The sequence below is a fragment of the Gossypium raimondii genome, chromosome 5, assembly GCF_025698545.1.
Source record: "Gossypium raimondii isolate GPD5lz chromosome 5, ASM2569854v1, whole genome shotgun sequence".
NCBI lineage: Eukaryota > Viridiplantae > Streptophyta > Magnoliopsida > Malvales > Malvaceae > Gossypium > Gossypium raimondii.
Genome location: NC_068569.1, coordinates 55,012,695 through 55,231,746, shown reverse-complemented (window position 1 = coordinate 55,231,746; position 219,052 = coordinate 55,012,695). Strand labels below are relative to the sequence as shown.

Here is a 219,052-nt window from a genome sequence, read left to right as displayed (position 1 = left end):
CAAAATGAAGAAGATCATGACATAAATGGACAGGCATCCAAATTAGTGCTCAATTTTATTTTATTTTATTTTTTAATGGGAATTTGTTCAATAAAAGTGATTATGAATAATCTTGATTGTTTGTGATAAATCTGTTAACATTAAAAATTGCATTTGGTCTCCTTGGCAAGAGAAAATGAAGTTGATGGGCTAAGCCCAAGTAATTCATGTCAATTAGGGTTTTTGTTTCTATATGGTATAAGGCCCATAAATATGGGATAGAATCTATCTTAAATCTTATATTTTTGTAAATTTAAATTTTGGTTTTTATATATATATATATATATATATTTAGAAATTTAATTTTCTATTTTTTATTTTAAAATTTAGGTCAAACTGGTAACACTGTTAAAATTATTTTCGTTAAATTCAGGTTTATTGCAACATAATTTTTTAATTACATTGCTATCAAGTGTATTTTTTAAATTTCAAAATATTACACTAAGCAATTTAACAAAAAAAAAGACTGCTAACAATTGAATTTTTAAAATTGAAAAGAACTAAATTTTAAAAAAAATAAAAGTTCAGAGACTAAATTCCAAATTTGTCAAAAGTATAGAGACTTATGGCACTTTTTAACTATATGTGTATATTCAAATAGATTCTTTTTTATAGAATATTTGAATAAGATCTAATCAATTAAGGATGAGTTTGGATGGACGTTGCGTTTACCTGCGGTTAGTGTAAAAACAGCGGGGCGATGAGATTAGATATTGTAGCGATACTGTAGCATGAGACAAAAAGTAAGTTAAACGTACCGCACCACACCCAATCGCCCATCCAAACCCACCACAAGTATATGCTATTTGATAAATTGAAAATTAAGGGCTAAAAAATTAAGTACTAAATTTATATTATAAAATTTGTATGATATATTATTTAAAATTAGGTATAGAATATAATTAAAATATTTGATAAATATAAACTTTAAATTATAAAATTTATTATTTTATATGTTTATTTTAATTTTAAAAATATCTTACGTTATTTTTACAAAGCCAAAATTTACATATAAAGTTTTCAAGGATAATATAATGTTAAAATAAAATAAAAATATTTAAATTATAAAATAATGTTAAAATAAAATAAAAATAATTGAAAAATTATACATCAATGAAATGTAATTTTTAACATTTAATATTTTAAATGTGTTTAATAATAATTTTAATTTTTTACTTAAAATAAAGTGTTGAAAAGATAAATAGTTAGGTAGTTACTTATCACTTAATGCAAAAATATTGAGTTGATCTTATTTTATTAAAAATTGAAATAAATTATTTTTAAAATGAAATATTTAAATTACTATATTTATTTTTCATCCAAAACTATCCAAAATAATATAAAATTTATATTAATAAGATGAAAATTATAAAAGTCAAATTTTATATTAATAAGATTAAAATTAAAAATAAATAATATTTTAAAATCAATATTTACTTTTATCAAACAACACAATAATATTCACTACTTATATTTATTAATTTGCCAAACAATTTTTAATATAAATTCAATACTTATAAAATTTAGTAATAAAAATTCAGTACTTAATTTTTAGCACTTAAATTTTCAGTTTACTAAACGCACCTAAGTGATAAATAATTCATTATCTACTTATCATTTTCCACACTTTAAAAAATTATATTCTTTATTTTTTATTATGAATTATCAAACAAATTTTAAAAATTTAAATTACTAAAATATTAATTTTCAGTTGATTTATTTTTTTTCAAACAAAGCTTAAGCTATCTAAAGGTGGGTTTGAATGGACGATGCATTTACCTGCGATTAGTGTAAAAATAGCGGTGACGGTGAGATTAGATACTGTAGCGATACTGTAGCGTGAGACAAAAGAATAAATATTTTTTATAAAATATATAAAAAAAAGTAAGGTTTAGGGGTTGACAAGTATGTCATAAGGGTATAGTAAAATATAAAAAGAATAAATATTTAAAAAAAAAGTTATACATGTCAATTTTGTAAGGCTACTTATGGAATAAAAAAAGTTTACTGCCAGTGTATCAAATACTAATCATTACTCTATAAACTTCAAATAACCTGATTATCTTTTAATTTTTGTTGTTTATAGTTTCATCAATAGAAAAAATATTTCAGCAATCATAACCTATGAATTGATGTACGAGAAACGAATCCGAATCGAAAGAAGGTCAGAAAATATATTTTCATTTATCTGAAAAGAAGACATACAATTTTAATAGTGTGTTCTGATACAGTGAACAAACCCATAAGAAAATGATTGTAGAGAATTTCAAAAACTACAAAACAATTGGGTAAGGAAATGAGAAAAGGATCAACATTTGCCTATATTCAAATTTCATAGCAAATGAAACATTTAAAACATCACATTTCCAACATAAACTTGTACCATTAAATTAGGTAGTGAGACTCAGATATCCTATACATTCCGATTAAAGCTGAATCTTAAAAAGAGGGTTTTGTATGATAATTAATGGATGAAGAAGGGTGGGGTGCAAGCCAGCTTCTTCCACATCTACTTATCCCATTTTCATCTACCATTCTTTATATTTTAAGTTTGGTATGTCTAATTTTGGTTAAGTTTTGTATGTCTAATTTTGGTTATGTTTTGATAGGTAATTAATGAGATAATGTATGATTTAAGATTATTTGTGTTTGCCAATTGAGTGCTTCGTTGGTATGGGTATTAATGTTAATGTAGGAAGACATGAGTTTTAGTATACCGAAACGCGTTATCTTTTTATTTATGGGTTGGGAAGAGACTATAAATAATTTTAAAAATTACGTAAAATAAAACAAATATGATCGAGATTATTAAAAACAATTATGATTTTTGCTTTAAAATATATATAGCTAACTTTTAAAAAGGAATCGTGTGTAATTAGCAATCAATTAAAGCAGCAATAAAATATGGGAGGATTTGATGAATGCCAAATGGTGGTAGTAGCTAAAACAATTTAATGCATTTAAATTACCACTCTAGCACGTGGTTTTTCTTTTGAGAATTTTATAAAATAAATTAATTTTTAAGAAAAATATTTAAATAAAAAGGAATTTTATTTATAAAAAAATCAGTGATGAAAATTTTAAAAAATGAAAACCCCAATTTATTTTGGTTTAGAAAAGTCCAAATATCAGCTTGATTTTATTTAAATATTCAAACTGATATAAATTCTAACAGTTGAACCATTTAATTCAATTTAATGTAGTGGCAAATTGGAATATTACAAAAAAATTACTTCAGATAAATACTCGAGCTTTCATGGAGGTGTTTCAAAAAATTGAAAGTCGCCATTATAATTGACCATCATTTTTGCTTGTCTATCAGTCTTTTTGTTGAGTTCTCTGGATCGACCAAAGCACCATCTTAACCAATAACAAATGAATTCTTCAAACTGTTATAGACTTGCTTTGTAAAGCTTATATCGCTTCTTGACTATTTGAAAAAATTATCAACCTATCGAATGATTTGTCCATTGCAATTAACAGACCTTCTAAATATACCGTAATTCCAATAAACCAATTATAGTCAAGTGTCTAATTCCTGTACCGATCTCGTAGAACCCCTTTAATTGCACCATCGGTGTTGAATTGAAAATTGGGTTTTATTACTAATTTTAGGGTAAAACAACAAGCGTAAGCAACCCTTTTATAGAAAATTTGGCAATGGATTTGCAGGTGTGTTCCAACAATAGGCAATTAAATTCAACCCAAATTTATCATCAGCTTTTGATTGGGTTGAGTTTCCTTTGTTTTGGTTGGTTGAACATCTCACACTGGCCACAAAGGACCCACTCATCCAACTGATGGCAACATTTCTTTGTACCATAAAAGTACTGTGTCTTAAATGCAATTAAAATTAGCTTCACTTAGTGGGGTTTGTGTCTCTAATATGATATATGGAAGGTTACATTTTAAAAGGAATGCTTACATGGAGATAACTAAAGGTCAAATTAAAGGGAATGGTTACACATAATTTTCTTAATTTAGCTTTTGAATTTTTGTTTCCACGTTAATTAGGAAACTTACCCCTTTTTTTCCTGGTTTTGATCTATGTGATAACGTGACATTTTGATATTATGCAATATAATCATTTTACAAATTATAAAGTTTTTTTTGGCTAAAGCAACATTTAGACATTGAATTTGACAATTTTGATGACGTTAGTCTGGAACTTGACAACTTTACCTAATTTTGATCCATGTGATGATGTGATCATCACCTAAAAGTTATATATATTTATAAAAAAAAAATTTAGGTGATGACTTACACAATCCCAGAGTGTTATATCATCACAAAGACCGGAATTGGAGAAGTTGACAAGTTCCAAGACTAATGTAGACTAAAAAAAAGATTCAAGGATCAAGTTGAGAAAGTTGCCAAATTTAGGGACTAAATGTTGACTTATCCCTAATTTTGTATAAAAAATTAGGTGATGACATGTCATAATCTCATAGTGTCATGCCATCATAGGACCAAGTTGGGAAAAGTTTTCAAGTTTAGGAACTAAATGTTGACTTATTCTTAACTTGTATAAAAAATTAGTTGATGATGAGTCACAATCTCAGAATGTCATGTCATCATCGGAATTAAGATTGAAAAAACTTGCCAAGTTTAGAGATTAAATGTTGAATTATCCCTAATTTTGTATAAAAAGAATTAGGTAATGAAGTTAACGAACCAAGTTGGAAAAAGCTGCCAAGTTCAAAGACCAAATGTTTCCTTTTATCTCTTGATAAAAATATAAAAAATTAATTGAGGCTCTTTATGGAAAATTTACACTTAATTGAGCCTTCAATGATTAAAAAGAAAAATCAATTGGCTCCTTCCATTAGAGTAAATTATTTTTGACCGATTTAACCATTAACGATTGTTGATGTGATTTTTTTTACCCTTTGTAAAAACTTATGTTAGAAATTGTGTGACCTAAATTCCGTCACTTATTAAAAAATAAATATAATAACTTTTTTATTGTTTTACGATTATTCTACTATTTTTATCGACATTTATTATAACAATATACTATCCTCACGCTAATGCAAGCAAGCCATTGTTTAGCTGTTATGCCTTAGCTCTTATAAATGCAGCCTAATCCTAACGCTTTAAATGCTTTATATTTTACATCACAAGCTTCCTCACTCCTTAAAAGCACCATATGTTTTCATTTTCCAAGAAATCAAATTTCAAAGCCAAAGGGTTTCAAATAATTTTCTTCCAATGTTAAAGGAGTTGTTTATAGGCATAACTGAGGTTCCATTTAGATGTGCAGAAGAAGTCTCTTTGTGGGTTTTGGCTGCAATGAAAGATGTTGGAATTGGGTTCTTAATTGAAGTCGGCTTTGCTGCTTTCAGCTTCGTTTTTGCCTTGGGTAATTTCTTCCATTACCAAAACTTTTAGCCTTCTCATCTGTTTGGGGTTTCACTTTCATGAATACAGACACCAGCAGCTCCAGTTTCATATATTTTTTCTCTCAGAAATCAGCCGAGACCAATTTTTAAGTAAAAATACCGCTCTTGTACTAAAAGTTTGATTGCATTTCGTCATTTTTACTCAAAAAATAGTCAGATTAATCCTTATATGTCGGCATAAAGTATAGGTGGCATCCCATATAACTATTTGATTATTTCATTAACTATGCAAATTTTTAACAATAGAAATGAAGTGAATTTTTAACGGATAAAGAAACAAAATACAATCTGTACTAGGACTTCCATTTTTTATAGCATTGATAGTATTTTTACTATTGTAGAAACTATAGTAGGAGCAATGAAAGGCCAAACGACTGAAACTGGATTGTTCAATGGGGCTGGACTTGGTGCTGTTGCAGGTGCAATCACAGCCGTTCAATTGCTTGAATCATTGGCTGATGGGGAGTTATTATCACAGGTATAGTATCATCATATTATATAGGTAGCTTTAGTTTCATCTTTCACCAGTGACATCCAATTAGAAAATTTCATTAACTGCAGTGCTCATTCCTTTTTTAATTGGTTCTTTTTATAGGTATCTTTATTAGTTAGGTTAGTGAGTCAGAAGGTCTTCATTGCACGGGTGAATTCAGCAATGCTAAAAGCTTTTCAATGGGAAGTAAGTCATTTATTTTCACAGTATCCAAACAAAATTTAGTTCTGGTTTTGGTTCTCTTTCATCTAATGTTTTAAACCTGATGAAATTTTCAGATGAACATATTTGAATCAACATATACAGAGATCTCAAACATTTGTGATGTAGATGGAGCAAAGGGTTTGTCAAGAAGTTGGATTCAAAAGCTTCCAATGCATGAAATTCAATCTAGTCCCATGTTTCAGTCTTCTTGTTCAATTTGCTTACAGGTGAGAACTAATAACAAACACGAAGCAAAAATAAAAAGGGTTAATTTCACCCTACGTCCCTATTAAATCCATCCCAAACATCAAAATCTTTTAATTGAATATCGAAGCTTCAATAATGTGAATGCCTATTACATGAACAATTTAGATTTCACGTATCAAAGGAAAAAAAGATATAGGCATTCTAAATCATGCAATAGGTATATATGTTTAAAATATAATCCGTATGATTTATATGTATTTCACATCGATCCGAACTAACATTTAACATGAATCGATAATGATATTAAAAATCCGTAGTTTAAATCTTAAGACCAATTTAGTTTAAATCATAGTTCGAGTTAGTATGATGCAATTAATAAAATGCATAATATCAAATTTAGTCATTCATATTTACATCTTTTGTCAAATTTGACTCTTATTCTTCTTTTTTTTCTAGTTAAATTTGATGATTAACCTTTCAAAAAATTCAAATCTTCTTTTTAACTAAAATGCTAACTAAAACAGTATTTGTTTTATACGTCACGTCAATAAATAATTTAAAATTTATAAAAATATTAAAAATAAAAATAAAAATTAGCATGAAGTGCATGTGGATTGCCATGCAGTCTGACATGTTTGAAAATATAATGTCTTAGCCTGTCTTTTTGTTAAAAAATAACAATTCAACTCTTTTTGAAAGCTTGATGGTCAAATTTAATTGAAGAAAAGAGTCAAATTAACAAAAAAATTATAAATATTGAGGACTGAATTATAAATAAGAAAACATATATTTTAGCAGAAAGGATGAAATATGTATTGATATTGTTGTAGGGTCTAAAAGATGGTGAAATGGCAAGAAATCTTCCGAGATGTGAGCATATGTTTCACTTAAATTGCATAGATGAATGGCTGAGCAGGGTAGGCACTTGTCCAATGTGCAGAGACCATGTTTTTTAGATTTGTAAATCTTCAAACTTTGATCTATAAACAGAAACAAATATATATGTATATATATATGGTGATTGGTTTTTCAAAATTGATTTCATGTATAATTTGTGTGGTGAGTGTATTTGATGAAAAACAATTGCTGTATTGCATATCTATATATCACAAGTGTCTAGTATTTGATCAAGGGTTATTTCTCTTAAAATTCACTTGCTTCGAATATTCGGAGAGCAATGGTAGGTCTTTATTTGGGTAGCTTTTTTTGAACGTAGTGTGTGCGTGTGTGGTGTGCGTATGTTTTTACTGTGAGTCTGTACATACTAAATTGTCGAACCAATAGTTGAACCAGCCAGATCATCGGTTCCTACCTTAATCTATAATCTATAATCTATAATCTGATAATCGAGTCGATTCCATGATTATAAGTTCATTCCATACCGGACCAGACCGAGATAGGGCTATATACATTCTCATTATGAGAATGGGTCATTCTAGCGCATATAAATAGATACTATTTTACATATGGATCCCTACGTCGTTACATTCCATTTAGGATTAGGAATGGGTGTAATCGGGTCTTCTTTTTACATATCTCTCATTATTTGGGACCCTATTCACCTCTTTTCTTTTTTTCTTCAATTGAAAAAAGAAATAAATAGGTTTGATTGTCCATATTTTTAATATAATCTATATATATTTAATATAATCTTAATATAGACATCCTCCGGATACTTCAAATCGAAGCAATTGGATGTCCGACTCGGGCCTATATGACATGACCGATCAATAGAAATACTCCAACACTCCACCTTTGTCATATATTCCATACATCACACTAGATAGATACAATCCAACCAATTGATCCATTTTGATTAAATTAATTAATTAAAATTCATTAAATTTTAAAAAAAATTTAGTTTAACCTGTAGATATCAATTCACGAGTCAACTAATTTGGCCTCTTTGAATTAGTGTGCTGATCGATTCTCAATTTAAGCGACCAATCCGATTGGACTAAACTCTATTTTTGCCTCCTACTGGAAACCAGCTGGTTAGAGAATATATCGTACAACCAAAAATAAAGTAAACAAATTACAGTGGAAATGGTTATTATTTCACTCTTCCGTGATTTTGTTTTCCTTGATATCCTTGAATGCTAAGGGGTACACAGTATAAATCACAATACATGGTTTCTCGATTAATAAGAGAATGGCTAAGCCTCCCGATAGAATTACAACTAGAGCCGAAATCTGATCCGGATCCAACGGTTTCATCAAGTGCATTGTCCGAAGATAACAGCAGGAGGGATAAAATCGAACTCTCGGCTTTGCATGAATGTGATTGAACAAGAACTGGATAATTGGAGAATCAGAAAATCCGCGAGACCGATCAGATGAGTCGGTATTCACATACTACTTCAACTTCTAACTTCAAGCTAGCAGCAGAAGTCGAGCACACTCAGATGCGGTAACGATGGTATGCTTCTACGTCTTCTGTTTAAGGATGTGCCGTAATTGGAGCTTCTGAGTTTCCATTCTTGCCTCCAAAAGTTTTGCCTTCAAACTACTTTTTGGTGGACCACGAGGCCATTCGATGCACCCTTTCTTCCCTCTCGTTATGTGTTGATGACCAGTGTCGGGAGAACTCCAGTGTCCTACCAGGTTTGGGGGGCTAACACAACCTTTACCTGACCCTTGATCAGGGGACATGATACCACTGTTAGATTTTCTTCCGTTTGAAAGCCTACCATTTGTTCCTTCTACTGAGATTATTTTGTAATTTTCTCCGTTGTTCGGGAATGATCTCCAAAGCTTGGCTACTGATGAAACCTTCTTGAACTGTCTAGCCGGTAACGAACAAACTTCACTAATTTCCGTGTCTGGTGTATCTGTATCTCTGCATGAATTTTCTTCCCATTCGATTCCACTACCCGAGAAATTACTGCCCCGGCAATTCTTGTTTACAGACGCAGCACTCCCTTCAGGTGAATAACTCGAGCCCTGATCTTCAAGATGGCTAACAGTTTCCCACCCACTCTCATCTTCTTCTATCTCATCACTCTGATCAACATATGCATTTGGATGTCTCGGAATGATGTCCTTTCTCATCATGTTAATTTCAGGACTCACCATATGAACTTTCGAGGAATAGCTGGCAGGACTATGTGCAACACATGGTTCGATTTCCCTTTCATTGGCTTCAGCTAAAGCTACATCTTCAAAAACAGCAAAAATGTCATCCGGTTTTGGGGGCTCATATGTAAATTCCTTGATTTCTTCAACATTAACTGACGCAGCAACCTGTCTAAGGGATTCTGCTTCTTTCATGTCTTTTGCTTCCAGAGTTCCGGCTCTTGACCTTAGAAAAGTCTCCAAATCCGCAACAAGTTTGTTCATCTGCGAATACCTATCTTCGAGTGCTACCTTTGCGTCAATGAGCTTCATTTGAACACGTTCCTCACGCCAGACCTCAGCCATCTGCAACATCTTTCTTTCTTCATCAACTTCCTCTCGAAGCTTCATCGAATCTCGCCTTAATTCTTCTACTTCAGCCTTGTCTTCTCCAATTTCCTTAGCAAGTTCATCACATACTTCTTCGATCAGTTCTCGAGCCTTTCTTTCCTTTTCATAATCCTGAATATATTGCTTTGCTGATAACTTGGTCGCAGCCAGCTCATTCACCAATTTTGAATTAACTATTTCAAGCCTCTGTCGGTTTTTCTTTTCCCGGTTCAATTCAGCTTTAACATCATCAACAACTGCGCGTATTTTCTCATGCTCCCTGCTCCGCCATGCAGCCCTTTCCTCACTAACTTTCCTCAAGAACTGCTCGAGTTTCTTCTTTGAGGACCTACGCTCAGTCTCAAGCTCCTCAATCCGAGCTCGAGACTGCTCTAGCTCAGCTTCAAGGGCAGAAACAATTGATACTGCACTTACTTGTTGTTCAATACGCTTCACATGTCTAAAAAATTTCTGTGCATCATCTGTTGCTTTTAACCCAACAGGATCCCACTTTGTAGCTCCCTCCATCGCCGAGTTCGAAAATGGAACCGAAGGCTCAATCTTAGAAAGGAAAAAAGCAGCTTAAGATCAGAAAGAGTAAAAAGGAAAAACCGATACCCCTCCCCAGTTTTCTTACAAATGTCCCCTTTTTAAGAGATTTCACTAGTTCACTAACAGATAGAACTGACATATCGTGACTCGTATAGTAATAAATGCAAGTAATCAGCATTTCCATTCTTTCCCCTCGTCATTTGTCCGGAATTGTCAACAATCCCTAATAGGTAATGAGAATGTTTAAGGTTTTAACATATTAATACTATATCTGTTTCGATTAAATTTTCATACCAAGCCTTCAGCTTTCGTAACATTTGAAATCCCGAAAAGAGCACAACCAATTTTCTTGTTTCTATTACAACATCACATGCAGCACGATACCTTATGCAACGGATATTGATATTTTGATAATATCATTAAAAGTTTGTGATTCAGTTAAGGAGATCGTGGAAGCAGGATACCTTATGCAAGAAGCCATTCTTCGTGCCGGAGACAGAGCTACGGCTCTGTGATGGATCCTTTGCATCCGAACCATAAACTTTACCCTCGTGATGATAAAGAAAAGGGACATCCATAAAACCATTACTAGGCTGCACAAAATCACAACGCAATGAGCTCAAAACATCCAAAAATCGCAATTTACAACTCATAATCACTAACTTCAACCGATCAACCACATTCATCGAGAATCAAGTACACGAATAGTATAAACCCGAATCTGGTAAAGTCATGCTCATTAAAAGCTTCTCATAACTAGAAAAAAGTAAATAAGATCATACACCATTGTATGCAATGATGGCAAAACTTCAAACATGATAAATGCATCAAAAAGTACGGTTTACGGTACAAAATCACATCAATCAATTACATTTATCAAGTTCTTAAAGATTCATTTGTTTTGAAGGCAAATTATATAGCAAAGCAACGAACAAGCATGGCAATGTAAAGATTCAACATTGTTTTTCATTATCAATGGTTAAACCTTCAATTTTAGAACAATTAATTCCTTCCAAATCAGACTTTTGATCACAATTAAAAAAAGCATAAAAGCACAGATCTTTGAGTTACAAAAAATCTTCACCTTGAACCCCAACCGGTGCATCCTCTCTCCACAGGGAGTCACCATCTCCGGCAAATGCAACCGCCACAAACCAGCTGCAAGCTTCCTCGCCGAAATCTTCGAAGCTCCTTTCTTGCGTCGTCCCCGAACACCACCTCTCCGACCACCGTCCTCCTCCTCTTCCTCCTCCTCGAGCTCCACCTTGACTTTCTCTCCCTCCTCCTTCTTCCATTTCAACAAAGGCGTGCCCGGCCTACTCCGCCGTCCTACCAACGGTGCACTAACCCGTTTTCGCCTCGTGTTCCGTGTCTTTCTCTTCTCCGTCAGCTTGAGATCCACGTCCGTCGGATTCCTCACCGGAAATGTCGCCGGTAAACTCGTTTTCCCCGTCACTTTCATCCCTCTCAAACTCAAACAACTCCCATCAACATCCCCCTCAAATAAAAAAAAGCCAAGTTACCTCTAAAAAGGAAAAACAAAACAACCCAAAACAAGTAAACAAAAAGAAAAATTTTCCTTCATTTCCTTTTTTTCTCTGTGAATTGTGTGAAAGTGAAAAGAAAACAAAAGAAAAAACAAAAGAAAAAGGAAAAAGAGAGAAAATAAAAAAGCTGAACTGAGAGATTGGTGAGACAGTGCGGGATTGTATTATTTCTTTCTTTGGTTTTTTCTATGGAGAAAAAGACGAAAACCCAGATGTGTATAAGAATACGTTTACCGTACTTTTATACGGTCAACGTATACTTAAAATTCGGGATAAGATACGACGGCGTTTTATGTCGACAAGGACGCCGCTTTGCACGAGCGGCTTCATTACTTTCATGGGTGGTGGCCGGTGCGCTGCAGAGAGACGTTGTAGATTTATATTTTTTTAAATGGAGGCGAATTAACGGCATCGTTTCTGCTAGTTCTAGATATTTTAGAATTAGGGTAAAATATTGCAAATTATTGAAATTTAGGTTGATAAACAATATATTTATAAATAAGGATTATTATTTGATAGTTATTTCCTTAAATCGTCGTGTGGAATAAAAAGAAGTACGTTACATTAAAAATTTCATCGTTAGTGTATGAAATAATAATTTTATAAAATTTTATTTTAGTTTAAATTTTATCTAGATTTATTCTGATATCGATTTGGTTATATTTTAATTTTCGATTACGAAGGACGAAGGCAGGGACACTGTCTTTTGCCCTCCTCGAAAATGAAATTCTTTCTATATAACCTGTTTATGTTAATATAATGATAAATTTATAACCCAAAGTTACCCAAATTTATATTTTATTAAAAAAAAGCATATATTTAAAGGTTTGGGTATGGCAGATCTCTAACACAAATGTATGATTAAGGCATGACCCCCAAAGCATCCGAGGAAAATAGCATGTGCTTTTAACATTACAAGTGGGGAAGAGTCGACCAAAATCTTGTAATCAAAACCTTTGTTTTTGTATTCTTTGCAAAGCACACCAATTTGTACCCACATGGGCTACCCTCAATGTTAGACCATAATAATAAAATTATATGCCTTTTTTACTTACATATTTAGAACTAATCTTAATTTAATTAATCCTTTCTTATATACCTAACGATATTTGGAATTCAATGTGAATATGATGCTGAGGATTTAATTATAATTAGATCAGTATAAAGTATAATAGATGAAGAATCGGTACATGTATATACACAGAGTAGGATTAAAGACCTATACATATGTTACCCATAGCTCCTCTTCAACCCATAAATAAAAAGATAATGCACTTCAGCGCTTTCGAACCCATATCTTTTTGCATTGATAACAATACTCATGTTAATCGAGTTAAGACTCAATCGACCATAAATACATATTTTAAATTGAATAGAACATAAATATGTGAACATTGATGTAAGTGGTTGTGTAAATAAACAACTAATAAGACCCCAAAAAAGGAAGTAATCCAAAGTAAAATAAGCCTATAATTAATCAAAAATTTTGTCCCATTAACACTCTTATTTAAGCAAACTTCTTGTCTTACTTTTGTAAGGTAGAATCAAAGATTATGGACACCCAAGAGACAGACAGACATGAAGGTATGGGTGCTCAGTAAGTGGGGTTTGCATGGGATTTTGTTGAATATTTTGTAGTTAAACCCATGTGGGTCCAATGGTGTTCTAAGGTTAATCATCAAAGCCTATTCAATATCTTCTTTGGGTCAATCCACTTCATCTTTTCATAACTCTTAAAACTAAGGCTCAAATATTGTGTTACTTATTTCCTTTTAAATTATTAGATGTTATTTACAAAAATAATGGTTTAAATTAATTGGATGAAACTGTAATTTAAAAGAATTAAATTATTGTTTGGGATTTGAATTTGGTAATTACTCTTATATTGGAGTGTAAATATTTTTCAAAGTTAGTTTCTGAATTTGTCAATTATTCCCACATTAAAATCTGAACTAGACAATCGTTTTAATATCGAGGCTTGAACTTTTTTTCTCACCAAATTAGTCCCTATTCCCACATTGGGCTTGAATTTTAAGATTTACAGTTAGACAAAAAGTATTCAAACCCTAATATAAAAATAATTACCAAATTCATGCTCCTAAAATATATTAACCCAATTACAAATTCCCCTTTTATTTTATATCTCTTTTGGTTTTGGTTATGGAATTAATAGCTTGAAATTTGTACTAAAAAAGTTATATTAAGATTACAAATGTTTTCTATTCATTAATAAGAATAGTTGATTGAGTTTTAGTTCAATTGATATGGGTATTGTTGCCGATGTAGGAGGACGTGGGTTCAAGTATGTTGAAGCGCATTATCCTCCTATTTATGGGTTGAGAGGGGCTATGATAATTCTAGACATTATGTCAAAAAAATAAATATAGAAAAGAATTTATTCGAGTTTCAAAAGTCCATGAATTATTATTATTAAAAAAAAATCAAATAAAAGATCAAGCTTAAGGCCAAAAATTAAGGGGGTCCATGAATAGTTGCCCATTTGGTATGTATGGCTTGCATGCTTGCAAGTCACTATCCCCATGATATATGATCAGTGTGGTACTGCTCACCCATGACCAATATAAAGAAAATTTATAAGCTGTCAACCACCATCCATAACGGATAAATATCAAAATTATACATAGATTATGGTTTAATATATAATTGTATATATGAACTTTGATTTTGTGTAATTTTATACATGAAATTTTGATTTGATCTAATTCTTGTAAATTATTAACACAATTATTGATATAGCAAAAATAACTGTATTTATCCAATATAAAAATAAATCGATGTATTTATTTCTTTAAATGTATATAATTAAATCAAAATTAAAATTTCAAGTATACATTTGAACCACAATTAAAGTTTCACGTGTATAATTGTACCAAATTAAAATTTATGTATACAGTAGCACATTAAATCAAAATTCATGTATAATTTTAAGATTTATCCATAAAACAATAATTAGGGATTAAATTATAATTTTTTAATCTTTTGAAAATGATAAAATTATGAGAAAAATAATGTAATCCTTAAAATGGGTTTTATTATAAACAATTCCAATTAATTTTACTTTAAAAAAATCAACTCTAATTAAATCAAACCCTAATGGAAATAATAATTTGTGACTATTCAAAAATAATAAAAGTTGAGAGTTCTTATCCTAAGATTAAAGCTCCTAAGGAGATCACAAAGGGGATCACTAATAAAGTTCCATGACTCCCATGATTCTTATTCTAGTATATGCCTTTTAGTGGAAACATTAAATAGGAATGCATAGCTTTTAGACTCAACTTTTTTGGGTTGTTTCCAATAACATGGATTCACACCGATATAAATTTAGATGCTAAATCTTTTACGTAATAATAATATTATTGGTTGTCAAAAATATTATTTTGCAACTATGTTTTAATTAATTGTGTTTTATATTTGCGCGGCGACTGTACGTAAAAACAACCATAAAATGTGGTTGCCAAATCATTTATGTAACAATAATACTATCAATTGCCAAATAATATTTTGCAATGACATTTTAATTTATTGTGTATTACATTTCATAGCGATTATATGTCATTGCACCAAATTTATTTTAACAACTATAAAATGTGGCTACCATATCGTTTACATAACAATAATACTATTGGTAATTGTCATATATAATTTTGCAACGATATTTTAATTGCTTGTATATTACACTGCTCAATGACCATGTCTTATTGCCAAAAATTATTTTAACAATCTATACGGTTGATAAATACTTTTACGTAACAATATTTATATAGTTGTGAAATATTAATTTTGTAGCGACATAATGTTTGGTTACATCTTTATGTGATGTTGTACTTAGAGACCAAAATATTTTGTTGCAAAATTCTATACGTAACCATATTATTATGGTTTCAATTAAATTAAATATATGTATGAAATAAAATAATATAATAAATTTTATACATAATGGTTTCAACTCATTTAGAGACTTGCTTTATCATATTAGTCTTCCATCTACTCAATCAAAATCACCGAGTACCTTGTTCCGTCGTATTAGACTTCCATCCTCTCAATTGTGCTTGTTGTATGTAGAAAAAAAATTTATTGCTTCTCTATAAATTTTTTCTCTTCAAACCCTAATATTGATTCAAATTCTAAAATGATCAGTTGTAACTTCAAACCCTAATATGGAAACTTAAAATAGTTGGTGGAGAAAATGGGGGAAATTGATTTCGGCTTCCTAGGTTTCTTTAAACCAAAACTTGGTTTCGTTGGCGATGACACTGGCCTCTAAGTTGGTTTTCAACCGCGATTTTTTAACAATTTGTATTCATTTAGTATTTTTTTTTCTAAAAACAATAATGGTTTTAGTTTTAGTTCACTCTACTTTTTCTGAAAGCTATGATGATCCTTGTCCACCATGTTTTCTACGAAGTAGTGTGGTTTCAGTTTAGTTTATAAGTTTTGTTACTAGATGTATTTTAGCATATATGTGATATTTGCTAAGGCAAAAACACTACTAGATCTATTGGAAATCATTCCCGGATAACCTCATCAGGAGAGTGTTTGCAAAATTGGACTTCGAGATGCTAAGGAGAGTAGACCATTTCAAACCGCTTTTTTGTGCATATGATGTAATGGGTCTCTTAGGGCTTTTGACAATGGTATCTCGATTGACTGATGTTCATCATCATGTAGACCTATAATAGCGAGGCTAGGATGCAACTATCAACCGTTTGATTAAAATAATGCATCTCTAAATTGCTTCTGAATCTTTTTAGTGTTGCGATTACTGTTAGTTTGTTTTTCTCCCCCATTTTAAACTCTCTCTTTTTTTTGCGGTAAATAACATTTGTGTATCAACTTATATTGTTTTATATATTGTATGCATTGTGTTATATTTATATATTATTTTTTATAATTCTCTAAGTATTTTTCTTAAAATCCTAAGAAAAGGATGCTACTTTAATACTAAAGAGCTATTATTAACCCATGGTTGGGCCTAGAGATGGGCTCGTCCATGCTTTATAATATTATTGTAACTTCATCATAAAGTTTACTATAATACTTCTAGTATTCACAGATCAGTCCAAACTTAAACATTCGTTTAATTTTATTTTTTAAATAAGACCCATCGAAAGTAGGTCGAATTTTAATTTTGAGTGCTTTTAATTTTTTTTTTACCAATTTTGAAAAATAAAATAAACCAGTTTATGGCTGATAAAATGTAACAAAGTCTCCCTAAGCAAAACATTTTGTCCCATACACAATTTTGACTCACTTTTCATGTTAATTAGAAGTAGGGTGAATAAAACTCGATTTAACTCGAATAAGTAATAGTAGTTGAATTTTACAATTCGAATAATTTGAGTAATGAGTTAGTGTAAATACCTCTTTGGTCCCTATCAATTTTGAAAATGAACAAATTATACAAAAAATACAAAATAATCAAAATAATTTTAAAATTCAAAATATTTATAAAAATTCTAAAATTTATATTTATAAAAAATTATACAAAGTTTAAAAATTCTAAAGAATATATAAAGAAGGTGAAAATATATATAAAGAAGGTGAAAATTTAAAAAAATCTAAAATAATAATTTTGAGACCTAAATAAGTTAATTAATGATTCAAGTTTATCATACTAAAGAATCTTATTTTGTTTTGAAAAAGTTTTCAAATATATATAGTTTTAAATTTATGTACTTTAATATGGAATTAATTATATTATAAGTCTATAACAAGATTTTAATTTGACATGTTTAAATTTTAATTTAACTCGAACAATTTCACTCGATTCGAAAAAATTTTCAAATCAATTAAGATGATAAAATAAAATTCGTCAATCCAATTAAACATTGAACCCTAACTTGAATAGCATATCTTAATTTAATGTAACCCTTCAAAACATATTAAAGTCAATATTCATGACACAAGAACCATAAATAGTAATATGTATATATATATATAATAACTATATGTGTGTATGTTAATCATTACAACTTGTTGGGAATATTGTTCAAAAAGGTGCATCAATGATAATCAAGAACATAAATTTGCAAAGTTTGTTCGCAATGGTTGGGCTCTAGCTAAAGTTTGCCTGTCAATAGGCTTTTAGATAATAATAAAAATGCTATAAAAGCAAACAAAAATTTCGAAAAGTGAACATTTATTAAATAAAAAAATTTAAGATAATATGAGTCTAAATCTACTCGTGAAATTATTTATTATTTAAGAAAATTTTATATTAATAATTATAAAATTTAGTGTTAATCGATAACTTAATCACTTGATTCATTTTAAACAGAAATAATAAATATTTCAAAATGAAAATTTATATGGTGAAATTTAAATATTAATCTCTCGAATTTTGAAAATTAAAATTTAGTTTTGTGTTTGCATTTTTAAGAATTCAGGTTTTTTACTTTTCAGATTTTAAATTCATACAATTAATTTTTATTAAATTCAGGTTAATTACAACACTTTTTTTAATTACATGATTACCAAGTGAGTAGTTTATTTTATTTTAAAATGTCACAGCAACAAATTTAATTAAAAAATAATAGTGTTAAAAGTTAGACCTAAATTTTAAAATCTAAAAAGTAGAGAGACTGTGTTCCTAGAAATACAAATACAAACATTTAATTCTTAATTTTTGAAATTTGTTAAGACTATAGACACATTTAAACCAATTATTTTATCTATTAGTCTACATACAGTTAGTCTATCCAAAATGATAAAAAATTTGGAGGTTAAACTATGAGGTGTGGTGTGGTGGTTGTTCATCTCATCCTTTAACCATGTGTAGGGATGAGAAAAAAACTCAAATCTGATGGGTTTTGACTTGACCCGACCCGTTAGGATCGGATTTTTTTTGTTTTTGAAAAATCAGATTCGTGGCGGAGTAGGGTTTGAGATGTAAATCCACCCCGCCCTAAGATATTTACAAAAATGCTCCTAACATATATATTAAGTTTTTGCTTTCAATAAATAAATATATAAATAATATATATTAAGTTTTAAGTCTAAACTAAAAAAAATTAATGTTATTTACTTTAAAATAAAAAATAAAATAATTAAAAAATGTAATCTTATTTGTTTTAAAATAAAAATAATTAAATTAAATTTGGGTTGGGTTGGGTTGGGTTGGGTAGGGGTGGAGTCGGGTTTTTTTTATTAAATTTCAAGTTTAGGGTAGATTTTTTCTTAAGAATTAGGATCGGGCCGAGCAAAAGTCCACCCCAGCCCGCCCTGTTGTCATCCTTAACCATGTAGTTGGGGTTCGATTCTTATTTATAAAAATAAAACACATTTTATAACCAGCTATTTACCTTGAAGAGCACAGCGTAGAGATTTGACAACCGACAAGTTTTTTTTAAAGTTAAAAATCAAGTTAAAGTATTTTCTACAAAAAAAAAAAAAAAAACCTGCCCACTTTCACAATTTTAACAACTACCCACCTTACTCTTGAAAATAAGAAAGAAACAAGATATACACACTCTTCACAAATTCAACTGCTCGACAGCTTTTTAAGTCAATGATTTATTAGTAAAGCAACAAAAAGAAATTTATACAAGGCATCCATTATAATTGATGCGTCTCGTTGAAATGGATGTAATTAGAGCATTCCAATTATGCTTTCTAATTCTTAGAGAAGGGTAAGAATGGATGTAATTAGAGCACTCCAATTATGCTTTCAAATTCAATTTTAAAATTTTATTTTTATACAAGTTTAACTTATAAATTTTTATATTATATAACATGAACACGTATGAAAGTTATGGCAAAAAAATATTTATAAGAAGTGTTATGAAAGTTATTGGATGTTTTATATTTTTTTTTATAAATTTTATATATTATTTTTAACTTAATCTACAAATTGTAAAACGAGTTATAACCTAGCATAATTCTTTCTTCAAATATCAAATTAAGGTTATATGAGTTTTCATGATTAGAATTACAGACTATTTGCATGAGCCCAAATATTATATGATAGATGTCAATTATGCAAATACAAAAGGTTCTTTTTGCATCATATCGTGAAGTATGATACTATTTTAGATAATAAGGCTAGACACAAGCACCAGAGATGACTCACGAACTCTTTAACTTAAGACATTCAAGACTTCAGAATGTGGTTAAGAGGATATTTGTTGTTCTAAAAAAAATTTCTCATATTAACATCACTTTATTATTGCCTAAATAAAATTAGTTGGATTGTATTAGTATGTTACATACTTCATATCTTCATTCATACGTTGATTTGGGATGACCCATACTTCCAAAAGTACATGGAAGAGAGAGTTATTGATATTCTTAACGCTACAAATTCATATTAAGATGAACTCAGTGAAGAACCAACATTTGATGAAAGGAGCTTATATTAGATATTAAAGAGGAAACAACCCAACAAATATGGAACACTAGAGCAATTAGATAAAATTGCATATGATGTTTATTTTCCTTGTTATTTTATTAGTAATCATATTATCAATTACTGTTTAGACTAACATAATACATATGATGATTCTATTTTAATTTTTGTTACTTGTTTATAATTTTTATCGTGCTAATAATTTTTTATAGTAATTAATATTTTTAAAATATAAACTATGTAACTATGCAATTACAATTTGTACTACCAAACATGACATATGAAATTATAATGTAATTACATTCGTGAGCCAAACATGTTTAAAGAATTACAATTCTTTATAATTACAAGAAAGTGTAATTACTACCCAATAATTACACTTTCATTCGTTACTTTACGTTCCAAACAAACTCTTACTGAAATTTTCTATTTTATTTATATAAAGTCTTTTTATTTGTGTGTATTCAAACAAACCCTTAATTTTAATTACACCCAAACTAATATTTTATCTACATTTTACATTCAACATTTTATTTATGACTAAACCTCCAATATAAATTAATCTTTCAACTTCAATAAGAGTTTATTTGAGTAAAATTCAAAAATAAAATTTATTTGAGTAAAATAAAACATAAAAAGTATTACTTTAATTTTTAAAATATTGTAACATTATTCGATAATTTCATTAAAAAAAGGTTTTCTTTTTAAATTTTCACTGATATAAAAATAATATAATTATATGTATAAAATAAATACAAATATATGTTCGATCAATTACAATGTAGAATCCATCCACTACAATGCACATCAGACGGAGAACCAAACAAAAACCAAACTAATATGGAAAGAATAAGACAAAACCCATATAAGGCATATACACAAGGTAGGAGGGAGACCCACATATTCCAATTACAAATGGTGGTATTCAAAGCCGAGCCTTTTGGCCTTTGTTAACAATGTTAAGGCCTCATTGATTTCATAGAAAAAAGTGTTAGGTGTAATAGTAAGGCACATTGCATTCTCAACGACAGAACACAAGTTCGAACCTTGAAGATAACGTTGTTAAGAGGGAGAATTACAAATACCAAACATGAATGATAAAAAAAAATTTAAAAAGAAAAAGGGAAATCTTAACTACCAATTTTGATAAAGTTCATAAAGTGAGATTAGCCGAGGATTTATTAAATCACGCTTAATTCATATTCAACAAATTTAATATTGGATAAACTACATCAATATTATTAAGCTATTAATAAGTTTACATTTTAGTTATTCAATTTTAAAATATTACAAAATGATCATTAAATTATTCAAAACTTTTCATTTAAGTCATTGGGCTATTAAAACAACTGTTGTATGGTCTTCTCCATTGTCACCTCCGAGACCAATCGAAAGGGTAAACTTCCCCTCTTCTACAATTTAGTTTTTTTTTTTTCATGAAACAGTTGTGAATGTCACAAGTCTGTGAACCAAAATTTGATTTGCTTTCTTCTCTCGACCATCAGATTAGCTTGGATCTGAGATATATTCTTCCACTCATTGATGGGTACTGATCCACTGTAATAATCGTTAAATTGTTGCTCAAAGCTCGCCAACTAGATTTTAAAAAAAAAAAAATTTAACAATCCAATAACTTAAATGAAAGCATTCAAATAATTTAATGACTATATTGTAATTTTTTGAAATAACTAATGAAATTGAGTGTAATTTATCCTTTAGTACTATTCAAATATTAGTATCGATTCCACGACTGCTTTTCTTTTTGAATAAAATCTCATATAAATAATATGTTCTAATCATTAAGTTCTCTTTTTCTTTGTTCATTCTAATCATCAAGTTCATTGATTAAGAAAAAGAACAAAAAAATGGTTCACATTCTTTGGGGGTACAATATCTAGTGCTTGACCAAATATTTCTTAATTTCTCACTTTAATGCTCAATTTTCTACTCTTGAGTCTTGATTCGCCTATCAAACCTTGAACATATATGGAAAAGTGAAAGATTATTACACATCAAATTGACTCAAATGAACAGATTTGAGACCTTTCATTTCTAAAGTCTTTTACTTATTTTATCAAGTTAGAGTCTAATGAAGTAATAATTATCTAAACACTTGACTAAATAGTAAAGATCAGCCACACTGGAAATTCTTCTAAAGGTTAGTGTTCATATGCTTCAACCTTAGATTGAAAATTAAGAGGACTTAAATCTAAAATTTGGGTCTTGGGTTGCTGGGATTGCTAGTTTAGATTGAATCAAATTCAGAATATTATGGATTGAATTCTCTTTTTTGAATTTAGGCAAGTTTTATCAACTTTTTAATCAATTTCATTATAGGTTCTGACCATATCTGTTCTTTTTGAGATAATGCCTAGAACTCTCCATAACCCCTCTCCAGCCCATAAATAGGAGAATAATGCACTTCAAAGCATTCGAACCCACGTTTTCCTGCATTGACAAAAATACCCATGCCAAACGAGTTAAGACTCAATCGGCAAGTTTTATCAACTTTCTTCGATACTTATAACTACATCTTCATAAAATATAGTATGATATTAATAGTAAAATGTAATATTATCCAGACTTACATAAAAGATAAGGGTTAATATGCAAATTTGCCGATATTCTTTTAAGTGGAAATTGAAATTTGTCATTATTATACTTCACTGAAATTTGTCATTTTCTTTGTGAACTAAAGATAATTTTATCACTATACTTTAATTTTATATTGAATTTTGTTGCTTTACTTTTATTTGATTGAATTTTACCACTAAAATTATTCTTTACTGAATTTTTTATTCAATTTTAATTTAAAATAATTTAAAGACAAAATTTTTAAAAAATTATATTTTACTTTAATATTTAATAATAATTTAATTAATATAAAATTAAAATTAAATAAAATGAATATTTTATAAAAATTCTTTTATGATATATGTATTTTAATTTTTAATGAAATAGAAGTTTTAATTTAATTTATTGTTTTTTACTACTTATAAGTTAAATTATTCTTAACTATTAAAATGAAATATTTAAAAAATCCTTATTAAATTATTTTTCAAAACATCAAAATTAATATTAAGTGATAATGTTTAATTAAAGAATCAAAGTTGATGGCAAAATTTAATAAAATTTAAAGTTTAGAAGTTGAATGACAAATTTATTATAATGATAAATATTAATAAAAATAAAGTATGATGACAAATTTACACTTTAACCCGAATGATAATAAAATCTCCTTTTTTTTTAACAATTTCATTTTAGGTTCTAATCATATATACTCTTTTTGACACAATGCCCAGAACTACTCATAGCCCATCTCTCAACCCATAAATAGAAGGATAATGACAAATGTTCTGATCATTTATGCTCTTTTTAACACAATGCCTAGAACTACTCATAGCCCCTCCCTAACCCATAAATAAGAGGACAATGCACTTCAGCGCACTCGAACCCATGTTCTCCTGCATTGACAACAATAGCCATATATATCAATTGAATTAAGACTCAATCAGCTAATAAAACCCATTTTAAAAAAATAGATTAAAATTTTAAATTTTAAAAAATAATATCATATTAGTATGATATTCAAGTGTTAACTCGAAACCTAACCCAACCTATGCTCATGAAATCTAACAAATACTCATATACTAAATTAAACAATTTGTCAAATCACTTTTATGTTGATTAATTTCAACCACATCTTAATCTAATTGACCACTTCAAGTTGTCTTTTAACTCTATCAAAACCCTACGATGTGCATATTAAACCTAACTTGTTTACTTGATCAGGTCAACTTAAATAAATAAGTCAACATGCATGAGAAAATAATATTCATAAATAGTAATCTAATATATATTAATTATTGCAACTTGTTTGAAATATTCTTCAATAACGTGCTTGCAATGATCATAAAGAACGTAAATTTGGGTCAAATTCTCAAAATATGAGTGAGTTGTTTGCTAAGTGAATAATATGGACTAAATGAAAAAATATAATCATATTTTTTTAATAATATTTTCAGTATAGGTTCTAATCATATTTATTCTTTTTGACTCAATGCTTAGAACTATCCATAGCTCCTTCTCAACCCATAAATAGGAGGATAATGCGCTTCAGTGCACTCAGATCCACGTCCTCTTATATTGACAACAATGATCATACCAATCGAACTATGACTCAATCAAGTACGTAAAAAGATATATAAATTTTTGGATTTTTTTAGACATTAATTTATGAGTCAAATTATGTGTTTTTTTTTTTACTTAACCATGAACACTTTTTATGGACATTGGAAGTTTTCCAATTTGGATTAATCTTAAAAAAAAAAAAAGTAATGTTAAAGGAAATATATATATATATATATATATATTACCCATCGAAGTTGATTGTATGAAAATGGAATTATTATATTAAAGTTAATTTTGGAGGCAGAAGGCGATTTGTTGGAAATTTTCCAATTAAGTACTTATAAATCAATCAATTGTTATAATTGAAAACAATGATATATACTTATAATACAAGTAGGTAAAAAAATCCTAATGGCTCAACTTTTTCAAATCAAATCTTTGCTTTGCCAATAACGACGCTGACCTTTGAGTTTGTTGCTAGTCATAGCTTCTTAAACATTATTCTCTATTTTTTTTAGTCTACATTATCGTGCCTTTTGTTTGCACTTTCGTAGTTTTTATTTTGTCCACTTTGATTTCATTGAAAGTTGAGGTGGTTTTAGACTCTAGTCTTGTTCTGAAGTATATATGAGATTTGCCTAGGTAAGGTTGTCGTTAGGTCTATTGGCAATTGTTCTCAGAGGGTTTTTGAAGCCTACACACCATGCCCAAATCCGAAGTGTCAAACCTAGGTGGAAGTTCTATATATACCTCCTCATCAACATCTTCATAAAATCGAACATCCTTAGATGCAGAAAAAAAAACATTTCTCTCCAAATCATATAACATCCAATCTTTTTTTCCAAAAGGATACCCAACAAATACACATTTTTGACTTCAACTCGCAAAATTTTCACCTTTTGCTCCTTGATTATGAGCAAAACACAAATAACCAAAAATACGTAAGTCATCATACAAGGGTGGAGAGCCAATCAGAATGTCATAGGGAGTTTTATTATGAAGTACATTAGAGGGAGTTCTCTTAATCAGATGTGTCGCAATTAAAACACACTCTCCCCAAAACATAATCGACAAATTCCCTTGTAAACGCAAAGCACGGACAACACGATAAACAATTGCAGCATCCTTTGGAAAATACTCAAGCTAAGAAGAAATTTCAATAAACCAAGAATTGAAAATGGCTAGGATGCTTTTCTAGTGAATGTGGATAGCTAGAGAGATAAATTTGGTATTGTCTTGCTCTCAAGTAAGCTCTTCGAACTTCATCTGATTGATTAACTGGATCTTCTATATTGGTCGACATAACCCTAGATAATGTTCTATAACAGGAAATCAACTTCTTTAACACTGACAAACAGAGATTTCGAAGGAGATTGAGTACAACTTTGATGCTTAAACCTAGGAGATTTGGGCGATATACTACTTTCTGTAGTATCGACATCTTTCTTTCCAAAACAAGAGTCCAACTTTTTTTATTTCCCGTAAATAATAAAGTCGTATAACCTATAATCACATATAAATATATTATTTTGCTTTCAAAAGGAAACATAGTGTTAGAGTAAAAATCATTTCTTTTAAAGGAAAAAAATTCTTTAACTACAAATACAAAGTTGAGAAATAGACTCATATAAATCGAATATGATGACGTCCTAATGATTAATTTATTTGAAAAAGAAAAAAAGAAGTTCACATTCTTTGGGGGTACAATATCTAGTGGGTGACCAACAATATCACTCAATTTCCCACTTTAATGCTCCAATGAAGTAATGATTCTTCAACAAATTATCTAACATTTTAACTTCTCACTAAATAGCAAAGGTTTGTCAAATTGGAAATTCTTGTAAAAGTTAGTGTTCAAGTGCTTCAAACTTGGCTTCACCCCGTTTAAGTAAAAGCACCTTTTTGACAAAAATAATAATGTTAAATAATGAACTTTTTACTTCCAAATTCACTTTTCAAACACATATAATATATATATTTAACAATCTCGTTATAAGTTCTGATCATATCTGGTATTTTTTTTAAAACAATGCTTAAAACTATCCGTAGCATGTCCTCAACCTATAAACAGGAGGATAATACGTTTCAGCGCACTCGAACCCACATCCTCTTTCATTGACAACAATACTCATATAACAATATTCTAGCCGTAAACTTGAACCCAAGATTCACAAAATGGCCCTAAGAAAACATTTTGACTCCTAAATTAAATTATGTACAAGTTGTAAAATCACTTTTATGTTGGTTTCAACCACATCTTGATCTCATTGAACACTTCAAAATGACTTTTAACTCTATCCAAAACCCAACGATATGCATATTGAAGTCAATATGCATGAGAAAAGTATCATAAATAGTATATACCTATCTTTATACCTATATAATAACTATAATTATTATAACTTGTTTGAAAATTTCTTCAAAAACGTGCTTGCAATGATAATCACAAGCATACACTTGGGTCAAATTCTCAAAATATGAGACTGGGTTTTTTCTTATTTTGCTAAGTGAACAATTTTTACTCGTATGTTGGCCAGTTCATCTTCTTTCTGATATAAGTGATTAGACTTGTGAGGAAAGAGATGGAAAAAAGTGAAGAGTTGAGAGAGCTGACCCCCTAAAGAGGGCCTTTAGAAGTGTATATAAAAAAGTTTTTATGAGTCGGATTCTGAGTCACTGGAACGGATCAAATTTCGAGTCAGATTATGATATATTCCATTATTCTATGCAATTCTATAACAGTACTAAACAAAAAATATATTAATATTATTTATACATGTCAAAAGCTAATGAAATATAGATGGATTTTGTACTCAATGGTACGGCTGCATGAACTAAACATGGGATATAATTTGATTTAGTGTTTGTTTAGAAAGGTGGTCAAAGACTGAGGGATAATTCAAAAAGAATATGAAATTGAACCCTAAATTTTACCTAAATCCACTTTTAAGAATTAGTTTAATGGAAAAATAAATTATTTTGATTGGTTTACATTAAGTTTAGGATTCAAATTTGAACAACTTACTTTTAATTAACTTTTTATATCAATTTATTTGAGTCAAATTATCTGTTTGTTTTCACTTGACCATGTACACTTTTTATGGACCGTTTCAAAATTTCCCAATTTGGACAAATGTTAAAGAATATATTATTGAGATGGATGTACCTATCAACTTTGATTAATACATCAATATGGAATTAAGAAAATTAAAGTTAATTTTGGAGGCAGACGGTGACTTGTTGGAAATTTTCCAATAAAGTACATACATCAATCGACCACCTACTATGGAGATCTAGGGGAGTCATTGCCGACAATAGTGTGTGGCGGTAGAGTGACCAAAAAAGTTGAGGTTTCAAGAGGAGGATGGCCCTTCTGATGGTGGCGGAACGGAGATTGAGGCTATGGAGGAATCAAAAGTATCCTTTTAAGGATAAAATTTTGAAAGGTCGAAAGTTTTTCAACCCTTAAATAGATGTCGTCAAAACTCTTTTTGTATTATTTGTTTTTCAACATTAGAAAATTTCTCCTCTGTCCATAATTTTTTCCGAAAAAGTTTTCACATAAAATTTGTATGTTCTTTTTTTTTATTACTTTGCGTTCGTTCTTATCAACGTTTATTATAACAGATGTCATAGCAGGTTGTTTCGTAGATGATGTTGAAATGGGAGAAAATTCCATGCGAGAAGGATATTACGAAATGGAAAGTGCAGAGTATGAAGTTAAATGTTATCACATCATTGAGATGCAAACATGTTAGCGGGTGGCTGCGCCCGCCTATTCACGTCTCTTATATTATATATAATACAATATAATATAATAATAACATAAATTAATAAAACTCCAAAATAAAAAACAAAACAAGATTAAAAATATAAAAAATTCTTTATCTTGTGTGTCAACTCGAGTTCCCGCGTCAAATTTTTCGTGTAATCTATATATTCGTTCATTTCTCGACACATTGGACAATAATTGTACCTACATAGAAAATAATTGATTAAATGTCAAATTAAGTAAAATTTACATCCAAAATTAATTATAATAAATAATAAAAAAATTATGTCAATTAAGCGTATTATCCAATTCCTCCCCCCACTTAGCCAAAGCTTATCCTCAAGCATTTCATGCATTTTTCAATCCTAGCACACCACATGTATTCAAGTCAATTCAACCACCAGGATCCTTGATTCAATCAAGGAAATAGGCATTAGTAAAATTTTGATCCTATAACCATCTCCCTCAAGTTAACAAGTCGATTTGTAATTAATTAAGCACAAAATTATCAAACATTCTCATAATTAGGTTCCATAATATTCATTCATGCTAAATTGTCAAGACACCAAAATTAAACAAAAATTTGTATCCATAAACAATCATTTGTCCCATTTCTTGTGTTTGATTTTTTTTCTTTCATTTTTCCTTTTTTTTTAAATTAAAAAGCTTGTCTAAGGTGTCACTAAATATTTATATGCGAAGAAGTATGACAACCCAAGCACCCCACCTCAATTATTCAATTCGTCACATCTCTAGGTGGCTATTAACTCTACTTATAATTGTTAATTAAGATTAGTAGAGTAAGTGAATAACTTAGAACACCACTTGATCTTTTAACCAAGATAGATAACAACTCAAGCACTTGACTTCAGTTACTCAATTAGTCACAAGTCTAAGCTTTACTTGTAATTTATACAATTAACGGAGTATTTATTAATTCTTTTTCTTGGACCACAAGATAAAACAAAATTTCATTTACGGTAAAAAAAAATCATGCAAATAAGGTGTCTCAACCAATTTGACACAAAATTAACATCACAGAGCATTCAATTTCGCACGCACATTTATCTCAAATAATTAAGTAAATATACATGTTTTATTATCATAATCGAATTATAGAATCAACATTTTCCTAACGTCTAGATGCTTCAAAGAATTGATAAACTAACTATTGAATTTTTCCGAAAGAAAGTAGAATGCAAGGGTGAAAACACAATTAATTCTTAAGGGCAAAGCAAACAATGAAGTTCAAATCTCCCCCCACTTAATCCATACATTATTCTCAATGTATCGCAGTAAAATTAAATGAATAAAATAAGCATGAAGAGAAAACTTCCCTATGATTGTGCAATGTGATGGGGAGGTGATGCAAGGGACCACAAAATTTCAATCCTATTAAAGAAAAATCACATAAATTAGAAATAACTAGAACTAAAAACAAAATTAAGTTTAAAGAAAATTTCTGAAACAAATAAGAAAATAAAATAAAATTGAGTTGCCTCCCAAAAAATACCTTTGTTTAATGTCGTTGGGTTGACATTTTAAAAGGTCATACAACTCGTATTTGATCTCATCTTACTGTTGTGAAATGTGATTTCAGAAAAGTTGTATAGTTAGTTAATTCGTTACGTTAATAGTGAATTGAGGTAAGTTTACTATTTTAAAACCTATGAACTTCTTGAACATTCGAAATGCTTACTCTATTGTTGTTTTCTTTTCTATAGATTGTTTATGTGCAAAATTCGCCAGTCAGATAAGCTTGAAGATCACACTATCCCTTTATCGACTCAGTATATTTTTGTTTGTTTTATACTTGGTTATGTGGCATGTACATAGGTGTTATAACTATATGAGTTGCTTTGGCTAGATAATAGTTTTGAACATAATTAATATTTGGATCATGATGTGATAATGTTCAAGTATAAGGATACATGTTTTGGTAACTTATGTGCTTAAAATGGCATGATATGTATGAAATGATGTGGTAAATGTAATGGTATAAAATATTGATATGCTTGGATGATTATATTGGATTAATTAAGTCAATTTGGTATGTTTTGAGGTTCAAATGAAGACATGTTGGATAGAATAAATTAAAATGATGTTATGAGGTCTTTGGTAAGTATTATGGAATGTTTTGTGCCGATATAGATGTGTTAATAAGCACGAGAAGCGCTAATGGTGTGGCTTGGCATGGAGTAGGTACCAAATGACCTATTTTTGCACTAAATAGAATTCTCATCCCGATGTCAAACTTCCCTCGTCACAACAACAGTCAACAGTTTGTGACGTCTCGACGTCAAGTGGTCCAACGTCGTGACGTGATACACTGTTTTGGCGACATCACGACGTCAGGTCTAGATTTTTAAAACTTTGCAATTTGGTCCTAATACATGCCTAGGACACCAAAAGAGCTTTCGTAAGCTCGATTTAGAGTTGAATTTAATTGCATATTATGATATGAAAACGTTTATGGTATGAATGAATGCCTGCATGAATAAATTGTTGGTTTTAGTTCCGATTTTGACTGTGGCATCCTGTAGCTCAAACTTGATGGTTGGGTCAGACAAGGGGTGTTACAGTTCAGACACAATGGTCCTAGTCGAGCCTCACTTAAGATTGATCTTTAATTCAAACACCAAATGATTCAAGAGTACACTTCTTCCCTATCGGCTGAAGCCCACAACTTCTTCTCTAAGCAAGTATATGCAGTCTCAATAAAGAATTAACAATCCCACAACTCACAATGGTTACTCTACAGTGATTCGAATAAGTTCTACAACTACCTTAGTCAGCTAAGCAAACAATCGAACAAGAAAAGAAACAAACAAGTTGATCAAAACATAAGTAACACACACTTTTGGTAGAAATCAACTCTTAAAACTTGATCAATCCCAAGGGAATATGTCGCCTATTTGTAGGCTTGGAAAGAAGCAAAATATTCACCTTTAAAACAGTGGATAAGTCCTTGAGAAAGTCCCTAATAAAGTTTATAATTATCCCTAAAAAAAGCACATTTAATCATCAAGAAATAATAAGACTTTCGTGCTTATCAAACCACCTCAAGGAAGTCAATTGCGAGACTAAGATCTCTTAATCAACCCATGATACAATTTTTTTCAAATATGTCATAATCAAACGGACCACACTCAACCCAACCGAAACCTATAAAGGGCCCAAAACGATTGCCCAAGCAGAGAAACAAGTTCATTATAATAGTACATGAAACAAGCAACAACAGCTTCTCCAACAATTTTCAACCATATCTTAATCTAATTGAACACTTCAAATTATCTTTTACCTCAACCAAAACGCTATGACGTGCAATCACAAATAGTAATCTATATAGATCACATTTACACCCAAAATATATATAATAAAAAAACACTATAGAAGTTCTTATCCTAAAAGTTTGATTATATTTTGTACATTAAATCAATGAACAAACTAATCACGCATACCTCATGCTAACTTATAATGACCAATTTTAAAAAATAAAAATTAATGAAAGATCAATTTATTTTTAATTTAACGTATAAGGATTAATTTACCCATTTTTAATAAAAAATAGAATGTAATCTAACTCTTAATATAAACGCGTCTATAGTACTTTTATCCATAAAATGTTATATAAATATATTAAGTAAACCTCTCCTTTCTCTTTCTATATATAGTGTTAAAAACAATTTGGTTGAAATATTCATCAAAAGCGTGCGTACAATGATAATCTTGATCTTAGCGAAAAGGCTGATGAGAAAGGTATTTTTTTGGGGTCAAATTCTCTAAATATTATTTTATTGGTTTCTTTGCTAAGTGAACAATTTTGACTGAACGATAGAAAACAAAAAACTATATAATATTCTTTTCATACGTGTAAAAATATGGTGATTGGTGAATTTAACTGACTTTTGCACTCAATTTTGCACGCCACCATCAACTATATATGGATTATATTTTCTATTAAATTGATCAAAGCTTCGTGATTGAAAAATTGTATCCTAGATTTTAGGAAAATCCATCTTTAAGATGAGGAGAAGAAATTGTATAAAACTATAATTTCCTGTTATTTCTATCCTTATATGAAACTGTGATTCTACATCATCTCGATCTATTTTTAATAGAAAAGTGATAAATCGATTTTCTTCTTGATTTTTAGCATTTTTAGTTAGATTTGAATTTTTTGAGGAAAAATATGATTTGTTATTCACATATTGGAAAGGGACAGGATAACATGGAATCACAATTTCATACAATCTTTTCTCGTCTCATTCTTTGTAAATCATGTGAATTCTCTCTAAATTTAATTTAATTTAAATTCCACCACATATGTGAATTCTATTTTAGTTTATTTTAATTTAAGTGATATTTTATTATTGTGATTTGAAGTGATTAATTCTAATAATAGTTATTCAGGATGTGTGCTATTTATATTTGTATGTGCAATTATATCTTTAAAAAATAAAAATATATGAATTTTTAAATTAAACCCAAATTTATTAAGTTAATTTTTATATGTATTGAAATTTTTGGATTTTAAAAGCAAACTCTTAGATTTAATTCCAATTTGGATTAATTTTAAACACATTACACATTTGTGTGGATTACCCATAAATGTAGATTGAAATGTTTAAAGATTATGTGTGTTAAAATCAAGTTTTATTATAGTATTGTTTTATTTAAAATTAGGAAAAGATTAAAAAATTTGTTACTTTGTGAAAGTACAAAATTTTTAATTATTACTTAATTTGATGTTATAATTAGTGTTTAAAATTGGGATAAATTTATGTTTGGTCCCCAAAGTTCTTTTAATTTGATTCTTTTATAGAACTTATAATTTTTATGATAAATTTAGCAACATTTGACAAATTAATACAAAGTAGTATCTAAATATTAATTTGGTAAAAATAAATTTAAATAATTCCAATATCTAAGTATAAATAACAAATAACTTAAATAATTACAATATCTGGTAGAAATTGAGCAATTAACGTATTTTATTTTCCTAAATTTTGGTAATTAAGGTTATCCCAAATTTAAAAATATTTTGTTGAAATTAGATCCAACCTGTCATCCCAAATTTAAAATACATTATTAAAAGTATGTCGAACTTACTTTAAACATATTTGTTTTATTTAAATACTCTGACCCTCCTCATCAACATTTCTAACCTCGTTAATTAAGGTAATCCCGAATTTAAAAATATTTTGTTGAAATTAGATCTAACCCGTCATCCCGAATTTTGAATACCTTGTTAAAAGTAGGTCGAGTTTACTTTAAACATATTTGTTTTATTTAAATACTCCGACCCTCCTCATTAACATTTCTAACATCGTCAATTGATACATCAATCGTCCACCTACCATGGAAAAAAAATGAGACTAAAATTAAAAAGAAAAACAAAAAGAAGGCAAAATTTTCCATGAAAAGACTTACTCGTACGTGTGGCTTTAGCTATAATTTTGCCAACGAAGGGCTAAGTATTTTCTTTAGTCAATTGAAATGTAATTAAAAGAATTGTGGTGAGATGATAAATTAATTCAGAAGGTGACATCATCATTTCATCATCAATTTTTTAATGTTAAAAATATAAATTAAATTATCGATTGAGTCTTAACTCGATTAGTATGGATATTATTGCTAATGTTAAAGGGTGTAAGTTCGAGTGTGCTGAAGCGTATTATCCTCTTATTTAAGGGTTTGAAAAAAAACTATGAATAGCTCTAAGCATAATATCAAAAGTAACAGATATGATAATAAACTATAATTACGAACCTAAACATAAACTCTAAGACGGGTATAAAAAATTCAAAAATTCAAAAATGTTTATCTTTGACTTTTTTTCCCTCAAATTTTTCTTGTATTGTTCAAAATAATGAAGATAAAGATATCCTTACTTGGAACTATTATTGTGACCACTGTCCACTTAGACGAGACAAAGAGGACGATGGCCTTTCCGATGGTTACTTTTAAAAGCACTAGGCAAATTTCTTCACCACCATGCAAATTGATCGCCACTACTAAAGTGCTACACTGCCCCCACTCCATTTTACCAACTTTAGACTCCATATCAACAAAAGTATCTATCTTTAATATATATATATATATATATAATAATTCAATGAGATTTTTTTTTAACAATTTTATTATAAGATCTGATTATATATGTTTTTTTAACACAATGTCTAAAACTACTCATAGATAAGAGGATAATGCGCTTCAGCGTACTCAAACTCACATTCTCCTGCATTGACAACAATATCCATGCCAATCGAACTAAGACTCAATTGACAAATTTTTTTTATTTAATGTAATTGTGTTTATAAAATTTTGATTCTCATTCTGTTTTCACCTATCATTAATAGCTTTATGATCGCGACACTATCATAAGATTTAGGCAGCGTTTCCCCTCAAATGATTAAGACCTTTCAAAATTTATGAAATTATATATTAGTATAATGGTAAAATTATACTTTAATTCTCTAAAAAATTTATAATTTATCTTTACCCTTTCCAAGTAATTTTCTAGTTTCGACGTTGGTGCGACCGTCCCTTTTGTAATATAAAATTCCGATTTCCCGATTGGATACCATTTAATTTACTTATTTTATATACAAATAATTATATTTATTTAACATGAAATTAGTTTGATCTATTTATTTTAAACATTTACAACTGAATTAAAATTAAAATTTTCTAATTATAACTACACCGGATCAAAGTTCTTCGATTTTTTCGATAATCAAAATTCTTCTATCACATTACAATTGGATAAAATTTCATGTTTTATCTTAAGAAATACTAAAACACATATGAAAATAAATACCATCAACATAATTTAATCATACAAATATTTTTAAATTCTTATTTATATAAATATAGAATATTTTAAAATATAATTATAACCCATTAAAAAATATAAAAATAACATAAATATACAAAATATTATTTTCTTTCTATTTTTGGCTCGGCAAGGATCAGTATTATTATTAGGATGAAAAGGAACGGTCACTTGGAAAAAAAGTGATGAGTCAAGGGAGAGGAGCCAAAACAAAAGAGTTATGAACCCATCCAACATTGTTTCCACAAAATGAAGTAGAGAAACTTCGAATGTAAAAATAACGATGAAGATAAAATTAAATACTATAACGATTCTATAACATGAGACAAAAAAACTAAATATATCAAACAGAAGATAAACGTGGATCAAAGGCTATATATCAGCATAATCAAGCGATAGGAACACCTTAACATCATCGAGTTACAACCATGCTTAGAAAGCACTTTGTTTTTGGTTTGGTGAGTGTGACTTTTGGATTATAGCATTGGGATTTGTGGGGTTAGGGGCCAACTTAGAGACTTCACCTACCTTTTTTGGGGATTTGTGGGGGGAAAGGGACGACTCTCCCTTGTTTTAGCTAATTTCATTCGTATGGGTTCTAATTTTCTACATTGGTGTACCCATCAAAACTTTTTTAAAAATAGTTTTATTTATGATTTAATATAAGTTAAATTTAGTTTGGTACATTTTAAATCCATTTGTTTAGTAGATTTTTTTTAAAGATAATGTAGAGTAAAGTGGGTGGATTTTGTTTATAGTGAGTATAAAGAAATTATAGTGTTATTATCATGTCCGTTATCTGAAATCATCATTTTATTTTTATATATATAATTATTAAAATGGTAAAAAGTGTAATAATATGCTATAGAAAAATCTTTATGTTTCATGTTCAAATATTTTTAAAATAATTATATTTAAATATTTATTTGTCTTTAAAAATATTAAATATAAGTAGTAAAATTTCTATTGAAGCAGAGCGGGTGACATAGCGATGAACAAATCCAATATCCATGGAAGTGGTATTGAATTTTAAGATCATACATCCATTATGAAGTCGAATGGGTAGTGGAGCAAAATATTTTTCAGCTTTTAATGTAGAAAAAAAAATTTAGACTAAAATTAATTAATTAAATTCCTAAGACTTTAAAATTTTCACCATAAATGCTTCATCTCCTAGCGCCCCAAATTTTTTTAAATTTTATTATATTATATTTTATAATTTTTTAAAAGGGTTTAATTTATTATTTCGCTTGATTTTTATAATTTTTTATAATTTTTAAATTTTTGGTCAATAATTAAGGAAAGATGAAAGTGCTTGTTAACAAATATATATTTATTATTATTTATTAAAATTTTTTTTTTAAAAAAGTAAGTAATGTAAGGCAGCACAGCACATCACGTGGAGCAGTAAGATGGCATCTTTGCTAGATTCCGTTCTATAATTTGCGTTCACACTTAATAGATTCCACGCTTAACCGCGTTCACACTTGCAACATTTCGGCTTCATCCTAGCTAATGCTTTGCCTTCTAACCTTCAATATGGCTTGGCTCCTATTTTTATTTAATATAATTTTCTAAAATTTTAAGTAAATACAAAAATTTTCATAAACTCAACTATATTTCGTAATTCTTCTTGATAGTTACTAAATAAAATTACCGATTGAATTTTAATTCAATTATATTATTACAGGAAGGACCAAACTGAAAAGGCCAAGCCGAGCCATATTGAAGGCGACTTAACCGACAATGATTAACCTAATAAAGGTGTCAATCACATGCAGATATTGAGTTGGTGAGAAGGTCAACCATTGATAATCAGCCACGTCGGACGACATGTCATCTTACGTGGTATCATTTTAGGTTTGACTCGTTCACCACTTTTCCTATATATAAAACCCAAGCCTTTTTAACATTCAAGTACTTGCCCTCTCTCTCTCCTATTTTCATTTTTAAAAAAATTTAATGGGTAATTGTTTACGGCATCAATCATCAACACAATGGGCCGGCGACGACTGGGGAACAACGGTGGCTGACTACGGCGAAGACGACGGGTTTTCCGACATTAAAACGAAAGAAAAGGGTATTGTAGGAGATCATCATCAAAAAGATGGTTTTATTACAACATCTTCGACTCCAACTGTTCATGAAGTTAAAGTGAAGATAACGAAGAAGCAGTTGGAGGAATTATTAGGTAGGGTTGATGTAAAGGAGTTATCAGTACAACAGGTTTTAGCACAGTTGATTAATGTTAGTAATCAATTTGATGAAACAAATCAACGGTCATGGAGGCCTGCACTACAAAGCATTCCTGAGGTGAATTGAGCTGGTCATGAAGAAAAAAAAATGAAACCCAGAATTTTTGTTCTTTCTATTGGGCGTGGGGGGGGGGATTCTTGTATGGCATATGGTTTAATTGATTTTCTCGGGAAAGTGATAGAAAGTAGAGAGTAAAGAAGAAAAATTCTATGGGGTTTTTTTGATCAGTTTGTATATAGAAAGAACATGGTGTTTTTGTTTGTATAGAATTAAAAGAGGTCCTTTTTCATTTTACTCAAAAGCTTATGATTATTTGCTTCTTCCCTTTTCTTTTTTTTTACGAGAATAACAAATTAGATTTTTTCTCTTAATTTTCAGTTTTTCTTTCTCTTAAAAAATCTAAATCTAACTAAAAATGCTAAAAATCAAGAAAAAAAATCTAATTTGTTATTCTCATATTGAAAAGAGATAAAGACGATGTGAAATCACAATTTTATACAATCATTCCTCCTTTTATAAACACTATTTTCTCACCTTTAACTAAACATATAAAATTTCTATGGAGGTCTTGTATCAGGAGTCAGATTGCATTTTGTCATTTCTACTAAAATTATAAACAAGTTAGTCATTGTATATTAAATCAAATAGCAAACTGCTATTTCTAATAAAAATCTCATCAATTTCTAATATTAAAATCTAGTTTCTATATGTCAGCATGAGGTATATATGACAAGCCATGTGTAATTGTCTTGTTATTCCGTCAGTCGCGTCAGTTTTTAACTATAGAATTTGATGAAATTTTCAACAAAAAAATTTGGTTTGCTCTTTAATCTACTGTATAATGACTAATTTATTTAATTTTTTAATAAATTGAGTCGAAAGTAATTTGATTCCTACTAATAGGATACTTTTACCTACAAAATATTATTCAATTATAATTTGTATAGTATTTATATAATTGCATAATAACACAATTTTTATTAACTTATAAAAACATTACTCAACTACGTAAATTATAACAACTTTCATAATATTTTGTGTAATTACATAAATTATTAAAATATTCATTTAATTACATAAAATATTATCTAATTACGTAAACTAGTATAAATTTCGTAATATTTTATGCTAATTATATAAACTTGTTGATACATTATATCAACAGAGGTAAAGATGAAAGAGAATTTAATCATGAAGTAGAGAAGAAGAAACCCACTTTTGTTATATAGGGTCGGACTTGAGTCGAATTATTTTATTATAATTATATAACAAAACTAATAAAAATTCCATACTGTTTAATTAATTTGAAAAAAAACTTAAGTAAAAGTTAATTGAATAGAAAAGTTGAAAAAAAAACTTAATCTAGTCCCTTTATTTAATTAGATTACATGAAATGGTGAAATTTCAATTTTGATCCCTATATTATATTCAAATTTAAAATTTAATTTACCTCAATGTTTATAATTTCATTAGTTATTTGTATAAATTATATATGTATATGCGTTACAAATGATAAATTTTCTTTTGAATAATTTCATCATAGGTTTTGATTATATTTGGCTCTTTTATTGACACAATACTTAGAATTACCTATACCCTTCCCTAATTCATAAATAGGTAGATAATGTGTTTCAGCGCACTCGAACTCATGTCCTCTTACATTAACAACAATGTTCATGCCAATCGAACTAAAACTCAATCGAGTATTATTTATAAAATTTTTAAATATATATAAAAGGATTACCGGGACAAAGTTTTCGTTATCTTGATTTTGGTGTATAATTTTATATATTTTTTTAAAAATATTGAATGCTGAGTCATGAAATTTGTTGATTTAGTCATGCAACTACCAAAAATTGTGACAAAGACATCACAAAAATGAAGCTATAGATAGATAGGACAAACCTAGAATTAATAATATAACCCCCAAAAAATCAATCTTAAACAAATCAAAATCTACTATTTTTCCATTTTATTTAGGTAATGAAGGACCCATAATGTTGATGACCTCATGATGACAACAATATTATTGGGAGATTGAAAAATAATAATAAGATTACCGGTCCTGATTTGTATAAAGTAATGATTAAATTTTTTACTGTAAATATATTTAATTTCAAGTTATTTAAGTTTAAAAATAAATATTATTTTTAACATTTTATTATTTATCAATAGTAATACAAGCTATCGAATTGAGTCGAGTTAAATAAGAGTCTAAATTTAAAATTTTTTAAATTAAGCGTAGTTTAACTTAACTCATGATAAGCTTAAAGAATTATTACTTTATAAACAGTTATTTTTCTTTTGTCAATGAATCAAGTAGCAACTATTTAAGGAGGACTAAAGCTCCAAACTTATTGATCTAATCTATATTCAATGTTAAATATATGAGCTATATCAAAATAAACTAATAGAAAATATGTCGACAGTTATATCTGTTACCCACCTCTTTATAATTTTAGGTTTTTGGAATATTTCGTCATTTTGTTGGACCTTTGTGGATATAGTTATCTCTATTTATATACCTCGCTATCATATAAATATTTTTTTTTGGTAGCATAGGTCCTCATCCGTTTTACGGCCTGAGGCTAATCCTATTTGAACTGGGGGTGCTATTTAGGTAAATCCCAACAATGATAACTCTAAGATTCAAACTCGCTCCAAATACATGGAGAAGAAATCCATTTCTATTTCTTCCAACCACCGGTTGGTTATATGAATAAATTTTTAAGCCTTCATTTATATCTTTTATTCATTCTCTTTATGGTATTAGAGCTTTATAAGCTCCTTCGAATGGATCCATGGAATGCAATTTTTTTTTTCATCTCATCCCACCACTTCACACACAAAATGGCCTTCAACTTAATAATTTTCTATGCTAACAACACTGCCATTATTGTTTGAAAAATATGCCAGAGCTAGTGCAACAAAATCTAAAAAAATTCTAAACCAAACTTTTGTCATGATATTTAAAGTAAAAAATCTGATCAAGCAAGTACCTCTGTATCGAGGCCTATTGGAGATAGTCCTTGTCATGATACCCATATAGGAAGGTGCTTGAATTGAAGTATTAACTCTTCAAATTTTCAACCAATTGATCTTCTCTATTATTCTCAAACTCATAGTTACTTAGAGAATAGGTTGTAACTCAAAGAATCAAGCATAGGACAAAATTGAAACTCTCCTTTGGGAAGAGTGTGTATGCAATCCTCAATAACCAAAATTAACTTTTGTTTTAAAGTTGAGTAAAATCAACTTTGAAATCAAATTTTAATTTTATTTATGAGATGAGGACTAGTTGGATTGATGTTATAAATTTTCGAGTTTGAATCGAATTTTGCAAGAGAATTTCATAATTAAGTTAATATTGGAAGTCAATTAATCTTAAAATTTGTTTTGAGGTTAGTTTTGAAATTTAATTTCAATTTAATTAAAATTTTAGAAAATTCGCATGAAAAGGGTGGATATCTAGGTTTTAAGGGAAAATTAATTTTTTTTAATAATCTCATTATAGATTCTGATCATATATGTTTTTTTTATACAATGCCTAGAACTACCCATAGCCTCTCCCAACCCATAAATAGGAGGATAATGTGCTTCAACGCACTCAACCAACATCCTCCTGTATTGGCAATAATGCCCGTACCAATCGAGTTATGACTCAATCAACAAATTTTTTAAATAAAATATTTTTTATCTTTATAAATATTGATTTTATTTTTAAATAATTTTGAGAAAAAATGTTTTGTATTTTGTTTTTAAGTAAATATTTTCATAACTATACTAGAGGTTACTCAATTGTGGGTCATTTTCTTTTTTAGTCACCTAACTATCAAATTTTAAATTGGTCGCCAAATTATGGGTTGTTTCTTTTTTATCACCGAACTATGAATTTTTTTAATTGATCACCCTACTAATCGAGATTTTTTTTTGGTCCATTTCCGTTAATTGCACTAACGGGAGAGTGACTTGACAGTTAAAAATTTTAGTATAATAACAAGTTTAGCCCTCAACTTTTACATATTATATCGTTTTAGTCCTAATTTTAAAAAAATCACCCTTAAAATTTATGAATATCTTAATTTGATCATAATTTTAAAAAATTCAAACAAATATAAAAAAATACATAAATATTTTCAAAATATATATAATAATACATTTAAATTTTATATTAATATTAATATTAAATAATAAAAAACCCTCTCCTCCTCCCTACCCAGTCCCTCTCCACTGTCCACCGTCTCTCTCCAAAGGATAATTGCTAATGTTTCTGAGGCAGCAAAGCAAAGGCTCAAGAAGAGGGGAATGCATATTCCTCCATGGCGTAAAGCGGAGTATATCAATGCCAAAATGGCTCTCTCCTTATGACCGAGCCACGCCTTCATCTCCTACACTTATTTTGACTCCCACACCCACAAGTGGAACATTTAAAAAAGAATCTTAATTTGATTTCAAAGTTAAAATAGAAAAACCAATAACCTTTTTTCTTTTGGTAAATTATTAAAATAGTCTCTTTTGTTTATCTCGAGTTATATTTTAGTTGCTTATGTTTGAAATATTATGTTTTAGCCACTTACATTATCGAGTTGTAACATTTTAGTCACTCAGCCGTTAACTATCGTTAACGGTATAACGGTAAGTTGACATAGCACGTTAAATTATCATTTCAAATAAAAATTTTAGGTTAATTTATACAAGAGTTAAAGTTATCCTATGATATGTTGTCTGCTTGTGTATGTTAATTCTGGGTCCGGAACAAACACACCCTTATCTTTAAGGTCATTTCTTTGTATTTCTTCTACTTGTTTATTCCAACTCTTAGTTGTTTTGTCATTGAATTGAACTAAAGCTAAGTATCAATCCAGTTTACCCTTCTTTATCATCTAAATCTACCCTAAACTTCAGCCCTAACCCTCAAGCCTTCAATCCTAAACCCTAAGCCTAATTTTGAACTTGACTTTTGCGGGTGTTAAGGTACTAGTACTGTTTCCTAACATCTGTAGTATGAATTAATATGGTAATTTGACATGTATACCAAATTCAACATTCGTAGTACTGAAACAGCTAAAAAAATATATTTAGAAAAATAATTTTTCAAAAATATATAATAAATAATATTAAAATATATAATATAAATATAAAAAACCGGATTAGTCTCTCATTTTTGTTTTTTTAATAGGTAAAAATGGAGAAAATAATATCCAAATAGATGGTCAAAAGTGCGGGAAAAAGAAAATTGGGTGCTGCTGCAGAGGACCGGGAAAATCCCAAAAATGTCTAATTTTTAAGGCGCAAAGAGAATTAGGGTTTAGGGTTTGAATCGAGAAGGGGAAATGGAGGAAGAGAAGGGAACAACAGGAAGCATAAACCTAAGCCTGAACGGTAGAGAAGAGAAAATAAATCTGAGTGGTCAGGTTCATCATCTTCCATGCTGCATCAAATTCAATGGCCCTTGCAATGTTTCTCAGTACTTCAAACCCAAACTTAAAGGTAACTTTTTCTCCTTATTTTGTTTTTGTTTTATAATTAAATATCATGCAAAGGTAAGATGTGATTTTTCCCCTTTTTCCCTTTGGGTTTTATGATAAGTAGGGATGGAGATTGATGGGTTAGCAGTAGAGGAAGCGCATTTTAGAGGAAGGAAGCTTCAAGGAACTACTATTTCTCTTCCAAATGGATATGCTGGTATTTTTTTGTTGGAGGGGGGTTTAATGGATTTTTGCAAATTTGATTTTGTTGGAAGATGATTTCTTCTCCTTGATGTTTGTTGATTGAAACTCTTGAGTTGTAGTTGTGTGTTAGGAATAATGTTGGTCTAAGCTTGTGACATTGAAACTATTAACATTTTGTTGATAAGATGTTTTCTAGCCCATTGAATCTGAGGAAAAAACAGGGTAAGAAAAGGAAAATAGTTTGGAAATTTTATATGCTTCTCTGTTTACAGGGAAAATATTATCCGGAAAACAATGTGTAAGATATTGTATTGTGTTGATTATTAGATTTTAGGAAGTTTCAGTAGGCTTCATGCTCTAAATTTAATATTATTAACAGACGTTTGATACAGTTGTAGCTTACCATTTCCTCTTTTTTTCTTCTTCATTGTCTTGGTTCAAGAAACTATTTTTGTTTAGGTTTCCACAATTCAGTTCACTATTCTTCCTGAAGAGTTTTCATGTCTTTAATCTAGCTAAGCTCCTCAAATTTAGGAGGTTTGTAGGATGTCTGTTTACTGAAGTTAGCACCAATTTGATTCTATCATACATTTTTGTTTTCTTTTATGTAAATTTGTTGGTTTTACTATTTCTGGTTGCTCTTGCAGGCTTTGTTCTTGTGAAGAACAACTCTGGAAAGAGGAAAGCTTATGATGTATCTGAAGGAAACTCAAACGATTGGGAAATGAAAGCCAAATTTGATAAATTGACATATTGGAATCATGATACCCCTCCTTCAAAAGACGACCCCTTCTTGCGTTCTTTCCATTGGTTTACTGTTGCAGAAGCTGTAAGTTTCTCCATCATATGTGGCTGATTGTTTAGGGACTAATTATTGATGTTACATTCATTGGTTTATAGCCATTGGACAAAGACAAGAGAATGTATTTAGTCTAAAAGTAGTCTAGTCCATTCAAAACCTTTCCATTGTTGATTAAGTTGGGTGTGGTCTTGGTTCGAGTTTGAGGGATTTATTGATGGTGTAGTAAATCCAAATGATATCATTGTGCTGAATCTTGGTTATATTGACTATGATCTCATTTTGTTAAAGGTATATGTCTGCAGAATTTCTTCCCACCTTACTTTGAGAATCCTCTTTTGCAGTTGCACAAACAAGTAAAAGCCGAAGACTTGGCTACTATCAATGCTGCTCTGACGTAAAACTAATGGACCAATAGTGGTATGCGAGGAGGGAGCATCTTCTGATAATTGGCCACTGGGCTTCCTTCTTGTACCGCTGGTAGTGAACATGGAGAACATTCGGTAATCTTCATCAATGGTTTGTCATTTGTAACTAAGTTGGAGTTATTAAAATCTAGAATCTCTTTTGAGTGAAGAGCACAAACTAGAAAAAGTCATTAGTTCAAATCAATGATCAAGCAATACTAATCTCTTTCAAGATGCTATTCCAGTAAGAGTTGTGTACCATACTGTCTTATAATGTCCAGTTCTGGCAACAACTAGGAATTTATAACCTGAAGATAAAGTCGCCATGGAACATGATTGGGCCTTGTAGACCTGATATTGTCAAGGCTTTACCCATTTCCCCTAGGAATTCTTGGAGTGGAGAAATTGAAAGTTTGAAAATTATTCCCTGATCACACTATTTAATTAAAAATTTTAAAAAAATTGGTAATAGTAATATCGATTTCAACTGAATTAAGACTCAATGAACAATTCAAATTATGAGTTTTAAATTGAATAAATCAATTAAGTTGAATCTATTCAAAGGGATGGCAGCGAGTCGGATACCTGCAAATTTCCTAAATTATCCAACTTTTAATATCCATATCTGAATCCGAATTAAATATGATTATCCGTCAAATATTTGTATCTGTTACTCAGATATATGACTGCTACAAAATATATAAAAATTTACTTCCTACAATATTTGAACATCTAACTTTTGACAATTAAAATTATGCTTTAACCATTATAGCTAATCCTCAACCTTAATTAAAATTTACACAAACTAATAAATAATGTATAAACATGAATAAAATAATTTTAAAATTAAATAAAGTAATTAATAATAAACTTAAATATGCTCTTAAATCTCATGTAACTTCTCTTAAATTTTTTTTCTATTTGTAAACTTAAATGGAAAATAAAATAGAGTCATCAAAATTTTTAGATTTGCAAGTATCTTTTATTATTCGATCAATTCAATTAATAATTTTTAAAATAATTTTTAATATTTATATAATTAAAATAAATATTATGATATTAACTTATTTTGTAATATCACATAATTATATTTAGTACATATTATATAATACATATATGTTTAAGGACATATAATATATTAACTGTTATATAATTATTAAAAATTACGATATTATAATGTGTATTTTTCTATTAACGATATGCAATCTAAACCTTAAATATGTAATTAATTGTATATTGGCTAGGCTTTTCTATTACATCAACTAGACTCATTCCTACAATTTTTTTATCGGTCAATCCTAATTTCAAATAAACCAACGTTCTTCATTTGTTTCTATTTTTTATCTTCTTTATTAGTGAAAGAGATTCTAGAAAACTCTTTTGTCAATCTGGTAGAATTTTGTATTCAAGATTTAATAGAAACATCATAATTATATTTTCTTTAAAAACCATAATTATAAATATTTTTATATTATAGTAGTGATTTTATTGATTTAAAAAATATGAGGAATATAGATAATAATAATAAAAAATTTAATTGATGGATTTTTATCCTAATTTCTTTAACTTGACTTGCAATTTGAAATTATGCTTTTATTTTATTGTATGAATGAAGTCATTATCCAATTATATTGAGAGTTTTATATTTATTTAATTCAAAAATTGGGTTTTATTATTTTAAATTACCCAATTATATTAAATGATTTTATAAATTTATAATTTTATTAAATTAATAATATATTATGTTTTTAATTGGGATTTTTTAAAACTTGATCCAGTTAGTTAATTTTGCATGAATATACTATCATATCAATTAATATTACTTTATTATTATCCCATAATGATACTAATAAATTATTATTCAAATGTTAATTTAATAATATAATTAACAATAAAGGGTATTCTTGTCAATTAAAAAGTTTTTTTTTTCTCTACATTTTTTTAATAATTAATACAGTATGTCACTCTTTACTCATGCCATATGCTGTTCAAAAAAGAAAACAAAAGCAAAATGCATGACCCTTTAAATGACTGGTTGGATGCTCCCAAAATATGAAATTTTATAGGTCAAAATTTTTATTTATCTTCAAACAGAACAAAGGAAAAAAAAAACAAAGGGTAAAACTAAAAATAACAAAATTTCAGGGAAGCTTTGTGCTAAAGAGACCATTAGATCCCGGGATTTGAATGGGACGATTGACAGGAAAGGGAGGCTGCAAATATGGAATATGGCTCGGCACTGTCAATGGCGGCTGTCCACCGGCGATGAAAGGCTGAGGTACACAAAGCTGCAATGCTTGGTCTGGTGCACTTCCTGCAAATTACAAAGAGTGCTTTAGGACAAAACAATGCACTATATTTCCAGATTTCGATAATTGGGTTGTGTGTACAATGACTGCATTCTACTTTTTGATAGCAAAGAAAAGTAAACCTTGGTGTTTCGGAAATTGGACGTGATGTGGAGTCAATGGAGGACGTGCGGGTTCCGGAGAGATAGCTGCTGCATTTGGAACCAAGTCCTTCATATGAAATAAACAGAAATTTAGCAATAAATAAATAAAACATCGGTTTGTTGTTTGACAACTATATACTCGAAACTCTCATGTCAAAGTACTTAAATGATAACAAGGTCATTTCACTAGTTTGATGATCGATCATCTTACATGAGAAACAGGCACACAAATCAGTTGTCCCATATGCCCAAACATAACCTAGAGAAAGAAAGAGCGGTTGGAGAGTAATTAGTAAATCATAAATGACCACTTTATCAACGATCAAAAGAGTATTCGTAATCCGTGGCCCGTCTAAGGGACAGAAGTAACATAGGGATGAAAGTTCCTTCTTTTGCTTACTGCTTGTGAATTTGGGTTCAAATATGCAGGTGCAGCCTGAACAGGATGATATTGACTAGCATATCGAAGTGGCTGGGTTCTATTCCCCATGTGCCCAACAATCTATAGTCAAAGAAACTAAAACAACATTAGTAACATAATCGGAACTAGGAATACTTCAGCAATGAATATACTAATAACTCTCTGTCTGTAGACAGTTGACATGGTCATATGAAGATTCAACTTGTGGCACTTGAAATTGAGCAGCGATCAATTTAAAGCTAAACAAATATTATATAGGTGAATAGTTTATGGATTAAAACAGAAAGGACTCTAATGTATATATCTATCTTGACAGATTTTAAATGCAGCCAAGAAAAATTTCAAGTCCTTTGAGAAAGAACTTTGAATGAGAAATTGAGAAAAATAAAAAATCCAACATTAAGATTAATGAACTACAAAAGTATATAAAATACATACAGGTTGAGAAAATTGAGAACCATTGACACCAGTTGCAGCCGATAAGTTGCCATATGAGACAAACTTAGGAGCAGAGGAACGAGGTGCAAAAGTGCCCATCCCAACCTCTGGCTGAGAACCAGCAACAGCTACCATAGGAGAGTTGCTTGGTATGTAAGACATATTTGCAACTGTTGGTACCATTGGAGGAGGCACTGATGTGGCAGTAACAAAAGATGGAGAGAAAATTTTTGCTCCAGGGTTGAGCTTAAATTCCTGACAAAATAAATAAATTAAGTAGGAAACCATCTTCATAGACATAGACAATTGTGCTATGTTAGTTACTACAAAACTTGCATCATTAGTGCCTAAAATAACCGACTGATCAAAGTGTAAGCTGTTAGCTACTTGATGAAACATAAAACCATATGGCTAGCATCCTGCGGGTGTGACATTAAAGCATTGACAACCTCATTAAAGAGACCCATGAATATTCTCTCTGCAGGATATTAAAGCTATGTTGCTCAAACTCTTCATTTTCTTGAAGTACCCTTGTCTAACATTTGTGTCCAACACATGAATATAAGGATATGACCTCCAAGGATCCTCCAAATATATGGAAAAAAATTTTAAAAAATCTAACAAAACCCTTACCCGACACTCACACCTGAGTCCGAGTTACAGATATTACAAGTCAAATTTTATATAATTGTTTTACCTTGGAGTTTTTATTTAATTCTGAATTTTGTGGAGGAAGTATGGCAGTCGGATTAGCAAAAGACCTCTGGCATGATTCTGGGGAAACATTCATAGCAGGATTAGAAGAAATCGAAACACCAGAACAAACAGCATCTTGGTGAATGTCTGTTGCAGAGGGCCTTTCACAATGATTGTCAATTTCACCATCCACTGGAGTATCATGAAATGTTCCAGCAAAAAATAGCTTAATTGTCTTCTCAGCTACCAAGAAGTCAAAAGGCTATTGATGCAATGTAACTTTCACAGCTAAGACAAAGCATGCCATCTGATTTCTATTTAGAGGAGATTCAGATAGTTCAAAACCTGGCTTAAGAGTATCGAGAGCAGAAGACTCGCAGCTTGAAACCGAGGATTGAACTTCCTTCTCCTGTAGAAATAACTTCATTTGTGAGTTGAATATTAGCTTTAACTCTAGGTCTTATGTGAAGAAAACAAGTGAAACTCTCATTACTTACACTCCCGTCAACATGAAACTTGAAATTTTGGCCAAATTCATCCTGCGAAGGCTGCGACCTATCCTCTCCAACCTGTCTGTCGGAAAAAATAAATTGATACAAATCTGAGAATACAAAAGATATTTCTTTACATATGAATGAATTTGAAAGAGATACATTGAAGAATGCTTGTTGACATCTGGAAGGAATCTATCATGAATATGAAGAGTTCCAAGTTACCTATATCCAACAGAACAAAAGGTAAATGGTTCCAAACATTATATTTCATTTCTTTTCTTTAAGCAATGAAATGAGTAATCAAAGTTGCCAGAACTAATGATGGCAGCTGGGATGGAAAAGGCAAACTAGCTAAGGTAAAACAGAAAAGAAGCAATATCTTTTATGCTCGAGCACATTCTTCATAAATCATTTTCTATATTGGGAATGACAATGTTCCTTAAGAACTTTCCTTAATGTCATCCAAGAGATGCTAATATAATTTCAGTCCTCCTAGCATGAAACCATTATAGTGAAAGTAAAAAAACAAATGAGATAAGTTAAATAGAAACACCTTTTCTTCCTTTTGAAAATCTAGGAGGCTTTGGCTTAAACTAGTTGTTTTCATGTGCATGTTCATGTCTAAACATAGATCACTCAACTCGAAAAAGGCATGTTCTTTCGGCCAACAATATGATGCGAAACTTAGTGTGGAACTCGAGCAACAAGTGTAAAACTTAAAGAAAAGTCATTTTCATACCTCCTAGCAACAGTGGCACCAGAAACATCTTCTCTCTGCAAGGAGACAAAAATGAAATTTTTTGAAAGAGAAAAAGACGAAAGATCAATCATCACCCTCAGGCAATATTTCACCACAGAATTTATGCCATTCTACAATATAGTTTCTTTGATGTAAAGATCCAGCCAATCATATGAACTAAGCAACATCATTGGATCTTCTTCCATGGGAAGTGCAAAAATTTTGTAGTAATAGTGGAAGCCTCCTATTAAACTAATGCCCATCAACAAAGCCTAGCCTTTCACAACTCTTTTTTTAATGATTAAAAGATAATAAATATTTGCTAATCTGTATTTGACATCTTCACTTTTTCCCAAAAAAGAAATGCATAACTAAAAGATAGTTTTGAGCTGGAAAAATTTACCTGCTCGATGTTTGTCTCCTCTCTTTTGTGATATTCAACTCCTTTTCCATTTCCCATAGGTTTCTCTAGCAACTTTTGACCTTCATCTTCATTTCCAGCACCCATGGATATAAAACCATCAGCAAATCCATTCTCGTTGGGAGCTGAATTTCTGTTTTGATAGGTAAAATAAAATGAATATATGCTAGCCGAAAATAATAAGAATAAATATGAATATATGCTACCTTTTCGTATTACTTATTCTTTCATCCATGGTAGACTTATTGAACTTCTTGGTCCCATTCAGCGAATTGGCAGAAGAAGGGGGAATCTCAGAAGCAGCTTCTCCATTACCACAAGCTATATTTCCAGCAAAACCATCAAGAGGAAGTGGGACTCCCTACACACAACATTCATAAATGTCAAAACCGATCATTCACTTTCACATTAGCCAAATAAAATCCCTGACCCAAGAATGATATAAGAGTGATTATACCTTCGCAAAAACTTGAACAAGATCACCAGCAAGGATTACAAGCGTCTCTACTACACTGCCATTCGCAACATTGGTGGCACATCTGCCCTGTTTAGTCAATTTTGCTTTCTTCAAAACAATACCTAATGGAACACAAATTAATTAAATAACCATCCTCAATATTCCAACGTAGCAAATAAAGAACACTCAAGTGCTTCATTTTGTACTGCTTTGGTCACCCTAAGTGTGCCATATTATATATTGGACAGTGTTCACTTGGTTACCTCCTTGCTTGTTCTACTTTCCATTTTAACTTCCTCACAAAACTAAAAGCAAAATAAATAAATTACTTGAATTTAACACACAATCAAACATATTTAATAAGAAGTAAAAATGTATCCCTTAATCTGATCCCTGAACCTCTTAATCAATTACTTATTGCCTATGTTAAAATTAAAACCTTCGCCATTAAAAGTAAAAACAACGATAACAATAAAAATCAAAATATTTTTTATATATAATTTTATTATAAATCAAATAGATAGGCAAGAAGAAAACAGCACAAAAAACAGAAACCAATCTGATCTCAATATCTCATCCAATTTGCAAACAAAATCATCATAAAAAAACAAAACCCAGATATAAATTCAATCAACAATCAAAACCCAAAATTGGTTTCTGGCAAATGAAGTAATGCCAAAAGAAACCCAGAAAAGAAACTCAATAAAAATAAAAATAAAGGAAAAACGCACCATATTCCTTCTCAACAGAAGCAGTGTGGAAGATTCCAGAGTAAACGGAGCCATCTTTCAAGTGTACATCTACTTGCAGACCAATGATGGAGATGGTGACAAACAACAAAGCTTCATTCACTGAACAATTATCTTCTTCTACTCTGTTTTTGAGCCCCATCTCTACTCCTTTATTCCTTTCCTTTTCTGTTTCAATTCTAAAAAAAAAAAAAAACTGTATATATGGAAGAACAGAGATCTGAAGTAGGAGTGGGGTTTGATATTACACGGGGGAATTGGAAAAACAAAAAGGAGACAAAATGCAATTTTCTTAGTTTTTTCCCTTCCAATGTTCTAATTTTAGGCGTTACTTAAATGAGAATTAAAATGTTATTTATTTAAATAATACACTGTTTTTGATAATGACAGCTGAAAAACATTTTTAAAATCAATTAATATCTTATCTATTTTATCCAAATCGAGATTTAATTCAATTCGCACAATAAACAAAAAATATATATATATGTTTGAGCATATTAAAGTATATTCTATTTTTCGATTTACGAGGTTTATGGATATTTTAAGCATTATATCTAATATATGATTACAATAGTAAGGATATTAATTGGTGTTATATACAGAGTTTGTGTCATGAGTTAATCAAACAATTAATGATGGAGTCATATGAAAGATTGCGGAGTCAGTTAAACATATAATAAAAATTGTACATTTTCAATTCATATAGGATGAGCGCTTCGATCAAGTAGTCTTCTCCGCTATCTCAAACTCATGTTTGTCAAGTGTTGGTTTGCTTCGAATCAGAAAAAAACTTTCAGAAAAAAATACAAATGGGATAAATTTACAATTTCTCTAAACTTTTGAGTCAAGTTGTAATCAGAAAAATATCTCTAGAAATTTTTTAAAATAATCTGGTTAACCACCGAAGACTAACTGTTGCCTATCATCGGAATGCCGCAGTCGCAATCGCCGGCACCTCTGTGTACAGTGATATAGGTGCGACACCCATACGACACCACGAGTTGGTTCGACTATTGCTGGTTCGGTCTGGGTCAATGACGATCCGATCGGTCTGGTCAAATCACTGGTTGGACCATCGGTCCAGTTTCTCATACTGTGTCCAATTCACCAGTTTTTAAGTCCTAGTCCCAGTTTTAGATTCTCAAACCCAATTTACATCTTTCAGGACACGTTTATTTGAAATCTTATTTGAGTTCGAAAAAAAAGGTTGAAAAAGGAAGGAAAGGAGAGTGACATTTGAGATAGAGAGAACCACCATGGGAAAAGATGGCCAATGGTTAGACAATATATCAATCTTTGTTATCGTAGATAGAGGTAAGCGTTCGACCGAATCGAGTAAAAAAAATTGAGTTAATCGAGTTCACAAGTCCTATTTTATCATCCTAATTCAATTTGAAATTTTTTCGAATCGAGTCAAGTGAAATGAAATTCGAATCGAATCGAGTAAAATTATTCGAGTTAACTTAAAAAAAAGTAAACATGTCAAATAAAAATATTATTATAGTATAATTAATTCTATGTTAGAGTACATAAATTTGAAACCATATATATTTGAATTTTTTTCAAAGCAAAATAATAACAAAAATAATATACTTGACTATGATAAATTTGAATCATTAATTAGGTCCCAAAATTATTATTTTAGAAAACTTTTAAAATTTTAACTTATATATATATTTAGAAATTTTATAATTTTTTAAAATATAAATTTTGAAATTTTATAAATATTTTGAATTTTTAAAATTATTTTGATTTTTTTGTAATTTTGTTGTGAGAGAAACAAATTTACTTATTTTCAAAGTTGACAGATATCAAAAGAGTATTTACACCAATTTGTTATTCGAATTATTCAATTTATTCGAATTGTGAAATTCAATTCGACTCAAACTCGATACTCGAATCAAGTTATTTGAATTGAATTGAATAATTCGAATAACTCAATTTAATTAACTCAAAATTCGAAATTTTTTTAAACGAATCAAGTCTGGATCCTAATAGTATATGTGCATAGTTAATTGGCATAATAACACCATTTGCCCTTAAAGTTTACATTTTTTTACGTCATTCTCCTTATCGTTTTTCCACAATGTCAATCTTATTGTTTCAATTTTTGTCTAGTAAATTCCATTTGGATGGAAACTGTTAGTCAATTAATGATATGGTATTGAAGGTAAGTGCTGATGTGTCATTTTTGCATTAAAATTATGAAGAATTTTAAAAAAAATTATAAAAATTTAAATCATTTTAAATTTTTGGGTAAACTACACCATTAGTCAATAAATTATTAGTAAGCTTTCGTTTTAGTCACTTAATTAAAAAAATCACAATTTGGTAATTAAATTATTCAAAAGTTTTCATTTAAGTCATTGGATTGTTAAAATCGGTGCTATATGGCTTTTTTTGTTCCTACTACCTGCACCAATTAGAAGCTCTCTTGCCCATTCTCTTCTATAATTTAATTTTTTTTTCATGAAACAACTTTAGACATTATGAATCTGCGAACTGAAATTCAAATAGCTTTTTTATCTAATCTCCGACACTAACTGTTTGATCGACTTTGACCTAAGGTATATTTTTCTATTTGTCGATGGGTATTGATCTACCGTACCATTGCTGAATCATTGCTTGAAGCTCGTTGGCGGAACTTTTAAAAAAATTAATAGTGTAGTGACTTAAATAATAAATTTTTTTGCATAGTTTAGTGACTTAAATGAAAATTTTTGAATAATTCAATGACCAATTTGTAACTTTTTTAGTTAGGTGACCAAAATAAAAATTTACCTATAGTTTAGTGACTAATGGTGTAGTTTATCCTAAATTTATTTAAAAATTTAGGGTAAACTAAACCAACTATCCTTAAAATTTGTTTAAAATTACATTTTGACCATCTAGCATTTGAAAAGTTACACAACAATCATTTATGTTAATTAACGTGTCATATCATCCTCGGACAAGTGGCAAGAATGTGAAAATTAGATAATATCAGTGACTGTTATATAACTTTTAAAAGTTAAGTGATTGAAATGTAATTTTAAACAAAATTTAAAGATAATTTACTCAAAAAATTAAAATTTCCTATATTCCAAATTCATCCTTAAAGCCTCAAACCTAGAACCCATCTTTATCGCCTTACACATATCCAGTTCTTTTTTTATATTAGGCTTAATGTTAAATTTCGTCACTAACGTTTGCATGTTTTGTCAAAATGATCCTAATTGTATTTTTGAGCATTTTTTGGCCATCCAATTTGTATTTTCTAACAGATTTAATGCATAAATTCAATGTTTCAATTTTTCTTTTCTTTCAAAAGGTTTTAATCTTTCATACGTTTGTTTACTGAGAAGTTTTTCTACCGAGTTAATATTTTATTATTTCCACATGTAATTATCTTATTGGATTATTTAAGTAATAAATTACATCTCATTAAAAATATTCCACATATGAAATTTTACATCATCCCCGTTAATTTTTTAACGATGCTTTCATTAAATCTGTTAGAAAAAGTAGATTGAAAAGAAGAACAAAGATTGATGGCCAAAAATACGACCATTTTAACAAAACATGCAAATATTAGTGATCAAATTTGTCATTAAACCTTTATATTAATAGCGCGGAAAAATAATTACGAAAAAGGGGCAAAAAGCGGATTTGTTATGACATTAGTTCATTTTGAACAATAAAAGGCGATGTGATCAATATATCAAGCAGTACCACCCCTATAAAAATAGTATTTTAATAAAATAATAAAATTAGAAAAATAATATTTGGATTTACAACTCCTCTTTACTTTTTTTTTAAAATTGTATATTTTATTAGCTTTATATTTATATTTTATAGTTTTTATAATTTTATTTTAGGGTAAATTATCAAAATAGTCACTTTTGTTTGTCTCAGTTACATTTTGATTACTTATGTTTGAAATATTATGTTTTAGTTACGTTATTATATTGTAATATTTTAGTCACTAAGTCGTTAATTGTCGTTAACGATGTAACGGTAAATTGATGTGGTATGTTAAAACATCGTTTCAAACAAAAATTTTAGGTTAAATTCGACAATTGGTTCCTATATTTTTCATTTTGAGTAATTTAATTTATGTTCTTTTATTTTTATTTAATTTTCCATTCTCTTCTACTTCTCCTTTGTTTTCTTTTATTTTTGATTTTTTAACATAGTTTTGCTATATTTTTCATTTGTTAAAACTAGTCTACAAGCTCGCCTCACTAAAAAAAATTAAATTGTTCAAAAAATAAAATTATAGGAACTAGTTTTAACAAATGAAAAATATAGAAAAACTACATTAAAAGAAATGAAAAAGTAAGGAAAATAGAAGGAGAAGCAGAAGAGAATAGAAAATAAAGAATAAAAATAAAAATTAAAATAATATAAAAGAAAAAGAATTGCTCAAAATGAAAAAAATATTGGAGCGATCGTATAAATTAACTTAAAATTTTTTGTTTGAAATGATGACTTAAGTGTTACGTCAACTTACTGTGATACCATTAGCGGCAATTAACGACTCAATGACTAAAATGTTATAAGACAAACAAAAGTGATTAATTTTGTAATTTATACTATTTTTTAATTTGGTTAATATTCTATAATTATAAAAATTTAAATATTTAGAATAATTATCATTTTTCATTAATAAATATCATAATATAAAAAGCATTGTAAAACCCTACATAAATAAACTAGAGGAAGAACTTTCTTCTTCTTCTTCATCTTAAACCCTGCTTCTTAAATCCAAAGCTTAGAAAGGATGCGAAGACCGAAATCGAGAGCTGTCCGAAAACAACAGAAGAACAATGAGCTCCAAGAAATAGAGATTCTGAACGAATGGATAGAATCCCAGAAACCCGAATCCGGTTCCAATCCTTTGTCACGAGACCCGCTGAAATCCAAGTCGCCAATCGGCCGAATTGTCGACCCTGAAAGTGGCGCCGTTTCATTCTCGAGGTACGCGGGAGCGAGGAAATTTTATGAGCTGCCGTTATCAAAGAGGACGAAGAATGGGTTGGAGGGAGGTGGGTTTAAGAAGATGACGGATATACAGGTGGCGTCTTTGCCTCACGCGCTTTGTGGAAGAGATATTCTCGGTGCCGCTAAAACTGGGTCCGGAAAGACTCTTGCTTTTGTTATTCCGGTTAGTGGGTTTTCTTATTAGAAGTTGATTTATTTTTATCAATTCATGAATATTAATTTTCTTTTTATTAGAAAATTAGGAGGAAAATTTTGTGATTTTGAAAGAAGGGACTATTATTAGGTTATTTTGAGGGCCGGAGTAGCATTTGGTTGGTTAGGTGTTAAGTGAAGGGTGTAATCAAGCTGAGCTAAGCTCGAGCTCGAGCTCGAACCCGACTTGAAAGTTGAAACTCAAATCTTAGCTCAGGCTTGATTGAGTATGTAAGTTCAACTTTGCAATGACTGAATTGAATTCGAATTTTTTCGAGCTCAACCTAAGTATTGTGCAAGCACAATGGCATTTATTTTGTGGATTTAAGTCTATTGATGAAGATGTAAAATGAACTAAGACAGACGGCTTTTGTGATATGCAGGATTATCTTAAAACTAACTAATTATGTGTTGTTTTGTTAGTATTTCTGGACCTTTTTGAATATTACAGTAATGCTGAATCAATTGTTATGTCAGGTCCTGGAGAAGCTGCATAGAGAGAGATGGGGTCCTGAGGATGGAGTAGGCAGCATCATAATATCTCCCACAAGGGAACTAGCTGGTCAGCTTTTTGATGTATTAAAAACTGTTGGCAAGCATCATAATTTTAGTGCTGGCCTTCTAATTGGTGGTCGAAAGGAAGTTGACAGTGAGAAAGAGCGGGTGAATGAGCTGAATATTCTAGTTTGTACTCCTGGACGTCTTCTTCAGCATATGGATGAGACTCCAAATTTTGATTGTTCTCAGCTTCAGGTCAACAACTTGACATAATGTATAGTTAATTTGGTTAATAATTTTTTAATGGCTTGTTTCCACTTTTTTTGTTTGATATTTTCCACCGCTCTATTAGCTGCTGATTTGGGTAGTGACTTCTGGCCTATGAACAGGTTTTGGTCCTTGATGAGGCTGATCGTATTCTCGACATTGGTTTTAAGAAGACCTTAAATGCAATTGTATCACAGTTACCAAAGCGTAGACAAACATTGCTTTTTTCAGCAACGCAAACAAAGTCTGTTCAGGATCTTGCTAGGCTTAGCTTGAAAGATCCAGAGTATATTAGTGTGCATGAGAAAGCTGTGACGGCCACTCCTAGTCGCTTGCAGCAAACTGCTATGATTGTTCCTCTTGAACAAAAGTTGGATATGTTGTGGAGTTTCATAAAGGCACATCTTAGATCAAAGATCCTTGTGTTTCTTTCAAGCTGCAAAGAGGTATATTGCATTATTTATGTTGCGTAAACTTAGTATATTCTGTTTAAAGTATTTATATTCGGGAGTCAAAATGCAAGTGATTTCATTTTCAGTTGGGTCTTCATCAGCAATTTCCAAAAATGTTTGGCTATCTTGGTTGGAATTTGATATCTTTATTTGCATCTCATCAAATCCTGGTAGAATTTAGCAGCACTGTATTGAGAACAAGCAACTTCTGTGCCTGCCCATATCCCCATTTAGGTCTTTCAGGAATTTTAATTTTTGGATTTGGAACTTTTAATTTATATCCTCTTCTAGTATAGGTAGATTTTAGGGGGAAAAGAACTCTCTGTTGCTCCAAGTCCTAATTCTATGACTGCTTTTCTGTTTTTAGTGCTTGTTTTTCTTCTTTTTCGCCATCCTTGGGAGTTTCTATAATGTGAAAAATGTTGTTTCGTAGGTTAAATTTGTCTTTGAAGCCTTCAAGAAACTGCGTCCTGGAATACCCTTGAAATGTCTTCATGGAAGGATGAACCAAGAGAAGAGGCTGGGTATATATTCCCAATTCTGCGAGTCTCAATCAGTTCTCTTCTCAACCGATGTGGCCTCCAGAGGCCTTGATTTTAACAAGGCTGTTGACTGGGTTGTGCAGGTAAATATTGATAAAAAAAAAACAAAACAGAAGCAGCATTTCTTTTTCATTATCTCAATGAGCTTCATTTCTTGTCTTAACAGGTAGATTGTCCCGAAGATGTTGCATCCTATATACACCGAGTTGGCCGCACTGCTCGTTATCTTTCCGGAGGAAGGTCGGTTTTATTTTTGACGCCTTCAGAAATGAAGATGCTTGAAAAGTTACAGGCAGCAAAAGTACCTATACAGTTTATTAAGGTAGATTAATCATGATATTCTTTCGTTTCTGAATCACGTCTTGATATATATGACTTGTAAGTTAATCTTGCTATTATGATACTAATTTCCCAGGCAAATACAAAGAGGTTACAACCAGTTTCTGGATTATTGTCAGCTTTACTAGTTAAATATCCAGACATGCAGCAGCTGGCACAGAGGGCCTTTATCACATATCTGCGTTCTATTTATATTCAAAAAGATAAAGAGGTTTTTGATGTCACGAAATTGCCTATTGACGAATATTCAGCATCACTTGGTTTGCCAATGACCCCCAAAGTCAAGTTCTTGAATCAAAAAGAGAAAAGAGAAACCGAGTCAGAAAAATCTTCTCTTATTGAACCAAAAATATATGATGAAGAAAACGAGTCAGTTATTCCAAAGGAAGAGCTACTTGTTGAAGATGTCAAAGAGAACAGAGGGGGCAAAGATTTTCTTTTGAAGGATGATGCACCAGATGTTGAAGGAAATACTAGCGAAATTGGAGATATCGTGTATGCTCCTTATTTATATATTTACGTACAGAGCAATGATAAAATGGCCTTGCAATAATGAAAAAATAATTTCATTTATGTACTAGTAGGTTAAATGGTAAATTCTTTTATATAGCTGCTTTGGCTCGTAACTCGTAAGCTTACCTGGTTACGTGGTAACTTGCACAGATTCTAGTTTTACTTTTTCTGGGAATAGGTAGATCGTTTTACATTAGTCAATTATGTATGCCCCTGGGTAGTTTTACCTTAATGATTTGTTTTATTTGTAGTCCATTACTTGAAATCAGTTTTTGAGTTGGTTTTCTTATTTTCAGGTCAGCAACACGGATCTTGAAGAAAAAAAGCTGAAGATCAATGTTCATAGGCCTGTGGGGACAAGGGTTGTCTTTGATGAGGAAGGCAACACACAGGCTCCACTTGCTATGTTGGCTGACAAGACGAGTGGCGATATACTGCTTGACCAAGGTATACATTATCCCTTCTGTTGGCCTATGCTGCTGCGATTTTTTATTTTTCTTGAAATACCTGAGTCTGGCACCCATGTTTGACTCATGTTTGGACATGATGGGTATAGAGTTATGACCCTTCAGGTTCATGGAAAAACTTGGAAAAATTGACTATATCTGTGTCGGACACATACCTGTATTCAACATTCACAACCCAATATAGTTTATAGGCTACGCTTCTGCAACTTTTAATGTATAAATTGCTAGTTAACTTGATCTCCTGTTTTCTACTTATGTATCAAATCGAAAATGTAATCGGAGGACGAATTCAGTTCTTTCCCCTACTAAAACCTTGAATGGTTTTAAACATCATCTTATGCGATTCAAAATTCGATGCTACTTCCGATAATAGTGGTTCATCCCTGGCATAAAGAAGGATCAAATACTGTGCTTTCCGTACTTTGCCGATGTTGAATGCATAGCTGCTTCTTGATGTTTTTCTAACTCATGTTTCCACATTGCAGACAAAAAGAATGATTTCTACAAGAAAATGAGAGAAGAGCTGAAGCAGGTGGACAAGGAAGACAAACTTCTAGAGCGGCAACGGCTTAGGGAGAAACGGATCAAGAAGAAGATGAAGTTGAAGAAAGGGCAAAGGGAGGAAGAGGATGGTGAAGAGGAGGATGATCTTTCAGGTTCAGAAGGAGAACCGGATGCGAACAGAAAACGGAAAAGATCAAAAATATACTTTCATAGTGATAGCGATGACGGTGAAAAGGAAGAAGATAAGGCTGGATCGGCGAGTATCAATGCCGAATCCATTTCTCTGGCAGAACAAGAAGAACTTGCTCTTAAGTTATTAAACTCAATGCACTCTTAAATTTTACGATACGATTTTCCAGTTTTGGTCGGTTTTGTTTACCGTTTACCGGTTGTAGTATGTCAGTTTCTTATTCAATCATAAAACATAGTCAAATGTTTACCTGCACAACTGGGGTTCTTTTAGGCTTTCAAGTTCATCATTAAGTCACCATTACCAGTTGTATATGGAACAATGGATTTGAAAAAAGACAAAAGGAGTAATGACAGGAAATTTTTGGTTTATTACATTTCGAGTCCTTTTAAATTTGAGTTACTCCATCTCGGATGGCATCGACGATGAAATGGAAAAGGTTGCTAAAATAACAACAACCCCATGTGTCTAACTCAAAACTCCACTGATGTACTGAAAAGGAGATCATGTCCAGTTTTGCTGGAACCCTAAAGGAAACTTATTGGGACAGATGTTTGCTCAAATGAAGTAAATGAACAGTTTTTCCAAAACTTTGGATAGTTGACAAAATAGTCATTAGATTTCAATTCAAAATAGTGACTGTTTTGTCAACTAGTCCAAAGTTGAGTGACTGTTAATTAATTTATTCAAAAGAAAAAAAATACAGAGAGAATCATATCATATACCTAACACGATATCTGGAAAGTTAATGGTGGGTATGAAAAAAACATGTTGTGTGCAGAGTGGAAGTTCACCAGCTGCATCTCCAAGGCACTGATCTGAATTTCTTTTTCTTACTTTTCTGAAATGGGTTTTTCTTCATCGTGTTCTTTGTTTAAACACCATTTAATTATTAGCTTTATCATTAACATAGCCATCATCACAATCTCACATGTCAATGGATGCTTTACATCAATATTCAGCTTTGGTGATTCCTTAACTGATACTGGCAACTTACATCAACTTTCACTTTCAGAATCAAAAAAACTTTCCCACTTTGATTTTCCTCCTTATGGAAGAACCTTCTTTGGTTATCCAACTGGGAGATGCTCTGATGGGCGCTTGGTTATAGATTTCATTGGTATGTTTACATGCTTTAAAATGGGTTATGTATATATTGTATGAACTTATTTTTCCCTTTATATTTTTCCTTATTTTTTTTTCATGGTTTTGCAGCTGAAGATTTCGGACTTCCATTTTTACCACCATATTTTGAAGGTGAAAATGGAAAACCCAGAAACTTAGAGAATGGTGTGAATTTTGCTATAGCGGGTGCTACAGCACTTGATGATGTGTTTTTCAAAGAAAGAGGAATCCATAATCCCTTAACGAATGGTTCTTTGGGTGTTCAATTGGGATATTTCAAAGATGTTTTGCCTTCATTTTGTTCATCTTCTTCAGGTAAGTCTTTTCTTCTTTTTGGTGTCTTTTATATTGGATTCTGTTTGGTTTTGGAAGGAAAACGAGAGGACATGAACTTTCCAGATTTTGAAAGAAATCAGTAGTTCAAAATGTAAATAGGATCAAGAGTTAATATTTAGCTAAGATAGCAGAGTAACCAACAAAAATTTTCAACCATGGTAACTCTCTTTTAGCCTTAACCCCTTCCCATTTTTCTTACCATCAGTTTAGGGTTTACAGAATGGGCGCCTCCATTGATAGAGATCGGTACCACAAGATTAAATATAGAAAAAAGAATTGAGAAAACTATAAACAAAAATCAAAACCTACCAATTGAAAATTCTTACTTCAAGATTACCCAATTATTTTAAAGAAATCATATTCTAGGACGTCACATCACAGCCATTGTAAGTGAACAATGTATCACTCTACTGTCTCCTATCCATAAGCTCAATGGTGAAGTCAAAGGGGCTAGCAGAAAATTTTCTATTTAAATCTTTTATAATTTATAAAATTTTAAATAATAATGATAAAATTAACCTTTAGTCTAAAAATAATAAAAATTTGATTTAATCTTTTAAAAATTATAAAGATATAAATTATTAAAATATTGAAATTATAAAAATATATACAATTTAATTTCGGCCAAAAAAAATTTTCTGAATCCGCCATTGCATAAGACAGCTCACCATAACATCTGAGAAAAGGTCAAGACACAAAATCACCTACCATCTCCTCTCATTCTCTTCCCACCACCATCCAATGGCTCATCGCCTTAATCTAGGTGAACTTCCACATCATCCATCTTCTCCTCCTTGTTAGTTTCATTGGTTAGAAATCGTACATATCCCAGAATTTAACGAAATAGAAGGCTCTCGTCTTCCCCTTTTAAACCCATACCAATCCTTTTAAAAATTATTTAGGCTTTTCTATAAAATTCATAGTTTGTTCAAAAGCTCAAGCTCCTATGGCATACATCCAGTTAACAAAATTGACCGGTGCATTCTCCCAGTAAGTACATTAGAACATTTTGTGACTTCTATAGCAATGGATTGAGCATGGCTACACTCACATTCACTTTGGAGCATTAAGCTTAGCTGTAAGCTACCATGGCACCAAAGGACAACCAACTTTGCCAGGATAACCCTTTTAGGCTCAAGATGCCTCAAGTATAAACATGCTTGTATAGGTATCATAGAAACCTCCCTTAACTCAGGAACAATCTACCTTTCTTCCCCAACTACATGGCACTCAAAGATCCAATGCTCCTCAAATGCCTCAAAGTTTAGATCCAAATAGTTGGAGCAAAAATGGTCAGTGCCACAAATGAAACAACCCTCCACTACTAGTTACCTTACAGAGTTAAAGATCATGCGATTGACAACTCCATCCCATTCAAACATGAGATCCTGTTCGTGAAATTTGATGCGCAAGAAAACTTAGTCACTTGTGTACATGTTCTTAAAGTTGTAACTAGGTAACAGAGGGATCTCTCTATTCCCTTTCTCATGGATTGCAAATTATGAAAAGTTTCATAAAACAGAAGCCAATCCAGTCTATGGAGGCCACATGCACCACTAATTCGGACAAAACGGTGACCACCAAATTCAAAGGTGAAGAAATGGATAGCAAATAGGTCACATCTTTTGTCTTTCCAACCTAGTTCATGATAGAGTCAGTGTTCATGTCTCAAACAGTGCGGTTCTAGATGTATCAACCAAGATATGATTGTGGTCTCGGTCGATGAACACCCATCATCACAGTTTCTACACTGAAGGAACTTTGATATATTATTTCAAAGGTTCCTCAACTATACATTGACCACGGGATATAAATTATGACTGTGATGGATGCCATGAAGATTTCTCACATCAGGCTTTGAACCAATCGGACCAAAGACAGAAAAATAAAAGCAAAAACAGATGTTCTTCTGAGAAAACACTCTACAAAAAGATACCTTGATGGAGATCCCTTAGTTGCACCACTTGGACAAGACCACAAACCAGTACATGGTGAAATACACGCCACCTCCATGGGCAACAATAGTGCAAGAGGACATTCTTCCTTCAGATGAGCCAACACTTCCACCTTCTCCAAAACTAAGAAGATAAAAGCCACACCCTTGCTATGCAATAGGACTAGCGTACATTGAAAAAGAAAGACAAGAAAAACAGAAGGCACAGATTTCTTAGGTCTGTAAGATCCAACCAAAAACCCTGCATGACACAGTTTCTTCTATTACAAGATTACCAAAGAGACCAAAAAAGACACATATTGAAAGCCCTTAACCTTACTGATAGGGATGAAAGAGAAACCAAAAGAAAGCAGTGGCATTAGAAGAAGTTTGAAATTGGCAAACCCAAAATCCATTGCACAAAATGCCAACCTTTAGAGAATTGAAAACAAGATCAACCAGATCAATGAACATTTTGACCACCATCTCCAGACACTTCAAAATGTAATCTATGAGATCCAAATGCGACTAGATGTTCTTAACAAGGAACTCCAACAAAGTTCAAAGACGAGCCGAGGATTCATATTTACAATGTCTGGAAAAATAAGCAGAGATTAGATCTCTCCAAAAGCAATTCCTAGATTTACAATGGCAATACAACTAGAAGGTTTAAGAGCAGGAAGCTAAAAGTTTCTACCAGCTAGCGCCAAGGATGTTTGATACATACCCTCAAGCTTCTCAGGCACCATGACATATTCCTTTCTACTCCTCCTAACATCTTTAGTCAGCTCCTCTGACAACACCTTCTCTACTGTCATCTCCTCCTGTTTGACGAGATCTGTTCTTCACTCCCCTGAACTCAGAAGCACAGCAGGCTCCACCAGGTGTAAGGGTTACTAAAGCCTGGGTCTAGAAGTTCAAATAGGAATAACAACAACTGTAGAAAGAAAAAGAAAAAGAAAAAGAAAAGGCATGTTAACACTCCTCTACCAAATTCAACTAGGCCCAAGACTGCAGCAAGCTTTCTAGATCCAAAATTGGTGCTTCATCCAAGCAACCAACATAGTTGATGACAAAGGAAGCAGATACACCGAATGTATTCTCCTTTATACTAAATGGTATGGTTAGGGATAACCTACTAGTTATTGACATAGAAGAATCCTCTGAGTACTCCTCCCAAGGATATACAAGAGACTCCATAATACCTAGTGACAGTGATAGAACTATACTGAAAGAATGCCTTCCCTAGATGTTTCTCATTGAACCTCAAGTAGAAACATTGATGACATTCCATTGAGCAAATAAAATATACGATTTCAAGCGTACTAGGAATGGACGTACATTGAACTATTCAGAGTAGGTGCTACAACAAACTTAGTCCTATTGTAGTTTGTTGCAAGATTAATAGGAATGTTCAAAGAGTTTTGGATGCATTAGGAGGATACAAACAAGCTATGCAAGAATTAGCAACACTATTTTGTGGACAACAAGGCCATAGGATTGATAAGATCCGAGAGCAATTTTTCAAGTTGAAATGTTGTTCTCTTCACTTGATAGAAATTACAAAATTCTCTAAGTATTACTTCATACTTGAAGGACTCAACAATATCAAACTATAGTAAGTGTTCCTCATATCAATTCCAAAACAACTCAGTGACAGAACTTAAAGTCTACTAGCTGCAAGAGACCTCTCTATCTCCATTGTTCGCCTTGGAGATCTATACAAAATTATGCATAAGGCCCTTGATATGATTTGCAATGAGCACAAATAGATCATGAACATAGTTCAGATTCAAAGTGCCTCAAAACCCTTGTGCTTTCCCTTTAGGACTACAAATCAAATGCTTAAAGAATGACTCTGAATGTCTTTGCCATTATGGCAAGAGGAAGCTTACAGAAGATCCCATTACAAGTCCAGATTCTCTTATAGACTCAGCAATTTCCACAAAAAGGCATTTAGGCAAAACAATGAATAGTAGAAGCCAACCAAATTTCAATATGGCAGATAGACCCTAAACCCTAAACAGAATAAAATTTTGCAAACCGATCAAGTACGAAATATAAGTCGATCCGTGAATGGATGTGCAAATCTAATCCTTTAGATATGTTGTGAATTGAAGTTGTTGGCAATGACAACTACGAACACTGAAAGGATGTCTCCATAGCCCGTAGCAGGTATGAGCTAAGGACATCTACAGTGTTTAGCTACAGTATCTCATGTCTCTTACTTTTGTTATGTTTTATAGAATTTACTTAATATTTAATTCTTATATTTAAAAGGAAAAATTGTAAAGTTAAAATATCTTTTTCTTTTAATGGCAATGTGGTTTGACTCACAGATTGTAAAGATTTCCTCAAGAAGTCGTTAATAGTGATGGGAGAGATAGGAGGAAATGATTACAATTATGCATTCCTTCAAGGCAAAAACACTGTGGAGATTCTACACTTTGTTCCTGTTGTTGTTGATACCATTGCTTCAGCAATCGCGGTAACAAATTTATTCATGTTGGATAGATACTCGTGTTTGACACTTATATATTGACATATAAATATAATTATTTAATTTCAAAAGATCATCAAATACATGAAAAACTTTTAAAAAATTTGTATTCAACACTCATGTCCAACCAAGGTCCAAGGGATGGGTAGACAAGGGCCCCGACCCTCCTAAAACGGGAAATTTATGCTTTAGATCCTAAAATTTATAAAATCATAAATTAACATATAGTAAAATTATAGTTTGCCCCCAAAATGCTAGAAATTTAATTTAATCATTTTAAAAACCATAACGATATTAGCTAATACAAGGATCAAATTGTATTTTAGTTCTTATGAAAAATAGATAACTTCATCTTGACTGCCCCTAAAAAAATTTCTGACTTTGCCCGTGTCTAACATCTAAATATTGTAACATGACTTTAAAAGATCCTTCAAATATTTGAAAATTTTAGGAAAATCTAAATATACTCTGTGTCGCATACATGCCTGTATTTGACACAGACATAGGGATATAACTTTGAATAATACACTAAATACATGAAAAAACATAGAAAAAATTAATCATACCCATGCTGGATATATACTTTTATCGAACGGACGACAATCTTTTACAGAATTTCTTCGTATCAGAAAAAGCTTTTTTAATTGATAAAAGACAATGCTATGCAGGAGTTGATAGGGCTAGGGGCGGTCACTATTTTGGTCCCTGGAAACCTTCCAATTGGATGCTCCCCAGCATATCTCACATACTTTCAAGGTTCCGATATGGCGGATTATGATCCTTTAACTGGTTGCATAACATGGCTGAACCAATTCTCCGAGTTCCACAACGAACAGCTTCAGGAAAAGCTTGATCAGGTTCGCAAGCTTCATCGAAACGTCAACATCATTTACGCAGATTATTACAACACTGCAATGCGTTTCTACCATTCCCTGAACCAATTCGGTAAGGCTTATACCTTATAGTATTATAGAGAACTTTATATTAGAAGTTGGATTGGATTTCATCCCCTTTACTCAAAAAATAGATAAATTAATCCTTATCTATTAGATTAAAGAGCAAATTGGTCTTTTCTAGTAAAAATTTCATTCATTTTACTGTTAAAATTAACATTACTGACAAAATAATCAAATAGTTACACTACTGTGCCATATGTACCTCACTCTGACATACAAGAACCAATTTTTAACAGTAGAAATGAATGAAATTTTTAACTAAAGAACTAATTTGCTCTTTAATCTAATGTATATGAACTAATTTACTTGAGCCTCCATAGTACTTTTACCGGTTTCTGTCTCGTATGCAGATTACTGGCACGTAAAAGTGTTGTAATCTGTATAATATATACATAACGATTGAATTTCGGCCTGTTTACATGGTTCTTTTCTGTTTTTGTTGAATGATTACAGGGTTTACTGAAACACTTAGAGCATGTTGTGGAGGGGGAGGTCGATACAATTACAGTTCATCAATGGCATGCGGGGATCTGCCATTAACGACAAGCTGCAACGACCCTTCTTCACATGTGAGTTGGGATGGTTTACATTATACTGAGGCAACTTACAGATGGATTTCAAAGGGTGTTTTAGAAGAATTATATGCTATTCCTTATACAAATAGCTTGTGTTTTCCATCTACCGTCAACAAACAAATTTATTGAAAATAAATTCATACAAAAAGGGTTTAATCTAGTGGTTTTTCAGGATCTTTATGAATCTTGTTCGAATGTCAATATATATTATCAATCTCATTATAAGTTCTGATCATAATTATTCTTTTTAATATAATATTTAGAATTATCTATAGTCCTTCCCCGACCATAAATAAGACGATAACGAATTCATGTCTTCTTGTATTGATGACAATGTTTATGTCAATCGAGCTAAAACTTGATTGGAAAAGATATTTGCATATAGGTGCGAGTATTAATGGCTTTAAACTCGATCAAACCCATCAAATTTGATTCTCTATTGGTTTTAGAAATTAATTGGGTATTTTTTAATAGATTTATTCGGTTAATTTGACCATTCATTAGTTCATTTATTTATTTATATTTCTATAAATATTAAATATTTTATTAAGTTCAGTATTATTATTAATCGTGCATCAACTTAGTTGATGAAATTACTTTACTTTACAAGATAAATTGCATAGTTTAAGTGTCTTTTTGTCTTTTTATTATTATATATTTTATATAAAAAATATATACATAATAAGATTTGGATTCCTCTATAATTTTAAACATTATACTTTACTCCTCCATCAAAGTCTTATTTGTTATTTATATTAATTTCTTTATAAATATTTTATATATATATATATATTTATTCACATGTGAGTCTGAGTGTACTATAATCTATTAAAATAATTTTAGCATAAATATATAAATAATTATTTTTAAATTGGTTGAAGTAATCGACTTAAATTTACTTTGATTTTTCGATTAATTTTAGTGAGTTAGTACCATCGTTAATTTGATATCAACTAAAAAGTTTAAAAATTAAAAGTTTTTAATTTATGTCTTTAAATAATTTTATAATTTGTTTTAAATTAGATAGTCTTGACTTTGATTTTTCGATTAATCAAGTGAATTGATATAAGAAGTTAATCGATACCAACTGAAAAGATTAAATAGTAAAAGATTTTAATTTATGTCATCAAATAATTTCATAATTTGTTTTTAAATCATATAGTTTTGCTTTGATTTTTCGATTGATCAAGTGAATTAGTATCACAAGTTTAAAAAACTAAAAGTTTTTAATTTGTCTTTAAATAATTTTATAATTTGTTTTAAATTAGATAATTTTTTATACAATATAGAGGTGACAAGGTTTGAATTGGTATCAAACATTCATACACATCAATTCTCAAGTCCCGCTATTATCTGTTACATTCAAATGGGTCTGAGGTTGAATCATTTTTTAAATCTCTTTTTTCAATGTAACAAAGGACGAAGAAAAAAAAACATTGTTTGTCAAAAAAAAAAAAACTAGCAATTGTTTTTTTATTCCCAAGACAAAACTTTTTTACTTTGGTTCTATATTCCTATCCTGAAATAATGATTTGAGTTTTTATAGGCATTTTTGACGTTGCTATTGAAATAACCTTTCTGGCTATATTTTTAGCTATTCCGCTCATTTCATAAAGTATTCTGCCGGGTTTAATGACGGCTACCCAATACTTGAGAGATCCTCCTGATCAATATAAATTAAGATTTTTAAATTAGATAATTTAAACTGTAACTTTAAAATACTATAAAAATTTTCCTTCCCTACACTAGATGCCATGTAATCTAATTTTAATTATTTTTATTGTATCATATTATATATATATATAGTCTATAGCAAGATTTTTTATTTAAAAATGATTTGTTGGAATAGTTGACACACTAAATATTTAGTTTATTTAATTAAAATTTTATTTATAATTAATATATTGATACTAAATATTTAGTTTATTTAATTAAATTTTTATTTATAATTAATATATTGATACTCATCGATTGAGTTTTAGTTCGATTGATATGCACATTGTTATCAATGTAAGAGGAAGTGAATTTGAGTGCACTAAAACACATTATCTACGGAACTCCTTGATTGTGATGGGAGAAATTGGGGGAATGATTACGGTCATGCCTTCAAGCAAGGAAAAAGCATTGAGTATATTCGAAACTTTGTTCCTCCTGTTATTGATTCTATAACTTCATCAATTAATGTAAGAATCACCAGTTTTTTAAGGCAATTGTTGATCGGTACTGTGTTTCAGATTATTATAACATTTGAGTTTGATATGTAGGAGATGATCGAGTTGGGTGCAGTGACATTTCTGGTCCCTGGAAACTTCCCAATTGGATGCTCTCCCACTTATTTGACACTGTTTCCAGGTTCAGACAAGGATCAATATGATCCCTTAACTGGTTGTCTAACATGGTTGAACCAGTTCTCTCAACACCACAGTCAATTACTTCGAAAAGAACTCGAAAAAATCCGAAACCTTCATCCCGACACCAACATAGTTTATGCTGATTATTACAGCACTACATTGAGGATTTTCGATTCTCCAAAACAAATTTGGTAGGGTTTGGTTTGATCACTTTCTTTGAAACAAGAAACATAATCTGTCATCAACCTTAATCGATTTTTTCTCGAATGGTTCCAGGGTTTAAAGAAACATTGAAGGCTTGCTGTGGAACTGGAGGTCTTTACGATTACAATCTTTCGAGAGCTTGTGGTTATCCGCCATTAAGACAATGTTGCAATGACCCTTCTTCGTATATGAGCTGGGATGGAATCCATTATACAGAAGCAGTCAATAGATTGATTGCCAATGTTGTATTTGAGGAATAGATGAACAGCATTAATCATAGTTTAAATAACTTGTGTCCTTTCCACGTAATGGGACCAATTATAGAGGTGCTTTTAAGAACCCCAGCGTGACCCACGTAAAAGAAAAGAACAATTCAATCACGTTGGAAAGTAAGCATTAAAGACAACCTCACCATTTTAGTTGGCTTAATTCATTATTTCACTTTGAAAGATATTTAAGTTCGAGTGTACTGCTGAAACATATTATCCTTCTATCACTCTGAACCCCTTCAATACTACCCTCATAAAAGGGAATCTAGTTCCATGATATACATTATGTTAAGTTGATTTCACACACCACACAACGTACGTAACATTTATAGTTAGAAAAGGTGCTGTGTTCACAATCAAGGTGGGGATGGAATTAGCAAAATGGCAAACAATATTGGTTGGGACCGACTGACTTTATCAACAATGACGATAAATATGAACAATAATTTCAACGAATTCAAAGTTTCGAAAATGGAGTCTCGGTTAGGGTTTCCAATAGGAGGAACCATGATTTTGAAACTTTAAAATAATACAATTAATATTTAATTACAAATATTTAACAGTTATATTTATATATTGTAAATAATTAATATTAAATGCTTAAAAATATTTAAAATTTATATTTTATATTAAAATATTAACGAGTTATAATAAATTATTTTTATATTCTTGCTAAAATATCATAATATTAACTAATTTGAACCTTATTTAAATGCGTATTTGTTACTTTATAATATCATGCCTAAAATGGACATTTTATTTCTCAAAACACTTTTTGATAACAATACTAAACACTTAAATCTTAAATTAAAATTTCCAAAAGTACTTTTGAAAATAATTTTTCACGATGCTTTTGTTTAAAAGCATTTTCAAAAGCAATGTTAAACTAGCCCTAATTGGATTTTTAGTAAGTACTATCTGGAAATGATAAATTGGCATGGCATTACACATAAGATAATATGTTTGGTACACAGATTTTGGAAATAATAAAATTTTACTTAATGGATTTAACAATTATTGTTCAGTATAAAACTGAAATTCTAACACTTGAAAAGTACATGAATTAAATCCATAAATTTTGCTAAGTATGAGTACTAATAGCAGAAATTAACTTAAAATTAATATTAATATCAATTCATCACTGAATTATACAATAAATCTACATATTTAATACGTTTATGTTTTATTTTAATTTTTTAAAAATAAAATTTGGAATTTACAACTCAGCCCTTTTGTGCTATATATATAGGCACCAGTGTCTCAAAGCTTTGAATGCAAAACTGTTTATTTCTTGTTTAAATTGACATTTATACGTTAATGGCTACTACTTACTTTTTATCATCATATTGGTTAAAACAACAGTTCATCATTGTTGTCCTTCTCTTTGCCGTAATATCCAGCATCAGTTCACCGGTGAACGGATGTTTCACATCGATTTTCAGCTTCGGGGATTCCATGTCGGATACCGGCAACTCAATTGAGATTTCAGTTTTGGAAACCGGCAAGCTTCCTCACGGTGCTTTTCCTCCAAATGGCTGCACCTTCTTCCACCGTCCAACTGGCCGCTTTTGCGATGGCCGCTTGGTTATCGATTTCCTTGGTACTTGTTTTTTCTCCTCTTCTTTTTCTTTGATTTTCTTTACTTACCAGCTCTTGAATCTTGTCCAAGTCACACAATCGAAGGATACATTGTGTTTAAATGGAACTTTTTCGGGAGAAGTTTTCAAAAAGTCATCCATCAGGCAGTCGGCTAGATATTGTTCTCTTATTAAGGTTTTGTTTCCAATCTTTGTTGAGAGCCATGTACAATTGACAGAAAAAGCTTCTCTGTTGGAGGAGACAATACCTGCAAGATCTCATGAGAGATACCATCAATAACAGTTCTTTCTCTCCCTTTCATCTTCAACCCTTTAATTTTCAATTTATTTGAATTACAATCTCACCATTGTTAGTGGTCTCATGTCTGATACCAAGAGTAGGGTCCTTAATCACCAATGGCCCACCTCGTACGAGAAAACCACATCTTCATTTTCAATTGCCAATAAATATGAATATCCCAATATAAATGGTCATTACCCATCTTTTTTATATGGCATAATAAATTTTTTATTTCAATTTTCCAAAAAATATTTTAACTCTTTATATAATTTTTTTGCTTTTTTTAACTCTTAAACTTATATTTTTTGTCCAATTACCTTAAAATAGATGAAAAATTTAATGATTTTAATTAAATATTAATATGTCATTCACATGACAATATATGTGTATATCGTCAACAAAGTTAGAAAATGTTAATTTTTTCATTTATTTTAAAGTGATTTACCAAAAACTCAAGTTTAAAAATAAAAAAAACGAAAAATTAAATAAAGAGTTAAAATTATATTTTTATAAAGCTGGAATACTAAATAAGTTTTATTTTTACATTACCCACTTGACCCATGTTTTGGAATTTCACCATTAATATTAGATGGATAAAGTCAGCTTGGGTATACATGGTTTGTTTTCTTGGACCCGTATCCATATTATCATAATTATTAAATCCTATGTTTACATATAAACATATTAATAAATATATAATTTAGATATATTTATATGTATGTATATTATATAATTTAGTTTGACCAAAATAATATATAATTTATTAAGAACAAATAGATTAAACTCTATAGGCGAAAATTTTATTAGGCTCTCCAAACTTTAGTCTCAAGATCCGCCATTGTGATTGCCATATCAAATGCATATTTGTATATCTATTAATATATTTGATAATATCTGTCTATGGTTTTGCAGCTGAAGCTTTGGGATTGCCATTTCTTCCACCATATTATCGATATAAAAATGGAACATCAGAGAATTTTGAAAATGGTGTGAATTTTGCAGTTGGGGGTGCTGGTGCACTCAATTCTTCATTTCCTGGAATCTATAATCCCAAAACCCACGTATCTTTAGTAGATGAAGTGAATTCCTTCAAACAGTTTATTAATTTACGTACAGATTTCAAGCAGCTCCTACGGAACTCCTTGATTGTGATGGGAGAAATTGGGGGAAATGATTACGGTCATGCCTTCAAGCAAGGAAAAAGCATTGAGGATGTTCGAAACTTTGTTCCTCCTGTTGTTGATTCTATAACTTCATCAATCAATGTAAGAATCACCAGTTTTTTAAGGCAATTGTTGATCGGTACTGTGTTTCAGATTATTATAACATTTGAATGTGATATGTAGGAGTTGATCGAGTTAGGTGCAGTGACATTTCTGGTCCCTGGAAACTTCCCAATTGGATGCTCTCCCACTTATTTGACACTGTTTCAAGGTTCAGACAAGGATCAATATGATCCCTTAACTGGTTGTCTAACATGGTTGAACCAATTCTCTCAATACCACAATCAATTACTTCGAAAAGAACTCGAAAAAATCCGAAACCTTCATCCCGACACCAACATAGTTTATGCTGATTATTACAGCACTACATTAAGGATTTACCATTCTCCAAACAAATTTGGTAGGGTTTGGTTTGATCACTTTCTTTGAAACAAGAAACATAATCTGTCATCAACCTTAATCGATTTTTTCTCGAATGGTTCCAGGGTTTAAAGAAACATTGAAGGCTTGCTGTGGAACTGGAGGTCTTTACAATTACAATCTTTCGAGAGCTTGTGGTTATCCGCCATTAAGACAATGTTGCAATACCCTTCTTCGTATATGAGCTGGGATGGAATCCATTATACGGAAGCAGTCAACAGATTGATTGCCAATGTTGTATTTGAGGAATTGATGAACAGCATTCATAGTTTAAATAACTTGTGTCCTGCATCAACTATTAACAAATTGAGAATGATATATCCAAAGTCCGAGATGTGAATGGTAAGGAGTCTTCGGCTCGTATTTGGTGTAACTCGACTATGTAATATAGATGTATCCGAATAAACTTTGAAATTTAGTGTAATCTTAAACCTTCAACTCTAAACCCTAAATTATCCCAATTTTGAGTGTTGGTTCTTCTCCTCTCTCCAAACAGAAACTCTTCCATCCCTTGTGCCTTTAGCTAGGTGGTTCTTACTCCTTGTTTTCTTCCAAAAAACAGAAGTGCTTGGTTAGGTCATGGAAATAACCTATCCATGAAATATTCTAGATAGTGTCAGTCACACCTCAAGAAGTAAAATCATCTTTTAAATTTGATCTTTCATCCAACCTTTTAAAATAGTTTCATGAACTTTTTGTTCAAAATTATGAGGTATTAACATTGATTTAATTTTGAGTTGATTAACGCTCGTAACATCTTTTGATTTTAATATTTGTCATGTTCGATAATTTTTTTAATATTAATTCGAATCGTTTTGACAACAAATACAATATTTTATATCTAATCGATTTTCAAGTCAAATATAAAGTGTTACACTAAACCCTCTAAATTAATTTCTTCACTCACTAAGTCATCTTTCCTCGTACAATTGGCCCACCTATGACAGTACCCTCACTCTGAACCCCTTCTTTACTACCCTCATTAGCACCTGTTACATCCGAATGTCTTTATTAGCAATATGACAGACAACAATGGGACCGACTGACTGTATCACAATGACAATAGACATGAACATAAATTTTAATTCCTTTCCACGTATAGAGGTGCTTTTGAGAACCCCAACACAGCGTGACCCACGTAAAAGAAAAGAACAATTCAATCACCGTTGGAAAATAAGCACTAAAGACAACGTCACAATTTTAGTTGGCTTAATTCATTATTTCACTTTGAGAGAGATTTTAATATCTAAATTTTATTAATTAGTATTGATATTATTGTTAATATAGGAGAATGTGGGTTCGAGTGTGCTAAAATATATTATCCTCTTATTTATAAGTTGAGTAAAGACTATGAGTAGTTCTAGATATTACGTTCGACCTACATAACCTATTCTTCTACAGATAAAAGTAATGCCCAAATGCATCTTACACTTTGACACTTGTGTTCTATTTTTCTTTGTCTTTTGTGTTATTTTTCCCTAGAAATGATTAAAATTTAACTTTCAGACTCTATACTATATAGTAACTCAAGTTATAATTTTTTACTTTAATTTTAACATATTTTGATTCAGTTGCTTTTATAGTCTCATTAGTTAGTCTAAGTCATTAATATTATTAATTATGACATCAATATTTCTTAAGAACACTATTCTAACAAAAAAAATCATTTTATGATAATTAGTTCGATTCTCATCATGTTAACTGAAATAGTTAAGTATGTTAATTATTTGGACTAGCTATTGCCATTATAATAGTATAGATACCAAACTTTACCAAACAAAAATATAAGAACAAAATCTCAAAATTAAACATAGTGAAGGGATCAAAACCAAAATATAATTGAAGACAATTTATACCTAACACAAATTATACCAAATAAAAATATAGGGACTAAATCTCAAACCCATAAATAGTAGAGAGATCCCGACCTAATATGACCTAAAATAATCTATACCTAACACATTCATAACATTCGAGAGTATTCAAACTACTCCTTATGAATTTATATGTTGAAGATTAGATTTATTATTCGATAATACATATGGATATAAGCTAAACAATATTCATTACCCAAATTCACTTTGATTTTGATACAAATTCATTACCAAAATTCAAGATGGTCATAAAATAATACTTTCCTTGTTTATGTTTTTCTATTATGGATTTTTTACCAAAATAATATAAAAATAATTAATTATGAAAAAGGTATAGAAAATAGAATAATTACAAAAATAGGCATTTGTTGCAGTGTTTTGACAGTGCCGCCTGACATATTGGTAGCACTAGACTAAAATCTGATGATGTAAAAACTCCAGAGACCTTATATGAAATTTGCCACTTTAATTAGGTGCTGAGAAAATGCTTCAAAGGGTGCCGCCTGACAGGCACCTAATTTTAAAAGGGTAAATTGCATCCTAAATCCCCCTTATTTATTATTAATTTTTATCCTCCTTTATCACCAAAAATAGATTGGCCTCTTATCAATTAGTTTAAAAAGTTTTCTACCAAAAGTATTTTTGTAAGTAAGTCAATTCCAATTGGAAATAAATTTTATTTATTTTAAAAATATTTATAATTTTATTATCAATTTGATTAACGGAAATGGTATAAAATTATAATTATAAAAGCTTTAGAAAAATCTTATTATGTATAAATTATAATGATTAGTTAAATTTATAGTTTCTAAATATAATGAGAGCAAAAGAAAACTACTATAAATACCGTTAACTGTTATATCAAACATAATTTGAACAATAAAAATATTTTTGAAAAATAAATAAAATTTATTTCGAGTTGGAATCGGCTTACTTACAAAAATACTTTTTGGTAGAAAAATATTTTAGACTAATTGATAAGAGGTCAATCTATTTTTGGTGTTAAAGGAGGATAAAAATTAATAATAAATAGGGGGTTTAGGGTGCAATTTTCCCTAAATTTGGTGCGGCCATACTGTCAGCGGCACCTTTCAAGCCTTTTTTTAAGCACCTAATTAAAACGGGAAATTTACATGTAAGGTCCCTGGATTTTTTAGATAATCACATTTTAGTTTGGTGCATCCAATATGTCAGGTGGCACCGTCAAAACACTGTAGCAAATGCCTATTTTCGTAATTATTCTATTTTCTATACCTTTTTCATAATTAATTATTTTTTTATATTATTCGGGTTAAACCCATCTATTATCTATAATGCCTATAAAACAAGAGAAATATCTTTATATTTACAAATACTTAAAATTTCCAAAAAAAAAAAATTAATAGAAACCTAGAATTTTGGTTTGCAATGGAAACTTGTTGGGTGTTTTGATGATTTGGTTTCGCTGTGTTAAATTGTGAATTTGATAGGACTTCATAAAAGATTATGGTTGATATCGTTTTCGACATCATGTTGAGGCAAGGACAGCTCATGATGACTTTCAATTTTTGAATGATTTGACGGTGTTGGCCTAAGAATTGTAGTTCATTGAGGAGCATAGTCAATCGAGAACATTTTTCTATGGAATCCACCTTCCCCTAAGGGGATGAAGTTCAATGTCACAGGTGTTGTAATGGATGTTGAAGTGGGTTGTGGTGGGTTTTGAGAGACGATAAAGGAGCGGCCTACGTGATGTATATTGGGCGGATAGAAGTTACGAAATTGAGAATGGCTAAGGTAAGAGCCAGAAAAACAGGCGTGAAGATATTTTATAGTAAGGGATGGCATGAGAAAGTTCCTGTAGTTATTGAGTTAGACTTGTGTGCTGTTTTGAAGTGGTTTATAAATCGTGGACATTCTGGAATCTAGTCATTGGTATCGTCTCTGATTTTAATAAACCGTTGCAGGCTCAACTTGTAATTATACTCCATCAAGGCAAATGTATGGCAAAAGCAAGTTTTAGGAGGCCTGGTGGCAATTTTTGTGATTGTTTGAGATGTAGTTGGTTGCTTCATGTTGGGTTGTTCTTTAGTGTGCAAGGCTTTTATGGGTGTTTTGTAAGCGGGTATTCTTTGAAAGAGGTTGAATTTCTCCGTCTTTCTTTTTTTTGTTATCTTTATATTGACTGAGAAAAAAAGAAAAGGAGTCGAATTACATTGTCTCTTCTATTTAAAGACCAAATTGATCGTTTCTGTTAAAAAAATTTATCCATTTGTATTATTAAAAATTGGTGTAGTTGACGGAATAACATAATGACATATAACATGCCACGTCTGCTTCATGCCAGCGTACTGGGAGCAAATTTTAAAAACATAAATGGATAAAATTTTTTACAGAAGGATCAGTTTGTTCTTTGATTTGTACATAAACTAATTTACCTATTTTTTGAATAGAGAAAATGAAATATAACCAGAGTCTTAGTACAAGGACCTCTATGAAAAATTTACCACAAAAGCACTAAATTCAAAAATAAAAGAAACAAAAGCACCAAATTAAAAAAAAAAAGAACTCCCATAATTATACAAACAAAAAAAAAAAAGAAAAAAAATATGGATTTGACACCTTACCAGCTGAAGAAGACACACAAATTTCACATCTTACATCCATCTTCCACTTGGATTTTAGCATTTGATGTCTGTTTTCACTGGATTTTAGCATAAGAAGACTCACTAAAACAAATCCCTTCTCAGTTCAAGTGTTACTTTGCCAGGTGAAAAAGAAACTCAAAGAAGCCTTCATGGGATTTCACTAATGTTGTTCGTCCTAACATATCGGATTCTGCTATTGATTTTTTTTTTATTTACTTATCTTTCGTATAAGTGTAGCGTTTGAAATAAGAGAATAATGTATTTTAATACACTTAAATTCACGTATTCTTGTATTGGTAATAATACTGATATCAATTGAGCTAAGACTCAACTGGCTATGCTATTAAATATTAAACATAGTGAACCTAAACTCATTCCTCTCGTTCACATAAATATCAAATATTATATTATTTTAATTTTTAAAAAATAAATTTTAGAATTTACACTTCGTACTGCTTTTGTGCCCACATGTGTTGTTGAGTGTGACTCATATTTCAGTTAAATTTGAGAAACAATCTTCCAGTTAAACTTTATTTATTTGTTTCAGTTAAACTCTAATTAGTTTATATTACTTTTACAATCTTAGAAAATACACCCATTAAATATTAAAACTCATAACATTTTTGCAAAATGTTCTTTGTTTTTTGAGTTTTGGCGTTTAGTTTTTATCTCTATCTTTGTACTCTTCGTTCTTTTGCCATTATAGTAAATCATTTTTACCCGTGGTTTTTTATCTTCTTTGGAGAGATTTTTTTCACGTTAAATTTATTTGTTTAATTTCTCAATTTCTTCCGCTATTTCTTTTACTTGTTTATTACTTAATCATGTTGATCCCAATATATGTGTATATATTCGCATAAGTATCTCAAAGCTTTGAATGCGAAATTGATTATTGCTTGTTAAAATTTCATACATGTTGTTGGTTGAAACAACAATTCATTATTGTTAGCTTTGTCTTTGCCATGATAACCGGCATTAGTTCACCGGTGAATGGATGTTTCACATTGATTTTCAGCTTCCATGTTGGATACCGGCAACTTCGTTGAGATTTCAGTTTTGGAATCCAAGAAGCTTCCCCACAATGCTGTTCTTACAAAAGGTATGAAATGCTTATTTGTTCAGTACAACAAATGCAATGGAAGTGCTAGACTGCAACAACCACTACGGCTTGACACTAGGAAACTGTGCAAATAAAATAACAAATAATACTAATGATTTGTTTATGCAGCTCGATTTCCTTATGTCTGCGGAGCCTAGTTCAGTGAGAAATTTTACTATCTTTAATTAATTGTACAACAAGTGACTCACACTCTATTGCTCTCTAAGTATAGAAACACCACCTTTGTACCTAAAGACTAAAACTTTCACCTCAAAATCCTCTTCCTGAGAACTTGGGCAGTAAACACTCCACAATATTTACAATAATAGCTTGCACTTTTTCACAAAAAGGTTCCTCGATAAACAAATTAAAATGCACTCAATAAGCTTTTATACAAAACCTAGACAAGCCTCAAAGCATATAAAAATTTAGGCTTGCTACATAGATCACTCGAATCCAATCTAATCTTGAACTGCCAAGAATTGGTTTTTCATAAATGGACCATAATATCTTCAATAAAATAACACATAACCAGGTCTAAAGATTTTCTTCATTAAATTGTCAAATCAAATAAAACAAGTATCAAAAGTACCTCAGTGGCAGTCTGCAGTTGGTAGTGCCAAGTGCCACTCAACAACTCTTAGCTCAATTTGTCTTAACAAAGTGATTATCTTCTTGTGGAAAATTCTTAATGAAACCCTCTCATGTAAAGTGACCATCAATAGAAGAATTAACAATGTGGACACTACGTGTCCCCTATGATGAATGGGAGGATGAAAAACACCTTTTTTTTGGGAATGCTCTTTTGCTAGAGCTGTGTGGTTCGGGTCAAAACATTGTATTCGAACCTTGGACATCAACTTACAATCAATAAAGGATTGGTTAATCCAACTCTTAGACATAGCCAGATTGGGGGGCCTTGAAATGAAGGCAAAATTTGTTGAGAAGTAAATTTTGCTATAGAAAATATGGACTCACGGGAACAAAGTAATGTATGTGGGCATCAAATTAATCAAACCCGATAGCAGTAATTAAGGAGGCGTAAGTGTACAGACAACGAATTCACGAAGCGTTCAAAGATTACAAAAGTAATCCACCTCAGATAGGGAGCAGAGAAGTAGGTGCAGAGTCCCAGCAAATCAATAGACATCACCTTATTACAATTGGTTGGAGTGGAAGAGATGATGACATTGCATGGGCCTTGCATATTAGGAATCCAAGAATGCTCTATTGGAATTAAGGATAGGCTTATCCTATAGCCACTGCTTGCCTAACAACTGCTAACCTTTAAAATTCAATTGTTCTGCTCTACGCTGGCACAAGGGCGTGCGGAGGACTTGACCCATGCTACTTCCTTCGTAGAGTGTCCATACGGCCCCTCCCCCGCTCCTATGTTCGATAGGCCTAAAGGCCCCTATACCGGTACATTGGCTTGAGCTAATTCTTCCATTGACGTTAAGCTACGTCATCTTCAATGCCATCGGTCATCAGAAAGAAAACCATACCAGTGCACTGGGAGCAGAATCCAATCCTGGATGACATTCACTTCCTTAGTGAGCGAATTAAGATCGACTTAATACACAGGAACTAGGTTACATTCTCAAAAGCTTGGCGTTTGGGAAATAATGTTCAGAAATATTGTAGTTCTTTCCTTACATCCAAATTTTTTTTTATTAGTTTTGATATCTCAATATTTTGATATAGTAATGTTTGTTAAGAAAAAAAATTATTACAAAGTTATTTAGTGTCTAAACATTTTTAAGACTTGAAAAATATAAACAATATGTTTTAAATGTGTTTCAACTTATCTAAACATTTTTGAGTCGATATTAGGTATCTAAGTACTGATACAGTGCAAGTTATAGCTTTATAACTCATTTGGGAAGCAAAGTGCCGAGACTTTACATGAATCGATACTTGACTATAAAGTATTGAGACTTGGTCTTGTAACAGCTATAAATATCTACATTTATGAGAGGTATTGATATCCTTTTAAGTATCGATTTAAGTTGCATGGTCACTTTTTCAACTCGAAATTAATGTTTACAAATGCTATAATTCGTCCTTGATGATTTCAAACATCCAAAAACCTATTCCTTATACATATATACAAGTCGAAGATACATCAAGACATATCTAAACTAGACCTGCTCATAGGTTGGGCTACCCGCTCAGGCCTGAAAGTCCGTTCGAAAAATAAAAAAGTTTGGATAAAAATATAATGCCTGAAAAATGGACTTAAGTAAAATTTAAGGCTCATTTTTAAATGAAGTGGGGCCTTATGCAAGAATTTTTGTCCAATCCTAACCCAAATATATTATGTTATAAAAAATATTATATTAATTATATATGTTCAATAATAATTATATAATTACTAACCCAATAACAATTAAATCCAAAATCTAAAAAAAAAATTACCTAACTAAATAACCAAATTCAAAATATGAAATTTTACAAATTATATTAATTACAATAAAATATATTTTTAATTTTAGAGTTTTTAATGCATTTAGTGTATTATATTTTTAAAAAATTGAAATAAAAATTAATCTAAAAATTCAAATATGAGTTGATAAGGTCAGGTCCGACATTATCTTTCTCAAATTGGATGGACAAAAAAGTAAGCTTTGTTTACGTGGTGATTCGAAATCCTTATAGGTACTGGATATTAATCTTCAATTTAATTATAACTACGCGTCGTTTGCGTGACAAAAATATCAAAGTTTTAAGACTGAGAATTGTAGAGCTTTACCCCAAAGGGAGCCCTTCCAGAAATTCTCGAAGGCCAAGGCTGAACCCAAGCCTAAGAGGGGGTTTGGAAATAGTTTTCAACCAGCAATAGACGCGCCTCGGTTAGAACCTCACTAGCTGCGTCATTGCCCCAAGCGCAAAGATAAAACAACCCTCGTGTTTTCCCAACCTTTATAAGCGAGGCCAGCGGTAGTTATCTGTATCCCGCACTGATGTGGGATACCCGCAATTAGATTAGCTTGGAGACAAATACTAACAACTAATAAGTACTCCTAGTATCTTTGCTCTTAACGACAAAATTACAGAGTCTTGGCAGTAGAATGAATGATAGATTTTTAATTTCATTGATGGAGATTCCATTCATAATAATTTCAATAATAAAAGGTTAAATTCTGCAATTAATCCTTATAATTTATGAAATTTGTAGTTTTAATCTTTGTATTTTAATTTGATCAATTTTAATCTTTGTATTTTAAACTCTACTTTTAATCACTATAATTTTAGATGCTTTAATTTGAGTAGTAAATGCATGTGGTTGAATTGATTATCAGTTCTATGTTATGATGCTTTGACATTGAACAAAAACATGTGGTTTCAATGGCTCAGAGAGAGGTGTTTTACAGTGCATTGCAGGTAAATTTTTAGGGTTCAGACAAAGATGAATATGATCCCTTAACTGGTTGTTTAACATGGTTGAACCAATTCTCCGAATGCCACAACGGTTTACTTCAAAAAGAACTCGAAAAAGTCCAAAACCTTCATCCCGACATTAAAGCTATTTTCGTCTGATTTTGATTTTGATTATTATGTTTAAGGTGTAAATTGTAATAAGTTTATATATGTTAAACTCGACTTAATTTAACAACCGATAAGAGCAAATCAGTGCCAACACATACACACACCACAAGCAGATAATCCTTACGATTTGAACTTAATTAGCCAATGGACCAACTAAGAAGTTCAAAACATGGTTAATTTGATAAATCGTAGATATTTACATTAAATATAATGTTTCAATTATTTATTTGTATATACATACTATAAATATTTAAAAAAAATAAAATATTGATTAAGCTTGTAAATCTCTCGAGTTGGGCATGTAGTCACTCGAACTCCTCTCAACTTGTTAGTCAAATCGCTCGAACTAACTTAACAAGATAACGTATGTGTGAAGCTCGACATTTTACCAAATTGAGATTGACTAGCTTAACTTGTTTACACTCTATCTATAGGGATTTTATGCATTAATTTGACTTTTTAATATAACGTTCAATTTCTTCATATTATTTAATTTGAACTTAGGTGACATTTCATTGTCATAAATATGGAGTTTGAGAAGTAAATTTTGTTTAGAAATATTGTGTTCATTCCTTGCATCAATTTTCTTTTTCTTATAATCATATATACGTGGCATGTGATTGGTCATCATGAATTAAATATATAAATTTAAAGCAGGTTCAGTTATGTGTATTAGAATATCCCCGCATTAGGTCATATCTCTTACTTGTGACAGAGAATAAGATATTCGAAAATCACCCACCAGGACACACCTACTAGCTGCCCAGGTGTCACACCATAAAGGTTGAGCAAATTGCAAATAGAGGGATAAAGAGGAAGGTGGAACCCAGCTTCAAGCAAGTAAAGCGGGAGGTAAAATCCTCGTCCCCTCTGCCATATCGAGGCCTAGAGACCCCGTTGAGGGGATGGGACCACTCTGGTATGCTAAACTCTTATTTGTGATGCCTTGTGAGAAGCTCCCGACATCTTAGCAACCTCCTCATCCCTTTCTCGCTAGTAGTGCACTCGTAAGAGGCGCTGACACAGGCTCACTTTCCTCCCTCTCAACTCGTTGCTATCTGACCACCTTATTAGGTGCTCCGGCAACCGGCTTACAACTTTTTCCGGCCATAAGTGTTGACATAGCACAAAGAACAAGGAGGAGCAGCTAAAACGAGATTTTACCCTCTTAAAATCCCAAACAAAAAACCTCAAAACAAGAAAAACAGAGCATAAGAGAACAAAAACCCATAAAATCGAGCCTTGGAGAACCAACAACACCATGGCTGAAACCTAGAAAGAAAAATTCGACAACCTAAAGCAGGAAAAATAGCTTCAAGGTTGAAGAAGGGAATATATAAAGTATTCCCAAAACGGTGCATTTCACTACCTATGGACTTCATCGATTCGCAACCAATGACACTCGGACACATGCCCTATGATAGATTGCAACCCATCATTATTTCGACTCCCCTGGTCACAGCTACTCAGCTTTGCATTAAATATGAATATTCTAGAAGCTTTGGTGCAACCATTCATCTCCAGAATGTGCTCAGCATGCACAAGGAGCAACTTTTAGTCTTCTGAGTCAACCATTTCCATACCATCCGTGTAGATTGTATGCAGATTATCTCGTGGCAGATCATTTTATAACTGTAACACTTTAAATATGACCTAAACGTTATGATCGTATTTTAAAGTTTTAACTTTTCAAAATTTGGAAACTTCGATCATTGCCTTTTAAACATTTTTCTCGTATCGAAAACTTTGCAAAAATCTTATCTAATTTGTTATTAAGTTGATTAATGTATGTTTTCCAAAACGTTGAACACATTTTAAAGTTTATTGAAAGAGTCATGTTATTAACTTTGCTTATTTCTTATTTTAAAATCCGATTTCTCGATTAACATTTGCAGGGAAAATTGTTAACTTATTAATTTGAGAACAATCATTCAAATTTTGTTAACGAAAAATTATTTAATGTATAGTTTTAGTTCATTAAAATCATTTAAGCCAATCAAAACCCAAAACATTAATAACGTCCAAAAATTGATAAATAGTCCCAAATAAATTCCATAAAGTTTAATTGAAAATAAATTAAAATGTCTTATAAAAGTGTGATCAATCCGAGTTTCCAAACACCGCATAATCTTAAATCTGCGGTTTACTTGGAATGATAAAATAATTGGGTGAGTTAGACGCCCAGTGTGCAACTTGGCCTGCAAACATAATACCCATCCAATGCACAGATGCATAGAGCAGAAAACTAATGCACAGATGCATCATAATAGAGCAGATACAGATGACATGGAATGTTTAGCGATGCAAAAAGTCAAACAGAACGGATGCTACCCCTATTCGCTACACACCATCTCCGTCCCACCCAACACACCAATTAGGGTAATTAATACCCATCCAACCCTACACACCAACTTAGTGGTCAATAGCCATATAAAATTTATGCAGTCGAGCTACTATATGTACATATATTGCAGTTTCACTGCCAAAATCAGATCTCGCGGGTGAACCACCAGAAATGCAGATCGAGGTCTGTTAGAACTTCCTCCATATCATATTCACATCCTGCCCTAATGCACATGCAACATCATATCATATGCACAAATTTATTTAGACTATCCATGCTTTTTAATAACCTTATCAGCTTAGAGATATGCTAATAAAATATATAGTTTCATAGATTAGAATTATGCACAATATTCGAGTTAGAGTTACGGAATAGGGACATGTCCGATCAAATACTCATACAACAATTTATGAGTTTAACAAATCTATTATGCTCATATAATGTTTGCATCTAACGTCATGTATAGCATATTAGTTTTAACGGATATCCGACATATTCACATAATCGATTACAAAATTTTACGCTTGATCCTACTTAATCTTTGAAATGGGCCCACACGCTCATGTAGCCTACACGCCCTACCTGTCTAGCCTGTGTGGCCCACACTGTTTGACACACACGGCCAGACACACGGTCGTGTGGCGTCAATTGCCAATTTCGGTTTTGCATAGTTTTGCAAATTTTTTTCAAGTTTGAGTCACACACCTGATGATTTTTTGAATAATGACACTACAACACACTTTTTGTTCCTACATATGACATCCAAAACAAAACCAATTAATAACAATACACCAAAACCAAATCACTCAATCTGCCCCTACTCGGTTTAGTGTATTTGGCCAAAAGTATTAAAGCATTCGACTTAAATAATAGGGCATTCAGCCCTAGCAAAAATCAACCCATATTTAGGTATACAGTCCTTACCCTTAGTGTCAAGGTCGCCTAACTCCTCAATTCATCGGAGGAGAGTTATGCGCCACTCACCCTTCCCCTAATAGAAACATGGAGACAATTAGACCCATCTCCAATTTACCCACTCAAAAAGACCACTTAACTCTATGAAAACCGAAAGAATAAACTACACCACTAAAAACAATGTGCAAGCAACACTTACTGAGATGTAACTAGCAATGAAAAGGGACGACAAAAGAGATGGAAGAAGAGAAACATAAGTAGCAATTGGCAAGTTATGGAAACCGAAAGAAATAATAAAAAGAATAGAAGAATAGAGAAAGGAAAAACAAAATTACAGAGGGAGAAGACGACAAAGAGAAATTCAATCAATCAAAGAAGAAGAGAAAAAAAAATAGAAGGATGGAGAGAGTGGGGGAGAAGGGGAAAAACAAATTAAACCCCCACTAAATCCTACTCTGATATTATCAGAATCAAGTTGTTTCATATTTAAATTTGACCCAAACTTTGAGCATGGGTGGCACAACAAAGAAAGAGCAAAAATAATTCTTACTTTTGCACACAATAAAATTCAAACTTAGGACCTATGGATAAGTTAAGCCTTATCACTAAATCAACAATCTCATTCTTATCAACAATTAAACAAAAATTATAGATAAGCTAAGTGTGACTAGCTAGACATAAGGATAAAAATAACCAAAATTTAAGGGAAAGTAATTAAACATAGGACCTCAAGCACATATTCAAACCACTTAACCATTAGGCCAAATTAATCACTTGACACAATTTCACAATTCATAAATTTAAAATAGACTTGAGGCATTACAATAACCTCCCTTTCGATGACAACCCACGTACAATGGCCTTTCCACCTGGTTGACCGCACAATCACCATGTCTCAAATTTGTCAGTGACATGGTACTACTGGACACAAGACCTCTCTCCCTGAATGATGAGAAAATGATCTTCTTCTCTATCACTAAACTTAACAACCTTCCTTAGCACTCTATTTCATTCTAGCACTAAAAGGCACCACCATAAATGGATCAAACCTATTGACCATGGTGGATTCCTATCGACATTAATGGTTTAGGTCATTTTCGTTCTCTATGAGATGTCGTTGATATTGTCTTAGAGAATAATAGAATGACTTTTCTAATTCAAATCTGCCTTCGATATTACACGCACTATAGTAATTTTAAATTCTCTTAACTGATTGTTTATTGATTTACTGTATTTTCCCCTAAATAGGGATCTTTTAAAATTATTTATTAAATTGTGCCCTTCTCACAACATAATCTTGAGACCCACAGGTGTTGAGGTCAATTTTAAATTTAAAGTAGGATGTATATTGTGCTTCTCGTGGTATAGAATGAGACCCACATGTGTCAAGGTCGATTTTAAATTTAAAGTAGAATTGATTGGTATGAAATCTAGAGTACTCCATCATATCTTATTGAGAAATGATAACTTCCTTAGTTTAGGCAACAATGTGTACAATTGAGTCATCAATGAGGATATCACTAAGAGTAAGCTTAGCCTACACATCTAGTTACATCCTCATATCGGTTTGGTGATGATGTTGGTCCTTCTTCTTACTCATCCCATTCTCTCATGAGGGAACTAAAGATGTTTCAAGTATCTGACTTGACTTTATGCAAATGCTAGAGCAAACTTGGGGAGCCGTCCTTAACTTATCCTTTTCATTTATCATATCATTATTCAATAGTAGGCTCCTAGGAAGGCGAGTTTGCTTCCTACCAATGTTTGAATTAGGTTTTAACTCATTGCCTTAGGATAAAGATCAAGGTGAGGCTTAAGATCTAGTCGAGCCCCCACAATGGCGGAATTCAGTATGTATCATAGATCCTCCAAGTATGAAACGCATTCACCCTAACACCAAGATTGTATAGATTTTTACTTTATTTTTTTAATTAAATAAACTTTATGTAATTATTTTTTAATTAAATTTATGCAATTTATTTGTTAAATTCAATTGACTTTTATTTTACTAGATTTTCTACATCAAACATTAGAAAAATAAATTTACTAACATTTTCAACAAAGCTTACTAACATACATTTAAATTATATCCCATAACATTTTACAAACAATAAATCATAATGTTTTGAATGCTTCTCGTAAGCATCATTCATGTTCAAGTATTATCTTCCGCAAGTGTTTAAACATTGTATATGAAATCGCTACACTTTCGAAGTTATAGGAATGGAGTAAATACCTTTATCCTACCCAATATCAACATCACAAACTTGATTTAGACATTATTGCACGCGACTTATTTAGAACCCTAATTATGAAGTCTAAAAATACCACTAGAACTTAGTCAACTAATTTTCATTTTCCTAATTTGTTATATTTCAATAAAAGAACTTTTGCCTTATTTTATTTTCTTAAAGATTATTTTCTTAAAGATATACTTCAAATTAATTTTAACGTTCTCATTTAAAAGACTTAATGATAAATTTGTTCACTAACGTTTGCATATTTTGTCAAAATGACCTTAATTGTATTTTTGAGTATATTTTTGGTCATCAACCTTCGATTCTTTTCAAACTACTTTTTCTAATAGATTTAATGAATAAATTCAGTGTTTCAATCTTTCTTTCTTTTTTTTTCAAAAGGTTTCAATCTTTCATACGCTTGTTTACTAAGAGGTTTTTCTCACTTGATATTAAATTTTTTAGATAATTACGTATATTTTCTTTAAATTAAGAGTTACTTTTTTTAATTTTATGTATTATGTATTTATTTTATTATTTTTCACATGTAATTATCTTATAGGGTTATTTAAGTAATAAATTATATCTCATTAAAAATATTCCACATACGATATTCTACATTATCCCGTTAACTTTGTTAAGATACTTTTATTATATCAGTTAGAAAAAGCTGTTTGAAAAAAGAACAAAAATTAATAGCTAAAAAATCTAAAAAATACAATTAAAGTTATTTTGACAAAAGATGATATATATATATATATAAAAAACACTATTGAATATGTGTAGAGATTGCTTAATGGTTTACTATTTTGAATATCATCGAAAGCTACTTTTCATCTAATTCTCCAATTAACCAATATTATTTATCTTATTTAAATCTACTTCGCTTTAACTTTGTCATTCATCCATTGATCCACGTTTTGTAATCTTTACAAGTTTCTTAAATTCTTTGTAGGAAGAAACTATAAACTTATACTTAGTGAACTATGAACTTATGTTATTCATGTTCAAGATTGAGTGTTAAATATGATTATATGTTAAACACGAAGAATCATAGTACTCTCTCTATATATACATGTCGAGTATTTTATTGAGGACGTAGCAGTATAAACAAACATAAACATTTTGTTGTTAAATTTACAAATGCTCTCAATGGCTACTTGTTCATCATGTTGGGTGTTGAAACAATGTTTGATTGTTGGCTTTCTCTTCGTCATAATGATTAGCAGTATTCAACCGGTGAATGGATGTTTCACATCGATTTTCAGCTTCGGTGATTCCTTAACGGATACCGGTAACTTGCTTGAGATTTCACTATTGGAATCCAACAAGCTTCCGCCATCGGCTTTTCCTCCGAATGGTCGGACTTTCTTTCATCATCCAAGCGGGCGACGTTGCGATGGCCGCTTGGTTATCGATTTCCTTGGTATGTGTATACATGTTCTAATTTAGGTGACCTGGTGGTCCATATTTATTCAAGTAATGAGAATTAAAATTCAATTATATCATTGTATTGACTTATATCTTTATAGTTATAGAAGGATTAAATAAAAAAAAATCATTTTTGAGGTCAAACAAAAATTTTACCATGTATTATTTTATAATTTTAAAAAATTTGAGGGTTTAAAATACAAATTTCCCATTTTAAGGGACAATAATGGTATTCGGATTAAATGTAGATAATAAATATATTTAGATTTTAAAGCAATTATGTGGATCCAATTCAAATATTATAGAAATTATAAGTCAATTTGGCATGGTTTTTGGCAGCTGAAGCTTTGGGGATTCCCTTTTTACGGCCATCTTACACAACTAAAGTAGGGAGATTACAGAAGTTCCAAAAGGGAATGAATTTTGCAGTGGCGGGTGCGACTGCACTGAATTCATCGTTTCTCCAAGAAAATGGAATCCATAATCGCTCCACCAACATTTCTTTGGGAGATGAATTGAATTCCTTCAAACATTTATTGCCATCTCTTTGCTCATCTTCTGCAGGTAAAACTTTTTTATATATTTTTCTAGTTTGTGTTTGGTAGGAAAGAAAATCTTCATTCGTGGTTATTTTTCTTGCTAGCTTAGTTACCATATCTTTGTTTCATGCTATGATTTACAGATTGCAAAAAGCTCCTCCGGAATTCCTTGATTGTGATGGGAGTGATTGGGGGAAATGATTACAATCATGCATTCAGGGAAAAAAACAATGAAGCAGCTCGAAAATTTGTTCCTCTTGTTGTTCATACTATAGCATCAGCAATCCATGTAAGAAACACTAATTTCAACGGAAAAATTTTCCCAAGAATTTTAACGGAAGCCTTTCCTATGCAGGAGTTGATTGAGTTAGGTGCAGTGACATTTTTGGTCCCTGGAAACTTCCCAATTGGATGCTCCCCAGATTTATTGACAAATTATCAGGGCTCAAACAAGGATAAATATGATCCTTTAACTGGTTGTCTAACATGGTTGAACCAGTTCTCTCAACACCACAACGAATTGCTTCGAACAGAACTCGAAAAACTCCGAAACCGTCATCCAGACATCAACATTGTTTATGCTGATTATTACAACATTGCAATGCGTTTTTACCATTCTCCAAAACAATTTGGTAAGCTTTCACTTCGTTTTTAAACAAAGAGAAGTTAATCTGTGATCAAAATTTTTGGATTGTTTAGATGAAAGTTTGTTGGATGATGGCAGGATTTAAAGAAACTTTGAAGGCATGCTGTGGAATTGGAGGTCTTTACAATTATAATTCGTCCAGATCTTGTGGTTATCCACCATTAAAAAGCTCTTGCAATGACCCTTCTTCGTATATAAGTTGGGATGGCATCCATTATACAGAAGCGGCCAACAAATGGCTTGCTAATGTTGTATTTGAAGATTTGATGAAATCCACAACCTGTGTCCCCTATTAACTGTAAACCCCCATTAACTTGTGTTCCCCATCCAAAGTTCCTTCCAAATCAATAAAAGGATCAAATTGATGCTTGCCACTATCACACAAAGCTAATCCTAAATGCACACCACCTATACCACTTTACTTTAAGTGTGGGTTTAGATGAACAGTGCGGTACGATGTGTTTAGTTTACTTTTTATTTCACGTTAGAGTATTTAATCTCACTGTCACAACTAATTTTACACTAACAACAAATAAATATGCCATCCATCCAAACCCATCCTAATTCTTTAACCAATATTGTGAAGTTAGACTTGAAATTATTCTTGTAAGCCATGATGGGACAATTTGATTAAATTGTTGAAAAAAGAGAGCAACAATTTGATTAAATATTCAATCAAGGTCTACTTGTCAACCGTAATCTATTTCGATAAGATATATTTATGATCCAATATATATAATTATTCAAATTTAATCCTACATAAAATATAAGTTTTAATTTCCTCATAGTTATAAATGACTAATTTAAACTTATTTAAGGCTATGATATAAAATTAGCATTTAGTTCTTAATGTTTATTTATTTTGTTATTTTGACCTTTATTCTTTTTGGGTTATTTTGGCCCTCAATTTTTAAAATTTAATCAAATTACTTACTTTTTATGGAAAAATTGATTGAACTATTTAAATTTTAATGGTATTGATGTGACGACTCACGTGACATTTACATATAGATAAATTTTCTAAAAGTTCTTATAAACCTTTTGAAATTATTTGATTTTTAAAAAAATAGAAATTAAATGCTAAAAATACATATTTCATGTAATTTAATTGGTCAATTTATGAGAATGCACCACTGATTTTTCCATGTTTACATTGAATTTTGTGCAGGGGTGCAATTTGGGGCTAAATATAAGAAAAAGGAAACAATTGGGCTAGATTGAAGAAAGGAGCAAAGAAGGTGGGCCAAAGCAGAATTTTTCCAATATGTAATTACCTGAAAATTTTTGTTGACTTAGTGGGAGATTATGTAGGGATTTTTATATCATGGAATATTTTATTTCCTTGATTTTCTATGGCTAGTGGCTCTTAATTTAGCAAAGCCACTAGTATAAATAGGGTAATACTTTGTTCATTTAATCATCAAGTGATAAATCAAGCTTTCATCTTTGAATGCAATCTCTTCTTCATTTTCACGAAGCTATTTGTTGTTTTTGGTTTCTTTTTCTTTCAATTTGTTAATTTCTAGTTTGTCACCAACTTAAACCATTTACAATTTCTTTTTCAAACTTCCTTTTCATTTCCAGTAGCTAAACCATCCCACTCTAATACACTATCAAAATTACATTCCCCATACTTAATCACGCCACCCATTCTTTTTACCCATTTTTACCTTATTTAATTTATCCAACTCCAATATGCCTCAAAACTTAGTTAACTAAATCCATTTTCAGCTTTAGGTCAGAGTTAGCCTCGTCAAAACCCGTGAGTTATCAACCTGAGCAATTTAACTCCTAAATTCCAGTACATATTATTTCTTCGGATTAAGAGTATGATTTTGTCAACTCTCAAAGTTAGATCAACACTAATTCAAAAAAGACGTCGTTTGAGTTAGTGTGGTTAGACGTACAGTTGGAATTCCGAAAGGATCGATTGTCTGATTGGTTTTCTGTGAACACATTGGCATGCCAAGTGGGGATTGCTATTTGGTTCCGTCAAGGGAAGTAGTAACCGGATTTAAATGTCCCACGCGATTGAGGACATTGGTTCGAGCTAGGCTCTTCTAGAACGCAAAGCTGTTAAAGTTCTAAATCACGAACGTTTCGTTGGTTGTTCGATCGATGAGGTTAGTCATAGGACGTTTCATAACTAATTTACAAAAGGAAGAGTTGGTGTCCGAGGCATCCTTGGTAGCTATAACTAGCTTATTGGAAAAGGAGTTCATCTAATTTGAGGATTGGTTCAAAGGCGAGGAAAAATTAGATGCCTAAAGTGAGCTTAGTTTAATTAATTTTCTCAGTTTATTTAAGCTGTTTTTATTATTTTATTTTCAAATTTTACTTTTCACGCATTTTTTCCCTGTTTATTTCAGGTTTCAGGTTTTCAATTTTATCCTCCCCCAAATTTCTTGGGCACGGCAACTACCCAGACACGAATCAGTGAGAAAGAAACAATTTTGATAAACCCGGTCTTTGAGGATCGACCCTACTCCCTATACTGCTTAAATTGCAAATTAGGTGCAGGTTCATATTGGTGGAATCGACACCCATCAGTTTTGGATTCCACCAATATAAACCTCACCTAATTTGCAATTTAAGCAGTATAGGGAGTAGGGTCGATCCCTCATAGACTGGGTTTACTAAAAATTGTTTCTGTTTCTCGACCAGATTCGTGTCTGGGTAGTTGTCGTGCCCAAGAAATTTAGGGGAGGATAAAATTGAAAACCTGGAACCTGAAATAAACAGGGAAAAAATGCGTGAAAAGTAAAATTTAAAAATAAAATAATAAAAAAAATTAAATAAATCTAAAGAAAAATTAATTAAACTAAGCTCAGCTTTAGGCATGGATTTTTCCTCGTCTTTGAACCGATCCTCGAAATTAGATGAACTTCTCTTTTCCAATAAGCTAGTTATAGCTACCAAGGACGCCTTGGACACCAACTCTTCCTTGTGTAAATTAGTTATGGAACGCCCTATAACTAACCTCACCGATCGAACAACCAACTAAACGCTCGGATTTAGAACTTTGAAACTTTATGCTCTAGAAGAACCTAGCTCAACCAATGTCCTTAACTGCTGGGACATTGAAATCCAATTACTACTTCCCTTGATGGAACCAAACAACAATCCCCACTTGGCACGCCAATGAGTTCATGGAAAACCAATCGACAATCAATCCTTTCGAATTTCAATCAGACGCTCTAACCACACTAACTCAAACCGCCTTTTTGACTTAGTGTTGATCCGACTTTATGGGTTGACAAAATCATACTCTTAATTCGTAGAAATAATAAGCATCGAATTTAGGAGTTAAATTGCTCTGTTGGTAAGTCAGTGATTTTGACGAGGCTAACTCCACCTAAAGTTGAAAATGGATTTAGTTAACTAAGGTTTGGGGCATATTGAGTTGGATAAATTAAATAAGGTAAAATGGGTAAAAAGAATGGTGGTGTGATTAAGAATCGGGTTGGAATTTTGGTAGTGTATTAGAGTGGGATGGTTTAGCTATCGAAATGAAAAGGCGCTTGAAAAGAAATTGTAAATGGTTTAAGTTGGTGACAAACTAGAAATTAATAAATTGAAAGAAAAAGAAACCAAAAACAACAAATAGCTTCGTGAGAATAAAGAAGAGATTGCATTCAAAGATGAAAGCTTGATTTATCACTTGATGATTAAATGAACAAAGTAGTACCCTATTTATACTAGCGGCTTTGCTAAATTAAGAGCCACTAGCCATAGAAAATCAAGGAAATAAAATATTCCATGACATAAAAATCCCTACATAATCTCCCACTAAGTCAACATAAATTTTCAGCTAATTACATCTTGAAAAAATTCTGCTTTGCCCCGCCTTCTTTGCTCCTTTCTTCAATCTAGCCCAATTGTTTCCTTTTTCTTCTATTTAGCCCCAAATTGCACCCCTACACAAAATTCAATGTAAACATGAAAAAATCAGTGGTGCATTCTCATAAATTAACCAATTAAATTGCATGAAATATGTATTTTTAGCATTTAATCAAATAGTTTCATTATTTTTTTGTAGATACCCCTACTTGCTTATTCTATTATTCATTCGATAAATATAAATTTGTTATACCTATGTAGCCCCCAATCGCCTTGAGAATGTGTGAGTTTTCACACCTAAATGCAGGTGTCTCTACCTTTCTAGGGAGAGGAGGTGGGTTGATGCTCCCTTGACTATGGTGGGTGGGTCTTGAAACAACATCTTAACAAGAGGGTCTACATTACCTGTGATATTGACACGTGTCTCAATGGTAAAAGGATATAACAATACATATAGTAAAAATTGCGAGATTTGAACTCAATGCATCATGATCCTTATTAAGTGAATTTTACGATTTCAACCAGTATTTAATTTTTATATTAATCAAATAATGTAATATACATAAAACTATTGAAAGTAGAGAATTAAATTCACAAATAGTAAGAAGCATGCATAACAATAAGTTAATAATAACCCTAAAAATGAAACATATTTGAGTTCAACAATAAATTGCTTCAGCAACAATTTGATTAATTGTTGGGAAATAGAGCAACAATTTGATTAAATCGGTCCACATGTCAACCAAGTTGGGAAAATGAGCAACAATATCTTCAATGGTCGGCCAAATGCCAACCAATTTGGAAAAATAATATTCAATCGTGATTCACATATCAACCATAATTTATTTTGATATGAGATATTCATGACTCAAAATAGATTAGACTCACTATATATAATTATTCAAATTTAATTCAATTATATGATTAATTTAAATTTATTTAAGGTTATTATATTAAATATTAATATATATTTTTATTAAGGTAGATTAACTTATTTATCTTTTAAATAACCATATTTGTCATCCATCTCAAAATGCATGGAAAAAAATTAACCTACTGTTAAATATTTGATGTGGCACTAGACATGGAGAAATAATTTTACGGATCCTTCACACCACATCATCTATAGTCGTTTTTTATTTATTTAATAACATTTCAGTAATTTTTTCTATGTTAGTGACACGTAATTTTGTTAACTTTTTTACACTGAACCTTGAACTCTAAATCCCGAATCCCGAATCCCGAATCAAGAACCTTGAAAAAGTTTAGGGTTCGGGTTTTAAATTTGGGGCTCGGGATTCAAGGTTCAAGTTTGGATTTAGGGTTCAGGGTTTTGTGTAAAAAATTACTAAAATTGTGTTAATGACATGAATAAGATTGCTAAAATGTCATTGAATAATTGGGAAAGGTCTATAGATGATGTGGTAGGGAGGGTCCATAAAATAATTTATTGAGGTTAATAGAGAAAAAAAAAAACAGAAAAAAAACCACACGTCACCATGAATTGAATCAAGAAACCAAAAAAACCAGCAAAAAACGATTTGAGACATTGATTCCCTGTCAAAATTTCCATTCATAATGAATCATGTCAGTCAAGCTTTGCTTGTAGCAATCGATTCTTCCTAAATTTGAATCAGAAGTGAAGTTTTTATCCAAAGTTGTTACGGGGTTTAATATTTACATATATATATATATATAAATTGTTTACGTTTGGGTGTTTCATTAGAGATGAAACTGTACATATTGTATTACCATATTTTTATACTCAAAATTTAGAGCTTGAAATACATGATGAGCCTTTATACCAAGTTCGGCTTCGGATACTTCAGTCAAAATTTGAAAGATCTATAGTTACAAAGCATTGGCAGTTTCTGGTGGGGTTTGGGTTTGAATTTTATTGTTTTAAAAGTTTTGGGGTTTGGGGAAAGAAATTAAGAGAGAGGAAAAGTGAAAGCAGAAGAAAGAAGACAAAGAAAGTTTGCTATTTACTCCAAACTGTGTATTTTGATGTAAAATTGTGGTCCCTCTTAGTTTGAAATCTCACCTCATTCTATTATCCCCACATCCACTTTTGGGAAAATAACAAACACAATTATTTGAAATGCTACAGAAGGTTGAAAATAATTGAAGGGCTAAAATGATATTTTATAAAGTTAGAGGATTAAAAAGTTAGACACAATTATTAAATCAAAAAAGTTAATAGCTTGATAAAAGAATAGAACCGACTAAATAGTTGGATGACTATTCTTGTACTTTACCTTATTTTTATTTTCATATAACATAAATATAATAATATATAAAAATATATAAAAAAAATAACATAGTATAAAAATTAAAATATGAGTCTAGTTTGGCTGAGATCAAGTCTTGACGGTTGGACTTCAAGCTCGACTCATATTTTTTAATGAGTCTAATTTTTTATTTAAATTTATTTTTCGAGCTTAATATTTTTGTTCAAAACATCTCTGATAGGCCTTTTGATTTGAATCGATAGTCTAACCCTAAAACATATCTAATATGGACTATTAGTTATACAATAAAATATAAAATGATTAAGATTGATTATTAATTTAATAAAATATATGCTATAGTTCCTCTGTAATTATTATTATTTAAGATATATATAGTCGCTTAAAGATAATATTTTAAATAATTGAAAGCGACTTTGCAGCTAACTAAATCTTTATATAGAAAGCTACTTTGCATCTAATCAATTTTCTCACTCGTATTCATTTACAGAAAGCTGTTGCTCATCTGACATACATACATACATACATACATACATACATACATACTCTACATACAACTTCTGTAATCTTATATCTATTGCAGAGTCATCTATTAACATATAATAATATTAGGACTCAAAGATACACATAAAATGTAACATCAAATCTTGGAGGTAAAATTGTTGAGAGAAATAGTAATAAACTTTGAATATGGATAGTAAAATGAACATGAAAGATAAAAAAAAAAAAAATGGATGTGGAATGTTAATATTTACTAAAATTTATCATGCCCACGATGTTGGTCTAGTGTTTGATTCCCAAAAAATGTATTTCAGTTGTTTTGTTTAAAAATTTTATAGCAGGTGTCAGGTTAACTCATGATACTAACTGAAACAGTCATTTTAAATATAGTATAAATTTAAAATGAATTTATATATATATTGAAAAAGATAAAAGGTTTGGATAAAGTCTATACTTGTATGTATGTATGTATGTTAATTTGTTGGTGAGAAAGTGGTAATATAAATTTATTTATTTTTGCTTCCTTGAATATAGATATGCTTCAATGGCTACTTCTTCATCATGTTCCTCGTTGAAACAACACTTCCTTGTGTTTCTCATTGTAATAATAAGCAGCATTATTAATTCACCAGTAAATGGATGTTTCACATCGATTTTCAGCTTTGGTGATTCATTAACTGATACAGGCAATTTACTTGAGCTTTCAATTTCAGAATCCACCAAACCTCCTCATTCTGCTTTTCTTCCCTATGGCTGCACCTTCTTTCACCGTCCCACCGGCCGATTCTGCGATGGCCGCTTGGTTATAGATTTCCTCGGTATGTAATCTAATGTTTTTCCACCGATTGCCATGCTTGGCACCCTGATGTTTTATCCTGGTTCTCTACCTGTCATCTACCGTAATATATGCTTATGTGGTTCCAATTGGACGTGTTTTGCAGCTGAAGCTTTGGGATTTTCCTTTTTACCACCATTTTATGGATCTAAAAGTGGAAAATGGGAGAAATTCCGACAGGGAGCGAATTTTGCAGTGGCGGGTGCTACTGCACTGAATTCGTCGTTTCTTGCTGAACAAGGAATCCACAGTGTCTCAACCAACATTTCTTTGGGAGTTGAAGTGAATTCCTTCAAACATTTATTGCCATCTCTTTGCTCATCTTCTTCAAGTAAGCTTTAGTGTTTCAAAACCCTACCATGTTTTTTTTTTTTTTTGTTTCAAATGCTAATAATAAGCTATGGTCTACAGATTGCAAAAAGCTCCTAAGGAAGTCCTTGATTGTGATGGGAGAGGTTGGAGGAAATGATTACAATCATGCATTCAAGCAAGGGAAAAACATTGAGAATATCCGACGACTTGTCCCTCTTGTTGTTGATATCATATCTTTATCAATCAAGGTAAGAACTGATGGATGCTGTCTTTGTTTTAAACTAGGTAAAATATCATCTTTGGTCCCTTTTAATTTCGATATTGAGAAAATTGATCCCTCTAAGGACAATTTAATCTTTTCAATTTTGAAAGTGAGCAACAATTAATCATAATGTTAATATTTTTCATCAATTATACATATTTTTATTGGTAACATATCAAATTTAGTCCTCCAAGTTTACACATTTTGTCAATTTCATCTTAAGATTTACATATTATGTCAATTTTATACCGATTTAACAAATTTAGACCACAACTTTCACATATTCGTGAATCGATCTTGATTTAACAAATTTAGTTTGTAATATTTACATATTCTATAAACATTTACGCAAAATATGTAAACAACTAGAGTTAAATTTGTTATTATATAAATCAAAATTATATACAATTGATGTAATATATTAGCGTCATGATTAACTGTAATTAGTTATCAAAATTGAGAGGGAAGGAAAAAGGTATTTTAACCTGAAAATTATTAACATTTGGTATACTTGCAGGAGTTGATCGAGTTAGGGGCAGTGACATTTTTGGTCCCCGGAAACTTTCCTATTGGATGCTCCCCATCTTTGCTGACAAGTTTTCATGGTTCAGAAAAGGATCAATATGATCCCTTAACTGGTTGTCTAACATGGTTGAACCAATTCTCTCAACACCACAATGAATTACTTCGAAAAGAACTCGAAAATATCCGAAACCTTCATCCCCAAATCAACATTATATATGTTGATTATTACAAAGCTTCAACACCGTTTTACCAGTCTCCGAAAAACTATGGTACATTTTCAGATCCTTCAAAACAAGAAAACTTAATAGCTAAATATACATTTTGGTACCTGAATTTGGCTTCAAAGTTCAGATTGACACCTAAGATTTGTTTTTGGTCCAATTAACTACCTAAAGTTGACTTTTTGGTTGAAATTAAATTAGTAACTGAACTTGGCTTCATAATTCAAATTGGTTCAAATAAGCCATTTACATAAGTACTAATTTGAACCAAGAAGCCAAGTTTAGGTACCTAGTTGGGCCAAAATAAACTTTAGCTACCAAATTGAACCTTAAAGCTAAGTTCAAGAACGTAACTGGACCAAAAAAAAAAAAACCCTAGGTATCAATTTGAACATTGAAGCCAAGTTCAAGTGTCAAAATGTATATTTACCCAAACTTAATTTGTCATCAAAATTTTGCTTCTTTACATGGAATTTCCTCGAATGGTTTCAGGATTTAAAGAAACTTTGAAGGCATGTTGTGGAATTGGAGGTCTCTATAATTACGATCCTTTGATATATTGTGGTTATCCGCCATTAAAACAATGCTGCAACGACCCTTCTTCGTATATTAGCTGGGATGGGATTCATTTTACAGAAGTTGTCAACAAATGGCTTGCCCATACTGTATTTGAAGAATTGATGAACACCATTCCTAGATTAGGGAGCTTGTGTCCCTTATCTACCGTAAACAAACTGAGAATTCTATATCCAATGTTTGGGGTCTAAACTGTAATAAGTATATAAATTGTTTGTCGAATTAATTCACTCAAGCTTAACTCAATAAACTCAATTAACTAAAAAAGTTACAATTCGATCATTAAACTATTTAAAAGTTTTCATTAATGTAACACTCTAAACCTGACTTAGAAGTCATGATCGGATATTAAGGAAGTACATCAACTTGTTCAAAGCTTTTAAATTTAATCCTACTTAAGTTTTAAAGCTTATAGTATCGACTTTAAACATTATATATAATTATTCAAATTTAATCCTACTTAAATTTTAAATTTTATTTTAATTCACTCATATTTAAATTTATTAAAGGCTATTATATTAAATTAGTATAAATATAATTTTAACTACTAACGTTTATTTATTTTATCATTTTGGTCCTCAACTTTTAAATTTTAGTTAAACTGTTTGTTTGTTTTTTTACGAAATATGATTGAACTATTAAAATTTTAATGGTATTGACGTGATAGCTCGTGTGGCATTTTACGTATACTTCACTCGCTAACATGGATAAATATTCTAAAATTTTTACGAGCCCTTTTAAAATTTTTATTTTTAAATATTTTTTTGAAATTTTATGAATTATACATGGATTGCACGCTAGTGGTCACATCAATGCCAATAAAATTTTAATAGTTCGTTAGTTTTTTGTTAAAAAAGTAATTTGATTAAAATTTAAAGATTGAGGTCAAAATGACCTAAAAAAGAATAAGAGTTAAAATGACAAATTGAGTAATTGTTATGATCTAAATTTATCATTATTCATATCAAATTTTAATATATGATTTTTATTTAAGGCGAATAACTTATTTAGTCCTCAAACCTTGTAAAAAAGTCATTTTAATTCTCCAACCTTTTTTTCACTATTTTAATATTATTTTCACTCAATTAATGATAGAATGAGTTTGTTGGTTTAGTGGTAAGGTTTTAGTTTACCCTTTGGTCTTGTGTTTGAATCCTTGCATGTGCAAACATGAACTATTTTTGCTAAATTATGTGTGTCGGCACTATTTGTATGGTGAGAGTTGTATCATCTAAACTAACCACAAGAGCCTCAAGTACCTCCTTACTCAAAAGGAGTTGAATCTTAGGCAACGTAGATGAATTGAGTTACTTAAGGACTATGATAGTGTCATTGAGTATCATCTTAGTAAGGCTAAGTCTGTTTGAGGATGATAGTTTGTTAGCCGAGTTGCAAGTTAAGCCGACTTGGATTGATCAAATTCAGGATAAGCAAATATTGAATGATTCTTTGGTTCTTTGGCTTCAGCAAGTTGAGGAGGGTAGGACTTCTAATTTTGGGTTGAATAGTAAGGGTATTCTGTGTTTCAGAGGTCAGATTTGTGTGCCTAATGATACTGAGTTGAGGCAGTTTATTTTGCGGGAAGTACATAGTAGCCCTTATACTATGCATCCTGGCGGAAATAAGATGTATTGAGATCTTTGAGAGTTGTACTGTGGCTCAAGTTAAAAAGTGAGGTAATTGACTTTGTTTCTTGATGTTTGACGTGCCATCAAGTTAAGGCTGAGCACAAACTGTCCTCAGGTTTGCTTTAACCCATTAAGATTCCGTTGTGGAAATGAGAACTGGTAACTATGAACTTCCTTAGTGGGTTACCCTTGAAACCCACTAAGAAGGATTCTATTTGGGTCATCGTGGATCGGTTGACCAAGTTTGCTCATTTCCTTCTGATTAGGACTGATTATTCTCTACAGAAGCCAGCGAAGCTATACATTTCTGAGATTGTTAGACTTCATGAGGTTCTAGTATCGATTATTTCAGATCGAGATTGATAGTCACGAAACTAACTAAAAATACGATAAAGGTAAGAGCACGTATCGGTAAATAGTATAGCTACGGTGAGTAAAGATATCGTATCCATGAGGACTAAAAGTACTAGTAATTACCATTTTCCTATTATTTAACCGGCAAATTGGAGTGATTGGTTTAAACTAAAATCTATTTAATTAATTAACTAAAGAACTCAACAGAGAATAAATCGGGAAAAATAATTGAATAATAACTAAGAAGCTAAACAATACCCAAGAAAGAATCCATCTAGACTTCATCTATCATTATGAATCTGAATTAAATGATTTATTCACTTGGCATCTTAATCTGTAGAAATCCCAAAATTATGGTAATATCCCTTTCAAGACTAAGAGCAGTTGACTCTAGGTTGATTAATTGAAAATTTTTTCTAATTAAAACCTCTATTATCGCATTAACTCGATCTATGAATTCCCCTATTAGATTTGACTCTAATCCGATAGATTTATGTTGTCCTATTTCTAGGATTGCATGCAACTCCCACTCAATTATGCTAGATCTACTCTTAAATAAAGACTTTTCCTTCTCTTATTTAAGCATATTAAACATGAATTAATATCCCAAAAATATTAAAACAAAAGATAAGCACACATAACCTGAGAACAAGATTCAAGTATTTATCGCTTAAAATAGAAATCAAATGGCAGAATTTATCATAGGGCTCATCTCCCCTAGGTATCTAGAGAATTAGTTCATAATTATAAATAAAAACATCTCTAAGACAGAATAACCACAAGAAATAAATAAACTCAGAAAAACTTCAAAGAAATTAAAAGAAGGTCTTCAATCTTAATGGAAATCTGCTTTAGAGTTGGCTTCAATGGTGTTCTTCAAGTTGTTTTCTTCAATACTCTCTGATCACCCCCTATTCTTTTCTTCCATTTGGTATTTGTAGCCTTTAGAATGCCTAGAAAGCTTAAAAATTGTATTTTTCTGCATTTTTGAGATGCAAATCACGAAATCAACACGGTCTGGCACATGGTCGTATGCCAACTTGTGTGGGAATTCCTGGTCTGTGTGGCTCTTGAAATCTTCTCTATTTGTTTGATTTTAGTCGTTTTTAGCTTCTTTTGCTCTCAAATGCTCTCTTAACTATAGAAACATGAATTTAAAGTATTAGGAGCATAAAATTCACCGGTTTGCATAAAAAAATCATCCAAAAATGCATTAAGAATGAGATTAAAATATGTTAATTTTATCACTTATCAGAGACCCCCAATTTACATCTTAATTTTGAAAGAAACTGCATGAGGCTCTAGGTACTCGATTAAACTTCAGTATTGCATTTCATCCACAGACTGGTGGGCAATCCGGGAGAGTGATTCAGGTGTTGGAGGATATGTTATAGAGTTGTGTTATCGACTTCCGTGGTAGTTGGGAGGAGTTTCTACCACTGACTGAGTTCACTTATAATAACAACTTTCAGTCTAATATTCAAATGACACCTTACAAGGCTCTTTATGTTCGTAAGTGTCGCACCCTTTTGTGTTGGACTAAGTTGGGTGTGAGGAGGATTATGAGTCCTGATTTAGTTTCTGAGATTGATGATTAGATTAGACTGATTCGGGATTATCTTAAGGTAGCTTCTAATAGGCAAAAGTCTTATACGGGTCTGAAGAGGAGAGACAGAGTTTATAGTGGGAGATCGGGTTTTTCTTAAGGTATCTCTGTGGAAGAAGGTCCTTCAGCTTGGACGTAAGGACAAGTTGAGCCCTAGGTTCATTGGACCTTATTAGGTTTTGAAATGAGTTGGGTTGGTTGCGTATCAGCTAGAGTTGCCTCTAGAGTTGGACCTTATACATGATGTGTTCCATGTCTTTATGTTAATGCGGTATATGTCTGATCCATCTCATATTGTGTGTGTTGAAAAAATTGAGGTAAGGTCGGATTTGACTTTTGAGGAGGAGCCGATACAGATCTTAGGCTGTGACGAAATCATGGTATAGAGGAAGTTACTTGGGAGCTTGAGGACTTGATTCAACAGCAATACCCACATCTATTTGAATCAGGTAACTTTCGAGGCCGAAATTTCTTCTAAGAGGGAGAGTTGTAACACCTCAAAATTTTAGTTTTTGAATTGTTAAAAATAGTCAAGTGAATTAATCTGGTTCAGTGGTTAAGTGTTGTATTTGTGTATGTGAGGTTCCAGGTTCAAATCCTTTCCCCTTGAATTTTGTTAATTTTTTTTATTAAACCTCTATCTTTGAACTTTGGGCTTAAATATTATTTTCGCTCAACTAATGACAGAATAAGCCTGTTGATTCAATGGTAATGTTTCAGCTTATCCTTTGGTCTTGTGTTTAAATCATTGCGTGTGCAAACATGAATTATTTTTGCTAAATTCTCTGTGTGCCACTCATGTGGTAGTGTTTGGGCTAAATTTGAATTCTGATAGGCTGTTAAGTGGTTAGAAAATTGGTTTAGATAGAAACTTATCAGATTTATTTTTCTTAAATAATAATTTTATAATCAAAATTTCCCAAAAAATTCTCCCATTTTTCTAACGTCCACTATCTCCATCTTTCCCTCTTCTTTTTCATGTTTTTTTCTCTCTCTTCTCTCTTCTTAATTTTCATTTTTTCCATGTTTTTATTTCTTCTTTTTTTTCCATCATTTGTACGAGCATTGCGTGGTGTTGTTATAATTGAACGTAAGTAAATTCAATGTAAGTGTTGTTATTTTCTGTGGCTAGAGTTTTAGTTTTCTTGGTACTCAGCTTATGTTTTGGTGTGATACGAATTTTGTTGATTGATAGTATGGTTTTCTAATAGGAGAAGAACTTGTGACTTTTGGCGATCCTCCCGTAAATTTAGTGTGTTCGGTTACTATTGCTTTGGGGGTAAATGATGTTATGCCTTGTTGGGGGCCGAATTTTTATGTTTTAAGGTTGATTGTGGATGTTTGGAACCAAATTAAGGATTTAGGAATTTTTAGTTTTCGTTGGCTAATTTGTGTGAAAGGTCGATTTACGTATTGGAAATCTAGGTTTTGGATTCGCATAAAAAAACACCCAGGTGTATAATGGAAAACTCGAAAAACAATGAACAACGAGATGCCTAAAAACTATTGTCGACATCACACGACCGTTTGGACCACACGATTTGGGCTGTTTGGGTCGTACGGGCCATATGGGCATGTGTTAGGCCTTATGGGCCACACAGACGTGTGGGCCCATTTTCTGAAAATTTACCCTATGGTTGTTTTTGATGTGCGATTCAAATTTAGTCTTTTGTAGGGTCCATATTGTATAAATAAGATTGTAAAACATGGGATTTGATATTCTATTTCTGTTAAATGCGATTTCTAAAAGCATGATATGTATAGCATGTATGTCATATATAATATCATGATGTGAATTCTACCAAAGCGATTTAAAATCTGATGTGTATAGCATTTATGTCATACACACATTTGTTATTTGATTAGTATTGCATGTGCATTGGGGTCGAAATATGTTTTATGAAGGAAGTGTTGTAGTTTAACAATCTGCCTTATCTAGTAGCTTGATCACATATTTCTAAATTTGGTGGGTTACCGTGTATTATTATCTGGTAGCTTTACTACATAATTTCTAAAAAGTGACATACGCTCACTTATTGGTGTGTAGGGTTGGATAGGTATTTGATACCTATTTGGTGTGTAGGGATGGACGGATATGGTTTGTAGCGGATGGGGGTAGGATCTAATTATGATAATACATTCGATTCTGAATCTAATCATGCATCTGAAATGTATTTGTTAATTTATGTGCATCTGATTGTTTCAATTGGACTTTTATGTTAACGGTTTTGGATTTTATTTTTCGTTTTGAACTACTTTATCGTATTTAGAATATTTTATTTCAAACTGCAATACGTTGAGTTTCAAAGTCAAACTACAATTTTCAAAACTCTGTTTAGCTTAAGATTTCCACTGCAAAACTAAGTGATCTTATAAGTGTTTTCTGCAATTAAAATGAATAAATTTAATATGGTGTTTTTCTCTAAAAATTGGAAATATCATTATCAATTTTTGTTTTATGTTTCATTTCCGAATTTTAATTTCTGGCTTTAAACCGAGTGCATGTAATTTCTCAAAATTTGCTCATAACGTCTGAGTCAGATATAAGGTGCTTCGAATACTTTATTCAAAATTTGTACAAGCCCTGGTACCAAACTAGTAAGAATTACCATAATTACAAACAATTCCCTTGGCATTGTCTGTTGCTGGTGGGGTTTGTGTTACAAGTTTAGGGTTTGGGGAAAGAAATTATGAGAGTGAAGTGAAAGTGAGTGAGAAAATTCCCAAGAGAAAGAAGACAAAGAAAGTAGGCTATTATGATATCTTTATGAAATTGTACTCATTGTTGGTTTTGAAATGTCATGTCATGTCATGGTAGGTAAAAAGAAAAATGATAAACATGTTTATTTGAAGGTTTAAAAAAATTTGGAGGGTTAAATAAATTAATTTTTAATTTTATTTAATTTTAAAAATTACGTGATTAAATCGAAAAATTAATAGTTAAGTGATCGAAATAAAATAAATTAAATAATTAAATGATCGTTTTATGCTTTACTCTTTTTTAATATTTATAATAAAGTGAATATATTTTATTTTTATATGACATAAATTACATCATATATAAAATATATAAAAATAACATATTATAAAAATTAGAATATGAGTCTAGCTTGACTAGGCTTAGAACTTGACGGTTAGAGTTCAATTACGACTCATATTTTTTATAAGTCTAATTTTTTATTTAAATTTATTTTTAAATTTAGTATTTTGTTCAAAACCTCTTAAATATCTATAGATTTTTGACTTGAACACATAGTCCCTAAAACATATCTAACATGGACTATTACTTAACAGAATAAAATATAAAATATTAAAATTAATTATTAATTTAATAAAAATATATGATATAATTCCTCTGTTTTATTATTATTATTTAAGATATATATAGTTGCTTAAAGATAATGTTTTAAATAATTGAAAGCCACTTTGCAGCTAACTATATATATATATATATAGAAAGCTACTTTGCATCTAATTAATTTTCTCACTGATATTCATATACAGAAAGCAATTGCTCATCTTACATACATACGTAAGTACATACTCTACAGAGAAAAGTCTCCTTAAAATTATAAAAACAAAATTTAATCTTTTAAAAATTATAAAAATATAAACTATAAAAATTAAAATTTCATTCGGTCCTCTAAAAATTATTCTAGTTTCGTCCATTCCTATCATTTGGAAATGATAAATCATTGAAAACAAAACAACTTCCGGTTTTATACATACATACATACAACTTCTGTAATCACACACCCATATATATATTAATTACCCTTTAGAGTAAAGATATTTTAGTAATTTCACAATTAAATTAGGGTCAGGTTGATTCATAATACTAATTTAATTAGTCATTTTAAGTATAGTATAAATTTGAAATGAATTTAAATATATACTGAAAAAGATACTATATTCCCAAAGTCTATACTTCACTTGAAATTTGTTGGTGAGAAAGCGGTAATATAAATATCCATGGTGCAATTTCTAATATTTTTGCTTCCTTGAAATGTTTCAATGGCTACTTCTTCATCATGTTCTTCGTTGAAACAACACTTCCTTATGTTTCTCGTTGTAACAATAAGCAGCATTATTAATTCACAAGTAAATGGATGTTTCACATCGATTTTCAGCTTCGGTGATTCATTAACTGATACAGGCAACTTACTAGAGATTTCACTTTCAGATTCCACCAACCCTCCTCATTCTGCTTTTCTTCCCTATGGCCGCACCTTCTTTCACCATCCCACCGGTCGATTCTGCGATGGCCGCTTGGTTATAGATTTCATCGGTATGTAATCCAATGTTTTTCTTCGTTGGTCTAAATCTTCTTATTTCTTGAAGTAATCCTGTTTAATTTCCATGCTATATTCACACTAGGATATAATTAACACATAATACAATCATAGCGATCTGATTATCAATAAGGGTCCAAACTAATTGGTGGGTGGGAGGACATTGGTCCCCAAACCTTTCTTAGGTTCTTACAAATTTTTAACTAGAGAATTTGAGCCATGATTTCATTTTTTTAAAAATCTATCGTAGTCCTTGTGAATTTTAAAATTAAGTAAATTAAGCATCTTCTTCTTCTTTCTTCTTCTTCTTAGGTTAATACACGTTGGTATAAATCAGTATTAATTAAAATTGACCGAAATAGATTAAAATTTTGAACAAACCAATTTGGTATCAAAACGTACCGATTGCCATGCTTGGCACCCTGATGTTTTATCCTGGTTCTGTACCTGTTATCTATCATAATATATGCTTATGTGGTTCCAATTGGACATGATTTTGCAGCTGAAGCTTTGGGATTTTCCTTTTTACCACCATTTTATGGATCTAAAAGTGGAAAATGGGAGAAATTTCAAAAGGGGGCGAATTTTGCAGTAGCGAGTGCTACTGCACTGAATTCGTCGTTTCTTGCTGAACAAGGAATCCATAGTGTCTCCACCAACATTTCTTTGGGAGTTGAAGTGAATTCCTTCAAACATTTATTGCCATCTCTTTGCTCATCTTCTTCAAGTAAGCTTTAATGTTTCAAAGCCCTACCATGTTATTTATTTATTTATTTCAAATGCTAATAATAAGCTATGATCTACAGATTGCAAAGAGCTCCTAAGGAACTCCTTGATTGTGATGGGAGAGATTGGAGGAAATGACTACAATCATGCATTCATGCAAGGGAAAAACATTGAGAATATCCGACAACTTGTCCCTCTTGTTGTTGATATCATATCGTCATCAATCAATGTAAGAATTGATGGATGCTGTCCTTGTTTTAAATTAGGTAAATGACATCTTTGGTCCCTTTCAATTTCGATATTGAGAAAATTAGTCCCTTCAAAAAATTACAACAATTTAATCCTGTTAAAGTGAGCAATAATTAATCTGTTAATATTTTTCATCAATTATACATATTTTTATTGGTAACATATCAAATTTAGCCCTCTAAGTTTAAACATTTTGTCAATTTCATCTCAACATTTACATATTATGTCAATTTTATTCTAATTTAAAATTTAGTCCACAACTTTTATACATTCTATCAATTTGATCTTGATTTAACAAATTTAGTCTGTAAAATTTACATATTTCATCAATTATACATATTTTTATTGGTAAAATATCAAATTTAGCCCTCTAAGTTTAAACATTTTGTCAATTTCATCTCAACATTTACATATTATGTCAATTTTATTCTAATTTAAAATTTAGTCCACAACTTTTATACATTCTATCAATTTGATCTTGATTTAACAAATTTAGTCTGTAAAATTTACATATTTCATCAATTATACATATTTTTATTGGTAACATATCAAATTTAGCCTTCTAAGTTTAAACATTTTATCAATTTCATCTCAACATTTACATATTATGTCAGTTTTATTCTAATTTAAAATTTAGTCCACAACTTTTATACATTCTATCAATTTGATCTTGATTTAACAAACTTAATCTGCAAAATTTACATATTTCATCAACATTTACGCAGAATATAAATTTGTTATTATATCAACCAAAATTATTTACAATTGACGTAAGATATTAATGCCACAATTAACTGTCATTAGTTGCTCACTTTTAAAATGGACATTGATTAAATTACTCCGATTTGTTTTAGAATGACCAATTTGCTCAATATTAAAATTGAGAGAAACTAAAAAGGTGTTTTTACCTTCAAGTTATTAACATTTGTTATATATGCAGGAGTTGATCGAGTTAGGGGCAATGACATTTTTGGTCCCCGGGAACTTTCCCATTGGATGCTCCCCATCTTTGTTGACAAAATTTCATGGTTCAGAAAGGGATCAATATGATCCCTTAACTGGTTGTCTAACATGGTTGAACCGATTCTCTCAACATCACAATGAATTACTTCGAAAAGAACTCGAAAATATCCGAAGCCTTCATCCCCAAATCAACATTATTTATGTTGATTATTACAAAGCTGCAGTGCGGTTTTACCATTCTCCAAAACAATTTGGTACATTTTCAGATCCTTTAAAACAAGAAAACTTAATAGTTAAATTTACATTTTGGTACTTGAATTTGGCTTTAAAGTTCAAATTAGCACTTAAGATTTTTTGTTTTTGTCCAATTAGCTAGTTAAACTTGGCGTTTTGGTTGAAATTAGTACCTGAACTTAGTTTCACAAGTCAAACTGGTTCAAATAAGCCCTTTACATAAGTACTAATTTGAACCAAGAAGGCAAGTTTAGGTACCTACTTGGACCAAAATAAACTTTACCTACCAAATTGAACTTTAAAACCAAGTTCCAGAACCTAGCTGGACCAAAAAAAAAAGGACCTTAGGTATCAATTTGAACATAGAAGCCAAGTTCAGGTGTACCCAAACTTAATTTGTCATCAAAATTTTGCTTCTTTACATGGAATTTCCTCGAATGATTTCAGGATTTAAAGAAACTTTGAAGGCATGTTGTGGAATTGGAGGTCTTTATAATTACGATCCGTTGATATTTTGTGGTTATCCGCAATTAAAACAATGCTGCAATGACCCTTCTTCGTATATTAGCTGGGATGGGATTCATTATACAGAAGCTGTCAACAAATGGCTTGCCCATACTGTATTTGAAGAATTGATGAGCACCATTCCTAGTTTAGGGAGCTTGTGTCCCTCATCTACCGTAAACAAATTGAGAATTTTATATCCAATGTTTGGGGTCTAAACTGTAATTAGAATATAAATTGTTTGTCGAATTAATTCACTCAAGCCTAACTCAATAAACTCAATTAAGTTTATAAAATCATAGCATTTTATATTAAGCACTATATTTTCTATTTTTAAAAGAATATATATATATATATATATTTTCTTTATTAAGGTAAACTACACCATTAGTCACTAAAGTATGTGTAAGTTTTTATTTTGGTCACTTAAGGGAAAAAAGTTACAATTCAATCATTGAACTATTCAAAAGTTTTCATTTAAGTCATTGAACTATTCAAAAGTTTTTATTTAAGTCACTGAGCTGTTAATTTTTTTAAAAAGTTCCACCAGCAAGGTCCAAGCGATGATTCAGCGATCGATACAATGGATCAATATCCATTGATGAGTAGAAGAACATAACTTAGATCCAAGTCGATTTGATAGTTAATATTGTAGATAAAAAAAATGTTATTTAAATTTTAGTTCACAGATTTTTTACGTCCAAAGTTGTTTGCATGCAGGTAGCATGAACAAAGAAAGCTATATAACATCGATTTTAATAGCCCAATAACTTAAACAAAAACTTTTGAAGAGTTCAATGATCAAACAGAAACATGCATATACTTTTAAGCATTCCATGTCGTAGTCACATAAAATTGATATTTTCCCTCTAATTTACATGATTACTTAGTTTGCTTTTACCATTTGTTAATACCTTCTGTGCCAGCTTTCGAATTATATAGGTATCTAAGCTTTAAACAACCTTAAATTTTCTTTTGAGTAAACTATATTTATGGTATTGGTGAGTATTTTTGGTCTCTTAACTATGAAAAGTTGCAAAATGATATCTTAATTATTTGATTTTTTTCTTTTTGGTTACTAGCAGTTGTATGGGTGAAGATGACATGACAACTTTTAAAATTTTCGTAATAGCAACTTTAACCATCAACAATTATATATTGTGTAAATTTAATCTTGATTTTAAAAATTTAACCTTCACTATTTACACATTGAGTAATTTGGGAGAGGTCATATTTGCTTTTCTTTATGACCCTTTTAACTAAAAGTTTTAAAAAATCTATCAATTAAATTTGATCGGAAATATACCAAAAATAGAAACACCCAAAAATCTATAATAATCATTTTCATCTTTTCTTATTTTTAAAAATTAACCCTTAATGTCACAAATAAAAGTAAAATTAAAAAGAAAAGATCAAATTACACAATGTGTAAATGTTGAGGATTATTTTTTGGAATCAAGACAATTGACACAATGTATAAATTTTTAAGATTGAACTTGTTATTATACCAAATTTAAAAGCTTCGAAGTTATCTTCCGTTAGTACTATAATGGCTAGAGACCCAAAAAGAAAATTTTGATTAGTTAAGTGTAAACACCCCAAACCCAACCTAGATGTTATGGTCGAATTAGGAAGGTTACATTAATAAATTGAAAACTTTGACAATTATTTTTAAAAATGGATCTAATCCCGAAATTGAAAAACCAAAGACTTCATAAAAACTTATCATGACTTATTGGTAGGAGAATTTTGACATACATTAATAGTTCTTATGTAATCTTGAATTGATTTCTTTGAAACTCGATTTTTTATTCAGAACCGTCTCAAAATTAACTTAGCTACTCACTTTGCAAACCACATGATCTTATTTAAAACCTAGTAGCGGAAAACTTTCAGATTTGTTTAATTTTGTAAATTGTTAGATCGACTGAGATTATTAGAAATCATGCTAGCTTTTAAGATAACCAACTAGTAAAAACATTTAACAAAACCAAAAACCAAAGTAAACGTCTAGAAACTAAAACCAATCCAAAAGTCTGTAAAGTCCGAAATAAAAAGTTCAGAAAAACTAAAATTCAATAAACCAAATTGTGCTCCGGAAATGCCGCCAAATACTAAGTCTGTGGATCTCCTAAAAAATGTTAAACAACATAGTAAGCTAAAAGCCCAGTGTGTGAGTGTTGACCCACAAACAAAAACCATATCGAAGCATGCTTAAATACATACATTAGAACAGAATAATTCCTACCACCATTCATTACACACCATTCTGTCCAACCAATCACACCAAATAAAGCTATAAGAACCCATCCATCCATCACGCCAATATGTAATCATGTGCCACTCAGATAATATGTAGCTGAGTTACCAAAGTATATATGTTGTGAATATACTGTCAGAATTACAGTAATACTTCCAGATACACACATCCTCCGTCACATTATCATATCTCACCCCAATGCACAAGCAAAAATATACTAACATCTCATGCTACATATGGTCATAGCAAAAACAGATTTATGACATGCTTACATAAGTGTCATCAAAACAGATCATGTAACATAGCCTACACAGAGTTTAACAAATAAAAGTTATGCTTTACTAACATGCATACGCTTAAATTACGGATTTCATGGTCTTACATACATAGTTTCTACAAATCTGATTTCAAAATCTCACTTCTGGCCCAAACTAGGCCCAACAAACCTGCCAAAATGGGCCCACATGCCCTGACACACGGCCTACCACATGCCTATGTGGCCCATACAGTTTAACCTATTGGGCCCGGTGGATCACATGACCAACCATACACCCGTGTGGCTCACACTGCTAGCCACATGGTCGTGTGACGTTGTCTGCCGATTTCAAATTTTCACAAAAATTTCTCGATTTTCGTGACTATTTTGATGTTTTTGGGTTAGAAACACACACTTGAAGGCTTCCTATACATCGACTCAACAACAACAAACTTGAAACCCTACACATGAAATCCCAAAACGAATCCATTAACAACCAATTGTTAAAACCGAAACTTGAATTTGGTATTTATCACTTAATAAAATCAGTTCCCAAAATTGACATGCGGTCACGTCAACAAATCAATGGTCCTACAACACCTAATTTACCGGTGGTACGTTGCGCGTCTCCCAAACTTCACCTAACAAAGAACTCGAACAATTAATATCGAATACTCAAGAATATCTAAAATACATATACTAACCTACATCGAGATGAAAACACAACAACAATATTGCTAAAAGAACAGTAGCAAAAGAACGACACAAAGGGCAAAAGATTCAACGTTTGAACATAGGTAATATTGAGTAATAATTCAGAAAATAAAAGGAGTAAGGTAGGATGTTGAAGTTATGAAAATAAAAAAAGAAAAAGAAGAAGAGAAGAAAGAAATGTCAGAAGGATAGAACTCCAAAAAACTCAATTGAGAAAAAGAGCAGGGAAGTATAAAACGTGGGGGTGAGGGATGACAGATCGAGGGAGAGATTTAGGGAATATTTTCAATTTAACAAAAAACAATAAAAAATAAAATTCAAGTCAAATATGAACTTTATTATCTTATCATATAGATAGGTATCTGAATTCCACCCAAACTCCCCTGCTTGGACAGCACAACAAAGAAAGTAAAAATTAATTTCCTTTTTAGGCACCACAGGATCTTAGCACTAAACCAGTAAGCTTATTCTTGTCAAGAAACTAACAAAAATTAAAGTTAACCCTTATGAACCAAGTCAAACATAGTTTCAAAATTAAAAAATAATAATTCTGAAGAGAAGGGATTCGAACATAAGACTTAAAACACACTTTTAAGACACTTAGCCACTAACCACTAACCACTAAATCAAATTAAATCATTTATAATAATTTTAGCAATTCAGTTTTTAAAAAAATTGGAGCGTTACATTAAGTGACCATTTTATAACTTTTCATTGTTGGATAAAATAATTTACAGTTGGAGAACTAATAGATGGCAACATTGAAACCACTAGTAAACGCGTTAACATTGCTGCATTACAACGCCAAAATATGAGGTGAAGAAACATATGAAGATCAAGTTAATATCTCATAATGTTCCAGCTTCGACCTCTTAAAATCTATAGCCCCAGTGCTCTCACTTAGACCTGTTTATGGTCGGGTAGCCAGTCCAATTTGATAGGTTTATCCCAATTTTGAGATGGGTTTGGACAAACATTTTTATACTTCGGTTTGGCCTGACTCAAATTTAATTTAAAAGATAAAAAATATTTTTAAATGTAAATTTATTTATAAAATTATATAAAATATCGATTAAAAATAATTTTTTTAATACTTCATTATTTTTTTAATAATGAAACAAATTTTTGGGCAAGCTAGGTCGGCCCAAAAGTGAGCCTAAGCTTAAAAGTTTTTTTGAGAGCTGGAGTCTCAACTTGGCCCATGAACACCTCTCCTCCCACCATCTCCTTTAAAATATATCTTTTACTGCCCTCAGTGGCCATTGCACTCTAAACCTTTGCATGCTTATAATCAATATCAAAACACAAAATAGTTACATGATGAACCAATAGTAAAATAATAGAAGAGTGCAGGCACCAAGACCAAAGTCTACAAAATCAACCTTAAATGCTTTAATATGTTGAATGATCCACCCACTGATCAGAAACAAAGAAACGGTCCAACCAACTCCGTTTATTCCCCACACCAGCAGAAGATGATACCTCGACCTCTGCTTCCAAGGTTATTTATAAAGTACCAATCAGAAACCAACCAACAAAATTTGCAATACAAAAAAATAAAAAAAAAATACACATACACAACCTTAAATTTTCATTTTCTTTACATGTAGCCAAAGTAACAAAGGGTCAAAAATGAAATTCAGCATGCTCACAATCTTCAAAGAGAGAGTAGGGTGTACATGTGACACTTACACTCATCACCAATGCAACTTCTAAATAAAATCCAAACTTATCCTTTAAGAGATATTTCCTTGGGAAAATTCTAGAATATAAATTAAAGAAATATGATATTATCTAGAAGGCTAGTTATTCTAGATGAACATTCTAGCTATTAGATATTTGTAAAATCAATGGCGAGTATGTTGACATGTGTCAACAATCCAATGGTCACTAAATTCTATAAATAGGGGTGGGAGGTTTTATTATTGCCATGATGTAAGAGAGCCATAAGCAAGAGAGTGTGAGAGGTAGAGATAGAGAAGAAAAAGAGTAATGAGGTAGGCGTGTGCCATAAGCAATTGGGTTGGCTTTAATATATTGTTGGCTCTGCCGCCTGAATGATATATGGTGGACTCTACCGCCTGAGTATTATAGTGCACTATGAAGTTAGAAAACAAAAGGTTAACTGACTTCAGAGAGTTGGTGTAACATTAATTGTAGGTCCTAGGTCCTTTGTAGTGGGTGTGTTGGGCTCGTCGAGTTCCCAACAAAATTATTCAAGTTTGACTTAAAAAATTGTGAACTCGAGGAATCAATAAAGGCCCCTTACTTTTTCTTGTAGAATGAATGTGATAGCAAGTTAATTTTGTGTTTTTAATATATCTATTTGTGGCTAATTTTTTAATAGAATACTACTAAATTTGTGGTTTCTTGCTTAAATCTTATTAGGGATGAAATTGAAGTGCCAAAGTTTAAAATCAAGCAAAAAAGGGGCTAAATTGGAGCACAAGTAATAAAAGGGGGCCAAATTAAAAATTTTAAGAAATTTATTGCTGATCAGATTTTTCTATTTGACTTTATAAAAGCTAGATTTAGAAAAAAAATCTGATATAAAATCTAATTTTATGTGGTTAGTTGTTAGATGAATCATGCTAAAATTATCATATAGAATGTATATAAATACCTTGTATGGTGGCTTTGGAAGATAGACGGGAAATTGAATAAAAAATCATTTATTTCTTCTCCCTTTCATGCGTCTTTTAGCAATACAAGCATTCTGCCATTTCTTTTTCCTTTTTTTTTTTTTTTTACTTTGGTTCAATTGCCTTTTAAGCCCCTTCCTTCCTCCACTTATCACCATTACACTTAAACTCATTCTAATATTCCATCAAACATGAATAGTCTTATGCTCAACTAATTTCCTTTTATCTTTAGCCCAGTTATCATTTCGACATAAAAAAATCGTGAGATATGAACCCGCCCTAAAAATATTTCAACACGGTATTCGCTATCTCTCCAGTATATGAGATAGTCACAATCGTCCCTTAAAGTTGATCCAATTTCAGCTCAAAGTGCACGTTAGGTGGGAGCTATATTGGCATACAGTTGGGAAATCGGGTCGATCGTCTATCGCATTTGAGTTCCCACGAACAAATTGCCATGTCCAATTGAAAAAAGCTAGTTGGATTCTGTCAAGAAAAGTAGTGATCGGATTTAAACGACCCATGCAGTTGAGACCATTAATTCGAGTTGGATTTTCTAGTTTCCAAAGTTGCCGAAATCTTAAATTATAAGCACGAGTTACGTGATTAGAAAATCGATAAGGCTCAATTTACAAGTCGTTCTGAAACCAATTACATAAGAAAAAGTTGGCGGTTGAGGCGTCCTTGATCGCTATAACTAACTCAATGTTTGAAAAGGAAAATCCATTTTTCAAGGACCGATTTGATTTCAGAGTGTATCGAGGCTAAGGCTAAGAATTCACTGATTTGATTCACCGATTTAATTTAATTTCCTTAATTTTATTTTGCAATTTTAATTCTGTTATTATTTTATTATTTATTTATTTATTTATTTATTTTCTTTATCAACTAAATTCCCTCTTTTTATTTTACAACTCTACACACACAGGTCATAGGCACGACAACTACCTAGACTCAAAAATTTGGTAACAAAAACAGGAGAATTAGGAATCCCAATCCCTCTGCGACCGACCCTACTACTCTATACTACTATTTAATTAAGTAAGAGCGTAAGAAATTATTTTTGGTAGTTTCGATGTGCATCAAAATATTCCAACTTTCAAAGAGTATGAAGAATTTCATGCTCTTAATTCAGTAGTTGATGATTTCAATTTCTCAAATAATGTTTAGAAACAAAATATATATATATATTTTAAGATGAAAACTAGCAACAATGTTTCAAATAAAATCACTGTTGCACACTTCACAAAATAAAATTTGTCAAGTTCTGTCTATAGTTTGCATAACTAATAAAAAAAAGTTAAATCGGTTTTGAGGCTTGAACTTAGCAACTACTCACATTTTGGGACCTAAATTTTTTTTTTTAACTTAATACTTCAACTTGACAATTGTCTGCTATTGGGGGCTTACTCTTTTTTATCCAAATTAGTTTCTGATATTTCCTTAAAAACTCTAAAGTTTAAGTCTCAATATGAGACCAATTGCCAAGTTTAAAGAGTAACTTGGACAAAACAAGCCCTTAATACGAGAACAATTGCTTAGTGAGGCTTCAATATGAGAACAGTACTTACCTAGTTCAAAGATTAAATTGAACCTAAACAAAATCCAGGAACTAATGGGAGAATTGTTGCCAAGTTATTTAACCCAAAAAATAAGGATAAGACACATAGGAAATGCACTCTTGTTCTCATACTTATATAGTACATAAATCATACAGTAAAAGCTATAACAGAGAGAAACGACACTAATTAGCTAAATTATTAGTTGGAAGAAAGATACAAATATTAAGCCATGTTTTTAATGTAAAAAATAGAAAAATGGTACAAGTGATTCACCCAAATTTAATTATGACATAGAAAGAAACAAAGAAATGATAATCGAAATTGACAAACTTGTTTTACCTATGTTTATCCTTCCATGTAATGTGGTAATGTACTCCTCATGAAGGATCCCCAAAACATGTAGTTGTGAACTGTACTTTGAGCAGTGGCTGGTCCTTCAGTTGCCTTTATAAATCATTAATAAAAGTTAAATGTAAAACAAAAATGAGTATCTCATATTAGTGTCATAAGGGCAAGATAAGAAAGATACATATGCTTCAGTTTGCTCACAAGCTTGTTATTATGAACGCCATGGGCTTAAATAGCATTAAGGATTGCAAGGTGTATACCTCTGTTTTCTTGGAATGCACAAAATGGTTTGAATCAATGAAGAAGCCTGTAGTCATGTTGGGACATTCTCTTACGATCAAAAAGGTCAAAGCCGGAAACACAAAATGATATCCCTTAGGACAAAGCTCAACGAGGCAAGCCAGTTCTTCAAGTGCTAATCGTTCTAATTTATCAAACTTTATCTCTTTCTTGGTTGTCACTTCCCTTCCATCTTCTACTTCAAATACTTGTTCCAATTTCGGGTTTTGTTTAACCACGAGATATTTAAGTTGGTGAGCAGAACTGACAAATCCAAGAGGAAAAAGAGTTTTCAAGTTTTCACAATTTGTAACAGAAATTGTAGCCAAATTAGGAAAGCTTATAGGTTGAAGACCAATATCACCATGAGATGATGAAGAAACTTGATCCTTGGGTAAAATGATTCGTTCCAATTCCTCACATCCCTTGATTTGTAGACTGACCAATTGTGATAAACTGCAAACTGTTGTAGGTGAAAATATATATCTTAGCTTCTTGCAATCAATAATCTCCAGTGTTGTAAGGTTTTGTAAGGTTACGACTTGAGCAACATCCTTCCATATAATTTGCACTTTAGATAAATACTCCAAGTGTAGTTCTTGTAAGCTTGAGAATAAATGCCCACCTTGAACCTGAAATACCTCTTCATGATCCCCAACTATTATATAGTCTTGATTCAATGTGAGGACATCAATGTTACACAATTGTCGGCATGTCACGTTACTAAGATATAATTTCTGCAAACACAAACACAGTAGTAAATTCCATAAACGTAAACTATAATAAATGTTAGCCATAAGCTTTTTACATGCCAATTATGCAAACAATAGTTTGTTATAGTGCCAAAACCCATCTAAAACTGAAAACAATCTAGATAATACCTCCAGTTGAGCTTGAACAACAAAGCATGTCAAATGGGGACAATTTATCACTGATAAGTTTTGCAAAAACGGCACATTGAGCAAAATGTGATTGCCAGTTACATCCTTTCCTTCTGTCTGATTGTAGATTAGCACCAAGTGAGGACAGTTCTTTAGGTAAACACATTCCAACTGTGGAAGTGCTTCAGATAAAGTATCTGGAAACACATATTTCAATGATCGACAATTTTCGATCCAAAGAGTTTTCCATTTTGGCCAACATAGAGAATAGTGATTCTGCATGTTTAAATAAAAATATTAAAATAATTCCGAATTAAATAAAAATAGAATCCGGTTTTCTCATATTTTTTTTCCATAGCCTAAAACAACTGCTATTAAAAAGCAAAAACAGATAAAGCACACTAAAAGTTTCTGGAGTGAATAGGTATATCTACCTCATCTTCTTGGGCAAAACCGATGATTTGCTCTAATCCATCACAGCAGTCTATGTACAGTTCCTGCAGATGTAGCATACTTAGAGCAAGGCAAGGAGAGAAGATTGTTTTCAGTTTACTGCAATCTCCAATTCTAACAACCTTTAAACTACGGAGGCTCGCAATCTCATGATGGGATGACTCTAAATTCCATATGCTCTCCAATTCCGGTAATGAATACAACTTCAAGATTGTTAACCTTGAGAGCAGTGGTGCCTGACTTTCAACTTTTTCACAAATCTTATTCATTTGAAAAACCACTTGTAAACACTTACAATTTTCAATGGTCACTTCTTCAAGATTTTGCAAGAAACTAGTCGGAGGTGGACCATGGCACAACTCTTTCAAACAATTCATATTTCGTATATCCACTTCCACCAAATTAGATAATGCCACACTGGACCCTTGTTTTCCTGTTATGTCAATCAAGAATTCCATATCCTTGCAAGATTTAAGCCAAAGAGAAGTCAACTCATTTACTCTCTTTTTACATAAGTTTGGGATAATGTTCTTTTCTCCATCGATGTTCTCCAGGCTCAACTTTTCCACATTGCAAAACAGATCCTTAAATGCACTCAATAACGATGACAGATTATTAATTTTCAAGGTTCTAAAGGTTAAACCCTTTAAATATCCAAAATAGCCATTTACAACAATATTGTACCTTTGTAGTTTAGGGAACATAAAATTTTCTTGAAAACCTTGTTCAGCAGAAACTGTCAGTGATAGTGCAGTCAAACGAGACAATGAATTCAACTCCAATAAGTTGATATTGTTTTCACTTGTCACATGTAGCTCTTGCAGTGATGTCAATCTATTATATGCATAACAAAGTATTAATTACCAAGATTGACTTTAAAAACATTATTTAAACAAGATTGTGCGTCTTAAAATATAAAGTATAATCTTAAGAAAAGTTTATCTACGCATAACTGAAAAAAATCAACATACCTATTAAAGTAATTAATAGGAAACTAAATAACACAAAAGCAAATATGATATGATAAAAAATAAATAAATCTAAAGCACTATTACCTTGATAGCAAGTTGGGGGGGAAATTGATTTGTTGCTCTTCATCATGTGAAAGATATAATGATTTCAGTGTAGACAATTCCACTAAATCTTCAAGTATCTCATCACTATTAGTGCCAAACAATGCAAGAACCTCAAGGTTTCTCATATGTGTCAGTGATGATAAGTTCTCTGGCTTACAATCTATACAGCACAGAGTTCGAAGATTTGTTAAGGATTGGAGTCCTTCTAGTGAGAAATATACATCTATGAGAATTAGAACATGAAGGGATTTCATTTCTTCAAAAAATGTACTAGAAACTCTTAGCATTTCCTTTCCACTCAAAACCAAAATCTTAAGATTCGAAAGTTTCACTTTATCTGGAAGATTATCTATGTTACTACTGCAGTTCCATAAAGCGATTGCAGTATAACATCCAAAATTTTCAAATATATGAGGCCATTCTTTCAACCCGTCTTTTACCATGAATCTGTTTTCTCCCATTGATTTTAGCCAATGAGCAAAATCTCGAACAACATCATGCATTCTTACGGTTTCTGCATTATCAGTTTCCAATAACAGGCCAGACTTTTGGAGTTTTGTCAGTGCTACACCAATTTCCCTTCTTTTATCTTCAATTAGGCAAATATGAGAGAACAACCCCACACCGATTCCGCACATAATCAATATCTCAATAAGGATTTCATCATCTTCAGGAAAAAGGGAACACAACAAGAAACACAACTGGATGTCATTTTCAGTTGTTTGGCTATTGTTTTTCTTCAAATAATCGTAGCTAAGTTTAAGAGGACTATAGACACCTCCAAAAACTTCTTCATTATCCAAATGCCTAGAGTCCTTGAGTCTTTGATTTGCGGCTCTCCACCCATCTAGACTTTCACCCTTCAGAGCTTTTGCCACAGTTACGAGTGCAAGAGGCAAGCCCTTGCATTCCCTAGCAACCTCTTTGGCTACACCATTCAAGGAGGAAGGCCCATCATCAACACCAGCATTATCTTTGAACAAAGTCCATGCTTCAACTTCAGATAAGATACCAAGTTGAATTTTCTTCTGACAATTCATTATAGTGCAAACTTGTTGATGACGTGTGGTCAGAAGAATTTTACAACCCTCATGTGCAACACCAAATGGAATTCCGATGGTCTCCGGTTCAAATTCTTCCCAAACGTCATCAAAAATTACGAGGATTTTGTTCACGCCTTGCATACTCCTGAATAGCTCTTCTGCTTTTCCTTCTTGGCTACTTGTTTCAAATTTTAAACGAAAAATATCTGCAACTTTATCTTGAATTTTGTTGATGTTCGGATTTTGGGACATAGTAAACATCACAACTTTATCAAAGAGCTTTTGTTCTAGAGCATGCTTCCCTACTTCTTTGGCTAAAGTTGTTTTCCCGACGCCTGGCATTCCGTACAGTCCAATCATGTTGACACCCTTAGCATTTATAGCCTCCATGATCCCGATGAAAGCTGATTTTGAAGATTCAGAATCCCTGAAATCCTTAGATGTGATGAACTCTATTCCTTGAAGAGGAGCACGACGGCCGATTGGTGAAAAGTTACAAGTCTCTAAAAGTTCAGAGATAAGAAGAGTCTTCTTCGCAAGTTTCTTACTTAAGCAATATCTCCAGCCCCAATTAGGACACCATTTGGAACAGTTGATGTGACCTATTTCATCTTCCAGGATCTGGGTTACTCCCAACTCATTTTCAGCCCTTGTTAACCAGTCCTCAACATCCTTCTCGATTGCCTCAGTTTGCCTTATAGCTGCGTCAACATCATTTTTCACCCTATCTTTCTTCAATTCAAGTGCCTTACGTTGATTTTTGAATTCTTCAACAATTTTGCCAAAACGGAAAAAGTAGCTAAGATAAGGTGAGGCGTATTCCGTTGCCAAGTTTCCCACGGTGTTGGAAGAAACAGAGACAACAAGTTCAGCCATTTTTCTTGAAGATCTGATGAGGTTGAAGAAAGAATTTTATAATTGGTAATAAGATCAACAGAAAAACAAATGAAAGTAATTGTGGATGTTTGCCTAGCTAGTGATAGTAGGAATTATCAATGGATTTGAAAACCTTGATTCCAAATAGTAAAAAAATCGAATAAAAACTACTAATTAAGAAACTGTAGTTTTCTTCTGAAACAAAGAGATTACCATGTTTGCTTACAAGAGGAAATATAGGAGAAAGTGGAACTTATTCATGAACTTACCTCTATGTTTCTCTCCTGTTATCACCACTTGAATACGAAAAGGTAAGAGTCAAATAGAGCTTTTTTAGCTCTCTACTACCTTCAGATCGTAGATTGTAGCTGTAAAACATCAAAAGGCCAATGCTACTGCAGAAAAGCAAAAACCAAGACAACAAATCAGTAGATATAACTGGGTAAAATTTATGAGGAGCAGTTCCTTAAAGCTTACCTTCATTAAAGCCTCTTTTTCACTGATCTTTTGTGAACTGCAAATTAAGAAGAAAGTCTGATTTTTCAATATGCTTAGTTTTGATGGAAGAACTCAATCCCTTAACTCAATTAGTTGCTGGTTTGCTCTTTCCTAAGCTCAGTCTACTTGAGTCAATGTTCCAAAATCGAAAAAGATAAAACCTGACAACCTATGGTAGTGATTAAAGTATTGCCCACTTGGCCATCTGAACTTCACCGATTAGCTTACCTTTTCTTTTATTGGAAACTACACTTGCTCAATAAATTATTACTTAGTTTATATTTTGGTACTTAAATTTTAAAAAGTTTCAAAATGGTCATTAAATTATATGAAACTTTTTATTTTAGGCTGTTAAAATTGTTATTGTATCGTCTACACCAATCGAAAGCTCTCATTCTTCTTCTCTTTCACAATTCAGTTCATGAAATAGTTTTGTTCACCACGAATCTATGAACCGAAGTCTAAACAATTTTTTTCTTCAATACACTAACCATCAAATTGAGTACTTAGATCTAAAGTATATTCTTCTAGTCATTGATGAGTATTGATCTACCGTATTAATCGTCGAATAGTTGCTTGAAGCTCACTAACCTAATTTTAAAAAGAAAAAACCTGATAACCTAATAACTTAAATAAAAAATTTTGATTAATTCAATGACAATCTTTTAAAATTTTAAATTAAATTAATAACTTAAGTGTTTTTTGTTTTTTTTTCCAAATTTCAACCAACTAAAAGGAAAAAGAAGGACTTGCGATTCTTGCAATGTCTTTCTTATTTATTGTTGTCTTATTAGTGGAGAACAATGGACAGCCACTTTTTGTCTCTTTCCTTATTTTATTATACTTTGTTCATTTATTTGCATGTGAAGAATGAAATTGCACATAATCACATTTTACTGTTGGGAAAATAGTCTGAAATTTAATTCCAATGGAAAAATCTCTCGCAAATAACCAATAAAAGCCCTTTTATTTTTAAAATTACCGAAATGGGTTAGTTTCTGAATTAATTACCGAAATAGATCATTTTTCCCAAAAACGCGTCCACTTCAAAGCGTTATCAGGGGATAAAGCAGGAAAACGCTTCCTCAAGGAAGCGCTTTGTCCACGTGGACAAAAAATGCTTCAAGCACTTTCTCCGCTTTTAGGATTTAGGGTTTTTTTGTAATTAGAGTTAGAGTTTTGGGGTTTTTGAATTTTTAGATTTTAGGGTTTTAAGGAAAAATTAAATAAATAAGGGTTTAGGGTTTCTTAATTAAATTAATTATAAATATTAAAAATTAGATTAGGGTTTAGTGTTTATGGTTTTAAGGAAAAATTAAATAAATTAGAGTTTAGGGTTACTTGAGTAAATTAATTATAAATTTTAAAAATTAGATTAGGGTTTAGTGTTTAGGGTTTTATATAAAAATTAAATAAATTAGGGTTTAGGGTTGCTTGAGTAAATTAATTTTAAATTTTAAAAAATTAGATTGGGGTTTAATATTTAGGGTTTTTAAGGAAAAATCAAATAAAACTAGTTGTTATTAGTTATATATTTTAAACTTCTTCTAAAAAATAAACTAATAAAATTAAATATTTTTAGTAAAAATTAAATTTATTAAAAGAATTTTTAATAATAAATTAAAAATAAAATATATAATGAATTTTTGTATTTTCAAATTTTAAAATAGAAAAGAGTTTTTTTTATGAAAAACAAAAAAGAGTTAAAAGTTTATATATATATATATATATATTAAATTTATCTTTTGCTATAATTTTAAATTTACAATAAATTAAAAATATTAATATAATATAATATGCAAAAAATACATGAAATTTAATACAATACAATCATATTAATAATAGAATATTTTAGGGATAATAATTCCTTAATTAAGGTCTTAAGATCATGGGTAAATATTTTATTGATTGTTAGTGAATGATTTATAAATAAGTATTAATAACTTTATTTAATGGAATTTAACATAAATTTTAATATTTAATATATATTTTAAACTATAGAAGTTTAAATTCAAAATTGAGAAAAAATATAATAATTGTAATTAATATTTAACTATATTTAAATAAAGTTAGACTTTCTAATTTTTAAAATTTATAATTAATTTAATTAAGAAACCTTAAACCTTTATTTATTTAAATTTTTTCCTTAAATCCTTAAAATTTTAAAATTAAAAAACCCCAAAACCCTAACTCTAATTGCAAAAAACCCTAAATCCTAAAAAAGGGGAAGTGTTTCCTCAAGGAAGCACTTTGTCCATGTGGACACAAAGCGCTCTCTCAAGGAAGCGTTTTCTGTCCACGTGGACAAAGCGCTTCCTTGAGGAAGCGTTTTCTTGCTTTATCCCCTAACAACGCGCTGACGTGGACGCGTTTTTGAGAGAAATGGTTCATTTCGGTAATTAATTTAGAACCTGACCTATTTCAATAATTTTAAAAATAAAGGGGTTTTTATTAGTTATTTGCCCGAAAATCTCATCTATATATATATATATATATGTATGTATGTATGATGTATAAATGAAGAATTTCTTTTCTTTTAAATATATTAATTGCTGAAACAGTGACAATTAATTTACGTCCTTACCTTGATTCTGTATAATTATATATGAAAATATGATTGATGCATGTTAATTTATTAATTCATTTTATTAAAGTTTATAGTTAACAGAACTGTTAAGAAAATGCAAAAAAGTTAATTGAATTTTTGTATTAAATTTGCATTTTATTAAGTTTTGTCGTTAATTAAATAATTAATTAAGTTTCTCTATTAATAATTTATGTTATTAGCCGTTAAAATAAATTGATAGACCAATTAGATGATGATATATAACAGCTTTTGGTTTAATCTAATATTTTTCATGAAAATAATTAAAATATAAAATATATAAAATATCAGAAAAATTATAAAAATAAAGATATTAAATATTAAAATTGATATAAACTTATTAAAATTATAAAACTTATAAATATTATAAAAATATATAAAATTGAAAAATAGTATTAGCATAAAAACTTGAATTGGTTAGCTCGAAATAAGCAAGGGCACCAATCCAAGGAAAGCCATTAGACCAGTTCACTTACAAATTGGGTGGTTGAACTGAATTTTTATTTTATAATATTTTTATCAAACTAAAATTTTATTATCCAACTATTAACATATTTCAAAATGAAATATTCTAACTAAGATTTTTAGAATCGAATTGGTGGTTTGAACCTTTAAGACCACAAGTTTGTCAGTTCGATCGGTCTGTCCAATTTAATTAAATAAAATATTAAAAATAAAAAAATATTAAAAAAATCTGTTCAACTGTTCCAAGTCAACCAATCTAATGGCTTTCTCCAAATCAGTACTCTTGTCGATTTCAGTCTAGTCGGTCAGTTCAAGTTTTTATAAGTTTATATCAATTTTAATATTTTTATAACTTTTATAGATTTTTAATATTTTTTATAAAATTTTAAATATTTTAATGATTTCTTTAAGTTCATATAAATTTTCATATATTTTTAATATTTAACATTTTGAATATTTTATAATTTTTCTTATTTTATATATATATATATTATTTTTTATAATTTTATAATTTTAGGGAAAAATTAGATTAAACCGAAGTCGTCACATGGCACCATTTGGTTGGTCCATCAATTTATTTTAACGATTAATGTGATTAATGGCAAAAACTATTAGCAGAGATACTTAATTGATTATTCTAATTCAAGACAAATATTTAATTGATTGTGATTTTAATCTAATAATTTAATTATTATTTTTTCAATTTTTTAAATACTTTTTTGACATATAAAGCTTTTATTTAAATACCCATTTAAGGTTAAAACGGAGATTGACACAGTACCAACAATATTCATGCATTTTTGGGAGCATAAATATAAAAAGCTTTTTATAGTGAGGAACAGAAGCATATGGTATACTAACATTTCCTGCAGCAACACCACACCCTTTGCATTACCATCCAATCTCCCTTTTTGAAAATCTAAAGCACCTATCAACCACTCTCATTCATCCATGGCAGGACAACATATGTAAGAATTTCGTGGTAACCCTGATTTAAAGATGTCAGGGTTTTCTTGAGGCCGATAAAATGTAATTACATATGAGTTTTGATAAGAATTTCATGGTAATTATAGGGAAATTTTGTTCTCGAGTTAGGATGTTGTTTTCAGGGTTCGAGCATTGTATGTTTGGTACATTTAAATTTATTTTCTCAATATTATATTATCGTTTGTTTACTTATTTAGTGAAAAATCAAAGTTTAATTTGCTTGTGGTTTTTATCCTCTTTAGAGGAGTTTTACACGTAAAATATTTGTCTGTTTGATTTTATCTATTTTACTTGTTCGTTTATACGAATCAATCCCCAACCGCCCGGATGATCAAATTTATAAATTAAACAAAGATTTACTTTTGGCTAGAGCTTTTTCTCATAAATTTTTCTAAATTGGACTTGAGTTTTCAATTTCAATTTTGTTTTCATTTAATTTTAGTTTTCAATTTCATAAAAGAAAACCTTCTAACCTAAAGCACAATCATTTTTGAGGTGGCATTTAATTATAGTTTTAACGATCACATCAGATTCATCGTTATAGAGTTTACAATTAGTAAAAATAAATAATTATTATTAGTTTAGTGATTAATTTATTATTTTCGTAATTAAATGATAAAGAAAAATTATGCATAGTTAAGTATCATCTACTATAGTTTACCCATAACTTTAACATTGTATTTTTTTTAATAGAAGAGAACCATATTTAGACTAAAAAAGAAGCTATAATTAACATCTTAACCTATTGGATTAATTTTCAAAAACTTTTTAGTAAACTTTATTAAATTGTTAATGCTTGTTTGAAAACTTTCATAGAATTATATAAAAAAAAAAGGTTAGAGTTGTGTGATTTGAATCTCGTTTGATCCGGCCTGAAAAGTTTGAGATGCAACTCACTTATTAAAGAAATAAAATTGAGAGGCAAAATTGAAAATCTGTGAGGGCGAAGTTAAATCCGTATGGGACTAAATTTCTTCTATTAGAAGGGTTGTTTAACCTCGCGTATAACGGTAAAACTTCTTATATTATTGTTTTCCAACATTAGTGAATTTCTCTCCTCTACATGCGGTTTTCACGGTAAGAGTTTTTCACCTAAAATCTGCGTGTTGCTATTTTTCTTTCTTATTACTTTGCAATTATCCTACTATCATTATCCACTTATAGTATAACAAATTGAATATATATGTTGAATCATTTAACACACTTTCAAATTAAAATAATATTAATTTCAACATAACGAAGTTTCCATCAATAGCCATTGACATGTTAATGGCATTACTAATACAATTTGTTAAACTCAAAAATCCAACATTATTATTAATATAACAAACGACTCTTCTTTTGCAACTCTCACTTGAAGAGAAAAGATAGTAAGGTTTCATTAATTGCATATTATATCTTATTCGTCTAAACAAAACATAAATATTAAAACACTTGGCTTGAACTAAGCTTCTCAGTTCCATCCTTATGGCATCTAAAATACCTGCAACTTAAGAAAGCAAAAAAAAAAAAAAAAAAAAACTCTTATAAGAAATAGTAGAAATATCTAAGTGATGAAAAGATTGAAGTAATTTGTAGAGATAAAAAAGATATTATTACTTGTTGATTATGCAGCAAATTTAAGTTCAATCCTCACTATGTAATCGAGTTGGATGAAGTTTGTCTCTAATGGAACAAAGCTTGGTGACGATATCATTCATGTCCATCCGCTCACTTGGTGATTCACCGGAACAAATGAGTCCTATTTTGAGCATTGAAATTAAGCACTGAAGATGCCTACCATTTCCCAAAATGTTTCTATTGCGTGTAATGTTTGCAATTGTTCCTCGAGTGTCTCTTTGTTGAAGAAGAATGGGATCTATAATCTCAGTAATTCGTTCAGGCAAAGTTGACTTAACAAAGTTGTGAAGACTTAAACTTTCTTTAAACCTTTCATCAGTTGGCCTCTTCCCTGTAAACATCTCTAGCAAGAGGATCCCATAACTATACACGTCACCTTTAGTTGACAACTCACTTCCCATGCCATATTCTACAATTCATTCATCACAAAAATTACAGTGGAAAACCCTCTAAATATTAGAAAAAACTACTTTTAGGATGTATGTTTTTCTTTTAAATAATGGATGAAATAAATAAACTTACCCGGTGGAGCATAACCAATAGTTCCTCTAAATCTAAGGGAGCTTGATTGGTTAGCAGAATAGCTAACCCCATCTGTAGAAAGGAGTTTTGCTAAGCCAAAGTCACTTATATGGGCAACCATTTCCTCATTGAGTAGAATATTTCTTGGCTTGAGGTCACAATGAATGATCGGTGTCTCGCAACGATGGTGTAGATACTCCAGTGTGTGGGCAACATCTATGGCCACACTAACCCTTCGGAAGAAGTTCAGGTTTCTCACGGTCTCTTGTTCATTCATGTCAATGGATGGATGCAACCAGTCCTCCAAGCTTCCTTTTTCCGTGAACTCATAAACCAAGGCTTTGAAATCATTACCTTGATAATCAAAACCTGAAACAGCAGTTAATACCTTAACAAGATTTCGATGTCGAGTGTTCTTTAAGGCCTCACATTCAGCCAAGAAACTCCTGGATGCTCCACGATTTAGAAGATTAAGAACCTTTATTGCAAGTACTGCTCCACTCTCTTCATGAATTCCTTTGTATATAATACCAAAACTTCCAAAACCAACCAAATTTTGCGTAGAGATCCATTAGTAGCCCTTCGGATGCTTTGATATGATAACTGTAAAAGTGAATTTTCTACACACGTTGTTGTTGGTTGCTGCTTTTTCTTCTTTCTAAACCACACGATAAGGAAGAAAGAAAATACCAAAGCCACTCCTAAAATCACAATAGCAATTGCAATTTTTACTCTAAGAGGAGTATTTGATGATGTTTTTGAGTTACATCTCGACAAGTGTAACTCGGGGTTGCCTCCACAAAGTTTATTGTTTCCCTCAACGAATGTAGCACTTGCGTTCTTAAAGACTCCTTCACTTGGTATCACTCCCTCAAAATCATTAAAAGAGAGATTTAAATACTTCAATTCCCCCAAAGTCACAAGAAATTCTGGAATCCCACCTGAGAGATTATTTCCAGATACATCCAATTCCACAAGACCTCTCAATGAACTTAAAGATGAAGGAATGGGCCCTCCAAACAAATTTCCATCCAGGTATAGGTACTCTAGACTTGCACATTTACCAAGGCTATTTGGAAGCCAACCAGATAACCTATTTTGAGAGACATAGAACTCACCTAGATGTTTTAGATTTTTTACTGCAACAGGAAGCTCACCGGTCAAATAGTTTGATGATAAGTCTAGTGCAATGGACATGGATGGGATGCCAAGTACCTCAAGGGGTATTGCTCCACTAAGATTATTATTAGAAAGATATATTTCAAGCAAATTTTGGCAATTACCTAGACTAGAAGGGATGCTGCCCTGAAGATTGTTAACATCTAAAGCAAGACTGGTTAACACTGTTAAATTTCCAATAGAATGGGGAATAGTACCAAAGAGAAAGTTCCTATAAGCAGACAATTTCCTTAGGTTCTTGATGAAGGTTGGTTAGCATGCTGTATGAAGCAAATCAGCAAGCCTGAAGCTCGACCACAGCAGAAGTTACTGCAGCAATCAAGATTGAACAAGTTTTGTTTATTTTGTAAATTTTTAGTTAATGAAATGTATCTTACCTACATTCAAAACAGGCTTCCAACCAAGGCTTTGAATCAAAAGACACCATTTGAGGCCTGGTTTGGATTCAAGCCATCACTGGCTCATCTGAAGGTCTTTGGATGCATCTGTTATGCACATGTACCTGCTGTTAAAAGGGACAAATTGTCTGAAAAGGCTCGACCTGGTGTTCTGGTGGGCTACAACACTGTCAAGAAGGGCTATAGGATCTTGGATCCTTCAACAAACAAAGTGTCAGTCAGCAGGGATGTGGTATTCAATGAAATGTCATGTTGGAACTGGGAAAGACATGAACCTGAGGAAGTTTTAGAAGAACTTGCAGCAGATCAAGCTGAGCCAGACCAAAATGATCTTGAAATGGACATTGATGATGAACCAGTCAGGGGAACAAAACCATTGACTGAGATTTATGAAAGGGCTCATGTAGCCATAGATGAACCAAGCAACTTTGAAGAGGCTGAAGCTCAGCAAGGATGGAAGCAAGCAATGGCTGAGGAGATCAGCATGATTGAGAAGAACCAGACTTGGGAATTTGTTGAAAGGCCAGTCAAAAGGAAGGTTATTGGGGTGAAATAGGTGTACAAAGTCAAGCATAATGTTGATGGAACCTTGAACAAACTGAAAGCAAGGTTAGTTGTCAAGGGGTTCAGTCAGAAATATGGCCTGGACTACCTGGAGACCTTTGCACCAGTGGCCAGGCTCGACACCATCAGACTGCTGATTGCCTTAGCAGCACAGCTCGAATGGAAGATCCATCAACTCGATTTGAAGTCAGCTTTTCTAAATGGCTTCTTAGATGAAGATATCTATGTTGAACAACCACAAGGGTTTGAGATAGCTGGCAGAGAGCACATGGTCTACAAACTGAAGAAGGCCCTATATGGCTTAAAACAGGCTCCAAGGGCCTGGTACAGCAGAATTGATGGCTACTTAGTTGATTTGGGATTTGATAAGAGCAAGAGTGAACCAACACTGTATGTTAAGAAGGAAGGGGCACAAACACAGCTCATTGTGTCCCTATATGTTGATGACCTACTGGTGACAGGAGGAGATCGAACCATGCTAGTCGATTTCAAAACCAAGATGTAGGAGATGTTTGAAATGTCTGATCTAGGGGAGATGTCCTATTTTCTTGGAATGGAGGTCTCACAAACACAGAATAGGATATTCCTAAGTCAGAAAAGCTTTGCCACAAAGATTCTGACTAAGTTCTCCATGCAAAACAGCAAGGCAACTAAGACTCCTGTTGCTATTGGAGAGAAAATATCGAGCCAAGGTGACTCTGAGAAGGTTTGCGAAACAACCTGTAGAAGTCTAGTTGGCTGTCTATTATACTTAACTGCCACTAGACCAGACATAATGTATACTGTAGGATTGCTCTCAAGATTCTTACATTGCTGCAATGAGAAGCATTTTCAAGCCGCAAAGAGAGTGCTCAGATATGTCAAAGGCACTTTAAGCTATGGTTGAAGTACAACAAGGAAATCTGAAGCTGGTTGGCTATACTGATAGTGACTGGGCTAGCTCGATAGATGATATGAAAAACACCTCAGGGTATGCTTTTAATCTTGGTTCAGCCATGTTCTGTTGGAGCTCGAAGAAGCAAAGCTTGGTGGCTCAATCTACTACTGAAGCAGAGTATATGGCAGCAGCAAGTGCTGTCAACCAAGCCATTTGGCTAAGGAAAATCTTGGCTGATCTAAATGTGTATCAAAAGGAAGCAACAGAGATCTTTTGTGATAATCAATCTGCTGTTGCAATTGCTAAAAATCCAGTGTTTCATGGAAGAACAAAGCATTTCAACATTAAGTTGCATGTTGTTCGAGAAATGGAGCAAGCACAAGAGATGAAACTGATTCACTGCAATTCAGAAGATCAACTTGCTGATATTCTAACTAAAGGTCTTAATGTCACAAGGTTTGAGTATTTGAGAAGGATGTTAGGTGTTTGCACCATGCAAACCAAGGAGGAGTGATGAAGGTTGGTTAGCATGCTGCAATGAAGCAAATCAGCAAGCCATGAAGCTCGACCACAACAGAAGTTACTGCAGCAATCAAGATTGAACAAGTTTTGTTTATTTTGTAATTTTTTAGTTAATGAAATGTATCTTAGTTCATTTTGAACTAAGTTAGGTTGACGATTGATGTATTTTGCTAATTGATGAGCTGTTTATCAGCTTTGCTTGTATGTACAAGTTAATTACTTAGAGTTTCAATGCTTAGTGGTGTTATGTAATCATTAGGTAAACATTTTGCTGTTTTGACAAGCTAATTGCTTGTTTTATGTATTGCCATTGTGCCATTGTTTTACTCAATGAATGAATCAGATTTATTCATCAAATTCCTCTCCATTTTTCCTTAGTTTTTCTTTCTTCTTCTTGCTCGAATCTGATAGTTTGCTCAGCAAGCATCGAGGCTTGTAGATCAAGATACTAGCCGAGTCTATTATTTCTGTTATAGCACCAACAGTTCTGAAGCCTTCCAATATCAAAGGGAATCGAACCTGATAATTGATTATTTGATGTTGCTAGCACCTCCAAGTTGATGAGATTTCCAATCCCATCTGGGATTCTTCCCAATATCTTGTTCTCATCTATTACTAAACGCAAAAGTGTGCTAGAAAAATTTCTAATGCATTCAGGAAATCCCCCCCCCCCAAATTATTCCGTCTATATATACAAGTTCTAGTTTGGTACTATTAACTAATGTGCAGAGGAAGTTCAAGTCACCTTCTCTCCCATGTCCCAAATGGTTTGTGGCTAGGAGAAAACTAGACAGTTTATCCAACTTTTCTAAGGAAGGCACGTTTCCACGGAGTCTATTATCATATAGCTGAAGTTCATTCAGATTTGAGGCGTTGGATAGTGAAACAGGGATTTGTCCAGAGATTTGGTTTCCCGATATGGAAAAGACCACAACATATGGCTTAGTGGTTGCAAAATTAGAATGAATTGTACCTTGAATCTTGTTTCCACCAATAGCAAAGACTCTAATATTGGAGAGGTTGAACAGTGTAGCAGGAAAAATGCCAGAAATTGAATTTCCTGCTACTAAGAAATATGAAAGATTTGCCAATTGTCCAAGATTTTCAGGTATAATTCCAGTTAATCCATTGATTTGTTTTTTTTTTCAGGTCAAATTTAATTTGGCTTTTATATTTTAATTTTTAGATTTTGAGTCTTAGTATTTTTTATTTAATAATTTTAGTTCTTTAGCCCAAATTTACTATTAGAGTTATTGACGTGACAATTATAAAAAATAATTTTTTAGTCTTTAATGTTTATATATTTTTAATTTAGTACTTATTCTCTCAAAGTACATAAAATTATAAATAATATAGTTTTCGTATTTTAAATAAAAATCATTAAAATTATAATTTTAAAAATCCAAAATCATGCAAAAACAGAGATGCTTTAAAATTAGAAAAAAACTTTTATGGTATTCATATATTTATTTCCTATCTTTATAGAAATATTTCTATCTTTATTTCCTAAGAGAATTTTACTAATTTAAGATATTATATATATATTTAAATAATTAAATCATCATAATATTTTTGGTATTCATATCTTTTACAATCTATATTCGGGATTCGTAGCTACTCCTCCATATTATGTCAACTCTAAAGTTTGAACCTGCGTTTAATGATCATAAAATATTTAGTACATAAGAATGATACATGCAAATATAATAATTTAAGGTTAAAAGTGATTAAGTAAATAATAATGTGTAAAATTTGTGGGTTGGTTTTTAATTTTTAGGGTTGATAATTTCTTTTCCATTAATTGAGTCATACTTACTATACTAGATTTAAAAAAAAAAAAAATTCAAATGCTTGACATCAATAATACATATTAGGAGTGTGAACATAAAGGAAACGATGTAAAGGAAAGTCATATTGCCCCAATGAGTAAGCTACGAAGTTTATGGATGAATCCCACAAAGGAAGACATATTGCCCAGAGACTAAGGTAGACGATAACTTTCACAATTATTGCAGGAAAGACTTTTCTTTACAAAGTTAAATTATTGAATTATTTTAATTTTATATAAAGGTTAAATATTAGAAAGACCTTTTAAAATGGTTCTAAATTAATAGGGACTAATGATGCAAAAATAATGATAAATTATTGAATTATTTTAAATCATGAGGTCTATTGCCGATATAACAAGAAATGCGGGACATCATGAAAGCAATTTTAAAAATTACATTCTGAACTTATAGGTGAAAATACAGAAGGATTTATGTTAAGGGTAAATTTTCTAGATAGCTACTTGAGTTTATTCGTGTTCCTATTTTGGTCATTCATTTTAAAATTTGTATCTTCAGTTACTCACGTTAGATAAATTGTAAGTTTTAGTTAAAATATATATTATAAGCATGATCATGTATGTTATAAAATGATATATGTTATTTAAATCCTAAACAAATTTTAACAGTATGACAAAAAAGTATACTATAAAAATTTAACGTGTTATAAAATTGTTATAATATATTTATTTATAAAAAGTTAAGTTGCATTGATTAATTCGGTTTCTGAGATGAAAATGTCAAGTGCGAATGTCTTTGATATGTGATGATTATGTAATGCCATGAGAATTTGTTTATTGGTGTGATTTAAAATGTATCTATATTTTATTATATAACTTGTTTTGTAATCTATCTAACAAATGATAAAAATTAATTCGGTTACTATGGGAGGTGGATTATGGTTTGTGAAGCATATCTATATTCGGCAATAATAGATAAAGTATATATATGTCATGGGTGAATGGTTAAACACTTGGGCTAGTACAAGGTGTACATTTAGTAAGGTTACCAACAAATAACAGGTTTTGGTTTAACATCGAATAAAGAAAATTTGTACTATCTTTGTGGCTAATTTTGATAGCTGAATGGGAGATGAATGTATAATGTATATGTCACACTTAGCTTACGAGATATTAAGTAATTGATATATTACAATAGTTAAATAGGAAAAATATGACAATATGAGAAAATGTAATGATACAGATCAATTTAGGTATTCGTGATGCATTTAACAAGTAAGTTGTTAACTTAATAAGTAAATATTTATCAAAATGACGTAATTTTACCTTTTAACTTAATGGTTTTGATTTTTAACTTTAGAAATGTACACATTTTTGGATAACTCGAATTGTGTAATTCATATTCGAGTCAATTCGAGTTTATCCGAATAACTTAATTAGCTTAAATAACTCGAACTAGTTAAATCAAAATTTAAATTTTTTTATCAAAATTTTCGAATCAAATCAGATTTTACTCAAAGTGTATAACATGCGGATCAAACAGGAAAGGGGCAAATGAAGAGTGTCCTTTCTCCATTCGTTAGTCTTCTCGTTTTTTTCATTAAACATTTTAGAGAGCACAAAACTCTAATTCTATAGGAACTTAAAAGCATCCAATCTATAATCGAAAATGTAGAAATAAATATAAAATATGTTTTAGGATTTCTTTATGAGAAATTGTTTTTGAAAGAATATGATGGTATTTCACATACAAATTGTAGCGAATGAATATAATGGGAAGAGTAATTAGATGTATGGTTATATTATTTGCATTACATTAATTAATTATTTATTTGTGATATCAAGGTTAAAACATGCTCTCAATTTTATTACCTGCACTAAATCAATTCTTTTCATCTTTTACAGCTACTTATTTCTCTCAAGCACTTTTTACTTTCTGGTATTCACAGACCTTCTTCAATAATAACATCTCTGGTTTACATCAATATTTACAGCTTAATCTTATTTGGTAGCTTCCACTCGATTTTTTTACTACAAATACTGATTTTATTTATCACAATTGCTTTTATTTCTCTTTATGTTAATTCTTACTAATAACCAATGTTTTTGTTCAACCTCATCAGACTATCAACAAAAATGGCCGAATATGTTGCCCCTCCTGCTGTCGAAATTGTGGCAGACCAGGCAAAGGAATACGCATCACCCTATCTCCGTTACTTTTTCCGTTATGGAGAGATTGTTGAAGATTTCAAGAATCAACGAGAAGCACTTGAATTGAAGAAAGAGAGGGTGGACACTCGTGTCGATGAGGCTTAAAGCCAAAATGAGCTCATCCATAAGGACGTTGACAACTGGCTGACAAGCGCTAAGAAAGAACTGAAAGAAACCCAGAACTTGAAAGATGAAATAGATCGCGTCAAGTGTTTCAAATGGTGTCCTAAATGGGGCTGGCGATATTCCTTAAGTAAGAAACTGGCAGAGAAGATTCCTATTATCTCTAAACTTTTAGAGACTTCTAACTTTGCACAGGTGGGCTATCGTCGTCCTCTTCAAGGAATAGAGTTCATCACATCCACTGATTTCATGGACTCTGAATCTTCAAAATCAGCTTTCAACCAGATCATGGAGGCTATAAATGCTAAGGGTGTCAACATGATCGGGCTGCACGGAATGCCAGGAGTTGGTAAAACAACTTTAGCCAAAGAAGTTGGGAAGCATGCTCGAGAACAAAAGTTGTTTGATAAAGTTGTGATGTTTACTATGTCCCAAAATCCAAACATCAGAACAATTCAAGATAAAATTGCAGAGATGTTTGGTTTAAATTTTCATACAAATACCGAAGAAGGAAGAGCAGAAGAGCTATTCAGGAGTATGCAAGGCGTAAACAAAATCCTCGTAATTGTCGATGACCTCTGGGAAGAATTCAAAATGGAGAGTATCGGAATTCCATTCGGTGATGAACACGAGGGTTGTAAAATTCTTCTGACTACACGTCGTCAACAAGTCTGCACTAAAATGAACTGTAAGGAAATTCAACTTGGCATCTTATCCGAAGACGAAGCATGGGTTTTATTTCGACATAAAGCTGGTTTAGAAGATGATTGTTCCACCTTGAATGATGTAGCCAAAGAGGTTGCTGCTCAATGTAAGGGATTGCCTCTTGCAATTGTTGTCGTGGCCAAAGCTTTAAAAGGTGAGAGTTTAAATGGGTGGAGAGACGCAATTCAGATATTCAAGGACTCAACGCATTTGTATGATGAAGAAGTCCTCGGGGGTGTCCTCGAGCCTCTTAAGCTTAGCTACGATTACTTGAAGAAAGGCATTAACCAAATGACGGGAAATCACATCCAAATGTGTTTCTTACTGTGTTCCCTTTTTCCTGAAGATGAAGAAATCTTTATTGAGATACTGATTATGTGCGGAATTGGAGTAGGATTGTTCCCTAATGTTTACTCGATTGAAGATAAAAGGAAGAAAATTGTTGAAGCACTAAAAAAACTCAAAAAATCTGGCTTGTTATTGGAAACTGATGGTGCAGATACGATTAGAATCCATGATGTGATTCGAGATTTTGCTCATTGGCTAACATCAACGGGAGAAAATAGGTTCATGGTAAAAGATACGTTGAAAGAATGGCCTCATATGGATGAAAGTTATACTGCAATCGCTTTATGGAATTGTAGTAGTATCATAAAAAATTTTCCTGATAAAGTGGAATTTTCAAAGCTCAAAACTTTGTTTTTAGTGGGTGAGAGGAAGAGGAAGCGAGATGATTTCCTAGTGGTTTTCGGTACATTTTTTGAAGAAATGAAAGCCCTCCAAGTTTTACTTCTCCAACGTGTCAGCTTCTCACTGAAAGGACTCCCTTCCTTACCAAATCTTAAAACTTTGTGGTGTTATAATTGCATGCTGAAAAACTTCTCATCCTCACTGACAAATATGAGAAGCCTTGAGATTCTTTCATTGACTGGCACTGAAATTGATAAGTGAAGAAATAGTGAAGTTGTCTGCACTGAAATATTTACGTCTTTCTAGTGTAGTTGAAATCGCTGAAGAATTACCAAACATGGTATCAAGGTAAGAGTGCATCAGATTTAATTTTCTTTTTATCATATTCGTATTTTGTTTGACATCATTTGTTTTCCTATTAATTATTTTAATAGGTATTTTATTTATTTATTTTAGAATTCATGTTCCTTGCACGTGAAGATATCACAGTATATATTTCAAATAGTAAGTATTAAAATATTTTAAAATTTAGTTCTTAACATTTGTATTATTTATCAATTTAGTCCTTATTTGGTTTTTAGTTAAATTTGGTTCGAACCTTTTAAAAAAAATCGAATTTGAGCATCAACATTTTAAAAAATGTTGAATTGTTTTTTAACGGAAATACTAACTAAAATGTTAAGTTTTTAAACATGAAATTCAGCATGACAATACATATTTACTTCATGCTATATATATTTTTAGTTTTATAATTTTTATATTTTTGAATTTCAATTTTATATTTTTTGAATACTTTTATAAATTTTAAATTATTTGACTTGACATATAAGACAAATAGTGTAATATCTACATGAAGTACAAATGGATTGACATGTGCGCAGGGGCGAAGACAAAAAATTTTGTTAGAGGGAGCCGAAATTAAATTTTAATTTTTACGATAGTAAAAATGTAATTTTACCATTTGAATAGTCTACATCTTTATAATTTTTAAATGATTAAATCAAAATTTTATCATTTTAGGCACATCATACCTAAATATTTTATTATTCTCCAACGGACGAAGGAATCAATTTCCCCTGGCTTGGTATCAAGGTAAGAGTGCGTTAGATTTAATTTTCTTTTTATCATATTCGTATTTTGTTTGACTTCATTTATTTTCCTCTTAATTACTTTAATTGGTATTTTTAATTTTAGAATACTATTTTTGACATCATTTATCAAATTAGTCCTTATTCGGTTTTAATTAAATTTGGTTATGGACATTTAAAAAGCGCATCAAACTTTTAAAAATGTTGAATTATTTTTAACGGAAATACTAACTAAAATGTTAAGTTTTAAACATGAACACCCACATTCCAATCCATACTTACTTCATGCTATATTTTATTAATTTTATGTTTTTTTATATTTTTGAATTTCAATTTTTATTTTTTGAATATTTTTATAAATTTAAAATTATTTGTTGACTTGGCATATAAGACAAATAATGTAATGTCTAAAGTATATGTGGATAGTTATGTGGGTTGCCAAGGACAATAAAAAATTTATTAACTATAATTAAGTTATATATATATCAAAGTAAATATATAAAATATATATAAAATATTCAATAAAATTAATTAAGGAAGTTTAATACAATAAAGAGTTTAAATTTTAATAAAACATCAAGATACATGCTTGATTTTTTACTATTAGATATGTTTTAATATATATATTATGGATAATGTGTTATTCATGTGTCAATCCATGTATATCAACATCAACAAAATTTTAAAGCATTAACTTTTCTATTCATTTTGAGATGATTTGACAAAAAACCACAAATTTAAGGGTTATAAAATGTGAAAATTTAAATAGAAGGGTAAATGACTTTCTTATAAAATTTGAGAGTGAAAAAATTTTATAAAAAACAGAAAATTTACTTATGTTTTAGACCCAGAAATTTTGAGATAAATTGTTAAAAGAAGAAAAAAGTTAACCTCTTGAAAATTTCTTTAAAAGTGATAAAAAATTTAGAGATTTTTTAATTAATTTTAATAGCTTCCTTTTATTACTAATCTTGATTTATTTCAAGTTTTTGACCTTTTTTATGAATTACTTTAACGAATTACAATATTTTTTACCTCATCGAATGTAATAGGTTGACTTCACTAGAAGAGTTACATGTCGTACCCAAAATTAATCTCAACTTATTGGAGTTGAAGTCATTGTCTCGTTTAACTGCACTATCATTGAGACTTTCTACTAATCAAATTCCTCTAGAAGATTTTGTGCTCCCTAAACTACAAAGGTACTCCATAGTAGTTGGAGAAAATTATAGATTCAATCGGGAGGCGTTTAGAAGATTGGATATTCAAGATTTCTCATCTTCATTAAGTGCATTTAACAATTTATTTTGCAATGTGGAAGAGTTGAATTTGAGGAATGTTGGTGGACAAAAGAATATTGTGCCAAGCATAGATGAAATGGGAGTAAATGAGTTGACTTCTCTGCAGCTCAAATCTTGCAATGATATGGAATTCTTGATTGATACAAAAAATGATCAAGGGTCAACTGTTGCATTCTCTAATTTGGTGGAATTAAATATAGAAAGCATGGTTTCTTTGAAAGGGTTGTGCTATGGTGTTTCTCCGACTAGGTTCTTGCAAAACCTTAAGCAATTGATCATTAAAGATTGTGAGGAGTTAGAAGTGATATTTCAAATAGATAAACTTTCTGAAAAAATGAAACGTCAGACACCATTGCTCTCAAATTTAACAATATTGAGCCTACATTCATTGCCGAAATTGAAGAGGATATGGGAAGTAAAGCCATCCCATCGTGCAATTGCAAGCCTCCAAAGTCTAAAGGTTGTGAGCATTGAATCTTGTGATAATCTGAAAACAATCTTCTCACCTTGCCTAGCTTTAAGTATGTTGCATCTACAAGAACTTGATATAAGGTACATCGATCGACTAGAGCAAGTCATTGGTTTTGGCGAAGAAGACGAGATTATTGAGGTAGGGATACCTATTCTCTCCAATTTTTTTAATCTTCTTAATTGTTTTAGCTTTATGATAGCATTCTTTTAAGGATGAAAACCAAAAACCAATTTGAAGTGAAGTGCTTGGTTTGGTATTTATTTTTATATTATTTATGTGTATCGGGTTTGTTGGAAGCGTAGTGGCCACTAAAGAAAGTAACTTTTATACTCAAAACAAATACACCAATGCAAAATACAAGTATATCAATTACTACCTACAACTAGTTATACACACCATTCACTCTTTGCTTATTTCCACTTTCATGCACACAAAGTCACACACCTTTGTTTTGTTTCACACTCTTTCTTTTTCTTCTCATCCACACGCTCGCTTATAAACTGCATCATGAATTGTTGTGTCTCTCTTTTTTATTTAGATTTTATTCAAGGAAATTAACTTTTATTACTCAAATCAAAACAAATACACTTGCACAAAATACAAATATATTTTCCCCTCTCTCAATTTCTAGTTACCACTAGTTATACACTCTTTGCATATTTCCACTCTTGTGCACACAAACTCACACACATTTCTTTCATTTCTTACTCTTTCTTTTTCTTCATATCACAAATATATGAAACCTTATTATAGGCTCAAAAACCACCTCATCAATTGCCACCTCTCTCATTTTATGTTTATTTTATTTATTTATGGATAAGCCTTCAATTAATTCCATGCCACCTTGACTTTTGCCCATGGATTGCCCACTTATAAGGTTTGTTTCACTTCAATACAATTTACATGATAGAAGAATGTAATTATTTATATAGAAGGAAATTCTATCTTTTATTTAATTTATAATAATGCTTTAATATTTTTATAATTTAAAATAAATATTATATTGCAGACATGAATACTTGAATTCAATTTCAAACAATTTCATTCTCCATTCCTAATTATAAAAAATAAATTCAATTTTATTTATTTCGATTGTGTGTTTTATAAACAACTGTAAAGCCCCTAGTTTTTTTTGAGTTAGCTTGTTGGTTTTTTGGGTAGACACCCTGTGCATCTAACCATTGGTATGCTAAAAGAAACTAAGCAGCATATACATGTTTTTATATATTTTCTTTTAATTAATAATCTATTTTTATATTGTTATGCTCAATTTTTTTGTAATAAAATAAATAACTTACTAAGATGTGTGTTTGAAACATGTAGAATGACTCTCCTCTTTGTTGTTGGCCGAAATTGAGGATTCTTCGCATAGAAGTTTGCCCAAATTTGAAATATGTTTGTGCAAACACTTGGACTCAAGGGCTTCAATCCTTGGAATCTGTTTACATAAGAGGTTGTTCTCAACTTATACAAGTCTTCAACATGGAACAAAATAAGCATGGACAAGATATTGTGCTTCCTGAACTTGGATCACAGGTACTTCTGTATTTACATTTTTGAGGCTGAGCAAAGAGTTGAAAAAATTGAAAATTAATTTGAATATGTTTTTAAAATTAAATTGCTACTATATGTTTTTAAAATTAGTATCAAGCAATGGCCTTTTGTGTTTAATTAATTTGGTAGATATTTTAGGGGTTTAGATTTAAAAAATAGATCCTTGAAAAAAATCAAAGATACATGTAGCATTGAGATTAGAGTAGTATTTTCTATTACTTGGAATATGTAAAATTATGAAGACTTATGGGTAACATTTACTCTAGTGTGTTTTTTATATGACATTTATTAGGATTTCTGTGTATGCAGGATTTGGTTCTTAGTAACGTGGGAAATAGCCGCCAATTATGCAACATTTATGTTCCTGTATTGAATGAAGGTTATATAGTTGTTGGGAATCATGAAGAAGTATTTCAAGTTCAAGGCGGGTACTCGTTCTCAAGCATAAGAAGTTTTTTGTTGGCGAATTTATTTGAAGTGCGGGTTATATGGAACGATTTTGCTCAAGTTGTAACCCTTGAGAACCTTACAACTCTAACACTAAAAGATTGCAAGAAGCTAAGATATATATTTTCACCTATGATGGCTCGCATTTTATCACATTTGAAGGATCTTTTCATCGAGGAGTGTGAGGAAATAGAACGACTCATTTTAGCCAAGGATCAAGTTTCTTCATCATCATCAAATTGTGATACTAGCCTCCAACCTATGAGCTTTCCAAATTTGACTCGGATCACTGTTACAAATTGTAAAAATTTGAACAGTCTCTTTCCTTTTGGATTTGTTCCTGTTCTTCCAAAGCTTGAAACTCTCATAGTTATAAGGAATTCTAAATTGGAACAAGTATTCGAATTAGAAGATGAAGTGGAAGTGGTACCTGCAAAGGAGATGAAATTTGATAAATTAAATTTTTTATTACTTGAAGAACTGCCTGGCCTCATTCACTTTTGTCCCAAAGGATATCATTCTGTATTCCCAGCAATGATAAGGTTGCAAGTAAGAGATTGCCCTAAGTTGACTACTGGTTTCTTCATTGATTCACAGGAATTTGTACATTTCAAAACAAAGGTATATATCCTACAACCCTTTAATCCTACTTTATTCTATGTAATTATAATAATTACAACTCAAGGCATAACATGCAAAATTTTTAATTAAATTCCTTGAGTATATATGTGTTTCTTATTTTTTTTCCTTGATGACATGAGATTAAAGTTTCAGTTATAAAATTTTCTTCAATTTTTTTCTAAGGCACCTCAGTTGGTTGAGCAAGATGCGGTTGAAGAGTCTACCACTATTCAAAATGCAATTTTCAACGAGAATATATATTGGATCCGAGGTAGGGGTGAGAGTCAACTACCACACATTGCATGAAAGAATGGATGATTTTAGGGTAGCTTTCAAAGCCATGTTACATCAGTAGGTGGAGCAATGTTGCTCGATTGTTTTTAGTTAACTGTATGATATAATTTCTGTATGATAGAACATGACCTTTAGCGGCGCTTTTCCCACAAATGCCGCTAAAGAACATGACCTTTAAAAAAATTTATTTAAATTAAATAATATTTATTTCTATGATAAAATATTTTATTTTATTTTATTTTTGAAATTTGAACTTTAGACTATATACTAAATAAAAATAAGATTAATTAAATTAAATTTTCTATTAAAATTTTAACTTTAAAACTAAATATAAAAATTAATGAATTTAAATTTAGAATTTAAATTTTAAATATAAAAAAAATATTTTAATTCAAGTTCAACTTTTGGCACACCTTACAAACATGGGCTCTAAACAGGGAGAAAGATTGCATCCCGGGCAACAAAAATCAAAACAGTACAAAGGTAATATCTTCAATAAATTTATCAATATCGATACGGTATAATAACCCTGCTCACAAGTTACAATCATAGTTATGCCCGACTCATAATATTTATATACCAACAATGAAGGATCCAACCTCATAATCAATGAACCTAATCTGGTTAGGAGCTACAATTTCCACTATATCTTCAAATTCCCAAATACAGTCTAATCTCCAAAATTTCAAAATCCCTGAGGTTAAAGAGTGCAAACCAGTCATGAACCTTCTTGTTCTACCTGTGCTAAATGAGTCCCATGTCCATTTGGAGCAAGCAAAACAAGACCATGTAGGACATTTCTAAATCCAACTATCTCAATGAGGCCATCATCTACAAAAGGAGTCAAGCCTCTCTGTAAACTAGAATCCCCAATCAAAATCTTCTGGTTAGAAATCAGTTTGTTACAGCAGATAAAATTATTTTAAATAATAGTATTTTAAATTTTTTCTTTTTAACATATATTTTTCTATATTTTTACTTTCAAATGTTTTCTACGTGTCATGAATTTTTTTTGAAGCTTTTTAATATTAAATTAAAAATAAATTGTATTTTAATTAATATAAAGAAACTAGTTACATAATACATAGAAGAGGATGAAAGAGTGCATGAGTTGTCGAAAAGAATACAGGGAGCAAAACGGCGTCGTTTTGTTTAAAATAAAATGATTTTTTGCTGCGTTTTTCACATAAACGCCGCTATAGCTATAGCCTTTTGCGGTGTTTTTCGATTAGCACCACTAATGTATAACTTTTGCGACATTTTTGGTTCAAACGCCACTAAAAACGTCGCTAAAAGCTTAATTTCTTGTTGTGATTTAAGTCTTATGTCCGTTTTCGATTTACAAGAATTCTATGAATTTTAAAAAAATGGCCCTACATGGAGATGATAGTCCACGGTCTATTTCCTAAGAACCACAACCTTGACAATAAAAAACAATTTACAACAAATATATAATATCGTATCCATTCTTATATATAACTCAAAATATGCATAAGATCTAAAGAATGTCACTCTCTATGTAATCAAATCATTCAAGAAGAAGTGAAATTTATTTTGATTATTTGTTTATACTTATAGATAGAGCACAACATGACTTTGTTTAAATAATAAACATATATATCATTCACAATATAGGCAATTATATATAGCATTAATTTAGTCAATCATGTCGTGGATTCTAGCATTTTCCATATTATCAGGGACTTAATTAAATAAAAATAAAACACTAAAAATAGTTCAAAAACTATTCAGGGACTAATCTGAATAAATCATAAAATTCTAGGTAAAAATTTAAAATAGGGGCACATGGCTGTGTGCAATGCCTTTAGCCATGTGAAGGGGTTACACTATTGTGTGACAAACTGTGGCCATATAGATCATGCAAAATTAGGGTGCAAGGGAGACATGGTCATATGAAGGGTCCTAGGCTGTGTGAGAATCGAAGATCCTTGGGTTTCAAGGGGACATGGTCGTGTCAGGGGCCGTGTGACCCACACACTTGTGTAGAAGACTATGTGGTGCTATCATAGACACAATTTTTCTCTAATTCGTCGAGATCTTGAGCGATGTCCCTCACGTTCAAATCTGATCCAGGATCCTTAAATTGGGTCCTTCGAACGACAATTATACAAGAGTTAACATTTGTATATTAACGAAAGATTTATCAAGAACCGTGAAAGATTGACTAATTGATTTGTAAGATCAATGTCGGATAAAAAATTTATGAAATTTGGGGTCCTAAACTTTAGATCGAGAGGCACTTACCATACTTGATGGAGTTACGGAAGCTATCAACGATGAATTCAACAAATGATAGAGAATCGAATTATCGGGGATTGATTTGATATTGAGAGCAAAAATAGTTTCAGAAATGGAGAGAAAATTTGATGCAAATATGACGATGGAAAAGAAATATGAGACAAATACCATCACAGTTTAAAGTTCTTGGCTGACAAAAAAACAATTACACCATTCCAACAAAAATAGGTGGTGAAAATGCTAAGGTATGATTATTATATATCCTATAGAAAGGGCAGCCAAAACAAGGTGGCAGATGCCTTGTCTCATAGGGTTCATGAATGGTAATTTTTGCAATGCATAAGCAACATTTCCTGGTTAGATGTGTGGGCTCGAGTTAAGGAATCGTGTCTCATTGATCCATCATTGCAACAAATATGCCAGGAACTTCAATAGAATTCTCAGTCCCATTCTAGATATTCTTGGGATGGTAAAATGCTTCGAAGGAAAGGAAAGGTAGTGGTAGGTAATGATCCTAATCTCAGAAAAGAGTCATTCGATTACTTTCACAGTGGCCCTACTAGGGGACATTCGGGTGTACATGCTATGAGGCACCGATTATCAAGGTTAGTTTACTGGAAAGGCTTATCCAAGGATGTAAAGATGTGGATTAGAGAATGCTCTATTTGCCAAAAATGTAAGGCTGATCTGTTTGCTTCTCCAAGACTTCTACAACCCCTTCCCATACCATATCGAGCTTCGGAGGCCATTAGCATGGATTTTGTGGAAGGTCTTCCAAAGTCCCAAGGCAAGAATGTGATCCTTGTAGTGGTAGATCGATTAACCAAATACTGCCACTTTTTGGCTTTTGTTCATCCCTTCACAGCACTGACTGTTGCTCAAGATTATATGAGGCATATTTACAAGCAACATGGAGCCCCCAAGTCCATAATATCCGATTGTGACAAGATTTTTGTTAACACTTTTTGGCAATAGTTATTCAAACAGTTGGGTACTAGGGTGCATTTATCCACTACTTACCACCCACAAACAGATGGGCAGACTGATGTCTTGAACCATTGTCTAGAAGGATATCTGCAATGCATGACAGGTGAATGCCCTAAGGAATGTTTGTTCTAGTTACCCTTAGCAGAATGGTGGTACAATACCACCTACCATTCGACTATTCAAACCACGCCATACGAGGCGCTATATGGCCAGAGCCCTCCACTGCATCTTCCCTACCTTGTTGGATCCTTAATAGTAGCGACAGTTGATCGAAGTCTTCAACACCGTGAGAACGCTAGGAAGCTGTTGCAATTTCATTTCAATAGGTCACAAGAGAGGATGAAACAGATAGCCGATTAGATAGGGCACTACCCAAAGAGCCTGTAAGAAATCTAGATCAGCGAATGGTGAAATAGGGGAATCACATTGCTACTGAAGTGCTTGTCGGATGGGCTAAACATTTGTAGAAGATTCTACATGGGAGAACTTGCAAAAGGTCCAAAAGAAATTTCTAGGTTTTGATACTTGAGGACAATGATCTAATTCAAGTAGGGAGTAATTGTTATGGAACGAGAAGAAAAGTCAACACTGGTTTACCACTTTTAAAATTATGTTAATTTCTGTTTATGGAATTTTAAATTTGTAATCATGCTTTTCAATGTATTTAAATAAAACGGGGCGTTCCAACTAGGTGGGGAAAGCTATGGTGCAAAATGGTGCATTTTGCAACCTATAAGACAATTTAATGAACCGGGTTGTGTAATCACTGAATTTTGTCCAGGATTAATTTCGTGTTTTAAAAAAAAAAGAAAAATCTTTTTTAAAAAATTTGCATTTTGATCCCTCAACTTTCTAAAATTACATTTTAACCCTTTAACTTTTTCTAAATTACATTTCAATCCCTAAACTTTTCTAAATTACATTTTTACCCCTAAACTTTCTCTAAATTACGTTTTGGCCCAAAATTTTCTCAAAATTACGTTTAAGCCCCAAAAATTTTGCTGCGTTTACATTTGGGTCCTTCTGGCAGCCACCGACACAAGTTGCACCTGCAACGGCGGCGGCCGACCTAGGCCCTCCCTAGCCCACTTGCTACCTGCAAAAGGAACAAAAAATCAATTATAAAAGGGGCTTAAAACCCCAAAAATTAGACCGCCAACACAAAAAAATTTCAAAGAAAAAACCCACAAAAAGGGAGCTTTTTCGAAAGGAAAGAGAAAGGACCGGTGGAGTCGACGGCGGTAGCTCGAACGGCAGCGTGAAAGAAGTGGCGGTGTGGTGGCTCGGTTTTGAGGAAGAAGAAGAAGAAGAAGAAAGAAAGAAAGAAAGAAGAAGAAAGAAGAGGGAAAGAAAAAAAGAAAAAATTTAATTAACATTCGGGTCAAACCGACCCGAACCTAGTCTGACCCGACCCGATTCGGTGACCCAACCCGACCCAGCGAGCCCAATAGTCAAGCCCAAAGCAGCCCAAAAAAAACACAAAGCAAAAAAAAAAAAAGAAGCAGCAGAAAAAAATAATAGCAGGCCATTTTTAGCCAGCCCAATAGCAACCCAAACAGCAGGCCTGCAGCAGCCCAGTCCCCATCAGCCCAGCAGGCCGGGCCCGTCCAGCAGCCCCTAAAGGCCAGCAGGCCGAAGTCTACGGTCCAGCAGGCCGAAAAAAGGAAAAAAAAGAGAAAGAAAGAAAAAGAAAAGAAAAGAAAAAAATAAAAAAATAAAAAAAGGGTTCAATTTGCATAACCCTTCCAATCAAGCTCGTGTTTTAGATTTTTAGGTAATTTCGTTTATTTCACTTTTAATTTAATGTCCGTATTTTTATACTATTTCGTTTTAATATTATCAGTACTTTATGCATTTTTATATTTTTGTATTTATATTTTTAATTTAATTCAATTTCAATTTTATTTTATTTTAAATAATTTTAACAAATAAGGTAATGAATCGATTTAACATTAAATCGTTGATTTCATCGCTATGTTGGGTGAATATCACCGGTTTGCGTTAAACTCGATACTCCCTTTTAAAAATCGAAAATATTCAAAAAATTTTGTGTTTTCGAAAAAAATTCCCGTGTTTCGAAATTTTCGTGTCTTCAAAAAAAATTTTCTTGTGTTTCAAAATATATTCGTGTTTTCAAAAAAAATAAGGCAACGAATCGATTTGACACCAATTCGTTGATTTCATTGCTGTGTTGAGTGAATATCACCGGTTTGTGTTAAATACAATACGTGCTTAATAAAAAATCGAAAAATTTGTGTTTAAAAAAATCTCCGTGGTTTCAAAAATATTCGTGTTTTAAAAAAATAAAAATAAAAAAAGAATCTGTTTTTCAAATTTTTCGTGTTTTCAAAAAATTCCCTTGTTTCAATAATCTTCGTGTTTTCAAAAATTCCGGTGTTTCAAAAATTTTCATGTTTTCAAAAATTCCCATGTTTTAAAAATTTTTGTGTTTTCAAAAATTTTCGTGTTTCAAAAATCCTCGTGTTTTCAAAAATTCCGGTGTTCCAAAAAATTTCGTGTTTCCAAAAATTCCGGTGATTCAAAAAATTTTCGTGTTTTCTAAAAATTTCCGTGTTTCAAAAATTTTCATGTTTTCAAAAAATTCCCGTGTTTTAAAAATTTCTGTGTTTTCAAAAATTTTCATGTTTTCAAAAAATTTCCATGTTTTAAAAATTTCAGTGTTCTAAAATATTTTTGTGTTTTCAAAAATTTTTGTGTTTCAAAAATCCTCGTGTTTTCAAAAATTCCGGTGTTTCAAAAATTTTCGTGTTTTCAAAAATTTTTCGTGTTTTCAAAAATTCTCGTGTTTCAAAAACTTTCGTGTTTTTTTTTTAAAAATTTAGTGCTTCAAAATTCTCGTGTTTCAAAAACTTTCGTGTTTTTTTAAAAAAATTCGTGCTTCAAAATTCTCGTGTTTTAAAAATAAAAGTCTCATGTTTCAATCGAATCGCGAGTAAATATTAAATTGAACTCATATTTCTGAAAATGAAGAGAATGCGCGTTTAACGAGATACCAATTTTGGGCGTCGCGAGGGTGCTAATACCTTCCTCGCGCGTAACTAACTCCCGAACCCTAATTTTCTCTGGATTTTGACGTGGACCTAAAATTACCTCTTTTTAGAAAAGTTTAAAAATAAATTTTTCTAAAAAAAAGAATTTTTAAGGTGTCCGATCACACCTAGAAAAAAGATCGATGGCGACTCTTTTTTCAAATAAAATCGAGACACTATTTTCAAATTTTTAAATCGAGACCACTTTTAAAATTATGCTAATTTCTGTTTATGCAATTTTAAATTTGTAATCATGCTTTTCAATGTATTTAAATAAAACGGGGCATTCCAACTAGGTGGGGAAGGCTATGGTGCAAAATGGTGCGTTTTGCAACCTATAAGACAATTTAATGAAGCGGGTTGTATTATCTGGATGGCACAGCTGTCATGAGTTTGTTAATTTTGCTATTTAGCCACCAGACAAATGACAGAAACAGTTATGAAATTACATGACAAGTTTTCTCAAAATCTTCTCTTTCTTCTCTCTTGCTCTTTCTTCCTCTTTCTTTCTCCTATTTTCTCCACCGAACTCTTCTCCATTTCTGTTTCGTACCATTTTCTAAATTGATCCTTGGATGGCTTCTTGTTGGGGAGCTTTTGTTTATTTTTAAATGGAAAAGCTAAGTAACACTGGTTAATTTGCGTTGCGGCTGGACTTTGGTCGATTTGGTTGGCTCGTAACGAGTTGATCTTTAGGGGGAAATTGTTGCCATTGGGTGAACATTTGCTTTTGACAAAGCTTCACTTCCTTAATTTCTAGATTAAAGTTGCATTTATTAGGGAGATTGTTGGTGGAATAACCCTCCGGAGTGTTGTTTTTATTCATTCACAACTCGAATCTTTGGCTACCTCTTGCAATTGGTTTTGTAAAGTTTAACATGAATGGCTCCTCTAGAGGCTGTCTCAGAAAGACTGAAATGGGAGGAGTACTTGGGGACAAGAATGGATGTGTTCTAGCCTTGTGTTCGGGTCCGATGGGTGAGGGATACGCTGCAAACGCTAAATTGTTGGCCATTGAGAATGGTTTGGAGATCTTTGCAAATTCTGGTTGGGTTGGGTGTAAACACCTTGTCATTGAGTCGGATCCCATGCTTTCTATTTCTTGGTGCTCAAACCCGTGTATTCAACCATGGAATTTTGCGAAAGTATTTAAACGTGTGGACACTCTGGTGAATGCTATTGGATCTATCAATTTTATGTATGTTTCTAGGGAGTCTAATAGCTGGGCAAATGAGTTGGCTAAATAAGATGTTGATACGAGTTCATTGTTTTTTATGTAACTATTGTGTTGTATGGTTTGACCATTTCAGTTATCTAATATAGTTGATTCAGCTAAAATAATAATCATCATCCAAGTTTTAGACTGTTCTGTTTTGGTTACCAAATTCTCTTTTGTTATTTTATTCACTTTCTGTTGTATTCACTCCATAGTTAAAAAGTCTGTGGTCATCGGAGAAAATGTTGTAAGTTCAATATTTACATATTTTGTTAATTTAATCCTAAATTTTAAAAGAAGTAACAAAATTAACCCTCGATATTTATACAGTTTATTGATTTTGCCTTAGTTATAAAAATTTAACAAAATATAAATGAAAAAAACTTAATTTTTAAAATTTAAAATCAACTTTTAAAAAGATATAAAATATTTAGTACATATAATATTCAAAAATTATAAAAGTTACTTAAATTTGTTAAAAACTATTATATCATTTAAAACTATATAATGCCATCAAAATGTAAGAGATATTAAAAATATATATAATGTGAATTTGATCTTTGACTACCTTAAGTTTTATTTCGTGGAATTAAAGATTTGTCTTGTATAAGAAACTGATAGACGAAAGACTCCTCAAATAAACACAAAGGAAAACTCAGATTCAATGGTGGAAACTCTCAATAATTTTGGAGCCCCACATTGACAATTCTGGTTTAAATTATTCACATCTAAACAACGTTACCTGCAGTGATTGAGTTAGAATTTTTTTTTGTTTGGGATCAGAATTAAATTATATATTTTTACGATAATAAAAGTGTAATTTCACAATTTTTATAGTCTATATTTTTATAAATTTTAACTGATTATATCAAATTTTAATTAATTTTGAATGAATCAAAATATAATTTTACTATTATTAATTCAAAATTTTATAAATGATAGTCTCACTTGCGAAGTCAATACGCCATCTTCGAGCAATTAAGAATAGGAAAGTCTATGCCCATGGAATATTAGAGATGGAATTTTCTTCATAAAATGCAAACACATAATTTTAGAAACCTTGGAACTTTATCAAATTTTATTCCTGATTTGGTCTTTCATTCAAAACAATAGTAGAATATAATATACTAATAAAAATAAATGTGAATTAGGTTATTAGAGATTGATTCTTCAATATCTTCAATGTGATCTTGATTCATTCTTCATAATTTAAAGATTGAATTTTAAATTTAAATTTGCATACATCCAAACATTAAGCATAATTGGAAGTGGAATATGATAGCTCTCTTAGTTGACTGATTTTAGCTGGTGGAGTTGCAGATAGTTATTTGACTAAAATGTGTCTTATCCATCATTTATTGAGTCGAAATTGGAAGGTCCTTGTTCGTCATATTCCGAGGTCGCAAAATACAATAGTTGATCATATGGCCAAGTGTATAACGACTAATTCCATAGAAATTCGTTGATTTGAGGCGGATTATATTCTTGCTTTTAGTCACTAGTGTAACTTTTTGAGTTTTTTTGTTTTAAGCTATTTTTTTTCTACCAAAAAGAATATCAGAACCATTGAAAGTACGAAACTTTCTTTTACAGTAAATGAATAACATCAAATAATACAAATATCAAATTATCGCAAAAAATGAAAGTGAACACTTCTAATTGACACTTAACAAGTGACTTCAAAACTTACCTCAACATATTCAAAATTAAAAAAAATTATAAAAAGTTCATAAAAATTCAAAACAATTAGCATAAAGTACATGTGAATTACTACATGTGTTACCATGTTTAAAATTAATAATTTAGTAAGCATTTCCATTAAAAACTTAATAACTTAACTAGTTTTGAAAGGTTGATGGTAAAAGAAATCTAAGAGTCAAATTAACAAAAGATTAAAATTAAGGACTAAATTTGACATTATATATTTAATTTATAATCTTTTAATTTTTTGATAATGTGGGGTAGGGGTTGTTTGGGATTAAACCAAGCTCTTATACCTAGAACCTAATACTCTTGTCACTAGGCTAAGAAATTGTTGATAATTTATAATATTTTATTAAAATATATTAAACTTTAATTTGTTCTATCATTCATTTGAAGAGAGATGCTTAATTTTAAAGCAAATATTATATATTTTTAATATATTAAATTAAAAATTTTAAAAATATATCTTTTATACTTTTTTAATAATTTTAATAATTTTAAATAATTTGTTTATTGTTATGTAGCGTCTCTGGCAGTATATCATGTTAGCAAAGTTAACAAAGGTTAACTTTTTCGTCTATTTTACGGTGATTTGATAATTAATACAAATTTAAGGGTTAAAAGTGATGAATATTTTAAAAAAATGTTAAAATAACTTTTTTCATAAAGTTGAAAGACTACATAAACCATTATGTTTTAAAAGGATAGAATTGAATAATAAATTTTAAAAATTTTGAAGGGCATATTTATAAATATAGATATAAATAAAGAATGTTGGGAGCAAAGCAATAGCAAACAACTTCGTACCATTTGGAGAAGGGAATAGGTCATGTGGTGGAGCAGGCTTTGAAAGGTGGATAAAGAGTAGAGTCTTTATTTGTCATCCACTAAATAACAAATGAAATTAATGATGAAGAAAACATTGAACTTGAACCAACGACTTCCCATTGTTTTTTCTTCATCCAAAGTCAACAAATTTGTTTTTGCTTTCAAATTCTCAAATCTGTGTTTCTGGTCGTTCCCACTATTTGTTTTTCAGTTTTCACATTTTCTTGTATTGTCTCAATTAAGGGGGAAACGAAACAAAAACCTACAACCTTTATTTTATTTCTGAAAAGCAAACTTTCTTCTTACCTTGATTTCCACTTGGCAAAAGAAACAGCTCAGAGGATAGTTCAGTGAAGGTAAGTTTTGAGGAACTGCTCCTCATGAAACTTCATCTTCCTTGCTATATATTTTCATCTTTTTGTTGAATGCCATCTAGTTTGTGTTGGTGTTTTCATATTATTGGCCTTTTCACAATTTTCTATTACGTGCACTAAATCAACTCTTTTGATCTTTTACAGCTCTATTTACTTTCTGGTATTCAAGGGTGATCACAGAGACGTAAGTTCAAGAATAATTTCTAGCTTCTTAAAAAATTATCTTTTTCTACGCAAATATAATAATCTCTTTGGTTTTGAACAATAAGTACAGCTTCTTAATTGGTAGCTTCCATTCTCTTTGGTTTAGAAAGACTGATTTAAAAGCAAAGTAATTTGCAAATCAAATCCATTGATGATTCCTACTACTGTTAGTTAAGCAAGCATTCACAATTGCTTTCATTTGTCTTTATGTTAATCTTCTTACTAACAACCAAAGTTTTTGTTCAACTTCATCAGACTATCAACAAAAATGGCAGAATATGTTGCCTCTAATGCTGTCGAAAGTGTGAAAAACCAGGCAAAGGAATACGCATCACCTTATCTCCGTTACTTTTTCTGTTATGGAGAGATTGTTGAAGATTTCAAGAATCAACGAAAGGAACTTAAATTGAGGAAACAGAGGGTGAAAACTCGTGTCGATGAGGCTAAAAGGCAAATTAAGGTCATCTATGAAGACGTTGAAGACTGGCTTAGAAGGGCTGAGAAAGAACTGGAAGAAACCCAGAACTTCGAAGAGGAAATAGATGGCGTCAAGCGGTTCAAATGGTGTCCTCAATGGAGCTGGCGATATCGTTTAAGTAAGAAACTGGCAGAGAAGACTCTTATTATCTCTAAACTTTTAGAAACTGTTGAAATTGGCCAACCATGCTGCTGTTACATGTTTTGTTTGAAGTGCATGCAGCTTGATGACATGCTGCAGCACGTATACTTGCTATAACAGCAAGGTTTTCTCTTTAGTTTCTTTGTTAAGCTACTTAGTTGAAAATGAACTAAGTTGGTATTGTTTTGATGTTTTTAGGTGCTGATTGACATAATCAGCTTGTGTGCAAGTTAAGTTTTACTTGTTTCAAAGTAAAACTAGTGGTAGTAGGTAGTATTTGGTGATGTATTTGACTATATATATGTTGTTTTTCTAGTTGAATGAATGAGCTGAATGAGCTATCAACCATTAGCTCCCTTGCTGCACGTTTGTGAGCAAGTAAATTGTTTTTGTTTCTTCCTCCTTTATTCTCTGTCTTGTTCTGTTTCTTTTTGCTGCTGCCATTGTTCCAACAAATGGTATCATGAGCCTAAGTCTTAAGGGACCATTGATTTTGCTTCCCCTGCTCAACATCGGCTCAAACTTATGAGACCTCCAAACAAGCTTGAATAAGCTAAAGGAGGAGTTTCAAGGAAAGGTGTGAGCTTTCCAAATGTGCAAGCTTAGCAAGATGTCAAAGCTGCAAGCTTAGCAAAGTGCGAGCCTGTTGAAGACACCTGTTGAAGACAATATGCAAAGATGTGAGTCTGTCAAAGGTGTGAGTTCAGCAACATGTGGAAGCTCAATGTGTGTTGAATAGTTGCAAGCCTATTGAAGACAGTAAGCAAAGTGTGAGCCTGTCGAATTGCAAGCCAAAATGGCAGAATGAAGGCAAGCAAACTATACTCACGAACTGTTTGTGCAAGAAGAAGAAAAGAAACAAGGCAAGATGTGTTGTCAACCAAGGCTGTGAAGGAGGAGAAGACTCCATTTGATGAACAAATCTTTGGCACAAAAGACTAGTATAGTCAAGTGTGTAAGTCAGATTTGTTGTTTGTAAATGAGGCCAAGGTTGAAAATGAATTGGTCAGCTTGAAACAAAGCATCTAAGGGCTGCCAAGTTCAAAAACTTGATGAATGACTGGTATTTGCAGCATGGAGTTCAAGGAGGAGTGTTGAAATTGGCCAACCATGCTGCTGTTACATGTTTTGTTTGAAGTGCATGCAGCTTGATGACATGCTGCAGCACGTATACTTGCTGTAACAGCAAGGATTTCTCTTTAGTTTCTTTGTTAAGCTACTTAGTTGAAAATGAACTAAGTTGGTATTGTTTTGATGTTTTTAGGTGCTGATTGACATAATCAGCTTGTGTGCAAGTTAAGTTTTACTTGTTTCAAAGTAAAACTAGTGGTAGTAGGTAGTATTTGGTGATGTATTTGACTATATATATGTTGTTTTTCTAGTTGAATGAATGAGCTGAATGAGCTATCAACCATTAGCTCCCTTGCTGCACGTTTGTGAGCAAGTAAATTGTTTTTGTTTCTTCCTCCTTTATTCTCTGTCTTGTTCTGTTTCTTTTTGCTGCTGCCATTGTTCCAACAGAAACTTCTAATTTTCCACAGTTGGGGTATTGTGGTTCTCTTCAAGGAATAGAGTTCATCACATCCACGGATTTCATGGACTCTGAATCATCAAAATCGGCTTTGAACCAGATCATGGAGGCTATAAATTCTGTCAACATGATCGGACTGCACGGAATGCCAGGAGTTGGTAAAACTACTTTAGCCAAAGAAGTTGGGAAGCATGCTCGAGAAAAAAAGCTCTTTGATAAAGTTGTGATGTTTACTATGTCCCAAAATCCAAACATCAAGAAAATTCAAGAGAAAGTTGCTGATATTTTTGGTTTACATTTTGAAACAAGTAGCCAAGAAGGAAAAGCAGAAGAGCTATTCAGGAGTATGCAAGGCGTGAAAAAAATCCTCGTAATTGTCGATGACCTCTGGGAAGAATTCAAATTGGAGAGCATCGGAATTCCATTCGGTGATGAACACAAGGGTTGTAAAATTCTTCTGACTACACGTCATCAACAAGTCTGCACTAAAATGAACTGTCAGAAGGAAATTCAACTTGGCATCTTATCCGAAGACGAAGCATGGGTTTTACTTTGAGATAAAGCTGGTTTAGAAGACGACTGTTCCACCTTGACTCATGTAGCCAAAGAGGTTGCTGGTGAATGTAAGGGATTGCCTCTTGCAATTGTTACCGTGGCAAAAGCTCTAAAAGGTGAGAGTTTAGATGGGTGGAGAGCCGTGAATCAGAGATTCAAGGACTCAAGGCATTTGGATAATGAAGAAGTTCTCGGAGGTGCCCTCAAGCCTCTCAAGCTTAGCTACGATTATTTGAAAGAAGGCAATAGCCAAATGACGGGAAATGACATCCAAATGTGTTACTTACTGTGTTCCCTCCTGAAGATGCTGAAATCATTAGTGACGTATTGATTATGTGCGGAATTGGAGTAGGATTGTTCCCTAATGCTTTCTCGATTGAAGATAAAAGGAATGAAATTGGCATGGCACTAAAAAAACTCCAAAAATCTGGCTTGTTATTGGAAACTGATGTTGCAGAAACGATAAGAATGCATGATGGGGTTCGAGATTTTGCCCATTGGCTAACATCAACCGGAGAAAATAGGTTCATGGTAAAAGATAAGTTGAAAGAATGGCCTCATATGGTTGGATGTTATACTGCAATCGCTTTATGGAATTGTAGTAGTAACATAAAAAATTTCCCTGATAAAGTGGAGTTTTCAAAGCTCAAGACTTTGTTTCTGAAGGGGGGAGCGGGGGATGATTTACTTGTGGTTCCCAATACATTTTTTGAAGAAATGAAAGCCCTCCGAGTTTTGCTCCTCGAAAATGTCTTTCCACTGAAAGGATTCCATTCCTTGCCAAATCTTAAAACTTTGTGCTGTATTAGATGCAATCTGGAAAACTTCTCATCATCACTGACAAATATGAGAAGCCTTGAGATTCTTGCATTGTTTGAGACTAAGTTTGATGAGATAAGTGAAGAATTAGTGAAATTGCCTGCACTGAAATTATTATTTGTTGCAGTTGAAGAGGAAGAAGAAATCAATTTCCCCCCCAACCTGCTATCAAGGTAATAGTGCATCAGATTTAATTTCTTTTTTTATCATATTTCTATTAATTACTTTAATAGATATTTCAAATAGTGAATGCAATAAATTTGAAAAAATAAGTTAATTTGAAAAAATTAACTCTTAATATTTACATTATTTATCAATTTAGCACTTATTTTTTTAGCTAAATTTGACTCTGAACCTTTTAAATTTTAAATTTGAGCATCAACATTTGAAGAAGTGTTGAATTTTTTTTGACGAAATACTAATTAAAATTTTAAAATTTTAAACATGGAAGACAACATGGCAATCCATGTATACTTCATGCTATTTTTTATATTTTTTATTTTGAATTTTGAATTTTAAATATTTTTATAAATTTTAAATTATTTGTTGACTGATATATAAAATAAAAGTGTAATGTCAGCAAGAAATATATGTGGACTATGATTAAGTTATAGATTAAAGTAGATATAAAAATGAATATGACATACTCAATAAAAAGTTAATTAAGTTTAATACAATATTACTGGTAATTAAAATAAATAATTTTTTAATAAAATATAAAGATAAAATAGTTGATTTGTTGAGTATTAGTTATATTTTAAAATATATGTGATATGAATAATTTGTAATTTCACTTTAATAATGACTTCAGTTTTAGTAATTATATGATTTTATGTTGTCAAAATTATTTTTGCATTTAACTTTTTTTTCAAAATTATAAAATGTGTTCTTTTAAACATAAAAATTTGACTCACATGATAGTTTTTATTTTTGGACTTGGACCAATCTGTATTGTGTCACATAACTTGACAATTAATGCTATTTTTTTTTATGAATATAATAGGTTGACTTCACTGGAAGAGATACATGTGAGAAGCAAAAGCAATATCAACTTATTGGAGCTGAATTCGTTGTCTATCACTAAGACTTTCTACTAATCATTTTTCTCAAGAATATTTTGTGCTCCCTAAACTACAAAGGTATGCTATAGTTGTAAATGACTATATTAGATATCTAGAGTCACTAAGCTTCAGAGCATTGACAATTAAAAACTTTTCATCCTCATTGAGTGCATTTAACCATTTATTTTGCAATGTGGAAAAGTTGAAGTTGGGGAATGTTAGTGGACAGAAGAACATTGTGCCAAGCATAGGTAAAATGGGAGTAAATGAGTTGACTTCTTTGGAGCTTGAATCTTGCAAGGATATGGAATTCTTGACTGATATAACAAGAGATCAAGGGCCAACTGTTGCATTCTCTAATTTGGTGGAATGAAATGTAGCAAACATGGTTTCTTTGAAAGGGTTGTGCTATGGTCTTTCTCCGACTAGGTTCTTGCAAAATCTTAAGCAAGTGATCATTAGAGATTGTAAAGAGTTACAAGTGATATTTCAAATGGATAAACTTTCAGAAAAAGTGAAATGTCAGATGCCATTGCTCTCAAATTTAACAATATTGGAACTATATTCATTGCCGAAATTGGAGAGCATATGGAAATTAGAGCCATCACATCATGCAACTGCAAGCCTCGCAAGATTAAAGGTTGTAAAAATTGGTGACTGTGATAAACTAAAAACAATCTTCTCACCTTGCCTAGCTCTAAGTATGCTGCATCTAGAAGAACTCGATGTAACTTGGTGCCATGGATTAGAGCAAGTCATTGGTTTTGTCCAAGAAGAAGAGATTATTGAGGTAGGGATACCTATTCTCTCCAATTTTGTTAATCTTCTTAATTGTTTTAGCTTTTTTATAGCATTTTTTCAGGGATGAGACAAATTGAAAGAAAACCTTTATTGAGTTTAGATTGGTTTTGATTCTTTTATTATTTGTGTGCATCTGGTTTGTTGGAAGCATTGTGGCCACTAAAGAAATTAACTTTTATTACTAAAAAGAAATACACCAATGCAAAATACAAATATGTTTTCTTCTCCCTCTCAATTACTACCTACAACTAGTTATACACTCACAATTCAGTCTTTGCTTATTTCCACTCATGCACACAAAGTCACACACCTTTGTTTTGTTTCATACTCTTTCTTTTTCTTCTCTTTCACACGCTTGCTTTTACATATCACATATATATGAAACCTATTTATAGGCTTATAAAATGCATTATGAATTGTTGTCTCTCATTTTTATTTAGATTTTATCTATTTATAGAAAAGCGTTTAATTAATTCCATGCCACTTTATTCTACCTTTAGATTGCTAACTTACAAGGTCAGTTTGATACTGTTGAAAAAACTCACATTTTAGTGTCAAAGGAAGTATTCATTCCCTAGAGCACTAAATCGATATGGAGACCTTTTCCATATTTATTATATTGGCAACTTATTGAATGACTTTTATGGGGTATGATTGAGTCTACGATTGATATCTAGACCATTATAGAAGATCATATCACTTAGGAGATTATCTTTTGGAGATTAGATTGATTTGAAATTGCCCAAGACAATCCCTAGGATCATGGATTTTAATTTGGTTTGTGATTCTATCTATGGTTGAAACATGTTTGTCATCTCCTTGTGACGAGGACACCAATGTAACTTGGATACCACCTATTGGAAGTGTAGTAGTGACTAAGGAAATTAACTTTTATTACTCAAAACAAATACACTTACACAAAATATAAATATAGTTTCTCCTCTCTCAATTTCTAGTTACCACTAGTTATACACTCACAATTCACTCTTTGCATATACACTTACACAAAATATAAATATAGTTTCCCCTCTCTCAATTTCTAGTTACCAATAGTTATACACTCACAATTCACTCTTTGCATATTTCCACTCTTGTGCACACAAACTCAACTCACACACATTTCTTTCATTTCTTACTCTTTCTTTTTCTTCATGTCACAAATATATGAAACCTTATAATAGGCTCAAAAACCACCTCATCAATTGCCACCTCTCTCATTTTATGTTTATTTTATTTATTTATGGATAAGCCTTCAATTAATTCCATGCCACCTTGACTTTTGCCCATGGATTGCCCACTTATAAGGTTTGTTTGACTTCAACACAATTTACATGATAGAAGAATGTAATTATTTATATAGAAGGAAATTCTATCTTTTATTTAATTTATAATAATGCTTTAATATTTTTATAATTTAAAATAAATATTATATTGCAGACATGAATACTTGAATTCAATTTCAAACAATTTTATTCTCCATTCCTAATTATAAAAAATAAATTCAATTTTATTTATTTTGATTGTGTGTTTTATAAATAACTTACTAAGATGTGTGTTTGAAACATGTAGAATGACTCTCCTCTTTGTTGTTGGCCGAAATTGAGGATTCTTCGCATAGAATTTTGCCCAAATTTGAAATATGTTTGTGCAAACACTTGGACTCAAGGGCTTCAATCCTTGGAATCTGTTTACATTAGAGATTGTTCTCAACTTATACAAGTCTTCAACATGGAACAAAATAAGCATGGACATGATATTGTGCTTCCTGAACTTGGATCACAGGTACTTCTGTATTTACATTTTTAAGGCTGAGCAAAGAGTTGAAAAAATTGAAACTTAATTTGAATTGTAGTGTTCAATTCAATTTTTTTTATTGAGTTTAAATCAAATCGAACATACACATACCATATGACAACCATTTAAAAATATAAAAAGTTAATAACTTAAAAATTAAATTACAACTATATGTTTTTAAAATTAGTATATCAAATTAATTTATAAATTTTTGTTATCAAATACTAATATACTATAACATTCATATTTTAAATAATTCATGTATAATTATAAATAGTAAAAATTAAAATAGAGAAATATTATATATTTATTTTCTATTGATGTTAAGCTTTAATATATTTATTTATATTTTATATTTATTTAATATAATAATAATTATTTAAATTATATTTTAGAAAATTATTAAATTAATTTACCATAATATGATTTGTTTTTGCAAGGCTACCATATTTTAATTTGATAATTTATGTGAGATATTAATACAGTGTTTGCATAAATATGTATTGATATCATTGTAGAATAATATTAATATTTTTATTCGAAATTTCGGGTTGGACTAAAAAATTGTATTCATAATTCTTTGATTTTAAAGTTAAACGAGTATCAGAGTTCAATCTCTCTCATCGACTATTACAATGCATATTGTATTTTTATTTTTTATTGTCATGATTAATGATTTTGAAGTGGTTGGGGTATCACAGTTCCAAAATATAATAAATACATCTCTTTATAATTGGTACATTCAAAGATCAATTTATATCTTTTTCATATGTTTTGGTAAAGAAATTCTTTAAAACTTAAATTATGTTTAATAAATCATATTCCTCACTTTTATTTAAACAAATATATTTGGTATAATATCTAACTATGTGGTTCATTCATGTAGAATCATTGCTGGACAAAATTGAAAACTCTCCGGATAGTGGATTGCCAACGATTGAAATATGTGTTTGCAAACACTTTATCTCAGGGATTTCCATTGTTGGAATCTGTTTACCTAGAGAACTGCCCTCAACTACTACAAGTCTTCAGTTCGACAAAAGAAAGGGATGTGATTGGTGATCACATTCTACTTAATGTGCCCTTTCTGCAAGATTTAGTAGTGTCAAATTGTCCCCAAATCTCATGCTTCATTGTACAAGCTCAGCTCATAGAGATATTTAGATTGTTCGCATTTTATATATGGATTTTGGCATTATAGCAAATCAGTAAATCGATATGTTGCTTAGTTCATGTGATAATTCATTCCTCTTTTATACATAGTTTTGTAAATGAATTCCATTGTTCACTCTTTAAATAAAAATGTATCAAGCAATGGCCTTTTGAATTTGGTAGATATTTTAGGGGTTTAGATTTAAAAAATATATCCTTTAAAAAATCAAAGATACATGTAGCATTGAGATTAGAGAAGTAGTATATTTTATTACTTGAAATATGTAAAATTATGAAGACTTATGGGTAACATTTACTCTAGTGTGTTTTTATGACATTTATTAGGATTTCTGTGTATGCAGGAATTGGTTCTTAGTAATGTGGGAAATAGCCACCAATTATGCAACACTGATGTTCCTGTATTGAATGAAGGTTGTATAGTAGTTGGGAATCATGAAGAAGTATTTCAAGTTCAAGGCGGGTACTCGTTCTCAAGCATAAAAAATTGAAATTGAGGAATTTATTAGAATTGCGGGTTATATGGAACGATTTTGCTCAAGTTGTAACCCTTGAGAACCTTACAACTCTAACACTGAGTGATTGCAAGAAGCTAAGATATATATTTTCACCTATGATGGCTCGCAGTTTATCACATTTGGTGGATCTTTTCATCGTGGGGTGTGAGGAAATAGAACGACTCATTTTAGCCAAGGATCAAGTTTCTTCATCATCATCAAATGGTGATACTAGCCTCCAACCTATGAGCTTTCCCAATTTGACTCGGATCGTTGTTACAAATTGTAAAAAATTGAACAGTCTCTTTCCTTTTGGATTTGTTCCTGTTCTTCCAAAGCTTAAAATTCTCATAGTTAAAAGGAATTCTAAATTGGAACAAGTATTCGAATTAGAAGAAAAAGTGGAAGTGGTAGCTTAAGAGGAGATGAAATTTGATAAATTAAAAAGGTTATCACTTGAAGAACTACCTGGCCTCATTCACTTTTGTCCCAAAGGATATCATTCTGTATTCCCAGCAATGATAGAGTTGAAAGTAAGAGATTGCCCTAAGTTTACTACTGGTTTCTTCATTGATTCACAGGAATTTGTACATTGCAAAACAAAGGTATATATCCTACAACCTTTTAATCCTACTTTATTCTATGTAATTATAACAATTGCAACTGAAGGCATAACATGCAAAATTTTTAATTAAATTCCTTGAGTATATATGTGTTTCTTATTTTTTTCCTTGATGACATGAGATTAAAGTTTCAATTATAAATTTTTCTTCAATTGTTTTCCAAGGCACCTCAGTTGGTTAAGCAAGATGCGGTTGAAGAGTCTACCACTATTCGAAATGTAGTTTTCAACGAGAATATAAATTGGAGCCAATAATGGGGGTGAGAGTCAACTACCACACATTACATGAAAGAATGGATGATTTTAGGGTAGCTTTCAAAGCCATGTTACATCAGTTGGTGGAGCAATGTTGCTCGGATGTTTTTAGTTAAGTGTCTGATATAATTTGGGTGTAATGGAACATGACTTTTAGCGGCGCTTTTCCCACAAACGCTGCTATAGAACATGATCTTTAAAAATAATTATTTTAATTAAATAATATTTATTTCTATGATAAAATATTATATTATGTTTTATTTTTGAAATTTGAACTTTATGTTATTACAAAACTCCGGTAAGGAAAATCTCGAACACACAATCGGAACTCGAAAAGAAAAAGAAGAAATAATACAAGGCTCCAAGGCGTGTATCAAGCCACTATCTTTAAGGTTATATTCGCCCCCACTTATCTTCAGTGTGCAAATGAGTTCCAAGCAAATTAACCTCGAGGATACAATGAAGCCAATGACTATTTGCGTTTTGCACTGACGAGAATAGTCCACTATGCACTGAGTAATGTGTAACAAAAACTCAATTTCTACAAAGGATTTCTGCAGTAATACTTTATAGAATAATCTAATAATATTAGAAAATGAAGGAAGAGAAGAAATAATATAAGAATTTGTTGATATATTTCCAAATGAAAACCCATTCCTATTTATAGGAATTTTCTTGTCTCTTCATAGAGACATATTTCAATAGGTGTCTTTATGAATAAATATATAATAATAATTATTCATTTAATTTTGTAACTATTCAAATAATATTTTTGAATAATTATAATTCTTTTTTTTAAAAAAAATCAAATGATATAACTTTGGACCAATGACCAAAAGATTTATCTTTTGATTAATTACACCCATTCATTTATAGTTATTGGGATACTATAAATATTTGAAAATGTTCCAACAATCTCCCCCCATTTTCAAAATATTTAGATTTTGATATTCTTGGAAATCAATTTGCATAAATAAAGGTGTCTTACGATTGAACCTTCACTTAGTGAAAAACATGTTAAAGTTAATCGAAATTGCATGGTAGACTAAGCTTTGAACCAACAATTCCATTTGATTAACTGAACACATCTCACACAATGATTTCAACATCAGTCAATGCTTAGTATCTAGGGACACTATTATGGCCATGTGTCTATGTCCTCTTTTCATGAGTGCTATCAGAGCCAAGCCCTTAAGCTCCTAGAAGCGGCCACACTTCCACTCACGTAGGTAGATCCCATCAAAAGTGTTCCCGTAATTATAACACTCTAACATATTTATGTTATGGGTCCATTAAGAGTATATTACTCATCCTTCCCTTATCATTACGGGTACCTAGCACTTTAATCTTAGGATGAATTTATTTATAGTGCTAACAGTCACATACTAATGATGTACTTTGTCTCATTGAACTCAAGACTTGACGTTATACCAAGCGTTGAGTCGAGTTTCCATCATGGGTGACTCTAATTAATAGGCTTGAGTCCCATCCCTTTTGAGGTCCTTTTTACTGCATCTCTAGCAAGACTTTTTGTCAAAGGATCTGCCAAATTTTCACTTGACCTCACATAATTAATAGTGATCACTCCATTAGAGATTAATTGTCGGACATAACTATGTCTTAATCCAATGTGTCTAGACTTTCCATTATATACTTGGCTATATGCCTTTGCTAGAGTAGCCTCACTATCACAACGGATAGAAATAGGTGAAATTGGCTTAGGCCATAAAGGTACATCATAAAGAAAATTTCTTAACCATTCTGCTTCTTTAGATGCAGCGGCTAATGCAATAAATTCTGCTGCCATGGTGGAATCAGTAATACATGTTTGTTTCTTGGAACCCCAAGAAATGACTCCTCCACCAAGAATGAAGATCCATCCACTAGTAGATGCATGATCTTCCAAACTTGTAACCCAACTAGCATCCGAATACCCTTCTAAAACTGGAGGATATCCATTATAACACAATCCATAGTTAATAGTTTTCTTTAAGTACCTAAGTACTCTATTCAAAGCTTGCCAATGCAAACTACTTGGATTACTTGTGTACCTACTCAATTTTCCAACAAGATATGTAATATCCGGTCTTGTACAAGTCATTATATACATAAGACAACCAATTAGACTTGCATATTTCAATTGATCAATTTTCCTACCAGCATTAGATACTAATTTTAATTGAGGATCCATGGGTGTAGATCTTTGGTATACGATTGAAGAGATCAAACTTTTAAGCACATTTTCAATGTAATGTGATTGTGATAAAGCTATAGTGCTTTCATCTCGGGTTATTTTAATCCCAAGAATAACATCTGCTACACCCATATCCTTCATAGCAAAGTTGTTTGACAAGAATTTCTTTGTGTTTTCTATTTGTTCCAAATCCGTGCCAAAAATGAGCATGTCATCTACATATAAGCAAATTATGACACCCTTTCCATTATCAAATTTCTTTGTATATGCACTTATCGGATTCATTTATTTTATAGCCATTAGCTAAAACAACCTTGTCAAACTTTTGGTGCCATTGTTTTAGTGCTTGTTTAAGCCCATATAAAGCTTTAACAAGCTTACATACCTTATGCTCTTGTCCTGGAACAACAAATCCTTCCGGTTGCTCCATGTACACTTCCTCTTCCAATTCACCATTTAAAATGCAGTTTTAACATCCATTTGGTGAACAACCAAATTATATATAGAGGTAAGTGATATTAATAGTCTAATTGTAGCAATTCTTGCTCTTGGAGCATAGGTATCAAAGTAATCAATACCTTGTCTTTGTGTAAAACCTTTTGCTACCAACCTTGCTTTAAATTTATCAATGGTTCCATCGACCTTCATTTTCTTTTGAAGATCCATTTACAACCTATTGGTTTGGAACCGGTGGAAGATCAACTAAGATCCAAGTTTGATTTCCCATTATTGAATCCATCTCATCATTTATTGCTTCTTTCCAAAAGCGAGTCTTGAGATTTCACGCCTCTTCAAATGTAATAGGATCGATTCGGTATTATAACAATAAGGTATCTTATTGCATATACTTTCACTTTTTCCTTCTACAAGAAATATAATGAAATCGGTCCAAAATCTTTTACCTTTTAATCCTTTTACTTCTTCTTAATTCTTGAGAAGATTCATCATTATTATCAATTTGTTTCAATGGAATCTCATTCTCATTTGAAGAATGAATCAATTGTTGTGGTTGTAATTGTCTTGATATAGAATTAAATCTATTTTCATCAAAATAGCATCTCTTGATTCAATAACAGTATTAATTGAAATTGAATCATTTGGTTCAATTACCATGAACCTATATGCCTTGCTATTATGTGCATAACCTATAAATATGCATTCAATTCCTCTTTCACCTAACTTTTACGTTTAGGTGTTGGAACTTTACAATAGCTCTACAACCCCAAACCTTCAAATAATTAAGGTTTGGTTTCCTTTCTTCCATTGTTCATAGGGGTTATTTTAGTTTCCTTATTAGGAACTCTATTCAATATGTGACAAGTCGTTAGAACGACTTCTCCCCAAAAACCTTGTCCAAGACACGAATATGATAACATTGAATTTACCATTTCGGTCAAGACTCTATTTTTCTTTCAGCTACACCATTTTGTTGTGGTGTGTAAGGGCTGAAACTTGATGGACAATTCCAGTGAGTTCAAAATAACTTGGATTATAGTATTCTCCACCTCTATCCGATCTTAAGCACTTGATAAATGATTCACATGAAGTTCAACTTGATTTATAAACTTTAAATTTATCAAGCGCTTCATCTTTTGAATGCAATAAAATACATAACAATATCTAGAACAATCATCAATAAAAGTAACAAAATATTTCTTTCCACCTAATGTAGGAGTATTATGCAAGTCACATAAATCACTATGTATCAAATCAAGCAATTTTGTTTTCCTTTTAACCTTAGGGAAAGGATTTCTTGTACTTTTAGTCAACATACGTGTATTGCATTTTTCAATATTATTATTAAAAACAGGAATTAAATCTAATTTATACATGTCATTCAATTTTCTATAATTCAAATGACCTAATCTATAATGCCACAAACAAAATGATTCAACCATATAAGCAAAAATAGTATTTTTATTCTTATTAATAATATTAAGTTTGAACATGCTTTCATACATATACCCTTTTCCCACAAAAATTCCTCCCTTAGACAAAATAAACTTATTTGCCTCAAAAACAAGTTTGAAACCAAACTTATTCAACAGACTTCCAGACACTAAATTTTTCCTAACTTCTGGTACATAATATACATCATTTAAGGTTAAAACCTTTCTAGAAGTGAATTGTAGTTCAACAGACCCTTTGCCTTTAATTGTTGCGGTGGAAGAATTTCCCATGTACAAGACATTGTCATTTTCACATTGTGTGAACTTTGTGAACATGCTTTTGTCTTTGCACACATGTTTGGTTGCTCCGGTATCAATCCACCATGTATTATCATCTTGTGCCATATTAATTTCAGATATCATTGCAACGAACTTTTCGTTATTATCAGCCTTAGAAGATGATTTCTTCTTTAAAAATCGACATTCATTCTTGAAATGTCCCGGCTTTCCACAATGATAGCATGAGCCCTTTTGTTTCTTTTTGAACTTAGGTGCTCTATCAGCCTGATTGAACTTTCTTTTGAATGGTTTAGTAGTCTGTACTTCCTCCGTAACATGTACTTTGGCATTTTCAGAATTTAGGTTCTGATCTTGTTTTCGATACTCTTCTTCAATACGAAGATGATTTGCCAAAGCCTCAAGAGATATTTCCTCTTTCTTATGTTTTAGACTTCTTTTAAAGTCTTTCCAAGATGGAGGAAGTTTGTCTATTATAGAGGATACCACAATCATTTCATCCATTTTCATATCATATTGCTTAAATTGATTCAGCATCTTTTCAATATCACGAAATTGTTCCATAATGAGCGACCATCAACCATTTGATAATTATTGAAACGACTGACAAGAAATTTCTTACTTGTAACATCTTCGGTCATGTATCTTGCCTCCAATTTGTCCCATAATTCTTTAGCGGTGACGTCGTTTTGGTAGGTGTCGAACAAACCATCAGATAAACCATTCAATATGTGGCCCATGCACATGTAATCAGCATTGTCCCATTTTTGTCTTTCTCGGGTTGCAGCAACAGATTCGTTTTCATTCTCTTCAGGTCTTGGAGTATCCAAAACATAAGCAATCTTCAAAGTTGATAACAAAAAGTGCATCTTTTTCTGCCATCGTCGAAAATTGCCACCATCAAAACGATCAAGTTTAACAAAGTTGGAAGCCAACTCCCTTAGTGTTCCACTTTCATGTGTTGTGGTAGTCATCATGAATTATAACCTTAAAATTGTTATTACAAAACTCCGGTAAGGAAAATCTCGAACACACAATCGGAACTCGAAAAGAAAAAGAAGAAATAATACAAGGCTACAAGGCTCCAAGGCGTGTATCAAGCCACTATCTTTAAGGTTATATTCGCCCCCACTTATCTTCAGTGTGCAAATGAGTTCCAAGCAAATTAACCTCGAGGATACAATGAAGCCAATGACTATTTGCGTTTTGCACTGACAAGAATAGTCCACTATGCACTGAGTAATGTGTAACAAAAACTCAATTTCTACAAAGGATTTCTGCAGTAATACTTTATAGAATAATCTAATAATATTAGAAAATGAAGGAAGAGAAGAAATAATATAAGAATTTGTTGATATATTTCCAAATGAAAACCCATTCCTATTTATAGGAATTTTCTTGTCTCTTTATAGAGACATCTTTCAATAGGTGTCTTTATGAATAAATATATAATAATAATTATTCATTTAATTTTGTAACTATTCAAATAATATTTTTGAATAATTATAATTCTTTTTTTAAAAATCAAATGATATAACTTTTGACCAATGACCAAAAGATTTATCTTTTGATTAATTACACCCATTCATTTATAGTTATTGGGATACTATAAATATTTGAAAATGTTCCAACACTTTAAACTATATACTAAATAGAAAAATATTAATTAAATTAAATTTTCTATTAAAATTTTAACTTTAAAACTAAATATAAAATTAATGAATTTAAATTTAGAATTTAAATATTATGTTTTTAATTCAAGTTCAACTTTTGGCACACCTTACAAACATGGGCTCTAAACAGGGAGAAAGATTGCATCTCGGGCAACAAAAATCAAAATAGTACAAAGGTAATATCTTCAATAATTTTATCAATATCAATAAGGTAAAATAACCATGCTCACAAGTTACAATCATTGTCATGCCCGACTCATAATATTTATATACCAACAATGAAGGATCCAACCTCATAATCAATGAACCTAATTTGGTTAGGAGCTACAATTTTCGCTATATCTTCAAATTCCCAAATATAGTCTAATCTCCAAAATTTCAAAATCCCTAAGGTTAAAGAGTGCAAACCAGTCATGAACAGTCTCATTCTACCTGTGCTAAATGAGTCCCATGTCCATTTGGAGCAAGCAAAACAAGACCATGCAGGACATTTCTAAATCCAACTATCTTAATTAGGCCATCATCTACAAAAGGAGTCAAGCCTCTCTATAAACTAGAATCCCCAATCAAAATCTTCTGGTTAGAAATTAGTTTGTTAGAGCAAATAAAATTATTTTAAATAACAGTATTTTAAATAATAGTAATTTAATTTTTTCATTTTTAACATATATTTTTCTATGGTTTTACTTTCAAATGTTTTCTACATGTCATTAATTTTTTTTTGAAGATTTTTAATATTAAATTAAAAATAAATTATATTTTAATTAATATAAAGAAACTAGTTAAATAATAAACAGAATAGGATGAAAGAGTGCATGAGTTGTCAAAAAGAATACATGATTGGCCACTTGGATGATGGGTGAGAATACAGGGAGCAAAACGGCGCCGTTTGTTTAAAATAAAATGATTTTTTGCAGCGTATAAAAACGCCGCTAATGCTTGACTTTTTGCGGTATTTTTCTCATAAGCGCTGCTATTGCTAGACCTTCTGCATGTTGCTACTAGACCTTTTGCGGCGTTTTCTCATAAATGTACTATAGCTCTAACCTTTTGCGGCGTTTTTCGATTAGCGCCACTAATGTATAACTTTTGCGGTGTTTTTGGTCCAAACGCCACTAAAAACGCCTCTAAAAGCTTAATTTCTTGTAGTGATTTAAGTCTTATGTCCGTTTTCGATTCACAAGAATTCTATGAATTTTAAAAAAATAGCCTTACATGGAGATGATAGTCCACAGTCTATTTCCTAAGAACCACAACCTTGACAATAAAAAACAATTTATAACACATATATAATATCACATCCATTCTTATATATAACTCAAAACATGCATAAGATCTAAAGAATGTCACTCTCTATATAATCAAATCATTCAAGAAGAAGTGAAATTTATTTTGATTATCTGTTTATACTTATAGATAGAGCACAACATGGCTCTGTTTATGTAATAAACATATATATCATTCACAATCCAGATAATTATATATAATATTAATTTAGTCAATCATGTCATGGATTCTAGCATTTTCCATGTTATTAGGGACTTAATCGAAAAAAAATAAAACTCTAAAAAATAATTCAAAAATGATTCAGGGACTAAACTGAACAAATCATAAAATTTTAGGTATAATTTTAAAATAGGGACACATGGTCGTGTGCAATGCCTTCAGCCATGCGAAGGGGTTACACTATTAAGTGCCAGACTGTGACCGTGTGGATCATGCAAAATTAGGGTGCAAGGGAGAGACAGTCATATGAAGGGTCCTAGACCATGTGAGAATCTAAGATCCTTGGGTTTCAGGGGGACATGGTCGTGTGAGGGGCCGTGTGACCCACAAACTTGTGTCAAAGACTGTGTGGTGCTATCATAGGCACGATTTTTCCCCGATTCATTGAGATCCTGAGCGATGTCCCTCACGTTCAAATCTGATCCAAGATCCCTAAATTGGGTCCTTCAAACAACAATTATACAAGAGTTAACATTTGTATATTAACGAAAGATTTTTTTGGAACCGTGAAATATTGACTAATTGATTTGTAAGATCAATATCGAATAAAAAATTTATGAAATTTGGGGTCCTAAACTTTAGATTGAGAGGCACTTACCGTACTTGATGGAATTATGGAAGCTATCAACGATGAATTCAACAATCGATAGAGAATCGAATTATCGGGGATTGATTTGACATCGAGAGCAAAAATAGTTTCAGCAATGGAGAGAAAATTTGATGCAAAGATGACGATGGAAAAGAAATATGAGAAGAAATAGGGAGAGAGAAGAGAAATTCTAATTGGAACAAAAAAAAAACATAATCCTAGTGTAATTAGGGAAAAGGGGACTAAATAGCTAGAGTTTTCAAATATGAAGAGGCTGCATGGGAGAGGAATAAGTGTTTAACCATTGGATTGCTACCCATTTCTTAATAAATTTAAAAAGGAAAAATGAGAGAGGTGTGATTTAAACCTTGGACCTCTAAGCAATGTCTGTATCTGTTTCACATGTTAGATCAAGAAAACGGTGGTAGTAGCTGCAACAGGAGTTGAATATGCAATAGTGATCCAAGGCCGCATACCCAAACGAAAACTAAGTTCCCACTCACGGCCCATGTAAGAAGCTACACCAAGTAAGAAGTGTAAAACAATTAACTCATAAGGATGACGCTTCCCAAATACAAATGACGAAATTCGGATCACATAATCTAATCTATATTTATTATATAAAACTTATATATTTCTAGTTTTAATATTCTTAAGAGTCCAAATATAAATGATAAAAGAAATCAAAAATCAAAAATTGTTTTAATTCAAATCATGAATATTCAATCAAATTTTAATATTCAAATCACAAATTTATATTTTCTTTTTATTTTTTAAGATTTTTATTTTTATACTTTTTATAATTAAGATTAGAATGATCAATCTCGTAAATATTGAGGATTGAACTTATTTTAGATTTGAGATCAAATTGATTAAATGTGTAAATATTAAATGTCTAAATTTATTATTAAACTAATAAAACAAAACTCATGTTAGACTTCCGTTAGACAATTAAAGAAAAAGTGACTAAAATTCAATTTCGAAAAATTAAATGGTTAAGAAAAAAAATTAATAGTTAGGTGTCAATGAACTAAATAGTTGGGTTACAATAAAACATCTCAATTGAGGACAATTTCTGTTTTTCAACTTTGGCCAGCGCAAAGCATAGTGGTTCAACATGTTTAAAACATATACCTTAATATTATTTATAATGGGGGAAAATCATGTAAAAATATAATTCTTAATTATTAAGTAATAATTAAGAATTAAAATTCTTTTTTGTTACAATCGGGGGCAAGCCAAAAAAAATTCTATCGTAAAATTCTAGGTAAAAATTTAAAATAGGGGCACATGGCCGTGTGCAATGCCTTCAACAATGCGAAGGGGTTACACTATCGTGTGATAGACTGTGGCTGTGTGGGTCATGCAAAACCAGGGTGCAAGGGAGACATAGTCATATATGAAGGGTCCTAGGCTATGTGAGAATCTAAGATTTTTGGGTTTTAGGGGGACATGGTCGTGTGAGGGGCCGTGTGACCCACAAACTTGTGTGGAAGACTGTGTGGTGCTATCATAGGCACGATTTTTCCCCGATTCGTCTAGATCTTGAGCGATGTCCTTCACGTTCAAATCTGATCTAGGATCCCTAAATTGGTTCCTTCAAACGGCAATTATACAAGAGTTAACATTTGTATATTAACGAAATATTTTTCAAGAACCGTGAAAGATTAACTAATTGATTTGAAAGATCAATATCGGATAAAAAATTTATGAAATTTGTTCTGCAGATTCACCAAGTTTGAGGATAGACATGATTGATGTTGTTTCCAAGCTTTGTTCTATTAGATGCAAGCTTCTTACCAAACGTTATATGATGCTAAATCCGCAGGTATTCTTAAAAAACCAATCATTACATTACTTAAAACACATTGAATTCCACTACGTTTTTGATAAATCCTTGTTTTCAAATTTTATAGGTACCTAAGGTGCCATAATATCAATGGAATCGAGCGGCTTATTGTAGGCAAAGTGCAACTACTCTCCTTTATTCATATTGTATTGTGTATTTTCAGGACTTGATTTCTCCTAAGAAAACTCGACTTTAAGAATAATATGTTATATAGTGTGTTTGTAATTTCTATTAAACATAAACCACTATTCCCTTTGTAAATCCGTAAATTAGAACTTTGTGCTGGTAATTAAATCTACTATGTTCTTCTATTGCATATTTGCAACTTTGGTATATTTTATCTTACTTTTATTTCTTTAACAAATGGCGAAATTCGGATCACATAATCTAACATTATCTATTTTTGTTATATAAATCTTATATATTTCTAGTTTTAATATTCTTAAGAGTCCAAATATAAATGATAAAAGAAATCAAAATTGTTTTAATTCAAATCATGAATATTCAATCAAATTTTAATATTCAAATCACAAATTTATATTTTCTTTTTATTTTTTAAGATTTTTATTTTTATAGTTTTTATAATTAAGTTTAGAATGATAAATCTTGAAAATATTGAAGACTGAATTTATTTTAGATTTGAGATCAAATTGATTAAATGTGTAAATTATAAATGCCTAAATTTATTATTAAACTAATAAAACAAAACTCATGTTAGACTTCCATTAGACAATTAAAGAAAAAGTGACTAAAATTCAATTTGAAAAATTAAATGATTAAGGGAAAAATATAGTTAAGTGTCAATGAACTAAATACTTGGGTTACAATAAAACATCTCAATTGAGGAAAATTTCTGGTTTTCAAGTTTGGCAAGCACAAAGCATAGTGGTTCAGCATGTTTAAAACATGTATCTTAATATTATTTATAATTGAGGAATATCATGTAAAATATAATTCTTAATTATTAAGTAATAATTTCAATTTAAAATTTTTTTACAATTAGGGGTGAAGCTAAAAAAGATTTTAGGGGCGAAATGAAATTTTAATTTTAATAGTCTATATCTTTATAATTTTAAAGAATTAAATTAAATTTTCATAATTTTAGGGGCCAAAGTGTAATTTTACCTTTATTATTTTAAAATTTTAAAATTTTAAAATTTTCTAAAGAGCCAAAACAACAATTTACCATTTTAAGGGGAGCTGGGGGCCTTGCCAGCCCCCCTGGGTTAACCTCTAGTTACAATATTAGGGATGAGGAGGGGATAATAAGGTTTCAATTCGCGTTATCTAAGTATTAGACAAAAGCTTTAACCATTATTTCCAATAAGTCTTGGTAACTTTCAATCAGATTAAAATATGTCAAGTTCTTGTACTCATTCCAAATTTGAAATTGACTCCGTGTACTTTTATTTTAGGAATTTAATCCTACTTTTCAAATTTCAAAATTAAAATACAATTATTAACATTGTTAAATTTATGAGTAAACTATTAAAATCGTCACTTTTATTTACCTCGGGTTACATTTTAGTCACTTATGTTTGAAATGTTACTTTTGAGTCATTTACGTTAACGCATTGTAACATTTTAGTCACTAAGCCATTAATTACCGTTAATGGTGTAACGGTAAGCTGACATGGCACGTTAAATTTTCATTTCAAACAAAAATTTTAGATTAAATTATACAATTGGTCACCATATTTTTTTATTTTAAACAATTTAATTTTTTCTTTTATGCTCTTTCAACTTTTTTTTCTTTATTTTTCATTCCCTTTTGCTTCTCCCTTCGAATTTCTCCCTTCTCCATCTCTTTTAACGTAGTTTTTCTATATTTTTCATTTGTTAATTTTTTTTATGTTTATGAAAAAAGAACATGTGAAAGCTGAAACCAAAATAAAACTTGCTTCGCATATTCTCACCCCACAATTACAAACCCTTATTGTCCATCACCACTTTAACGAATCAATTTGGATCTCTCAATGACCATATTATCTATCTGACCTACAACATTCTCTCCCTCTTGAAATTACATTGTTTCACAAATTCTTCAAACGAGCTCTACATTCTCAATGACTAAATCAACCACTATACTAAACTTACCATCAACTTTATCCAAACCAGTTTGGTTCCATGCTCCCTTTCTCTCTTCGGTTCATCTATGTCTACTTCCAATCAAGCTTGTTTGGGAATATCCAAGAAGGTTTAAATCAATTTTATCGTTTGCTTAATTTTATTCGTCAGAAAATAAAAGAAAGAAAAGGAATAATCTACATGATTGTGTAAAAGTTTGGAAATAGAAAAAATTGTTGTAAATATAAAGAATTCAATTTATGTTTAAATTTGATTAATGATATGGTTTTTATATTGGTTAGTTAGATCCAATTTTAGTTTCAAAATTAAGTTATATTCAAATCAAGGTTTGATTAAGAATGATTGATATTTGATTTTGAGTGAAATTCAATAACGGAAAATCTTGAATTTTAGGTATTTCAGATAATCATTAGGTTAAGTTATCCTATTCTAAAATAGTTAATGCACTATTTGCTCCCCAAAGTTTCACTCAATTATCATTTTGGTATCTAAAGAATTTTTTGTATTAGTTTGATACTTGAAGTTTCCATCTATGTATCACTTTGCCCCAGTTGTTAATAGCATTAAGAAAATGATGTGGCACACTCTTAGCATGTCACATCTCCTAATTCTTATTTTCCTAAATAAATTTAAAAATGAAAAAGGGAAAAAAGAAATAAAAATTTGAGAAAATTCTCAATTTTCTTAAAAAATAAAATATACAAATTTATAACAAATTCCTATAACTAAAAAACTATTTACTTTTATTTTTTAAATACATAAAATACCAAAAAAAGTGAAAATACAAAAATCAAACAAAATAAAAAAATTCACAAATCTAAAGATTATGGAGAGTCATATAAAATTCCCAAAAATTTTAAAAATATTCTTCTCATCTAAAAGAAATAGATAAAATACAAAAGAATTTCAAAAATCAAAAAAAAAATTTAAAAAAATTTTAAGAAATAACAAAAAAAATATGGAAAGTTTTAAAAACTTTCCAAAAAATTTAAAAGTATACATATTTTTTGTGGAAAATAAAACAAAATTACATCAAATCAACTACTAAGAAACGCTAAATGCTTTGTCTTGTTGAAGATTCATAGACACAGTGTCTAGAGGCACTTCAAAGATCTGTAAGCTTGCCTATCATGTAAGGCTAATTTTTACCAGTTGATCTATAATTAAATTGCAATTCCTAGGTACGTATCTGATCTCCCATTGTTCTTCGTAATGCATAAGTCATTGAATCCTTATGAGTAAGGTAATACCTGAGTACATTGAGTACTCCTTCATGGTCAAAACTTTAACCACCTTCAGATTATTTGTCTGAATTGTGGCTCTCTTGTATCTCTTATTTAATAAAACGAGGAGTCCATCTAGAATACCACAAAATTCTACCTCAAGAGGTGAGCATATGCCTAGATAGTGATTAAAGCCCAATATCCAATTTTCAAACTGATCACGAACCATCCTGCCAACGGAAGCATTCCTGAAATCTCTGGCCACTGCTCCATCAGAGAATAGATGTACCCAATTTCCTTCATAGTGTGAGTGGAATACCGAATTAAGAGGATTAGCTTGGGAACTGTTAAGAAAAGGTTCAAACTATTGTGCCCAACTTAACGAGACTTTGACAATTTCATAAGTCGTTCAAGTAATATTTTGGAAGATGAATAAATTTTTGTTATTCCAAATTCTCCATGCAATTAAACTGAATAGACATGACCAAGTAACTCCGCTATCTTGCATATTAAAATGACAATATAGATTAGAGGAAAACCAAATTTGAAAAGGATCAGAAAAGAATCTGTGTTATCTCTTAGATGGAACCACATGCATCAATACTTCCTTTGCTGTCGTACAGTCTTGAAGAACATATAGAATATCCTCTGTATCATGGCCACATAAAAGACAATAGTTGGTGTGCCCATTCATTTCCTAGTATGGTCTGAATTAGTAAGAAGTCTTTGTTTAGATACTAGCTGAAGGAAAAAAGTGGACTCTTTGGGGGCCTTGATATTTTCAAGTATCCTTCCAACTGTCTTCTTTGGGGTTCCAAAAGTCTTCTTTTAAGGCCCAATAATCATTGTGAACAAAGAAAGACCCTGACCCTGAACAAGCCTAGATGACCCTATCCTCCCCACTAGTAGAATGTGGGGGGATACTCACTATAAGCTTAATCACCTTTTCGGGCAGTCAAATACGTACGAAACAAATCCAAGTTCTATGAACCATCAATAAATACCCGATCTCTCAGAGTGCACTTCAAATCTAGTCTTGTACGAAGTGGAACATATGATAGTAGGACCACTTCCCGGTACGTACCCAAGAATCCTTCCAACAATGAATACTAGAACCATTACCAACAGACCAAATTAGATTCTCATGAAATAGAGGCCAAACCTTAGAAAGGGAGTGCCATAGGTGTAAGCTTTGGCTTCTGGAAATGGATTCCGGAATGTGACTGTTCCATCCATATTTTAAACGAAGGACTCGAACCCATAAAGCATCCTCCATGGTGACCAAATTGAAACCAACCTTCATAAGAAAGGAATTATTTTGATCCTTGAGATGCCGAAATCTAAGACCACCTTGAGACCTTAGCTGATAGATGGACTCCCACCTCACCACAACAAGTTTTGGCTGTCCAGCAGAACAACTCCATATATACTGCCTTACTATCTTCTTTAACTCGGTCATAAAGGAGGGGCACCCCAAAGTAGATCCCAAGATTAAGAAATTTCTGAAACCCAAATATCTGGCTAATCTGAACACACAAATCAGTCTCAACTACTTTGGAAAGATACATATTACTTTTCCTTGCACTAATTTTATTCCCAGAAAAATCACAAAACTGCTTCAGAATTCCTTTTAACTAATAAACTTGTTCCACCTTCGCTTTGCCGAAAATGATTGAACCGGATCTTGATAGTCAAATTGAATTCCACCTACCAACATCTATTTCCGTACGAATAATGTGACCTAACTATTCCATACAAGGAACGAAAAAAAAAATCAGAATTTTTTTGAGAGATATATATGGAAGGTTGCATTGTTTTATACAAATATCTTAACTATCAGAATATTTTAGATTTCTCCTTACATTTTCTTTGTATTTTCTCTCTATTATATATTTTTCCAAAAATATATATTATTAAAGTTTCTGTAAATTTTATATAATTATATATATAATTTTCTGATTTTTAAAAATTTTGAGATTTAAAAGCTTCCTTTTTTCTAAAAATAAAATAAAATAAAGAAAATATTTTCTTAATATTTTCTCTATGCACAACATTGGTTTAACCTACAAACTAATACTTAGATTATGCCATTTTTTCATCTTCGTGCTTAAACATTTTTTTATCACAAGTGGTACATAAATTATTTTTAAAATTATTATCTCCATTAGTCAAACCATTAAGTCTATTTAAAAACAACTTAACCCACAAATTACTACCTAAACAATATTTTCTTTTTCGATAATTGTTTTATTCTAAAATAAAATAAAATAAATAAACATAAAAAGTGAAACCAATAACTCCAAATAAAATGTCTTCTTCTTCCACTAATTAATGATATTTTTGAATAAAATAACTCTCACAAGTTTTAAAACGTAAGACTTGATGAAATTCTATCTATAATTTAAACAATTAAATTTTATTATCCATTTTTGTATTATGTGCAACTTGTATATTTAATTTTATATTTTAATTTAATTAAATTTTGTCCTTAATTTTTAAATTTTAAAATTTCAATCATGATTAAATAGTATTTATTAAATTTTTAAGTCAAGTTATCCTATTTAATGTATCACCTTGTCTAATGGTTAACCGTGTTAAAAAATAAAATTCTTATCTATATCTGTATTTTCTTTTTCTTTTTTGTATTTTATCTATATCTGTAGAAGAGAAGTTTTTTCTTTTCCTAATTCATATAATAAATCATTTAATGCTAATACTTATATATTCTATTTATACACGATAATAAGTAAGCAAAGGAAGCAGGTAAGGTAAAAATAGTAAAAAGTAATTCGTCAACAATGCCTGTCCCACTAGCGAAAGTGGTGAGCAAACTTGATAATTACAAAGGCAATAATTCATTGACAAGACCTATCCCACTAGCAAAAGTGGTGACGACTCTTAGTAATCAATCATCCGTCATCCTTTTCTTCAATTATTTGAGGGAATTATTTGTTCTGCTCTAATCACATGCCTTAACCACCATTGTTGGCTTTTCGAGAACAAAAATTTTAATTTCTTAGTCTTAGATCGATTATCGAGTAGAATCGAATAGAAAAAATATAAGTTAATAATTAAAATAAATAAAAATAAATAATATTTTTACTAAAATATAAAAATATAAAAAATGGAATTTTACATTAACAAAGACATTGACTTTAATGGTAATAAAAATAATGATTATTTTATTATAATAAAGAAAAGAATGATGAACAATACTTTGTTTTATGAATTTAAATAAAAAAAGTAGAAAAACATTTGAAAGTTAAACCAACGACTTCCCATTCTTCTTCCTCATCCAAAGTGGTCTTTGCTTCCAAGTTTGATCATTTCCACTCTTTGTTTTTGGCTTTCTAATTCTCAAATTAACCTGTGTTTCTCATCATTTCCTTTTTTGCTTCCATATTCTGAAATCTGTGTCTGTGATCATCACCAAAAAAAAAAAAAAAATCTGTGTGTGTGATAATTTCCACTATTTGTTTTTCAGTTTTCACATTTTCTTGTATTGTCTCAATTAAGGGAAAAAAAACAAAAAAAAAAATCCTGCAAACTGTCTTTTATTTCTGAAAACCAAACTTTCTTCATACCTTGATTTCGACTTGGCAAAAGAAACAGCGCAGAGGATAGTTGAGTGAAGGTAAGTTTTGAGGAACTGCTCCTCATTGCTATATATTTTCATGTTTTTGTTGAGTGGATCTCCCTTTCATTTTAAATCACTTGTGATTTTATTTTTCATAAAGAAAGGTTTCATACAAGTTCCGTCTTAATTAAAGAGATTATATATTCATTTTAAAGATTGAACAAACTAGAACAAGAACCTTGGATTTAGGGTGAGTATTTGATTAAGTTGAGTCGAATCGAAAAATTTTGAGTTAGTCGAGTTGATGAATTTATCTTAGCAACTAAACTCAATTTGATTTTTTTTAACCAAATCAAATCGAGTAAAAACTTTCGAGTCAAGTTGAGTCGAATTAACCAATCCTATTATTTATATTCAATGTTGCATTTACATGGACCGATTGTTTAACTAACAGACGAATTACAATATTATTTAACTACATAAATAATATAATGGTTTTACCTCTTAACTTAATGAGTAAATATTTATCAAAATGACGTAATTTTGCCTTATAACTTAATGGTTTTGAATTTAACTTTAGAAAGGTACACATTTATCAAAACGATATAGTTTTACATTTTCTAATTCGGATTTTCGAATAACTCGAATTGGGTAATTCATATTCAAGTCAATTCGAGTTTATCCAAAAAATTAATTAACACAAATAACTCGAACTAGTTAAATCAAAATTTTCGAATCGAATCGGATTTTACTCAGAGTTGAAGTGTATAACATGCTGATCAAACAGGAAAGGGGCAAATGAAGAGTGTCCTTTCTCCATTCATTAGTCTTGTGTCGTTTTTTCCATTAAACATTTTAGAGAGCACACAAACTCTAATTCTATAGGAACTTAAAAGCATCCAATCTATAATCCAAAATGTAGAAATAAATATAAAATATGTTTAAGAGAATGTAATTCTTTTTAGGATTTCTTTATGAGAAATTGTTTTTAGGATTTCACATACAAATTATAGCTCCGATTTAGAATGAATAAAATGGGAAGAGTAATTACGATTGAGTGTGCATGTAAGGTTAAAACATGCTCTCAATTTTTTTATTATTATTTTCTATTACCTGCACTAAATCAATTCTTTTCATCTTTTACAGCTACTTATTTCTCTCAAGCTCTATTTACTTTCTGGTATTCTCAGACAGAAACAGAGGTATTTTCTACCTTCTTCAATAATAACATCTTTGCTTTACATCAATATTTACAGCTTCTTATTTGGTAGCTTCCACTCGATTTTTTTACTACAAATACTGATTTTATTTGTCACAATTGCTTTTATTTCTCTTTATGTTAATTCTTACTAATAACCAATGTTTTTGTTCAACCTCATCAGACTATCAACAAAAATGGCCGAATATGCTGCCCCTGCTGCTGTCGAAATTGTGGCAGACCAGGCAAAGGAATACGCATCACCCTATCTCCGTTACTTTTTCCGTTATGGAGAGATTGTTGAAGATTTCAAGAATCAACGAGAAGCACTTGAATTGAAGAAAGAGAGGGTGAAAATTCGTGTCGATGAGGCTGAAAGGCAAAATGAGCTCATCCATAAGGACGTTGACAACTGGCTTACAAGCGCTGAGAAAGAACTGAAAGAAACCCAGAACTTGAAAGATGAAATAGATCGCGTCAAGTGTTTCAAATGGTGTCCTAAATGGGGCTGGCGATATTCCTTAAGTAAGAAACTGGCAGAGAAGATTCCTATTATCTCTAAACTTTTAGAGACTTCTAACTTTGCACAGGTGGGCTATCGTCGTCCTCTTCAAGGAATAGAATTCATCAGATCCACTGATTTCATGCACTCTAAATCTTCAAAATCAGCTTTCAACCAGATCATGGAGGCTATAAATGCTAAGGGTGTCAACATGATCGGACTGCAAGGAATGCCAGGAGTTGGTAAAACAACTTTAGCCAAAGAAGTTGGGAAGCATGCTCGAGAACAAAAGTTCTTTGATAAAGTTGTGATGTTTACTATGTCCCAAAATGCAGACATCAACAAAATTCAAGATAAAGTTGCAGATATTTTTGGTTTAAAATTTGAAACAAGTAGCCAAGAAGGAAAAGCAGAAGAGCTATTCAGGAGTATGCAACGCGTGAAAAAAATCCTTGTAATTGTCGACGACCTCTGGGAAGAATTCAAATTAGAGGATATCGGAATTCCATTCGGTGATGACCACAAGGGTTGCAAAATTCTTCTGACTACACGTCAACAACAAGTCTGCAGTAAAATGAAGTGTCAGAAGGAAATTCAACTTGGCATCTTATCCAAAGACGAAGCATGGGTTTTATTTCGAGATAAAGCTGGTTTAGAAGATGATTGTTCCACGTTGAATGATGTAGCCAAAGAGGTTGCTGCTGAATGTAAGGGATTGCCTCTTGCAATTGTTGTCGTGGCCAAAGCTTTAAAAGGTGAGAGTTTAAATGGGTGGAGAGACGCAAATCAGAGATTCAAGGACTCAACGCATTTGTATGATGAAGAAGTCCTCGGGGGTGTCCTCGAGCCTCTTAAGCTTAGCTACGATTACTTGAAGAAAGGCATTAACCAAATGACGGGAATAAATGACATCCAAATTTGTTTCTTACTGTGTTCCCTTTTTCCTGAAGATGAAGAAATCGATACTGAGATATTGATTATGTGCGGAATTGGAGTAGGATTGTTCCCTAATTTTTACTCGATTGAAGATAAAAGGAAGAAAATTGTTGAAGCACTAAAAAAACTCCAAAAATCTGGCTTGTTATTGGAAACTGATGGTGCAGATACGATTAGAATCCATGATGTGATTCGAGATTTTGCTCATTGGCTAACATCAACGGGAGAAAATAGGTTCATGGTAAAAGATACGTTGAAAGAATGGCCTCATATGGATGAAAGTTATACTGCAATCGCTTTATGGAATTGTAGTAGTATCATAAATATTTTTCCTGATAAAGTGGAATTTTCAAAGCTCAAAACTTTGTTTTTAGAGGGCGAGAGGAAGAGGAACCGAGATGATTTCTTAGTGGTTTTGGGTACATTTTTTGAAGAAATGAAAGCCCTCCAAGTTTTACTTCTCAAACGTGTCAGCTTCTCACTGAAAGGATTCCCTTCCTTACCAAATCTTAAAACTTTGAGGTGTTATGATTGCATGCTGAAAAACTTCTCATCATCTCTGACAAATATGAGAAGCCTTGAGATTCTTGCATTGATTGCCACTGAAATTGATGAGATAAGTGAAGAATTAGTGAAGTTGTCTGCACTGAAATATTTACGTCTTTCTGGTGTTGGAGTTGAAAGAGAAATGAATATCCCCCCAAACTTGGTATCAAGGTAAGAGTGCATCAGATTTAATTTTCTTTTTATCATATTGGTATTTTGTTTGACATAATTTATTTTCCTCTTAATTACTTTAATTGGTATTTTTAATTTTACAATACTAATTTTAACATCATTTATCAATTTAGTCCTTATTCGGTTTTTAATTAAATTTGATTATGGACATTTAAAAGGAGCATCAACCTTTTAAAAATGCTGAATTATTTTTAACGGAAATACTAACTAAAATGTTAAGTTTTTAAACATGAACACCCACATTCCAATCCATACTTCATGCTATATTTTTTAATTTTATGATTTTTTATTTTTTGAATTTCAATTTTTTATTTTTGAATATTTTTATAAATTTAAAATTATTCATATAAGACAAATAATGTAATGTTTGAAGTATATGTGGATAGATATGTGGGTTGCCAAGGAAAATAACAAATTTTATTAGCTATAATTAAGTGTTATATATGTATATACATATATATATATAAATATATATATATTAAAGTAAATATAAAATATATATAATATTAAATAAAAATTAATTAAGGAAGTTTAATAAAATAAAGACTTTAAATTTTAATAAAAATCAAGATAAATACTCAATTTTTTTACTATTAGATATGTATATATATATATATATATTATGAATAATGTGTTATTCATGTGTCAATCCACGATATCAACATCAGTAAAATTTTAAAACATCAACTTTTCTATTCATTTTGAGATGATTTGACAAAAAATCACAAATTTAAGGGTTATAAAAGGTTAAAATTTAAATAGAAGGGTAAAATGACTTTTAAATATAAGGGTAAAATGACTTTCTTATAAAATTTGAGAGTGAAAAAGTTATTATAAAAAAACAGAAAATTTACTTATGTTTTAGACCCAGAAATTTTGAGATAAATTGTTAAAAAGAAAAAAAATTAACCTCTTGAAAATTTCTTTGAAAGTGATAAAAAAATTTAGAGATTTTTAATTTAATTTTAATAGTGTCCTTTTATTACTTATCTTGATTTATTTCAAGTTTTTGACTTTTTTACATATTTCTTTTTATGACTTACTTTAAGGAATTACAATTTTTTTTTTTAACCTCATGGAATGTGGATTGTGTCACATAAATTTTCAATTAATGCTACTTTGTTTATGAATATAATAGGTTGACTTCACTACAAGAGTTACATGTCATACCCAAAAATAATCTCAACTTATTGGAGTTGAAGTCATTGTCTCGTTTAACTGCACTATCACTGAGACTTTCTGCTAATCAAATTCCTCTAGAAGATTTTATGTTCCCTAAACTACAAAGGTACGATATAGTTGGAGAATATTATAGTAGCGATCAGGAGGCGTTTAGAAGATTGGCTATTCAAGATTTCTCATCTTCATTAAGTGCATTTAACAATTTATTTTGCAATGTGGAAGCGTTGAGTTTGAGGAATGTTGGTGGACAAAAGAATATTGTGCCAAGCATGGATGAAATGGGAGTAAATGAGTTGACTTCTCTGCAGCTCAAATCTTGCAATGATATGGAATTCTTGATTGATACAAAAAAGGATCAAGGGTCAACTGTTGCATTCTCTAATTTGGTGGAATTAATTATCGAAAGCATGGCTTCTTTGAAAGGGTTGTGCTATGGTGTTTCTCCGACTAGGTTCTTGCAAAACCTTAAGGAAGTGATCATTAAAGATTGTGAGGAGTTACAAGTGATATTTCAAATAGATAAACTTTCTGAAAAAATGAAATGTCAGACACCATTGCTCTCAAATTTAACAATATTGAGGCTACATTCATTGCCGAAATTGAAGAGGATATGGGAAGTAAAGCCATCCCATCGTGCAATTGCAAGCCTCCAAAGTCTAAAGGTTGTGAGCATTGAATCTTGTGATAATCTGAAAACAATCTTCTCACCTTGCCTAGCTTTAAGTATGTTGCATCTACAACAACTTTATATAAGCTACTGCGATCGACTAGAGCAAGTCATTGGTTTTGGCCAAGAAGACGAGATTATTGAGGTAGGGATACCTATTCTCTCCAATTTTTTTAATCTTCTTAATTGTTTTAGCTTTATGATAGTATTCTTTTAAGGATGAAACAAATTGCAAGAAAACCAAAAACCAATTTGAAGTGAAGTGCTTGGTTTGGTATTTATTTTTATGTTATTTATGTGTATCGGGTTTGTTGGAAGCGTAGTGGCCACTAAAGAAATTAAAAGTAACTTTTATTACTCAAAACAAATACACCAATGCAAAATACAAATATATTTTCTTCTTCCTTTCAATTACTACCTACAACTAGTTATACACACAATTCACTCTTTGCTTATTTCCACTTTCATGCACACAAAGTCACACACCTTTGTTTTGTTTCAAACGCTTCCTTTTTCTTCTATCCACAAGCTCGCTTATACATATCACAAATATATTAAATCTATTTATAGGCTTATAAACTGCATCATAAATTGTTGTGTCTCTCCTTTTTATTTAGATTTTATTTCTTTATAGAAAAGCCTTCAATTAATTCCATGCCACCTTTCTTCTATCCTTGGATTGCTAACTTACAAGGCCGGTTTGATATTATTGAAAAATATGAAACTAGCATTTTGGTGTTAGAGCGAGTGCCTACTCCCTAGAGCACCAAATCAATATAGAGATAATCTCCATATTTATTATATTGACAACTCATTGAATGACTTTTATGGGCTATGACTGAGTCTATGGTTGATTTTTAGCCCATTATAGAAGATCATGTCATTTGAAATATTATCTTTTAAAGATTTGATTGATTCAAAATTGCCCAAGACAATATTTTGGATCACTTTGATTTGAGTTGTGATTCTATATGAAATTTAAAATAAATAACTTACTAAAACGTGTTTGAAACATGCAGAATGATTGTCTTCTTTATTGCTGGCCGAAATTGAGAGTTCTTCGCATAAAAGATTGTGAAAGTTTGAAATATATTTCTACAAACACTTTGATTCAATCCTTGGAATCTGTCTTCATAGTGAAATGTCATCAACTTATACAAATCTACAACATGGAACAAAACATTGTGCTTCCTGAACGTGGATCACAGGTACTTTTAATGATAAATATTTTAAAATTCATAGAGTATTTATGCTTTCATTTATTTTTAATGAATATATGTTTACATATTATTACTTTTTATAATTGTAATTTATTGATTTTTGAAATTCTAAGTATTCAAACAAACCGATGCAGCCTGTAGCTTTTGTTCAAGAGCCACGTACACGCTCTTTATTATTTGTATACTAAAAATTAAAATAGAGAAATAGTATATATTTATTTTCTCATGATGTTACGCTTTAATATGTTTTTTTATATTTTGTTTTAATGTAATATAATAATTATATTTTAGAAATTTATTGAATTAATTTACCTTATTATGATTTTTGTTTTGCTTTGATAATATATGTGAGATATTAAAATTAGTGTGTATATCATTGTACAATCAATTTATTTTAGTGGTTAGATTAAACTAACAAATATTATTGGATGACAGGAATATCTGACAAATTTAACTTCTTTGGAGTTAAGATCATTGCCAAAATTGAAGTACATGTGGAATGGACCTTTGGTGCATTTGCAATATCTCGTGATTTGGAATTGCAACTCTTTAGAACATTTGTCAAATATAAAAGATCAGTCTTCTCTGTTCTTGCCAAAATTGAAAGATGTCAGGATTAGTGGATGTGAAAACTTGAAATATTTGTGTTCAAGTCAAGGACTTCCCTGCCTGGAAGCTATTGATATAAAAGATTGTCCTCGACTTATACAAATCTTCAACATGGAAAAAAATAAGGATGGATTTGGATTACAGGTATTTGGACTCGAATTCATTTTTATGTTCATAAAATAATTAATATTTCAACCTTATTTTAAAAGTTATTTATAATCAGCAATTAGAATTCTATCTCTCTCATCGGCTATTACCATGAATATATATATTTTTTAATAGTCATAATTAATTATTTTAAAGTGGTTGGAGTATCACAGTTGCGAAATATATTTCTTTATAACTGATACGTTGGAAGATCAATTTATTTCTTATTCATATGTTTTGATAAAGGAAATCTTTAAAACTTTGCTTATTTCCATTCTCACGCACACAAAGTCACACACCTTTGTTTTGTTTCATACTCTTTCTTTTTCTTCTCTTTCACACGCTTGCTTTTACATATCACATATATATGAAACCTATTTACAGGCTTATAAAATGCATCATGAATTGTTGTCTCTCATTTTTATTTAGATTTTTTCTATTTATAGAAAAGCCTTAATTTAATTCATTCCATGCCACTTTATTCTACCTTTAGATTGCTAACTTACAAGGTCAATTTAATATTGTTGAAAAAACTCACATTTTAGTGTCAAAGGAAGTATTCATTCCCTAGAGCACTAAATCGATATGGAAACCTTTTCCATATTTATTATATTGGCAACTTATTGAATGACTTTTATGGGGTATGATTGAGTCTATGATTGATATCTAGACCATTATAGAAGATCATATCACTTAGGAGATTATCTTTTAGAGATTGAATTGATTTGAAATTGTCCAAGATAATCCCTTGAATCATGGACTTTGATTTAGTTTGTGATTCTATCTATGGTTGAATCATGTTTGTCATCTCCTTGTGATGAGGACACCAATGTAACTTGGATACCACTTATTGGAAGTGAAGTAGTGACTAAGGAAATTAAATTTTATTACTCAAAACAAATACACTTACACAAAATACAAATATATTTTCCCCTCTCTCAATTTCTAGTTACCACTAGTTATACACTCACAATTCACTCTTTGCATATTTCCACTCTTGTGCACACAAACTCACACACATTTCTTTCATTTCTTTCATTTCTTACTCTTTCTTTTTCTTCATATCACAAATATATGAAACCTTATTATAGGCTCAAAAACCACCTCATCAATTGCCACCTCTCTCATTTTATGTTTATTTTATTTATTTATGGATAAGCCTTCAATTAATTCCATGCCACCTTGACTTTTGCCCATGGATTGCCCACTTATAAGGTTTGTTTGACTTCAACACAATTTACATGATAGAAGAATGTAATTATTTATATAGAAGGAAATTCTATCTTTTATTTAATTTATAATAATGCTTTAATATTTTTATAATTTAAAATAAATATTTGCATTTAAGTTGCTAATGATGTTTTAGTCTAACAACAAAAATATTATATTGTAGACATGAATACTTGAATTCAATTTCAAACAATTTCATTCTCCATTCCTAATTATAAAAAAATAAATTCAATTTTATTTATTTCGATTGTGTGTTTTATAAACAACTAAAAACCCCCTAGTTTTTTTGAGTTAGCTTGTTGCTTTTTTGGGTAGAAACCCTGTGCATCTAACCATTGGTATGCTAAAAGAAACTAAGCAGCATATACATGTTTTTATATTTTATCTTTTAATTAATAATCTATTTTAATTAATAATAAAATAAATAACTTACTAAGATGTGTGTTTGAAACATGTAGAATGACTCTTCTCTTTGTTGCTGGCCGAAATTGAGGATTCTTCGCATAGAATTTTGCCGAAATTTGAAATATGTTTGTGCAAACACTTGGACTCAAGGGCTTCAATCCTTGGAATCTGTTTACATAAGACATTGTTCTCAACTTATACAAGTCTTCAACATGGAACAAAATAAGCATGGACAAGATATTGTGCTTCCTGAACTTGGATCACAGGTACTTCTGTATTTACATTTTTAAGGCTGAGCAAAGAGTTGAAAAAATTGAAAATTAATTTGAATTGTAGTGTTCAATTCAAATTTTTTATTGAGTTTAAATCAAATCGAACATACACATACCATATAACAACTATTTAAAAATATAAAAGTTATAATTTAAAATTAAATTACAACTATATGTTTTAAAATTAGTATATCAAATTAATTTATAAATTTTTATTATCAAATACTAATATACTATAATATTCATATTTAAAATAATTCATGTATAATTATAAATAGTAAAAATTAAAATAGAGAATTATTATATATTTATTTTCTATTGACGTTAAGATTTAATATATTTATTTAATATAATAATAATTATTTAAATTATATTTTAGAAAATTATTAAATTAATTTACCATAATATGATTTGTTTTTGCAATGCTACCATATTTTAATTTGATAATTTATGTGAGATATTAAAACAGTGTTGTATAAATATATATTAATATAATTGTAGAATGAATTTATTTGAGTAGTGGTTAGTTCTACCTAATAAATATTATTTGATGGCAAGAATTTTGGTAAATTTAACTAATAAATATTGATATCATTATCGGAATTGAGGTGCATATGGAATGGATCAAATCATTGCGTTAACCTCTATAGTCTGAAAACTATTAGAATAACTTATCAAAGTCCATTTTAGATATTAATATTTTTATTCAAAACTTCATGTTGGACTAAAAAATTGTATTCATAATTCTTTGATTTTAAAGTTGAACGAGCATCAGAGTTCAATCTCTCTCATCGACTATTACAATGAATATTGTATTTTTATTTTTTATTGTCATGATTAATGATTTTGAAGTGGTTGGGGTATCACAGTTCCAAAATATGATAAATCAAAGATCAATTGCTTTCTTTTCATATGTTTTGGTAAATCATATTTCTCGCTTTTATTTAAACAAATATATTTTGTATAATATCTAATTATGTGGTTCATTCATGTAGAATCACTGCTGGACAAAACTGAAAACTCTCCGGATAGAGGATTGCCAACTATTGAAATATCTGTTTGCAAACACTTTATCTCAGGGATTTCCATTGTTGGAATCTATTTACCTAAAGAACTGCCCTCAACTACTACAAGTCTTCAGTTCGACAGAAGAAAGGGATGTGATTGATGATCACATTCTACTTAATGTGCCCTTTCTGAAAAATTTAGAAGTGTCAAATTGTCCCCAAATCTCATGCTTCATTTTACAAGCTCAGCTCATAGAGGTATTTAGATTGTTCGCATTTTATATATGGATTTTGGCACTATAGCAAATCAGTAAATCGATATGTTGCTTAGTTCATGTGATAATTCATTCCTCTTTTATACATAATTTGTAAATGAATTCCATTTTTCACTCTTTAAATAAAAATGTATCAAGCAATGGCCTTTTGTGTTTAATTAATTTGGTAGATATTTTAGGGGTTCAGATTTAAAAAATATATCCTTTAAAAAAATCAAAGATACATGTAGCATTGAGATTAGAGAAGTAGTATTTTTTGTTACTTGGAATATGTAAAATTATGAAGACTTATGGGTAACATTTACTCTAGTGTGTTTTTATGACATTTATTAGGATTTCTGTGTATGCAGGATTTGGTTCTTAGTAACGTGGGAAATAGCCGCCAATTATGCAACACTGATGTTCCTGTATTGAATGAAGGTTGTATAGTAGTTGGGAATCAAGAAGAAGTATTTCAAGTTCAAGGCGGGTACTCGTTCTCAACCATAAAATTATTGGAATTGAGGAATTTGTTTGAAGTGCGGGTTATATGGAACGATTTTGCTCAAATTGTAACCCTTGAGAACCTTACAACTCTAACACTGAGTGGTTGCAATAAGCTAAGATATATATTTTCGCCTATGATGGCTCGCAGTTTATCACATTTGGTGGATCTTTTCATCGAGTGGTGTGAGGAAATAGAACGACTCATTTTAGCCAAGGATCAAGTTTCTTCTTCATCATCCAATGGTGATACTAGCCTCCAACCCATGAGCTTTCCAAATTTGAAACGAATCATTGTTATAAACTGTAAAAATTTGAACAGTCTTTTTCCTTTTGGATTTGTTCCTGTTCTTCTAAAGCTTGAAACTCTCATAGTTACAAGGAATTCTAAATTGGAACAAGTATTCGAATTAGAAGAAAAAGTGGAAGTGGTAGCTGAAGAGGAGATGAAATTTGATAAATTAGAATGGTTATCACTTGAAAAACTACCTGGCCTCATTCACTTTTGTCCCAAAGGATATCATTTTGTATTCCCAGCAATGATAGAGTTGGAAGTAAGAGATTGCCCTAAGTTGGCTACTGGTTTCTTCATTGATTCACAGGAATTTGTACATTGCAAAACAAAGGTATATATCCTACAACCCTTTAATCCTACTTTATTCTATGTAATTATAACAATTACAACTAAAGGCATAACATGCAAAATTTTTAATTAAATTCCTTGAGTATATATGTGTTTCTTATTTTTTTCCTTGATGACATGAGATTAAAGTTTCAATTATAAATTTTCTTCAATTGTTTTCCAAGGCTACTCAGTTGGTTGAGCAAGTTGCGGTTGAAGAGCCTACCACTGTTCGAAATGCAATTTTCAACGAGAATATAGATTGGAGCCGAGGTGGGGGTGAGAGTCAACTACCACACATTACATGAAAGAATGGATGATTTTAGGGTAGCTTTCAAAGCCATGTTATTATAAGGGTAAGCTACCAAAATAGTCACTTTTGTTTGCCTTAGGTTACATTTTAGTCACTTATGTTTGAAATATTATGTTTTAGTCATTTACGTTATCGTGTTGTAACATTTCAGTCACTGAGTCGTTAATTGCCAACAATGGTGTAATGTTAAGCTGATGTGGCATGTTAAATCATCATTTCAAACAAAAATTTTAGGTTAAATTCTACAATTGGTCCCTATATTTTTTCATTTTAAACAATTTTAAAATTTTCTTTTAAGTTCTTTTAACTTTTTTTTTCCATTCTCTTCTGCTTCTCCCTCTATTTTCCTCTATTCTTCATTTCTTTTAACATAGTTTTTCTATGTTTTCCATCTGTAACTAGTCCACAAGCTCGCCTCACTCGGAAAAATTAAATTGGTCAAAAAAATAAAACATAGCAAAACTACGTTGAAAGAAATGGAGAAAGGAGGAAAACAAATACGTTGAAAGAAATTAAATGGAGAAAGGAGGAAAACAAAGGGAGAAGCATAAGAGAATGGAAAAGAAAGAAAGTTAAAAAAACATAAAAGAAAAAAATATGGGACCGATTGTATAAATTAACCTAGAATTTTTGTTTGAAATGATGATTTAATGTGCCACATTAGCTTATTGTTACAGAGTTAATAGAAATTAACGGCTCAGTGACAAAAATGCTACAACATGATAACATAAGTGACTAAAACGTAACCTGAACCAAACAAAAGTGACTATTTTAGTAGTTTACCCTTATTATAATTATCATCTTTTGGCTTTTACATTTATAATTTATTTATTTTAAACCTCCTTTACTTATTTTGTATATTTCAACCATATTGTATTTTTATTATGTACATATATTATTGTTTTATTATTATCAAACTCTTCATTTAATATGCATTATTTATTTAAATTAATATGTGTATTAATTGTTTTATATATTATAAATTTTAATTTTCTACTTATATACCATATTTACTTTAGAATTCATTTGCATATTACAATTTCATGTAAAATTTATTTCGAATTTTTCTACATGTTATTCATTTAAATATAATTTATTAATTTCAATTTACCTTCTTTCATGTCATTTTTTTCTTAAATGGTGTTTAAACTTGTACACTTTATTGGTGTTTATGTAAATTTGCTCAATTTTAAATTAGTTTCCTCCTATTAGCTAATGTTGGTGTTCGCATGAGATAATCATTGCTAAGCTTGTTGAATTTTTTTATTATTTATTCATCATTCCTTGGTCTATGTTTTATTTACAAATTATCCTTTCGTATTATGCGTTACCATTAATCGCACTACATTTGTTTTGAAGATTACGCTTCATTAAAACATTAAAGTAGTTTTATTCCAAAATTTTCAAGATACTCGGGGTCCAAGATTCTCGAGGAGATTGTGCCCTAACTTACTGGGCTTCAATTTTTTTGTTGAATTTAAATAGCCGAGTATCCCTTTTTCAATAAAATCGTACCAATTTCAAAAACCAAAATTTATCTCGGGAATTCCAAAAGGGTTGTATCCTAACTCACGGGATGTGACATTTTGTTACCTCGAGGTAAGGATTTCAAAAAAAGCAGGCAATATTCTGTATTTGAGAATTTTGAGAAATTGAACCCTAACTCACTAGGTTCCGATTTTTCATTTCACCTAAATATCCGAGTATCCTTCTCAAACCTAAAATCATGAGTTTTTAAAGTCAGAAGGCAAGTTTAATTTCGAGAATTAGAAATGTTGTATCCTAACTCACTGGGTATTACATTTGACTTCTTCAAAACAAAGGGTCTTAGCATTTAATTCAATTTATTCAAGTTTTTTTAAGGGGAATCGTATTTTAAAAATCCTTTCAAAATTTTGACATTGAGATATTAATAAATCGATTCGGTGCCAATCTTGGGCGTTACGGGGGTGCTAATCCTTCCTCACACATAACTGACTCCCGAACCCCTTTTTTTTTTTGAAACTCGTAGACCAAAAAAATTTTCAAGGTGATCCGATCATACTTCAATAAAAGATCGGTGGCGACTCCTGTTTTATCATAATTTAAAAAGTCGACGCTTTTATCAAAAAAATGGTTTCGACAATTTATATACCAATAATGAAGGATCTAACCTCATAATTAATGAACCTATATGGTTAGGAGCTACAATTTCCGCTATATCTTCAAATTCCCAAATACAGTCTAATCTCCAAAATTTCAAAATCCCTAAGGTCAAAAAGTGCAAACCAGTCATGAACCTTCTTATTCTACCGGTGCTAAATGAGTCTCATGTCCATTTGGAGCAAGCAAAACAAGACCATGCAGGACATTTCTAAATCCAACTATCTCAATTAGGCCATCATCTACAAAAGGAGTCAAGCCTCTCTGTAAACTAGAATCCCCAATCAAAATCTCTTCTAGTTAGAAGTCAGTTTGTTACAGCAGATAAAATTATTTTAAATAATAGTATTTTAAATAATAGTATTTTCATTTTTTTCATTTTTAACATATATTTTTCTATGTTTTTACTTTCTAATGTTTTTTACGTGTCATTAATTTTTCTGAAGATTTTTAATATTAAATTAAAAATAAATTGTATTTCAATTAATATAAAGAAACTAGTTAAATAATAAATAGAAGAGGATAAAACAGTGCATGAGTTGTCGAAAAGATCAATACATGATGGCCACTTGGATGATGGGTGAGAATACAGGGAGCAAAATGGCGCCGTTTTGTTTAAAATAAAATGATTTTTTGCGGCATTTTTTATAAAAAATGCCGCTACTGCTTGACCTTTTGTGGTGTTTTTCAATTAGCGCCACTAATGCATAACTTTTACGGCATTTTTGGTCCAAACGCCACTAAAAATGCCTCTAAAAGCTTTATTTCTTGTAGTGATTTAAGTCTTCTGTCCGTTTTCATTCACAAGAATTCTATGAATTTTAAAAAAAATAGCCTTACATTGAGATGATTGTCCGCGGTCTATTTCCTAACCACAACCTTGACAATATAAAACAATTTATAACAAATATATAATATTGCATCCATTCTTATATATAACTCAAAACATGCATAAGATCTAAAGAATATTACTCTCTATGTAATCAAATCATTCAAGAAGAAGTGAAATTTATTTTGATTATATGTTTATACTTATAGATAGAGCACAACTTGGCTCTGTTTATATAATAAACATATATATCATTCACAATACAAGCAATTATATATAACATTAATTTAGTCAATTATGTCATGGATTCTAGCATTTTCCATATTATCAAGGACTTAATTGAATAAAAATAAAACATTAAAAAATAGTTTAAAAACCATTCAGGGACTAAACTGAACAAATCATAAAATTTTAGGTAATAATTTAAATAGGGGCACATGGCCGTATGCAATGCCTTCAGTCACATGAAGGGGTTACATTATCGTGTGACAGGCTGTGGCAGTATGGATCAGGCAAAATCAGGGTGTAAGGGAGACACAGTCATATGAAGGGTCCTAGGCCATGTGAGAATCGAAGATCCTTGGGTTTTAAGGGGACATGGTCGTGTGAGGGGCTGTGTAACCCACACACTTGTGTGGAAGACTCTATGGTGTTATCATTGGCACGATTTTTTCCCGATTCATCGAGATCTTGAGCGATGTCCCTCATGTTCAAATCTGATTCGAGATCCCTAAATTGGGTCCTTCAAACGACAATTATACAATAGTTAACATTTGTATATTAACGATAGGTTTTTCAAGAACCGTGAAAGATTGACTAATTGATTTGTAAGATCAATATCGGATAAAAAAATTATGAAATTTGGGGTCCTAAACTTTAGATCGAGAGGCACTTACCGTACTTGATGGAATTACGGAAGCTATCAAAGATAAATTCAACAAATGGTAGAGAATCGAATTGTTGAGGATTGATTTGATATCGAGAGCAAAAATAGTTTCAGCAATGGAGAGAAAATTTGATGCAAAGAAGTTGATGGAAAAGAAATATGAGAAGAAATAGGGAGAGAGAAGAGAAATTCTAATTGGAACGAAAAAAGAAACATAATCCTAGTGTAATTAGGGAAAAAGGGAATAAATAACTAGAGTTTTCAAATATGAAGAGGCTGCATGGGAGAGGAGTAAGTGTTTAACCATTGGATTGCTACCCATTTCTTAATAAATTTCACTCTAAATAATATTTATTTTAGTGTGGCTTTTATCCTGGGTTGCTAAAAATTTAAAATGGAAAAATGAGAGAGGTGTGGTTTAAACCTTGGACCTCTAAGCAATCTATGTATCCGTTTCACATGTTAGATCAAGAAAACGGTGGTAGTAGCTACAACAGGAGCTGAATATGCAACAGCGATCCAAGGCCGCATACCCAAACGAAAACTAGGTTCCCACTCACGGCCCATGTAACAAGCTACACCAAGTAAGAAGTGTAAAACAATTAACTCATAAGGATGACGCTTCCCAAATAAGGTAAAAGTGCAAACTTATAGCTGTAGAAGTAGGAATAATGGCACCAAAAATAATATTGTTTCCATAAAGTAGAGATCTAGAAACACTGGAGTAGCAGCAATGAAGGCGATAATAAATACAAAAGTAGCAGTCAAAAAGGGATCATCAAAAACCAAACCATCTGATGTAAAGACGATTTTTAGTGCTGGTTATCCAGTTACAGAAGCAACCCCATAGGCTTTCGCTTTCGCGTCTCTCTAAAATTGCAATCATGGTAAATCTTTGTTTATTTAAAAAACAACTTAACCCACAAATTACTACCTAAACAATACTCTCTTTTTCCAAGTTGGTATCTAAACTTTTTTTAACCACAACCGGTATATAAACTATTCTTTTGTTACCCATTTTACACCAAATTGTTTTATCCTTTAAAAAAATTCCAACCAATTATAGAATGCTACATCATATAAACTTTAAAAATAAATTTTAATTCTTTTTTACATGTTTTCTCTCTCTTTATTTATTTTTATATTTATTTCTTATTCCTTTATAATGTTTGGCAATGCTATCAACATAAGACTTTATCTTCCACTAATTAAGATATTTTAAATAAAATATTCTAAAACATAAGACTTAATGAAACTCTATCTATAAACTAAACAGTTAGCTTAATAACATAGGTATCAACTTGGGGAAAAATGATTTAAGTAGCATTTGTGATAAAATTTTTTATTTAAGTATCAAAATTAGAAAAATGACAGAGTTTTGGTACCAATTTAAGGGTTAAAATTGTTTTAAATAGATTTAATGGTTTGTTTGACTATTTGATTAACAAAATGTGAACGTAGAAAAAATAACTTATGTACTATTTATGATAAAAATTTATTACCAAAATGAAAAAAAAAAGAAAAAGTAATAATGGTATCTTAGATAGCAAAGGTATTGAAGAATTGAAGCGATAAATTATAAGTAAACACCATGTTTCTTTTAAATAAAATAATCACTTTTCTTGCTTATCTTTCGAATTTAAAAATCCTTTTGACATCATTCTGTCTTCTTTCAACTATTATTTCATTCTAAAAGTAAAAATAAAATAAATAAACAAATTAAAGTGAAATCAATAACTCTAAAAGTTTTCAAAAGTAAGACTTGATTAAATTCTATTTATAATTTAAATAGTTAAATTTTATTAATAATTTTGTATCTTTTGTAAGTTGTATATTTAATTTTTATATTTTATTTTGATAAATTTTCAATCTTAATTTTTTTAAGTTTAAAATTTCAGTCATGATCAAATGGTAATTGTTATATTCATTAAGTTATGTTATGCTATTTTTAAAAGTGATATTACGTAGTCGGATTGTAATATGGAAAAATAATTTTTATTAATAGATGAACCTAAACATGTCCTTAGTCTAATTGGAAATTAGCAAACCGATTGAAAGACTAATATGTTGTCTATCAAGTGTAATGGGGGACAAGTTTTGTTTTGAGCTTCAAAGCAGATGACTCCCAAAAGATAGAGATATAGATGTGACTAACTGGATTGACAACACATCGGACAAGACCCAAGTAGAATACATTTTATATCCGTTTATGGATTCACTCACTTGTGATGTTCGTAGTGTGGCATACCTTAATCCTGAGTGGATGAAGGACTATGTATGCGTGTCTTTTATACTTTGATGTAAGTAAAAGCTTGAGTCCAAATAGATAAGGAACTGAAAGTTGGTGTGTTGGGTATACGACTTGTACATTATATAGCATTATTCAAAATAGTGGAATTCAAAGCTCAAAAAATGAGTAAATGGTATCCTTTAAATGGCATTACATAATAGATTAAAAGTAAATGTGACTACACTTCGTTTTTCTTTGTGATAAACGACATGATTACTATTTAATAGTAATTGACTTTTCATGAAGAAAGATGTAATGATTACCATGACATAAAATAAGATCATATTGGGAGAATAAATTTATCTCAAAGAGATTAATGATATCCTATGAGGGTAACACACTTATGACTATATCATTGGACGAGGACTGATTAAGTAGTTTTCGTAATGGTATGTAATAAGGGAGAGCTCAATCACAATACTATAATGGAATAACTTCGTGACTAAATAAATTTATAATTAATAGATAAGAAGCTGGAACTTAATTACAAATTATTTGAACCCTAATTGCATATGTCCAATTGGTACCTTTGTTAACTCGTTGAAACAAAAAATGAGGTGCATATAAAACCAAATGAAAAGAAATGAATAGAAATGATAAAATTAGATAAATGGGTCACATTCACAAATGAATGTGTCTTTTACAATGAGTGTAGAAATGACTTGAAAATTAATTTAAGGTTTTGAATTATTATTTAATTAAAGAATTGAAGTTCAAAATGGAATTAATTTAAGTAACCATTGTGAATCCGTTGAAAATAGAAATTAAATATATTTCCACATAAATTATTTTACAATAAAGTTAAGTTTACATTACTTTAACATAATTAGAATGAGATTAAAAATATTTAATTAGAAAATTAATTTATCTAATTAAATTAAATAAATAAACAATATTTATTTTGAGAAATTGAAAATATGTATTGAGTTGAATTAAATTATAAAGTGCTAGGTTAAAATCCGAAAGCACAAATAATTTAACTCAATATAGTAAATGCCCAAATCTCTCTCATATTACATATGAAGGCAGTATTCCTAGTGTACTTAAATAGGAGTGCCCCTCCCCTCTTCTAGTTAAACTACAAGACTAAATTTTCTATTAAATAAATATTATTTGTGTTTTACTAATTCTACTAGGATTTTTTATATTTCCTTATAAATAGATGACACTGGTAGATCTATTCATAAAACTTTCACATAAATTTTCAATATTGTTAATCTATCATAAAGTTGTGAATATTTATTTTCTAATAATAAATTATATCTTTATGGGAATAACAATTTTGCCGGTTTTTATTGTAAAGAGAATTACCTTCCTACTAAAAGTAATAAATTATTTTTGATTTTGTGCTTGGTTCATGATTGTTCGAGCCCACATTCGAAGTATTTCGTAGTACAAGGATAGCAGAGAAGGCTATTCGATTGAATGCTGAGAACGTCTAGGATCTGTCTTGCGCAAAATACACGTATTTTTAGAAAAAAAATTATTGCTATAGATATTACAAACTAACTCAATTTTGAAAATTTTAATTTTTCACCGTGACAGAAAACTGTTTTATTAAACTAGATTTTTCCAACACGTGGCCACATTGGAAGTTGATTCTTACACATCCATTGAGGGATTTGATGAACCCACAAAATAGTATCTCATTTACAATGTTTATATGGTATCATTTTAGTTCAATATTTTCCATGCATCCAAAATATAACATTTTCATATAATTTTAGAGATTAAAAATCAAAATGATAAAAAACAATTTAAGACCATAGTAAGGGAAAATAAAGTTTGAACTGTTAACAGTGTCCTTGGCATTATTTTCTTTTTTCGTCCAAAGTCTCAGACAGTGATTTCTATTTTCAAGTATGAATTCAATGGAAATCGACATTTCCCCTCAATCATATCACTGTAAACAAAACATATATATATACACCGTATTTTCTTTTTCTTTTTTTTCTTCATTCGTTGTAAAAAAATAATAGAAAACTGTTCAAAAATTTAACATTATAAGCATTTCAAAAAGAAAACACATTCAAGAACGTAGGTTTACATACCTTATTTTCTTTTCTTAGTTACTTCCAATCTTAAATTAAAAAAACCTAAAAATTGCTTCTTAAAAAGAAAATCAACTTTTCACCTCTGTCTTATCATCATCCGTAATTATTCATCATAAAACTAATGAAAAAGTAAGAGCGTGAAGAAATCATCAACGATGCCTGTGTCTCACTACCAAAAGTGGTGAAGACTCTTCATACGTAATGATTCTTCATAAAAATAATAGAAAGTAACAGAATAATTCGTCAACAATGCCTGTCGCAGTGGCGAAACTGGTGAAGGATCTTGATAATTTATTAATCATCATAAAAATAATAGAAACAACAACGTGAAGAATTCATCAACAATACCTTTCCCACTGGCAAAAGTGGTGAAGACCCTTCGTACTTAATTATTCATCATAAAAATAGTAACAAGTAGCAGCATCAATAATTCATCAACGATGCCTGTCCCAGGCGAAAGTGGTGAAGACTCTTGATAATTAATTATTCATCATAAAAATAATAAAAAGGTGACCGCGTGAGGAATTCATTGACAATTCCTAAAAAGGAGTGAAGAAACCCACAATCTCGGTAAGTAGTAATTTCTCACTATTCTTTTCTTCCATTAATTGAGGAGCATAAAGAAAACTAAACTCAAATTCAAATTAATGCTCTAAATACACGGCTTAACCATGGTTATTCCTCTTTGGATTTTTATAAATTATTTTAATTTCTTTTATATTTTAGTCCGAGAGATCGATTTATTTATTTTATGGGTAAATCAATTTAGAATTCATATTGTAACAACCTAAAATTTAGGAGTTTAGAATAATTAGGTATATTGTATTAATCTAAAACAAAATCTAATTAAGAGGTCTAATTTGAAAATAATGTGTTTTAACAAAATTAGGACTTTACTAAAAAAGAGTAAAAATAAATTAAATATTAATAGTGAGCCCATAGTACCTATTTCAAGAAAAAAAATTAGAATTCATATAAATTCTAAAGCAAATCAAGTTATAGTTCATATCAACTTGGAAAAATTAGGGGTACTGTGTCTATTTCAAGAAAAAAAAGGAATTTAAGTCAAAAGTTTCCTAATGAAGTCCGTTGTCCTTTATATTTTAGGGCTTGAATTGACACCCGACACACTCAAGTAGCCTATTAGTCGCCCTCAAGATCCATGTTGGCCTTATGAGATTTCAAAATATTAAAAAGTATGTAAAAACACTTATTTTGTAAATAATTAAATCTAAATTGCGAAAGCTGAAAATGTAATAAATAAATATAAAATAGCCAGAAAACAAGTTCGTGAAGTGTCGAAATGTACTAAAACTACCACCACAATTGACGGTAGGTCACACACCATGAATGTTAGATGTGAATTAATTCACAAACAGATTCAGTATTAATTCAACTTAGATTTAATTCAATATATCAGTCTTCCAATGAGTATATCTATGTTTTTACCCATGGTGTCAACTGTTGCGATAGATAAAATTAGTCATCTCCCTAATTAGAATTGTAGATGACATAATAATTTTTTAAGTATTTGAATCAAATTCACTCTTTGATTCTTTTACAGAATTATGAACTCGTTTAGATTACCTATTAATGTAAGCTGTCTTTCTTGTAATGTAAACGTTCTTACAATGCCACTTATCATCAGTTTGAACTTAGAAAATCATTAAGCTAACATTTGTTTATCATAATTTTTCTATTTATGCAAAATATTAAAGACAAAAACACAAAGATATAATAGTGAAATGTGAAATTAATTTTATTTATTTATCGTTCAAGTACATAGAAAATAATTGCATATTTACTACAATATAGACACATTTCTCAACAAATTTGAGGGTAAGGGTTAGGGTTCTTTGGGATTGAACCCAAGTTCTCGTGCTTACTACCTAATACTCTTTGCCACTAAGTCAAAATTTCACGATTGGTGGTAATGAAAATAAATAAAATAATAGACATTTATATATTAAATTATCAAATTTTTATTAATAATGATTTAACTATACATTAAAGTATATATAAAATATTATAATATTCAATAACAAAAAGCAGCTTTATATATTTTACTTCAATAAAAACTTCAATGTTAACGGTAATTAAAATAAATAAAAATATAAAAAATGGAATTTTACATTAACAAAGACATTGACTTTAATGGTAATAAAAATAATGATTATTTTATTATAATAAAGAAAAGAATGATGAACAATAATTTGTTTTATGAATTTAAATAAAAAAAAGTTAAACCAACGACTTCCCATTCTTCTTCCTCATCCAAAGTGTTTTTTGCTTCCAAGTTCTCAAACCTGTGTTTCTCATCATTTCCACTCTTTGTTTTTGGCTTTCTAATTCTCGAATCTGTGTTTCTGATCATTTCCTTTTTTGCTTCCATATTCTCAAATCTGTGTTTGTGGTCATTTCCTTTTTTGCTTACATATTCTGAAATCTGTGTCTGTGATCATCACCAAAAAAAAAAAAAAAAATCTGTGTGTGATAATTTCCACTATTTGTTTTCCAGTCTTCACATATTCTTGTATTGTCTCAATTAAGGGGGGAAAAAAAAACCTGCAAAATTTCTTTTATTTCTGAAAACCAAACTTTCTTCATACCTTGATTTCCACTTGGCAAAAGAAACAGCGCAGAGGATAGTTCAGTGAAGGTAAGTTTTGAGGAACTGCTCCTCATTGCTATATGTTTTCATGTTTTTGTTGAGTGGATCTCCGTTTTATTTATTGGCATTCTCAAATTTCTATTAGTTTGGTTGAAGTCATTTTAAATCACTTGTGATTTTATTTTTCATAAAAAAAGGTTTCATACAAGTTCCGTCTTAATTAAAGAGTTTATAGATTCATTTTAAAGATTGAACAAACTAGAACAAGAACATTGGAACTAGGGTGAGTATTTGATTAAGTAGAGTCGAATCGAAAAATTTCGAGTTAGTCGAGTTGATAAATTCAATTTGATTTTTTTTAATCAAATCAAATTGAGTAAAAAATTTCGAGTCAAGTTGAGTCGAGTTAACCAATCCTATTATTTATATTCAACATTGCATTTACATGGACCGATTATTTAACTAGCAGATGAAGTACAATATTATTTAACTACATAAACAATATAATGGTTTTGCCTCTTAACTTAATGAGTAAATATTTATCAAAATGATGTAATTTTACCTTTTAATTTAATGGTTTTGATTTTAACTTTAGAAAGGTACACATTTATCAAAATGGCATAGTTTTATCTTTTCTAATTCGGATTTTCGGATAACTCGAATTCTGTAATTCATATTCGAGTCAATTTGAGTTTATCCAAATAACTTAATTAACTCAAATAACTCGAACTAGTTAATTCGAGTTTATCCGAATAACTTAATTAACTCAAATAACTTGAACTAGTTAAATCAAAATTTAAATTTTTTTATCAAAATTTTCGAATCGAATCAGATTTTACTCAGAGTTGAAGTATATAACATGCGGATCAAACAGGAAAGGGGCAAATGAAGAGTGTCCTTTCTCCATTCATTAGTTTTCTCGTTTTTTTTCATTAAACATTTTAGAGAGCACACAAACTCTAATTCTATAGGAACTTAAAAGCATCCAATCTATAATCGAAAATGTAGAAATAAATAGAAAATATGTTTTAAGAGAATGTAATCCTTTTAGGATTTCTTTATGAGAAATTGTTTTAAAAGAATATGATGGTATTTCACATACAAATTATAGCTCCGATTTAGAATGAATACAATGGGAAGAGTAATTAGGATTGAGTGTGCATGTATGGTTATATTATTTGCATTACATTAATTAATTATTTATTTATTTGTGATATGAAGGTTAAAACATGCTCTCAATTTTATTATTATTATTTTTCTATTACCTGCGCTAAATCAATTCTTTTCATCTTTTACAGCTACTTATTTCTCTCAAGCTCTTTTTACTTTCTGGTATTCACAGACAGAAAGAGAGGTATTTTCTACCTTCTTCAATAACAACATTTTTGCTTTACATCAATATTTACAGCTTCTTATTTGGTAGCTTCCACTCGATTTTTTACTACAAATACTGATTTTATATGTCACAATTGCTTTTATTTCTCTTTATGTTAATCTTCTTACTAATAACCAATTTTTTTTTTCAATCTCATCAGACTATCAACAAAAATGGCCGAATATGTTGCCCCTGCTGCTGTCAGAATTGTGGCAAACGAGGCAAAGGAATTCGCATCACCTTATCTCCGTTACTTTTTCCGTTATGGACAGATTGTTGAAGATTTCAAGAATCAACGAATGGCACTTAAATTGACGAAACAGAGGGTGGACACTGATGTCGATGAGGCTAAAAGGCAAACTGAGATCATCTATGATGACGTTAAGAACTGGCTTAGAAGTGCTGAGCAAGAACTGGAAGAAACCCAGAACTTGCAAGATGAAATAGATCGCGTCAAGTGTTTCAAATGGTGTCCTAAATGGGGCTGGCGATATTCCTTAAGTAAGAAACTGGCAAAGAAGACTCCTATTATCTCTAAACTTTTTGAGACTTCTAACTTTGCACAGGTGGGCTATCGTCGTCCTCTTCAAGGCATAGAGTTCATCACATCCGCTGATTTCATGGACTCTGAATCTTCACAATCAGCTTTCAACCAGATCATGGAGGCTATAAATGCTAAGGGTGTCAACATGATCGGACTGCACGGAATGCCAGGAGTTGGTAAAACAACTTTAGCCAAAGAAGTTGGGAAGCATGCTCGAGAACAAAAGTTGTTTGATAAAGTTGTGATGTTTACTATGTCCCAAAATCCAAACATCAGAACAATTCAAGATAAAGTTGCAGAGATGTTTGGTTTAAATTTTCATACAAATACAGAAGAAGGAAGAGCAGAAGAGCTATTCAGGAGTATGCAACGCGTGAACAAAATCCTCGTAATTGTCGACGACCTCTGGGAAGAATTCAAAATGGAGAGAATCGGAATTCCATTCGGTGATGAACACGAGGGTTGTAAAATTCTTCTGACTACACGTCGTCAACAAGTCTGCACTAAAATGAACTGTAAGGAAATTCAACTTGACATCTTATCCGAAGACGAAGCATGGGTTTTATTTCGAGATAAAACTGGTTTAGAAGATGATTGTTCCACCTTGAATGATGTAGCCAAAGAGGTTGCTGCTCAATGTAAGGGATTGCCTCTTGCAATTGTTGTCGTGGCCAAAGCTTTAAAAGGTGAGAGTTTAAATGGGTGGAGAGACGCAAATCAGAGATTCAAGGACTCAACGCATTTGTATGATGAAGAAGTCCTAGGGGGTGTCATCGAGCCTCTTAAGCTTAGCTACGATTACTTGAAGAAAGGCATTAACCAAATGACGGGAAATCACATCCAAATGTGTTTCTTACTGTGTTCCCTTTTTCCTGAAGATAAAGAAATCAGTATTGAGATATTGATTATGTGCGGAATTGGAGTAGGATTGTTCCCTAATGTTTACTCGATTGAAGATAAAAGGAAGAAAATTATTGAAGCACTAAAAAAACTCCAAAAATCTGGCTTGTTATTGGAAACTGATGGTGCAGATACGATTAGAATCCATGATGTGATTCGAGATTTTGCTCATTGGCTAACATCAACGGGAGAAAATAGGTTCATGGTAAAAGATAAGTTGAAAGAATGGCCTCATATGGATGAAAGTTATACTGCAATCGCATTATGGAATTGTAGTAGTATCATAAAAAATTTTCCTGATAAAGTGGAATTTTCAAAGCTCAAAACTTTGTTTTTAGAGGGTGAGTGGAAGAGGAACCGAGATGATAATTTCCTAGTGGTTTTCGGTACATTTTTTGAAGAAATGAAAGCCCTCCAAGTTTTACTTCTCAAATGTGTCAGCTTCTCACTGAAAGGATTCCCTTCCTTACCAAATCTTAAAACTTTGTGTTGTGTGGATTGCGAGCTGGAAAACTTCTCATCATCACTGACAAATATGAGAAGCCTTGAGATTCTTGCATTGATTGGCACTAAAATTGATGAGATAAGTGAAGAATTAGTGAAGTTGTCTGCACTGAAATATTTTTGTCTTTCTGGTGTTGGAGTTGAAAAAGAAATGAATATCCCCCCAAATTTGGTATCAAGGTAAGAGTGCATCAGATTTAATTTTCTTTTTATCATATTCGTATTTGGTTTGACATAATTTATTTTCCTCTTAATTACTTTAATTGGTATTTTAATTTTAGTATACTAGTTTTGACATCATTTATCAATTTAGTCCTTATTCGGTTTTTAATTAAATTTGGTTATGGACATTTAAAAATAGCATCAACCTTTTAAAAATGTTGAATTATTTTTAACGGAAATACTAACTAAAATGTTAAGTTTTTAAACATGAACACCCACATTCCAATCCATACTTACTTCATGCTATATTTTTTAATTTTATAGTTTTTTTATTTTTTGAATTTCAATTTTTTATTTTTGAATATTTTATAAATTTAAAATTATTCATATAAGACAAATAATATAATTTCTGAAGTGTATGTGGATAGATATGTGGGTTGCCAAGGAAAATAAAAATTTTATTAACTATAATTAAGTGTTTTTATATATATATATATATATATATTAAAGTAAATATAAAATATATATATAAAATATTCAATAAAAATTAATTAAGGAAGTTTAATACAATAAAGACTTTAAATTTTAATAAAACATCAAGATAAATGCTTAATTTTTTTACTATTAGATATGTTTTAATATATATATATATATATATATATATATATTATGGATAATGTGTTATTCATGTGTTAATTCACGTATATCAACATCAGCAAAATTTTAAAACATTAACTTTTCTATTCATTTTGAGATGATTTAACAAAAAACCATAAATTTAAGGGTTATAAAAGGTGAAATTTTAAATAGAAGGGTAAAATGACTTTTAAATGGAAGGGTAAAATGACTTTTTATAAAATTTGAGAGTGAAAAATTATTATAAAAAACCAGAAAAATTACTTATGTTTTAGACCCAGAAATTTTGAGATAAATTGTTAAAAGAAAAAAATTAACCTCTTGAAAATTTCTTTGAAAGTGATAAAAAATTTAGAGATTTTTTATTTAATTTTAATAGTGTCCTTTTATTACTTATCTTGATTTATTTCAAGTTTTGTCTTCTTTTTTTTTTACATATTTCTTTTTATGAATTACTTCAAGGAATTACAATTTTTTTTTACCTCATGGAATGTGGATTGTGTCACATAAATTTTCAATTAATGCTACTTTCTTTATGAATATAATAGGTTGACTTCACTACAAGAGTTGTATGTCGAAACCAAAAATAATCTCAACTTATTGGAGTTGAAGTCATTGTCTCGTTTAACTGCACTATCACTGGAACTTTCTACTAATCAAATTCCTCAAGAAGATTTTGTGCTCCCTAAACTACAAAGGTACGATATAGTTGGAGGATATTATAGTAGCGATCGGGAGGCGTTTAGAAGATTGAATATTCAAAATTTCTCATCTTCAATAAGTGCATTTAACAATTTATTTTGCAATGTGGAAGAGTTGAGTTTGAGGAATGTTGGTGGACAAAAGAATATTGTGCCAAGCATAGATGAAATGGGAGTAAATGAGTTGACTTCTCTGCATCTAGAATCTTGCAATGATATGGAATTCTTGATTGATACAAAAAAGGATCAAGGGTCAACTGTTGCATTCTCTAATTTGGTGGAATTAAATATAGAAAGCATGGTTTCTTTGAAAGGGTTGTGCTATGGTGTTTCTCCGAGTAGGTTCTTGCAAAACCTTAAGCAAGTGAGCATCGAACGTTGTGAAGAGTTACAAGTGATATTTCAAATGGATAAACTTTCTGAAAAAGTGAAATGTCAGGCACCATTGCTCTCAAATTTAACAATATTGAAACTATATTCATTGCCGAAATTGGAGAGGATATGGGAAGTAAAGCAATCCCATCGTGCAATTGCAAGCCTCCAAAGTCTAAAGGTTGTAAGAATTGACTATTGTGATAATCTGAAAACAATCTTCTCACCTTGCCTAGCTTTAAGTATGTTGCATCTAGAAGAACTTTATATAAGGTACTGCGATCGACTAGAGCAAGTCATTGGTTTTGGCCAAGAAGACGAGATTATTGAGGTAGGGATACCTATTCTCTCCAATTTTTTTAATCTTCTTAATTGTTTTAGCTTTATGATAGCATTCTTTTAAGGATGAAACAAATTGCAAGAAAACCAAAAACCAATTTGAAGTGAAGTGCTTGGTTTGGTATTTATTTTTATATTATTTATGTGTATCGGGTTTGTTGGAAGCATAGTGGCCACTAAAGAAAGTAGCTTTTATTACTCAAAACAAATACACCAATGCAAAATACAAATATATTTTCCTCTTCCTTTCAGTTACTACCTACAACTAGTTATACACACTTTGCTTATTTCCACTTTCATGCACACAAAGTCACACACCTTTGTTTTGTTTCACTCTTTCTTTTTCTTCTCATCCACACGCTCGCTTATACATATCACAAATATATTAAACCTATTTATAGGCTTATAAACTGCATAATGAATTGTTGTGTCTCTCCTTTTTATTTAGATTTTATAATTTCTTTATAGAAAAGCCTTCAATTAATTCCATGCCACACCTTTCTTCTATCCTTGGATTGCTAACTTACAAGGTCGGTTTGATATTATTGAAAAATATGAAATTAGGATTTTGGTGTTCGAGGGAGTGCCTACTCCCTAGAGCACCAAATCAATATAGAGATAATTTCCATATATATTTATTATATTGACAACTCATTGAATGACTTTTATGGGCTATGACTGAGTCTATGGTTGATTTTTAGCCCATTATAGAAGAACATGCCACTTGAAATATTATCTTTTGAAGATTTGATTGATTCAAAATTGCTCAAGATAATCTCTTGGGTCATGAACTTTGTGATTCTATATGAAATTTAAAATAAATAACTTACTAAAATGTGTTTGAAACATGCAGAATGATTGTCTTCTTTATTGCTGGCCGAAATTGAGATTTCTTCACATACAAGATTGTGAAAGTTTGAAATATATTTCTACAAACACTTTGATTCAATCCTTGGAATATGTTTACATAAAGAATTGTCATCAACTTATACAAGTCTACAACATGGAACAAAACATTGTGCTTCCTGAACTTGGATCACAGGTACTTTTAATGATAAATATTTTAAAATTCATAGAGTATTTTTGCTTTCATTTATTTTTAATGAATATTACATATTATTACTTTTTATAATTGTAATTTATTGATTTTTGAAATTCTAAGTATTCAAACAAACCGATGCAGCCTCTAGCTTTTGTTCAAGAGCCACGCTCTTTATTATTTGTATATTAAAAATTAAAATAGAGAAATATTATATATTTATTTTCTCATGATGTTACGCTTTAATATTTTATTTTAATGTAATATAATAATTATATTTTAGAAATTTATTGAATTAATTTACCTTATTATGATTTTTGTTTTGCTTTGATAATATATGTGAGATATTAAAATTAGTGTGTATATCATTGTACAATCAATTTATTTTAGTGATTAGATTAAACTAACAAATATTATTGGATGACAGGAATCTCTGACAAATTTAACTTTTTTGAGGTTAATATCATTGTCAGAATTGAAGTACATGTGGAACGGACCGAACCATTACCTCCGTAGTGTGGATATAACTGAATGTCATAAACTCACATATCTCTTTTCGGAAATCACTGCTCGAACTTTGGTGCATTTGCAATTTCTTTGGATTTGGGATTGCTACTCTTTAGAACATTTAATCGGAGAAGCAGAAAACATGGATGAAATAGATGTTTCAAACATAAAAGATCAGTCTTCTCTGTTCTTGCCAAAATTGAAAGTTGTCAAAATTAGAAGATGTGAAAACTTGAAATATTTGTGTTCAAGTCAAGGATTTCCCTACCTGGAATCTATTGATATAGAAGATTGTCCTCGACTTATACAAATCTTCAACACGGAAAAAAATAAGGATGGATTTGGATTACAGGTATTTGGACTCAAATTCATTTTTATGTTCATAAAATAATTAATATTTCAACCTTATTTTAAAAGTTATTTATAATTCATTTATTTTAAAATTGAAGCTGCAATTAGAATTCTCTCTCTCTCATCGGCTATTACCATGAATATTCTATTTTTATTTTTTAATAGTCATAATTAAGTATTTTAAAGTGGTTGGAGTATCATAGTTGCGAAATATGATAAATACATTTCTTTATAACTGATACGTTGGAAGATCAATTTATTTCTTATTCATATGTTTTGATAAAGAAATTCTTTAAAACTTCAATTATGTTTAATAAATCATATTCCTCACTTTTATTTATACACATATATTTTGCATAATATCTAAATATGTGGTTCATTCATGTAGAATCTTTGCTGGACAAAATTGAAAACTCTCTGGATAGTGGATTGCCAACGATTGAAATATGTGTTTGCAAACACTTTAACTCAGGGATTTCCATTGTTGGAATCTGTTTTCCTACTGAACTGCCCTCAACTACTACAATTCTTCAGTTTGAAAGAAGAAAGGGATGTGCTTGGTGATCACATTCTACTTAATGTGCCCTTTCTGAAAAATTTAGAAGTGTCAAATTGTCCCCAAATCTCATGCTTCATTGTACAAGCTCAGCTGATAGAGGTATTTAGATTGTTCGCATTTTATATATGGATTTTGCACTATAGCAAATCAGAAAATCGATATGTTGCTTAGTTCATGTGATAATTCATTCCTCTTTTATACATACTTTTGTAAATGAATTCCATTGTATGGCCTTTTGTGTTTAATTAATTTGGTAGATATTTTAGGGGTTTAGATTTAAAAACATATCCTTTAAAAAAATCAAAGATACATGTAGCATTGAGATTAGAGTAGTATTTTCTATTACTTGGAATATGTAAAATTATGAAGACTTATGGGTAACATTTACTCTAGTGTGTTTTTATGACATTTATTAGGATTTCTGTGTATGCAGGAATTGACTCTTAGTAACGTGGGAAATTTCCGCCAATTATGCAACACTGATGTTCCTGTATTGAATGAAGGTTGTATAGTAGTTGGGAATCATGAAGAAGTATTTCAAGTTCAAGGCGGGTACTCGTTCTCAAGCATAAAAACATTGGAATTGAGGAATTTATTTGAAGTGCGGGTTATATGGAATGATTTTGCTCAAGTTGTAACCCTTGAGAACCTTACAACTCTAACACTGAGAGATTGCAAGAAGCTAAGATATATATTTTCACCTATGATGGCTCGCAGTTTATCACATTTGAAGGGTCTTTTCATCGAGGGGTGTGAGGAAATAGAGCGACTCATTTTAGCCAAGGATCAAGTTTCTTCATCATCATCAAATGGTGATACTAGCCTCCAACCTATGAGCTTTCCAAATTTGACTGAGATTGTTGTTATAGATTGTAAAAATTTGAGCAGTCTCTTTCCTTTTGGATTTGCTCCTGTTCTTCCAAAGCTTGAAAGGCTCATAGTAGAAAGAAATTCTAAATTGGAACAAGTATTCGAATTAGAAGAAAAAGCGGAAGTGGTAGCTGAAGAGGAGATGAAATTTGATAAATTACTAAATTTATCACTTGAAGAACTACCTGGCCTCATTCACTTTTGTCCCAAAGGATATCATTTTGTATTCCCAGAAATGACGCAGTTGAAAGTAAGAGATTGCCCTAAGTTGACTACTGTTTTCTTCATTGATTCACAGAAATTTATACATTGCAAAACAAAGGTATATATCCTACAACCCTTTAATCCTAATTTATTCTATGTAATTATAACAATTACAACTGAAGGCATAACATGCAAAATTTTTAATTAAATTCCTTGAGTATATATGTGTTTCTTATTTTTTTTTCCTTAATGACATGAGATTAAAGTTTCAGTTATAAATTTTTCTTCAATTGTTTTCTAAGGTACCTCAGTTGGTTGAGCAAGAGGCGGTTGAAGAGTCTACCACTGTTTCAAATGTAATTTTCAACTAGAATATAGATTGGAGTCGATGGTGGCGATGAGAGTCAACTACCACACAATACATGAAAGAATGGATGATTTTATGGTAGCTTTCAGAGCCATGTTACATCAGTAGGTGGAGCAATGTTGCTCGGATGTTTTTAGTTAATTGTCTAATATAATTTGTGTATGATAGAACACGACATTTGTCGGCGCTTTCCCACAAACGCCGCTATAGAACAGGACCTTTAGTGGCGCTTCCTACAAACTCAGCTAAAGAATATTACCTTTAAAAAGAATTATTTTAATTAAATAATATTTATTTCTATAATAAAATATTTTATTTTATTTTATTTTTGAAATTTGAACTTTAAAGTATATACTAAATAAAAAATATTAATTAAATTAAATTTTCTATCAAAATTTTAACTTTAAAACTAAATATAAAAATCAATGAATTTAAATTTAGAATTTAAATATTATGTTTTTAATTGAAGTTCAACTTTTGGAATACCTTACAAACATGGGCTCTAAACAGGGAGAAAAATTGCGTCTCGGGCAACAAAATCAAAACAGTACAAAGATAATATCTTCAATAATTTTACAATCATTGTTATGCCGACTCATAATATTTATGTAATGACCTAATATTGCTCGGTCCAATATAAAATAATAAAACGGTCCAATTTATTTTTAAAAACCCAAATTTAAAGCCCAAACTCACTACCTCTACTAGTCTACCCTAATATTGCTTGGTTTTATTATCTTTTTATTAAAATATAAAACGAAAGGAAGAAGAGAAGATTTACCTCTACTAGTCCGCCGTCGGCCCTCGCCTGCTCTGTTAAAATTAGAGTTGAAGGGGCTGTTGTTTCGGCTGGGAACGGCGGAGGGAGGATAGACTAGGGTTTTTTTTTTTGTTTTATTATCCTTAGAAGTGAAAAAAAAAATTCTGATTAGAATGTAAGGGGTTGCCTCTTGCAATTGTTGTCATGGCCAAAGCTTTAAAAGGTGAGACTTTAAATGGGTGGAGAGATGCAAATCAGAGATTCAAGGACTCAACACATTTGTATGATGAAGAAGTCCTCGGGGGTGTCCTCGAGCCTCTTAAGCTTAGCTACGATTACTTGAAGAAAGGCATTAACCAAATGACGGGAAATCACATCCAAATGTGTTTCTTACTGTGTTCCCTTTTTCCTGAAGATGAAGAAATCCTTATTGAGATATTGATTATGTGCGGAATTGGAGTAGGATTGTTCCCTAATTTTTACTCGATTGAAGATAAAAGGAAGAAAATTGTTGAAGCACTAAAAAACTCCAAAAATCTGGCTTGTTATTGGAAACTGATGGTGCAGATACGATTAGAATCCATGATGTGATTCGAGATTTTGCTCATTGGCTAACATCAACGGGAGAAAATAGGTTCATGGTAAAAGATACGTTGGAAGAATGGCCTCATATGGATGAAAGTTATACTGCAATCGCTTTATGTAATTGTAGTAGTATCATAAAAAAATTTCCTGATAAAGTGGAATTTTCAAAGCTCAAAACTTTGTTTTTAGAGGGTGAGAGGAAGAGGAACCCAGATTATTTCCTAGTGGTTTTCGGTACATTTTTTGAAGAAATGAAAGCCCTCCAAGTTTTACTTCTCCAACATGTCAGCCTCTCACTGAAAGGATTCCCTTCCTTACCAAATCTTAAAACTTTGTGGTGTTTTAATTGCATGCTGAAAAACTTCTCATCATCACTGACAAATATGAGAAGCCTTGAGATTCTTGCATTGATTGGCACTAAGATTGATGGGATAAATGAAGAATTACTAAAATTGTCTACACTGAAATATTTACGTCTTTCTGGTGTAGTTGACAAATATTTACGTCCCCTGCTCCCCCAACCAAACTTGGTATCAAGGTAAGAGTGCATCAGATTTAATTTTCTTTTTAAATGTATTTTTACATTTGAATAGCCTATATCTTTATAATTTTTAAATGATTAAATCAAAATTTTATCATTTTTAGACAGATCATACCTGAATATTTTTATTATTATCCAACGGACGAAGGAATCATTTTCCCCTGGCTTGGTATCAAGGTAAGAGTGCGTTAGATTTAATTTTCTTTTATCATACTCGTATTTTGTTTGACATCATTTATTTTCCTCTTAATTACTTTAATTGGTATTTTTAATTTTAGAATACTAGTTTTGACATCATTTATCAATCCAGTCCTTATTTGGTTTGTAATTAAATTTTGTTATGGACATTTAAAAAGAGCATCAACCTTTTAGAAAATATTGAATTATTTTTTAACGGAAGTACTAACTAAAATGTTAAGTTTTTAAACATAAAACCCACATTCCAATCCATACTTACTTCATGCTATATTTTATTAATTTTATGATTTTTTATATTTTTGAATTTCAATTTTTATTTTTTGAATATTTTTATAAATTTAAAATTATTTGTTGACTTGGCATATAAGACAAATAATGTAATGTCTAAAGTATATGTGGATAGATATGTGGGTTGCCAAAGACAATAAAAAATTTTATTAACTATAATTAAGTTATATATATATATATATATATATTAAAGTAAATATATAAAATATATATAAAATATTCAATAAAAATTAATTAAGGAAGTTTAATACAATAAAGACTTTAAATTTTAATAAAACATCAAGATAAATACTTTATTTTTTTCTATTAGATATGTTTTAATATATATATTATGGATAATGTGTTATTCATGTGTCAATCTATATATCAACATCAGCAAAATTTTAAAACATTAACTTTTGTATTCATTTTGAGATGATTTGACAAAAAAACCACAAATTTAAGGGTTATAAAGGGTGAAAATTTAAATAGAAGGGTAAAATGACTTTCTTATAAAATTTGAGAAAGAAAAAATTAACCTCTTGAAAATTTCTTTGAAAGTGATAAAAAAAATTAGAGATTTTGTTTATTTAATTTTAATAGCGTCCTTTTATTACTTATCTTGATTTATTTCAAGTTTTTGACTTTTTACATATTTCTTTTTATGAATTACTTTAAGGAATTACAATTTTTTTACCTCATGGAATGTGTATTGTGTCACATAAATTTTCAATTAATGCTACTTTCTTTATGAATATAATAGGTTGACTTCACTACAAGAGTTACATGTCATACCCAAAAATAATCTCAACTTATTGGAGTTTAAGTCACTGTCTCGTTTAACTGCACTATCACTGAGACTTTCTACTAATCAAATTCCTCGAGAAGATTTTGTGCTCCCTAAACTACAAAGGTACGCTATAGCAATCGGAAGGCATTTAGAACATTGGATATTCAAGATTTCTCATATTCATTAAGTGCATTTGCAATGTGGAAGAGTTGAATTTGAGGAATGTTGGTGGACAAAAGAATATTGTGCCAAGCATAGATGAAATGGGAGTAAATGAGTTGACTTCTCTGCAGCTCAAATCTTGCAATGATATGGAATTCTTGATTGATACAAAAAAGGATCAAGGGTCAACTGTTGCATTCTCTAATTTGGTGGAATTAATTATCGAAAGCATGGCTTCTTTGAAAGGGTTGTGCTATGGTGTTTCTCCGACTAGGTTCTTGCAAAACCTTAAGCAATTGATCATTAAAGATTGTGAGGAGTTAGAAGTGATATTTCAAATAGATAAACTTTCTGAAAAAATGAAACGTCAGACACCATTGCTCTCAAATTTAACAATATTGAGGCTACATTCATTGCCGAAATTGAAGAGGATATGGGAAGTAAAGCCATCCCATCGTGCAATTGCAAGCCTCCAAAGTCTAAAGGTTGTGAGCATTGAATCTTGTGATAATCTGAAAACAATCTTCTCACCTTGCCTAGCTTTAAGTATGTTGCATCTACAAGAACTTGATATAAGGTACATCGATTGACTAGAGCAAGTCATTGGTTTTGGCGAAGAAGACGAGATTAGTGAGGTAGGGATACCTATTCTCTCCAATTTTTTTAATCTTCTTAATTGTTTTAGCTTTATGATAGCATTCTTTTAAGGATGAAACAAATTGAAAGAAAACTAAAAACCAATTTGAAGTGAAGTGCTTGGTTTGGTATTTATTTTTATATTATTTATGTGTATCGGATTTGTTGGAAGCGTAGTGGCCACTAAAGAAAGTAACTTTTATTACTCAAAACAAATACACCAATGCAAAATACAAATATATTTTCCTCTTCCTTTCAATTACTACCCACAACTAGTTATACACACCATTCACTCTTTGCTTATTTCCACTTCATGCACCCAAAGTCACACACCTTTGTTTTGTTTCACACTCTTTCTTTTAAAATGCATTATGAATTGTAGTCTCTCATTTTTATTTAGATTTTATCTATTTATAGAAAAGCCTTTAATTAATTCCATGCCACTTTATTCTACCTTTAGATTGCTAACTTACAAGGTCAGTTTGATATTGTTGAAAAAACTCACATTTTAGTGTCAAAGGAAGTATTCATTCCCTAGAGCACTAAATCGATATGGAAACCTTTTCCATATTTATTATATTGGCAACTTATTGAATGACTTTTATGGGGTATGATTCAGTCTATGATTGATATCTAGACCATTATAGAAGATCATATCACTTAGGATATTATCTTTTGGAGATTGAATTGATTTGAAATTGCCTAAGATAATCCCTTGAATCATGGACTTTGATTTGGTTTGTGATTCTATCTATGGTTGAATCATGTTTGTCATCTCCTTGTGATGAGGACACCAATTTAACTTGAATACCACTTATTGGAAGTGTAGTAGTGACTAAGGAAATTAACTTTTATTACTCAAAACAAATACACTTACACAAAATACAAATATATTTTCCCCTCTCTCAATTTCTAGTTACCACTAGTTATACACTCACAATTCACTCTTTGCATATTTCCACTCTTGTGCACACAAACTCACACACATTTCTTTCATTTCTTACTCTTTCTTTTTCTTCATATCACAAATATATGAAACCTTATTATAGGCTCAAAAACCAC

General features: G+C 31.0%; 18 protein-coding genes and 1 non-coding gene across 26 annotated transcripts; 14 read left to right on the top strand and 5 right to left on the bottom strand.

Moving 5' to 3' along the window:
- Positions 1-5,157: 5,157 nt before the first annotated feature.
- Positions 5,158-7,476, top strand: LOC105768428 (NEP1-interacting protein 1). Its single transcript, XM_012588340.2, has 5 exons — positions 5,158-5,401; positions 5,783-5,919; positions 6,037-6,120; positions 6,213-6,365; positions 7,176-7,476. The coding sequence occupies exons 1-5, from the start codon at positions 5,251-5,253 to the stop codon at positions 7,299-7,301; spliced, it is 651 nt and encodes a 216-aa protein (XP_012443794.2). The 5' UTR covers positions 5,158-5,250; the 3' UTR covers positions 7,302-7,476.
- An 891-nt stretch (positions 7,477-8,367) lies between these two features.
- LOC105768427 (uncharacterized) lies at positions 8,368-12,159 on the bottom strand. Its single transcript, XM_012588339.2, has 3 exons — positions 11,426-12,159; positions 10,806-10,934; positions 8,368-10,350 (listed from the first exon to the last, which is right to left on the bottom strand). The coding sequence occupies exons 1-3, from the start codon at positions 11,801-11,803 to the stop codon at positions 8,773-8,775; spliced, it is 2,085 nt and encodes a 694-aa protein (XP_012443793.1). The 5' UTR covers positions 11,804-12,159; the 3' UTR covers positions 8,368-8,772.
- A 24,800-nt stretch (positions 12,160-36,959) lies between these two features.
- LOC105768423 (uncharacterized) lies at positions 36,960-37,319 on the top strand. The gene has a single exon (XM_012588337.2). The coding sequence runs from the start codon at positions 36,960-36,962 to the stop codon at positions 37,317-37,319; it is 360 nt and encodes a 119-aa protein (XP_012443791.1).
- Positions 37,320-42,432: 5,113 nt separating this feature from the next.
- LOC105768422 (uncharacterized) lies at positions 42,433-44,379 on the top strand. Of its 2 annotated transcripts, XM_012588333.2 has the most exons (4): positions 42,433-42,743; positions 42,846-42,938; positions 43,573-43,754; positions 44,069-44,379. In XM_012588333.2, exons 1-4 carry the CDS (start codon positions 42,587-42,589, stop codon positions 44,123-44,125), a joined length of 489 nt encoding a protein of 162 aa, XP_012443787.1. In that variant the 5' UTR covers positions 42,433-42,586; the 3' UTR covers positions 44,126-44,379. The 2 variants fall into 2 exon arrangements, with proteins under 2 accessions (XP_012443787.1, XP_012443789.1); XM_012588335.2 differs by lacking the exon at positions 42,846-42,938.
- Positions 44,380-46,171: 1,792 nt separating this feature from the next.
- LOC105768416 (polyadenylate-binding protein-interacting protein 4) lies at positions 46,172-51,311 on the bottom strand. 2 transcript variants are annotated; one of them, XM_052630569.1, is made up of 13 exons: positions 50,981-51,311; positions 50,250-50,371; positions 49,999-50,153; positions 49,775-49,925; positions 49,372-49,406; positions 48,636-48,711; positions 48,484-48,547; positions 48,140-48,216; positions 47,443-47,697; positions 46,984-47,085; positions 46,795-46,842; positions 46,563-46,650; positions 46,172-46,445 (listed from the first exon to the last, which is right to left on the bottom strand). In XM_052630569.1, exons 1-13 carry the CDS (start codon positions 51,138-51,140, stop codon positions 46,273-46,275), a joined length of 1,506 nt encoding a protein of 501 aa, XP_052486529.1. In that variant the 5' UTR covers positions 51,141-51,311; the 3' UTR covers positions 46,172-46,272. The 2 variants fall into 2 exon arrangements, with proteins under 2 accessions (XP_052486529.1, XP_012443780.1); XM_012588326.2 differs by having other exon boundaries at positions 48,140-48,330; positions 50,981-51,310.
- A 4,384-nt stretch (positions 51,312-55,695) lies between these two features.
- Positions 55,696-60,319, top strand: LOC105768415 (DEAD-box ATP-dependent RNA helicase 32). The gene is made up of 8 exons (XM_052630568.1): positions 55,696-56,144; positions 56,651-56,926; positions 57,061-57,384; positions 57,824-58,015; positions 58,099-58,254; positions 58,348-58,764; positions 59,081-59,231; positions 59,737-60,319. The coding sequence occupies exons 1-8, from the start codon at positions 55,761-55,763 to the stop codon at positions 60,090-60,092; spliced, it is 2,256 nt and encodes a 751-aa protein (XP_052486528.1). The 5' UTR covers positions 55,696-55,760; the 3' UTR covers positions 60,093-60,319.
- Positions 60,320-60,674: 355 nt separating this feature from the next.
- Positions 60,675-67,608, top strand: LOC105768421 (GDSL esterase/lipase At1g28580). Its single transcript, XM_012588332.2, has 5 exons — positions 60,675-61,065; positions 61,161-61,385; positions 65,679-65,827; positions 66,508-66,784; positions 67,249-67,608. Exons 1-5 carry the CDS (start codon positions 60,792-60,794, stop codon positions 67,497-67,499), a joined length of 1,176 nt encoding a protein of 391 aa, XP_012443786.1. The 5' UTR covers positions 60,675-60,791; the 3' UTR covers positions 67,500-67,608.
- A 3,872-nt stretch (positions 67,609-71,480) lies between these two features.
- LOC105768417 (GDSL esterase/lipase At2g27360) lies at positions 71,481-91,373 on the top strand. The gene is made up of 5 exons (XM_052630567.1): positions 71,481-71,794; positions 90,131-90,355; positions 90,474-90,619; positions 90,686-90,962; positions 91,055-91,373. Exons 1-5 carry the CDS (start codon positions 71,512-71,514, stop codon positions 91,270-91,272), a joined length of 1,149 nt encoding a protein of 382 aa, XP_052486527.1. The 5' UTR covers positions 71,481-71,511; the 3' UTR covers positions 91,273-91,373.
- Positions 82,060-82,210, bottom strand: LOC128041517 (U4 spliceosomal RNA). Its single transcript, XR_008196527.1, has one exon. It is a non-coding gene; the product is annotated as a U4 spliceosomal RNA (small nuclear RNA).
- Positions 91,374-98,037: 6,664 nt separating the features above from the next.
- On the top strand, positions 98,038-111,143 carry LOC105768419 (GDSL esterase/lipase At1g28610). Of its 3 annotated transcripts, none has more exons than XM_012588331.2 (5): positions 98,038-98,384; positions 98,508-98,732; positions 98,813-98,961; positions 99,493-99,769; positions 100,214-100,584. In XM_012588331.2, the coding sequence occupies exons 1-5, from the start codon at positions 98,111-98,113 to the stop codon at positions 100,486-100,488; spliced, it is 1,200 nt and encodes a 399-aa protein (XP_012443785.1). In that variant the 5' UTR covers positions 98,038-98,110; the 3' UTR covers positions 100,489-100,584. The 3 variants fall into 3 exon arrangements, with proteins under 3 accessions (XP_012443785.1, XP_052486526.1, XP_052486525.1); XM_052630566.1 differs by lacking the exons at positions 98,508-98,732; positions 98,813-98,961; positions 99,493-99,769; positions 100,214-100,584 and adding exons at positions 108,680-108,904; positions 108,984-109,132; positions 110,093-110,369; positions 110,797-111,143 and having other exon boundaries at positions 98,039-98,384; XM_052630565.1 differs by lacking the exons at positions 98,038-98,384; positions 98,508-98,732; positions 98,813-98,961; positions 99,493-99,769; positions 100,214-100,584 and adding exons at positions 107,816-108,173; positions 108,680-108,904; positions 108,984-109,132; positions 110,093-110,369; positions 110,797-111,143.
- A 7,313-nt stretch (positions 111,144-118,456) lies between these two features.
- LOC105768413 (probable disease resistance protein At4g27220) lies at positions 118,457-123,951 on the bottom strand. 3 transcript variants are annotated; one of them, XM_012588320.2, is made up of 8 exons: positions 123,721-123,950; positions 123,513-123,638; positions 121,304-123,256; positions 120,371-121,082; positions 120,230-120,292; positions 119,796-120,071; positions 118,896-119,651; positions 118,457-118,731 (listed from the first exon to the last, which is right to left on the bottom strand). In XM_012588320.2, exons 3-8 carry the CDS (start codon positions 123,241-123,243, stop codon positions 118,633-118,635), a joined length of 3,846 nt encoding a protein of 1,281 aa, XP_012443774.1. In that variant the 5' UTR covers positions 123,244-123,256; positions 123,513-123,638; positions 123,721-123,950; the 3' UTR covers positions 118,457-118,632. The 3 variants fall into 3 exon arrangements, with proteins under 3 accessions (XP_012443774.1, XP_012443773.1, XP_012443777.1); XM_012588319.2 differs by having other exon boundaries at positions 120,230-121,082; XM_012588323.2 differs by lacking the exon at positions 118,457-118,731 and having other exon boundaries at positions 118,964-119,178; positions 119,279-119,651; positions 120,230-121,082; positions 123,721-123,951.
- Positions 123,952-129,423: 5,472 nt separating this feature from the next.
- Positions 129,424-131,137, bottom strand: LOC105784879 (receptor kinase-like protein Xa21). Its single transcript, XM_052630519.1, has 3 exons — positions 130,569-131,137; positions 129,941-130,476; positions 129,424-129,827 (listed from the first exon to the last, which is right to left on the bottom strand). The coding sequence occupies exons 1-3, from the start codon at positions 131,135-131,137 to the stop codon at positions 129,424-129,426; spliced, it is 1,509 nt and encodes a 502-aa protein (XP_052486479.1).
- Positions 131,138-137,402: 6,265 nt separating this feature from the next.
- On the top strand, positions 137,403-139,256 carry LOC105784877 (probable disease resistance protein At4g27220). Its single transcript, XM_012610796.2, has 2 exons — positions 137,403-137,555; positions 137,796-139,256. The coding sequence occupies exons 1-2, from the start codon at positions 137,403-137,405 to the stop codon at positions 139,254-139,256; spliced, it is 1,614 nt and encodes a 537-aa protein (XP_012466250.2).
- A 76-nt stretch (positions 139,257-139,332) lies between these two features.
- On the top strand, positions 139,333-148,006 carry LOC105767319 (uncharacterized). Its single transcript, XM_052630518.1, has 5 exons — positions 139,333-139,343; positions 141,136-141,994; positions 143,180-143,392; positions 143,720-144,478; positions 147,467-148,006. Exons 1-5 carry the CDS (start codon positions 139,333-139,335, stop codon positions 148,004-148,006), a joined length of 2,382 nt encoding a protein of 793 aa, XP_052486478.1.
- A 6,900-nt stretch (positions 148,007-154,906) lies between these two features.
- On the top strand, positions 154,907-163,832 carry LOC105768411 (uncharacterized). The gene is made up of 7 exons (XM_052630564.1): positions 154,907-155,172; positions 155,335-155,374; positions 155,650-155,990; positions 157,555-159,091; positions 159,922-160,769; positions 162,350-162,562; positions 163,461-163,832. Exons 5-7 carry the CDS (start codon positions 160,365-160,367, stop codon positions 163,773-163,775), a joined length of 933 nt encoding a protein of 310 aa, XP_052486524.1. The 5' UTR covers positions 154,907-155,172; positions 155,335-155,374; positions 155,650-155,990; positions 157,555-159,091; positions 159,922-160,364; the 3' UTR covers positions 163,776-163,832.
- On the top strand, positions 155,663-160,352 carry LOC128031993 (probable disease resistance protein At4g27220). The gene is made up of 9 exons (XM_052630517.1): positions 155,663-156,115; positions 156,212-156,242; positions 157,087-157,181; positions 157,278-157,308; positions 157,535-158,041; positions 158,147-158,341; positions 158,452-159,091; positions 159,922-159,946; positions 160,182-160,352. Exons 1-9 carry the CDS (start codon positions 155,663-155,665, stop codon positions 160,350-160,352), a joined length of 2,148 nt encoding a protein of 715 aa, XP_052486477.1.
- An 18,006-nt stretch (positions 163,833-181,838) lies between the features above and the next one.
- LOC105768408 (probable disease resistance protein At4g27220) lies at positions 181,839-194,761 on the top strand. Of its 2 annotated transcripts, none has more exons than XM_052630562.1 (10): positions 181,839-182,060; positions 183,150-183,205; positions 183,386-185,356; positions 186,516-187,371; positions 188,246-188,434; positions 188,882-189,199; positions 190,891-191,103; positions 192,105-192,374; positions 192,742-193,500; positions 193,691-194,761. In XM_052630562.1, exons 3-10 carry the CDS (start codon positions 183,399-183,401, stop codon positions 193,802-193,804), a joined length of 4,677 nt encoding a protein of 1,558 aa, XP_052486522.1. In that variant the 5' UTR covers positions 181,839-182,060; positions 183,150-183,205; positions 183,386-183,398; the 3' UTR covers positions 193,805-194,761. The 2 variants fall into 2 exon arrangements, with proteins under 2 accessions (XP_052486522.1, XP_052486521.1); XM_052630561.1 differs by having other exon boundaries at positions 193,682-194,761.
- Positions 194,762-204,266: 9,505 nt separating this feature from the next.
- LOC105768404 (probable disease resistance protein At4g27220) lies at positions 204,267-214,371 on the top strand. Its single transcript, XM_052630563.1, has 9 exons — positions 204,267-204,669; positions 205,920-205,975; positions 206,157-208,124; positions 209,291-210,146; positions 211,008-211,196; positions 211,621-212,052; positions 212,440-212,709; positions 213,044-213,802; positions 213,987-214,371. Exons 3-9 carry the CDS (start codon positions 206,170-206,172, stop codon positions 214,053-214,055), a joined length of 4,530 nt encoding a protein of 1,509 aa, XP_052486523.1. The 5' UTR covers positions 204,267-204,669; positions 205,920-205,975; positions 206,157-206,169; the 3' UTR covers positions 214,056-214,371.
- A 644-nt stretch (positions 214,372-215,015) lies between these two features.
- Positions 215,016-217,944, top strand: LOC128041156 (disease resistance protein At4g27190-like). Its single transcript, XM_052630516.1, has 4 exons — positions 215,016-215,160; positions 215,379-215,934; positions 217,166-217,315; positions 217,362-217,944. The coding sequence occupies exons 1-4, from the start codon at positions 215,016-215,018 to the stop codon at positions 217,942-217,944; spliced, it is 1,434 nt and encodes a 477-aa protein (XP_052486476.1).
- Positions 217,945-219,052: the final 1,108 nt, after the last annotated feature.

What these genes read in the sequence shown, in the direction of transcription:
- LOC105784877 (XM_012610796.2), top strand. Translation starts at nt 137,403, where the DNA reads ATGGCCGAATATGTTGCCCCTCCTGCTGTCGAAATTGTGGCAGACCAG. An exon ending in TTGAATTGAAGAAAGAGAGG is followed by an intron (nt 137,556 to 137,795) that starts GTGGACACTCGT and finishes AACTTTGCACAG; the next exon opens with GTGGGCTATCGTCGTCCTCT.
- LOC105768423 (XM_012588337.2), top strand. Translation starts at nt 36,960, where the DNA reads ATGGGTAATTGTTTACGGCATCAATCATCAACACAATGGGCCGGCGAC.
- LOC105784879 (XM_052630519.1), bottom strand. Translation starts at nt 131,137, where the DNA reads ATGTCCATTGCACTAGACTTATCATCAAACTATTTGACCGGTGAGCTT. An exon ending in AAGCAGCAACCAACAACAAC is followed by an intron (nt 130,477 to 130,568) that starts GTGTGTAGAAAA and finishes TGGTTTTGGAAG; the next exon opens with TTTTGGTATTATATACAAAG. An exon ending in TATTGGTTATGCTCCACCGG is followed by an intron (nt 129,828 to 129,940) that starts GTAAGTTTATTT and finishes AATGAATTGTAG; the next exon opens with AATATGGCATGGGAAGTGAG.
- LOC105768416 (XM_012588326.2), bottom strand. Translation starts at nt 51,140, where the DNA reads ATGGGGCTCAAAAACAGAGTAGAAGAAGATAATTGTTCAGTGAATGAA. An exon ending in AGTTTCATGTTGACGGGAGT is followed by an intron (nt 48,548 to 48,635) that starts GTAAGTAATGAG and finishes TTATTTCTACAG; the next exon opens with GAGAAGGAAGTTCAATCCTC. An exon ending in TCTCGATACTCTTAAGCCAG is followed by an intron (nt 48,331 to 48,483) that starts GTTTTGAACTAT and finishes ATGATACTCCAG; the next exon opens with TGGATGGTGAAATTGACAAT.
- LOC105768427 (XM_012588339.2), bottom strand. Translation starts at nt 11,803, where the DNA reads ATGAAAGTGACGGGGAAAACGAGTTTACCGGCGACATTTCCGGTGAGG. An exon ending in TGCACCGGTTGGGGTTCAAG is followed by an intron (nt 10,935 to 11,425) that starts GTGAAGATTTTT and finishes GATTTTGTGCAG; the next exon opens with CCTAGTAATGGTTTTATGGA. An exon ending in AGAATGGCTTCTTGCATAAG is followed by an intron (nt 10,351 to 10,805) that starts GTATCCTGCTTC and finishes TTCCTTTCTAAG; the next exon opens with ATTGAGCCTTCGGTTCCATT.
- LOC128031993 (XM_052630517.1), top strand. Translation starts at nt 155,663, where the DNA reads ATGGCAGAATATGTTGCCTCTAATGCTGTCGAAAGTGTGAAAAACCAG. An exon ending in TTGATGACATGCTGCAGCAC is followed by an intron (nt 157,182 to 157,277) that starts GTATACTTGCTG and finishes TGATGTTTTTAG; the next exon opens with GTGCTGATTGACATAATCAG. An exon ending in CATAATCAGCTTGTGTGCAA is followed by an intron (nt 157,309 to 157,534) that starts GTTAAGTTTTAC and finishes TTGTTCCAACAG; the next exon opens with AAACTTCTAATTTTCCACAG.
- LOC105768421 (XM_012588332.2), top strand. Translation starts at nt 60,792, where the DNA reads ATGGGTTTTTCTTCATCGTGTTCTTTGTTTAAACACCATTTAATTATT. An exon ending in CTTGGTTATAGATTTCATTG is followed by an intron (nt 61,066 to 61,160) that starts GTATGTTTACAT and finishes ATGGTTTTGCAG; the next exon opens with CTGAAGATTTCGGACTTCCA. An exon ending in CCATTCCCTGAACCAATTCG is followed by an intron (nt 66,785 to 67,248) that starts GTAAGGCTTATA and finishes GAATGATTACAG; the next exon opens with GGTTTACTGAAACACTTAGA.
- LOC105768422 (XM_012588333.2), top strand. Translation starts at nt 42,587, where the DNA reads ATGGAGGAAGAGAAGGGAACAACAGGAAGCATAAACCTAAGCCTGAAC. An exon ending in CTTCAAACCCAAACTTAAAG is followed by an intron (nt 42,744 to 42,845) that starts GTAACTTTTTCT and finishes TATGATAAGTAG; the next exon opens with GGATGGAGATTGATGGGTTA. An exon ending in TCTTCCAAATGGATATGCTG is followed by an intron (nt 42,939 to 43,572) that starts GTATTTTTTTGT and finishes TTGCTCTTGCAG; the next exon opens with GCTTTGTTCTTGTGAAGAAC.
- LOC105768428 (XM_012588340.2), top strand. Translation starts at nt 5,251, where the DNA reads ATGTTAAAGGAGTTGTTTATAGGCATAACTGAGGTTCCATTTAGATGT. An exon ending in ATGGGGAGTTATTATCACAG is followed by an intron (nt 5,920 to 6,036) that starts GTATAGTATCAT and finishes TTCTTTTTATAG; the next exon opens with GTATCTTTATTAGTTAGGTT. An exon ending in CTTGTTCAATTTGCTTACAG is followed by an intron (nt 6,366 to 7,175) that starts GTGAGAACTAAT and finishes ATATTGTTGTAG; the next exon opens with GGTCTAAAAGATGGTGAAAT.
- LOC105768404 (XM_052630563.1), top strand. Translation starts at nt 206,170, where the DNA reads ATGGCCGAATATGTTGCCCCTGCTGCTGTCAGAATTGTGGCAAACGAG. An exon ending in AAGAAGACGAGATTATTGAG is followed by an intron (nt 210,147 to 211,007) that starts GTAGGGATACCT and finishes TGAAACATGCAG; the next exon opens with AATGATTGTCTTCTTTATTG. An exon ending in AGGATGGATTTGGATTACAG is followed by an intron (nt 212,053 to 212,439) that starts GTATTTGGACTC and finishes TCATTCATGTAG; the next exon opens with AATCTTTGCTGGACAAAATT.
- LOC105768417 (XM_052630567.1), top strand. Translation starts at nt 71,512, where the DNA reads ATGGCTACTACTTACTTTTTATCATCATATTGGTTAAAACAACAGTTC. An exon ending in CTTGGTTATCGATTTCCTTG is followed by an intron (nt 71,795 to 90,130) that starts GTACTTGTTTTT and finishes GGTTTTTGGCAG; the next exon opens with CTGAAGCTTTGGGGATTCCC. An exon ending in CTATAGCATCAGCAATCCAT is followed by an intron (nt 90,620 to 90,685) that starts GTAAGAAACACT and finishes TTTCCTATGCAG; the next exon opens with GAGTTGATTGAGTTAGGTGC.
- LOC128041156 (XM_052630516.1), top strand. Translation starts at nt 215,016, where the DNA reads ATGGCCAAAGCTTTAAAAGGTGAGACTTTAAATGGGTGGAGAGATGCA. An exon ending in CAACCAAACTTGGTATCAAG is followed by an intron (nt 215,935 to 217,165) that starts GTAAGAGTGCAT and finishes TGAATATAATAG; the next exon opens with GTTGACTTCACTACAAGAGT. An exon ending in GTGCTCCCTAAACTACAAAG is followed by an intron (nt 217,316 to 217,361) that starts GTACGCTATAGC and finishes TGGATATTCAAG; the next exon opens with ATTTCTCATATTCATTAAGT.
- LOC105767319 (XM_052630518.1), top strand. An exon ending in AAGAAGACGAGATTATTGAG is followed by an intron (nt 141,995 to 143,179) that starts GTAGGGATACCT and finishes TGAAACATGTAG; the next exon opens with AATGACTCTCCTCTTTGTTG. An exon ending in TTGTACATTTCAAAACAAAG is followed by an intron (nt 144,479 to 147,466) that starts GTATATATCCTA and finishes GAACTTCAATAG; the next exon opens with AATTCTCAGTCCCATTCTAG.
- LOC105768415 (XM_052630568.1), top strand. Translation starts at nt 55,761, where the DNA reads ATGCGAAGACCGAAATCGAGAGCTGTCCGAAAACAACAGAAGAACAAT. An exon ending in CTCTTGCTTTTGTTATTCCG is followed by an intron (nt 56,145 to 56,650) that starts GTTAGTGGGTTT and finishes TTGTTATGTCAG; the next exon opens with GTCCTGGAGAAGCTGCATAG. An exon ending in TTCTTTCAAGCTGCAAAGAG is followed by an intron (nt 57,385 to 57,823) that starts GTATATTGCATT and finishes GTTGTTTCGTAG; the next exon opens with GTTAAATTTGTCTTTGAAGC.
- LOC105768413 (XM_012588319.2), bottom strand. Translation starts at nt 123,243, where the DNA reads ATGGCTGAACTTGTTGTCTCTGTTTCTTCCAACACCGTGGGAAACTTG. An exon ending in TTGTTCAAGCTCAACTGGAG is followed by an intron (nt 119,652 to 119,795) that starts GTATTATCTAGA and finishes TTGTGTTTGCAG; the next exon opens with AAATTATATCTTAGTAACGT. An exon ending in TGCATTCCAAGAAAACAGAG is followed by an intron (nt 118,732 to 118,895) that starts GTATACACCTTG and finishes TGATTTATAAAG; the next exon opens with GCAACTGAAGGACCAGCCAC.
- LOC105768411 (XM_052630564.1), top strand. Translation starts at nt 160,365, where the DNA reads ATGGTTTCTTTGAAAGGGTTGTGCTATGGTCTTTCTCCGACTAGGTTC. An exon ending in AAGAAGAAGAGATTATTGAG is followed by an intron (nt 160,770 to 162,349) that starts GTAGGGATACCT and finishes TGAAACATGTAG; the next exon opens with AATGACTCTCCTCTTTGTTG. An exon ending in TTCCTGAACTTGGATCACAG is followed by an intron (nt 162,563 to 163,460) that starts GTACTTCTGTAT and finishes TCATTCATGTAG; the next exon opens with AATCATTGCTGGACAAAATT.
- LOC105768419 (XM_052630566.1), top strand. Translation starts at nt 98,111, where the DNA reads ATGGCTACTTCTTCATCATGTTCCTCGTTGAAACAACACTTCCTTGTG. An exon ending in CTTGGTTATAGATTTCCTCG is followed by an intron (nt 98,385 to 108,679) that starts GTATGTAATCTA and finishes ATGATTTTGCAG; the next exon opens with CTGAAGCTTTGGGATTTTCC. An exon ending in TCTTTGCTCATCTTCTTCAA is followed by an intron (nt 108,905 to 108,983) that starts GTAAGCTTTAAT and finishes TATGATCTACAG; the next exon opens with ATTGCAAAGAGCTCCTAAGG.
- LOC105768408 (XM_052630561.1), top strand. Translation starts at nt 183,399, where the DNA reads ATGGCCGAATATGCTGCCCCTGCTGCTGTCGAAATTGTGGCAGACCAG. An exon ending in TTCCTGAACGTGGATCACAG is followed by an intron (nt 188,435 to 188,881) that starts GTACTTTTAATG and finishes ATTGGATGACAG; the next exon opens with GAATATCTGACAAATTTAAC. An exon ending in TTGTACATTGCAAAACAAAG is followed by an intron (nt 193,501 to 193,681) that starts GTATATATCCTA and finishes TTGTTTTCCAAG; the next exon opens with GCTACTCAGTTGGTTGAGCA.